This window comes from Malus domestica, chromosome 11 (assembly GCF_042453785.1).
Source record: "Malus domestica chromosome 11, GDT2T_hap1".
Taxonomy (NCBI): Eukaryota; Viridiplantae; Streptophyta; class Magnoliopsida; order Rosales; family Rosaceae; genus Malus; species Malus domestica.
The window spans coordinates 9,294,570-9,581,756 of NC_091671.1; the positions used below are offsets into that span (position 1 = coordinate 9,294,570).

The following is a 287,187-nucleotide window of genomic DNA, read 5'->3' on the forward strand; positions in this document are numbered from 1 at the left end:
AAAACTTTAACCTATAACATACTTCAGGGGACATTTTGATTAACATAGGAATCTTATCAAACCAAGTAGTTAACTACTGCAGCTCTTCGAGCACCTTTTTTCTTTGTTCAAGCATTTCCGATACGCCGGCGTCAAATAGACATCAAGCATGGCCTAAATGTCACTAAATACCTAAAACCCTCAATGCCCCTCAAGCTCCTTTAAGTTTCTCAACTAATCGTAGATTCGCTTGTATATTCACTAGGTTTCCCAAGTCCAACATTGATTAAAAGCAGAATTACATCAAGCTTCATGCAGTTCAACTATTTTCTTTACACATATATCTAATATAACCAAAATTCCAAATTCACCAAGTCATAAAATTTGCCAAAAAATTTGTACAAACATAACTTTCACAATTACTCTTACCTAAAAAAGTCTCAACCTTGATTGATCCCACTCTAATTTCACAAAAAAAAAAAATAATAATAATAAAACTAGTCCAACTATCCAACCCTCCTCATCATTATTTCACCAAAAACACACAAACAAAAGCAACTTACATGAAATGGGACCGCCACTGCGTCAGTCCCCCACAATCCACAACTAAAATTTTCCAAATTTCCACATGCGAGCACCCAACAAATCCCATAACACAAATTTCAATCCAAAACTGCAAACCCCAACAAATTTAAACACAGAAACTAATAAAAGAGTGAAGCATTACGTGGTTGAAGACAGCCCAAGAAGAAGCCCAAAATAATTTTGGGCTTTTGAGCTTTTGGGCTATAATAAGTTGTCTGTGCAGTGTGCAGAATAGCCAATCTGCATATCTATAGTTCCCAAGCATGAATCAAGTGATCAAGTCATTCTGTGTAGAAATAAAATCAAACCAAAATCCTTGCATATATTCCCTACTCACAAAATCCTGGAACTTAAAGACCTGCTCTAGAATTTGAACAAAATCCTAGACTATACGAGTCTGCTTGAGGAATATAATATTGACATTGAAATTAACTTGTTTCATGCCGATTTAAGACTCGCATTCAAAATTGAACACCACCCTAATCTCTTCAGTCAATAAAACAACCTATATACATGATAGAGACTCGAGACTTACATTGAATTTCGGCAAAACCCCGAATTGGAACATAATGAAGAATTGAAATTAATGGTTTTTATACTATTTTCAATTTTCTAAAATGTAGATAGAATGCATGCAGAGTTTCAAAGCTTGAATTATTCTGCAATTCATCTTGGTTCCTATTTAATCTGCATCCCACCTAAACCATTCTCGACCGCAAATTCCCTAGGTTCTTGTCTAGACACTGACGAACGAGAATCCAAAATTTCCAATAATACTCAAATAATCAATTAGAAAATTACATACTTTGAATTCCTTAGCGGCGAATTTCAGCACGGCAGCGATAGGGGCAGTTCCAAAACAAGTTATTCTCCAGCGAGATGAGGTGAGGTCGACAGAGTGACTGAGTGAGGTCGAGGACGACGAGGAGGGTGAGCCGGTGAGGTCACTGAGGTGAGGTGTGAGGTCGAGAGAGACCAAGCATGATTGAGTCTCTGAGTCTGAGTTACGGTTTATTTGGATTCAACGGTTGAGATTAAATCTCAACCAAATCGGACGGCTATTACAATTTCAAATATATTTTTAAAATTAAATAATATATAGTTTTTATTTCGGTTCGATTTGGAATTACCGAACAAATACAAATCTCAGACCGATTCCCATCTCGAATTTTCTCAAAGCCTCATGTTCGGCTATGAAACTCTTTGATGCTCTGTAACTTAACATGTTAAACACCTTCATATCTACAAGTACAAGCCATTACAATTCCAAATATATATTTAAAATTAAATCTCAATCAAATGAGACGGTTATTACAATTCTAAATATATATTTAAAATTAAATAATATATATATATATATTTTTTATTTTGATTCGATTTGGGATTACCGAATAAATACAAATGTAATACCGATTCTCATACCAAAATTTCGAAATTAAAATTTTTTCTGTTCGAATTGGAATTTTCGGTTTTTTTTTTTCCACCCTATTAAAGCAATTCCACCCCTAAGGACTTTGCGCTAGCACCCAGCGCATTTATCCACTCAAATGAACAGTAACAGACTCCAATGAACAGTAATAGGCCAAGGCATCTCCACCCCTAAAAAAATGCGCTGGCACCTAGTGAAAAAATGCGCTGGCACAAACGATCTCCATCCCTACAAAATGCGCTGGCACCCAGCCCATTTAAAATATTTTTAAATTTTGTCTAAAAGAATAAAAAAATAAAATAGTTTTAATTTCGGATAGGATTTTTAACCAATCTCGTCACGTCACATGTCATTATCTGAACGTACTATTTTGTGAATAGATTTCCGCTAAGATTTTCAACCAATCTCGACATGCCACGTGTCACTTCCGTTTTACAATAATTTAGCCAAGATTTCGATAAGATTTTCAACCAATCACGTCATGCCACGTGTCATTATCTGAACGTACTATTTTGTGGATAGATTTCCGATAATATTTTTTACTAATCCCGACACGCCACGTGTCACTTCCGGTTTACAATAATTTAGCCAAGATTTCGATAAGATTTTCAACCAATCACGTAGTGCCACGTGGCATTGTCCAGAACCTCATCCTTTCTTTTTTTGTCCATATAAACCCTACATCCCTACATCCATCCTCACACCAAGCTCAATCCTTCTTTTTAGCTCAAAATCCTTGTTCATCGTTTTCAAATCTTGAGTTCTTATTACAATGTCTTCTTCAAGAAGGGTGTATAAACAGTTGCAGGAGCAACAACAAAGGTTGTTGGCACAACAGGCAGAATTGGCCAATCTCGAGGAAGGTGGAAGTGGAGGTGGAGATGAGGCTTTCTTCATGGAGGAGGATGAAGATGATCACCATAGAAGGCAGAAGGCCTCACATTCCCGCCGTGTCATGGAAGCCGTGGGTCAGATAGCCAAACCAAGACGTGTTGCAAACCTCGATAGAAAAAGGGAAAAACGAGGTAAAAATCTATTGGAAGATTATTTTATTCCCAATAGCATATTCCCTGAACATATTTTTACACGGCGTTTTAGAATGCAACAAAATTTGTTCAACAAAATCATGAGTGATATTTGCAACCATGATTCATACTTTGTGCAAAAAGAGGATGCTTTTCATGTTCTAGGTCTTATTCCCGAGCAAAAAATTACGGCATCCTTGCGAATGCTTGCATATGGAGCATCTGCAGATCAAGTGGATGAGATCGCGAGGATGGGAAAAACAACTGTTTTGGAGTCCCTAATGCGGTTTTGCTTTGCAATTGAAGCCCTCTACACCAATGAGTACCTCCGGACACCCACGCCAAGGGACATGCGAAGGCTTCTGAGGAAGGGTGAGATGCGAGGCTTCCCTGGCATGATTGGAAGCATGGACTGCATGCACTGGACTTGGAAAAACTGTCCAAGTGCGTGGCAATGAGCATATGGCAACAGAAAATGAGCCTAAAGCATCATTTTGGAAGCGGTGGCTTCATTTGATACATGGATTTGGATGCTTTTTTTGGTATTCCAAGAGCTCAGAATGACTTAAATGTCCTTGCCCAATCCCCAGTGTTCGACTAACTGCTGCAAGGAAACTCGCCGAGATGCACATATACCATTAATGGTACCCAATACGAGGGATCATACTACCTTGCAGATGGCATTTACCCAAGGTGGTCAACATTTGTCAAAACAGTGCCACATCCACAGAATGAAAAGGAAAAACACTTTGCAAAATGTCAAGAAGGGTGTAGGAAGGATGTCGAGCGTTGTTTTGGTATCCTGCAAGCTCGTTGGGCGATTATCAGGGCTGCAGCTAGAATGTTTGATGTCGAGGCTCTTCGATCCATCATGATGAAGTGTATTATTCTCCACAACATGATTGTTGAAGATGAGTATGATTATGATGGCGTCGATGAATATGAGCCGGATCCGATGAACAACTCAAGAACACGTATCTATTGTGCTCATAATGGGACCAAAGATCCAGTGCAACACGAGCCGTTGGAACGCGATGGACGTTACAATGAATTGATCGTTCAGCGGTACATTAATGTGCAAGAGCCATACTGGCACGTAACCCGCCAGAATGACTTGATTGAGCACCAGTGGGGATTGCATGAAGGCAAAGATAATTAGAATGAGGCTTGTGGTTGAAGAATAAATTGTATTTTTTTTAAGTTTACGTAATTCTGTGTAGTGTGTTTTGTTTTTAAGTTTATTTAGTGAGTTTATGTAATTCTATGTATTTGGTGAGTTTATGTAATTCTATGTAGTGTGTTTTGTTTTTAAGTTTATTTGGTGAGTTTATGTAATTCTATGTAGTGTGTCTTTTTTTAAAATTTATTTGGTGAGTTTATGTAATCTTATTTCATGTGTTTAAATAAAGTACAAAAGAAATAAAGTTTTAAAAATAAATAAAGAATTACATTAAAATTGCATAATAAATTAAATAAAAATAAATAAAGTTTTAAAAATAAATAAGAAATAACATAAAAATTACATAAGAAATTAAATAAAGTTCAAACCTAAAAAAAGAAAAAAACATAAGAAATTAAATAAAGTTCAAAAGAAAAAAGAAAGAAAAAACATAAAAAATACATAAAAATTATACAAAGTCTCTCGAGTTAGGATATGTGGTGCGAGGATCTTGGTTGTCACAAAAGTTGCTAGAACCCCCTTGACTTGTTTCCGCATCTCTTGCACGCCTCCTTCGCATGACATCTCTTTTTTCCAATGTCCAAAAATATTTAGAATTCGGAGACAGTCATACTAGAGACTTGCTCATAGTGTCACGATCTGCTTGAGCCATCCTTTCTTCTCGAAGCAATTCATTTTCTCGATGAAGTGCTTCTCTAACCAGCTCGTTCTCTCGATTAACTACTTATCTTTATCTCTCAGCCGCCGCATCACGGGCCTCAGTAGCTGCTAATATTGCTGCCATAGCAGCAACTTTTTCCTCATCTCTAACCTTTTCTCGTGCCATATTCAGTTCACCTTGGCGAGCAAGTTCCTCCATATATTTAGTGTAGTCATTCTTGGAAGAACTACCTTTTTTCTTTGACGCCTTTTTACCTACGGGCCTGAGGGACTGACGAGTCGGTTGGGTCTCGGGCACTTGTTCAAGCATCCCTTCCGTGTCTTGAAATGTGTCGGCTTCTTGTTCGGCCATGTCTGGTTCTGGAGAACTATGTAGACCTATATCGTGCATGACAACTTCTGGACCAGTTGTCACAATTTTGTATTTAGGGCAATCTTTGACAATTTGCCAACATTCCCATCTAGTGAATGATTTGTTCCCGTTCCTTGAATTGTAGAATGCTTGAGCTTGTAGTGTCTATAAAAATGTGGGATAACATAGTGTTAAAAAATGCGGGTGTAACACAAATAAATAAATTCAAAATATTGATACGGGTGGAATGCATATAAATTACATAAAAATGACATAATAAATTAAATAAAAATGACATAAGAAATTAAATAAAAATTACATAAAAATTACATAAGAAATAACATAAAAATTACATACGAAATTAAATAAATCAAAATATTAATGTGAGTGGAATGCATATAAATAAATAAAAATATTGTCACCTGATCCGCTAAACTTGTCCCACTACGGAGGTTACCGGAAGCATGAGAGATGGCGTTTTTCCAACAAGTAAAGGATGCGTTGAGTTTTTTCCAACGACCTTGAAGACCTTGACTAGTTCTGGCGTTTTCTCCATCTACATCGCAAAACGCTTTCGTAATTTTACTCCACATTTCTCGCTTATCCATCTCATTACCCGTAATCGGATCATGAGTAGTGTGAACCCAACATTCACACAACGTAACATCTTCAATGAGCTTCCACGAAGACATTTTTTTCTCTTAAAGTGTAGAAAATATTGAAATGTAGATAGTATAGAAAGTGTAGAAAATATTGAAATGTGGTGTAAAGGTAGAAGATGAGGGTTAGGTATTTATAGGAAAAAAATTAACATTTTTCAAAATTTTCTGTAATTTTTTAAAAATTTTTATGTATTTTTTAATAATTTTATGTATTTTTTAATAATTTTTAATGAATTTTAATATAGTTAATTAATCTGAACCGTTGGATTTGAAAAATATTCAAATCCAAGAGCTAGGGAGTTGCCACGTGGCCAACGGTCATATTTTTGACCGTTGGGCCCTTTTTTTTTTATTTACTTTTTGTGAAAAAAACGTGGACCGTTGATCTTTGATCCGACGGTCTATTTTAAAAATAAAATTTAAAATTTTTTTACCGTTGGAAATCCAACGGCAGAGAGGGAGCCACGTCGCAAACTCGGGGGGTGGAACTGACAGCGCCTGCACATGAGCCCGGGCTCTGAAAGCCTGTCGGGCACTCGCGCCACGCTTGCGTGAAGCGCACGTGCCAGGCCAACAGCCCGGCTTCTTGCTCAGTCTCTTTTGGGCTGGTCTAAAGCCCAGCTCGGGCTGGGTACCAATCAACTTGAGGGGGTGGACTTGATTGACAGGGCCTGGCTTGTTTTTTGGACTGAGGGCTGGGACATTTTGTCCCCGCTGGACTTGCTCTTAAAAACAAAAGACGACTGGCAATTGATGTCGGCCAATAAAATGGAAACGAAAAGGATATATATTTGATATATTCAGTCGGGTTCAACCTTCCCCGATCACGATATCCTTTTGCTCTTCGACAAGTTTCGTTTTGTTTCGCCTCGCCTGTCCGATTCAAAGGTAAAGATTCAATCTTTCCATCTCAATTTTCGCTCTCCATTGATACTCCTCTGTCAATTGCAACGTAGAACAAACCCTAGAATTTGAATCCCATCGCACGCACAATTTTCGATTCTCTGTTTCAAAAAAGCTCGAAATTGTTGTGTAGTTTGTTGTAATCGCAGGTCGATTCTATTGCATTAATTTCTGATTGCTGATTGTAATTAGATATTTTAATCGGAGTTATAAAAACCTTAGAATTTGAATTTCAAATTGTTGAGTTATCGAACCCCTTTTGGGTTTACTAGCACTAGGGTTTCGTATTGATCGCAAATTAGATTAGATTCAATTAATTTTTTTTTTCCTTTTGTGGGTGTTGTAGTTTTTGAGAATTCTGATTTAGTTTGTCTCTTTAGGGTTTGATATTCGAATTTCAAGATGCCTGCCACAGCGGGAAGGGTTCGCATGCCCGCGAACAATCGGGTACACAGTAGTGCCGCCCTTCAAACCCACGGTATATGGCAGAGTGCAATTGGGTATGACCCCTATGCACCCAACAAAGATGACACCAAGAGCTCTGCGCAACCCGATGTGTCAAACGCTGAACCGGATGGTGAGAATGCATATGCGAGCTTCCAGGGCCTCCTTGCACTTGCCCGTATAACTGGGTCCAGCGCTGATGAGACTCGTGGGTCATGCAGCAGGTGCGGCCGTGTTGGACACCTCAAGTTTCAGTGCAGGAACTTTCTGAGTGTTAAGGAAGATAAAGAGAGAGAGCCGGAAGGGATTCAGGGTGATGTTGCCTCAGAGTTGGCTAGGTTGAAGAGGAAGATCGGTAGGAGCAGTGGGAAAAATGTGGATGAGAGTGAGGAGAGTGAGGATGAGGATGAAGACAGTGAGAGCGAGGATTCGGATTATGATTCAGAAATTGAGAAGATCATTGCTCAAAAAAATGGGATAAAGGTTAGTAAAAAGATGTCGAAAAAGAAGAATGATGACACAGACGATGATGAGTCAGATTCAGATTCTGGGAAGAGGAAGAAGAGAGGAAGGTCGAAGAAGAGGAGGAGCAGCAAGAGGAAATATGATGATGATTCAGATGAGTCAGATGAAGGTAGGAAGAGAAAAAGGAAGGAGAAGCGGAGGAAGAGGGATGAGTCCTCAGATGAGGATGGCGAGCGTCGGCGGCGGCATAGGAAAAGTAGGAAGGAGAAGAGGAGGAGGAGAAGTCATCGGCATTCAGATGATTCTGAATCTGATTCGTCTGATGATTCTCGTAGACACCGTCGGAGGAGCAGGAAGGCAGCAACACCATCTGATTCGGATGATGATTCACGGGTAGGTAGGGGCAGGAAGCGATCTGAGAAGAAGAGCTTGAAACGCCATCACAAGGATGATGAGTAAATCAATCTTCCTAGGAATGGATTCGAACTGTGTACACCAGCAAGTGACTGAATATCTTGTGTAGTTTGCAACAATATGCTTTTGCAACCTTTGTATTGCTTCTGCTAATTTGCTTGGACAAGCTTCTGTTACGTTTGGATCTTTTGCTTTGTGAGATGAAACTACCAGGCCGCTGATTCAGAAGTTTGAATTTCTGGTAATGTGTATTTCAGTTGTGATGGTTTCGATGTGTTTGTTCTGTTTCCGACAATCTTGTGGTTTGTACAGTATTCTAGCGTTGGGATTTGTTTTTGGCGCTCCAAAATTGTCATCTCAAACTCTAATAGCGTCTCTCGAAAATTAGTTTTGTTACGTTGCTTAGATATTTAGTGAAGATGTTTTGCATCATTTCATGTGGAGCTGTAAAATCCAAGCACGCAACGCTCCGAATTATACATTTTTCTTTGAATTGAAAGGCACAAAATTAAGTAAAGGTATGCCCCATTCATTAAAACAGGAATTCAAGGATTGCTATGCTGCTTGGATTTGTAACGGTAAAAACTCGAATCAGACAGCAACTTACGGATCCCTTGCATCTACATAATACAATTTTGCTGTTTTAGCTTGGATAAGAAAAGTGAAATCATGAAAAATGGGTACAACTACCATTTGTCCTTCTATGTAAGAACGGGGGGACATACTCTAAGAAAGCAAGGAAACAACAGGGTAAGACGGGCATGACCGGGCGTGATCTTGCTGATTTGACGACTAATCTTGTGTTGCAGCTCCCTGGTTGAGCTCTGCAAACCTCATTCCAACACGCATGGAATGCTTTAGGAACTTCTCAGCACATCGCCTGACACAGGTTTCCTCTTGCTTCTGCAGCGATTTGTGCTTAAAGGTGTCGACACAATCATTGAAGCATCTCTCAACAAGTGAGTTATACATTCTCAAACTGCAAGCAAACTCGTATTGTTAGCAGGATGTTTCCGTTCTTTACGGTGACAATGGCATCAGAAAAGCTCAATTCAAGTACCTTCACAACATATCCTATACAGGTACTAGGCCAAAATACTAACTCAAACTACACTAACAGGTCTTTTTCGTACAGATAAGTCCAACTTAGTCCAAGTACCAGGAAACAATACCTTAATTGCGTATAGTTGGTGTTATATCATTTCTTGAATGTATTAACATTTCTTCCGCATGTACTGTACATGGGACAAATAGCATATGGGAACAGAAAAAACAAGTAAACGTAATACGACTCAGAACAAGCTGTACAAAGTCTGAAGGAATCACACGATTTGAATTAGAAATGCCCAGATGAAAAAACAAAGGAAGCTATACAAGCTTATGACAGAAGGTGCAAGATAATTGCTTACGGTTACAAGCAACAAGGTTCAGGCGATTAACCAGTATAGTATCTCATCTAATTTTCATTTTGTTTGGGTAAAGCTCTTACACTCAGGAATAAACACCATTTGCATCAACACAACTAATGTAGTTCCCAAAACGTCCAGAAGCAACATGGACATTGCACTGGTTTTAAGGAGAACTTCTATATGGCTTCACAAAGAGTTTTCACAAAATTAGACCATGTGACCCATATCATACAAAACGGAATTGTGAATCAACAAATCTAAGTCAATCAAATTCCTTAATATTCAATGATCTTCACGAAGATGCTAAGGCTGCGTTTGGTGCCTAGGACTTAAATGGATTGGACAACTTACAAGATTCATCAGGTGCTCAAACAGTAACTCGTCAAATGTTATTTTTTGTTACTTGAGTAAAACTCACTCGGGAATAAACAACATTTTCATAACACATAACTAATGTAGTTCCTAAAACGTCCAGAAGCAACACATATATGTTGCACTGGTTTTAAGGAGAACTTCTATATGGCTCCACAAAAAGAGTGTTCACAAAATTAAACCAAGTGACCTGCTTCATACAAAAAGAAAAAGTGAAGAAACAAATCTGAGTCAATCAAATGCCTTGATACTCCGTACTCTTCATATGCACTACAAAGGGACTAAACAAAGGAATCTCAAACGACACCTCTCATTTCAAAGTTCCTTCAAATGTATTGCATCTAGTCGTTTTTAAGTCTCTATCTAATTTTTGTTGTTAATTCATAACAAATTTAGCCTAAGCTCCATGGAACTTTAAAGTCCCGTAGCGACACACACTATCAACTTCAACAAAATGTGGATGTTGGCATTCATTTCTTACTTCAACATACATTGAATTTTGTGAATTACTTCAACATTATTTTTCCGTCTGATAACCCCCTTCATCAAAAAGACAAAGTGATCAGTAGGAATCTAACTGCAAACGAAAACAGTATTGCATTACATAGCACAAATTAAGCAGGACAAACCACCCAATATGTAAGAAACGCAAAAACAAATTGGCCAACGAAATCTAAGACATCAAACATGCACTACCCAAATTTCATCGTATACCCACAATCTCTCATCTCATAAGTTAGCAAAATTTGCAGACTTTTAATCAAATTTCGAGTTTTCTATCATAGTATCAAGCTGAAATTCACAGAATTTAAGAACCCACAAGACAGATGAAGAAAATTAAAGAACTTTAAGCGTAAATTTAGGCAATGAACTAGATAGATAAATAGAGAGAGAGAGAGAGAGAGAGAGAGAGAGAGAGAGAGAGAGAGAGAATGACCTGTCGCGGATCTGGAGCTGGTCGATCATGGTGGCCATTCTCATCTTATCTTCCTCTGGAAGCGAATCCAGATCTCCTATCATGCTCTTGTCCATACTGGATTGTATCGAATTTCTACGATTTCAGCTTAATTGCTCTCTCTATGGAAAATCTCGAAGTTAGGTTAGGGTTTATGGAACAGGGCTCGCTCAGCAGATCTCTGTCTTTATAGTGAGGTAAAACCCTTTACAAGACAATTATCAGAACCGTATTAACGGCACCGTTTAGCTACTTTGTCTTCTTGATAGTAGCCTTTGGATTTTGAGGCTGCTATGGGAAATTGAGAAACAAGTGTGCTATCCACGCCCCTTCTTAATTCTTTCACATATCTTGTTAATTTTTATTTATAGATTTTCTTCAATTCATTCGATTCGACAACCAAAATTGAATGAGATGTGTAGAAAGTAAAAAGATGTGTGTGAATAACACATCCATTCAAAAATTGTTTGCCTTACAATTTTGAATAAAACGATAGTTTTAGTGGGTTAGATAGTTAGTTTGTTACAAGAGATGGTAACCTCTAGGGGTCAAATCCGCACAGAAATGCATAGACATAATTATTTTCCGCTACTCCGATAAAGCGCTATATGCAAATGCCTTACATTTTTTTGTTGTGCATCATGTGAATATTTTGTATTTATTCTATGTATTAAACTATTTATGAAAAAATGGTGGGTATTGAACCCACCTAGACTGTCACCTAGGGCCGCCTAATCCTCCCTGCTTTTTGTAACCGTTCTAGCTAGAAATGAAGTGAGGCTCAGCCGCCCAGTGCCTAGGCATCGCCTAGGGTGATTTTTGGAACAGTAAACATACTCTAAGTTATGTTTAATTTGAACTCAGGATCCATGATATTCTATACTCTTTAGTAAACATGCCTTGAGATTTTTTATAAGATGATTGTTTCATCTTACCCTAACTATTGTTTCATGCCAAACCAAATGATCAATCCCTCATTCCTTTGCACAACTCCGTCTTCCCAGTTTCTGATTCTGGCCGTTTCAATGAGATCTACATTGTTGAAATCCGAAAAAAATCCCCTCATTGATCATAAAAGCAAAAAGAAGAACAAACAAGCGGAGACCACATATTCATTTCCATCATGGGAATGGTTTGCCTACCAATGCACTCCAACCCAATTCCATTCCGTGGTAGTCCCTCGGGCTCTATCCGAATCGGGGTGCAGAATCCAAGTGATCGGAGTATTTTCTAAACAGTTCTTGTGTGCCAAGCTTGTGGAGCGTCCTGATCAACCTTATGCCAGTCTGTATACCTATTCATGCAGTGACAATTCACTTTATGATGTCCCTTAAATGAACCGTGAGGATCGGAACCTGCTTGGCGCTGCCTGTGCCCTTCTTGATGGGTGGTTCTATGTTGCCGGAGGCTACAAGGTCAACCCTTCCAGTAAGCACTGCTATAATAATATTCATTTCCAAATTTTGTGAAATGGTTAAATGTGTATGTTTCAATATGTTTGGTGTTTTGTGTGTGACTTGGTCATGGAAATATATAAAAATCAGATTAAAACTCAAAATATCAATTACCCAATTAGGGTTTTGATGTGTACTCGAACAAGCAATTTTCAATTTTAGCCATGAGTGAAAAAACACAAATATGTAAATGAACTTTAGGCCGTTTTTCTAGATTTAAAAATATAGCCACTCGAGCACTCAGCTGAAAATGTGTACATTGGCACAATGATCACTTTTCTTGTAGACCTAACTCGATGATCATATGCAGATATTGATCCTTCATCTTACTTAAACTCCGCTGAACGTCTGAACCTGAAGACATGGAAGTGGCAAGCACTGCAAAACATGCAGAATCCACGAGCATTTGCATCAGGATTCACTCACAAAGGCAGGTTCTTTCGTGGTCGGTGGCAGCAAAGCCCTCGAGCACTCAGCTGAAATCTACAACCCTAGCACCAACTGTTAGGTGTTTCTCAAGTCATTCGTGCCCAAGGAGGCAGAAGGGTTCACCATAGCATCATTCAATGGGCGGTTGATGATACTGACTTGGTCAGTTAGGTGTGAAGCTGAGGCTGTGGACAGTATTGGCTAATAATCCAAATTCTATGTATCGATGCAGATTAATCGGTTTTTTTACCAAACCAAATCGTCGAGAGGCCGAGGATAAAGGCGCATGGGGCGAGGATGGTTCCAGTTGGAGGGAAGGGGGTGTGGGTTTCTGTGGGACAGAGGGAAAGATTTTGGCTTGAGGTTGATGGATCAAATGCATGGCCAGTGTTTCCAGCACCAGCTTTTAGGCCTGGTAATGGGCATGAAGTTGTACAGAAAGGTCATATTTATGCCTTTTCTTTCAGTAAGAGGGTTAGATTAAGTTGGAGAACAATCCCTATTTACTCAATTTTTGAGTAATATTTTCAAGTTTCCTGTTCTTTTCCCCCAAGAAGATTGTAGACCAATGATTATGTTGCATGTTTTCTACTAATGTATGCAAAAAAATGTTTATGCTACAAAGACACAAACATTGATGTCTGTGAGTTATGCAGAACTGCAATGGTGACCCTAAACCCTAAACTTTCATCTTTCTCATTCTCGTAGTGTCTTTCCTTCTTCATATATTACGTGTTTGCATAGTTGGAATGGGGGAAGTTGTGAATTCAAGAAAGAAAAGAAGGAATGCGAATGAGAATTTTTTATGAAAAAAAAAAATTACGACAAGAACTCATGTCCTTCATAAGTTCATTTGCCACTAAGCTTGCGTCATTGAACACATGTCGAACTTGAACAACTTGTAACGATGACATACGCCTTTCAATAGTTTTATAAGAGTAAAAGTCCTCAAGAAATGGAAATGATAATGAGATCGTCGATTTTAGTCATCTCTGGAGTATCAATCATGAATTTTAATACGTTTTTTTGCTATGTTTTGGACACTGCTAATACAAATTGGGTTGGGATCTAAAATTACGAGGACGAATTCTAAATCAAACATTGCCATGAGCAAGTGATGATCTAGCATTTACAAAGTCCAAACCCTTACCTTCTCCTTAAGTTAAGCTCACACTCACACATTAGATAATAGATTAGATTAAGCAACAACTACAACTTTTATCGATTCATTTAATTCTTCTTTGGGGAATGAGAAAACAATTATAGCTTGAGAACGAAGTTTTAACCAAAACCTCCACCTTTTGTAGAAAAATCGGAGAGACTTTTCAGTGTGGCAGAAACACAACTTGGTACATCAAGTGTCACAACACAAGTAGTTGAAGATCTAAAAAAATTTCAACCATTATATTATGATATTTGGTGTACTAGACCACGTCCCATTACCCTGAAAAATTCTCAAAAAATCGAAGCAAAAATTATTTTTTTAAAAAATGAAAATTTTCACAACCAAAGTATAAACCGTGTTTAGCATTGACACGTTCACATGCACATGACGCACCATTGCACTTGATCCACCGGCACCGCCTAATGCAATTGATGTTGCATTGCATGGCATCTTCCGATGGCATTCTTGTAAATGTCTCATCACTGATAAATATCGTATCACGAATCACCCCCACCACTTTTGTCACCATAGTGTTACAGTCGCACTACAAACACAGAGGAGGGAGAGAGAGAAAAGGAGAAGAAGAAGAAGATGCCGAGAAGCAGTTTCTCAGGGGCGCTTACAGGGCCGCAGGTCGACGTGATCATCGACTTGGGAAACCCCTTGCTCAACCACACCGTCGATGGCTTCTTGAAGATCGGAACAGTACGATTTTTCTATTTTTTTTTAAAAAAATTTAAAATTATCTTCAGCATTTTTTTTTTAATTTTTTTGGTTGTTTTTCAATTTAGTATTTCACTTCTGGGTTTTGTTGGTTTGGTTTCAGGTTGCTGCTACCAGAGCTGTTGCAGAGGATGCTTTCTCTGCGGCCAAGAAAGGTATTGTTGTTTATCATTGCAGTCCTACTGTTTGGTTCCCGAGAAACACAGAAAATGAGAGTGGGAAACTTTTAAATTTCAGATGCCGATCATATTGAGCTGCGGTCTGATGATGATGGTTGTATTTATTGTGGTTTCTGAATGAGATTTTTGGGTTTTTCTTTTAATTTTTTATTTATATTTACTAATAATTTGAGGTGGTTTTTGCAGGGGGCATTTCGACTAAAGACTTTGAGCACACTGTGAGTAACCAGAACAATCCCTTGTTTAATTAATTCGGTTTTTCGATTCTTGTATGATCCAAGATTAGTAGCTACTCTTAACCTCGACATTGAGATTGAAAGTACCGATTTTGATTTCCCACTTGGATTGTTAGTGTTGTGCTTAATGATCTTGCTGGTTTACTTTGTTTTGTTTGATTTGTGCTCGGCCTTTGGTCCCCTTGTTACCGAAAAAACATACTAGTAGCTCTACGTTCAGTTAATTCAGCATCTTCAGTTGTTGCTCAATTGATTTTGTTTAGTGGGATCTACAGCTTTTTGGAGGTCTTATTTATACTGTGGTTATTGGTTGAATAGGTGATCGGTTGTCTATTCATAGAAGAAAATTGGGATGTAACACAATTTCCGAATCCTGCTAATTGAGACTACTGCTTTTTGCAGTTGAAGAAGATGTGTAAAGAAGGTGCATATTGGGGTAAGTTGAGTCGTATTTCATTGTGAGTTAGTTGTATGTATGGTCCGTATGGATGAGATTATGCTCGTCCTCCCGGAAAATTGCTTCAGCTTCCTCTCACTTTTGCGAATTGAGAACTGCATCAACAATTTCTTCTATTGCATTGACAGGAACTGTAGCTGGACTGTACGTGGGAGCAGAGTATGGTATCGAGAGGGTCCGTGGACGCAGAGACTGGGTATATGTCTGTTCGAATTCTAGATAGCTAGTTGTACAGTACCTGTTGGCCGTAATTTTCATGCTCATTCGTCCTAGTTTGCACATGAAGCTTCTAGATTTGGGAAATTGTTTCAGATTGTCTACTTGCTAAGTTAAAACTCTTAATCTCTATGTTCCCTAGATCCTCCCGTTGCCATGATTTGTATAATTGTTCGTTTTCAGTATGCGCGGGTAGCTTCTAAAATTACATTCAAGCATGCCATTTCAAGTTCCTTTTTATTTAATTTTTGGACTTCGATTGGAACTTCTGCATCTGCTCACCCTTTTTCTTTTGATATCCTGCAGAAGAATGCATTGCTCGGGGGTGCATTGACAGGGGCTCTAGTATCTGCAGCCAGCAAAGAGAACAAAGATAAAGTTCTGGTGGATGCAATTACAGGAGGTGCCATTGCGACCGCTGCGGAATTCATCAACTACCTCACCTGAACATGGACGTAATATTCTACCCGATCTCTCTGTAGATCCTGGAGAACTATGAGTAGGTTTCTTGTGTCATCTTCCTCATGAATTCGTAGAGCATTGTATAAAGAATGTTCAAGGGTTCATCTAAACTACTGAAGGTTGATGCAATGAATTATGAATCTTCTGATTTCATCATTCTTGAGCAATATGTTTGATGCTTTTTTTTATTTTTTATTTTGACAAACGATAACGTTAATGGGTTAAATAGATAGTTGTTAGGAGGAAAAGAATTGGTAGGGATCAAACATGCTCCATGGTGAAAGTGCATAACTGTTTTCTGCTACTGCAAGAAAGTACGAATATGTTAGATGCTTATTGATGCAAAGATTTCTATGAATTTGTTGCATTTGCCGAAGAAAAAACAACTGATGCCCCATCCATCGTGTTGTGTTTGGCTCATACATTTGTAAGTAATTATGAGTCATGTGTTGACAACAATTGAAGACATGGTGACTGCCACAAGCAAAGTTAGAAGCAAGCAAGACTTGACCTTGTGTTTGCTTGCACACAATTGTGCATGTTTTCTCTTCTACGCATTAAATGACAAATGGAGAAAATTGTACTTTATAGACTAGGTATAGACTTTGGTGCATGCTAGGTAGGCTAGGTAATAATTATATTATGTGAACTTAAGACTTTTTTGTTTTGGTTGTTGGCATAGTTGCTAGTGTATGCCTATAAGTAGATGCAATATTTGTGCATTTAGTAATGCTTAGAAAGTGGGAATGTAAACATCATAGAAGCATCCAAGGGGAGAGCATCCGCCTCTTCCATGGGAAATGTTGAACATGGGTTGATAGAAAATCAAGAGAGTTAAAGTGAAAAATATTCTAGTGAAAGAACTCTTGGGGTAGAGTGAGGCTTTTGGGAAAATTCTATGAGTGGGCGTGCAAGGGATTCGGGATTGAGTTATGTTGATTTAACTCATGTTTACTTGTACTGTTATTCATAGTGAAGAGCAATATCTCTCCGGGGACGTAGGCATGTTTTTGCTGAACCTCGTAAATTTCTCGATGTTTTTATTTCTTGTATTTTATTCTGTTCAGCTGAGTGTGATTTGATGAGGTTGTAATTTGAATCTCGTTTCCGCACTAACGAACGGGCCAAGGCACAACACATCGTATTATCTTTTATTTACAAAGTTGGTATTCAAATATTCAAGGGAAAGCTAATGAAAATGGCTTGAAAACTTTGAGTTTTAATGATAATGACAAAATAAAGGGTAAAGTGAATAGTATCAGGATTGACTTTTTAGTGTAAAAATGTGGTTTTTCGTTAAAGTGAATAGTACCGGATGCTTTTCGTTAAAGTTCCTAATATTCAAATCCACATCTATATAATTTAGATTAGTTTAGTACAGACATAGTAAAACTTGTGTAAAAAAACAGTTATATTGTTATAAGAACTATGGTATATGCCGCTTCATTTACATATACAAATGTGAATAATAAGTCAAAGTGCTTAAAACCCAAATATTCTTTTAAAAGCAAAAGTAAAATGTGCTTGAAAAAGAAACTCTAATGTGCATAGAAAAATGTATGACAGAGAACTTAGTCAACAAAAATAGGGATTTGGTTTATGGTGTCGCGTAAGTTGGAAATTTCAACTTTGTACTTTGGGTATCGAGCTACCTGGCTTTACGGAGACTGTTCCTCTTTAATCTGCACTAGATCACTATATAATAAGCCTTGCATGGTTATTGTTTTTTGCATCAGCGCCTAAGATCTCTCTTATTATACACAAGCACACACATAGAACACACACAAATCAAGTACACACTAAGAGCAAGTCCACCGGAGTGGACTTTTCCCAGGACCCAGCACAAAAACAGGGCCAGCACCCTGTCAATCAAGTCCACCCCTTCATGTTGACTGGTACCCAGCCCGAGCTGGGCTCTGGACTAGCCCAAAAGAGACTGAGACAGAAGCCGGGGAGTTGGCCTGGCGCGTGCGCTTCACGCAGGCGTGGCGCGAGTGCCCGACAAGGTTTCAGAGCGCGGGCTCGCTTGCAGGCGCACTCAGTCCCCCCCCCCCCCCCCGAGTTGGCGACGTGGCTTCCTTTATGCCGTTGGATTTCCAACGGCTAGTTTTCTAGACCGTTGGATTTCCAAACGGTAAAAAAAAATTTAAATTTTACTTTTAAAATAGACCGTTGGATCAAAGATCAACAGTCCAGGTGTTTTTCACAAAAAGTAAATAAAAAAAAAAGCCTAACGGTCATAAATATGACCGTTGGCCACGTGGCACCTCCCTAGCTCTTGGATTTGAATATTTTTCAAATCCAACGGTCCAGATTAATTAACTATATTAAAATTCATTAAAAATTATTAAAAAATACAGAAAAATTATTAAAAAATACAGAATTTTTTTAAAAAAAATATAGAAAATTTTGAAAAATGTTAATTTTTTTCCTATAAATACCTAACCCTCATCTTCTACCTTTACACCACATTTCAATATTTTCTACACTTTCTATACTATCTACATTTCAATATTTTCTACACTTTAAGAGAAAAAAATGTCTTCGTGGAAGCTCATTGAAGATGTTACGTTGTGTGAATGTTGGGTTCACACTACTCATGACCCGATTACGGGTAATGAGATGGATAAGCGAGAAATGTGAAGTAAAATTACGAAAGCGTTTTGCGATGTACATGGAGAAAACGCCAGAACTAGTCAAGGTCTTCAAGGTCGTTGGAAAAAACTCAACGCATCCTTTACTTGTTGGAAAAACGCCATCTCTCATGCTTCCGGTAACCTCTGTAGTGGGACAAATTTAGCGGATCAGGTGACAATATTTTTATTTATTTATATGCATTCCACTCACATTAATATTTTGATTTATTTAATTTCGTATGTAATTTTTATGTTATTTCTTATGTAATTTTTATATGCATTCCACCCGCATCAAAATTTTAATTTATTTAATTTCTTATGTAATTTTTATTTAATTTCTTATGTCATTTTTATGTAATTTATATGCATTCCACCCGTATCAATATTTTGAATTTATTTATTTGTGTTACACCTGCATTTTTTAACACTATGTTATCCCACATTTTTATAGACACTACAAGCTCAAGCATTCTACAATTCAAAGAACGGGAACAAATCATTCACTAGATGGGAATGTTGGCAATGACATTTAGGTCATTCTGAGCTCCTGGAACACCAAAAAAAGCATGCCAAATCCATGTATCAAATGAAGCCACCGCTTCCAAAATGATGCTTTTGGCTCCTTTTCTGTTGCCATCTGCTCCTTGCCACGCACTTGGACAGTTTTTCCAAGTCCAGTGCATGCAGTCGATGCTTCCAATCATGTCAGGGAAGCCTCGCATCTCACCCTTCCTCAGAAGCCTTCGCATGTCCCTTGGCGTGGGTGTCCAAAGGTACTCATTGGTGTAGAGGGCTTCAATTGCAGAGCAAAACCGCATCAGGGACTCCAAAACAGTTGTTTTTCCCATCCTCGCAATCTCATCCACTTGATCTGCAGATGCTCCATATGCAAGCATTCGCAAGGATGCCGTAATTTTTTGCTCGAGAATAAGACCTATAACATGAAAAGCATCCTCTTTTTGCACAAAGTATGAATCATGGTTGCAAATATCATTCATGATTTTGTTGAACAAATTTCGTTACATTCTAAAACACCGTCTAAAAATATGATCAGGGAATATGCTATTGGAAATAAAATAATTTTCCAATAGATTTTTACCTCGTTTTTCCCTTTTTCTATCGAGGTTTGCAACACGTCTTGGTTTGGCTATCTGACCCACGGCTTCCATGACACGGCGGGAATGTGAGGCCTTCTGCCTTCTATGGTGATCATCCTCATCCTCCTCTATGAAGAAAGCCTCATCTCCACCTCCACCTCCACCTTCCTCGAGATTGGCCAATTCTGCCTGTTGTGCCAACAACCTTTGTTGTTGCTCCTGCAACTGTTTATACACCCTTCTTAAAGAAGACATTGTAATAAGAACTCAAGATTTGAAAACGATGAACAAGGATTCTGAGCTAAAAAGAAGTATTGAGCTTGGTGTGAGGATGGATGTAGGGATGTAGGGTTTATATGGACAAAAAAAGAAAGGATGAGGTTTTGGACAATGCCACGTGGCACTACGTGATTGGTTGAAAATCTTATTGAAATCTTGGCTAAATTATTGTAAACCGGAAGTGACACGTGGCGTGTCGGGATTGGTCGAAAATATTATCGGAAATCTATCCACAAAATAGTACGTTCAGATAATGACACGTGGCATGACGTGATTGGTTGAAAATCTTATCGAAATCTTGGCTAAATTATTGTAAAACGGAAGTGACACGTGGCGTGTTGGGATTGGTTGAAAATCTTAGCGGAAATCTATTCACAAAATAGTACTTTCAGATAATGACATGTGGCATGACGAGATTGGTTAAAAATCCTATCCGAAATTAAAACTATTTTAATTTTTTATTCTTTTATACAAAATTTAAAAATATTTTAAATGGGCTGGGTGCCAGCGCATTTTGTAGGGATGGAGATTGTTTGTGCCAGCGTATTTTTTTAGGAGTGGAGATGTCTTGGCCTATTACTGTTCATTGAAGTCTGTTACTGTTCATTTGAGTGGATAAATGCGCTGAGTGCTGGCGCAAAGTCCTTAGGGGTGGAATTGCTCTAACATATACACAGATTCAAATGGAGCGTTCAATGCGTCTTGTTTCAGCTGCCTTCGTTCTTGTCTTGCTTTTGGCCGCTACAGGTCATTATACCTCTTTTATTTAATAATTAAATTTTTATGATGTTTCTAATAAAGCATCTTATTCAACCAAAAAAATTGATCTTTAGAGATGGGTCCAATGGGTGTTGAGGCAAAGACTGAGTCAAGCAAGGCAGTTGAGGGGAAGATCTGTGAGGTTCCAAGTACCCTGTTCAAAGGGTTGTGCTTTTCGTCTAACAACTGTAAACACACTTGCAGAAAGGAGCAATTCACCAGAGGCCATTGTAGTGTCTTCACCCGTGCTTGCGTGTGCACCAAAAAGTGCTAATTAATTAGTTAAAAAGAAATGTAATCTATGTAGAGACCGTGCTTGTGTAATGTGATGGATTGATATGATCCTGTATCCACATGGTTGCTTTTGCTAATAAATTGAATGACCCTGCATGAATCATTATTCATATGTCTAGTGTAGTGTTTTCATCGCCTGATGTACTTTTAGTTACCTATTATCCTATATGTTTTTCTTTAGGATTATTATTAACATTCTAGATAGTCACCACAGACTCTTCTTTTATTTATTAACTTTCAATTAAGAAAGAGTGCACGATAATTATTGTAAAATGCTAATAACAATAATTTTTTTTTTTCCTTTTGTACAAAGCATTTTGTTGAAAATTTGCACTTTGTGTACTTGGATTCAACACATTACTTTAATTTGTGTCACAAAGATTATTTAAATCACATTGTCGATTTCATATGTACTTTTTTGTCCGCACATTCTGTTGTATTAGGTTCTTTTGCCTTTTAAACCAGTAGTAATAAACGTAACACAAGGTGAGGGATGCACAAGAAAAAACAAAATTAGAAAAAGGTTCGAAATTGCTTAACCAACTTTTAAGCAAAGACCTAATTATTAATTTTTATTTTATTTTATTTTAGAAGAAATAGTCCTTAAAGATTAATATTTTCTCGATAACATTTTAAATGACTCTTCCACATTTTTTTTCTTAAAATAATTTCATTTTTTTTTTGTCACTTTTATGCATAGTATGTGTGGTATTGCCAAGGATGGAACCACCTTAGGCCCAAGCGACGGATGCCCTAACTCAGTTTTTTTTGTGAAAAAATTGTACATATTACATATAATAATTTCACGTGATAAAACATTTTTAGCTATGAAATTTCTAAATGATCGATTGAGAAATTGTAAGAAAATTAATTGATGAATAATAACATGATTATTTTTATAGGAAAACTAATGAAAAGAGCTTGAAATTTTTTAATTTTAATAAAAAAAAACCATGTTATAAGTTTTGTTTAATGATTAGTACAAAGCCCATATTAAAGTAGTCCAACTAAAAATGGCCCAACTATACTTTTTTAGGTTGAGTTACAGATTTTCGTCGTTAATGGAATTCATCGTTGTTTTGCAGACCTTCTTCTTTTTCTTTGAAACAAAAATATAGATCCTCATGCTATTTAATTCATATTTTGTATTATTTTGTTGAAATGTGATCGTTGTTATTATTCGTAGTGTATTCGAGGTACTGTTTTTCAATTTTTCTTCATCAGTGGAGTTCATCGTTTGTTTCTTCGGAAAATAAATTTGAGAACTGCATGCTATTCAATAATAACGACGAGTCACTGTTTTTGGTCTGTAAAAATAAACTGTTTCTGAATTTTAAGTAACACTGTTTCTGGAATCTAAGTTACTGTTTTTGAAATCTAAGTCACTGTTTATGGATCCCAACGAAATAGACACACAGTTTCTTAAATGTAAGATAGAAAAGAAGTAGTGAAATTCACTGTATTTGAATAAGCACCCTGTTTCTTAAATATAATCAACTGATGCATGAAAGAAAATAAACCGTTAAAGGTTAAAACATAGACTGTTTCTGGAATCTAAGTCACTGTTTCTGGAATTTAAGTCACTGTTTATGGAATTTAAGTCACTGTTTCTAGAGTTTGGATGATTTTTTTATTAAACTTTGAGCCTTTTTGGTTAAATAACATTTTGGGATGATTTTTGGTTAAATATTTGTTGGCCCAAGCCCTTTTCATTAAAGCACCCTATTTTTATAGGAAAAGATATTTGATGGTATTGGTAATGAAATTATTACGCAAAGCTTTCAAAACTTGAAAATGCGTCGTGAGATATTGTAATATGTTGTATGATATATTTTATGGATTATTGTATGTGCATTGTTAGCAAATTCTTAAGCTTTTTAATTTGTGACTTTATTTTTAGAATGACCCGATTCATATAGATCTCAGACTTCGTCCCTAATGTATTAGTATGAATTTACAAGAGCTTATATATATATATATATAAAGATACATATATATCAATTGTATCATTCTGAGTTACCCTAATTAAGTTTGAAATCTTAAGTGTAAACTTGTTAAATATATAAAGATACATACATACATACATACATACATACATATAATATATATATATATATATATATATATATCCTGCAGAAGAATGCCATGCTCGGGGGTGCATTGACAGGGGCTCTAGTATCTGCAGCCAGCAAAGAGAACAAGGATAAAGTTCTGGTGGATGCAATTACAGGAGGTGCCCATTGCGACCGCTGCGGAATTCATCAACTATCTCGCCTGAACAAGGACGTAATATTCTACCCGATCTCTCTGTAGATCCTGGAGAACTATGAGTAAGTTTCTCGTGTCATCTTCCTCATGAATTCGTAGAGCATTGCATAAAGAACGTTCAAGGGTTCATCTAAACTACTGAAGGTTGATACAATGAATTATGAATCTTCTGATTTTATCATTCTTGAGCAATATGTTCGATGCTTTTTTTTTTTTTGGGACAAACAATAATGTTAATAGGTTAAATAGATAGTTAGGAGGAAAAAAATTGGTAGTGATCAAACATGCTCCATGATGCAAATGCATAATTGTTTTCCACAACTGCGAAAAAATGTGAATATGTTAGATGCTTACTTATGCAAAGATTGCTATGAATTTGTTGCGTTCGCCGAAGAAAAAAAACAACCGATGCCCCGTCCATCATATTATCTTCATTTACAAAATTGGTATTCAAATATGCAAATCCACATCTATATAGTTTAGATTAGTTTGGTACAGACAGACTAAAACTCGTGTAAAAAAAAAACAATTATATTGTTATAAGAACTATGGTATATGCCGCATCATTTACATATAAAAATGTGAATAATAAGTCAAAGTGCTTAAAATCCAAATATTCTTTTAAAAGCAAAAGTAAAATGTGCTTGAAAAAGAAACTCTAATGTGCATAGAAAAATGTATGACAGAGAACTTAGTCAACAAAAATAGGGATTTGGTTTATGGTGCCTCGTAAGTTGGAAATTTCAACTTTGTATTTTGGGTATGAAGCTACCTCACTTTACGGAGACCGTTCCTCTTTAATCTACACTAGATCACTATATAATAAGCCTTGCATGATTATTGTTCTTTGTATCAGCGTCTGAGATCTCTCTTATATTATACACAAGCACATACATAGAAACACACAGATCAAGCACACACTTACATATACAAAGATTCAAATGGAGCGTTCAATGTGTCTTCTTTCAACCGCCTTCATTCTTGTCTTGTTTTTGGCTGCTACCGGTAATTATACATCTTTTGTTTAATAATTAATTTTTTATGATGTTTATAATAAAGCATCTTATTCAACAAAAAAAAATTGATCCTTAGAGATGGGGCCAATGGGTGTTGAGGCAAGGACTGAGCCAAGCAAGGCAGTTGAGGGGAAGATCTGTGAGGTTCCGAGCACCCTGTTCAAAGGGTTGTGCATTTCATCTAACAACTGTAAACACACCTGCAGAAAGGAGCAATTCACCAGAGGCCATTGTAGTGTCTTCACCCGTGCTTGCGTGTGCACCAAAAAGTGCTAATTGATTAGTTAAAAAGAAATGTAATCTGTGTAGAGAACGTGCTTGTGTAATGTGATGGATTGATATGGCCCTGTATCCACATGGTTGCTTTTGCTAATAAATTGAATGACCCTGCATGGATCATTATTCATATGTCTAGTGTAGTGTTTTCATTACGCCTGACGTACTTTTAGTTGCCTATTATCCTATATGTTTTTCTTCAGGATTATTATTAACATTCTGGATAGTCACCACATACTCTTCTTTTGTTTAATGACTTTCAATTAAGAAAGAGTGCGCGATAATTATCGTGAAATGCTAATAACAATTTTTTCTTTTTTTCCATTTTGACAAAGCATTTTGTTGAAAATTTTCACTTTGTGTACTTGGATTCAACACATTACTTTAATTTGTGTCACAAAGATTATTTAAATCACATTGCCAATTTCATATGTACCTTTTTGTCCACACCTTCTGTTGTATTAAGTTCTTTTGCCTTTTAAACCAGTGGTAATAAACGTAACACAAGGTGAGGTTGATGCACAAGAAAAAAAATTAGAAGAAGGTTCGAAATTGCTTAACCAACTTTTAAGCAAAGACTTAATTATTTATTTTTATTTTATTTTATTATAGAAGAAATAGTCCTTAAAGATTAATATTTTCTTGATAACATTTAAATGACTCTTCCACATTTTTTTTCTTAAAACACTTTCATATTTTTCGGTCACTTTTCTGCATAGTATGTGAGGTCTTGCCAAGGACGGAGCCACCTTGGGCCCATGGGGTGTATGCCCTAACCCAGTTGTTTGTGAAAAAATTGTACATATATCATATAATAATTTCACGTGATAAAGCATTTTCAGATATGAAATTTCTAAATGATCAATTGAGAAATCGTAAGAAAATAATGGATTTATGATAACATGATTATTTTTATAGGAAGAGATATTTGATAATGAAATTGTTATGCAACACTTTCAAAACTTGAAAATGCATCATGAGATATTGTAATATGTTGTATGATATATTTTATGGATTAGTGTATGTGCATTGTTAGTAAATTCTTAAGCTTTTTAATTTGTGACTTTATTTTTTAGGATGTCCCGATTCATATAGATCTCAGACTTCTTCCATGATGTATTAGTATGAATTTACAAGAGCTTATATATAATATATATCAATTGTATCATTCTAAGTTACCCTAATTAAGTTTGAAATCTTAAGTGTAAACTTGTTACAGATACATAAAAAACATTTCATGCGTTTTCTCCCAACTATATGCTTCTTCCTGTTGCTTTTGGTGGCCACCAGTAGTATTTCTTCTTGCTCGATCTTGTTAACTAACTTCATGGTTAATATATATATATATATATATATATATATATATATATATATATTATGATTATAAGCATGCATAGTAACCATATTTTGTTTGGAATAATTGTTTATTAGGACGGCAGTTGCTGAGGGTAGGACATGCGAGTCAGAGTAACCGCTTCAATGGAACTTGGGTGAGTAAGAGTAACTGTGCAGTTGTTTGCCAAACTAAGGGCTTCCTCGGTGGCTGGTGCTTGGGTTTACGCTGTAGATGCTTTTGCACACAAAACTGTTAATTAGCTAATTAATTAAGCCAGTGATGACCTGATCACTTATCACTTACTTATTAGTGGGTGCATGGACGCACGTACTTTGGTACTAGTGTGGAACTAGCTCAAATAATTCACGGTTAGGTTGTTAATTAATATCGTATCTCTGTTATGGTTTTTAATTTTCTTGTTTGTTATGCATCATCGTCATGAGTTACTTTGTACAAGATGTCGTACTGTGTAACTTCTTTATGGGTTAATATCAGTTTACTACCCTGAAGTTTTTTTGTTTTCAACATTACACACAGGCGAAGGCATATTAGGACTAGAGTAGTCCTAGGCCTATCCTCACTTGTAAAAATAATTACACCTTGCTTTGCAACCCTTCTCAACACGTGAACCAAATCCAATCATTATCTATTTTTAATCCAACAAATTCCATCCCAAAATTAAGTATAATATTTTGAATCATCATTTATCACAAATCAATAACATTCAAATTAAACTCATCATTCACTTTTAATTAACAAAAGTTGTTTTTCACTTATGCACTGCCAGGGCTATTTCCCTATTCTTCTTGAATTTCATATATTTAACCATTCCAAATTCCAAATTTATTGAATGAAGAACAATAAGGTTTGTTAAACTCTATTATCCTCTATAAAACATTTGTTTCTATTCTATCCTACCTCTTACTTTGAGTTTTAGGGTTTGCAAATTTTTAGTAATTCTCTCTATTGAGTTTCTTTCAATAGTATAGATGACATCATGCGCAACGGTCTCAAAATATGAAATTCATATTATCTATGGATATGTTAATTTTGACTATTTAATTATTTGGATATATATTGTGATGTTTTGCATTTGTAATTTTATAATCACTATTCAAATTTTATTCTTCTATACTTGTGTGAGGCCCCTCCTCACAAGAAATCCTAGCTCCGCCATTGACATTACATACATCAAGTTTTTTTCGTCCCAATCTAGATAATTAATTTTGGGACATTGTCATACATCTTCCTCATGAATTCATAGAGCATTGTATAAAGAATGTTCAAGGGTGCTTCATCTAAACTACTGAAGGTTGATACAATGGATTATGAATCTTCTAATTTTATTTTATTTTATTTTATATTATTTTTTTCTTCTGATAAAGGATAACGTTGGTAGGTTAAATAGATAGTTGTTAGGGGGGAAGGGATTCAGCAGGGATCGAACTTACACCATACATGATTTCTTTTTGGTACTACAGTAAAGCGTCATCCGCCAGTATGTTAGATGCTTGCTGATGAAATGATTGCTGTAAATTTGTTGCATTCACCGAAGAAAAGACAACCGATGCCCCGTCCATCGTATTATCTTACATTTACATATAAGTCATTCACTTGTTACTAAACATTTTACACAAATTGTAGAACCGGTTGCACATAACCCAACCTAATAGTGCTATATGTTGCCGTTTAATTGTATTAGTAATAATTGTTAAAGTTAAACTTAATACCTCTCACATATAAATAGAGTCGAACCATTTAATTGTATTAGTAATAATCATTTGGCATTTAGATACGATGTTTAGTGCTACTGATCGAGTTTTTATAGAACAGTTTGTTAAAGAAGTCCAAACAAACATTCCTATATCCAATCCGAGTAATGTTAGCGAGACTAAATAAGTAAACTTAATGACATGGAAGTTGATAAGTTGATTATTACTTAAACGTTGATAAATGTGCTCATTTTCTATTAGTGACACATCATTTAGTTTACAAATTTTTAAAACTAAATTTGCAAACTGAATGATGTGATTGTAGATGATTGAATTATTAATTAAATGTCGATTAATGTGCTTATTTCTTATTGGTGTGGTTTAAAAAATTTGGTCTCCCTAGTATTAGTCATACTCTATCCAATCCTATAATCTGTGTGTGGGGTCCATCGTCTACCTGAGTAAGAAAAACCCCGCTTTAACCAATTCAACGATGTGGTACCTCAGCAGAACACCTTCTTTAGTTTCAAATGCCAAACCAACTGATCTAACCCTCATTCCGTTGCACAATTCCATCTTCACATTTTCTGATTCTAGCCTTTTCGATGAAATTTGCATTGTTGAAATCCGAAAAAATCCCCATTGTTGAAATCCGAAAAAATCCCCTCATTGATCATGAAAACAACAAGAAACAAGCGGAGACAACATATTCATTTCCATCATGGGAATGATTTGCCTACCAATGCACTCCAACCCAATTCCATTCCGTGGTAGTCCCTCGGGCTCTATCCGAATTGGGGTACAGAATCCAAGTGATCGGAGTCTTTTGGGAACAATTCTTGTGTGCCAAGCTTGCGGAGTGTCCTGATCAGCCTTATGCCAGTCTGTGTACCTATTCATGCAGTGACAGTTTACTTCATGATGTCCCTAAAATGAACTGCGAGGATCGGAATCCATTTGGCGCTGCCTGTGCCCTTCTTGATGGTACGTGGTTCTATGTTGCCCGAGGCTATAAGGGCAACCCTTCTAGTAAGCACTGCTATAATAAGATGCATCATTTCCTAATTTTATGAAATGGTTTAATGTGTATGTTTCAGTATGTTTGGTGTTTTGTGTGTGGCTTGGTCATGGAAATATATCAAAATCAAATCAAAACTCGAAAGATCAATTACCCAATTAGGGTTTTTGATGTGTACTAGAACAAGCAATTTTCAATTTTAGCCATTATCAGTGAAAAAAACACAAATATGTAAAAGACTTTTAGGCCGCTTTTCTAGATTTAGAAATATAGCCACTCGAGGACTCAGCTGAAAATGTGCACATTGGCACAATGATCGCTTTTCTTGTAGAACTAACTCGATGATCATATGCAAATATTGACCCTTCATCTTACTTAAACTCGGCTGAACGTCTGAACCTGAAGACATGGAAGTGGCAAGCACTGCAAAACATGCAAAATCCACGAGCCTTTGCATCAGGATTCACTCACAAAGGCAGGTTCTTCTTGGTCGGTGGCAGCAAAGCCCTCGAGTACTCAGCTAAAATCTACAACCCCAGCACCAACTCTTGGGTGTTTCTCAAGTCATTTGTGCCCAAGGAGGCAGAAGGGTTCACCATAGCATCGCTTAACGGGCGGTTGATGATACTGACTTGGTCAGATCAGTTAGGTGTGAAGCTATGGCTGTGGACATTACTGGCTAATAATCCAAATTCGATATGTAGATGCAGATTAATCAGTTTTTTACCAAACCAAATCATCGAGAGGTCGTGGATAAGGGCGCATGGGGCGAGGATGGTTCCGGTTGGAGGGAAGGAGGTGTGGGTTTTTGTGGGAGAGAGGGAAAAATTTTGGCTTGAGGTTGATGGATCAAATGCATGGCCAGTGTTTCCAGCACCAGCCTTTGGGCCTGGAAATGGGAATGAAATTGTGCAGAAAGGTCATATTTATGCCTTTTCTTTCAGTCGTGGGGTTAGAGTACTAAGTTGGAGAACAATCCCTATTTACTCAGTTTTTGAGAAAAAATTTCAATTTTCTGTTCTTTTCCCCCAAGAAGATTGTAGAACAATGATGATGTTGCATGTTTTCTACTAATGCATGCACAAAAGAGTTTATGCTATAAAGACAAAAAATTGGTGTCTGTGAGTTACGCAGAACTGCATAAACCCTAAACTTGTCAGAATCTGTAAAAGTTTGGTAGTAATTGCTGCAATTCAAAACAGAGAGAAATAACTTAGAGAGAAGAAAATGAAGACATAGAAGGAGAGTGATCAAAATCTTAGAGAGAGCCAATGTGCTCTTCTACGTGCATTTTCATTTTATCACAACAGAACAAAAAATAACCGTTAGAGAGGGAGAGAATCTATGAGAGCCTATGAGCTCATCTAGCCCTTCATTACAAGAACCTATGAGATCTTGCCACTTGCTCACATCTGAGCCTAATACATTAAGAGCTAATCTCAACCCTTGATTTCTAACAGCTCATTTCACAAAGACTAACGTCTTGATAAAATAAAGAAAATGACAGTTTAGACCTTAATCAACCAACACTCCCTTCTAAGGTCTTAATTGAAATTACTCCAAGCTTGTCTCCCAAGGCACATAACATGTCTTTAGCTAAAGCCTTGGTGAAAATATCAGCTAGTCAGAATTGCAGATTAATTATTCCTTCCTAAATTGCATCTTTGATGAAGTGAAACTTCCTTTTAATGTGCTTAGACCTCTGGTGGAACACAAGGTTCTTTGACATGGCAATGGCAGATGTGTTGTCACACATCAAGGTAGTAAGCTCAATCTGTTCTTCATCAAAATCATGCAGCACAAATCTATCCATATGGCTTGAGTTGTAGCTTCAGAGGCACTCATATATTCAGCTTCTGCTGTTGAGAGTGCAACACTTTGTTGCTTCACTGAGGCCCAAAAAAATGCACCACTTCCAAAGCTAAAAGCATAGCCAAGAGTAGATTTCATGTCATCCTCATCTCCATTCCAGTCACTGTCATAAAAACCTATGAGTAGTGTTGCATTTCCCTTCTTGTAGTTGATTCCATAATCTATAGTCCCCTGCACATATCTTAGAATCCTCTTAGCAGTGCCAAAATGCTTGGTGGAAGGGTAATGCATATATCTGGCAAGCACACAAGCTGAGTACATGATGTCAAATCTTGTTGCAGTCAAATACAAGAGGCTGCCAACAATTTTTCCATACAATTCTTCATTTGCAGGTTCACTGCCATCATCTTTCCTTAGCTTGTCAATGGGAGGTAAGGGAATATAGACAGACTTGCAGCTTTTCAAACCAAACTTGTCAAGTAGACTTAATGCATATTTCTTTTGATGGATGAAGATACTCCATTCTTATTTAATAACCCCAATTCCAAGAAAGTGATGTAACATAACTAAATATGTCATCTCATACTTGCTCATCATGTCACATTTGAAATCCTCAATCATCAGTGGACAACTCCCTGTGTAAACAATGTCATCCACATATATGGAGACAATCAAAGTTCCATGTCCTTCCTTATGTTTCACATATAGGGTAGCTTCACTAAGACTCTTTTCAAACCCACACTGCAGCAAATAAGTGTTAATGTTGCTATACCAAGCTCTGGGAGCTTGCTTCAGCCCATACAAGGCTTTCTTCAGTTTGTACACCTTGTGTTCCTTTCCCTTGACAATGTAACCATCAGGTTGGTCAGTGTACACCTCTTCTTCAAGAACCTTATTCAGAAAACCAGACTTCACATCTAACTGAAACAATATCCACCCTTTCTGAGCTGCCAATGCAATGATAGTCCTTATAGTGTCCAATCTAGCCACATGTGCAAAAGTCTCATTAAAATTAACTCCAGGCTTTTGAGTGTACACTTTGGCAACTAATCTTGCCTTGTGTTTCTGTATAGTGTTATCCAGATTCAATTTAGTCTTGAAAATCCATTTTACTCCAACAATGGGTTTGTCACTTGGTCTATTAACCAATTCCCATGTGCCATTCTTCTCAATCATAGAGATCTCATCCTTCATTGCTTTCTTCCAAACTTGATCTTGAGAAGCTTTATTGTAGTTTCAGGATCAATGACACTAAGTTTACACTGAGCAAACACCTCATTCAAATTCCTCAATTTCTTTGGTGTGTTATCATATGTCTCAGTGACTTGGATTTCACACTATTCATTCACAGTTCTAGAATCAACTCTGTGTACATAAGTGGCATTATCAACACATGTGTTTGGAGATTTCAACTCAGAGGCACATATGTTAGACCCTTCACAGGAACCATTTTCAATCTCAATTATACTCCCACCTTCATTTGCATTTGAGTAGGGCAAAAGGATATAAATTGTCTCCATGTTCTCCCAATTGAGCACATCACCTTCATCAAAGACAATATTTCTGGAAACAATGATTTTGTAGCTTTTCAGATCAAACACCCTGTAGCATTTCTCTCTTGTTCCATATCCAACAAACACATATTTCTAACCTGTTTCTTCTAGTTTATGCCTTAGCTGAGTTAGAACATGAGTATAAAACACAGAACCAAAGATTCTCAAATGTTTTACCCTTGGTTTCCTACCACTAAACTCTTTAAATAGAGTTTTCTTCTTTAACTCCTTGGTAGGACATCTATTCAAAAGATAGACAGCAGTGTGAACTGTTTCACCCTAGAATTTAAGAGGTAGTTTCTTTTCATAAAGCATGGTTCTTGCCATCTTTACAATGGTACGATTCTCCCTCTCAGCAATGCCATTTTGCTAGGAAGAATAAACAGCAGTTAATTGCCTTTCAATACCAACATCTTCACAAAATTTCTCAAACTGCAATGATGTGTACTCCCTTCCTCTGTTAATTCTGAGTTTCTTCAACTTGAATCCAGTTTGTAGTTTAACCATAGCCTTGAACATTTTGAAAATTCTGAACACTTCAGACTTGCCCTTCAAGAAATAAACCTAGCACATTCTGGACTTATCATCAATAAAAGTGAGGAAATACCTGTTGCCACCAAGTGTCTCACACATGAGTCCACAAACATTTGAATGAACAAGCTCAAGTAAAAGAAATGCTCTCCATTTCTGTTCTTTGTCAAAAGCTTCTCAATGAGATTTCCCAGTAACATAACCTTCACACACTTGATTGTGGTATTTGAGATATGGTAAACCATACAACATGCTATTTTCCTTCAACATCCTCAAGCTATCATAATTCAAATGCCCAAATCTTCTATGCCATTTCCATGAGCTATCTTTAATAGATGCTCTATTTGCCATAATGTGATCCACATATTCAAATATCAGATGGAAGCAACTAATGCACAACAGCAACATGATCTTGTATCTCTTTGTCACCGAAGATACAAGCCATAAAGTCACCAAAATACAAGCCAGTATCCATGTTCAACCATTTGATCCACACTGAGAAGGTTCTCATTTAGACTAGATACAATCATAACTTCTGGTATGAACCTTGTTTCTTTCTTAGTCTCCACTACCAGAGTTCCTTTGCCAATTGAATTAACCAGGTCTTTTGTGCCCATTTTCACCTTGCACCTTGTACTGCTGTCAATATAGATAAGTAATGATTCAATACTAGTAATATGGTTACTACAACCACTGTCTAGGTACCAAACTCCATTATTTCCATGCACAGAAGCCTAATGGCAAGCATAGAACATCATTGCATTATCCTGGACATGGTTCAAATAGTTGGCAGCTTGAGTTTTCTTTGGTTGATGGCAATCCTTCACCATATGTCCAAGCCTGTTGCAATTGTGACACGTGGGTTTCCTTTTGAACCAACACTCTCCATAGTGAGCCTTATCATAAATCTTGCATTTCTGTTTACTACCATCAGTAATCTCACCCTGTCTCTCAGGCTGATGAGTTTTGTTTTCCCACTTTTTGGGTTTAAACTTCCAATTGTTTTTCCCCTTTTGTGATTTCCCTGTATAAATGGTCTATTTTGTGTATTTTATGCAAGACTCGTACTAAAGAAGGCATGCTCTGAGCTTGCAACATCATCTCCATGTCTACTTAACCTAAGTTCATAGCTCTTAAGAGATCCAATCACCTCTTGCACAGTCACAATATTCAAATCAGAAGTTCTTTCAATCACAACACAAATTGGATTATACTTACTAGATAGGCTAATCAAAACCGTTTGAACCTCTATTTGGTGAGTGAGAATCTCACCATAAGATTTCATCTGATTAATTAATTCAAATAGTCTAGTAAGATAGGTAGATAATGATTCATTTTCTTTCATCCTCATATATTCAAACTTACGAAGCAAACTTTGAAGTTTAACATACCTTGCATGTTCATCGCTGCGAAATTCCTCTAGGAGTAGATCCCAGGCACCCTTGGATGTCTCTTGATTCACGATCCAAGGGAAAATCTCTTTAGACATATCGCACTGAATGATTCCCAGTGCTTTAGCGTATTTCATGAGTTGATCCTCCATGTGAGTATCAAACTCATTGTCGTCTTCTTCATCATCGTCCGATGAGGGTGAGTCTTCCTCCTTCTTTGTTTTTCCTCTTTCCTTATTCTTCTTCGATTTTGGAGTAACAATTCCTTAGCCTACCAGTTTCCAAATCCCATACGATTTGAAAATGGTGACCATTCTCACTTTCCAGAATTCAAACTTTGTTCCATAAAAAAATGGGAGCTCGTAAATCGTTGCTTCCAGACCTAGCCATTGTAACTTGAATCAGAATAAAATTGAGAGATTTCACATTGGATTATCTCACAAAATTTCACAGAAATCGACACCTAGTCCGAAATCGAACCTAGGCTTTGGATACCATGTTAGAACATGTAAAAGTTTGGCAGTATTTGTAGCAATTCAAAACAGAGAGAAAGAACTTAGAGAGAAGAAAATGAATAGATAGAAAGAGAGTGATCAAAATCTCAAAAAGAGCCAATGTGCTTTTCTGCTTGCATTTTCATTTTATCACAACATAACAAAAAATAACCATTAGAAAATGAGAGAATCTAGGAGAGCCTATGAGCTCATCCATCCCTTCATTACAAGAACCTATGAGATCTTGGCACTTGCTCACATATGAGCCTAATACATTAAGAGCTATTCTCAACCCTTGATTTCTAACAGCTCATTTCACAAAGACTAACAACTTGATAAAATTAAAAAAATGACAGTTTAGACCTTAATCAACCAACAAAACTTTCATCTTTCTCAATCTTGTAGTGTCTTTCCTTCTTCGTTAGACTATTTATATTACGTGTTTGCTTAGTTGAAATAGGGGAAGTTGCAAATTCGAGAAAGAAAAGAAGGAATGTGAATGAGATTTTCTTTTCTCTTTTGTGAAAATAAAATTTACAACAGGAACTCCATCCTTAATAAGTTCATTTGCCACTAAGTTTGCGTCATTGAACACATGTCGAACTTGAACAACTTGTAACAATGACATAAACCCTTTCAATACTTTCAGAAGAGTAAAAGTTCTCAAGAAAGGAAAATGAGAATGAGATCAACTAGGTGGGTCGATTTTAGTCCTCCCTGCAGTGTCAATCATGAATTTTAAGACGTTTTTTGCTACGTTTTGGACACCGCTAATACAAGTTGGGTTGAGATCTAAAGTTAAGCGGGCAAATTCTAAATCAAACATTGTAATGAGCAAGTGATGATCTAAAGCAATTACAAAGTCCAAACCTTAACCTTCTCCCTAAGTTTAGCTCACACCCTCACACATTATATTACATTAAGCAACAACTACAACTTTTATTCATTCATTTAATTCTTCTTTTTAGGGAATGAAAAAATAATTATAGCTTGAGAAAGTGTGCCAGTAACACAAGTTGATACACTAAATGTTACAATACGAATTGTTGAATACTTGGGAAAAAAAATTCTAACGGCTTGTATTATGACACTTGGTGTATCAAACCATATTCACGGCACAATCAAAGCAAATATTATTAAAAAGAAATGAAAAATGTCACTTGCAATTAAAGCAAATACCAATTTTACACATGAACTTGATCCACCGGCACCGCCTGATGCAATTGAGGCTGCATTGCATGGCATCTTCCGATGGCATTCTCGTAAATGTCTCATCACTGATAAATATCGTAGTACAAAACACCCCCACCAATTTTGTCATCAGTGTTAGTCACAGAGAGAGAGAGAGAGAGAGAGTGAGGAGAGAGAGAAAGAAGAAGAAGATGCCGAGAAGCAGTTTCTCAGGGGCGCTTACAGGGCCGCAAGTCGACGTGGTCATCGACTTGGGAAACCCCTTGCTCAACCACACCGTCGATGGCTTCTTGAAGATCGGAACCGTACGATTTTTCAACTTTTTATTCTTTTTTTTTAAATTATCTTCAACATTTTTTTTTTTTAAAATTTTTGTTGTTTTTTCGGTTCAGTATTTCACTTCTGGGTTTTGATAGTTGCAATGGCAAGGTTTAGAATCAAACTGTATCGTTTTGTTGGTTTGGTTTCAGGTTGCTGCTACCAGAGCTGTTGCAGAGGATGCTTTCTCTGCGGCCAAGAATGGTAATGTTATTTATCATTGCGCTCCAACTGTTTGGTTCCCGATCGAGAAACACAGAGAAAATGAAGAGTGGGAAAGTTTTAAATTTCATATGCTGATCATATTGTGCTTGCAGTCTGATGATGATGATTGTATTTATTTGGTTTTTGAATAAGATTTTTGGGTTTTATTTTAGTTTTTTTAATTGCATTTACTAAAAATGTGAGGTGATTTTTGCAGGGAGCATTTCGACTAGCGACTTTAAGCACACTGTGAGTAACCAGCACAGTCCCTTGTTTAATTAATTCGGTTTTTCGATTTTGTGCTTTCTTGTATGATCTGAGATTAGTAGCTACTCTTAACCTTGTAACCGAAAACAATATTAGTAACTACTTTCAGTTAATTCAGCATGTTCAGTTGTTGCTCAATTGATTTTGTTTAGTGGGATCTATTGCTTTTTGGTGGTCTGTCTTATACTGTGGTAATTTGTTGAAGAGGTGATCGGTTGTTTATTCATAGAAGAAGGTTGGGATGCAACACAATTTCCGAATCCTGCTAATTGAGAGTACTGTTTCTTGCAGTTGAAGAAGATGTGTAAAGAAGGTGCATATTGGGGTAAGTTGAGTCGTATTTCATCGTGTGTTAGATGTATGTATGGATGAGATTATGCTCGTCCTCTGGGAAATTGCTTCAGCTTCCTCACTTTTGCGAATTGAGAACAGCATCAACAAGTTCTTCTATTGCATTGACAGGAACTGTAGCTGGAGTGTATGTGGGAGCAGAGTATGGTATCGAGAGGGTCCGTGGACACAGAGACTGGGTATATGTCTGTTCGAATTCTAGATAGCTAGTTGTACAGTACCTGTTGGCCGTAATTTTCATGCTCATTCGTCCTAGTTTGCACATGAAGCTTCTAGATTTGGGAAATTGTTTCAGATTGTCTACTTGCTAAGTTAAAACTCTTAATCTCTATGTTCCCTAGATCCTCCCGTTGCCATGATTTGTATAATTGTTCGTTTTCAGTATGCGCGGGTAGCTTCTAAAATTACATTCAAGCATGCCATTTCAAGTTCCTTTTTATTTAATTTAATTTCCGGACTTCGATTGGAACTTCTGTATCTGCTCACCCTTATTCTTTTGATATCCTGCAGAAGAATGCCATGCTCGGGGGTGCATTGACAGGGGCTCTAGTATCTGCAGCCAGCAAAGAGAACAAGGATAAAATTCTGGTGGATGCAATTACAGGAGGTGCCATTGCGACCGCTGCGGAATTCATCAACTATCTCACCTGAACATGGACGTAATATTCTACCCGATCTCTCTGTAGATCCTGGAGAACTATGAGTAGGTTTCTCGTGTCATCTTCCTCATGAATTCGTAGAGCATTGTATAAAGAATGTTCAAGGGTTCATCTAAACTACTGAAACATACAATGAATTATGAATCTTCTGTTTTTATCATTCTTGAGCAATATGTTCGATGCTTTTTTTTTTTTTTTTTGTGACAAAAGATAACGTTAATGGGTTAAATAGATAGTTGTTAGGAGGAAAAGAATCGGTAGGGATCAAACATGCTCCATGGAACAAATGCATAACTGTTTTCCGCTACTGCGAGAAAGTGCGAATATGTTAGATGCTTACTGATGCAAAGATTGCTATGAATTTGTTGCATTCGCCAAAGAAAAAAAACAACCGATGCCCCATCGATCGTATTATCTTCTATTTACAAAATTGGTATTCAAATATGCAAATCAACATCTATATAATTTAGATTAGTTTGGTACAGACAGACTAAAACTTGTGCAAAAAAACAATTGTATTGTTATAAGAACTATGATATATGCCACATCAATTACATATAAAAATGTGAATAATAAGTCAAAGTGCTTAAAACCCCAATATTCTTTTAAAAGTAAAATGTGCTTGAAAAAGAAACTCCAATGTGCATAGAAAAATGCATGACAGAGAACATGCTCAACAACAATAGGGATTTGGTTTATGGTGCCTCGTAAATTGGAAATTTCAACTTTGTATTTTGGGTATAGAGCTACCTGGCTTTACGGAGACCGTTCCTCTTTAATCTGCACTAGATCACTATATAATAAGCCTTGCATGGTTATTGTTCTTTGCATCAGCGTTTGAGATCTCTCTTATTATACACAAGCACACACATAGAAACACACAGATCAAGCACACACTTACATACACATGGATTCAAATGGAGCGTTCAATGCGTCTTGTTTCAGCTGCTTTCGTTCTTGTCTTACTTTTGGCCGCTACCGGTAATTATACCTCTTTTATTTAATAATTAAAAGATAGGCAGATAATAGTTCATTTTGTTTCATCCTCATATTTTCAAACTCACAAAGCAAACTTTGAAGTTTAACATACCTTGCATGTTCATCGCCGCAAAATTCCTCTTGAAGTAGATCCCAAGCACCCTTGGGTGTCTCTTGATTCACGATCCGAGGGAAGATCTCTTTAGACACAGCGCTCTGAATGATTCCCAGTGCATTAGCGTCTTTCATAAGTTGATCATCCATGTGAGTATCAAACTCATTGTTGTCTTCTTCATCATCGTCTGATGAGGGTGAGTCTTCCTTCTTCTTTGTTTTTCCTCTTTCCTTCTTCTTCTTCTATTCTGGAGTAACAATTCCTTTGTCTACCAGTTTCCAAATCCCATATGATTTGAAAATGGTGACCATTCTCACTTTCCAGAATTCGAACTCCGTTCCATAAAAAACGGGAGCTCGTAAATCGTTGCTTCCAAACCCAGTCATTGTAGCTTGAATTAGAATGAAATCTAGAGATTTCATGTTGGATTATCTCTCAAAATTTCACAGAAACCGACGCCCAATCCGACATCGAACCTAGGCTTTGGATACCATGTTAGAATCTGTAAAAGTTTGGTAGTATTTGCAGCAATTCAAAATAGAGAGAAAGAACTTAGAGAGAAGAAAATGAAGAGATATAAGGAGAGTGATCAAAATCTCAGAAAGAGCCAATGTGCTCTTCTGTGTGCATTTTCATTTTATCACAACTGAACAAAAAATAACTATTACAAAGGGAGAGAATCTAGGAGAGCCTATTAGCTCATCCATCCCTTCATTACAAGAACCTATGAGATCTTGACATTTGCTCACATCTGAGCCTAATACATTAAGAGCTATTCTCAACCCTTGATTTCTAACAGCTCATTTCATAAAGACTAACAACTTGATAAAATAAAGAAAATAACAGTTTAGACCTTAATCAACCAACAAAACTTTCATTTTTCTCAATCTTGTAGTGTCTTTCCTTCTTCGTTAGACTATTTATATTACGTGTTTGCTTAGTTGGAATAGGGGAAGTTGCGAATTCGAGAAAGAAAAGAAGGAATGTGAATGAGATTTTCTTTTCTTTTTTGTGAAAATAAAATTTACAACAAGAACTCCGTCCTTAATAAGTTCATTTGCCACTAAGTTTGCGTTATTGAACACATGTCGAAACAATGACATTGTTTGTACCATACTTAAGGCCTCCGTATTTAGATCTCGTATAAATACTCGGGGGACTTAAATGTAATTATGTAATAAAGGAAGTGACAAATATGTAATATGTGAGGAGCCCTTATTCTATAAAAGGACCCATCACTCTCCTCGTTAAGGGAGGCCAATTCTTAGGCCTGACCACCTTCTCAGAGGCTCTCTCCCTCACAATCCTCTCAAAGAAATACAATATCAGTGTGGACGTAGCCCAAACATTGGGGTGAACCACGATACATCTTGTGTTATTTACTTTCTTGCAGATTCACGGTCAGATTTACATTGTTCCAAGACCTCCGGTTTTGTTCATCAACATTTGGCGCCATCTTTGGGAATCAACACGAAAAGCTATGTCGGTTCTCTCTCAAATTTTCATACCACCACCGTGAATCTGCAAAATCACAAAAATCCAAAAAACCAAATCTCTCTCTTTCTCCTCTCTCGGTTAGTCATACACATAAACCAAAACAAAAAAGAAATAAAAAAACTCTAAAAGGCTGGTCCTTCTCAAGTGTAAAGACTGAAGAGCCACAATCAAATGGATTCCCATTCCCATCTACCCCAACCTCCATCGTCGCCATCATCACCGTCGGCACATCCACAGCCCTAAATCCCACCTCCCACAATTCATCTGAAAATACCCAACACTAATCACAATTTCCAACAACCATGAAGGTCATTTTGGTCATAGTCTCACTCTTGCTCTTCAACTCCCTCCTCCTCTGCTACTCCATTGAAGACAACGTCGCATGCCTCGAGGGCGTCAAGTCATCGTTCACCGATCTAGAAGGGCGGCTGAGCCAATGGGACCTTGCCAACAGGTTGGTGACCTCCATCTGCAAGCTGGTTGGCGTTACCTGTTGGAATGAGAAGGAGAATCGCCTCATCAGCCTCCAGCTCCCGTCAATGTAGCTCGTCGGCAAGCTCCTGAAGTCTCTCAAGTTCTACCACAGCCTCCAGAGCTTGGATCTCTTTGGTAACTCTCTCTCCGGTTCGATTCCTCCCCAAATCTGCAACTGGCTTCCATACCTCGTAACCCTAGATGTTTCTGGCAACTCTCTCTTCGGTTCGATCCCGCCGGAGATCGCCAATTGTAAGTTCCTCAACACTCTAATTTTGAACGACAATCGCCTCTCCGGTACCATGCTCAATCTTAGTCGCCAGATGGCAGCCCTCGAGGGCACAAAGGCCGCCTACTGCACGTCCTCAGGGATGTCAACCATATCCTCCATCCTGCTCCAGCTCGTCAACAGCGGGGAACACATCGTAGCCTCAAGAACCGTCTACGGAGGGACCCATGCCCTCATGTCTCACTTCTTCCCCAGGGCATGCAACATAACGACGACATTTGTGGACATCAACGACATGGACATGGTGAAGAATGCTATTGAGGCTGGGAAGACCAAGGTACTCTATTTCGAAGGCATGTCGAACCTAACTCTCATCGTCGCCAACATACCGAAGCTCAGCCGTATCGGCTACGAGAAGGGGGTCAAGATTGTGGTGGACAACATATTTTCTCTCATGGTTCTATCTCCGGTGAAACTTGGTGCTGACGTTGTTGTTCACAGCATTTCCAAGTTTATTAGCGGTGGTGTTGATATTATTGCAGGTGTTGTGTGCGGACCTGCAAACCTGGTGAACTCAATGATGGATCTACACAAAGGCTCCTTGATGCTCCTGGGTCCCACAATGAATGTCAATGTGGCATTTGAGCTCTTTGAGAGGATTCCCCACCTAGGGTTGAGAATGAAGGAGCACTACCACAGGGCAATGGTTTATGCCTAAAGGATGAAGAAGATGTGCGAAAACAAATTTGAAACTTTGTATTTTGATATGAATACGGGAGCTAAGATCCTATCTGTTGGTCTTGGAACATGGAAAGCTGAACCAGGCGTGGTCGGTCAAGCTGTCATCGCAGCAGTCAAGAATGGCTACAGGCATATTGACTATGCATCAGTACAGTGTGGCGTCACAACAATGATGTTTGGATCTGCAATGGTCCTCTTCCCAACTTGATTGGGTTACAACGAAGAAGATAAGTTTTTTTATTATTAATCATATTATTATTGTCTGCCATCTGCCAAAAGAAAAAAGAGAAAGAACAGGAGTGGGAGAAACAAAAGCAGAAAAGAAAAAGAAAAAGAAAGGCTGCAGATGAGTATGTCTGCAGGTGAAAAGAAAAAGCATGCATTTATCCCCCAGATTCCACCACAAAAGCACATGGGTAAAGGATGGGTACCTCAGATTCAAAGCCACTAATGCAATTTGACTCCACCACTAGTCCTACGCACCTCAGATCCCATCTCTGCGAATAACACTGGAAAAGCAAAAGTAGAAAGTAAAAGAGGGAATTATAGGCGTGACCCATTGAGCAGAGGGTCGGATTTATTTTTGAATGATATAAATTTTTTTTCGTATCTTTCGGAGATATCTGTATAACCCCATCAGAGGGTAATAATAAAAAAATAAAAAATAAAAAATAAAAAAACGGCAAGCTCAAAATAATGGGCTGGAATGTTATGTGGGGTGCGAAGGCCCATATGCCCAAAAGAGCCAGGCCCTTTATTATCACCAACCAGGTGATCAAAAGTACGTCCAGTACTACAAAAATTATTCGGCACCCCGCCACTATTATCACTAACCAGGTGATCAAAAGTACGCCCAGTACTCTAAAAAATTATTCGGCAGCCTGTCGCTATTATCACCAACCAGGTGATCAAAAGTACGTCCAGTACTCCAAAATTATACATGAGCATCACTCATGTCAATCATAAATAAACATTTCATGAGCATCACTCATGTCAATCATACATAAACATTTCATAACCATCATTCATGAGCATCACTCATGTCAACATTCATGAGCATCACTCATGTCAACATCCATGAGCATCACTCATGTCAATCAACATAAACATTCATGAGCATCACTCATGTCAATCAGCTTCAAAAGCTTCATTTACAGAGTTCTAGCTTCAAAAGCTTCATTTACAGAGCTCTAGCTTCGAAAACTTCATTTACAAAAGCTCCAGCTTCGAAAGCTTCATTTACAGAGCTCTAGCTTCAAAAGCCTCATTTACAGAGCCCTAACTTCAAAGTTTCAACTTGCAAAGCTTCACCTACAAAGCTTCAGTGCAGGGTATACAAATACCGCCTCCAAACAACCGCCACTTCGGCCCATACATGGATTCAATTTGAAGTCTCCAGCCAACAGACTCTATTGACCGAAGATTTGGGGGACTACATTATGTACCATATATTGGGCCTCAACTGGGTCTCATAAAAAATACTTCGGGAACTTAGCCCATTATTTATGTATTGAGGAGCGAGCCCTTATTCTATAAAAGGGACTCCCTCACTTTCATTAGAGAGCACCCATTATTCATGTATTGAGGAGCGAGCCCTTATTCCATAAAAGGGACTCCCTCACTTTCATTAGAGAGCACCCATCACTTATGTATTGAGGAGCGAGCCCTTATTCTATAAAAGGGACTCCCTCACCTTCATTAGAGAGCATCGCCGCCTGCTGAGCAACCGCCTCGCCGCGAGCACCAACTCTAGCCCTTCATTTTTTGTATTGAGGAGCGAGCCCTTATTCTATAAAAATGACTCCCTCACCTTTAACGCCACAAGCCGAGCCAACCAAGGCAACATAAGCCACAAGCAGAGTAGCCTCGCAACATGTGCTACTTCTAGTTGAGCATCATTTTAGATTGAGCACTGCCTCATATCGAGTATTCAGTTCTAGACAACATCTAGTTACTTCGCCCACACATAGACTGAATTTCAAGTATCCAGCCAAAAGACTCTCTTGACTGAAGACTTAAGGGACTACTGTTTGTACCATACTTAGGGCATCAGTATTTAGACCTCGTATAAATACTCAAGGGACTTAAATGTAATTATGTAATAAAGGAATGGCAAATATGTAATAAGTGAGGAGCCATTATTCTATAAAAGGACCTCACTTTCCTCATTAAGGGAGGCCAATTCTTAGGCCTGACCCTCACCCTCTCAAAGCCTTACTCTCATAGGCTCTCTCCCTCACAATCCTCTAAGAGAAATACAATATCAGTGTGGATGTAGCCCAAACATTAGGGTGAACCACGATACATCTTGTGTTATTTACTTTCTTGCAGATTCACGGTCAGATTTACGTTGTTCCAAGACCTCTGGTTTTGTGCATCAACAAACATAAACCCTTTCAATACGTTTAGAAGAGCAAAAGTTCTCAAGAAAGGGAAATGACAATGAGATCAACTAGGTGGGTTGATTTTAGACTTCTCTGCTGTGTCAATCATGAATTTTAAGATGGTTTTTGCTACGTTTTGGACACCGCTAATACAAGTTGGGTTGAGGTCTAAAGTTAAGCGGGCAAATTCTAAATCAAACATTGTAATGAGCAAGTGATGATCTAAAGCAATTACAAAGTCCAAACCTTAACCTTCTCCCTAAGTTTAGCTCACACCCTCACACATTACATTTACATTAAGCAACAACTACAACTTTTATTCATTCATTTAATTCTTCTTTTTGGGGAATGAAAAAACAATTATAGCTTGAGAAAATGTGCCAGTAGCATATGCTATATGCTGGTACACTAAATGTTACAATACGAATTGTTGAATACTTGGGGAAAATTTTTCTAATTGCTTGTATTATGACATTTGGTGTATCGAACCATGTTCACAGCACAATAAAAACAAATATTATTAAAAAGAAATGAAAAATGTCATTTGCAATCAAAGCAAATACCAATTTTACACATGAACTTGATCCACCGGCACCGCCTGATGCAATTAATGCTGCATTGCATGGCATCTTCCGATGGCATTCTCGTAAATGTCTCGTCACTGATAAATATCGTATCACAAAACACCCCCACCAATTTTGTCATCAGTGTTAGTCACAGAGAGAGAGAGAGTGAGGAGACAGAGAAAGAAGAAGAAGATGCCGAGAAGCAGTTTCTCAGGGGCGCTTACAGGGCCGCAAGTCGACGTGGTCATCGACTTGGGAAACCCCTTGCTCAACCACATCGTCGATGGCTTCTTGAAGATCGGAACCGTACGATTTTTCAACTTTTCTTTTCTTTCTTTAAATTATCTTCAACATTTTTTTTTAAAATTTTTTTTTTTTTCGGTTCAGTATTTCACTTCTGGGTTTTGATAGTTGCAATGGCAAGGTTTAGAATCAAACGGTATCGTTTTGTTGGTTTGATTTCAGGTTGCTGCTACCAGAGCTGTTGCAGAGGATGCTTTCTCTGCGGCCAAGAAAAGTAATGTTATTTATCATTGCGCTCCAACTGTTTGGTTCCCGATCGAGAAACACTGAGAAAATGAGGAGTGGGAAAGTTTTAAATTTCATATGTTGATCATATTGTGCTTGCAGTCTGATGATGATGATTGTATTTATTTGGTTGTTGAATAAGATTTTTGGGTTTTACTTTAGTTTTTTTAATTACATTTACTAAAAATGTGAGGTGATTTTTGCAGGGAGCATTTCGACTAGCGACTTTAAGCACACTGTAAGTAACCAGCACAGTCCCTTGTTTAATTAATTCGGTTTTTCGATTTTGTGCTTTCTTGTATGATCTGAGATTAGTAGCTACTCTTAACCTTGACATTGAGCTTGAAAGTACCGATCTTGCTGGTTTAGGTAGTTTAGTTTGTTTTGTTTTGTTTTGTTTGATTTGTGATCGGCCTTTGGTTCCCTTGTAAGCGAAAACAATATTAGTAGCTACTTTCAGTTAATTCAGCATCTTCAGTTGTTGCTCAGTTGATTTTGTTTAGTGGGATCTATTGCTTTCTGGAGGTCTGTCTTATACTGTGGTAATTTGTTGAAGAGGTGATAGGTTGTTTATTCATAGAAGAAAGTTGGGATGCAACACAATTTCCGAATCCTGCTAATTGCGAGTACTGTTTCTTGCAGTTGAAGAAGATGTGTAAAGAAGGTGCATATTGGGGTAAGTTGAGTCGTATTTCATTGTGTGTTAGATGTATGTATGGATGCGATTGTGCTCGTCCTCCGGGAAAATTGCTTCAGCTTCCTCACTTTTGCAAATTGAGAACAGCATCAACAATTTCTTCTATTGCATTGACAGGAACTGTAGCTGGACTGTACGTGGGAGCAGAGTATGGTATCGAGAGGGTCGGTGGACACAGAGACTGGGTATACGTCTGTTCGAATTCTAGATAGCTAGTTGTACAGTGCCTGTTGGCCGTAATTTTCTTGCTCATTCGTCCTAGTTTGCACATGAAGCTTCTAGATTTGGGAAATTGTTTCAGATTGTCTACTTGCTAATTTAAAACGCTTAACCTCTATGTTCCCTAGATCCTCCCGTTGCCATGATTTGTGTAATTGTTCGTTTTCAGTATGCGCGGGTTGCTTCTAAAATTACATTCAAGCATACAATTTCAAGTTCGTTTTTATTTAATTTTCAGACTTCGATTGGAACTTCTGCATCTGCTCACCCTTTTTCTTCTGATATCCTCCAGAAGAATGCATTGCTCGGGGGTGCATTGACAGGGGCTCTAGTATCTGCAGCCAGCAAAGAGAACAAGGATAAAGTTCTGGTGGATGCAATTACAGGAGGTGCCATTGCGACCGCTGTGGAATTCATCAACTATCTCACCTGAACATGGACGTAATATTCTACCCGATCTCTTTGTAGATCCTGGAGAACTATGAGTAGGTTTCTCGTGTCATCTTCCTCATGAATTCGTAGAGCATTGTATAAAGAATGTTCAAGGGTTCATCTAAACTACTGAAGGTTGATACAATGAATTATGAATCTTCTGTTTTTATCATTCTTGAGCAATATGTTCGATGCTTTTTTTTTTATTTTTTTATTTTTGTGACAAAAGATAACGTTAATGGGCTAAATAGATAGTTGTTAGGAGGAAAAGAATTGGTACGGATCAAACATGCTTCATGGTGCAAATGCATAACTGTTTTCCGCTACTGTGAGAAAGTGCGAATATGTTAGATGCATACTGATGCAAAGATTGCTATGAATTTGTTGCATTCGCCGAAGAAAAAACAACCGATGCCCCATCCATCGTATTATCTTCTATTTACAAAATTGGTATTCAAATATGCAAATCCACATCTATATAATTTAGATTAGTTTGGTACAGACAGACTAAAACTTGTGCAAAAAAAAACAATTATATTGTTATAAGAACTATATGCCACATCATTTACATATAAAAATGTGAATAATAAGTCAAAAGTGCTAAAAACCCAGATATTCTTTTAAAAGCAAAAGTAAAATGTGCTTGAAAAAGAAACTCTAATGTGCATAGAAAAATGTATGACAGAGAACTTGGTCAACAAAAATAGGGATTTGGTTTATGGTGCCTCGTAAGTTGGAAATTTCAACTTTGTATTTTGGGTATGGAGCTACCTGGCTTTACGGAGACAGTTCCTCTTTAATATGCACTAGATCACTATATAATAAGCCTTCCGTGGTTATTGTTCTTTGCATCAGCGTCTGAGATCTGTCTTATTATACACAAGCACACACATAGAAACAAATAGATCAAGCGCACACTTACATACACACAGATTCAAATGGAGCGTTCAATGCGTCTTATTTCAGCTGCCTTCGTTGTTGTCTTACTTTTGGCCGCTACCGGTAATTATACTTCTTTTATTTAATAATTAAATTTTTATGATGTTTCTAATTAAGCATCTTATTCAACAAAAATATTTGATCTTTAGAGATGGGTCCAATGGGTATTGAGGCAAGGGTTGAGTCAAGCAAGGCAGTTGAGGGGAAGATCTGTGAGGTTCCGTGCACTCTGTTCAAAGGGTTGTGCTTTTCATCTAACAACTGTAAACACACATGCAGAAAGGAGCAATTCACCAGAGGCCATTGTAGTGTCTTCACCCGTGCTTGCGTGTGCACCAAAAAGTGCTAATTAATTAGTTAAAGAAATGTAATCTGTGTAGAGACTGTGCTTGTGTAATGTGATGGATTGATATGGCCCTGTATCCACATGGTTTCTTTTGCTAATAAAATGAATGACCCTGCATGGATCATTACTCATATGTCTAGTGTAGTGTTTTCATCGCGCCTGACGTACTTTTAGTCGCCTATTATCTTATATGTTTTTCTTGAAGATTATGATTAACATTCTAGATAGTCACCACATACTCTTCTTTTGTTTATTGACTTTCAATTAAGAAAGGGTGCATGATAATTATAGTTAAATGCTAATAACAATATTTTTCTTTTCCGTTTTGACAAAGCATTTTGTTGAAAATTTTTAAGTCACATTACTTGAATTTGTGTCACAAAGATTATTTAAGTCACATTGTCGATTTCATATGTCCTTTTTTGTCCACACCTTTTGTTGTAATAAGTTCTTTTGCCCTTTAAACCAGTATTAATAAACGTAACACAAGGTGAGGTTGATGCACAAGAAAAAAAATTAGGAAAAGGTTCCAAATTGCTTAACCAACTTTTAAGCAAAGACTTAATTAATTATTTTTATTTTATTTTATTTTATAAGTAATAGTCCTTAATGATTAATATTTTCTTGATAACATTTTAAAAGGCTCTTCCACAATTTTTTTTCTTAAAACAGTGTCATACTTTTCTATCACTTCTCTGATTAGTAGGTGTGGTATTGCCAAGGATGGAGCCACCTTGGGCCTAAGGGGTGGATGCCCTAACTCAGTTTGTTATGAAAAAATTGTACATATTGCATATAATAATTTCACGTCACAAAACATTTTCAGTTATGAAAATTCTAAATGATGAATTGAGAAATTGTAAAAAAATTAATTGATGAATGATAATATGGTTATTTTTATAGGAAGAGATATTTGATTGTATTGGTAATGAAATTGTTATGCAACGCTTTCAAAACTTGAAAATGCGTCGTAAGATATTATAATATGTTGTAAGACATATTTTATGGATTAGTGTATGTGCATTGTTAGTAAATTCTTAAGCTTTTTAATTTGTGACTTTATTTTTAGAATGTCCTTATTCATATGGATCTCAGACTTCGTCCTTGATGTATTAGTATGAATTTACAAGAGCTTATATATATAAAGATATATATACACACACACACACACACACATACATAAGCTTGTTGCCTAAGATAGAATTGAATGAACTATTAATTGAAGAATTGGAAATTTGATGTGGGGGATAACCAGGATTAAATATGCCATGAAACCAATTGTTATAAATGAATAAGAGGAATTGAAGAAATGATTGATCGGTATTTACCTTGAACTTAAGGTACTCGATGAATTGACTGTTTGTAAGAATTTTATGCCATTCAAAATTAGTTGTTATGAAAATATTCATAATGAAAGTAATGAATTCAAAATAATGATGCAATTATAATTTGAAAATAAGTTTTATTGCAAAACTTACACTGGGACTTACAATTAATATACTGATGATTGAGTTAGCGAATAATAAAATGACTGATGAAAAGAATATTGGTGCACGCAGGTATCCTTGACATTTGAAAATTAAAAGTGTTTACAATTTTTTATTTCTTTGGGTACAGTGTGAACCTAAAGAAATTTTTTACTAAGAAAATGTAAAATTGAGCTTGGTTTCTTCTTCCTCGGAGACATCTTCTTAAAGACTTGGATGATTGATTGCTTTACTGTGGAAGCACGGGATAGATGTTAACTTGCTTTTACTGTTGATGAATAGTGGTCCTTGTTGGAATAATTGCCACTTTTTACTGTGGAGTGTGCAGGTGACTGAGTGATTCCTTGCTTTGTCGGAATTATTAATGGAACTTTGTTTGAAAACTTCACATGGTGACTTTGAAAAGATGGCAATTGTCATGATGACTTAACTTGATGACTTTAATTTTCACATGGTGATTAATTGTGTTCACATGGCTTTATGCAAAAGGGTCTTAGGAGTCCTGGTAGTCGGCCCATTTGGCTGATTGTGTTTTTTGGCTTGCTGAGTTGGCTGGTTGCTGTGAGGATGTGTTTGAAGATTCGGAGTCTGTGACTTCTTCTTCTTCAAGCATCGTTGCTTCTGCAAGTAATTGTTGAGTTAGGTCCTTGAGTTGAGTGGCTTTTTCTTTACTTTTTGAGCTAGTTGACTTGGATGACTTCGTTGTTCCTTTGAGTGATGATAATGGACTAATGTCCGATAATGACTGTTCTAGGATGACTGGCAAAGATGGTTGTGCTAGCTGTGTCGGAATTACTAGAGATGGAGTAATGGGAAATTTTGTAAGGACTAGATGGATAGTCTTTTGATGGTTGAATTTATCCCACCACTTGACCGATCTGGTTCTATTGACTTCGCCGGTTTCGACTTCATAATTCCATTTCATGATCCACAGGACTTTGTATTTGGCCATGAAAATTGGGAAAAGTGTAATTCTGTAGTTAAATCGGCTTCAGTTAAGTTTGTGTTGGAAACTGGCAGAGATGACCTGCATAAGCTTTTCTGGTCGGAGACTAGTTGTTGGGTCGTGAATTGACCACCATTTAGGGAGCCATGCAGGAAAATTTAATCTGAAACTCTTGTCAAAATTAATGAACCATGAATGACTAAAATCTTATGTTTAATGGAGAAAGATGTTAGTCCATGCATCAATGTAATCAAAGTAATTGTAATGGTTATTGGGAATTTGAACATATTGGGTGTGAAGGGGTTTGCTTTTGTAAAGGGGGATTCCCCAATCTGATTCAGTTAAAAAATTTCCAATGTAAAGAGAATGGTAGAGGATTTTTTTTCATGAGTTTTGCTATAGAGATGTTTGATTGAAATGGGCTCGGTTTCACTAAGGATGGCTTGATAGTATTTTAGTGTTTTATGTGGTGTTGTAGGATGATAATGGAAATTGGGTGGAAAGACTATTTTGGCTAATTTTTCTACTGCTTGTTCTTGATTGAGATTGAAAGGGATACTGAAAAGATATTCAGTGAGATTGTTCTTGACATATGGTGATGTTTTGGTATAACTAACTGGTTAGGATGATGATCATTGGTAAGTTGGGGTTGAATAGGGATAGCAATGGTTCGGTTTTGGGACGGAAATGCTATATCCATCCCCATAACCACGAAAATTAACCATATCCATAACCGTAAATTAATCATTGGGTATTATCCATAACCATACCCACCGGATAACGAATTCCCCATCGGTTAACGGGTATATCCATATTTGTCAATACAAAAAATATATTCGTTCAGTTAAGACATTATAAGTTAATAGATATTAATTTCGTCATTAAACATTTGATGTATAAAATGATCCAATGAATGGATCTTGTTGAGTATAAAAATTAAAACATTGATGATGTTGGCTTGTCTTTGATATCTCACATAAGAACCATTGAGTTCACATTGATTTTGATTCAAAACTCTACTTTCCTACAAAATGCAATTTTTGTATTCTCAAGGTAATGGTTCGGTGAATAATGGATATATATATATATATATATATATATATATATAGACACACACACAAATACATATATATATATATATATATATAAATTATTTACTGATCAGGTCGGATTTGGTTATGGATACGGTTTGGGGACCTCTATAACCATATCCAAAACCATAACCGAATAATATAAACGGTTTTTCCCCATATCCAGAATATACCTAAACTTCCATACCCAAATCCATTCCATTCGGGTGGTTATCCATGATTATCGGGTTTAACGGTTAGAATTGCCATCCCTAGGGTTGAATAAGGATCATATTGACTTACTAATGTTGTTTGGTAATTGGGACGTGGTGATTGGTAATTGGTAATTTGGCCTAAGGTTGAACAAATGTATTTTCGTTATTATTACCACATCCCAATTACCAAACAACATTACCAATCAAAAAGCAAAGAATAAGCCACCCAACTCAAAGACCTAGCTCAACAATTACATGCAGAAGCAGCGATGCTCCATTCTGATGAAGAAGAAGCCGCATACTCCAAATCTTCAGACTCATCCTCATAGCAACCAGCCAACTCAGCAAGCCAAAAACACAGTCAACCAAGTGGACTGACTACTAGGACTCCCAAGACCCTTTTGCAGAAAGCCATATGAACATAGTTAATCACCATGTGAAAATTAAAGTAATCATGATAATTGCCATCTTTTCAAAGTCACCATGTGAAGTTTTCAGACAAAGTTCCATCAATAATTCCGACAAAGCAAGGAATCACTCAGTCACCTGCACACTCCACAGTAAAAATAACAATTATTCCAACAAAGACCACTATTCATCAACAGTAAAAGCAAGTTACCACCCATCCCGTGCTTCCATAGTAAAGCAATCAATCATCCAAGTCTCTTTTCCAAGTCTTTAAGAAGATGTCTCTAGGGAAGAAGAAACCAAGCTCAATTTTACATTTTCTCAGTAAAAATTTTCTTTGAGTTCACATTGTACCCAAAGAAATAAAAAATTGTAAACACTTTTAATTTTCAAATGTCAAGGATGCATGCGTGCACCAATATCCTTTTCATTAGTCATTTTCTTATTTGCTGACTCAATCGTCAGTAAATCAATTGTAAGTTCCAATGTAAGTTTTGCAATAAAAATTATTTTCAAATTATAATTGCATCATTATTTTGAATTCATTACTTTCATTATGAATATTTTCATAACAACTAATTTTGAATGGCATAAAATTCTTACAAACAGTCAATTCATCAAGTACCTCAAATTCAAGGTAAATATCGATTAATCATTTGTTCAATTCTTCTTATTCATTTATAACAGCTGGTTTCATGGCATATTTAATCCTGATTAACAAAGATGGTTTTCGAGATGCTATCTTTTTTTAATAGCAAATAAGAAAATTACTGATGAAAAGGATATTGGTGCATGCAGGCATCCTTGACATTTGAAAATTAAAAGTGTTTACAATTTTGATTTCTTTGGGTACAATGTGAACTCAAAGAAATTTTTGACTGAGAAAATATAAAATTGAGCTTGGTTTCTTCTTCCTCGGAGACATCTTCTTAAAGACTTGGATAGAGGCTTGGATGATTGATTGCTTTACTGTGGAAGCACGGGATAGATGGTAACTTGCTTTTACTGTTGATGAATAGTGGTCTTTGTTGGAATAATTGCTACTTTTATTGTGGAGTGTGCATGTGACTGAGTGATTCCTTGCTTTGTCGGAATTATTGATGGAACTTTGTCTGAAAACTTCACATGGTGACTATGGCTTCACATAGTGACTTTGAAAAGATGGCAATTGTCATGATGACTTGACTTGATGACTTTAATTTTCACATGGTGATTAACTGTGTTCACATGGCTTTATGCAAAAGGGTTTTGGGAGTCATGGTAGTTGACCCACTTGGGTGACTGTGTTATTTGGCTTGCTGAGTTGGCTAGTTGCTATGAGGATATGTTTAAAGATGGAAAAATTAGTATCCGGTCCCTAGTTCTTACTGTTCATTGACTAAGACCTTATTAGTTCTTAAATTTTGATTCAAGTCCCTATCATTAATGTGATAATGAATTTACATGTTTATTATATAATTTTTTTAATATAAAAATTAGTAATTAATTTAGGGTTTAATACTCACACCTCTATTAAACTTCTAATTAATTTTCAATTCAAACATTTCAAAAATAATAAAAAATTTAATTAAGTTTGTACCTATTAGTTTTTTTATATATATATAAAAAGATTCTCAATTTTTTAATCTTAAATGTACCCATTCATATAATTTTTCAATTTTTTTAATCTTAAATGTACCCATTCATATAATTTTTCAATTTTTTTAATCTTAAATGTACCCATTCTCAAATATATCAATTTGTTATATGTAAAATGTACCCTTTTTTTAATATAAAATCCATTCAATTTTTTTAATCCATGTTTAAACTTATATGGGTACATTCTTTTTCGTTGATTTAAGAATGTATCCATATTTTGGTACAATAACTTTTTTTGTTAATTTTGGTTAATGTACCCATACATAAATGTATACACACACACACACAATATAATAGAGAGTATAATTTATATTTTATTATTTTTAATCCCATAAATTATGGGTTTTATTTAAAATCTCATTAATATAAACAATTACAAATTTCAATTTTTAATTTTTAATTTAAAAAATATAGTAACTTACATTATTACATTAATGTCAGTGACCTCAATCAAAAACTAAAAACTAACAAGGTTTCAATTAAAGAATATTGATAGCTAGGGACCGCATCCAAAATGTCCCTTTAAAGATTCAGAGTCCGCGGTTTCTTCTTCTTCAGAATGGAGCATCGTTGCTTCTGCAAGTAATTGTTGAGTTAGGTGGCTTTTTCTTTGCTTTTTAAGCTAGTTGACTTGGATAACTTGGATGTTCCTTTGAGTGATAATGATGGACTAATGTCTGATAATGACGGTTCTGGGATGGCTGGCAAAGATGATTGTGTTGGTTGTGCCGAAATTACTGGAGATGAAGTAATGGGAAATTCTGTGAGGACCTGAGTGATGGACTTCTGATGGTTGAATTTATCCCACCACTTGACTGATCTTATTCTATTGACTTCATTGGTTTCGACTTCATAATTCAACTTTGTTGATGCACAAAATCAGCGAAGACTTCGGTACAACAGAAAGTGTCAGGCTTTGTGACCTTCGCTTGGTTGCTTCGGTCACTAGTGAGGATAAGTACGTAAATGAATAGAGACAGAGAAGCAAACACAGGATGTACGTGGTTCACCCAGATTGGCTACGTCCACGGAGTAGAGGAGTTCTTATTAGTAGTGAAGGGCTTACACAAGTACAAAGGATCAAGCTCTCAATTTAGTGAGTTCTTGTGAATGATTTAACACAAATGGCATTAGGCAATATTGTGGGGGAATGACCCCTATTTATAGAAAAACTTGTAGCTTTGTCACATTGACATGTGTTATGTTATGATTGGTTCTTGATGTCGACACGTGCTGCGCTCTGATTGGCTTCTAATCTTGACACGTGTCGAGTAGTGATTGGCCTCCTGGTCGGAGGGGAACTCTTCTGGGTCCTTGACAGTATAGCGTTGGCCGGTGCTCGGTAGTTTCGGGATTGGTCAAGTATGGTACAAACAGTGCTCCCCTAAGTTCCCGAGTGAGGGAAACTCCTCGGTTGGGGACTTGCAAGATCCAATCCCTTGAGTAATCACGAAACTTCTAAGTACCGAAGTGTGGTCTAATCTTCATCTGCCCTTCTCTGGAAGTACCTTTCCTCCATCCGGGAATGGTGTATTTAGCTGATGTTGACGCACAAGGTAATGTATCAATTTCACTTAAAGCTTAGTTGTAGTTTCGGGCTTAGTCAAGTGTGATACAAACCCTATAGTAGGAGTCCCCCAAGTCGCCGAGCTAGGAGATCTGCCGAAAGAGGTGACAGACAAGGTAAGCAGTCAAACTTCCAAGTAAACAACCCAGGATCAGAGGTTTGACTTCGGCTTCCGGTTGATTGTTCTCCTTCTCCTTGTCTCTCATTTAACTGCCAGGATAAGGAGAAGCAAATGGATAAGAGATGATATGAGATACTTTTGCTTTTGAAGAAGTAACTTTCCACAGGCTTATTCTTGAACTGTGCTGGAGGGTTTTCTGGTGCCCTTCAGAGTAAAAGGCCTACTCAAAAATTTGAGGGTCAAAACAAGTCCATCAAATCTAGAGTACGTTCGACCTTGATGATATGGGATACTTTTGCTGTTGACGGAATAATGAATGTGGTATGGAAAGGTGTCGTGCTGTAGTGATCTGTTTCAGCTCACCGTTGAACCTTCTGCTTCAATCTTTTGCATGGCAGAAGTGGTGTGCAACCTTTGCATTTAAATGGTCCTTCAGAACATTCCTTCATAGTGACTCATCCACGCTTGGCAGCTTCAGTGTAAAGAGCCAATATCTGATCAACTGTCATGAGGTATTTGCCGGTGGAATTCGTGACCTTGACAGCAGTTGAGGATGAGTACTCGAGAGCAATGCTAAGTAAGCAACCAGGCAAAGGCTCCAGGCAGTCAGTTCCAAATTGGAGGTTTGATTTCAGGTTCCGACTGACTGCTCTCTTTCTCTTTGTCCTGCAGGTGTGGACAAGGACAAAGACAAAGACAGGGAGAAAGCATGATATGGGATACTCTTGCTTTCGACCCTGATGATATGAGATACTCTTGTTCTTGGTGTGGCTTATTTGCTGAGGTATTATCGGGGGGAAATAAAGCTGAGTATTTCGAGAGGTTATGTTGAGGGTGCCTTTTCGAATGCGAGAAAGGGTTGAGCATTTTTGCAGGTTTGCCTGTCCGTTGAGGAGGGAGGTCAATGTATATAGGGATTTCCCAATAACAAGTAGTAATGCTATTCCTTTACCCTTCTTGGTCACTGCAATGTAGTGGGAGCTGCCAGCTTCACGTGTTTTAATTTTGTCAGAGCACTTTGAAAAAGTGGTATGTGGTATCTGGAAAGCTGATATTACGTGTGGAGATTACAGACAAGCTTTATCTAAGGAAATCTGGCTCTCGAAGTTCTGAGAGTTGTGCCTCTTCGGTTTTCGAACAAGCAATCCCGTCGAGGATCTGACTCTCGAGATTCGGAAAGCGGTGCTACTCCGGTTTTTGAGAAAGTAATTATGTTGGGAGTCTTTTCTCGAATGTGAGTAAAGGTTGGACGTTCTTGCCAACCTGTCTTGCCGCAAAACACGGAGGTCGACACACATAGGGACTTTCCAGTTGTCAAGCAGTGGTGCTGTTCCTTTACCCTTATGGGTAATAGTAGGGTAGCTGGAACTTCGAAATTCTCGTGCCTAAACTTTGTCAGAGATCTTTGACAAAGTTATATGTGGTACCCAAGGAGTTGATGGTGCATATGGAGAGCGGTGATTGATCAGTAAGATTCACGTGCTTTCTACTTCACCAGAAATCTTCGACAGATTGCCCGTAATTTCCGCAAAGCTGATTGTGCATGTGACAGGTGCTGACGAGGCTGCAAAAGCAGGTGCTTCTTCGATTTCTGAGATCGGCCCTCGTGGTCTCTGAGCAGCCCAGCTTTTGAGAAAGCAAACGCCTCTTCGATTTCTGAGATCGGCCCTCGTGGTCTCTGAGCAGCCCAGCTTTTGAGAAAGCAAACGCCTCTTCGATTTCTGAAGCTCCGTCGAGTGCAGATTTTTATAGAGGTTGGCATTAAGTTCTATAGCACACTTGAATCTCTACCAGTAGAAGCTCATTTCTTGCACTTCTAAGATCTTGATTTGTCTGACCTCTTCCTTTTTCAACATATTTGAAAATGTCTGGACCCTCTGACCGTCGTTTTGACTTGAACCTTGGAGAAGAGACAGCCACGCCTTCTCCAGACAACATATGGCGCCCATCCTTCATATCCCCTACTGGTCCTCTTACCGTTGGGGATTCTGTGATGAAGAATGATATGACCGCTGCAGTGGTGGCCAGGAACCTTCTCACTCCCAAAGATAACAGACTACTTTCCAAACGGTCTGATGAGTTGGCTGTTAAGGACTCTCTGGCTCTTAGTGTTCAGTGTGCAGGTTCTGTGTCTAATATGGCCCAACGCCTATTTGCTAGAACCCGCCAAGTTGAATCATTGGCTGCTGAAGTGATGAGTCTCAAACAGGAGATTAGAGGGCTCAAGCATGAGAATAAGCAGTTGCACCGGCTCGCCCATGACTATGCTACAAACATGAAGAGGAAGCTTGACCAGATGAAGGAATCTGATGGTAAGGTTTTACTTGATCATCAGCGGTTTGTGGGTTTGTTCCAAAGGCATTTATTGCCTTCGTCCTCTGGGGCTGTACCTGGTAATGAAGCTTCAAATGATGAACCTCCAATGCCTCCTCCTTCTGGGGTTTTGTCAAGTACCGAGGCTCCGGATAACCACCCTCCGGTGCTTTCTCTTTCTGGGGCTCTACCGACTGCTGAGACTTCCCCTAAGCAACCTTTGTGAAGGCTCCCTTTTGTTTGTTTATTTTGACTCATGTATATGTACATATTTGTGGCTTATCGAAAATATTAATAAATAAGCTTTGCTTCATTTCAACATATTGTGTTAAATACACCAAAGCCTTCTTCATAAAGTTCTTTGAATTTTTGCTTTTGTTGAAACCTGTATTGTTGAAGCTTTGTGAGTGAAGCATGTAGTTTGAGGTAGTGTTCCCTTAATTTCCCGAGTGAGGAAAACTTCTCGGTTGGAGACTTGAAAAATCCAAGTCACTGAGTAGTCACGAACTTTTGAGTACCAAGGCGTAGTAGCATATGGTGGGAGTCCCCCAAGGCTCTAGTCGAGGGAGTGGACGAATGAGGTGTCTTGCTAATAGTCCATGTCGTAAGTACCAAAACTTCATTCTTTTGTTTTCTAAGTGGTAGCCCCGGACTTTTTCTTCATATATTTTGTTTATGAAGGTTGCTAGGCCCGAATAAGTGGAATTGCAGAAGGTGTAACGGTTGGTAGCTGTTTTATGGAAAGCCATCTGACTACGATAGTCTTGCACAGGATGACTATAGGGAGATACACACACATACTGCTATGATAGAGGGTGTAACCGTTGGTGCATTACAATCATAATGGAAGCATCACAATGATGGAATCATCACAATGATGAAAGCATCATAATGATGAAAACACCATAATGATGAAACATCATAATGATGTTTCTTTGGTGGAATTGTTTTTCATTTCCCCTAACACCCTGAATTGGTTTTCAATATAAGACCATCATCTGTAGCTCGAATCACAAAGTTGTCTTCATGAAAGTTGTTCTTTAATTCCTTAACTACAACATATCCAAATTTGAGAGCCATCAGATCAGTACAACTCTAGAAATTCAGGTACGACGAGTGATTGTTCATCATTTGTCTGTCAACACGTCAGACCTGTTGTGAGCTTCAAAAACTCCATTTTCTCTTGCTTAGATCAACATACTTTCTTCATCGAAGTTGTTCCTTAACTTGTGAACTACAACATATCCAAAATTGAGATCCCTCGGAGCTGTATAACTCAAGAAATTCAGGTATGATGAATGACTGGTTATTCTTTTTCTGTCAACCCGTCAGATTTGTTGTGAGCTTCGAAACTCCATTTTCGATTGTTCAGATCAGCATGCTTTCTTCATTGAAGTTGTTCCTCATCGTCTCTTTCATAACATATCAAAAATTCAGAATGAACTAATGGTTAAATATTTCCAGATCTTCGAAACATCACAGCAGCTTCGAAATCTGCAAGAATCCGACTGTCATGCTTGGAGCTTCAACACTTTAATTTCCGTGGCTCAAACAGAAATGGTTCCTTCTTGAAAGTTGTTCATCTGCTCAAGAACTAGAGGGTGTCCAAAATTCAGCTCCATTGGAGAAAAGCAGCAGCTGCAAAAATTTGATAGAGAAAAGGAGGCGAAGCTTTGTTGGATTTCTAGGCTGGGGAAGATTCCAGTTTTTGTAGCAACTTCAGTACTGGTGAATTGCTTGTATTTTTGTCCATAACTAAATTTTGGACTTTGAATTATTATTTGATCTATCATAATATGTTTGGGAACATATATAAGTGAACAAATAAGAAGGAAAATTTTGGGCCCTTGTGGGTGTAAAACAAAAAATGTTTATGTTTACCCAAGTGTTTTTGTACAAGTTCAAGGGCATCTTGGGTTTTGTGAACAAAATTTGTTTATTTGGAGCAAGGTTTTGTGTTGAAGCTTTCTAGGTGAAGCTTTGATGGTGAAGCTTTGATGGTGAAAGTATGTAGAGGGAGCTTTCTAGGTGAAGCTTTTTTAGGTGAAGCTTTTTTAAGTGAAGCTTTTCGGGTGAAGTTTTTTGGGTGAAGCTTTGTGGGTGAAGCTTTTTAGGTGAAGCTTTGTGGGTGAAGCTTTTGTAGGTGAAGCTTTGATGGTGAAGCTTTGTAGATGAAGCTTTCTAGGTGAAGCTTTGATGGTGAAAGTATGTAGAGGGAGCTTTCTAGGTGAAGCTTTTTTAGGTGAAGCTGTGTAGGTGAAGCTTTTTTAAGTGAAGCTTTTCGGGTGAAGTTTTTTGGGTGAAGCTTTGTGGGTGAAGCTTTTTAGGTGAAGCTTTGTGGGTGAAGCTTTTGTAGGTGAAGCTTTGATGGTGAAGCTTTGTAGATGAAGCTGTTTTTTTTTTTTTTTTTTTTTTTTTTTGGGCGCTTGACACGGTCTTCATTTGCTTGTTTTGTAGTGACTGTGGAAGACGGATTGCTTTCTGATTGAGAAGGGTTCCGGCATCGCTTTGCACCATCTTCATGTGGGTAATATAGGAACTTCCTTATGTTTTGATCATGCATGTAGTGATAGAATTTGTTTCTTCTTATTGTAGATGTCAGAGCCTGGAAGTTCTAGTGATGAGGGCTCTTCTAGCTTTAGCTCTAAGTCTGAGTCTGCAATGTCGGAGTCTTCAGGGTCTTTGTTAGAGTCCTGTACTAGAGAAACATTGGATGATCTTCCCAACCGTCGAACTTTAGCTATTGCTAGTTCTTCCTCCATGGCGTTGGGTGAGGGGGTTGTTTTTGATGCCATACCCATAGTTCGCTCTGAGTTCACAGCAGACCATCTAAAGAATAACTTGTTAAATAATGAGAAGCAGGTTGAGGCGCTAAGGCAGTCATGTAATATCCCTCGTAGTGTAGGGATACGCTTGGTACATGATGAAGAATGGCCTTCTGAGCCTCCCCAGGGTCATGTTATGTTCTACACCCAGATATTACTGACTTTAGGGGTGAGACTACCTTTACATCCGTGGTTGCAAAAGATGTTATCTTTGATCGGATATGCACCTGGGCAACTCAGTCCTGGTTTCTGGGATACTTTGATTGGATTTTATATCATTTGGATGGAGTGTGGGTTGTGTGAGCCTTCCTTCCATCAGTGGCGTTACTGTTACAAGATGCGCCCAGCAAAATCATGCACTGGTTATGCCGAGTGTGCATGTCGGAGTGAGAGAGAGCGTATTGTGTATGGTAAGAAAAAGGCATACTACACATGGAAAAACCGTTGGTGCTTTCTGTATAATGATTGGGAGTATGATAAGGGTGTCACGCCTGAGCGACGTGTGCTTACTCACTTCCAGACTGTAGGTTGTAACGTATCAACCGTTCGTACTATTTGCTATTTGTTGTGGTCTTTTCTTGCTTCTAACACTTTGTTTCATGTAGTGACGCGAGGCACCATCCAACTGTTTGGGCAGGAGCTATCTGACATAGAGAAGGTGTTGAGGGTGCCCAAAGAGGATAGACACTTAAGCAAGCTACGACCCTTATTTCGTCGGTACGGTTTCCAACCCTTAGTTTTCGAGAGCCAGGGACGATCGAGTAAGTTGTATCCTTCATGTAAACTTAGCTCAATTCCTTACTTTATTTGGAAAGTTGTATTTCTTATTTTGATTTTCCTTATGCAGTGGAGAAGGTAAGCAAGAAAACAGGGACTAGCACCCATAAAAGGAGAGCACCAGTGTTAGTTCCTTCGGAAGACATCCTACCGCATAAGAAAATTCATAAGTTCCGAGGGGAACCATCCGTTAGACCTAAGTCCCAAGATGGGGTCCTTAAGGGGCCTGCCTTTAGGAAGACTGGAGTCGAGGCCGTTGAAAATGCTGCTGCCGTAGTTGTAGGAGAAGGGAGCCGACTGTTGCCTCCTCCTCTTACTATGGAGCACACTGTCCAGGAAAATGATCCCGGTTCCCGCCATGAGGGGAAAGGCAAGGAAATAGCTGGCAGTGTCCCGTGGAAGGACTTGAGGATTGCCACGCGGCCAAAGGATTTTGGGGATATCAACAATTGATTGGCAGGGCGTCGATTCGCCTTCGATGAGCTCGGAGAGCCCTTAGCTAAGGATGAATCGGATTGCGACCGGATGTTGAAGCTGTCTTCATATGTGAGTGTTACTTTGTCATTTCCTTACTTTTTCCTCTTTATTATCATTATTTAGGTAGTGATGATCGTCTTGCCATGCAGGTCATGGCCGAGTATCACGACAGACTGCAAGAGGTTGAGTGGTACAAGGCAAAACTGAAGGAGAATAAGCAGCTTGTGGACGAGGCCCGAAGGAATAAGAGACTTTTGACTCAGGCTCTCCAACTGAAGGACGAAACCATGGAGAGCTTGAAAAGGCGAAATGGTGAGAACCTAAGGCTTAAGAAATTGTTTGAGGCAACTAAAAAACAGTTGGAGGTGGCTACCTTGGAGGTATCCAAGGTTAGGGGAGAATTGGATGGTGCCTTAGTTGAGATTTCTGAACTGGAGAAGAGCATTCCAACTGAAAGGGAGGCTGCTGTGCAAGAATACTTAAGTTCTTCGACCTTTCATCTTGCTATTAAACCCCACTGTGCTCAAGAAGCTCGCTTTGAAAAAAGGAAATGGATGGCCGTCCTTGATCGTTATGATGATGGGAGCATTCTTCGAAAATACCACGAAGATATAGATGAGCATCATCGAAAGGGCGAGACATTTGTCCTTGCTGTTGATCCTAGCAGCGAAGATGAGTCTGATAATGAAGGTAGTGCTGATGCACAGACTCAGCATGGTGAAGAGGATCTTGGGGATGCAGAGGATGATGGTAGGACGCGGAGTGATACTCTTTATTGAATTCATTGCCAAATGGCCTTCATTACATAGGATGCCGAACGGCTATAGCTCAACACTTGTACATCGTGAGTCTATTTGTAGTAGTACTTCAAGTGATCAGCGTTCCATGGATGGCCAAGGGTCTTGCCATCGGAGCTTCTAAGTGTGTAAGAGCCAGGGCGACTGATGCCAATGACTTCATACGGTCCATCCCAGTTTGGACTAAGTGTGCCTTCACTCGGGACTCTGTCGCAGAGTAATCTTTTCTTTAAGACCCAGTCTCCTATTTTGAAAGAACGAGGCTTGACCCTAGAGTCATAATAGTTGGAGATGCGCTGCTTGTAGGCGACATTCCTCAAGTGAGCTTGGTTTCTGTGTTCCTCGACTAAATCCAAGTTGAGGGTGAGTTGTTTGTCATTTTCACTTTGAATGTAGTTCTGGACTCGGAATGTTGCTTGCTCGAGCTCAACAGGGACAACCGCCTCTGTGCCAAAGGCAAGTGAGAATGGAGTTTCTCCTGTTGAAGTCCGATATGAAGTGCGATATGACCAAAGAACTTGGGGTACAAATTCTGGCCAACAGCCTTTAGCTTTGTCCAAGCTGGTTTTCAAAGTGCGCTTGATTATTTTGTTGATGGCCTCAACTTGTCCATTAGACTGGGGATGAGCTGGAGAGGCAAAGCATAAGTTGATGTTGAACTTAGAGCAGAACAACTTGAACTTCTTGTTGTCAAACTGTCGCCCATTGTCAGTGACTATCGCATTGGGAATGCCGAATCTACAAAGGATGTTCTTCCACACGAAGTCTTCTATCTTTGCCTCAGTAATGGTTGCCAAGGGTTCTACTTCGGCCCACTTTGTGAAGTAGTCCACTGCAACGACTGCGTAACAGACTTTGCCCTTCCCTGCCGGCATTGGGCCGATCAAATCAAGTCCCCACTGGGCCAAGGGCCAAGGGCTGATCATAGGAGTAAGAGGCTCTGGAGGGGAATGAGGAATAGTTGCATATCGTTGACATTTGTCACATGAGCGGGATACTTTGATGGCATCCTGGTGGAGTGTTGGCCAGTAATATCCTTGGCGAAAAGTCTTGTGTGCTAGGGACCGAGATCCAGCATGATCTCCACAGACTCCCTCATGTATTTCCCGAAGGACGATTTCCGCCTCGGCAGGCGTAAGACACCTTAAGTATGGCAGGCTAAAACCTCGCTTATAGAGTTGATCATTGATGATCAGGTAGCGGGTAGACTTGTATCGAATTTGCTTAGCCTGGACTTTATCATTTGGGAGGGTGCCATGAGCAAGGAAATTATAGATCGGGGTGATCCAACTATCCCCCTGTTGTAAGTTGCATACTTCTGCGGCCATGGTGCTTGGTGTTGCCAACAGTTCGACATGAATTTTTCTTCCAATCTTGTCTTCCACAGCTGAGGCGAGGCGAGCCAGGGCGTCTGCATGACTGTTTACCGCTCGAGGAACTTGGGTGATCTGGTAGTGGAAGTGCTTGAGCAAAAGTTGTGTTTGCGCAAGATATGCTGCCATGGAGCTGTCCTTAGCATCAAAGTTGTTGGTAACCTGGTTGACCACTAATTGGGAGTCACTGAAAATATCAATTTGTTTAACCCCGAGGTGTTTGGCCAAACGTAATCCTGCTAGAAGGGCTTCATACTCGGCCTCATTGTTTGATGCCTTGAATTTGAAACGAAGAGCATACTCCATTGCTACTTTGTCGGGCGTAGTCAAGACTAGTCCCGCTCCACAGCCCTGTTGGTTGGATGAGCCATCAACATACAGACTCCATGCTGAGGTCGTTGATTCTACTTTCTGAGCTTCCGATGGTAATGAAGCTACTGCTTCAGGTGTAGAAGCAATGTCAACAGGATATGTGAAGTCGGCGATGAAATCTGCTACTGCTTGACCTTTTTCGGCTGGTTTTGGTTGGTAGGAGATGTCAAACTCACCCAATGCTATCGCCCATTTGATCATTCGCCCAGACGTGTCAGGACTCTGGAGTATCTGTCGAAGAGGGTGATTGGTAAGCACGATGATGGCATGTGCTTGGAAATAAGGGCGAAGTTTCCGAGCAGACATGACCAATGCTAGAGCTAATTTCTCAATGTTGGAGTATCGTGTCTCCGCATCTTGTAGGGCCTTGCTAGCGTAGTAGACGGGCCGTTCGACACCACTGTCCATTCGAATAAGAACAGAACTGATTGCTGAAGCCGAAACCGATAGATAGATGATGAGAGTGTCACCAACTTCTGGTTTGGAGAGCAGAGGGGCTTTACTCATGTACTCTTTGAGGTTCCTGAATGCCTTGGCACATTCCTCCGTCCATGTAATGTACTTCTTATTTCCCTTGAGTGCTTTGAAGAAAGGAGCACATCTGTCTGTGGCCTTAGAGATGAATCTGGTTAAGGCTGCCACCTTGCCAGTAAGGCTTTGGATGTCTTTTGAAGTTATTGGCTCTTTCATGTCGAGGATTACTTTGATCTTTTCAGGGTTAGCTTCAATGCCTCGTTGGCTAATCATGAAGCCTAAGAATTTGCCAGAGCCCACGCCGAAGGCACATTTGTTGGGGTTCAACCTCATTCGATACCTCTTTAGAATGGTGAAAGTTTCAGATAGGTCGGTGATGTGTTGGTCAGCATGTTTGCTTTTTACTAGCATATCATCAACGTAAACTTCCATGTTCTTCCCAATTTGTTCGGCGAACATTGAATTGACCAGTCTCTGATAAGTTGCTCCTGCATTCTTTAGGCCGAAAGGCATGACTTTATAGCAATATAGTCCCCTGTCAGTAGTGAAGGCCGTGTGTTCTTGGTCTGAGGGGTTCATGAGGATTTGGTTGTATCCTGAATAAGCGTCCATAAAGCTCAAGAGCTCACACCCTGCCATAGAGTCTATAAGCCTGTCAATAAGAGGAAGAGGGAAACTATCTTTCGGACACCCTTTGTTTAGGTCGGTGTAGTCAACACACATCCTCCACAAGACCTTTTGAAGCGAAAGACTTTCTTTGGTCGGATTTTTCCTAACAAGGACCACATTTGCTACCCATGTCGGGTAATTGACTTCGCGGACAAAGCCTATGCCTTTGAGTTTTTCAACTTCTGCTTTCATTGCCTCGTATCGTTCAGCGTCATAAGATCTTCGCTTCTGTCTCACCGGCTTGATCTTGGGGTCAATACTCAAACGATGACAGATGACATCGGGAGAGATGCCTGGCATGTCCTCGTATGACCAGGCGAAGACTTCAGTGTTCTCTTTCAAAAAAGATATCAATGCTAACCGAAGGGGTGGTGACAATGTGGTGCCAATATTCACCATGCGACCTGGATGATCTCTTGAGATAGGTACCTTCTCCAACTCTTCAGCAGGTTGGGCTTGCTGGGTGAAAGAGTCATCTCGAGGATCATCGGGTTGATTGTTGCTATCAGGAAGATCCAAGGTCGCTTCATCTAGGCTGGTCTTTGTGACTTGGTCATGTACAGACAGGGTTTCCTTGGGTCCGGGCAAGTGTTGTTGCTTAACTGAAGTGTTGTAACATGATCGTGCACTAAGCTGATCTCCTCTGATGTAGCCGTTGCCATGGGGGGTTGGAAATTTCATCAACAGCATATGCGTGGATACCATAGCCTTGAGATCATTGATGCCTGTGCGCCCAAAGATGACATTGTATGCCGTTGGGCAGTCAACCACTAGGAAGTTAGTGGTAATGGTAGCCGTGTAAGGGCCTGTACCAATAGTAAAGGGTAAATGTATGCTCCCTAAGGGTTGCACGATATCACCGGAGAAGCTTATCAGAGGAGAAATCGAGCGATCGAGCAAGTGTTCAGCTACACTGAGTGCCCTGAAAGCTTCGGCAAACATGATATTGACCGAAGCCCCTGTGTCTACGAGGATTCGTCGAACATCAAAGTTGGCTATGTGAGCCTCCACGATCAATGGGTCGTTATGAGGGTAGATGATGCCTCTTTCTTCCTCAGGGTAGAAACATATCGGATCCCAGTTAGGTTTTTGATACTTCCCTCCCCTGATGTCTTCCACGTGAAACACTTGGTGACCAGGCCTCAGACTTCGTTCACTGTTTTTCATGGCCCTATTGGAAGATTCAGATATGGGTGTGCCACCGCTTATGGAATATATGACATTCACCTGGCGTTGGTTACGGTTATCCCTTTGAGGGTGAAGAAGGAATTGATCAATTTTTCCTTCTCATGCCAAAGCTTCAATACGATCACGGAGGATGACACATTTCTCGCTATCATGGCCGTTATGCTCATGGTAGCAACAAAACGTGCCCGCGTTATTCGGGGGCGTGTAATCTGGGTGCCTCGGCTTTGGCTTTGGTATCAGGTGAGCTATGCTGGGGTAAATGGCCGCGCATGTGGCATTCAAGGGCGTGTATGTCTCATACCTTGGGGTAGGGGGTATCTTGACGCGGGTTTGACCCACTGCATTGACTGCCTGGGGGCGAGCGTTATTGTGGCGATACCCTTGGTTATCGGGATAGTGTCCCTTACTCTTTTTACTGAAAGGAGAGTGGTGAGGATGGAAATCCTTCCTCTTGCCTTGAAATTGATATGTCTGTTGATTCGGTGAAGCATTATGCAAGGCATGGGGAGGTGCCACTGCTGTTTGGGAAGTCGAGGTCTTCTCATTTAGGTGAGTCTGGCTTCCACCTCCCACTTGTTGATAAAGGATGGTTGTAGGGGGTTTCTCCTGATATGTCTTTGCCTCGGCGGAGGCATGGTTATAAGCCTGCGCCATCACCTCAGAGTAAGTCTTCCAAGTATTGGCATTGATCATGTATTTAAAGAAACAATCACGTAGGCCTGCCGTGAAGGCTTTGAGGGCAGTCTTGTCGTCTGCCTCGGCACACCGGGAGTATTCATGGCTGAAGCGGCCAGCATACATACGTAATGACTCGTCTGGCTTCTGGCGGATAGTGTACAAGTCATCTGCAGAGTGCAAGCGATCGGTTTGGAAAATGTGTTGGGAAACAAATAGTTTCCTCAATTCCTCAAATGAGTCTACCGTCTCAGGTGTAAGACGACAATACCAATTTAGAGCTCCACCAGAGAGGGTGGAGGGGAAGAGAAGACATCGCTCTTCGTCGGTGTGCATCCGGTATGCCATGGTGGACTCAAAGAGGTTAAGGTGCTCAATCGGGTCCTCTTTTCCAGTATAAAGTTGCAAGCCAAGCTTTTGCTTTGTCTTTGCTTGAAGGGGGGTGTTGAGGATCCTCCTTGTAAGAGGGCCAGGCCTGGGTTGGTTCCAGTCAGGTATTTCAGCCTGACGTTCAGCCTTCAACTTGTTTACTTCCTCAAGAATTTGTAGGACAAGGGGGTCCTGAGCGGAGTTATGTGTCACTGGAGCTTTCTTTCGTAAATCTCCATCTCCTATTGGAGTTAGGAAGGTTTGATCAAGGGCATGTGATTTTTCCCTGGACTCGCTGTACTGGCTTCCAGGGTATGTCTGTCGGAATACCTCTGAGTCCCCTGTACCCTCATGTCTCTCTGGGACTTGTTGCCCCTTCCCCAAATTGGTGGCCGGCTTGGGCCGTGGCAGGGGACCGAGTCTCTCAGAAATCCTTGGGTCATTAATCTTTGAGCTTATATGGATGGAATTCTCTCGACGTTGCTTCAGGAAATCCCGACAATCGCGAAAGACGGCTTTCGATCCTTCTGCCCCTTCAGCAAAGAGGTGTCTCCCTCCACTTCTCATGGTTCGGGTCGAAGCAACTGGGTTAAGAGAAGCCTCATGTTGATTATCAAGTCGAGGGGTAATCTGTTCCCTATCAGGGATATCTATGTCGAATGCATGTGACCCTCCATGTTGGAGGGCACCCAGTTGATGGTTGACTTCCACGGGGGCAACAATCTCGCGTGTCTGAGCTTGCCTAGCTTCGTGGAGTGTCTCGAAGAGCTTCTCATATTGCTCCTGGAGGACCTCATTCCTCATTGCTATCTTGTTGTTCTGAGCTTCCAACTCATCGACTTTAGCTTGAAGAAGAACTCGTTTTCCTTCCTTCTTTCGTTGTTTCGCACTATGTGCAAGGGGGGTGTCATTCTGTGTGTTGTGGCTTCCTTCGCTTCCCATGTTGGAGAGGGATGCCTGATCAAAAGAAAGTGTACGAATGATAGAAACCAGCTTGACACAGCTGAAGAGAGTAGGAAAAAGTGTCGTTTCCCACAGACGGCGCCAAATGTTGATGCACAAAATCAGCGAAGACTTCGGTACAACAGAAAGTGTCAGGCTTTGTGACCTTCGCTTGGTTGCTTCGGTCACTAGTGAGGATAAGTACGTAAATGAATAGAGACAGAGAAGCAAACACAGGATGTACGTGGTTCACCCAGATTGGCTACGTCCACGGAGTAGAGGAGTTCTTATTAGTAGTGAAGGGCTTACACAAGTACAAAGGATCAAGCTCTCAATTTAGTGAGTTCTTGTGAATGATTTAACACAAATGGCATTAGGCAATATTGTGGGGGAATGACCCCTATTTATAGAAAAACTTGTAGCTTTGTCACATTGACATGTGTCATGTTATGATTGGTTCTTGATGTCGACACGTGCTGCGCTCTGATTGGCTTCTAATCTTGACACGTGTCGAGTAGTGATTGGCCTCCTGGTCGGAGGGGAACTCTTCTGGGTCCTTGACAGTATAGCGTTGGCCGGTGCTCGGTAGTTTCGGGATTGGTCAAGTATGGTACAAACAAACTTCATGATTAACAGACAGACTAAAACTTGTGTAAAAAAACAATTATATTGTTATAAGAACTATGTTATATGCCGCATCATTTACATATAAAAATGTGAATAATAAGTCAAAGTGCTTAAAATCCAAATATTCTTTTAAAAGCAAAAGTAAAATGTGCTTGAAAAAGAAACTCTAATGTGCATAGAAAAATGTATGACAGAGAACTTAGTTAACAAAAATAGGGATTTGGTTTATGGTGCCTCGTTAGTTTGGAAATTTCAACTTTTTATTTTGGGTATGGAGCTACCTCACTTTACGGAGACCGTTCCTCTTTAATATGCACTAGATCACTATATAATAAGCCTTGCATTGTTATTGTTCTTTGCATCAGCGTCTGAGATCTCTCTTATTATACACAAGCACACACATAGAAACACACAGATCAAGCACGCACTTACATACATACACACATATTCAAATGGAGCGTTCAATGCGTCTTGTTTCAGCCGCCTTCGTTATTGTCTTGCTTTTGGCCACTACTGGTAATTATACCTCTTTTATTTAATAATTAATTTTTTATGATGTTTCTAATAAAGCATCTTATTCAACAAAAAAAATTGATCTTTAGAGATGGGTCCAATGGGTGTTGAGGCAAGGACTGAGTCAAGCAAGGCAGTTGAGGGGAAGATCTGTGAGGTTCCGAGCACTCTGTTCAAAGGGTTGTGCATTTCGTCTAACAACTGTAAACACACCTGCAGAAAGGAGCAATTCACCAGAGGCCATTGTAGTGTCTTCACCCGTGCTTGTGTGTGCACCAAAAAGTGCTAATTAATTAATTAAAAAGAAATGTAATCTGTGTAGAGACTGTGCTTGTGTAATGTGATGGATTGATATGGCCATGTATCCACATGGTTGCTTTTGCTAATAAATTGAATGACCCTGCATGGATCATTATTCATATGTCTAGTGTAGTGTTTTCATCGCGCCTGACGTACTTTTAGTCGCTTATTATCCTATATGTTTTTCTTTAGGATTATTATTAACATTCCAGATAGTCACCACAAACTCTTCTTTTGTTTATTGACTTTCAATTAAGAAAGAGTGCACAATAATTATCTTGAAATGCTAATAACAATATTATTTTTTTCCGTTTTGACAAAGCATTTTGTTGAAAAATTTCACTTAGTGTACTTGGATTCAACACACTACTTTAATTTGTGTCACAAAGATTATTTAAGTTACATTGTCGATTTCATATGTACTTTTTTGTCTACACTTTTTGTTGTATTAAGTTCTTTTGCCTTTTAAACCAGTAGTGATAAACGTAACACAATGTGAGGTTGATGCACAAGAAAAAAATTAGGAAAAGGTTCGAAATTGCTTAACCAACTTTTAAGCAAAGACTTAATTATTAGTTTTATTTTATTTTAGAAGAAATAGCCCTTGAAGATTAATATTTTCTTGATAACATTTTAAAAGACTCTCCCACATTTTTTTTGTTAAAACACTTTCATATTTTTCTGTCACTTTTCTGCATAGTATGTGTGGTATTGTCAAGGACGGAGCCAACTTGGGTCCAAACAAAATATTGTTACATATACATAAAAAAACATTCCATGCGTTTTCTCCCAACTATATGCTTCTTCCTGTTACTTTTGGTGGCCACCGGTAGTATTTCTTCTTGCTCGATCTTGTTAACTAACTTCATGGTTGGTATATATATTATTAAGATTATAAGCATGTATAGTGATACGAAAATTATCTTAACACATAAATTTAACCCTCATTTGACAATTGTAGTACAAGTATAAGTAGGGATCGTTCTGGACCGGAGATTATGAGGACTTGCTAATAACCTCTAAACTGACTCAAAAACATAAAACTAAACTTAAAAATATTTAACAAGACTCACAAGACTCAAAGCTAACTTAAAATACTCAAAACAACTTAAAACAACTAAATAAACTTAAACTAGACACTAGGAATGACTTTGGACGAAAATTGACTTTTACTTGAATCAAAACATTTAAAAACACAAATTAAAACAGATTATAACTAATTAGACACACTAAAGTAAAGGGGGATTGAGTTTTGGACGAAGTTGAAACAAACAAACAAGTATGAAAAACTAGACAGATTGTAAAACAAATTTGAGAAATAAGATGATGGATGGGATAGCTAGAGGTTTTTTCTCCACACATGACATGTATGCAAATAACTCGATTTCCAGTTACTACTTCATTGAATTATGAATGACAATGCTCCGAATTAACCGTGACATCACTAATTAACTCTCATATTTTCCTTGTTTTATTGGATTGGATGACATCATTCGACAACCCAAAACATTCTTCTAAAGTTCCCTACATGACATCATAATAGAGATACAATCAAAGATCATTACGTTTAATGAAAATCATAAGTATTGACAAAGCACTTGCAACTATGGCATCATGTCACTCATGCTAGGAATTGAATTTAACGCGATCGTTTATAAACGACCTTCACTTCATGTGAATATAAGTTTGTAACGATTATGTGAAAGTTCCTTATATTCTAGCAACGGATTTATGCATGCCAATTAAGTGTCGACCATTAATCAACAAATACAAATGTTGATGCACAAAACCGGAGGTCTTGGTACAACGTAAATCCGACCGTGAATCTGCATGAAATGTAAATAACACAAGATGTATCGTGGTTCACCCCAAGGTTTGGGCTACGTCCACACTGATTGTATTATATTTCTGGAGGCCAAAGGCCTATTTTGATGGATCTCTCTCTAGCCTTGTGTTGGCCTTGATGTTTTGCCCTCTCTTAGCCTCAACCTTCGTCTCAAATTGGCTCTCCCCATGAAGAGAGTGAGGAGTCCCTTTTATAGAATAAGGGCTCCTCACTTATTACATATTTGCCCCTTCACTTATTGCATAATTACATATGAGTCCCCCGAGTATTTATACGAGGTCTAAATACGGAGGCCCTAAATATGGTATAAACAGTAGTCCCCCAAGTCTTCAGTCAAGAAAGTCTTTTGGCTGGAGATTTGAAATCCAGTCCATGTGTGGGCCGAAGTAACTAAAGGTCGTCTAGAACTGGTACTTGACATGTGGCGATGCTCAACATGAAGTGATGGAGGTGAGGTTGTTCGGCTAAAGGTGAGGGAGTCCCTTTTATAGAATAAGGGCTCGCTCCTCAATACATGAATAATGGGCTAGAGGTGATGCTCGTGGTAAGGTGGTTGCTCAGTAGGCGACGATACTCTCTAATGAAGGTGAGAGAGTCCCTTTTATAGAAGAAGGGTTCTTTCCTCAATACATGAATAATAGGCTAAGTCCCCCAAATGCTTTCATGAGGCCCAAATGCAAAGGCCCAATGTATGGTACTAGAGGTGATGCTTGTGGCGAGGCGGTTGCTCGGCTGGCGGCGGTGAAGGTGAGGAATCCCTTTCATAGAATAAGGGTTCTTTCCTCAATACATGAATAATGAGCTAAGTCCCCCAAATGCTTTCATGAGGCCCAAATGCAGAGGCCCAATGTGTGGTACTAAAGGTGATGTTTGTGGCGAGACAGTTGCTCGGCTGGCGGCGGTGAAGGTGAGGGAGTCCCTTTTATAAAATAAGGGCTCGCTCCTCAGTACATGAATAATGGGTTCTCTCTAATGAAAGTGAGGGAGTCCCTTTTATAGAATAAGGGCTCGCTCCTTAATACATAAATAATGGGCTAAGTCCCCCAAGTATTTTTCATGAGGCCCAGTTGAGGCCCAATATATAGTACATAATGTAGTCCCCTAAGTCTTCAGTCAATAGAGTCTTTTGGCTGGAGACTTCAAATTGAATTCATGTGTGGGCCGAAGTGGCAGTTGTTCGGATGCGGTATTTGTATACCTTGCACTGAAGCTTTGTAGGTGAAGCTTTGCAAATGAAGCTTTGAAGCTGGAGCTCTGTAAATTAAGCTTTTGAAGCTAGAGCTATTATAAATGAAGCTTTTGAAGCTAGAGCTCTGTAAATGAAGCTTTTGAAGCTGATTGACATGAGTGATGCTCATGAATGTTTATGTTGATTGACATGAGTGATGCTCATAGATGTTGTCATGAGTGATGCTTATGAATGTTAACATAAGTGATGCTCATGAATGTTGACATGAATGATGATCATGAATGTTTATGTATGTTTATCATGAGTGATGCTCATGAATGTTTATGTATGAATGACATGAGTAATGCTCATGTATAATTTTAGAGTACTATGCGTACTTTTGATCACTTGGTTAGTGGCATGAAGGGGAGTACGGGTTGTACATTTCATCACCTGGTTGGTGGCATGAATGGTTGGTTGCCAAATGATATTGGAGTACGTGTTGTACATTTCATCACCTGGTTGGTGGTAATAGCGGCAGGTTACCGAATAATTTTGGAGCACTGGGCGTACTTTTGATTACCTGGTTGGTGGTAATAGTGGCAGGTTCCCGAATAATTTGTGGAGTATTGGGCGTACTTTTGATGACCTGGTTGGTGCTATTTCGGGCTTATGGGCCTTCGCCTTCCACAACATGCCAGCCCATTTATTTTGGGCTTTTCCTTTTTTTTTTTTTTTTTTTAACCTTCTGATGGGGATTATATATATTACCCTATGATGGGGTTTATACAGATGTTTCCGAAAGATAAAGAAAATAAATTACATCATTTTGGTAGGATGTTTATTCCTTGCTTTTGCAGTGTCCCATGTGCTTCTCTTTTGCTTTCTCTTCTCACTTTCTTTTTCTTTTTCTGCGTAAGTGCAGTGGATTTTGATCTAAATCTGCCAATATTGCTTATGTTAGTGCTTTGAATTTTCTTCTTTGTGAGCACATGACCCTTTATGACTGCACCACTTTTTCTTTTTCTCCACTTACCGACATCTTTTTCCTCCACCCACAGATGGCTGTTTTCTTTATATATATATATATATATATATTATATTGCAGCAACCTCGAGAGCATCAACAACATTAAAATAGCATCAAAACAAAGCTGCATGCAAACAACGAAGCCGAAGCTCCTTGGAAACATCGAGTAATGGCGGAGGAGGACAGTGACTCGGAGATTCTTTCCCATCGCCGGAGTTTAGCTGGCTGATTTGTGCATCATGAACAGAAACTGAAACGCCGTCCTGCTTTCTTAAATTAAAATCACACTTGCCTTCCTTCTTCGTTTTTCTCGGTGCCCAAAAAGAACATCCTTTTCATCCTTCTACTGGTCTTCCACTGCAGAAGCCTCGTCCTGAGCGCCGCTGCCAGTTCCATCGACAATCCGACTTTCTGAGCCTAAGTTGATACATAAACTGCGTACAGCTCAGTTCACCACACAGAAAGATTTAGAACCAGATAGCCCCAGACCCAAAGCTTGCTTCTTATAGGCCTTGAAAGTAACCAAATGGCTTGCTCTCTTGCATTTCCTGCGTAGAAATATAACAGTGATCTCATTGAGTCTGTCTGAGCTGATGTCGGCATCTAAGATGGTGTTGGCTACATCTAACTGGTCCTGAACGGCAGCTGAATAAAGAGGGCTAGTGTTTGAAGAAATGAGGGCTAGTGTCTGAGCTGATGTCTGAAGCTTCTCCTCCCCTGCCTGCCCATTCGTCACACACCACGTGTTCCCGCAAAGAGCGATGCCGCCGGGACCTGAACCTTGTTCTCGTTGGCCGGCGATGTCTGGGCAAGTGGAGGTTCCTATCTTGTCTTTGAAAACAAGATCATCATCCACTAAACTTTGAATCACATCTTTCACGGACTGAGAGATTATACCTTTCTTTGGCCCTAACTTCTCAAGTTCCTTTAAAAAGAAGAAATCTTGAGAATTGTAGAACATCTGAAGCATATTCTCTCGCTTCTCGTCCAACGAAAAACCTCGTTTCTTCGATATTGGAGGCGAGATTTACAAAGCGACCTTACAGAGCAACCCGTCTTCTTCGACATTAACGAAGGTGAGGTTTACAAAGCATCTGGTTTGGCGGAAACTCTTTGGATCTGTCGGAAGCGCAGGCTATCAGAAGCCAACTGGGTCCTAGACATGGGGCTCGATCTATCACTGCTCTGGTTCAACCCACATCATCAGCAGTAAGTTGGTTATCATCATTATTAGCAACTTGGAATTGGTTAAGAATGAGGCGATGGCGAGGATGGGCGTCAATGAAGGGCGAGCTTTCTATCAAATATTTCCAAGACTTACACACCGCGGTGCACTTGATTACAGATTTTACCGATGGCAACCTTACCAGGATTTCGCCTGTGATCTCTTTGCGGAATAATTTCCCATCAAATTTGGAGCAGTCGATGGTTTTTTATTTCTTTTTTTGTTTTGGTTTCTGTGTATGACTGATCGAGAGAGGAGAAAGAGAGAGATTTGATTTTTTGGATTTTTGTGATTTTGCATATTCACGGCAGATGTGAAAAAAATGAAAGAGAACCGACATAAGTTTTCGTATCGATTCCCACAGACGGCGCCAAATGTTGATGCACAAAACCGGAGGTCTTGATACAACGTAAATCCGACCATGAATCTGCATGAAATGTAAATAACACAAGATGTATCGTGGTTCACCCCAAGGTTTGGGCTACGTCCACACTAATTATATTATATTTCTAGAGGCCAAAGGCCTATTTTGATGGATCTCTCTCTAGCCTTATGTTGGCCTTGATGTTTTGCCCTCTCTTAGCCTCAACCTTCGCCTCAAATTGGCTCTCCCCATGAAGAGAGTGAGGAGTCCCTTTTATAGAATAAGGGCTCCTCACTTATTACATATTTGCCCCTTCACTTATTGCATAATTACATTTGAGTCCCCCGAGTATTTATACGAGGTCTAAATACGGAGGCCATAAATATGGTATAAACAACAAATAAGTTATCAATCAAATAGTTAAGCCAATTGCATTTACGATTCAAGAGTTCATAACTGGAATTTATCAAATCATATTACACACATAATCATGGCTTTGAAATCACCCCTAGCCAAGAGGGGTTTAGCCACTCATATTCACAACAAAACAAAAGAAAATGAATTTAAACATTGGAAACAAAAGAAAGAAAACACGTAAACGCTCCAACGATCCAAGTTGGACAGCAAGCACGTCCAAGCATTTTCCTTCCCTTCCTTTGCTATGGCACAATGTGTTGGTAAGTGTTTGAAGGTTTGTTTGTATGGAGGAATGGATGTACGATGAATAGATGTGTTTGGATTGATATATCTCTTTGATGAAGGGTGGATGAATGTATTTATAGACTAGGAAGAGGATGTAGTGGGTGGTGGTAATCAGTGGATGTAATGGTAGGTGAATGTGTTGGGTGGTTGAAAGGAGTGGATGTGTTGGGTGAAATGAGTGGATGTAGTGGTAGGTGAATGTGTTGGGTGAAATGAGTGGATGTAGTGGTTGGTGAATGTGTTGGGTGGTAGAAATGAGTGGATGTGTTGGGTGAAATGAGTGGATGTAGTGGTAGGTGAATGTGTTGGGTGAAATGAGTGTGCTAAAATGGTTATTTATAGGGAGAGGATGATGCACAAACTTCAAATTTCATCCATTCCTTTTGCTCCAAGCATAAGCTATCCATTCCATGCCCAAAAATGCTACAAAATGCTCCAAAATGCACTTCTTTGCCACATTAACCCTTTGGACCTACAAACACACGAAAATAGCTTAAAATACATAATTAACTAAGAAATAACAACATAAATGCATGAGAACAAGCTAACTCAGTCGCATAAATATGCTTCTATCACATAGTAACCATATTTTGTGTGGAATAATTGTTTATTAAGACGACAGTTGCTGAGGGTAGTGATAGGTTGATAAATGTGTTGACATGTGTCATGTTGTAATTGGGTGTTGTATAGAATTAGTTAGAAGTGTTGGTTCTGCTATAAGTTATATATACCACTGTGTACTGTAATTATAAAGATCATTTAATGAAAAAGAATATTCAGTCTCTCTCTAGTTTGTTAGCTTTCTCACTCTACAATTACTTTCTGTAAACCTTCATTGTTGACATGGGATCATCGCTGATCATGGCCACCACCATCGATTGACGACCTCGTTGCTTTCGCTTGTCTTCTTGCTTTCCTTGTCATTCCATGCTGCTTTATCAGTGGTTTATCGATTGAAGTCGGTCGCTTTTGTGATTATAGTCAGTGGTGTTCGATCGAAGCCAGTGCTCAAACCCTAAGATTTGGGGTCTTTTTTTTTTTTGCACAGTTGCGTGTCTGCTTCTACGCTCGTTGTGGTCGCTTGCAAGGTGTTTCTTCTTCTATCTTACATTTTTTCTTTGGGATTCTTCACTTTCTGAATCGATTTGGTAATCGTACTTTGTTCGATTTCTTGTGCCTTGTCTGCGATATTGTTCTTGCTCCAAGATTTGAGGGTTTTACTGCTATTTGTTGCAGTGTGTGTTGTTCAATTTCGAAGATTTATTTGTAGTGAAGTAATCTTGATTGTACACAATGGTGAACCCAAATCAGTTGGCTCTTACTCAATCGCCAATTTCTTCATTGATTCTGAGGGTGGGTAACACTGTGACAGTGAAATTAGATGATTCTAACTATGTTACTGGAATTTTCAAATGGATCTTCTTTTGGAATGGTATTATTGGTTTTATTGATGGATCAATTTCCTGTCCTAAAAAGTTTGAGACTGATAAATGTGTGGATGGTGTTGTGAACACTACTGAGGTCATCTCTGATGCATACAAAATATGGAAGATCCATGATAAAGCTCTTATGACTCTTATTGCTGCCACTTTATCTACTTCTGCATTGTCCTACATCATTGGTTCTCAAAGTGCTAAGGAAATGTGGGATAATCTCCATGAACGCTTTGCTAGAGTTACTCGTACTAGCATTGTGCAGATGAAAATTGATTTGCAGAATATTAAAAAAGGGCATGAGTCCATTGATCAATACCTTCAGCGGATCAAGGATTCCAGAGATCAATTGGCTGTTGTTGGAGTTATTATTTCTAATGAAGACATTGTTATTGTGGCTTTACGGTGTTTACCATCTGAATACAACACTATCAAAGTTGTCATTCATGGCAGGGAAAATCTGGTGTCTTTACAAGAACTCAGGCCTCAATTAAAGGCTGAAGAATCTACACTGGCTGAACTTCACAAGAAAATCCATTTAATGTCTGCTATGTATGCTCAAGGTGCTCGCGCTACATATGATCCAGGCTAGTCTTCAGGTCATGTTAGAATACAAGATGGGACTTCTTTGAATCATTCCCAAATGTCTATGTCTGGTTTTTCACCTGTGTCCATGCTTGGCTATCCACAACCAATGTTTGTTCAGATGCTTATGCCTAGTTATTCCCCTTGTGCTTTTCCCTCTTAATATGCTTCTGGTTCCTTTAACAACTTCAAAGGTACTAATAATTTCAAGTCCAAATGCAAAGGAAAACGTTTTTCCTTTAGTTTTCAGTCTTCCTCACAGTCTATGTATGGTGCAAATAATTCTCAGAATTTTTTCCCTGCTCCACTCCATTCTGGTTCAGCCTATAATCTTTCTCAAATTTGTCAAATTTGTGATAAGAAAGGTCATTCAGCTCTCAATTGCTTCCAGAATGGGTGTCAAATATGTCATAGGAAATGACATATTGCAGCTACTTGTTTTGACAGGAATGCTTCCCTACAATTTCATATGGTTGGTTCTTCTCCACAATTTCATATGGCTAGTTCTTCCTCTCATCAGATGACTGTTCATCCATCTTCTCAGTTTTTTTCTGTTGGCGCTCCACCTGGCTATTATTCCTTTAGACCTCAAGTTCAGCAACCTGTTTCATATCAAGCTTTTCAGCCTGTAGCTATGCAAACCAGGGCCAACTTGGTGCATCTCACCAGGATTTTTGGCTGGTTGATTCAGGTGAAACCAACCATATAACTTCAGATATTGCTAATCTTCAAGCTGCAGTTCCTTATCCATCAACTGAGACAGTCACGGGTGCTGGTGGTAAAGGTTTAAGTATTGCTCATATTGGCAACATTGTGTTTCCCACTAAATCACATACTTTTCAACTTAATTATGTGCTTCATGTTCCTCAACTGTCTTCAGATTTACTCTCCATGTATCAATTATGTAAAGATAACACATGTTGCCATATTGTTGATGAGTTTTCTATTTGTATACAGGACAAGGTCATAGGGAAAGTGTTGTATCAAGGACTGAGTAACAATGCAGTCTACCTAATTCCAGTTTTCAAGTCTTCCATATCACCAGTGACTACTCCAGCTACATTTTTGGGTCAAAATGTGTCCTCTGATCTTTGGCATTGTAGATTAGGACATCCTTCCAATGCTATTACCATTGCAGTCTTTAAGAATTCATCCATTTATGTTCCCTGTAATAAAGATTCAATTACATGTATTTCTTGCTTGCAAGGCAAGTTAACCAAATTACATTTCCCTAGTGTTGCTTTAAAATATGTGTTTCCCTTTGAAGTAATACATTCAGATGTATGGGGTCCTGCTCCAATTGAGTCTTTAGAAGGGTTTCGATATTATGTGTCCTTTGTGGATGAATGTACAAGATATACATGGGTTTTCCCTATTATCAATAAATCTGCAGTTCTATTTGTTTTTAGTTTGTTGCTTATGTTCAAACTCAATTTCATGCTAATGTTAAAACACTTTAGAGTGATGGTGGGGGTGAGCATGTGAGTTTAGCTTTTAAAGCCTTTCTTAGAGATAAGCGTATTGTTCATCAAATGTCTTGTCCCTATACCCGAGAACAAAATGGGTTGGCTGAGAGAGAAAATAGGCATTTGTTGGAAACTACTATTACTTTACTTCAAAAAGCATGCATGCCTTCTTATTTCTGGTTTCATGTTTGTGATATGGCTTCATATCGAATTAATAGGATGCCTACACCTGTTTTTCACATGAAATCTCCCTTTGAACTTTTGTTTAAGTCTCCACCCAAGCTTGATCACTTGAGAGTTTTTGGTTATGCTTGTTTTCCTTCCTTGAGACCTTATAGGAACAACAAGTTAGATCCCAAAACTACAGAGTGTATATTTTTGGGGTATGCTTCACAATACAAGGGTTATATTTGTTTTTCTCTCAGTACTCACAAACTCCTTGTGTCTAGACATGTCATATTTGATGAACAAAGCTTTCCCAGCATCAGATCATCATTTTCTTCATTTTCTAGCTCTGCACCATCTTTTACTCCTAGTACTGATGTTCATCCTAATACTTTTACACATCCTTTAGTCATATCTATCCCTCTACCTCAATTGTCACAATTCTTGGGTTCTGGAACTTTAAAACCTACTATTACTCAATCCAATTCGACATCAACATACAACAATGATGACCTTGTCTCTCCTTCACTATCTCCTACTCATGGATCAGCTGCACAGTCTTCTCATTTTGGACCTAATGGTTCTCCAAAACTACATCCTGACACTACATCTTCTCAAGTTGATGCACTGCAATCGGTCACAATTTCCACACTTAACAGTCATCCTAAGCAAACTAGATCGAAATCTGGTATTGTGAAGAAGAGAGTTTTTTTAGCTATAATTGGTGCTGATATTCCTCTGACAGAACCTACAACCAATTTAACAACTTCTAAGTGTGTGGAATGGCAGGCTGCCATGAAAGAAGAAATGCAAGCCTTGGTTCAACAACAAACCTGGAAACTTGTTCCTCTTCCTCCCAACAAGAACCTTGTAGGCTGCAAGTGGATCTATAAAATCAAAAAGAATTCTGATGATTCTATAGCTCAGTATAAAGCTAGGTTGGTTGTGAAAGGGTTCTCACAGGAAGCTAGGATAGACTATTATGAAACTTTTAGTCCTGTGGTCAAACCTACAACTGTGAGGTTAGTGTTGTCCTTGGCTGCTACAAATGGTTGGAAACTGAAACAATTAGATGTTAAGAATGCCTTTCTTCATGGCTTTCTTGATGAAGAGGTGTACATGTCCCAACCACAAGGTTTCACGGATCTAATACATCCTGAGTATGTGTGTAAGTTGGAAAGGTCTCTGTATGGCCTTAAATAGGCTCCTAGAGCATGGAATGACAGATTTTCCAAGTTCTTGCTTTTTTTAGGATTCAAGTCATCTTATACAGATTCTTCTCTTTTTGTTCAACATGTTGGCAGTGAGGTAGTCATCCTTCTATTGTATGTTGATGACATTATACTCACAGGTAGTAATGATAAATTGGTACAATTTGTGATAACTCAACTCGCCAAGGAGTTTGATATGAAGGATTTAGGTCTTTTGCATTTCTTTCTTGGTCTGCAGATTGAGTATCAGTCTCAAGGATTGTTGGTTCATCAAACCAAGTATATCAAGGAAATCTTACAGAAAGCTAACATGGTTGATTGTAAACCTTGTCTTACTCCATGTCATCCCAATAAAAAGTTATTGACTCATGGCAGCCCTCATTTTTCAGATCCAAGTTACTATCGAAGTCTTGTTGGTGCTTTACAGTACTTAACATTCACACGACCTGATATAGCATTCTCTGTTAATTAGGTTTGTCAATTTATGCATTCTCCTCTTGAACAACATTTTGTAGCAGTAAAAAGGATTTTGCGGTATCTTAAAGGATCCATGCACTTAGGTTTGTGTTTTCGATCTAGTCCTATGTCTTTAAAAGCCTACACAGATGCAAATTGGGCTGGTGATCCCAATGACAGGAGGTCAACTACTGGTTTTGTTATTTTTCTGGGTTCTAATCATGTTTCCTGAAGTTCTAAAAAGCAGCATACGGTTAGTAGGTCTTCCACTGAGGTTGAGTATAGGGTGATGGCTACTACCACAGCTGAGGTTGTGTGGATTCAACAAGTACTCAAAGATTTACATGTTACATGTCTTGATACACCTTTGATGTACTGTGATAGCATTTCAGCGATGGCACTTGCAACTAATCGTGTCCTGCATTCTAAGGCTAAGCATATAGAAATTGACTGTCACTTTGTTCATGAAAGGGTTCAACAAGGCTCTATTGTGTTGCAGTTTATGGCTTCTGCTGATTAATATGCAGACATCCTGACTAAAGGCTTATGTTCTTCACAGTTCAATTTTTTTTGTTCCAATCTCATGCTTGGCTACTCCAATCATGGGATTGAGGGGGGATGATAGGTTGATAAATGTGTTGACATGTGTCATATTGTAATTGGGTGTTGTATAGAGTTAGTTAGAAGTGTTGACCCTGCTATAAGCTATATATACCACTGTGTAGTGTAATTATAAAGATCATCTAATGAAAAAGAATATTCAGTCTCTCTCTCTAGTTGTTAACTTTCTCACTCTACAATTGCTTTCTGTAAACCTTCATTGTTGACAAGTAGGACATGCGAGTCTCAGAGTAACCGCTTCAATGGAACTTGCGTGAGTAAGAGTAAATGTGCAGTTGTTTGCCAAACTAAGGGCTTCCTCGATTGCTGGTGCTTGGGTTTACGCTGCAGATGCTTTTGCACACAAAACTGTTAATTAGCTAATTAATTAAGCTAGTGATGAGCTGATCACTTATCACTTAGTGGGTGCATGGACGCATGTACTTTGGTACTAGTGTGGAACTTGATGGAATAATTCACGGTTAGGTTGTTAATTAATATCGTATCACTGTTATGGTTTTTAATGTTCTTGTTTGTTATGCATCATCGTCATGAGTTACCTTGTACAGTATGTCGTACTGCATAACTTATTTATGGGTTAATTTCAGTTTACTACTCTGAAGTTTCTTGATTTTCAACATTACATACATCAAGTTTTTTTTCGTCCCAATCTGGCACCTAAAGTGATAATTAATTTTGAGACACTGTCATACATCTTCCCCGTGAATTCATAGAGCATTGTATAAAGAATGTTCAAGGGTTCATCTATTTAACCTACTAAAGGTTAAATAGATAGTTGTTAGGAGGGAAGGGATTCAATAGGGATCGAACATGTACCATGATGTATAAGCATGATTGCTTTCCGGTACTGCAGTAAAGCATCGTCCGTCAGTATGTTAGATGCTTACTGATGAAACGATTGCTGTAAATTTGTTGCATTCGCCAAAGGAAAAAAACAACCGGTGCCCCGTCCATCGTATTATCTTCCATTTACAAATTGGTAAAATTTTTGTGTAAGAATCAATATAAATGCATCAAAACACCTTACAAGTTACAACTATGTTACATCGCGGAATCAGGTTCGAAACTGCTCGGCAAGTTTCATCAGACTATAGGTTTCGGCATCCGGCCTTGCGCCGCCAAGAATCATCCTCTTCAAAAGGTTTGAATCATAAACTTTGGCTTTTACATAAGCCTTAATCAAAGTGTTGTACACAAAAGTATGCCTTGCATACTTGGCTTTTGCAAGTTCATCAAACAACTTCTCAGCATTCCCTACATCACCCTTCTCGGCAAAACCCTCGATTATCGAAAGAGTGGTCTCCAACCACGGGGTAGAATTCCTCACCACGTTGCTCATCGTCGAACTCATCCCCAACTCCAAAGTCTTAACAGCTTCCTCTACCAATCCTGCTTTTAAGCAACCCAGAGCAAGATGCCGGAAAGTTATGGCATTTGGTTGGCACCCAACCATCTTTATCTCCCGGAAAACCTTGGATGCTTTATCGATAAGGCCATGTTTGGAATAGACAGATATCATGGAATTGAACTGCTCAGTGGTTTTCATCCCTTTTACCGACTTCATCTCTAACCAAAGTTCTTCAGCTCGGTTGAGTTGTCCGATTCTACCAAATGCTTCAACTACCAGCACATAACTTTTAGACCTAACATGGGGCAGTTCCTTCACTAAGCCCCAAGTTTTCTCCAATTGCTTCTCCTTCCCCAAATACCCATACAACATAATTAGAACATCTAACATTGACCAGTTGTTACCCGTAACTGACTTCTCCAAGGCTTCAACATACGCTTCAGCGGCCGTATACAACCTTGCCACTGCATGGGCAGTCGCTATGATGCAGTAAGATATTTCATTTGGCTCAACATTTGCTCGCTTCATATCAGAGTATACCTTCATCAATCCCTCAATACTGTACTCGTTCGCTTCTATTTTCATGAGAATGTTGAATGTCGAGGCATGTGGGGGAACTTTATCGGCCCTCATTTGAGCGAGGATTTTTGCTATCAACTTTTTACGCCTTGAAGAGGAATGAAGAACAATGAGCCGATTGAAAACCAAGTGCGAGATGGGATGGCCCAATTCCCTCATTTTCTTCATCAACTCGAGCGGAAGCCTTATTGCACCCTTATCCAAGCAGGCAATCACAAGATTGTTGTAAAGGAGATCGTTTTGAAACTCCGATGGAACGCGGGTAAAGAGTTCTTTACCTTGAGATATCCCATGAAACTTGGTTGTAAATTCCAGCAAATAAGAGTAGTCTAGTTCCTTTGGCCTGTAGGGCCTTTCTCTGATCACCCATTCCATTACCTGTCGAAAGCAATAGCTTCAGCTTTAAAATCCATCCCCCCACTCTACCAAATTGGTTCAAAATTTAAAGGGTAGTGAGATTGGCGGTCCTTATACATTGGCGAGAGCGGATATCCTCCTTTTTGCACTCAAGTTTGAATCTCTCTCCCCGCAGATGAGGAACCATTAAAATATAAAACAAAAAGCTCAAAATTTTACTAAAAAAGTTCACTTCTTTTCATCAATTTTCCCAGTAACTAAAAGACTACTAATTTTTACAATACGCAACCGAATAAATCTACCCATTAGAAAAATGAATGCAGGAGAGAGAGAGAGAGAGAGAGAGAGAGAGAGAGAGAGAGAGAGAGACCTCAAGAGCGCGTTTATTCTTCTTGAGCTTCCTGAGGCGGTTAATGGCGTGGAAGACGTCACCTCTATGAATGGGGAAGCCATCACCCATCCAGCTCTGGAAGGCAGACCCAACTGGTTCTCCACTCGGCAGCTTCTCAATCCTGTAAGATAAGCAGGACCTGGGTTCTGCTTGTTTGGACTCGACGATTTTCTCGGGAAAATCATTTGGTGTTTGGGTGCAGAGAAAAAATTTGAAGCCCGATGAAATTTTCTGGGCAGAAAAATCTGGGACGTAACCTGTTCGACGATTTGCCTGAACGAGAGTGCGATGTATCACAAGGTACAGAGTTTGCATACTTCCATTCAGAAAGTGAATGCATCAAGTGCCTGGTAAATGCTAAAATTTCCAACCCATTTACTTAGCCCAAATCTTGAAATTGGGCCTGGGTCCCAAGCCCAAATGGATTTATAAATTTCTGTTCAACAAAAGGGATGTTAAAAAAAAGCACCCGACACTTAGTACTACGGTTGATTGGTATTCCTCTTTACAAGTAAGAGGTCTTAGATTCGATTTTTGCCAAAAGCGAATTTGAACCACATTATTGCTAGCCCATTGTGAGGCTAAGCCCACCTCTCTCGCCTTAGTGTAGATAATATCGTTTGTTCAAAAAAAAAAACAACTTATTAAAATATGCTCAACTCATCTAAATTATGGCCCTAAAAAATTAAGAAAACCCCACAAGCACTGTTCTAAATATTTACGCCTAGGTAGGCTGGTTAGCCACGATCCTAATTAATCCCTAATTGTTTGAAAATTAAGAAATGACGTCTAGATCTACTTAGGCGTCCGACGAGACCGCCTAGTCATCCGCTTAGATTGCGACTCTCACTTAGACAGAAAATAGATAACTTTCATTTTGCATTTTATTTTTTTAAGTAAAATGTAAGAGACTTGTTGAATACTTGGATGTACCCTCATTATATGCTTGTTCTCCTTATTTTCAATATGTTCTAATACTTTATATTCTATATGTCATTTTATTTTCCAATTTATGTATACCAATATAATTATGTATTTTTAAGTATAAATATACTCTTATTTAGAGCTCGTTCGTTTGGATGTGCTTTTAAAATGACTGAAAACACTTTTGGAGAAAATGTTTTTGGAACCAAACCTTAGTAAAAATACACGGAAATCCTGCAAAAGCACTTAAAGTGCTTCCTGGAAGAAGCACATAACTGGTGCTTCTTGCAGAAAGCACTTTAAGTGTTTTTGGAACCCAAAAACGTTTTCTCTAAAAGAACTTATAGTCATTTTAAAAGCACATCCAAACGAGCCCTTATACGATATATAATAAATTTACTTAAATCTGCTGCCTAGGCGCTAGACCCCATCCTGCCGCCCGGTTAGCAACTAGCATTTTTTAGAACCTTGCCCACAAGTAATTCCATATTCTTTATTCATTTGCATATTTTCAACTTCGTTAGGACCAAAAAATCCATATTACTTTGCATAATTTTCATTTTCTATCACTTAAAATCATTCTAAGATTCAACATGTAATCAAACTTCAAAATTATGTATAATTACTCTATATAATTTTTTTCATTTTCTAGCAATGGTGCTTGCATTGCCCCTTTAAGGGGACGAACTTATTCCCCCACTAGCAATAATATATCTTTATCATAAAATTCATAATTAAGATTCTTCATTCTCTTAATCTTCATTTGAAGATCATTCCTACAAAAAAAAAATCATTTGAACAGGTGATTGTTAGTCATTTAAATATACAAAAAAAATCAACGGTGCATCATGAATATGCTACTTGGTATCTCAACTCTTGTTTCATTCCATACATTTAGAGACCAAACGATCACTGCGGGTACAAATGATCTTTTGTATGGGAAATCTTGGAATGAAGATTAATAAATTGAACGGTTCCAACTACGATAAGTTGAAGATATGTTGTTTGTAAGTAAAGGAATGAGCTCATCTCCTAAAAAAAGAATGTCAGTATTCTCCATCCAAATATCAAGATGTTTAGGAGTAATGCTATTCATACCATGTTTTTGTACCACATTTTTATACCACCTTAGGTGGCATTTGATGTGGACAGCCACATCATTTGAATTAATCAAATTTTTAAATTTAGTTCATTATTTAATAAACTAATAATTAAGAAAAACTAGTTAATTAAATGATGATTTTGATATACAAGGAGTCTTTCTCCTTCATTTCCTTGGACTTTGCAAATTTTTCAAATGATGTGGCTGTCCACATCAGATGTCATCTAAGGTGATATAGAAATATAATATAAAAACATGGTATGAATAGCATTACTCGATGTTCAAAGCTCCATCAAACTTTAAATCCGATATATCCTTATCTAGTTTCAGCCAATAAGACTACTACACTTGTAAAACAAATGATACAAATATCCGATTTGGTTTTAGGCCGTTTGATTGTCTTGTTCAAAACAAAAGGTTTGATCCTGAGTGCTGCATAGTTGTGCCTATATATATAAGCAGTTGTTCGTCTGATATCCAAATTATATATTTGTTAAATAAATTAAATTTCCTAATAAATTAATGGATAGATTTAGTCAACTAACAGCAGTTCTTAATTTTTCATTTTCAGTACAAATTCATCTCTAATTGCAAACTCAACATGCATCGAATTCCAATCCAAAAGAAAGCACAACAACAAACACATATATTTAAGAAAGATTGTAGCATACAAAGGCAGCCACAACTCACGAGCCACAGAGCAAATTAGAAACCCTAGCTAGCTGGCTCTCTCTAGCTAGAAGATCATGGATTTGCAGATCAAATGGCAATCTTATTATTTTACAATAAACTTTTAACCCCAACTGGACACTTCAGCTTTTACAGTCTTTTTATTATTTATAGAGACCCCCATGCATGGCGGCTTTTGATCATTTTTGCCAGCCGCATGAACTGTAGCTGCAGTTTGATCCATATTTGCAGCCATTCTCTGCTCCATAGTTCATCTCAGACCTCTCATAGAACCTGCAATAATATTCCATTTTCAAACTAATTAACCAATTATTCATATATATCATGCAAAAACAGATTTTTGAAGAAGTCACGAAAACTTACATCTTCACTGGTGCAACCCCAGCAATCAAGGTCTCAGTAGAAGCGTTCTCTAAGTAACCCAAATCAGGGTACGCACAGCTAAATATATACACATAACAGAAAAAATATATTAAGAAAAACATTAAAGAAATTCATTCAATGTATAAAAGAAGGAATTTAAGGCCACAAAATTGATGTATTTATAATAATAGGTACGAATATAGAACAGTAAATTACTTGCAGCCTTTGCCACAGGAGCAGTTGGAGCCACAGCTACAGTTCGGATTATCGCAACCAGACATTTTTTTGGGAAAATTTTGCGAGTGATAAGATAAGATTAATCTAATGCTGGTAGCTGAATTTCACTCCACCAAAGATGGATTCTCTGGTGAGGGCCTTCACTGGTATTTATACTGCAGTCCAAGATGAAGTGGTAAGGATCCACCGTGGCTGAAAATTAGATACATCATCAAGCATTATTGCAGAACTTGTACTGATAACAAAAAAATGATTTTAGAACTTGTACTATCATGGTAAAACTTAATTCATTAAAATTTTGGAATACGCCACTTAAAACTACAATTTAGTGGTATTTTTCTTCTAAGTGAGATCTAGGTTGAAATCTTGCGGATATCAAATTAAAAACTAATTTATTCCTCCACTTCTTATTGTAAATATATCGTTTGTATAAATAGAAAAAAATTGAAGATATGAGAGTTTAAAGTTTACAATAAATGAGATATCAATTCTTTCTTACTAATATTATAACATACAGATGATTAATACTAACATAACGGTGTAAATATGACACTAAAAAGATTTCTGCACACTGTGAAATATGGAGTGTTTACTGGTTAGAGATAAGGGAAAACCTTTGCATAGGCTTAGGATGCACATCTGGTTATATAAATTACATTACTTTATTTTTTTATTTCTTACAGTTACTGGTATTATTTTGCATAGAATTTTTTTTTTCTTTTTACGGAAATAAACATCATGTATATTGTAAACCAAGTACGATCAACAAATATTCTCTGTACTGCATTTGAGGAAAGAAAAAGATTATCTGTACTACACATTTTATATAGAGTTGTCATTGGGCTTATGCAAAAGATAATGAATGAGGGATTTGGATCATATGCGGAGCCCAAGGAGAGGATCCTCCTGACTAAGAAGTGTGGGCAGTTGGATTTTCATCCAACGACTATAATTATTATAACTTTAAAGAAATCTCATGTTTGTAGCCGTTAGATAAAAATCCAACAACCCACAGTTTTTTGTCAGGAGGATCCTCTCCTTGGGCTCAGGAGAGGATCCAAATTCATGAATGAGACCCTTATTAAAACAATCGTGAAAATAAAATATTGATAATTTCTAAAAAATAACTCCTAATCAGTTATTAAAGTATCTCAGATGGGAAACTCTATTTTAGGGTCTCCACTGCCACTCTTGACTCTTGAGAACTCTTTTAAGGGCTTCAAAGGAATATCTGGCTGCTGTAAGAATATTAACTCCAAGGGAGGGTCTTTATAGTATGATCCTTAAACTTGGGGACTAAAAGATCAAGAAAACCGTTGTTAACATAACAATCGTTGATCTAAATAGTGTAGTTATATGTATTGTTGGCTTAAAACAAAAAAATAATAATTGCAGGACTCGCGCCTCATGCTGCATTAGTAGTTGTCTGGAGATTGTGAGTTGTTTGCGTGTATATAAGCTGTGGATTATGTAACTCCACATTGTGGGGACCATTCCCACTCAAAAAGTAATCTTGGTCCCACTCCTTTTAGTCCCTACGTAGTCCTTAATTGTGGAAATTTTTTAGGGCACTGATCAGTCTCTCTACTATAAGGACTAGACCTCGGCCCAATTGGAAGCCACCAAGTTTTTAAACTTAAGAACGGACGGTGGTAGGGACAATGTTTAAGGCACCATTGAAGATGCTCTTAAAACATCTCCAATACTACTAACTACAAATTTGTTAACTTAGCGGAAATTCTTTTCATAATGCTAGAAGAGGTCATAGTTAAAATCTAGCTACCTAAATTGAGAAAAAAAACAACTTAAGAAAATTATTGGCATCTTAAAATTTGGGGAACTTTAATGAAAAAGGTTTGGGCTAAATTTATTTTAACAAAAAAAATCATGCTATAACTTTATTTAATGAAAAATAATCAAAATTTAATGAAAAACCCTTTAATTTTAATAAAAATGATGAAAAAACTTAATTTTTAATGAAAATGACACAATTTTTAAAATAAAAAATAAAAAAATCCGACGCATGCGCATGACCTGTACACTGTTTATGAAACTGAACACTATTTATTAAATTAAAACTATTTATGAAACTAAACAGTACTATACTATTTATTTGTCCAATTTCATAAATAGTGCCTAATTTTTTGTCCACTTTCATAAGCAATGTCTAGTTCTTGATCATGTTTCATAAATAATGCCTATTTATTGGGTCAAGTTTCATAAATAATGTATAGTAAATGGTAAAGTTTCATTAATAGTATCTCTTTTTTGGTTTGGTTTCATAAATAGTATGTAGTTATTGGTCCACTTTCATAAATAGTGCCTAGTTATTGGTCATGTTTCATAAATATTATCTAGTTCTTACTCCAGTCCCATAAATAGTGTATAGTACAGTTTCATAAATAGTTTCCACCTATTGGTTTAGTTTTGGAAATAATGCTTAATTCTTGTTTTCGTTTCATAAATAATGTCTACTTATTGATCTTGTTTCATAAATAGTGTCTACTTATTAGTGTAGTTTCATGAATAGTGTCTACTTATTGATCTTGTTTCATAAATAGTGTCTATTTATTGGTCTAGTTTCATGAATAGTGTCTACTTATTGGTGAAGTTTTATAAATAGTGTTTAATTATTGGTTCAGTTTCATAAGGTTTGAAACTAAAACACTTTTTGGTCTTGTAAAAGCACCCATTGTGCCGAAAACGATGAACCAAGAAGTGACTCTTTAGATCAAAACCTTGAGAATATTATGTTCTCAGTAATTATATTTAAAAAGTTGTTTTCAATTACCATATTAAAATTTCCTCACTTTTTTCAAAAACCTACAATAATAAATGTAGCTCTCCATCCAATTTCTTGAGCTTGGGTGTCATCTTGGAGAAATTTTTTCTTGTTTCTGTAATACAAATGGTATACCACGTGTTATTATATAAGTGGTGGAAAAATTTATTTTTTATGTTATTAATTTTTTAACACAAGAATCTCACAACTTTTATAAAATGTACAACCTCGTGTTCTGGGCACATTGAAAAGTTTCTCGTCATCATGACTACTATTGAAAAATAACACCACAAAAATAAAACAAGAGAATGTAATTCAATTCAAAGTATTTTTCTTACGCTAAGCAAAAAAAAAAAAAAACCATAAATGTAGCTGACGATGGGGCAAAAAGATAGGAAAAAGTGGAGTGTTTCAGTTTGAAGTTGGGGAGGGGAGGGGAGGGGAGGGGGGGTTACGCGCCCAACACAAGTTGGGTTTATTAGGAACCATTTTCATTAGTTTTCATTAAAATTTATTGAACACTCTTCACTTAGTCACATACTAAAAACGCCTCACATTTACTTTTTAATTAAGGAATTATCTTAAGACATTCGCCTTTGAAATTTCTTCAATATTGTCGATATTTCTATGGAAATATCTAAAAATATATGAAAAAGAGGGTGAAGTCTAAACTTCACCTCATATCAGATAAACTCTTAAGTTTAAGCTAAAATGGACATATTTTGTCGATATTTTTGACATATCGTTTAAATATTGAAGAAACTTTTATATTTCGTCCAAATCAGTGTTTGACATTCCCTAAATTTTTTAATTTTCATCAAAATCAACTGATATCAATATCGATATTCTATCCATCAAGATTTTCCCAAATTTGTATTTTTAATATTTTTACACATATCGATATTTAAAAAACTGCTTATAAGTCATTCGCCATTAAAATTTTGTATCAGGCTGTTCAACAAATTGTGGAGTATAAAACAACCTAAAGAAACTATTAAATTTAAGATACACCCATATGCAAAGTATTGACCACAAAAAAATGGATCAAGAAGTGAGATGGACCAAAGCCCATTAAAGCCCAAGGATGTAGGGGTTCTGATGCCGTTCGCCGGTGCATGTTTTCTTTCCACTTTGATTTGGCCCAAGTAGTCTTTTTATCTCCCTTCCATCACTTGCAAAAGTAGCATACGCCCCCTTTTTAAGTTCTGGCTGTGGTTGCCGGCCGATCACTCTTCGTTTTCGATGCCTAAGTCAGAACTTTATCTCAAGCGGTGATAGAAATAGATTCAATGCAAGAGTTTTAGCCAAGTGGTGGATTTTCCGAGTGAATAAATACATCCCCAATACGCCCTTTGTCATTTCTATCTCAACATGTTTGTGGATCACACACTTGATATCACTATAGTTGTTGATAGCTAGCAAGAGGATGCCTAAATATAGACAGATCGATCCTTCTAGTGTTTTGGTTGTCACCAAAATGCTTTTACAATTGGTACGACTAGATGGTGTCTCTGTTGTTTTACACCTGCTACCAATTTAAATAATTACTCTCTTAAACAAATCTTGAGATTGCCTACGAAACTTGATTGTAAGATAGTCCAAAACGTAGTTATAATTTTAGCCACTAGCTTAGCCTAATTAAGTTCAAGGTTCGAAGTCTTCTAATATTGTAAAAAAAAAAAAAAAATTAGTTATTATTATTTTTTTGTTAAATGATAGATTTGTTAGATTAGATATTAGATTAGGGAGTTGAAGGGGTTCGAACCCGTGTTGTGATGCAAGGGCAACACACCTCTCCACCACTGTGGTAGAGAGCCACTTGCATAAAAAAAAAAAATAGTTATAACGTATAAAATTATGCAAGGAAAGAATTCATGCTTCTAATTAGTCAGTTATATGGGTTGAATTAATCAATTAAATGAGTTGAATTAATCAATTGTGTGATTCGAATTAATGAATTAAATGGTAAAATATTTTGTGAATCCAATTCTGATCACATCAGGAAAAAGTTAAAGATAGGAACATGACCATACATACTCCCTAATAGTTTTAGTGGCTTATCAATTAACAGATCAAAGGTCAACTTAAAGGAGCTTTTAAATTTTTAATTGTTGATAGGGAAATGTTTTTTATTCCCATTATTTTCCTTCTTTAATTTGTATTATATTATTTATTTTTATCTCTTGATTTTTATTTTATTCATTCGATTTAAATACCCAAAATAAATAAGAACGTGTATAAAGAGAAAAACGGTCATTTTCCTTATTCATCCTACTGCAATTTTATCAACCATTTCCAAACCCAAACACCCATCAAACTGATCACATCAGGAAAAAGTGAAGATAGGAACACGACCATTCATACTCCCTAATAGTTTTAGTGTCTTATCAATTACCAGATCAAGGGTCAACTTAAAGGAGCTTTCAATTGTTGATAGGGAAATGTTTTTTATTCCCATTATTTTCCTTCTTTAATTTGTATTATATTATTTATTTTTTTCTCTTGATTTTTATTTTATTTTATTCGTTGTAAAAATCCAAAATAAATAAGAACGTGTATAAAGAGAAAAACGGTCATTTTCCTTATTCATCCTACTGCAATTTTATCAACCATTTCCAAACCCAAACACCCATCAAACTGAAATCACCAGAAAGTAGAACAAACACAGAAATATGAAGAAGAAGGATACAAAGGTAGACACAAGCCACAAAGCAAATCCCAAATCCTTGCTAGCTTACTAGGAGATTCATGGGTTTCCAAATCCCATGACCAATCTTATTTTACAATATTCCAACCCTTAACAGTCTTTTTCTTATTTATAGAGACCATCACAGCTTTCTCTTTTGAGTCTTGACTTCCGCTTGCTTCGATCATTTGTGGCAACCGCATGAGCTGCAGCTGCAGTTTGAGCCACACTTGCAGTCGTTCTCTGCTCCATAGTTCATCTCAGACCCCTCGTAGAACCTGCAAAGTATTTCATGAAATTAAAACAAGATTTTTTGATACACCAATATTGGGAGTTAGGCTAAGTTACACAATATTCTTATAACTCGTACTTAAAGGTCTTTCGCTTGCAAGTGAGCAAAAATAGTAATAGATCATAGTGTTACTCGCGAAACAGAGTTCTTAAGAGTTTATATAAGCTTACATCTTCATTGGTGCAACCCCATCAATTATAGTCTCAGTGGAAGTGGTCTCTGAGTAACTCAAGTCAGGGTACATGCCACATCTACACATATATACAAAGAGAAATCAATATTTTTAGGAAACAATGAACAAAGTAATTAACTCCTAATTAAGAATATAATTAGATGTTATGGAGAATCATGATAGGATATATGGCTAGTGGAATGGAAGAATTACTTGCAGCCACTGCCGCACTTGCAGTCGCTACCACAGCTACAATTGCAAGACATTTTTTTCAAAAGTTGGCAAGACTAAAAGGATAAGGAGAAGTTGTATAGTTGGGAATTGAATTCACTCAAAGCCTGGGATGGGTTTTCTTGTGAGGGACTCAACTGCTATTTATAGTGGAGTTGAAGGTTGAAGTCGTTGAGATCCACCGTACACGTGGATCAATCCTAGGCATCTATTAGAATTATTAAAATTAATAGAGATTAAGTGCCCTGGTTAACAATCCATTTATTCAAATTGGAAATTATTTTGGGTGTGACTGGCTAGAACGTTGACATGTGATGTGATGTTACTAAATAGGCATGTAAAAGGACTAGAACGTAATGGACTTGCCCGAGATCAAACCTATTTTTTGGGTTATGGTTGGCTGGACTTAGCATTAGGTCATCTCTAATGGAGATGGTTAAAAGGTTATAGGCCATTTTTAGTCCGTGTTGGTAAAAAACTAAACTTCAATGGAAGACAGACAAAAATGTGTGGAACCCACTAGGCCAAATAATGGCCTTCTGGCTATTGGGCTGGCTACTTCTAGCCACCCTTTAAGTCTGTTGGTTGGAATAAGGATTTTCTCTAGATTCTCTTTGTGAAGATTTCGAAAATCTGTTTATTATGTTATTTTATCGTACATCATGCGATCAGAAATTATTTTAAATTTTATTATTTAAAATTGAACACAAACAGTATTTGAAGAAAACTGATCACACGATGTACGATGAACGGACACGATTCACAGATCCCTGAGATCCTCACAAAGAGGATTCGAAATGGATCCGAATTCCGTTTGTTGGGGGTCATTTGTTACCATCCAACGTGCTGACATGAGCAGCAACATCTTGGTAATGTCAGCCAGTGGTTGGAAATTTTTTTTTCAAACAAAATAAAAATAAAAAAATGATTTAAAATTCAAATTTTTTCCTATAAATGCCTATGGCATTTCTACATCCTTTCTCATATTGTTTTCACCCTTACATACTATCCTACCTCATTTTATTCTAATTTTTCACATTCTATTTACCTCAAACACTCTTTTCATACACGGTCATCTCTTAATGTCTAAGTTGTTAACATGAAAGTAATATTAAAATATTAAAATATGTAACAATACCAACATGTAACAATACTAATAAGTTAAAAGAAAAACTTGAAAATAATAAATTAATGATGGGCTATGTTTAGCCCTTTTCGGTTGGAGATGGTATACAAATATAGTGTGACATCCCGTCCCAGATTTTACATTTTTATAAATTTTTAAAATGTGATTTTACGAAAATGCCCTTAGAGGCGAGGGTCTTGACTTCGTTGACCAACGTATAGCGAGGTGTACGAATTAATCCTTTAGCATTTTCTTGAGGTACTCGACATTACAGAACTATAAATCCAAGAAGTACTTTTGTTTAGTCACTATTTATATATTTTATACATTTTTATAATGAATATATTTTTGTTTATCATTTAGTGATTTTAAAAAGTTGAGGAAGAAGAGAAAGAATAAGGGGGGAACGGGAGAGAGAGCAGAAGAGAAGGGCTGCTGCCCAATCGGAGGAGAGGAAGAGAGAAGACTGACCAACTAGAGAGAAGAGAAAGGAGGGAAATGAGGGAAGGTGAGAAAGAGGGAGAAACCGGGTTTCCCCCTTGACCCACTCGACCCGAAAAGCACACGGCCAAATTCGGCCATTTTTTAGGCGATTCAAACCTTCCCACTATCTGCAACCTACTCCATAACCTTCCCTCTTCCTTTTCCATCCAAAATTAGAAGGAATTTGGTGGTAATTTTAGGGAAAAATTGCATCGATGGGTGCGACGGTTCTTGGCCGAGATTCACCAAATTTTTAAATGATTTCATCAAATTACCACCACCAAAATACTCCCCTGAAGCTCAGGAACAAAGCCCAAACAAGTTTGGAGGCGTCGGAGTTGCTATGGAGCTGAATTGAGGACACCTAAAACTAGGGTTTCCGACGAGTTTTAGCAAAATTGGGGCTCTTTTAGGACAAATTGGACTTGGCCACATGTATAAAGTTTACTCTACTAATTGAGATCTCCATTCTTGTAAATTTTGATAATTTTTGGAAATAGTTGGATTTTCCAGCGAGTCGGGGCGGCCGATCGCCTCTTGCCGCGGCACATGCGGCGGCGCCCGGCTAGGGGGCCGTGGATGTTATTCTTAGGCTAATTAGATGCTTTGAGTTCATTTTTGGTAATTTTATGACGTAGGTTGATTGTTAGAATCTAAATTCTCTACGTTACGTTAATAGGTCATTATATGAATTGACGATCCGACCGTTGGATCGTTACCAAACTTTAGTATGTTAGAGTGTGTAATATTTGAGGACCATAGGAACTTACAGATCGGGAATCCGATATACGGACCTTTCCAAAATTGGAATTGTAAGTTCATAAAATAAAAGGTTAACCGCCACTTAGTTTTGGCAATTGGCGGAGATCCGACCGTTGGATCGTAATGAGACTTAAGGATTTTCTCTAGAGGTATAATGTGGATCTTTGGAAGCAACGGATCGGAAATCCATGATGCAAATCTTCCAAATTGAATTACGTAGAGATGCGTTTTATGTAAATTGTGTATTTTATCGGAATGAATTCTGAGATGTGATTTGATAATTGGCCACAGGCGACGATGGTTCGTGATGTCTTGATATGCGTGCTAAGGAGTAGTAGGGCGGACCTCAGGTAATTGGGTCTTTTCCTTTCTATTATATACATATACATATACATATACATATATATATATGATTGATAATTCCACAAACAGTTATAAATTGATTACTGCATATCATTACTGTGAATGCTTTGAAGTACTAATGCGAACTACGAATGGTTTGATCCCTGTTTAGGGTACGTAGGCAGTCTAACAAGACGTTAGATGCAGCCATACAATAATTGAAACAAAAACCTTGTTTGGGAATTGAGAAATGTGAAGAAAATTGGTGAAAATATGAGATTTAACCTTATATTTTTAGTGATTAGATGTTGGTCATAAATCAATATGGAAGGAATCAAGAAATTGAAATAAGGAAACGTAAGTAATGATAGTTAATTAAACTAGTGTTTAGTTGGACTTATCCCCGATAATTAATTCTGAAAATAAATAATTCGGGAGTAAGGCGTTATAGATTGTGCATTTTACGCTACATTATATATATATATATATGTATATATTGGAAAAATACTATGATATGGTTGAATTTTAGATTTGCATTATGGCATATCCATGTGTATATTACTTGCACATAATTATTGTGAATGCTTTGAAGTGCGAAGGTGAACGCAGAACACACAGGTGAGTTCAGGTGAGTTATGGTATTAGTTGAAATAATTAAGTTATGGCATGATCACATTTATGTTTTAGGCAACTTCGACATTGTCGTACATGTTGCCTATGAGTTGAATATGTCATATGAGATGCATTTAGAGCTCATAAAGTAGTGATCCCCCCCCCCGGTGGCCAGGGCACAGTCCTTCACGTGATTTTCACCTTCCGCACCTTACGCTCACCTTGGATCTAAGGTAGGTGCACAAGCATGTTGTACAGACCGCTATAGGTGGTTCCGACTCGTAGATGACTCGTGATTATTCGCACAGTCTTCACGTGATCGTAGCACTTGAACGTACTTATTTACACACAGTCTTGTCATACAGACCACTATAGGTGGTTCCGACTCGTGTGCAGGGATATATGATGAGCCAACATTGATTGATGAGATATGGATAAGTCGTACAAGTCACTATAGGTGATTTCGACTGATGAGCTAGCATTGATTGATGAGATATGGATAAATCATACATGTCACTATAGGTGACTCCAACTTATGAGTTAGCATTGATTGATGAGATATGGATAAGTCATACAGGTCACTATAGGTGACTCTGACTTGCGTACAAGTATGAATTATTAATCACATGATTATTGATATTGCTGATGAGATGCGGTGTTATGGTATATTTAAGGAGTTACTGTTGATATACTTTTGATTTCACATTGATACGTGGTATGATTTTTCTGGAAACTATACAGGTGTTGCAGCGAGGGGTTATAATGTTTTATATGGTTTCTATTAAAATCTTATTTCTCGGGCCACTCACCCTTGTTTTGTTTTCACCCTTCAGGTTTTATTAGCGGAGCTTTCTTATCATTGAAAATTCGTGGCGATTCTTAGTATTGGAGATTCTTTCGAGCATACGATTCTTAATTCACTCTACTGTACTTACTTATGCTCTAACGTCACGTGTGAAGTGAGTTCATTCCCGTTCACCAGCGTACTCTGGTATTTAGGCACTCTTAGTGTTAAATTTATTCACATTTTTCCACATCATCACACTTTATGACTTTGTCACCTTCCAGGTGTCGGCCAACGCAGCTCGATTCGGAGTCCTAGTGGACATTTCGGGTCGGGGTGTGTCATATAGTCTGACACTGTTCATTTAAAAATAATTTTTTTTTCAGGGCTATAATTCTAAATGGAGCTATACTTAACCCTTTCAGTTGGAGATGCCCTTAGGATCGAGCTTTATCTGCCTAGACTCGATTTTTATGCCCTACACGATATGGCTCGATGTAATTTAAATACTTTTGAACTTTCTTTAATATAATTAAGTACTTGTTTTTCAATACTAATATAATATAATCCTTTTTTTAACAAACAATATTATCTACACTGTGGGGGAGGAGTCATGTGGATATAGCCTCACATTAGGCTATAATATGGTTCAAATTCGTCTTTGATAATAATTGAATTTAAGACCTCTCACTTACAAGTGAAGAAGAATATATCATTAGAACGTAGTACTAAGTAGCCTAATATAATTTAATTGACTATATTAACCAAAAAAATACCTAAATTGAAATGGTAATTAACAACTAATAAAAATAAAATGTCTTAAGTTCAACAGAAGAAATTTATTTCTAAAGTGGGTGAAATATTGAGATTTTTTTTTTTGAATAAACGATATTATTCCCTTTAGTGTAGATAATATCGTTTATTAAAAATAAATTCTCAATATTCCCACTTTAGAAATAAATTTCTTTTGTGTGTGTGTGTGTGTGTGTGTGTGTATATATATGTCACGTTTCAAAATAACTCTAAACGCTAACTAAACATACATTCTTGATGACGATCAATTAGTGGCACTCAATTTTGTATCTTGATAATAATTAATAATTATTTTAACCTAGTGGCACTCAATTTCGAATTCGGATCCTCGCCGGATCTTCTTTGTGAGGATTCCGAGGATCCGTCAATTGTGTTCATTCATCGTACATCGTGCGGTCAGAAATTATTTTAAATATTTTTATTTAAAATTAAACATAAACAGTATTTGACAAAAACTGACTGCACGATGTACGATGAACGAACACGATTCACGAATGTCCAATATCCTAACCAAAAGGATCTGGTAGGCTCAATTTCTACCTTGATAATGATTAATTTTTTAAGTGGCACTCCACTTTTATTATTTTCAAAAAGAGGTTTAATGTTCAAATATGATAAATAGCAATGGTTAAATCAATCAAGAAAAGTTATAAAGATGATAACATAAACACATTATCAATAATTTAAAATTAGAATTTTTTTTAACAAACGATATTATCTACACAAAGAATGTGGGAGAGTTGGCTAAACCTCACACTGGGCTAACTATAATAATGTAGTTCAAATTCGTCTTTAGCGAAAATTGAACTTAAAACCTCTAATTTACAAGTGAAGAGGAATACCATTAGACTGTAGGAAGTTAACAATTTTATTTCTTATCATTCATGTGCACCACTCACATTAATTCCCATTTTATTATTTGGGAAGAAAAACTTTCGCTGCTTAAGGATATATTAATGAGAAACTTCTCTTTAAAATACCTCAGATTAATTCTCTCAATTTATTATTTGGAAAGAAAGAATTGGCTCCTTAAGGATTGATGGGACTTCTCTTTAAAATATCTTATGACCTTTCTACAGTATTTTATGCTTTTACCGAATCCGTCTATTTGTTTTTAGACAATTCGATGATTAAACTATTTTAGTTTTAATTGATTTTTTTGCAGACTTGATATTTACATAATGATTTTTAATATACATAGTTTTGATCATCAATATGAAATTATGTAAATAGGCCACAAGGAGTTAACCTATTATTGAGTTTCATTTGATTCGTGGAGTGGCCAAAGTAGTCCCTTTCTTCCTACCATACGGCACCTGCACAACTAGGTCACCTTTTAAGTTATGGTGGCGGTTGCTAGCTGACCATTCTTCGCCTAAGTTAGAATTATATTTCAAGAAATGTACTGGGTTTTCCAGGTAGACAAACATATATGAGTCCAAAATGTTCTTGTTTTGGCCAAGAGTTCAACTCAAGGTAATAAATCAATCCTTCATGGGCAGTACGTACTTGCAGAGGGGGGCGTTGGGATGTGAGAAAGGTGCAGTGGCACAGAGTTCCGAATTTTTGGGAGGCCCCAAAATTTTTTATCCTCCTTATACTACATATATGAGTATTAATTTATAATAAAAAAAAATTTAACTGAAAAAAAAAAATCATCATCATATGATTTTACAATTGATTAAATAGAGCTTATACTTAATATATTATTTTTCTATTTTTCTCTAGCAATAAAAAACTTATGTATTACTTTCTTCTACTTTTCTTAAGTAATAAAAAACTAATGTGTGATTATTACTTTATTCCACCACAAACGTATTTTCATATCTCTCTTTTAGCTGTGCTTGATTTTTTTATAGATGAACCAAAATCATAATTTAATGGTAATTGGAGATTATTCAATTAGTAAAAGTGAGATGCTGATTTCAATTAAGTTTGAATATTGATAGTTGAACTTTGTATGAATATATTCTCTAAGAAATTATTATTTTTAAATAAGGACGGCCTTCTTATGAAATTCGCACAGGACCACCAAACTGTCAGAGACAGCCTGTGTACCAGCCCCTTTACCTGTTGAGCTCGTGTAGGCATCGACAGAGATTGATTATGAAGGAGAGGAGGGCACACCAAATGACGATGGATGGAGGTTACGACTGCAGTCGGGGATAGCGGCCATGGTAGAGGACGTGGTTTGGGAGGCAGCTACTCAAGGTGGCCGCGGTAGTGGCCATGGGAGGGGAGGATGGAGGATACAAGGAAGAAGCACCTCATGCTCAAGGTGCCCGCGGTCGTTGCCATGGGAGGGGGAAGGATATGGACGTGGCTATAGGTGGAACATCATACAAAAATGGCCAGTGTCTAGTTTAGAGCTGCAAGATGGAAGTTAATCTCTCGTTTTGTCGCGTAGATTAGGTGCGATGTTTGAATAGATGAAATTAATCATGCCCTTAATTAATCAAATATATGACTCTTGGAATGAATTAATTATATGGTATTATCTATTGTGTTTGCCTTTTTTTTGGGTCGAATATCTCTGGTGTTTCTAAATTCCAAATCTGGTTACATCAGATAAAAAGTCAGAAGATAGGAACATGACCTAATAGTTGGTGGCTTGTAAAAATATGGATTAAAGGTCAACTCAAAGGAGCTCTCAATAGTCCATATCCACTACAATTTTATCTTTCATTTCCAAACCCAAACACACATCAAAGTAAAACCCACAAGAAATTTAAGCTGAAGAAACACATAAATTAAGAAAGATGTAACATACAAATAATTAAGCTAGCCACAAAGCAAATCCCAAACCCTAGCTAGCTAGAGATTCATGGATTTGCAAATCTCATGGCTAATCTTATTTTACAGTAAGTTCTAAAACCCAGCTTTTACAGTCTTTTCTTATTTATAGAGACCATCACAGCTTTCTTCTTTGAGTTTAGATCGTGGCTTGCTTCGATCATTTGTGGCAGCCGCATGAGCTGCAGCTGCAGTTTGAGCCACACTTGCAGTCATTCTCTGCTCCATAGCTCATCTCAGACCCCTCAGAGAACCTGCAATAATAATGATAATATAGTCAATTTCATTTTTTTTTTAACTACAGAGTTTATTTAGAACTCCAAAAAAGTCATCCGGCACTCCTAGAATAGTAAATTCTCTATATGTTTCTACGTGATTAAAGTAGAGAATGACCTTTTTGAAATGTTAATAAGTAATTTATAGTACGCTTTAAACATATTTTCGGAATACATTTAATTAACCTTTTAATAAAACAGTCATCCTTATAATAACTTACATCTTCACCGGTGCAACTCCAGCAATGATGGTCTCAGTGGAAGTGGTCTCGGAGTAGCTCAAGTCAGGGTACATGCCACATCTACACGTATATACAAAAAGAAAACAATTGACATTATTAGTAAAAGGACTAATAATTAAGAATATAATTAATTCAGAATTATAGAGATTGATGATCACATATATGCTGGTTAGGGGAATAGAAGAATTACTTGCAGCCACTGCCGCACTTGCAGTCACTACCACAGCTGCAATTGCAAGACATTTTCTTCAAAAGTTGGCAAAAGGACAAGGAGAAGAGTGCTGTAGTGCTGGGAATTGAATTCACTCAAAGCCTCGGATGATTTTTCTTGTGAGGGTCTCAACTGCTATTTATAGTACAGGTGAAGGTTAAAATGGTTGAGATCTGCCGTACACGTGGATCATTCCAAGATGTCAATATATGCGGGATTGTTAAAGTTTACAAAGATTACTTGCCCTAGCCAACCATCCACAATTCATGTACGTTTTTTTTTTTTTTTTGTCAAATAGAGGAATATTATTAAATACGAATAGAAAAGTTTACATCAATAGCCAAAGTATTAAACACAGTGGCAGATGCATTGAGGGGCAAGGAGGTCAGTTGACCCCTCAAACTTCGATGAAGGTCCATAGATACCTTGGGTGCTAACCTTTTGAACTTCGGTGAATGTCCATGAATACCTTAGGTGCTGCCCTTTTGAATATTACAGTTTGTTTCATACATGCCCTCAACTGACTTCAGGCCTACCAAGACTTGGTGAATGTCCATGGATACCTTAGGTGTTGCCCCTTGCATACATTAATAGGTGTGCAATATGTCTTTCCAAAGGACTTCAGGCCTAACAAGACTCGATGAAATGGTGATATGCATGCTATTTTTGGTATAAAAAAAATTGCGCGCTATTCTTACTAACCCCCCTAATATCATTTCCTGGATCCGCCACTAATTAAACAACCACTCTGGTTCAAAGCAATTCCACAAGTTAGAACCCCCATACGTGTGACATAATTCACCACCAAGTGCGCAGCCCCATTACAGGCTCGAGGAGTAAAGAGAAATTCCACGTAACTCAATTGATGTTTGTTGTGATCAATGTCCCATAGCACACCTTCAAGACTAGCCTCCGACAGTAAAAGGCCATTTAACATCTACACAAGAACCTTCGAATCGGTCTCGATTTGAACCATCCCATAACCTCTTTCCGTACAAGCTACCGAAGCCCCCCTCACCGCTTCCGCTTCCTCCATCAGACTAGACTCACATAAGACATTCCCCACACCACCGGCCCCTTGAAAAATTCCTGCAAAGTACCTAGCCTCCCGCCCAAATCCACCCCTTCCTGTGTGATTACACCAAGCTTCATCACAATTAACCTTAATTGTTTGAAATAGAGGCTTCACCCATCTCTCATGTACCGTCCCCCCTCCCCGCCACTGCTGACCGCCTATAAGTGTGTGCTTCCCCCCCCCCCATCTCCCTCAAGTTCACTCCATTGACAATGCATAAGCTCCAAAGCTACCCGAGGCTCCACTACCGTCTTCTCAAATACCACACTATTTCTACATTTCCAAATACGCCACAAACCACACACCTCACCGCAAAAAGCTTATCCGCCTCCACCTCAACACTATATTTTTGACATAACCAATTTCCAACATTCCAAGAAATCCTCACCCTTTACCGAAACCACATCCAACTGTAATGGTGAACCTAACTAAAAAATTCTAGCAAAAGAGCATTTGAGAAGAGATGTACCTGTGTCTCCACATCCTCTCCACATTGTGGACAACAAGTCTCCTACCGAACACCCCAGCGTTGTAGATTAGTACGAACCACCAATATATTTTTACAACCCCTCCAAATGAAATGCCGAAGCTTTGGAGGAACTTGCAACTGCCACACATCCAACCAAGTAGGATCCTTAATATGACCCTCACTCGATTGACCCGTCCCTTTACGTCCCAGCTCACCATTTCTCTCCATCTCCTGAGCCACCTTATAACCCGATTTGACCGAGTACAATACACACATTTCCGTGTATAATGCCAGATAATTCGATCCAGGCACCCAAACATACTAAGCGGCAAGCTTAAATAATACGGGCTTCCTCATTATTGAAACACCCTTCAACCACATCCCTCTTCCATTGATCGTCAGGAGTTACTAGCTCTGTGTTGATTATTGACTCAAACATGTAGTCAAAGTCCAATTCTTTGGGCTACTTTGTGGTAATGGGAGGCAAACAACATTTGTGCCTAATTTGTGCCTAATTTGTGCCTAACTCTTTTGACTTGATGGTAGGCCTTTGGCCATTGATGTCTTTGAGAAGCCTTTCTTTGGCTATAAAAGGAGAGCAAGGTGCAGCTCATAAGCACGGAGGAGAGACAAGAGGAGAACAAGGAAGAGAGAAAAATAGTAAGCAGCCATTCGGCATAGAGAAGAATTTTCTCAAATTGTCTTGCTTTGTATTTTTGGTTTTCTCTTCCTATTGTAAGTGTGAGAGCTTGGGTTATTCGGGTCTTTGGGAAATTGAGTGATAAACACTATTGTATGTTCTCATTGATTATAGTGGAATACTCCGTCGTCTTCAAACTGGATGTAGGCATTGCCGAACCAGTATAAATCTTGGTGTTCTTGTTGGTGTTGTTTTTATTCTGTTCTGTCTTACTATTCACTTACAGTCGAATGCCGCTTCCGCACAACACTCTGCAACCAACTGTGGCATCTCAGATGCCCACGAAGTAGATAGGAATGTACATGGAATTGGTAACCATGGGTCATTCTGAATCCGTATACACCCTTCATCTCCAACCCACCATCGTATGAGAATTCTCCGACCCTGCAAAATACCCTTCCACCCCCAAGAAGTTCCCCTTCCCACCGATGCATCCAGGAAAGTAGAGAAAGGGTAATATTTTGCTTAAAGAATCTTAGCCAACATAGAGTCCGGATTACAGATAATCCACCACCCAACCTTTGCAAGCATGGCTAAGTTAAAAGAAATAATTTCCTTAAATCCAAGACCACCGACAATATTACATTTCGTCAATTTACTCCAAACCATCCAATGAACCCCCTTATGTGTTTTCTTACTTGCTCAATTTCCTTAGCCAACCAAATAGGTAGTTAAAAACAAGGCATAGTGTAATTAGGCAAAGCAGTGGCTACACTTTTAAGAATGACCTCTTTCCCAGCAACCGATAGAAAACTACTCCGCCCACCCATTAATTCTCTCCTCCAGCCTATTCCATATGTCTTCAAACACCTTCTTCTTAAAACCTCCAAAATCCGCTTGGAGACCTAAGTACTTACCAAAGTTCTCCTGGTATTTAATCCCCACCACTTCTGACAACCGGTTCCTCAAAGGTTGTGGACAACTAGATGGTAACACATTTATACTTTAGAGATCCTTACTGTTTTTTACTATATCTAAATTTCAAAGTATAAAGTAATTATCAAACACTAACTTAACTTAAATTCTTAGCAAAGATCGATCATTTGTTTTAGGGGTGTGATATCCACACACCATTTTTTACTTCTCTCACACCTTTTTGGTTTTCAGCTGTTGGATCGGATGAATTGAAGAAAATCAACGGACATAAATCAACAAGGGGTGTGTGAGAAGTAAAAAGGGGTGTGTGGACAGCACACCCCTTGTTTTATTGACACTCTATTTGTACTATTATTACAGAAAAGTTTAGCTGAGTTCAAATTTCATAGATAATAATTGTTGAATAAAAAATAAAAAATAAAAGCTTCAAAGATGTTGTTCAAAACATAAGTACAGTATCAATGTTTAAAATAGAAACTTAAGGATCTTATTTCTTATCATTCATGTACACCACTCAAATTTAATTCCCTCAACTTATTATGAGTTCTTTCATTTTATTTATTTATAATAGTCCCATCTTTCAATCTAAAAGTTTCTTTGCAGAACAAAGTGGTCGCTACACTTTTAAGGACCTCTTTCCCAGTAACCGATAGAAAACTGCTCCGTCCACCCATTAATTCTCTCCTCCAGCCTATTCCATATGTCCTCAAACACCTTCTTCTTAAAAACTCCAAAATCCGCTTGGAGACCTAAGTATTTACCAAATTCTCCTGGTATTTAATCCCCAACACTTCTGACAATCGGTTCCTCAAAGGTTGTGGACAACTAGATGGTAACACATTTATACTTTAGAGATCCTTACTGTTTTTTACTGTATCTAAATTTCAAAGTATAAAGTAATTATCAAACACTAACTTATCTTAAATTCTTAGCAAAGATCGATCATTTGTTTTATTGACACTCTATTTGTACTATTATTACGGAAAAGTTTAGCTGAGTTCAAATTTTATAGATAATAATTTTTTAATCAAACAAAAAAAAAAAAAAAAAAGCTTCAAAGATGTTCAAAACATAAGTACAGTATCAATGTTTAAAATAGAAACTTAAGGATCTTATTTCTTATCATTCATGTACACCACTCAAATTTAATTCCCTCAACTTATTATGAGTTCTTTCATTTTACTTATTTATAATAGTCCCATCTTTCAGTCTAAAAGTTTCTTTGCAGAGCAAAGTGGTCGCTACACTTTTAAGAATGACCTCTTTCCCAGTAACCGATAGAAAACTATTCCGCCCACCCATTAATTCTCTCCTCCAGCCTATTCCATATGTCTTCAAACACCTTCTTCTTAAAAACTCCAAAATCCGCTTGGAGACCTAAGTATTTACCAAATTCTCCTGGTATTTAATCCCCAACACTTCTGACAACCGGTTCCTCAAAGGTTGTGGACAACTAGATGGTAACACATTTATACTTTAGAGATCCTTACTGTTTTTTACTATATCTAAATTTCAAAGTATAAATTATCAAACACTAACTTAACTTAAATTCTTAGCAAAGATCGATCATTTGTTTTATTGACACTCTATTTGTACTATTATTACAGAAAAGTTTAGCTGAGTTCAAATTTTATAGATAATAATTTTTTAATCAAACAAAAAAAAAAAAAAAAGCTTCAAAGATGTTGTTCAAAACATAAGTACAGTATCAATGTTTAAAATAGAAACTTAAGGATCTTATTTCTTATCATTCATGTACACCACTCAAATTTAATTCCCTCAACTTATTATGAGTTCTTTCATTTTATTTATTTATAATAGTCCCATCTTTCAGTCTAAAAGTTTCTTTGGAGAACAAGGCGCATTTGCATCTACAAGTGGTCGTCTTTTACTAAAGGTTTTTTTTTATTAGCATCCCACTAAGTGTTGAATAAACCTCACATAATATTTTATTATTAAATAACTTATATACCCTAATATGCAATTACTATTTAGGCCATATATGTATTAAAAAATAAAAATTATTTTCTGAATACACCCCAACTATTTGTCAATATGTATTCTAAGATTGTTTTCTTTCAAGCTCTTGAAGATACTCTCACCTCCATTATAAAACAAAACCCTAACTAAAAGCACAACATAGTTAATGAAAAAGAGAGGTTAAGTTTGACGAATGAAACATGAAATCAATGTTTTGGAGGCTTCGACGTTGTCCGTAGCTCTGTCACTTGGGTATTGACTACAACATCTGTATCATTTGTAACTTCGACATTGATTCCAACATCTATATCATCTGTAAGTTTGAAACTAAAATGTCATCTCCAACTTTTGTGTTATTAGAATTTAAAAAAAAATGCATGTGCTTATATATTTCTTCATAAATACATCTCTTGGCATACATTTTCCTTTGCATGAAAATCATTTAAAATCTCTAATTGATATGCAAAGGGAACTTTTGGGTTGAGCTTTAGATACCAGGCATGAATCGTAACATTAAAATTTCTTCTTTGATCCTACAGTTGCCCAGAAATATTCAAACATAAAATAAGCAAGAAAGACAATATGGGCATATACTTCTTCTCATAACGTGATCCACATATTTGAGAAATCTATGACTATCTTCTCCCCCAAAACTCTAGCAAGTTCTTTGCTGAAAAACAAAACATAAAAAACTATTTGAATAATTTAATTAAGGAAGAGTTTGATTGTAGGGTTTAAGTAGGGTGTGAGGTTTATGCAGAGGGGTGTGGGGTGTAAGGGTAGTATTGGAAAATAAGTGGGGTGTATTAAGATAAATTTTTAGTTAAAAAGTAGATTTAGGGTGTATTAAGTATGTGGGGTGTTAATAAAACAAGCCTTTACTAAGGGGTACAAAACTTTTTGTATTTGGCTTCTTTTTTTTTTTTAACCTTTTGTTATGAACAAAAGCTATTGCTTTTTTTTTTTAACGAACAATATTATCTACATTAAAGAAAAGGAATGTGAGTTTATCCTCACAATGGGCTAGCAATAATGTAATTCAAATTCGCCTTTGGCGAGAATCGAATCTAAGACCTCTCACTTACAAGTAAAGAGGAATATCAATACATCATACTACTAAGTGGCACCAGAGTTATTGATTTTAGTTTGGAAAAACTTCAGTAAGTGATTCTATGAATCCGTTTGATAATTTTTGGTTTTTAATTTTTAATCTTGGTGGTTGGGAGTTAGGGAGAGAAAGAAAAGAGTGGCGGAGAGAGGAGAAATAAAGGACAATTTGATTAAAAATAAAATCTTAAAAGTGAAAATAACTTAAAATAATTTTTAATTTTCATTTTGTGTTTCTTTTCTTGTGTTCTTATACATTTCTTGGACGTATCTTTTACCATCTTTTTTTCACTCATAGCTAACAAAAAAAATAAAATCTGAAAAACTAAAAACAAAAAAAAAATGAAATGGTTATGAAACAAATCCCAAGACTTCATGACTTATTTTTTTGGGGAGTTTTAACGAAACACTTCCGGTACTATTCACTTTTAACGAAAAATGACATTTTTACCTTTTCTGATACTATTCATTTACACATTTATTTGTCTTTTTTCATTAAAACTAAAGTTTGTAAAGAATTTTCGTTAGTGTTTCTTTATTTATTTTTTGTTAGAAAACAAATATGAATGGATATTGAACCATGAAGCTCTTCTCAAGTCAACTAACATAGTCCTTGTTGAATCATGACTTGTATAAATAATATTCCATAGATATATCAGTCCTTGATTCCTGGGATAGATCACGACCAAAACATCCATGAATAATTGACAAAGTGGTCATTTTCTGTGGGTAAATTTCTAAGAGCAAGACAATGTAATTTTTGTGTGCGTGGATAAATTAAACAATTGTCAGTTGTAAATAACGCTAATGTCCCAACTTTTCTTTTGGTTAATTGTCCTAAGTTTTGTTCATGGCATCTTATTAAGAAGGAATGCAGCCTACTGCTTAACAGACAAATCAAACATACACGTCAAAGTGAAGAAAGAAACACATTTGAAATGTTCTTGTCTGGGTCCCTTAATTAATTAGTGTCGAACAGTTTCTTACAGAAAAATAAAAATGGTGGCCCTTTGGAATCTAGCCCTCCATGATCTCGTAAAGTTTATACACTCTAGCCTATAAAGGGTTTCAAATAGTGCATATGTTACAACTTCATCACTAAAAAAAACTACCACGTCTGATGTAATGATAGAGATAGACGTATGAATGTATACAATCGGCCATGCCTAAGAATTTCTTATCATAATTTTAGAGGTGTTAATTAGCTGATGATCCAGTTGTTATCCTCTTGAGGATGAAGCTTATTCAGATTTTAGAAAATTAAACTAAGACTAACAAAGTTAAGCAAACAAAAGAGTTGCCACCTTTATCTGATCAATTTATACCACAATATAATTGCGTTTCTTTTGTAAGTGGTTGAAGACCTGGTCCAATTACCGTCGCATTGAACAAAATAAAAAGATATGGATCGCGATCAACAATACTTGTGCGGGTGTCATGCATGCATACTGAGTACTTTGTGCTTTAATAAATTAATGGATAATACTGATATATTGGAGGTCTCAGCTGTTCATACTAAGTATTAACTACGTATAGTTTGATCTCTCATTTGCAAACCCCAAAAAATCATCAGTGTGATGACCTCAAACAAAAAAAAAAACACCAGAACAAACACTTTTAATTAAGAGTAACATACAACGGTAGCCATGCACAAAGCAAATCCCAAGCCCAGCTAGTTTAGGAGATCATGGATTTGCAGGTAAAATGGCAATCTTATTTTACAGTAAGTTCTAAAACCCAACTGAACAATTCAACTTTCACAGTCCTTTTCTTATTTATATAGACCCCATGCAGGACAGCTCTTCATGACTTTTGACCTCGGCTTGCTTTGATCATTTGTTGCAGCCGCATGAGCTGCAGCTGCAGTTTGAGCCACACTTGCAGTCATTCTCTGCTCCATAGTTCATCTCAGACCCCTCAGAGAACCTGCAATAATAATAAAAATAATCAGCCTTATTCAATTAATCAATCTATTTTCAGCATACAATTCATAAAATTAAAGCAATGGTTGAAGAGTTTATCAAAGAGCAGTATGGACAAATAGAACTAGAGGGACACTAAGTAAACAACATGGAGTACATGCCGCATAATTCTAAACTATTATAAAAAATGTGTATCCGGTTTTATTCTAGGTATATTTCTCTTGTAAAAACTTACGTCTTCACTGGTGCAACCCCAGCAATGATGGTAGTGGAAGTGGTCTCTGAGTAACCCAAGTCAGCGTGCATCCCACATCTACATATATAAAATGATATTATTGGAAAATACAAACAAAGTAATTAATTCCTAATTAAGGCTATTAGGAATAATAGAGAATGATGATCAATCATATATACGGTTAGGGTTACACTGTTACAGTACTTGCAGCCACTGCCGCACTTGCAGTCACTACCACAGCTACAATTGCTAGACATGTTCTTCAAAAGTTGGTATAAGGACAACGGAGAAGATTGTTTTAGTGCTGGGAATTGAATTAACTCAAAGCCTGGGATGAGTTTTCTTGTGAGGGTCTCAACCGCTATTTATAGTAGTGCAGGTGAAGGTGTACACGCCGATCAAATGTAGATATCTATGCTGATAATAAAGTTTATTGACATTACATTGTTAAGTCACCGTGAATTTCTTGATCACCAAATGACCAAGAGAATATTTGTATTATATTATAAGTACATACTTCTATTTAATTATATTTTTATATGAATTCTTTAATATGAAACTCTAATTCCTCGTAACAAGTAACAATATATAGCATAATAACAATCAGTCTCTATGTGTATGCATCAGGTGACTTCTTTTCTTATGAACCAGAGTTATCGATTTTAGTTGGCCAAAACGTATTTTGATGAAGCCAAGTTGTTGGATAAAAAAAAATGTAAAAAATAAAAAAGATGAAACCAAGTTATCCTAAATGATTAGATTCCATGGCTTAAAATTTTGTTGGAAAACAAAAAGGAGCTGAAACTCCCCTCAAGTCATTGGGGCAAGGCTACAATACTCTCGAAATTAAATACTCCGCCACTTAAAGCTCTTAGTTAATCATCAATTTCTATGATAGATGGACCAAACTTACATGAATTGCCAAAGTGGTCATTTTCTGTATGTAAATTTCTAGAAGCAAAATAATGTTAATTTTTTTATTTTGGCCACTATTAGTTGAATAAAATAAAATGTACACATCAAAGTGACATATTTGAAATGTTCTCTCTTCTGGGTCCCTTAATTAATCTGTATCAAATATTTTTCACATAGACAAATAAACTTGGTGGCCCCTCGGAAATTGGGAATCCAAACCACCATGGATTTAATTGTTATTTTATACTCTAATATCTAGGATGGTCGACGATCGATGCTATCAAGGACAGTCTAAAGGGACTTCAAATCATTTTATATGATGCAATTTTGTCACAAAACCTTCCAACCAATCAAATTAAAGTTGATAACGTGTTGCGGCAAGTTGTCTCACCAAATTATTGGCGCGATTTGGCTATTTTATTGTTACCAAGAAGTGTTTTTTTGTTTTTGTTTTTTAAGTGAGAAATATGTTGATTGTTTTTTTTTAACATAATAATACTCTTAACACATCACTATTTATGAATCATCACTTAAGTTAAACATGTAAAAAATTCATATTATAAGACCCATAAACACATGTAAACTTTGGACTAAAGATGCAAAATCTGACAACGATATCCTAATAAAAATATGAGCGTCTAACTCAAAATCAATTGACAATAAACAGTATATCCAAGCCAAATCCATGCTGTTTTCCGTAAAGCCTACTTTTTTCCATTCTCGTTTCCTCTCTTTCACAACGCTCGAAGTCTTCTCACCTGCAGTTCCAGTGGGATGTGCTATTTAGAAATCCAATTAGAAAAATAAACATGTACTTGTGTGGATAGATTCTGCTCCTAATTACGTGTATCATTGTTAAATTTATGAGTTTGGACATAGTAGGGAGTCGGGACGGAATAACGCTTAAAGGACTCAATTAGGTGTCGAAGGTTAGGGTTGTAAACGAGCCAACACCAAATATTACCGTGCTCAACCTTGACTTGTCCGGTTTATAAGATTGTAAACGAACCAAGTCAAACTAAATACCACTGCACCGCACTGAAGCTTAACTTGTCCAATTTTTTTCGAACTCGAGCTAGGTTCTTTGGCTTGCTTCCCATACGATCCAAGCTCGAGTGAGTTCAAAAAATTCGCCGCTTAACAACAGAATACATAAAATTTAAAATTAAAAAAAAAAAAAAAAAAAAAAAAACAGGAATCACAAACATAAATTCCTTTTTCTTTTTATATGGATGGACCTGATCGAAGGCTCACGGTTGCGATTTCTTTAATCGTCGTCTTTAAAGAAAAAAATCAAATTGAAGATATTCAACCTAAACATTATCCTTCCTTCCAACTAAACTTCTTGTATAGATTCTAGCTCAAGTTATCTCATAAAAAAGTATGAGTAGCTCACGAGCTTTGCAAGCTGAACATACTCATATCCTATTAGGCCTGATTTGGCTTGTTTCTTTCATGAGCCAAATCTGATGCAAACTCGAGCTGTTTCGAGCCAATTTCTTTGTCCATCTTCAGGAGAAAAAGACACCCCCATTCCTTCATTGCTCCATTTTTGTTTTGTGTGTTTGATTTACTTTCTTGTAGTTTAGATCCCCTCGCATGTGCTGTGGAGTAGAAACAGGAAAAGATGTTGCGAGAAGGAGACTGCCTCCCTCCAATTATTGATCTTCCAGTACAAAGGGTGGGGCTTGAAGGGCTTCTATCCCCTTATTGTGGAGCCAGCTGCTATAATTTTGACTCCCAAAAGTGAGATGATGATATTCTCTTCAATTCTCTTCACCTCAGATGTCCTTTTCATCTTTTTATGATCAAAGGTTCTCCATTTGCCTTTTCTTCTCTTTTCTTTGAGAAAAATAAAAAAAGAAAGAAAGAAAGTTCTCATATGTTATTCTAACTCGCTATATCTTATGATATGGAATATCAAATATTAAACTTGGTAGTATAGAATTGTCACTTTTATGGCGTGAAGACAACCTCTCCAATTATGAAAAACACCACATATGGACTCTCGAAATTGTAGAAAAACTTACATGAAATAGATTCACTATCAGGTAGCGTTCCAATCAAATAATGCATTACCATGAGAGGGAAAAAAAAAAACTTATATGGCAATCCTTGAAGGAAAGCCATATTGACGGTGAACCCGATGGATGAATGGTTGAAAAGGAAAGAATAAACTGCCGTATACCCTCCCGCACAATCACGTGAATGCCAATTTCTCTCATGAACTATTTTTTCAACCAATTTACCTCATGAACTATGTTAAAGTGGCCAATTTCTCCTTTGATTTATTCAATTCAAAAGCTAACAAAAAAATTAAATAAGAGAGAGAACATGGGTACCGTTTGGTACATGGGATGAGACGGAACGGAGTAGAACGAGGCATTCCGTCCCACGTTTGGTGCGCCTAAAACAGGTGGAACGCGTTGTTCCACGAGACGAGTTTTGGGTGAATTTTCGTTCCATCTCACCCCCCTGGAACAACTCGTTCCACATCCGTGGAACACAAAATTATAACCTCTCCGTCTCTTTCTTCCTCCTTGTTTCCATCCGAAAGCATCTTTGCTCCCTCTCTGTTCCGTTCCATCCTGTCCCATTCCATCCCGTCCCGTCTGTATACCAAACAATACCATGGTGAATGGAAATCATTTCCATCGTTAAAACGTGAAAGGATTCCATTAGTCAATGCACTACTCAATGAGGTGCAATAATCAAAACCATCTAATTTTTTTATCTTTGTTTAAATATTTTTTTTTCTTCACAAAAATCATTGAAATCTAAAATCGTTTGACCATTTGATTATCATCATGAGCATACGGTTCTTTTAGAGAGACATTGTGTTCATTTCCTCTTATATTCTTGTTTGATGACTAAGTGATTTGAGATCTCTTGAACCGAAGGCTTTAATTTCAACTTTAGCGATAGAATATGAGACAGAGACTCGAAAGCCAAAAAGTCCATCCGATAGCAGAAGCCGATGGTCATGGGTACCCATTTCTTGCAGAGATTTGATGGCAGCGATTATGTGATCCAAATTTTAAGACCATTTTGCATGCAATTGCCTCCTTTTATGACCCCAATCAACATCTAGATTTGGAGAAATCTTCCAGCGTGACGTGGTCTTACCAATCTACATCCTAGGTTGATGATATATCAATCACGTCGTTCATCCATACTGTAATCCATAAATTAGTAACAAGATTGAGGTGTGACCGACGCACCAAAGAATTTCTCCTGCATTTCGCGTCATGACCTATTTGCTAATTTGTGTGTGGAGGAAGCCAGGCCCAAGGACTGATAGAATTCAAATAGCCACCTCTTTCAAAGTTGATTGCTTTTCAATGGTTTTCAAGCTCTGCATAATGTGTCAGCCTGAGTTTGGTACCGCTATAGAAGTTACATCATGTGATCAACTCAAACATACTGAATTCGATCTGATAAAAAAGAAAACGGAAAATGAAAATCAGGGGATGAGTCTGACCACCACTAACCCGTAAACCCTAAACCCTAACACAACGCGTCTGAGTTCAGACCACCGAAGAAAAATCAACTGTTCATATTTGAAATTTTGTTTTCGGTTACAATATATGCATAGGTATGTATACTGAAACTAAACAAATAGTGATTTTTCTCAATACATGTTAATTTTTGAACGGTTGATCAAACCAGACACGAAATGATTGTCCTACAGAAGTTCTTCTAAACGGAGTATGATTCTAGTGTGCAAAACTTATTATGGATACTGCAAAACAAAGTAAATCTAATACTGAAACTCGGCAACCAACAAATCATTTTTTGTTGAAGAAGTATCACTAACCTTTAATCAACCGTGATTTTATCTAAAACGAGTCTGTCTGATGTTTCACCATTCACAAGCTTCTTAAGAGCCAGTTTTACCTCTGGCACTCCTTCCTCCAGAACAGCACAGACGGGGAATATAGAAACATCTTGCACCCGTCTTTTCAATTCTTCATACACTTCTTCAGCACCGTCCTCATCTATTTTATTTGCCACTATCAAGGACGGTCGATTAGATAAACCCTCTAGATGATGCTCGAGCTCTAAAACTAAATCCCGAAGTTGTTCCCAAGGTGGCGTTCCAATTCTACCATCCAATCCAGAAGCCAAGTCTACCACATAAGCAAGAACTTTTGTGCGTTCTATGTGTCGCAGGAATGCATGTCCAAGTCCACGATTCTCATGGGCACCCTTTATGAGTCCAGGAACATCAGCAACTGTGAGCGAGAAGTCCTCAAAGTTTAGATTCCCCAAATTGGGTCTAAGAGTTGTGAAGGCATAATGTCCCACTGCAGGTTTTGCCCTCGATATAGCTCCTAACAAAGTGCTTTTACCAGCATTTGGCATTCCGACTAGGCTCACATCAGCAATGCTCTTCAGCTCTAGTATAAGAACAGCTTCAGAACCAGGCAAACCCACACGAAGGGACGACTCCTCATCATCAAACACTTTCACAGAGGACACATTGCCCATACCACCTTCCCCTCCACAAGCAATAATTACTCGTTGACCTTGTACGGTTAATTCAGCAACATTGTACTGAATTTGATCTTTTTCCTCTGTCTCATCTTCTGAGCAACTCTCAGAAGAAGAAGATGACAATTGAGAATCAGTTGATCCCATTTGGGTAGTTCCCTTCATGCCAGCTGATTCCTCAACAATTCTGTCAGGTTGAGAGGATGAGCTGTCACTATCCTCTGCCGTAGTTAGGCCAGTAAGCGTAGACTGCTGATCGGATTCTGTTACATCACCAATAGGAGTACCTGGAATTTCCCATGGATCCAAATCTTTAGGAATTTGTCTTTCAGCAACACAAGGAGTTTCACCCTTCAGAAGATGAATCACGGTACCAATGGGCACTTGGGCAATCTACGAAAGTAAAGATTTTGACAGTAAATTTCAACTTTCTAATTTGAGTACCTAGCATACGAAAAACTACACGATACAATCATGCAGGCAACGAGAATTGCTAAACACAAATAAACCTTATCTGCTCCTCTGGTGCCAATTTTATTCTTTGAGGATCCATGTCCCCCTCTCTGAGCAATCTGCAGAACAACATTACTTAAACTCAATTTTATCAACAGTGGTACTTGTTGAGAAAGAAGAAAGATAAGAGTTACATACAAGGTGAGGTTGCAAACCGCTGAAGTCCCAACAAGTTGGAGAACATTCCAAAAAAACATCACCACCTCTTCCACCATTCCCACCTACATTAGCTCCAAAGGTTAGAAGGAAATTGCAGAAATGCCACAAAACAGAAATTCTCATAATTTCCAAAGAGAAAAATCTTTGAATTATTGATGTAGCTTGAATTGAATTAAATATATAACATGCTGCTCAATCAAAAGATGAATATAGACATTGAACTACAATAGAGAACCTACCATCAGGTCTGCCGCGGCGATCATGTCGACTGCGGCGAGTGCTGGTGCAACCACTGCCACCACCACCCCCTTTAGCATAAAGCCTAAACCTGTCTACCATTCTCCTTTCCTACAAAGAAAGAATGAACAATCCCAAATATTCGAAGATACATTGGTTTAGAAAAGAACTATCAATAAAAATAAAAAAAGGCAAGCGTAAGGACTGATGAAAGAGAGAAGTGGATAACTAGCAACCTGCAGAGGAGCAAGCTTTGTTCTTTTGTGAGGAGCATCTGAGTATGAACAAGAAAACAAAGAAATCCATGGAGACTTGGAAGAATGCCTCAACGTCTTTATGTACTGAAGTGATTTTGGAAGGTGCCCCCACATCTGTCTTCGTATTCTTATCCCTCAAAACTCTTCTTATGCCTTAATGTAAACCTATCACAAACCACCTATCACCTTGCCAACATGTGAAGCTAGAGACCTAGAAAAAGAAAACGGCATACGATGGTAACAGTGAGAAAGATGCTCCCCTTATATTCTTTCATTGCGTTCAATCCATTCAGATGGGTCTTCAAACAGAGAAACAAACATTAACACATCTATCAGAGGAAATTTGTCAAAAAATGTACCACCTCGACCTCACTCCTTTTCTTCTTATCTTTTATATTCAAATTACATAGGTGCAACTGATGCGTGAGCACTCCGATTACACACAATTAATCAAATCCTTTAATCCGATAGCGTTCCAACAAACAAGCTTGGTTAATGCACTAGCCTTGATTCCCGAATTGAAATACTTATATGCATTACTGCGATTGCATTCACCAGAATCCTCACCAAACTTCAAACTTATCACGTGTTTTCATCCGAATAGCTGACGAAAGGCCACCCTTTATGCATCTATGCGATCCACAAATTCTTACTACTTAAAACTACAAGCAGCAAAAAGCTGTATAGTAATAGAGATACAAGAAATGAAACACTATGGAGAAAAATGTCCTATAAATTACCGGCATGTAGCGAAATTCGAATAAAGATGAACAATTTACATATTGCAACCAAATTAACAGGACTTAAGTTTAACCCACAATTCTTAAACCCCATGAGCACTAGGGTTTAAGGAAAATAATCTGAAAACCCAAAAGAAACAGAATAAAAAAAATGTTAGCAAAAAAAGAGAACCCACAAAAATGTGCTCATTGGATATAGAAACCAATCATCAAACATTACCAATGGAATTAGAGAGGAGAAAAATCGGGGAGAATTACTCACACGGTTCTGCGTCGCTGTTGGATTAGGGATTGGAGGAGGTTTGAAGCTTTGTAACTTGCGACTTACCGGAGAGAGAAAGTGAGCAGAGATGAAGGTTTGAAATTGAAGGACTTGCAAACGAGAACGAGAGGAAATTAAGAAGGTTGCAGAAATGAGGGAGAGCACAGCTGCACAAGAGCAAGAAGCAGAGCCTGCAAATGGTGTGGTTTTTGTGGGCTGGGAATATGATTGATGGGCCTATGATTTAGCCCACTAAATATAGATCCAACGTTATTCATTGTGAACATACGTTTTAGATTTTAGTTTCAAGGAAATTTTCTCCTGCACAAGTTTTTTCACGAGTAAACGGTTGAGATATAGTAAATATCAACCGTTATCTTTTGTCATTTAGAGCTAATAAGCAAAGCTTCTGTCCCGCACATGTTTTTTCACGAGTAAACGATTGAGATTTAATCTCAACCGTTATCTTTTGTCCTTTAGGACAGGTAAGCAAAGCTTTCTAGTTTTCGTACGGAGTTGACACTCCAGAAATGCCATTTTGCAGTCATTTAGTTTTATCGAAATAAATTAATGCGAAACTAGAAAAAAAAAATTAAGGAGGAAGGAGCATAACGAAATTTCTTGAGTGTTAATAATAATTCTCTTCAATATTTAGAATTGGGTCAAATTAGAATTTTAGACTCTTTAGTTTGAGTAAAGTTTTGCTAATATTTTGTAACTTCAATTGTCGAGATTTATCCTTTGTAGTTTTTTTTTTTTTTTGTGGGACTCACCTGTATTAGAGAAGTTGTCAGCAATGTAATCAGTAAATGTAACGTGATCCGTATAATAAATATAGAGCAAGCTATCATACTCCATTTTGTCAGAAGTTCTTATGAGAGCTACAAATTTTTACACACAAATCTTTTGCAATTGCTGAAACTAAATACGTACAAAAATTTATGTACAAGGCTAGCTAGCAGCTTGTGATTTGGCTTCAACAATATTAAGCACAAATTACTTCATCTAATAGTCCATCAAAGATCAAATCCTCGAGTTCAAGTGCCACACACTCAGTTTCCCATTGAAGGTTCATCCAACGATCGCCCTTCGCCAAATCTCGAGCCACAACATCATCCAGTGATTGATCCATCTCCGGCCTCAAGCTCAGGTACGAGCTAACTCTTGTCCAGACATCGTCAAGAAGACGTTGCCCCTTCGGCATTGGACGAATGCTGCCACTGAAGGACAAGGCCCTTGGGAAGTAGGTGTATGACCTCTCATAGACCTCTAGGAGGGTCTCATTAACTAAATCAAATAGAAGCCGGTGATCACTATCGCCAGATGTAACTTGATCTTCGTAGGATTCGGGTTTATGCTGAAAGCAATCCTCCAATTCCATGAACATCGTGGGATCCAGAGGCTGGTCTAGTGAGTACCATGCTCCGAGCTGCTCGTGACCAATGAAGCCTGAGAGCTCAAGAACATATCTCACGTAACTGAATTCGGAATCAGGATCATCCACTTTGTCCAGTACAAAGCGCGAGGAGTGAGTGATTGAACTCTTATGTTCAATTTCAGTGCTTATAGAGGATTCCGGTAACGAATCTATGATGTGCCTGCCTTGTAGGTCAAGAGAAGAATTCGGCTCATTCGCATGGGAACTTCCGGGATTTAACTCTGAACCTGATACATATTGCAAAAACAATTGAATCAAATCATACGTAGCACGAAAAAAATGCATTAGAACTTGATCATTCAGAGATAAATTCAGTTGTTTAACATCGTAAAACATGCAATATTCGATTCAATGATTGAAACTTCAGCAAATATTTTAAGACTTGCACACATAAATGCGCAATTACAAGGGGTATTGTGATTTACCTTCTGAGATTGACAACCTTGCATTGCTGGTTATATAGTCTGGGGGATCAAGATTAGAACTTTCCATCGGCTGTGCTTGCTCGCTTTCACGACTCATCGCAATAACCATCTCTTGCTCCTGGTGAGCTGTGCTTTCTCCTACTAATGGCACGACTGCATGCTCATCACTGTCCTTTATGTCAGCAATATGTGCACTGTCGTCACTTTCTAAAATAGCATCGAGTTGTTCAGACTTATCGGTATTTTGTTCCGCAGCTTTTGTAACCGGCATCCCTAAACGAAAAGCATCTTTAACCAATGCCCCGTTTAAGATGGAAGAAAAAGAGTCAAGATCAGGCAGTGACAGATTCCTTCTGGTGGTTTTCTGAGCATTCCCAGTTGAAGGAACTTTTTCTTCACTTTTCAACTTTAAGCTCTTCGAGTGATGCAAGTTTCTCTGATCACTGCTGTAGCTGCTCTCATACAACTGAGTATATCTACTAAGCGACTCATCTAGAGAGGAGGTTCTTCTTACACGATGACGTCTTTGCCGCCCAAGATTATCATCTAAACCATGAACCTTGTTTCCCTCTTGTGTCGTAGTTAACTCCAGCGTTTCAAGCACTTCTTTGCCATCACGTCCAGAAGGGTCTTTCCAGAAAAGAGACTCAATGGAATTGCCATAATTTTCCTTCTTGCTCTCTTGTAGCGCATGCATTAGCTTCTGCGTTATATGTCTGAAACGATTTATGACCAATTGATTCCATCCTTGGTGACTAACTTCCTCAGGCAATCCCAAAGAAGAAAAGCTTGTTTCTTGTTGCATGGTACTGCCTACACTGTTATTACCCGCCATGTAATGCTTGGACTTCATAGAATCGTCTTCCTGAGTTTCGGATGTCATTGACTTCGGTGTCTGAGTAGTGGCAAGCAATTTTTCTCCTTTTGGGAAGGACCAAACTTCATTCTGCTTGTGTTTGAGTGTGCTAGGCCTCCTATTTCTCGCTCGAGAGGAATCAGTGAAGGGGAATGACCTTGATTTTGTTAATCTGACTTTGTTCTTGGAATTTTTCAGGCCTGGAAACTGGTTTGTACTAATTTCTGGATCTTGTAGGATTTTTAAGAAAAACTCCTTGTTTACTTTGAATAACTCCAAAATGTCAACATGATCATTAACTGTGTCACTGGAAACGTCCTTGAGAGGAAGTTCCCGTTTCATTGTATTCTTCGACATCTTCAAGTGCGATGAATCCTGCAATCCTCTAGGACTAGTGATACTGCCGTTTCTTGTTGTATCCAAACAATTTTCCGAAGGCTCTGCATCATGTACGACACTAGTCCTTCGCAACCATGACTGTACAGGGCAGCTTAAAATCCGTCTTTTGGGGCTTTCTTCCCTTGGTTTGTCTTTTGCACTTGATGCTTTCTTGCGAGATTTACAAGACCTTTTCTTTGCTGTGCTAGTTTCTGTACTCTGCTGTTTGACCTAGTACAATTACATTAAGATACAGTCAGCTTATGCTTCATTGCATGCAAGAGTAGTACTTCTGTGTTCTGTCGTGCGCTTCTGAATTCGGTATTTAATCAAAGAATGACATGAACTTACCAACAGAGGTTCAGCTTCCGCAACTACCAACTCTGGCCTTTTACCAATTTCACGGTTCTCCGAAGTTGCTTTTCGACTTCCATAATTGCCTGCAAGAAAGAGATTTATCGCGCTTAGCTCGTATAAGTCAATAATTGAAATTCGAACATAAACAACCATGTGTGCGGAAAGAGGACGATTTGCTAGTGAAAACCTCACTGCACAAATCGAACGTTCGCTAGTTTTAAGCAAAAATAGTCTGCTTATATAGCACCAAAACAACCAAATCTAGAAATCGCACTACTTAATTCACATGAGTTCTTGTTTGTCACTAGAAAAACAAGCATCACACATGAACATAGGAGAACATGTGATAGGGTGAACTGAGATATCTTACGTCTGACTCGCTTTCCTCCGGCCCGCTTTCTGTGGGGCAGAATCTTCTTGACATTACTCCAATGATGGTAATCAAGGATGTTCAATAGGCTCCACATGCAGCCTGGACGGTTGCCCCCAACACTCGAGTCCAGGCGTTCCAACTGCTTTCCCATTTTTCAGCTCAAGGGGAAGCAAATAATCCTCAGAAATTCGATATCGAGTTGATTATTGATCTCAAGATTCTCAACTATTTGGACCACTCCCTTGTAAAACCTGAAAAAAGATGGAAGAAAAAACCACCATATAAGCCACGTATACATCTAAAGGCCGGTTTGATAACCATTTCGATTTTATATTTTAGCTTCATTTTTCTCCATAGCATAAACAACAAAACAAAGAATAAAAACTAAAAACGAAACGGTTTTCAAACCGGGGTTTTTTAAGTGTTTGATCTTCAAGAACGTAAACTTCAGATGAAAATTCAGGGAGAACTGACTTCAGATGAAAATTCAGGGAGAACTGATATCAAACGGAATCTGAACAACATGGAAGGCATGTTTTCATACAGCTATTCAGATAATCTCAGAGCCTCTATTCAAAATTCAAAGGCGGGAGCAAACACCCAGTTCCATTTTCCATGCAGCAAAACAAAAAAGCTTGCAACTTTACCAAAGTTGATCAATTGATGTACTTTTGAGGTCCAAAAAACTTGAACCGAAAGCCGAAAAAAAGAAAAGAAGAACAACTTCAAGTAATTAATGTTTGAACTAAACAACGCTTAGTATTTAAGATGGGAATTAAGCAAACTAAAACAACGCTTAGAATTTAATACGGGAATTAAGCAAACGAACCTTAAAAGTAATAGAAGCAGATGTGCGAACCTTGTGAGAAGCTTGGAACAGTTTGCAAATCTATGGTGGGCTTTGAATAAGCTTGGAATATATGTTGGTTTGTGTGTGGCGTATACGTTAAGAAAAACAAGAGTAGAAGAAGGTGGTTAGTCTTCCAGTAAAGAGACGACCCGGGAAAGAGAAAGAGGAATAGGTAACCTAAGCTGTAATTACCCGCCAACAATCTCAGAACCATGGTCCTCTCTCTCTCTCTCTAGTCTAAATTATCAACCATATATATTTATTCTATTTTTATTTTTTATTTGAATAATAGTGGGATTCGAACTTTGATGCAGCACAAGCGTGCATTGTTCTAACCAATTTGAACAGCTCTGTATGATTCATCAACTATATCGTATACAAATTTATTTTGGTATTTTTTTATTACTGATTTATTGGATCAATTAGAGAATTTAGGTGATGTGTGAGTAGGTGTACTGATGTCAATACTGCAGTTGATGTTGGTTGAAATGTTGTTCAAAAGAAATAACAACATAGATAAATGATATTCAATTACGTTGTCATTAGACTTGAGAGAATATTCAATCTGAGACAATAATATTGATCAACATGCTTACATTTGAACAGTTAAGACTGTTGAGAGTATCTCACATTAGAGATGGAAGTCTTGCATAAAGTGCTCACGAAATCTTAGGTTTCACCACACTTCACCAATTGGTTTTGCCGTTCGAAGTTTAAATTCTAGTATGATATCAGATCATGTTATTTACGTATCATACTCTCTTTCAAACATTTATTTTGCAATAAACTCTAATTGTACGATGGAAAAACATTCCTAATGTTTGCAAAGCAAAGACAAAAAGGATTGGCAATGATATCAAAGGCCAAACAACATCAAAACACATCTTCAACTCTGCCTTAAAAAGAAGAAAGGGGAGACATAGATCAAGTTTAAAAACATTGAAAGTTCAAAGCCTACATGAGTAAAGTTTTTCACTTGGCTTAATGAATAATTAAAGTAATTTTTGTATGACACTTGCAATTTTTTGGCTCGTTCAAAGTCGTTGTAGGTCCTAGTACCCCAAGTTGCCCTTGAATATTTCAATATTCTATGCATCCGGTAGGCTGGAAAGGGACTTGCAACAGCCAGTCAAAAGGATCCTTCATCACTTGGATAAGCATAAATAAAAAAACGTTTTTAATTATGTGTTTGCAAATATTTTGAATGAAATTTGTTAGTTGCGCTTTAAAAATATTACCATGTAATTTTATGAAATTATCAAAAGAAAATAAAGCACTTTTGTGTTACGACTTAATAGTTCACACTGAAAAAATAACATAATCTTGGAATGTTTTAAGATAGCTTTAAGCACCCTTGTCTTATAAGCCATTTTTCAGGAGCAAATTTTACCACGCAACTGATTCTGAGCGAGTGAGACCTCCTCAAAGAAAGGAAGGAGCTACCATCAGTGGCGAAGCCAGAAATTGTTGAGGGGAGGGGCGACATTTAAAAGGTTTAAGATCCTAAAAAATGTGGACATCCATTCAAGGTCCAAGTCTTGGGTTGGCAAGAAGATTATGTGAACTACCCTGAATATTCGTAGGAGAATTTGCACTGACCAAAATATTCGAAATTTTCGAAAGAGTATTTGAACTACATTATTATGTGGAGGAGGATTTAAGCATCCTTTCTTGTTGTATCATGTCATTACATAACTATATAACGAGTAAAGTTCTAAGACGTAAGTGTTGGATGAGTGGTGGACGTGACCCAACGCTTAGGTGAGGATCTAGATGAACTAGGTTGTACGTATAAATAAGTGTTTATTTATTATATAGTGATAATATCTAAAAATATTGATTAAAAAACACATAATATATAAAAATATTGACAATTTTATTTGTTATTTGTTGAATTTGATATAAGACATAAAAATTCAAAGCATTACGAGTTCATAATACAACAAAATATTTTTGAAGCTAGTATGAATTTATAGTTAATTTTAACATAAATAAGATTGGCAAATACGTAGTTTGAAAACTATGTGGGCAAACTAATTAGACAATAACTAAAAAACAAATATAAAAAAAGTACATGTAAATATCAAGTTAGGTGGTGCAAATTGGTTGGACAATAGTTAAAATTTGGTGAATTTTACAAGAACACGTGGGATGGGATGGGAGAGAGAGAGTCTCTTCTTCCTCCCTCGTTTTCTTCATTGGAACCTGAACTCCATTTCAGAAACTGCAAATTACAGGTCCCCCTTCCTTCTTTCTTTGGCCTTGGGTATTTTGAAAAAAATAAACAGCTCGCGCGCAGCCTGCGCTACGCAGCATAAGGGAAACCCAGAAAGCCAGAGCACCAGACGGAATTTCATCACTTTCGACGGGATCAGAGAGGCAGAACCACCACTCCTGGGCTTGATTTCCGGCGAGAGGAGGGGCGACCGCCCCTCCTTGCCCTTATGTAGCTTCGCCCATGGCTACCATCGGACTAATGTCAATAAAATAGGCCAACGAGAAAAATTACAACAAAAAACAATATGTCAAACTGATTTATCGGTAGTAAATGACTCTTTATATTCAAACACCCAAATATTTTCAAACAAAAATCACGGCAGCGTACGTATTCGTGTATGATTTGCACTTGCTATTTGGTTTTCTAGAAATTCTGAAAGTTGACTTGATTCAATCATCCATGCATGAAATTATCTCTGTGGGATTAGAACTGAATTAGGTCAACAGAAATATGGATGTGGACCTTGCCCTTGACTTCAACTCCGTGGCTGAATATTCGTCTGATCACTTCAATAACACGTGTGAATCCTAGAAATTAACAATCTCATTAGGTAGTCTAATTAAAAAACTTAAGAATAATTAATTAGATAGTCTAATTAAGGTGTCAACTTTGAACTGCGTCAGTGTCAACCAAAGAAAAAAAAGAAAGAAAAACTTATAGGGGCTTGGCCCAATTCTGCTCTAGCGGTTCAGTGGTTTTAGAACTTACAGGCCGGTCCTAATTTTATAATTTGAATCATTGTTCAAAGATAGTTTTTTGCTTGGGCAGGCCGGGTTTGATTTCTTTCGATTCGGTTTTTTTTAAGAGCGAAAATTAAACCAAAATTATTACTCAATTTAATTTGGTTTGATTTTCTTTAGTATAGTTCGGTTAGGATTAATTTTGGTTTCATATTTATTCCTAAATAATTAAAAAAAAACTGGAAATTGGCTTTGCCCATAAAATAAAAATAAAAAAGTGGAACGAGATTAAGAAACTGGCAGACCTTAGAGCATTTTCAATGAAAAACCTTATTTAAGGACTTCCACCACTAACTTTGAAGACTTATTTAGGGACTTAAAGAAAATAGTCAGGTCCCTAAAAAATATTATCTGCATCAGGAGGTCCTTGTAGTATAATCCTTAAATATAGAGACTAAAATATCAACAACAAAAATCATTGTTCACGTAGTTGGAGTATTGTGGCCGTTGTTAAAAATAAACTCTACTGTTGGAAGAGAAAAACCAAAAAGAGAAGCTGTTGTGCAACATCCCCATAAAGAGAAGGCATTCCCACAAGGATTGGGTTGTTTCTCACTCAAAATCAACAGTGGGTCCGCTCTTTGAGTCCCTATATACAGTCCTTACATTTGATGATTTCTTTGAGTTATCTAGCGAGTCCTTATATGTTGAAATCCTTTGAAGACTTCTATTTCAACCCATTAGAAGCTTTTTGTCTTTATATTTAAGAACTCTACGTAGTTAGGAACTCCATTTAGGGTCCACATTAGAGATGCTCTTAAACCACGTCTGTAGGCTTACTTTAACTTCTAGCCTTACCTTAACGTCAACCATCTATGGGGTATAATCAAACAATCACCATCTGGAATTTGAGGAGTTGTATGCTTACGACGGAGTTGTTTGCTGTCACTGGTTAGGAAATTTCAATCGATGAGAGTTTCCGTAACTAAGACAGATAAGGAGGGGGTGGTACTCCTTTTATTTCTTTCATGATTTTTTACGCTGAGTTTTATCCTATAAAGCTTCTGATGTGGCCACTTTTAAGCTCTAAAAAATTCAGGCCATGTTGGGGGAAATTTGGCATCATTTGGCAACCTTATTAGCAGCTGTAAGATTCATCATATCATATGCAAGCTTTTGCTTTTTTTATTTTTATTTTGGTTTTTTAACCAAAATGAGCCATGAGATTGACATAACTTTTTACTTTAGTTCCTAAGATTTGAAATCTATAAAAGTTGTCATTGAGTTTATCCATCACCAATCATTTTTGTTATTCCATGAAGATTCTGTTAAATAAAGACCAAAATAACAAAAATAACTAAATTTAATAAACAATGGAGAAAAGTGATTTGACAAACATTGTGATTATTTTTGTTATTTTATCTTTATTTAATGAAATTTTTTTACATAAGTACTAAAATGATTGATAATTAACAAACTCAAAAACCATTTTTATTGATTTTAAATTTCAAAGATCAAAATAAGGAATTATACTAATCTCAAAAATTATTTTAACTAAAAAATCTAAATACTTTATGCATGAAGCAACAAAAAAAAAGCAGGTAGGTCAGTAGCACAGCCTCTTTTGTCACTCTTTAAGTATAATTTTAATTTGTTCCTCCTGAATCCTGCAGATGTTGGGTCAAGTCCCCCGCTTCTCCTGTTGCTCTAACTCCCATAACAAATGATTGATGTATAAAAAAAGCGCATTGTCCCTCCTTTTCAACCAATATTTCTTTGCATTCAAATTAATAAAAAGGAAAAAAATGATTTTGAATCTTAAGTAAATCTCAGTTTATTACCCTTATATTTCGTGTTTTTCAATATTTAATACATCAAGTTTTTTTGTCCTAGAGTCATACTTAAAGTGTTAATTGAGAGAGGTAGAAGACAGTTTTTTTTTTTTGAACCCCTTCTTAAAAAATAAAAAAAAAATTCCACGTTGACCCTTAATGACACGTGGCGCCCAGTCATTGTCCACATATGCACAACGTCATCAGTTAATTGCAGAATTAATAGTTTGACTAACAGATGTATGAGACTGTCTCAAAATTAACACTTTAGGTATGACTTTGGGATGAAAAAAATTTGATATAATAAATGTTGAAAACCACCACGAAAGATGAGGGTAGTTGACACACCCCGACCGAGATCAATGCATGCTGGCCGTCACGTGAGAGTGACGTAGCCATGTGCACAGTGCGGAAGCAATAAAGATAAGAAATATATGAATAGTTAAAAAAACCAAATTACTAGAGTGCATTACTAAACATAAATTGATAGGAGTTAGTTACAACATTGAACACTCCTAATCAGAGCATAAAGTCTAGGTGCAGTCCAGTAGGACAAGTACTAGTTATACAGTACCAGGAATGTCCTACTATTATTTGGATAAGTCAGAACTGCTGACGTCTTCAAGCCACCAACAACAAACTTACTTAAAACCTGGAGGTGCGCAAAACAGAAAACGTGAGTGGGTAAAAACAAATGTTTTACAAAATCATTTCATTTATCAATATACTAACCCCTTACTGTAAAACATGTATAATTTTTCCCAGAATCAGAATATAAGCATATACATAATTAGATATGAAATATATCAACTCAATTCATGCTTCACATAATCATATTCATAGGTATGCCATGCCAAAATATAACAAAGTAAACAATCCAGGTAAGAATGATTTCGTAGAAATATGCTATGTTAGCCGGAATCCCTTAGGTAGTCTGTACGGCTGAATTCATAGCTCAAAAGTCACTGTAGCCAGAGTCACTACAATGACCTATACGGCAATATATTGCACATAAGTCGGAACCACTAAGAAGGGTCTGTACGACAAGATTGGGTGTAATATAATTATGTTCAATTCTATTCTCTCATAATAGCCGGGCGATAAATCGCTAGTCACCTACGAGTCGGAACCATAAAAGGTATGTACAACAAGACTGTGCACTTAAGCTGGATCCAATTTGAGCATATAGTGCGGGAGGTGACGTAAATAAACAGGCTGTACTTTATATCTCTGGTTAAATCACATCAACCTAGGTGCAGTTTTATGAGCTCAACAGTATTCAATCACATATCACATCATCGATGATTCACATAACCAAACGTTACTTACCTGTGCCTTCACAGCACCACATATATATATATATATATATATATATATATATATATATATGCAACCATGAATGCATATTCAAAATATAAAAGCATTTGGTATTTTATTTCAAAGCATACTTTCTTTAAAATGCATTTCTGGGAAATATATCAAGTATATAAATATATACTGAAAACAAAAGCCCACTCACTGGTATGTCGAAGGGTCGTAGCCCCCGATTCGCTCGTGGATACGCTCGTCCTCGGGATAAGTCTCACCTATATGCGAATTAACTATAAAAACGTTATTTTAAAGCACATAAGCAAAATTAGCTAATAACTTCTCATACATTGCTCAAAATGGGTATATGCATATACCACAGTGACCTATACAACCTCACGAACATCGTGATATTTTTAGAAAAAAATTTGGACCTCCCACACGTCGCCACGCGCTGGCGACGTGCACACGCCACCACGAGCACGGAATCCTAACGGATTCCCTAACTGCTGTTAGGAATATTCCTTTAAAACCCAACGGAAATCGCCCAAATTAACTGACGTCGTTAGAATATTCCGTCTTCGTCCCCGGCGAGTCACCAGTCGCCGGAAAACTGGGTAAAACTTTAAACTCACTATTCTCACTCGTTTCTCAACCATTTTTCATGAAATTTAAACCAAATGAAAGCTTAGAGTGAGAAGAATGGCGTTATACCTATTTGGAGCTTCAAATCTTACAAAATCACGTCAGGAAAGCTTCGAAATTCCGACCAAACCTGTAACTCTTCGTTTTCCGCGATCCTGAAGTCCAAATTCTTCAAATGAACTACCCCGATACTCATAAGGACCTCATTAAGCTTCCTATGAGCTTAGAATTCCCTGAAAACAACATATTTACGTGTGCATGAGCAGTGCACAATTCGAGGGTTAGGTTTCACGGGGTTTTCGAAGGTTTCAGGTTCTAAAACTTGTACCAATGGACTCCTGAGGTCACAAGGAACACGAAATTGCTTACCTTGGTTTCGATCTGCAAGGTTTGAGATGGTTCCTGGATTTCCCGTACGGAAATGCCGAGAGGAAGAGAGAGAGAAGTCCACGGGAGAGAGAGAGAAGGTATGAGTGTGGTCCAAAAGCCACCAATCAAAAACCAATAATTCTCTTACTTCCAATTGGGTCCAACAACTTAGGGAAAAATAATAAATGGGTCCAAATCCAACCTAAATCACACAATACACTTTAACATCCAAGGGTAAAATTGTCATCGAAAATAATCTTCCGGGACGGGCTGTGACAGTAGTAAACTGAGATTTACCCTTGAATGGTTGTTGTATATCGATTTTACAATTTACAACAAGTTTTCCTACTATAAATTATAAATTTGAAATTTATAATTAAACAATTTTAATTGCAGCAATGATCCTTAAATATTTACTCCATCCTCACTTTAGTCCCTTAATTCTATTTTTAAATTTTACAAGTCTCAAATGTTATCTCATGTCTCAGTTAGATTTTAGGTCGTTAGATTGTTTCATTTTCTGTTTGATATTTATAACAACATTTTTAGACTTGTTTTTTCCTTTCATGTTTTGTCATACATTTTGAGTTTTTCAATGTTGCACGTTGTCTTATTCGAATGTGTTTTTTTTATATATAAGATGAGTGCTTAATTGGAGATTAACGATAGAGGAAGATGAAACATAGGGTTTCTTCTTTTTTCTTCTTTTTTTTGTTTTTTGTTTTTTTGTTATTAGAAAAGATTAGGGTTTGTAGGGTGTAGAGAGGAATATTATCTTAAGTTTCAAGCAATGTCCTCTTTGTCTTTTAATTACACAATCACAAATTTAAAAAAAAAAAAACTATGCGTAATGAATAAAATTTAGATGGGTAATGGTGTCTAAATAGAAAAACTCGAGATCTTCTCAAATAAATCCTCACACTTGACACTTGGCCCTCACAAATTTGTGTAGTTAGAGACTATATACTTATAATAAAAGCCGCTAAACACCACACCCAAATCCTCACAAATTAAGTAACTAATTTGAGAAATATATGACTGTAATAGTGGAAAATTAAAAGATACAGATCAATATAACATTACAAATATGTTTAGAAGTACAATTAGAAGCGAAACGGACGCTTTAAAAAATTACAAATAAAGCATTTGTAAGAAAACTGAAAGTGCTTATGAAATCAAATCAATTTTTCAGCAATTTATATATACTTTTTGTTGATGCACAAAACCGGAGGTCTTGGAACAACGTAAATCCAACCGTGAATCTGCATGTAATGTAAATAACGCAAGATATATCGTGGTTCACCCCAAGGTTTGGGCTACGTCCACACTGAATATGTATTTATCTGAGGGAGAGAGAGAGAGAGGAGGAGCTCTGTAATGTGAGAGCTTTGAGAGGGGTGAGAGGCTTTTTTCTCGTTTGTGAGGGTGAGGAGGCCCTTTTATAGAATAAGGGCTCCTCCCCTAATTACATATTTGCCCCTTCCTTTATTACATAATTACATTTAAGTCCCCTGAGTATTTATACGAGGTCTAAATACGAGGCCCTAAATATGGTATAAACAGTAGTCCCCCAAGTCTTCAGTCAAGAGAGTCTTTTGGCTGGAGACTTGAAATTCAGTCCATGTGTGGGCCGAAGTAACTAGATGTTGTCTTGAACTGATGCTCGATATGAGGCAGTGCTCAATCTGAAATGACGCTCAACTAGAAGTAGCACACGCTGCGAGGCTGCGAGGCTCGTGGCTTATGTTGCCTTAGTTGGCTCGGCTTGCAGCGTTTGAAGGTGAGGGAGTCCCTTTTATAGAATAAGGGCTCACTCCTCAATACATGAATGATGGGCTAGAGTTGATGCTCTCTAATAATGGTGAGGGAGTCCCTTTTATAGGATAAGGGCTCGCTCCTCAATACATGAATAATGGGCTAGAGTTGATGCTCTCTGATGATGGCGAGGGAGTCCCTTTTATAAAACAAGGGCTCATTCCTCAATATATAAATAATGGGCTAGAGTCTCCCAAGTATTTTTCATGAGGCCCAATATATGGTACATACTGTAGTCCCCCAAGTCTTCAGTCAATAGAGTCTGTTGGCTGGAGACTTCAAATTGAATCCATGTATGGGCCGAAGTGGTGGTTGTTCGGGGGCAATATTTGTATATCTTGCACTGAAGCTTTGTAGTTGAAGTTTTGCAAGTGAAGCTTTGGAGCTAGAGCTCTGAATGAAGTTTTGGAAGCTAGAGCTTTATGTAAATGAAGCTTTTGAAGCTATAACTCTGTAAATGAAGCTTTTGAAGCTAGAGCTTTTGTAAATGACGCTTTTGAAGCTAGAGCTCTGTAAATGAAGCTTTTGAAGCTGATTGACATGAGTGATGCTCATGGATGTTTATGTTGATTGACATGAGTGATGCTCATGGATGTTGTCATGAGTGATGCTCATGAATGTTAACATGAGTGATGCTCATGAATGATGGTCATGAACGTTTATGTATGATTGTCATGAGTGATGCTCATGAATATGATTGTCATGAGTGATGCTCATGAATGTTTATGTATGAATTACATGAGTAATGCTCATGTATAATTTGGAGTACTGGGCGTACTTTTGATCACCTGGTTGGTGGCATGAATGGCTAGTTTCCAAATTAGAGTACGGTTTGTACATCTCATCACCTGGTTGGTGGCAATAGCGGCGGGTTGCCGAATAATTTTGGAGTACTGGGCGTACTTTTGGTCACCTGGTTGGTGGTAATAGCGGCGAGTTGCCGAATAATTGTAGAGTACTGGGCGTACTTTTGGTCACCTGGTTGGTGGTAATAGCGGCGAGTTGCCGAATAATTGTAGAGTACTGGGCGTACTTTTGATCACTTGGTTGGTGGTAATAACGGCGGGTTGCCGAATAATTGCGGAGTACTGGGCGTACTTTTGATGACCTGGTTGGTGCTATTTTGAGCTTATAGGCCTTTGCTCTCCACAACATGTCAACCCATTATTTTGGGCTTTTTTTTTTTTTTTTTTTTTTACCCTCTGATGGGGTTTATACATATTACCCTCTGATGAGGTTTATACAGATGTCTCCAAAAGATAATAAATTACATCATTAAAAAATCCTGTTGTAGAAGGTGTGTATGGCAGATGGTTGGATAATAAGATGGTATCTGCACAATTGAAGGTTGGGTAGTGGAATGGCAGATGGCTGCGAAGCTTTTGTTTTTACTTTTTATTTTCCTTTATGCTTTTCCTTTCTGCATGGTCCACGAGTCCCTCACAATTATCTCTGGTCTTCCGCAATTATACCTGTCCACCCATGTTCTTTGGCCTTTGGAGACCATCTGACCTTAAGCTTTTAATTACCTTTTTTTTTTTTTTGCTTTTCTCTAGAATGACAGCTGCTTGGACAGACACCACCCATTTGCTTTTCTTTATCTCTCCACTCCTTCTCTGTCTTTGATCCGTAAGGCCAAGTGCTGTGTAATGCTGGCTCCTGCGCTGTCTCCATTCATTCTTTGTTCTTGACAGCAACTTTAGTCCCGTCACTGAGAATGAGCTTTCTTGCAGATGTTTCTAAAATCTCTCTACCAGGCGGTTTCTCTCATTCATAAAAAAACAATGGGATCCAGCGCATAAAACAATAGTATTCGCACAAGCTTGCTCTATTTTCAACATCATCATTCTTGCTAGTTATGGATGCAATGAAATGCCCACAAGCTTCTTAGCTGTTTCCCATGTCCGAGTTGACTGCGAGACTAAAAGAGTTGACAGCGGAGGGAGAGAGAGAGTTCAGACTTCAGAGGCTCTGGTTCTTTCTCCTCCCGTCTATCCAGCAAGTTGACTTGGTGAATAACAACCTGACAGGTGTCGAGATCCCGAAGCGCAATGGCGGTGGAGAGCTCGTCGCCCTTGATTTGGGTTTTAACAGAATCGAAGGTTTCGTGCCAGTACATTTGGGGAGCACTATTCTCACAAATCTGCAACAATATATCGCAACTGATATCTCCTTCTGCCGCTGCGACCCCGCCTCTATGATCTCCACCTGCACCGGAATTCTGCCTTCTTCTACCAACGCCGTGCAGGCCTCCGATACCGATACGGGGACGCTCAGCGCGTACGCTGACTTGTTCACCATGTTCGAATCGAAGTCCGTCATCGATTCCACTAGCAGCTTCCTGATTCCCGATTGCATGGCTCCTAATCTTGTTCTGTTTGACTGAACAGATCGAGTACAGATCCGTCGACGTGTCCTTCTTCCCGAACGTGAAGGTGCCACGGACCTAAGGATAGAGACGATCACATCCTTGTTCTCTAATCTTGCGCTTCAGAAGATGCCACGGACCTAAGGATTGAGTTGATTGCATCTGCGTCGGAGGCCGCGTCGACTTGGTCCGAGTCAGACTCGTTATCGGGAAAACCAGCGGCGGACGACTCGTCGTCTTGGAGGAAGTGGTGGACGAGCTCGGAGAGGCAGAGGGCGTCGGGATTGGTCTGTTTGCAGAGCTTGAGGGAGAGGGAGTCGGGATCTGTCAGTTTTGTGGTTGCCGGGTCGAACCTTTGGCCCTCCACCTCCGACCACAATGATATAATTGCCATAGCAGAGGACTTTGAAGAGGAGTTTGGTGGTTGCAGCAAAACTCATGGTTTCGAATTGATGTGGCATAGTTTCGTACAGAAATTGTATTCCTTATACGATTCGTGCAGGAACACCTTCCTCGCGATGCTCTTGCAGATCAAAGTGGCCTGATCGAACAAGGAGTCGATCGAAGGGTTCGCCAGTTGCGGGTTTGGGCTCGCATTTGGGTTCGGGTTGAGACGGTGGGGTGGTCTGTGCAGGTTTGCCGAACTTCTAGAGGGCCGAGAAGAGTCGGGGGATTTGATCATACGGCTTGTGATGATTGGGCACAAACTGCGTTGTCTTCCGCTGTCTATGGAGGAGACAATGAAGCGACGGTTGAGATCATACCACTTAGCGCATTCGTGGAACCAGCTGTTGTTGTGGTAGTGGTAGACATGGGTAGCGGGTTTGGCGAAATTTGTCGATAATCGCCAACCTGAGAGATGGAAGACTGAAAGTTGCAAGTTGTGATTTCAGACTGAGAATTCGCGGAAGGGTAGCAGGGGACCTTCATTTTTCTGAAGCATGAAGCTGCAAGTTGTGAGTTCGGGCTGGCGAGATTGAGAATGGCTCCTTATTTCTCAGTTGGGCTTTTTCGCTGGCCCCATTTCTGGGTTTCTAGAAAGGGAGATCAGACTGAGATTTTGGTTTGGTGTTTATGCAGGTTCACGGTGGATGTGAAGAATTGAGAGAGAACCGACATAACTTTTCGTGTCGTTTCCCACAGACGGCGCCAAATGTTGATGCACAAAACCAGAAGTCCTGGAACAACGTAAATCCGACCGTGAATCTGCATGAAATGTAAATAACACAAGATGTATCGTGGTTCACCCCAAGATTTGGGCTACGTCCACACTGAATATGTATTTATCTGAGGGAGAGAGAGAGAGGAGGAGCTCTGTAATGTGAGAGCTTTGAGAGGGGTGAGAGGCTTTTTTCTCGTTTGTGAGGGTGAGGAGGCTCTTTTATAGAATAAGGGATCCTCCCCTAATTACATATTTGCCCATTCCTTTATTACATAATTACATTTAAGTCCCCTGAGTATTTATACGAGGTCTAAATACGAGGCCCTAAATATGGTATAAACACTCTTTTTTTTGTCAATAGTTTATATATAGTCTAGGTGCTTTACTTCAAACAAACACTTTAACTTTGAATATAAAAAAAAAAAGGAAAACTAATGAAAAGGTCTTGAAAATTTGAAGTTTTAACAAAAATGACAAAATAAAGGGTAAAATAAATAGTACCATGATTGATTTTTTTAATGTAAAAATATAGTTTTTCGTTAAAGTGAAAAATACCGGAAATTTTTCATTAAAGTTCCTTATAAAAAATGAAACATAAGTAGAAGTGCGACATACAAAAATATAACCAAACAAATCCACTTGCGGTTTCATATGGAATTTGAACACCTTATTTTCCCCAACATTATGCTTAGAGTTAGCGTCCCAATAATTGCATGCGTCATGTGTGCGCCTTTTTCTTCATTCTTTTTCTTAGACAAACAATACATTCACGAATATGATCCGGATATTGCTATTCACACATCATTTTTATATTTTTATATTTTTATCTCTCACATATTCTAGTTACTTTTTATTCATTGATATTCTTTAATTTATTTAATTTAACGGCTAGAAATTGAAATAAATATGAAGAGATAAAAGCGGCGTGTAGATGACTCCACTCATTTGATTTTCTATGGCAACTTTATTGTGAAATGCAGAACACTCATCTCAATCAAATGGTTTCATATCAAGTATCTGTCACAAACAGAGGAGAGTGATTTCCTCTTCCAGTTAAGACAAAGTTTTAGTGGTGCCATATATTAATAGATTCATCGATGTCAAATACGTCACTTGTCAGATAACATTTGTTACACGTTCAAAAAGTGAATTACCCATTTAAGAAACGGTTGCAACATAAAGAATTGGTGATAATAGAATATCTCTTCTTTAATATGGGTGCTCTCCATCCAAGTGAGATCCGTAAGAGTTTTTCCATATATGAGCTAATCAAACTACTTTTTTTGGTATGTCGGACAACAAGTAAGGGATTGTGATATATTTGGACCAAATACATGTGAAATAAATATTGGTTTAATAAAAGGAATTAATGTAATTAGTTTTTTGAATTGGAGTTGGTTACAAACTCCTTAAAAAACTGATGACAACTATATCCATGATAGAACGAGTAGTTGCATCGTATAAGTGGCTTGATTCCTCTTCTCAAATCACGTTGGTTCTCTTATGATTGCTAGTCTTCCACTGCAAGTAAGTCCCATAATGGTTTCTTCATTTAAGGTTTACTACAATATACACGTGTCATTCAAACGTAGTTTAAGTGCTTAATTGTTATGATCTTTGGATGATGTTAATAAACGTCCAACAAGATCAGCTTGACATTTGATAAAATCAAAGTATATAAACTTCTACATTTATGTTTTTGTAAGAAGTATTTTACGAATGAACTCACCACTCTCTCACCGCCCAAAACAGTTAACTTGAGTTCCCAAGTTTCCGAACTTCCCAAGTTCCTCCGCTTTACTTGCACAGTTGCACTGTCCTTTGCCAGCTAGCAAATCTCCTCACCGCGAGTATCCCCCACTCAACCATCTCCCGCGACTGGTTAAACAAATCAACCACCACTTTCAGACACCAAAACTAAATGAACTATGTGCAAAAAGAATGAAATTTGTGGTATTTTCACACGCGTCATCTCCCACTCACTCTCTCACTCTCGCTCACTCTCTCTTACACTTAAATCCAGCACCCACCAAAAACCCAAAACACTCTCTGCAGTAAGAGAGAGAGAGAGAGAGAGAGAGAGAGAGAGAGTTAAACAACCACCCCTATCTAATCCAAGCCACCATGGCCAATACATTTCCTACTTCCCATTTTACCCCTGCGGCCCTCCTCTATTTCCTCGTCCTCCTCTCCTCGTCCTCCTCCATCCACGCCCTCAACATCTCCACCCTCCTCTCCCCCTTCCCCGACCTCTCCTCCTTCACCTCCCTCCTCTCCTCCTCCATCTCCTCCGACCTCCTCCCCCGCTCCTCCCTCACCCTCCTCGCCGTCCCCAACTCCTTCCTCTCCTCCACCTCTGACCTCACGCGCCGCATATCCCCTTCATCACGCGCCGACGTCCTCCGCTATCACGTCCTCCTTGAGTACCTCTCCCCCGCTGACATCCTCCGCCTCCCTCCCTCCGGCAAGCTTGTCACCACCCTCTTCCAAACCACAGGCCGCGCCACCAACAACTTCGGCTCCGTCAACCTCACCCGCAACCCCTACACCGGCGTCGTCTCGATCCGCTCCCCTGCCCCCTTCTCCCCCTCAAATGCCACCGTTTTGTCCCTCGTCACAAACCTCCCGTACAATGTCTCCATCTTTTCCGTTAATTCCCTTTTACTCCCCTACGGATTCGACCTCATGGCCTCCGATGCCCGCCCGCCCCTCGGCATCAACATCACCAAAGTCCTCATCGACGGCCACAATTTCAACGTCGCAGCCTCCATGCTCGCGGCATCCGGCGTCGTCGAGGAGTTCGAGGCCGCCGAGGGCGGTGCCGGAATCACCCTCTTCGTCCCCACCGACACCGCGTTCTCCAATCTCCCGTCCACCGTCCGCCTCCAGTCCCTCCCGGCCAACAGAAAAGCGGTAGTTCTCAAATTCCACGTCCTCCCCTCCTACTACCCACTCGGTTCGCTCCAGTCGATTGTGAACCCGGTCCAGCCCACATTGGCCACGGACGACGGCGGAGCCACCTCGTACACTCTCAACATCAGCAGAATCAACGGCTCGATGGCCATCAGCACCGGGATCGTCCAGGCCGTGGTCACCCAGACGGTGTTCGACCAAAAGCCCGTGTCAATTTTCGGGGTTTCGGAGGTTTTGCTGCCCAAAGAGATCTTCGGTAGAAACCCGATTTTCGCAACGCAACCCGGGCCTCCCTTAGACGGGGCTCCGCCCCCCGACATTGCCCTCTCGCCGGAGAGCCTGAATGAACCTCCGTCGCACCTCTCTTCGCCGCCCGATTGGATCAGATCAGATGCCGCTACTTCTGCAATCAATGGGTTGCGGAGCTTGTGGATTGCATCTTGTTGTATAGGATTGTATTTAATGGTATGAGATTAAATTTTTGTTATTTTTGGTTCTTAATTGCTAGATTTTTGGTGGGGTTTTTTTTCCACACATTGAATTGAATTTAGGCTGCAAAAATCAAAGAAGCCATTTTTGTTTTTAATTTGTTAAAATTTTGTTAATTACTGAATAATTTTATGTAAATCAGAAGAAAGAACAGATTTTGTTTTATTTTTTTAGTTTCTTGGATCTGGTGTTTTCTACCGTGGAAGATGTTCAAAGTTTGATCATAAGATCTAATTCTTTTGCTTTTTACCAGCCACATCTGCATTTGCAGAGTTGCATTGATCTTACTTTGCAGTAACTTGTGGTAAATAAAATTGGGTAGCTTTTGCCTTTAACTGACTAGCCCATCGAACCCATGGGTAATTTTTATTTTTCAATGTGTGGAAGCACCCCCAAATGTAGAAAATCTGCAAATTCTTTCTGGTGGAATCTGCAGACTTTGAGAAAAAAGGGCTCAATTAACTTAGGTATTAAGTACTTAAAAGTTAAAACTCTCTAACCTTTTACTGTTAGTTTATATAAGTCTCTTTTTTTTTTAATATTTAACACAAATAAAAATTTATTAGAAATGTGACATCCGTTAAGTCTCAATTAATTTCTGTAAATGAACATATGGCAATGATGGATCCCACTTATATGCTTACTTGGACACTAAAATAATAATAAAAATAGAAAATTGATATTGGCGTTTCAAAAATTTCATGCTATATTCTAAGCTTTCTATATTTGAAAAGAAAAATACACTTGTGAGGAGTGGAGAATAAGATTTTTAGAGTGTCAATAACACTTCTCTAAAAATAACTTCAAAAAAGACATAAAGATGAAAAAATAAAAATATATAAACAAATTTACAGATAAATTGGAGAAAAAAAATGAAGATTGAAAAATGTCCTAACAAAGAAGAGGGTTAAGAATTAAGATAGGGTTTCTAGGAGCTTGTTTCTATTATATGATTTCTTCATTCATCAATTTTTTGCTAGTAAAGTTTCCGGTTATTGTTTGTTGGAAGCGAAGATGGTGGCTGTATCATGGCAATCCAGACCATTTCAACAACCTTCATGACATTTTTCCTTGGCAGCTTGAGTTGTATGGTGAAGTTTGTGATTATGCGCTAGGTTTGGAGGTGATGGCCTGAAAGGTGGAGGCATATTGATGATGTAGACAAATTAAGTCCTGATTAATTTAAACATAAATTTATGTGGGACTTAATAGATATGACATTTTTAATAAGTTGGGAACTTGTTTGATATAGACCAATTTGGATTGACACTTAGTACTACGATTTGCTATTATCTCTCTTTGCTTAGAAGTGAGATTTTAGGTTTAAATCTCGTGGATGGTAAATTTGATATCAAATTAGGTTGCTTATTGTGTGACTTAGCTAAATTTTCCCTCACCCTAGTGTAAAAATATCTATGTACTAAAAAAAATGGTAATTGTTTTTTTTTTTTTTTTTTTTACTTTTGTTTCCTTTTGTCATACTCATAATAAAGTTATGAAGCTTTCATATTTGTGTTTCCCACGATATCCTTCACCATTTTGAACATTTTTTAACCACATTATTTTTAGCATAGCGATAACATTAGTGAATTAAATAAGCTGCGAGAAAAAAGAGAAGGTAGGATCAAATTCATACTAGGATGCATAGGTAAAGCGCCATCTGTTAATGTTGAATCCCACATCAGCCATAGGGGAAGAAGAATAAGGCTTCGTTTGGCAGGTCAGACTATACTGACTATTTCTGTTGGATAGGATAAATAGTTACCGAATAGTACTGACTAAATTAGTCGGGCGTTTGGTGTAGTATCGGACTATTGATCGTATTATTTATACTGTGTTTGGTATTATATCGGATAGGAGAATCAAACTTAAAATAAAATAAAATAAAATAGAATTCATCTCTTTTCCCAGATCTCTCCGCCGCAACCCCCAAATCCCTCCCTCTCTCCATTGTTCTTCTTCATCTGCTCCGCCATTTTCAGCACCACCATCGACAACTCCAGCTACAACTTCTCCAAATCCTCCACCTCCTCATCCGTCGCCTCCCTCAAATCCTTTAAATCCTCCCTCCCTCAAAACCCCCAAATCTACAACCTCTCTGAGATCAGCTCCGCGACCTCCAACTTCCTCCCCCACCACTACCTCTCATCCTCCTCCTGGCACTGCTCCATCCGCTCCGAAGACACCGTCGTCTTCCAGCGCAAGTCCCGCAACTCGAAGAACCTGAGTTACACCGTCCTGTCGTCGTGGCTATCCCGGATGCAGATCACTACCGACCTCGCCCACGGCCTCGATTACATCCACCACTGCTCCAGCCTCGACTCTACATTCGTCCACAACCACATCAAGAGCTCCAACATCATCGTCTCCGAGTAGGACCACCTTGTGCTCGGCGCCAAAATCTGCCACTTCGGTACGGCAGAGCTAAAAATGGCAGAGTTGGTCGAGTTCGAGAAGGCGAGAGAGAGGGCGAGAGAGAGGGCGAGAGAGAGGGGGTTGAGTTTGAGCGGAGAGGAAGGAGAGCGAGGCCGACTAAATTATACCGTGAATTTGGATGGTATAAGCAGTCGGGTAAGCGCCGGATAAAAAACGTGGGCCCAGATTATTTAATCCAGTGCCTATTTAATCCAAACGGCACCAAACACCGTACACCGTATTATTAGTACTATCCGGTGCCCTATACGGTGTGCCAAACAGGACCTAAGAGTTTAAATAGAATTACTCAACTCTAACAAACATCAAGACTTTTTATTATAAAACCTCATATCTGATAGTTTGGGCAAGTAGTAATTACCAAATTGGGAACATTATCGGGATTACTAGAGTGGATTAATAAATGGAACAAGATGATTTAATAATCATTAGTTTTGAAAAGGAAACAATGGATACAAAAAGAAAACCGAACATGTTCTAAATTTCCATTTTTAACTAACATTAATTTGTATAGTTGTATCGTCTAACCTCACACAGTCCCAACTGGCGTGCTGACCACGCAGCCCTGCAAAATACATTTTCGTCCCCTGCTGGTAAGGCAAATGGCTGGTTTGATGACGATGTATTTTTATAAAAAGTGGATATAAAAAAAAGTTGAACTCAAAAATGTGTTTGGTTCATATTTAAAAATAGCTTATTTTTATAGTTTTGGATGAAAAAAAAGCTGAAAACGTGAAGCAATAAAAATGAAATTCTTACGGTACAGCAGAAACATTTTTTTTTTAAAACACAACGATACCAAACCAGCTCAAATTGAGACTAAAATAAGATGGAATTGCTTTTCGTCCACATCACCTCTTCTTCTAGGCGCTTGCATTTTATTTATTTTTTACAATACAGCAGAAACATTTTTTTTAAAGCACAACAATACCAAACCAGCTCAAATTGAGACCAAAATAAAATGGAATTGCTTTCCTTCCACATCACCTCTTCTTCTAGACACTTGCATTTTTTTTATTTTTTACAGCACAGCAGAAACATTTTTTTTTATAAAGCACAACAATACCAAACTAGCTCAAATTGAGACCAAAATAAAATGGAATTGCTTTTCGTCTACATCACCTCTTCTTCTAGGCGCTTGCATTTTATTTATTTTTTATTAATTTTCTTTTAATTTACTAAAAATTTAGTAAATAAATTGCCGAGTGCGTGGGGAGCTCTACTCCCCAAAATAAAATGTAAAACGAAGAAAATTGAAAATTTGGTGTTTATTTTTTAAGTCTTTTGTTTAATCAGCAATTAAAAAGTTACTACTCATTACTACGATTTGGAGCTTGTGAGTTAAAAATCTTAAATTCAAATCTCGTGAATAAAAAATTTGATATTAAATTAAATTACTCATTACGTGATTTAGCCGAATTTCTCTTTTTCTTAATATACAATATATCTTTGTAAAAAAAAACAATTGAAAAGTTGGTGGTGGGGAAATCAGAAATGTAATGAGTGAAGAGAAAGTGCATGACAGATCATGGTGTGGACCTTAGAAACGGACGGTATCGACGGAGGATGTGGTTTTGTTCATGCATTTTAAAGCCGTTCGATGTTGATTGGACTAGCAGCGGGCAAGGGGGAGAGCAGGGCAGTGTACGGCCAGACCTAGTGAAACTATTAGATCAGAGGATGGAAATCTGCAGTGTGATGTGCTCAGACGTCTTTTTCGCATTCTATTTCGGAGTAGGATTATATCTTCTCTTATTCTCATCATCTTCCCTTCCTTCTTGTCACAAATTGTTTTTTATCTTCTTCTACCTATAAAAAAATTAATATAAAACGTTGACGTGATTTAATCGTAATCATTCAAATAAGAGGTAAGAGAAAAAGAGAGAGACTCAGAGGGGAGAAAATCTTACTCCCTCTATTTATGGGATACACCTCTGATGGTGATGTTTGTTTATTGGCGTCCATATTACATAGATGAAACAAGGTTCCTTTTAAGTGAATTTGTCTTGCAATTGGTGACATCAATACAAGAGATCTTATGTGCGTTTATTGTATCGGACTATTTAGGACTGAACTAACTTCTAAGATTAAACTGAACTGGTTTGACTTGGACTAACCAGGACAAAAATAATGAAGTGTTTGGTGCAGTAACGAACTATATGTCATGGACTAAATTATTAGGGAAAACAAAAAGGTAATTAGCAAACTGAATTTTGGTCTCAAAAACATTTTCGAATCATGAATTGGATACAAAACAGAAGCAAACTGGATGATGTGAAGAAATGTCGAGCTAACAGTAATCGTAAACGAAATTGCAAAAATAGAAATCGAAATATACCCATTTTGCTAAAAAAATTGCAGAAATTGCTAAACGCCCACAACACTATAGCAGCAATTTACACAAATTATAACACCAAATTCACAGATAAATTGGTTAAAAAAAAAAAACTGAATTCCAAGACAACAACACAATTCCAATCACCATTAGCAGAAATTGCAAATCTTGTGAGGGTTAGAGCAAGTACCAAAGAGCAAAACCAAAATCAAGCGGCAAGAGAATAAAAAATTGGGGACTTCCACATCTGTGAAATACAAAATCTATGATTTCGTAAACATCAACAATTCTCTGTGACTTGAGTTTTAGTGGTCGGTGGGATGGTCTGGCAAGGTCGTCGAGTAGGATGAGAACACGAGAGGAGTCGATCGGCCGACTGGTCGGGGAGTGGTGGCTGAGGCCGAAGGGGTCAAGCAGATAGGGACGCGAGAAAGGAGTCGATCAGACGACGACGCGGCAGTGTTAGGTACTCAAGCCGAACCCAAAAGATTAGTCTAATAGATGGGAAGACCCCAAGGACTTAAGTACCACTACACCATTTCTGGTGTAGCCGATTTGGGATCATAACATCACACCATCATTCGGAAGACCCAACACCTACAATAACCCTTACTCTGGTAGCTTTCACTCTTAACGGCAGTGCACCCTTTGGTCGTCCCGTTAAGGTAGCCTTTTCCAAGTCTCCCCCTCCTAAAAGTCGGGGCCCAACGCCCACAATGATCCTTACTCTAGCGGCTTTCACTCTTAACGACGGCTCACCCTTTGGTCGTCCTGTTAAGGTAACCATTTCCAGGTCACCCCCTCTGTAGGGTCAGGAACCTAGGCTCTGATACCAATGTTAGGTGCTCAAGCCCAAGGGAAGAGCTTAACTCAAATGACTAGTTCAATAGGTGGGAGGATCCCAAAGACTTAAGTACCACTACACCAAAGAGCCTAGAGGTTTGGATCTTATTAATGGCAGCCATCGATTTTATAGGTTCTTTTGAGTCTTCCACCAAATTAACCACATAGTGCATCCCAACAATTCCAAGGATAAAAATTAACAAGCAGCAAAATGCATATATAAGCTTCACACTAAACCATTGTTGGCTGAAGGCATCAAATAAGGATTCAACAATGGAAATACCTCTGATAATATTGAATGCATATTGTCGAACAGCTTCAAAAACATCTGCAACCTTAGCTTGGGTTGGAGTTGGGTATTCTAGCACTAACTCAAGAAACTAATAAGCTACAGTAACATTAGCTCCATTGTGCTATTTGGACTAGTTTTCTTCATTATTTGTTTCCAAATTGAAGTTAGAACAGGGGAGCTGGATGACAAGACAACCAAGTTGCACAACTAAGGCTATCGTTTTGTACCGCTTAATGTCATAAAGCAATGCCCCTCTTATGTTACGAGACACTGCTAACAAGTGCAAAAGGCTTTGAACATTCTATAATTTGTACTGATAGGCATGGGGTGGTTCCTATGTCCCAACCCTCCTAACTACAACCCAAGAGACTAGTGATGGCATAGTTGCATGATGCCAGTCACCACCATATTGCCTTGAACAAAAGCATGATTGTTTTTTACCCATGCGTTTGCCCTCCTTGCACGGAAGATAGAGCATTAGCTTTACATCTTGAACCAATGCGTCTCTGGGATCCCATACTGGCTGAAAGTTAAGGTTACTGGGGAACAACACAGAGAAATCAACATGTAGATCGATAGCCAAGGCACCAAAAGTGATTTCCCGATGATCCTTGAGAAAGAATATGAATTCAAAATAAGTGCCCCTAATATCCTCACACTTTCTCTTCGGCATTTCATCAAACAATGTAGCTTCCTTATATTGCATCACTTGTAGTAGACAAGTAAAATGCATTGCATGATTAATAAAGTGTAGCTGTGGGATCAAAAATTAAGGGTACTTGTCACAATGGTTCTCCTGGTGCTTGGAACAGAGCATCACCCCTAGAATTTTAGCTAATCCCCTCCCAGATCCCATCCATTCCAGAATTCACCTATAATTATGCAAAACTGAGGGCATACAACCATGTTACGAAAAAGAGAGGTCATTCGATCGAAAAGGTTTCCTGTAGCATCCTCGCTTTGTCTCTTAGCTATTTCATCAAATACTTTCTCTGAATTCAAAACCATCACAAACTTGCCAACCTCATACATGTCGACCCAACCATTTATCTCAGTCAAATAAGCATCATTCATTACTACCTTGCCATTAATATAACACGCAAGGAAACTATGGAAAAGCCAATGCCACATGGCTTTTCGATTTTTAAACTTGTAAATCAAAGATCTTAATACCTCATGGCGACGTTTCATGGTGTTTGCATGAGAGATACCTACATATTGAGTAGCTCTTGCATTCCTGAGGGGGAAACCCAGAACATGCGTCATTGTTGTAGCTTCCTTGGTGCTCAAAACAGGTTTGTGACTATGAGCATGGGCTGATTCAGTGCTAAAGGATGCTGAAATTGAAAATAGTAATGGCGTTGTGGTCATCACCGAATCATGAATTACATTCTTCCAACCAAGCAGCAAAACTGTGGTTGCAACGGAGTCGTTCGAGGGTGGCTTAACAACTGAAGTTGCCAGTGCTCGCAACAACGGTGAGGATGAAAGCAGCGGTAGAGCTTTGGATTGCCGCCGGAATAAGTTGCGATTGGGCTCCTCTAGCACAGATTGGGCTCTAAGGTAACTGGATAGGCTCAATCACAGGAGAAACATGATGATCAGTGGCAAGAGGGGCAGAGATGCCTTCCTGGTGCTTCGAGAGCTCATCTCTCTACAAAATTTGTCGAAATAGGCAGGAAGCTTGGTTGTGAAGACCTTTTCGATAGCAGCGTTAATGAGGGAAGGTAACGAGGCCATCATAGCCTCCAAGGAAGCAACATGATCTTCCAGGGAAGAAAAATGAGGAGCAGCGGTTTGGCGGGTATGCACAGGAGGGAAACCAGGATTCGAGAAAGATGATACCATTGATAAGATCTAAACCTCTAGGCCCTTAATCAACTTGCAAGTAACACAGAGGATAGAGAGGAAGAGGGAAGGAAGACGAATGAGCGGAGCTCTAATATTTTTTGTATTGATTTCTTTTGTAAAATTCTAATCTGACTTTTACATCCAAAACATGAGCTTATATATAAGTTTCCACTAAAACAAATTGTCAGGTGGCAATAACTAATCATTCCTTAATACTCATATTTTGTCTGCTATTACATCACTAATTGTGATCGAGATACAGGATCATAACAGGCGAAGAGTGATGGCTGACGCTGAAGGGGTTAAGCAGATGCGGACGCGATAGAGGAGTCGATCAGACGATGCGAGAAAGAAAGGAGTTGAGCGTATAAGGACGAGAGAGAGCACGGTCTTAGCAATCCCATAGGTTTTGAGAGGACTCGCTAAGGCCGGCTAGCGAGGCTTGTAGTCCATGCGAGTGAAAGCTAATCTCATCAAACCTAATCCCTCCCGGTAACAAACATAAGATTTCACCAAGTTTTAGTGTAGTCTAGTCTTGTAAAACTTAATGAAGGTAAACAAACACACCTTTAATGTATTATTTGAATATATGACAACAAAAAATATTATCAATGATGTCACTGAAACAATATATTAACTTTACAACAGATTATGTGGTTCGTTTGAAGACTTTTGAAACTTTTGTAATATGATCCAAACTCATCCATTCAACTGAATCAGTGATGCAGTTTTTAATTTAATTTGGAAGTGATGATATTGAGCTTTCATTTGTGAACACGTGTTTGATCCAAAAGAATGAGTTGTTTGTTTTTATTTTCTTTTATACAACGATAATACTAAAACAAAGAAAGAATGAATTGGTATCAAACTCATCATCAACGAAATTCAAATCTCAGACCTTATTTACATATAAAAATGAATAATACTAAGTTGTAGTACTAATTGGCAAAAAATGAGTTGTTTAGGTTATAAAAAAAATTGAGGCTACAATTCAAACCCTACATAAAAGAAGGTGACTGAGATGAAGCTCTAAGCATTCGATAGCTCAACAAGGGTTGTAGTGGTTAAAAACATTCATCTATACATTCGAGATCTTATATTAAAGTACCTTGTTTCTCTTGCATTGATTCGGGGACATAAATGAGGCAGCAATAAAGCATAACATGAACTCAAGTTAAAATAGTATTACTACTATAGTTTAGTAAATTCGAATTTCAGACATGAATATGTCACACTATTAACCCTTGCATCCAAAATCCTGTGTTAGATTCTCCTTACCCTGCTATCATTTGCTTAAATGCAAGGCTCGTTTTGATAACTTTTTAGTTTTAGTTTTCACGTTTTGTGTGTAAAGAAAATATAAGGGGAAGACAAAGAACGGTTATGAGAGGATGACAATAGAATCTTGAAACTATTCAAATAGTTCTAATAGTTTTTGGTTTTTAGTTTTCATGTAGTGCACCTTTCGTTGTATATACATAACATTATTCAGACAAATGTACATACATTACTTCTACATCTCTCTTACCATCTTTCCTCCACAAAATCCTTTTAATTTGTGAGAGTTGGGTTAAAAAGAACATGCGGATTGCTTCAGAAAATAGAGTGGTTATAATGATTGAAGCATATGATTTTGAAGGCGATTCGTTACAAATTTATCTTCTATGCTTAAAAATTTAAAAACGAAGAGTGTTTTCCCCAAATTTGAAGAAGAGGAAGAGGAAAACAATGGACTCAATGTTGGTGAAATCTCAGCCAAACCCTCCGGCCAAAATTGGAGGTCAGTACGTAGCAATACTGGAAAGCCAAGGGCAATTGTGCAAACTATAATTGAACTCGCTGAGTGTACAATCTTTTTTCATTGACGAAGAGTTAACCTCGCATAATCCTTCTTTATTAAAAAAAGCATCAATGATCTTTTTTGCACTGTTTATTCCAACTGAAGTGAACTAGGATTATAAGGAACAATAGGCAGCAGGTCCTCACTGCAACAAAAAACGTAGAGGAGGCCAGCAAAGGTATGTGGCTGAATTCCTCCATGGTTTGAGGATTGATTCTCAATCATTATGTAGGATTACAAAGCCTTGATTTACATGTATACTTTCTATACAAGAAATACATAAAAGGAAGGCTAATCTAAGGGATTTTATTTACAAGAAAATCAATTAGAAATCACAATAAATCAGGAGTCATAATTATAGTCTATCATCTCGTACCATCAACAGAATAGTATTCTTGAATGCGACACGAACGCTGATAGTTTCAATTACATCGTTACCAATAACTTCATTAGCGTACTTTTTTTATATTCCTCAATCCCTTTCGTGAGTTTAGCAACCAAGCTCTCAAGTTGTACCTCATCACTTTCGATGCACTGTCATTGCTGCAAAGGTCCATGCATAATTCCCCACGATGTTTCGGCCAAGGCCTGCCCCGATCTCTCTTTCTCATGTTCACAACTGGACACAAAATCGATGGCTTTATAAAACTCGTATTTGATCTTGATGCTTGAATTATGCATTTCCAAATGAGCACTGACACTACTTCAACGCGGGTCCGGTTTGGAGTGGTATTGGTAGCTTTAGACTTGAGAGCAGAAATCTTGGAGGCATCAATCGCGATTCGCAAGTCTCCTTGTCATACACCTTTATGTAGACACTGGGTGGCAGTGCAAATTGGTTCGAGTTGAAGAAATATAGAGGTGGGAAAAGAGCACGACGTTATGATCAGTAGTAGAGCTGGCCGAGACAAGGGCAACTGCAGCCAAGGTCAACGAGTTTGCTTATCGTAAAAGCATCGGAGATCTTATGGCAAAAGCTTACGCCAATTGCCAACCAACCACATTCAAAGAAGTTGGCCTGGATTAGTACAAGAGACACTGTGTCTGATAGTGTGGATTCTTTCTCAGTAGGAAGCAGCTGTTCTAAGACCCCAACATCTGGTTTCTCCAAAATCTTCCATACGGGACAGTTGACTTGGGCTACAAGAAATCCAACCCATGATCATCGCAACAGATTGAATCAATTTTTTGAAACTCTCCTGCAAAGGGGTAGAAGCGAGTGAGGGCTTCAGATAATTATGTTTTTAGAAAGTTGGATCTCTCAGAAAACAAAGAATGGTGATCAATAATATCATGAACCCTAGTTTTTTTGGGATAGAAGAGAAGTAGTGGGACATAAATATCAGGCTCAAAGTGGTCATAAAAAGAGAGGGTCAGATTTCTAAGGTGGGGAGGAGTTGGAGAGGATTGGTATAATGGTTTCCTTCTCAAGGATTTTAACATTGATTTCTGAAGCCATCTTTTGCTCAACCCTTCGAGCTTAATAAACATAGAAGGACCCTCCATGTATATGCCGGAGTTGGAGCTCTAGTGGAAGGTTTCAGGAGCGCGGAGCGAGCGCTGGAGTCGTTGAACGGAGGAGACACAATGTGGTCGTTAAAGTCTTTGCATGCATGGCATTGGCAAGCCAGCAGGAGGAGTTGGGCTGGCAAACATAATTGAGCCTATAACGCTGCATGGCTAGCCTAACCATCAAGTATTGGGCCTGGTCATGTATGCCTGCTATAGAGGAGTCTTGAAATATATGTTGGTCTTTAAGATTTAACAGGAAATTTGTTGTCAAAATGATATCTTCAAATAAGTAAAGTTTCTTGTGGTAATAAGAAATTACTGCCTATTGATGATTTAACATTAACATAAGAAGCCTTAGCGGACGAAAGATGGCCTTCAAATACTCGCGAGAATCCAAGTCCACTCTTGAGTTTCCAATGGCCTCGATAAACTAGCTTGGGGGAGAAAATATGAACATTGATAATTGGATTATTACTTAAATGCTGAAACTCTAATCTACCTAGCTTTACTTTTCTACTAATAGTCTGACACGGCTAGCAAAACTCAAATCCTTCCCTTGGCCTAGTAAGGTCTCATAGAGAAATTAGCCCAATAAGGCTGAATAAGGAATATTTTCAATAGGATCAACAAACGAGATAACAATTCATATAACCATGGCTCAGTCATATGCCACGATATTCGATGTGGTTACGAGGTCTCCCTAAGACCATCTCCAACCCTTGACCTTAAACCTAAAATTTTTAGCCAAAAAAATTTAGGTTTTAACCCAAAAACAGTTTTTCTGCTCCAACTCTTCTGGCCTAAAATTTTAGCCCCAGATTATTAAAGAATGAATTTAGACTAATTTTTTTTTCTCTTAAAGTAACCTTTTTAAAATAAAAAAATATGTAGACTATCCTAATTTAATTTTATGAACATTTTAACCTTAAAATATTTAGATTCTGACAAATACTGAAAAATCAATAACCGACACCATGAAACTCGTTAAACATTATGAAAAAATATGAAACAAATGAAAGATTTTTTTTAATTACTTTAGCCGTTAAATTTCATCAAATTAGATCTTAACCGTTGGATTCAATGAATTTATAAATATAAAACTAAATAAAATATACATATATAGTGGGCAAATCCCACTAATTATGGGCTAAATTTGGCTTCCATTTGAGTTTTAGGTTTTAGAGGTTTTAGGCCACATTTTAACATTGTGTTGGGTTGAGTTTTTTGGGGCGGGGGGGGGGGGGGGAATAGAAGTGTAAATTTGAGTTTTAGCTCATGGTTGGAGAAGGCCTAAATGAGACACTTAACTAATGCACTTCGTCACGTCTCACTAAAATCAGACTAATGACTTCATGGGCAAGATAAAAGATCTTAAACAAGGCAATCATCAGAATGCTACACGTGCCCTAATGAATCACCTTCAAGCTCAAACTTGCCACTATGTAAGGCTACGACCATCCGCCATGAAGAGGTAACTGTTCCTACGCCAAGAAACTAAAGTATGCACATTCATTCCATCTACTAAATCTAACATAGACATCAAAGACTTTTTGGCTCAAACCACATTAGTGTGACAACTTGTCTATATTTTTTTATTGCAGGATGACCAGAATAATTCTATGCTTCTATAGAATTCGTTCCCCACAGTGCGTTCATGTTGAAATATATATAGAATTCACATTAATGATATATACAAACAACATATGATCATTCTTCTTTCCATGTGGAAACTGGATTTGTGAAAAAAAATGAAAAGAAAAAAAAAAGATTGATCAACACAATTGATGTAAAGTCCAGCGCGTGATTACTGCAAATGATTATAACATCCATTCACATATTTCCTCATTTGAAGTCAAAACCAAATAGTCGTAAATGTGACTAGCATTTTGGAAATGACGAATGCCCTACAAACCGTGGCGTTGCTCGTACGCAAGTACACCAAGTTAAATTTGAGTGCAAATAATAGCCCTAACAATTATGTAATTATGTATTGAATCTCGTCATTGCCTAGTGAAGCAAAATGAAAAACCATAAAATTCTTTTGAATCGTAAGAGTCAAATTAACTAGCTCATGTAGATTGATTTAGGAAATATAGTGGTTACGACGATTGAAGTGTATGATTTTCGAAACGATTCACTAGTGATTTGTGTACCATTACTTAAAAATAAAGAAATTATCCCCAAATTTGAGGAAGGGGTAAACAAAGGAAACAATAGACTCAATGTTGGTGAAGTCTCAGCCAAACCGTCCTGTCAAAATTGCCAAATTTAGGACCAAGATGTGGATGGCACAGGATGGTGACAACAATGTTAATATGTACTGCTGGTTGTAAATATTAGTGGTGGGCAATGGTGGTGGTGGTGGTGGTGGAGGAGGAGCTTAACCTAATGACAGTGACCATGGTGCCTAAGCTATGAATTCCTTTTCAGTCTAACTCTTTAGATTGTGTTTGCTCTATGGTTGGCATTTATGTTCATTTAAATCTCTTTTGGTAGACTCCTAAAATTAAAATCTGTCTAGCACAAAGTATATAATATTTTTTCTATCCGAGATTCACTCTTGCAACTATTTCACCATGTGACAAAGTTTTTATTAAGCGGATATGCACTTTTTAAACACGTTTAAGTATTGACAGACCAGATGAAGCAGTGCTAAAACTGTGAAATAGTTGCCAGAGAAAATCTCTCATTTTCCCTCCCTATTTTCCTTGCTAATCAAGTTTCCTTGATTTTGCAACAAAATCAACATTCTTTGTGCAGGTTGAATTAATAATCTTAATTAACAAGATTTTTTAAGGTTCAAGTTTTGTCTATGTGCATTTGGAAAAAGGAGACCTTGTAATTAAAGTCAAGAAATAAGATTAGTTGTTTTAGTCCTCTTTTCATTAATTTATAATTTGATTGACTGGTGTGCTGCCTTACATGATAGAAATTGTCAAACAACATTCATGAATCATAATTGATCTTTGGCACTTTTTAAAGGGATCCCTTTTTATTTCTCAAATTAGGTAACCTTAAAATACATAATTTATTCCCAGTTGAAAGGCACCATGATCAAGCCATTTAAGTTATATCTTATTGGGTTTAAACAAAGTCTTACAGTTGTTTTTTTTTTTTAATAATTAAGGGAAAGAAAGATCAAGAACAAAAAAGACAGTTTGATTACTAAAGATGTCATGACATGCACATTATTGGGTTCTCCTTATTTACTTAAACAAAGGTTTAGCTGAAGTGTATAGCATTTGGAATCCATTGGTCAACAAACATGGTGGCAGCCATGGACAGAGCCACAAGTTATTAGTGGAAGCATTTTTTAACGATGAAATTAAGTTTAAAATTCGATACAATGTAAACAACTTATCATCCAACTACATGATTAGAAAGTTAAGATTGTAAACTATTAGTTTACATGACTAGGAAGGGTGAGAGGATAGGATAAGTATAGAACGTAAGAAGATAATTCTTATTTTTAGTTGGGGCAATTTTCCATCGCTAAAAGAGTTGAGTGGGGACAACTGCTCCCAGTAGACATATGATGGTGGCAGCAAACTTTCAAAAGGATTGAGAAGGTAATGGTAAAGAGAAGTGATTTATGCACTGCTCTTATTCTCTTACTTCTGTCTTCTAACCGTATGATTGGATAAGTCAGAGGACAATCAACGAATATAAACAAACGGAGAAGTGCAAATGTGAAAATCACTATGGTAAGTAAAACCCATCAAACTGAAACAAACCAAAAGAAAAAAAAAGTTGAAACCCATTGGATGCATCTTCTTTTACCATATATTATTTGGCAATATAATAACCAAAAATGATTTAAAGATCCATAGCATGATTATTTTTATCTCCAAGTTGATGAGTCAATGGATCATGCCATTATCTTTCTTTTATTTCTTGTAGAGTTGTTTAAAGGCCACACTAATTGTGCTCCCCAAAAAATTAATTTGGAAATGCATGCAAGTCATTGTTCAAATATTAAGCTATTCAACTTTATATGGATTCATTACATGACATTTTATTAGAATTCTGCATAAATTACATTTGAAGATTTGAGTCCAAGATTGTGAAATCTTTTCCACAATATCGGTGGATATTTTACTAACAAAATAATAAGTAAACAAAAGTTTGCAGAATAAAAATTCACTTATTCACAAAGTCTCACATGGTTAAGATTAAATTTTACAATGGTAGTGTTAAAACACCTGTTGGAGAATAGGATCCCACATCAGTCATATGACAAAATAATACATAATTAATGTGTGAATTTCCATCCCTAATATCACCGAGACTTTTTATGATAAAACTCAACACATAGTAATAGGTGTGGTTAAGTTGGGATAACATCGGTGATATTAGTGATGGAACATGCTTTAGCCTACAAAGTTTATCAACACACCCCATATTTAAATCAATGGTTGAAATAACACTTAATAAGGTTACACTATGGAATACGAATTTCACAGAAACTTGGCCCCATATATATACGCGTTCATCCCCTAACTAGTAAATAACTTAATAAGATAATATGTGAATAATTGAGTGTGTGGTTTAGTTTAATATGCAGATTTGCACATAAATTAAGGCCTATTTGATTATATGTTAGGTAGGATTAGTTTATGATAAAAGGTTCAGGGTGCTGATAAAATAGACAAAAGTTTGGAAATAGTGGGTGGGTCAAGGAGTGAAGCAAATGGATGTGCATATGTATATGGGCGATGGTGGTGGTGGCTTAGGCAGGTTACTCCACTTGCTATATTGGAATGATGATGGGCTTGAATTATTTCATGAATGGGATAGAATTAAGAAAGTGGCAATTGATGGGATGAGAAATATTAAGAAGATTTTCGATGAATTCTCTGTCATTTTATAATTTAACGTCAATTTTTGTATAAATATTATAAAATATTATTTCAAAATATGAGATGACAGAGAATTCATAGAGAGTCTCACTTTTAAGAAAGTCTCCTTAATATTTCTTGGAATGGGATTTCTATTGTTTAATGAATAATATTAATAACCTAGGTTGATGCCTACTTACCCTCTTAATATAAACTTTTGAATGCTTGATTAAGGCATATAATATTCCCAAATAAATCTTTATTTTTCTCAAGTGTCGGATGCAATCATTCAGCTAAAAAATAATTACCTTTGCCTCATGATTTTCAATTGTGGTTGCGAAAATACTATTTTCATGACACTAAAATATTGTCACGGGGTAGAGTTAATTCACATTTTATAATACAGTTAAAAGATAAATTTATTTACTTTATTATCAATATTACTAACGAATCTACATGTTATAACTTGAGAAAATTGTCTCGAGCTAGGGTTTTTTATCCCCATTTTTTGTGTTTTTTTTTTTGTCAAATCCATTTTTTGGGTTGATGTCAACCATGTTTTCAAGTTTCCATTTGGATTGATTGTGTTATAATTGTGCGTTGTATCTAGTACTGATGTACTTTTATAAAAAGTGGGTATAAAAAAAAGCTGAGCTCAAAAATATGTTTGGTAAACACTTAAAAACAGCTTATTTTCACAGTTTTGGTTGAAAAAAATTGAAAACGTGAAGCAACAAAAATAAGCTTATTCTCACAGCACAGCAGAATCAGTTTTTTTTCAAAGCACAACAATATCAAATCAGCCCTTAGTTTGGTGGTGATTTCTACCTCGATGTCAATGTCTACCCCATAGTAGACAACGGCGATCGCTCATCTGTATTTTATAGTCTTGCTACATTTGAGTTGTTTTAAGCGTGTATTTGGTATACCTTCGTTGTGTTATGTCAATTTTTCAACTAATATGTACTAGTGCCGATTGTTATTTTCGTGACTGAATTGAAGATTTCATTGATTGATGGTTGTGCATGATTTTCTCTGGATCATGTGTCAACTCTGCATTTGAATTCCTCTCAAATGTTAAATTAGGTTAATGTCTTCCATATTTTTCTTCTCACGCTAAATACGATTAGACATTTTCGCGTTTTTCGAATTTTTGTCAATGCCAAATATAAGTTTGAAAAATCAAGATTCAATTTGACATAGAGATTTGACTAGTAGGATTGAAATGAATGTTTTGAATAAGATGTTTTCTCCAAACTTCATTTAAAAAAAAATGTTCAATCTTTCTCGAGCGTGGGAAGCAACCACTCAGAAGGCAACCAATCCACAAACGATTTTGAGTATACAATTGTAGGCAAACTATACTCCAAAATAGTCCTGCACTCATTCCAAATTGCTAAAATGTTGGGTACGAGTTTCAAATTGGGGAAATAACGAACCTTGTATGTGATTAGGTGTTAGACAATTTCTCATATTGTTGATTTTAGGTAGTGTTATCCACTCATTCATTTTTACTTCCCACACACTTCTCTTAATTTTCGGTCGTCAGATCAAATGAATTGAAGAAGATCAATGACAAAAGATCAACAAGGGTGTGTGAGAGATAAAAATAAGTGTGTGAATAGCACATTCCTTAATTTTATGGTAAAACTTAACTTTTTAAAAAGAATTCTCTTTTTATAATTGTAATACGAACAAAATATATAAATGACCAGAAATAATTCCTCGTCTTAACTTGACTTATAGTAATTTTTCTTTTGTCTTCTTCAATCTCTTCAACCACCTTGTTTTTACCTTCCAAAACATCATTTACATTGACTTTAACTTCATCTTTACCGTAAAATCCATATAATTCTTGCTTGAACTAACCTCACTTTCTTTTGTCTTTTGATGTTAGGCCAATAGTATGTGCACTCAAATTCGAATCTTCCTTCCTGTAAATTAAAGTAATTTAGTTAGGATATTGTCTTGTATATATATATAAACAAAGGTCTTTTGGTTTCCAATTGGAAAGCTTGCACCTCTAGATCAAAATAAAACCAAGTTAACACTTCACCCTCCAAATTTAGTGTGAATCAAGGTGGAGCTAGCCTTTAGGTTTCATACAAGTTTTACAGTCGTGGTAAAATCCAAGCATATTTGACAATTTCATGTGTCTAAATTGGAGGCAATTTTGACATATTTAGTTGTCTAGATGGTCAAGTCTTACTGGCATCGGCACAAACATGCACATCCTTGCCCCAAATCTGTCCTATACGATCGCCTCTTTTGCCAAAATCCTTCTTTTGAAACCAACAAATTAGACCAGCTCTTTGAACTCTTCCAAGTTCCAACCCCTTGTGTGCTTCAACAACTGTAAAGTCTTCTTTCAATGTCTAAAATTGTGTATCTTCAAAACCTGCAAAAGTAATCCAAACTCAATTGTGATACTTCTTTACAACTTGGGTTTTTTTTAGCAGAAACATTTGGTTGAAACTAAAACGATTAGAATTAACTAACGACAAAATAGCATTTAAATATTGACGATATACTGACAAAATTTTGAAAAGTGATTGTTTTAGCAATTGAGATTTGTATTTTCATTATTTCGCCCAACTTCATTTTTATTCAAAAATAAAATGTACACAACTTTCATAGAGAGATAGCCCACTTAAGAAACAGAGTTACGACATCACAATAAATAATTTATAATTAGACATCGTACTTATCACAAATATATATCGTCTTATGATCAGGTTATCCCCGAACGTGATTCTCTTCAACTTGTTCATTCTATTGGCAACGTTAAGCAAGACTCTTCATCGCACAACCCAATTATTGGTGAGTGAAAGCTAGTTTGAGATCTTTCTCTCAAGTCTCGTATAATTCATGCCTGACATAGCGCTAATGTTGTGGCACATAGAATAACCAAGTTAGTCTTAGTGCATAATCTAAATTTTATTTGGTTTGATGATCCTCCAAGTTTTATCCATGCCGCTCTCCTTAAAGATTGCACATAAAAATTTCAATAAAAGTAGAGAAAATTGGAACGAAACACATCTACAATAAGAGCGAAGAATTAGGCAAGACAAACTACACATAAAAATTTGGCATCGAACTACACATCTAACTAAATATCCTAAAACAATTAAATTAAAAGCTAGTTAGTTGGTGTAGAAAGTAATTGGTCGAGTCAGTTACAAACCCACAAGATAAATAAATAAATAAAGGGGTGTGCTATCCACACACTCCATTTTACTTCTTACACACCCTTGATAATTTATGTTCATTAATCTTCTTTAATTCATCCGATCCGACAACTGAAAATTAAAAAAATGTGTGAAAAGTAAAATAGGGTATGTGGATATCACACCCCTAAATAAAATGTGACTTCCTTGTTTAAAAACTGGCTTAGCACTAATGGGTTTGTACATGTAACGTCTGGTATTAACATCATCACCTACCTCCCTCTCCCTCCTTCCATCAATATTTAATATTCAAATACAATTAAAAGTCAACAAAAAGACAAGTCCACATTGGTCAACCCCCTTTTTAAACTCCCACATTACTCGTTTACATAACATAATTAGTAATCTACTAATCTTCAACCACCCCACCTCACCAAATTTAATAATCCAAATCTAACTAAAAACTTCCCCCAATAAAAACAAAAGATGGTAGCTCAAACAAATCAAAATAAAATACCAAATTGGAAAGATTGTTTAGTTCAAAGAACCTCCAAATTTAATCGTTGATTTGCTTCTGAAAGATAATCATTGTTTATAATGTATGTGCAAAACATTTTTCTTTCGATTGGATTGAATCGCCAATTCATTCGGAAAAAACTACATTCTACTTGTATTCAAAACTCTTCGTGTTCAAATAAGAAAACTTCATACTTATGAATATAACTGTTCATATTGTGAATCACTCTATAAAGATAATCTCTGCAAAAAAATGAATTAAAACTAAGATCGTTTAGTCAATCTATTATAGCAAATACATAGACGGTTTATAATGCTTTTACCAATTTCATTCATATGTTTTTATACACTTCCATAACTAAATTTTTTATTTTTTGCAGAAACAATCTTTATTGAGTGATTTATAATATAAACGATTCTGATTATAAACACCAAATTTTAGAAATCGACAACGAATAATTTTAAGTAAGAAAGTATACTCATCATTTGAATAAATAAATATTATTATTTTTTATCGAACTTATTCATTTTTCTCATCAACAATTATCAATACTATTTTTAAGAAAACAAACCAAAATAAAAAAATCAAGCACTCAACACTGTGTGTGAGCTGTTTTGACGACGAAGACGACGAAAAAAAAAAACACTGTGAGCTGCGGACAGCGTACTCGAGTTGACAAAAGAAATCCCCCACGCAATAATCGCTTCCCACGTGCTTCGGATCCGACGCGTCTCCTCATTCCCCTCGTCCCGATCCAACGGTGCTGGCGGCACGCTTTTCCAAGCCTACTTGTTGGCCTTGGCTATTTGACTTTTGGATGCGGTAAAGCATTTCCCCCACGTCATGTCAACGCTTCTCACGAGCGCGTGAGAGAGCCTCCACTCAACAAAAATCAACCACGTCTCCCTCTTCCCGGGCCCACCGAGCCGGGCAAATATCCTCCACTCCCAACCGCGCGTTGATCCACGCTCGTCAAAGACATCCTCCTAGTTAAAGAGAAGCAAAAATTAATCTCAAGACTTAAAACCGACGAGTAACGAGTTTACTCAAAAGCACTATTCAAATATTTATCACAAAGTCTTTTTTATTTTCCCATTTCAAAAATCCAACCCTCAAAGTCAACGCCTCTCCCCCTTCTTCTTCTCAGCTTCATCTCTCTCTCTCTCTCTCTCTCTCTCTCTCTCTCTCAATCGGCCATGAGAGCTAAACCAAAAGCTAAAGCTTGATAATCTTTCACTTCAATTTTTAATTTTTTCATTTGGGTTCGATCGGATTATGGGGAACGGCTTCGGGAAAGTGAGCGGGTGCTTCACCGGCGTCAAGGAAGGCCGCCGTCACGGCAGACACGACGAGTCAGTTTTAGAATCGAACCAATACGACGAGGGACTCGGCCACTCCTTCTGCTATGTCCGACCCGACCCAGCTTGGCTCGCATCCTCCAAAGTCCACTCCGAAGAAGCAACCACCTTCAGAACCATCTCCGGCGCTTCCGTCAGCGCCAATACCTCCACCCCTCTATCCACCTCCCTAATCGATCTCTACTCCTACAACAGCATCGATCGTGCTGCCGCTTTCGAGAGCTCCACCTCTTTCGCTTCGATTCCACTGCAGCCCATCCCGAGAAATCTGATCAACTCGGGTCCGATTTCGGGCGCTGGGATTCCCGGGTCGGGTCCTTTGGAAAGAGGGTTCCTATCGGGTCCGATCGAGCGCGGGTTCATGTCCGGTCCACTCGATCGGGGCATCTTCTCGGGTCCTATGGAAAAGGGTTACTCCGAGCAGTTGCCTCGGAGCTTCTCGATCGGCGGTCTCGGGTTTAAATCGAGATCCGGGAAGGGCAAGCTTATTCAGGTATTACGGCGAGCGATATCGAAGACGATGTATCGGGGTCAGAACGCCATCGCTATGCCGATAAAAAGCCGCGTCGTTTCGGTCAAGGAGGATTGGGTTGTCGGCGGCGGACAGGAGAAGATTAATCACAACGAGAATTTGACCGTTAGCAGCGTGAATTTCAGTAGCGAGGGGAGTTTGGAAGACGACGAGTCGTTGGCGAGTCAGAATCTTCAGTGGGCGCAGGGAAAGGCAGGTGAAGATCGGGTGCACGTAGTCGTTTCGGAGGAGGACGGGTGGGTTTTCGTCGGGATTTACGACGGATTTAACGGCCCCGATGCGCCGGATTACTTGATGTCTAACTTGTACACGGCTGTGAACAAGGAGCTTAAAGGGTTGTTGTGGGATGAGAAGGCGGAATCGGGTGCCATTGCCGCCCCTGCAACCTCCCCTGTTCGCTCCGAAGATTCGAATTCGGAGAGTGATGGTGATTTGGGAAGGAATCCGGTGGTGGATGAGCAAGAGAATTATCCTTGTGCAAGTGGGGAGGGGAATTTAGATTCGAATTCGAGGAGAAAAGAAGGGAGGAATTTGAAAACAAAGTACCGCGGCACGGGGAGGAAATGGGAGGATAGTCAGAGGAGGTGGAGGTGTGAGTGGGATAGAGAGAGAGTAGAGCTTGATCGGAGGTTAAAGGAACAGCTCAGTAAGTTTTTGGGTTCCGATGGATCGTCCACCGGAGCTTCAAGTGCGAATCACTCGGATGTTTTGAAAGCTCTGTCTGAAGCCTTGAGAAAAACAGAGGAGGCCTATTTGGAAGTTGCTGATAGGATGCTTTTGGAAAATCCTGAATTGGCTCTGATGGGTTCTTGTGTTCTTGTAATGCTGATGAAGGGTGAGGATGTTTATGTGATGAATGTGGGCGATAGTCGGGTGGTTTTGGCGCACAAGGCGGAACCCGATTATTGGTTAGGGAAGATTAGGCAGGATTTGGAGAGGATTAATGAGGAAACTTTGAATGATATGGAAGGATGTGATGGCGAGAGAGGCAATGCGATTCCCAATTTGACTGCTTTTCAGCTGACCACGGATCACAGCACAAGTGAAGAAGAGGTGTGTTGTGTTTCTTTTTTTGCGTTGTTTCTTGTGTTTCTGTTTTGGTTGTTAGTTTTGAGAGGTTCGATTCATGTTTTTGTATGCTGCATTTTCTTCAGGAAGTTCAGAGAATCCGAAATGAACACCCCGAGGATGCTTGCGCTGTGATGAATGACCGTGTCAAGGGCTCGTTGAAGGTCACTCGGGCATTCGGTGCAGGTTTTCTCAAACAGGTATTGTTACATTCTACACTAGTTGCTGCTCTACAGCCTATTTGTTAGCATTCTTTCATTTAGTAGTCCATTACATCTCAAATATTTGTGCTTGTATATCGATAATAGAAGCATTCGGATATTACAGCCATTCTGATTCGTAACCTTCAGCTGCACGGATAAGTTAGAGAAAGATTAGAAATCACTTGAAGTATCATTGCTAGAACAAATAGAAAAAGATTTGGGCTGCAAATTATGAACTATTGAGATTTTAGATGCAACAGATGGAGGACAGAATATATTACTGAATGCCAATTTTTGCACATTGAAGGATCTCTTCGTTTAGATTTAGTGTTTCATGACAAGATTGTTCGCTTGCTGATATCGATATTTGTCTGTCTGCGTGCAGCCTAAATGGAACAATGCACTTCTAGAGGCGTTCCAAATCGACTACATAGGGACTTCCCCGTACATCACTTGTTCTCCGTCTCTCCACCACCACAGATTAGGTCCCAAAGACAGGTTTTTGATATTATCCTCTGATGGATTGTATCAATACTTTACCAACGAAGAAGCTGTTTCCGAAGTTGAACTTTTCATCACATTGCAACCTGAAGGAGATCCGGCGCAGCATCTGGTTGAGGAAGTGCTGTTTCGTGCTGCAAAAAAGGCCGGTAAGTTGTAATCAAAATTAGAGAAAACATCGTTCCAATAAAAATGTTTAATTCATTGCAGAACCCTAATACAGTGAGCTTGGTTTACATGAATCTCAGGAATGGACTTCCACGACCTTCTCCAAATACCACAAGGGGATCGAAGGCGGTACCATGATGATGTTTCTGTCATTGTTATCTCCCTAGAAGGAAGAATATGGAGATCATGTGTATAAGTAGAGAAAATAAAAGATAAACAGATAAAAATACAGAGAAAATCCCGGAAAAGTCAGGCATTTCCTTCCTTGTTCGACATTTTTTTCTTCGTTTTTTCCCTAATCACCTCTGTAAAATACCAATTAAGCTTCAGGAAGTTCCTGAGGAGGAACTTGGTTGTGCACTTTTCTGGGTGATGAGGACTGTAAAGATGTAAAATCTGGTTCTCTAGCTGATTACATAAACTTGTCACAGAAAATCAAAATTGTAATTTTTCGAATAAGCAACGTACCTTGCGAAAAGGGTTTTGTTTGGCACCATCTTCTCTGCCATCACTTTACTGCAATTCTTATGATCAAACTTTTCATCTCAGCAGCATCTGCATCTTCTTTTTTGTGAGCAATTGGATTGTTGGCTTTCCAAATGTTCCTTTGCCACATAAGAAATACTAGGTTTTGGATATTTGTGTTCCCTTATCAGCATATTATCTGTGTGCGTGTGTGTGTATATATATATATATGTATATATATATTAGTATATATTGGTTCCACACAGAAAGTGAAGCTCTTTATTTGTGTTGCACTTATTCTTTAGGGTATATGTTCTTTGTGAGATTTCTGTGGTACCGAAAGTTGACTTGTGGAACTTCAATAAACCATCATGTACTGAATCAATGGTTAGGGCAGTTTGGTGGAGAGATTCCCACTCATTTTTCCAACATTTTTTTATTTTTTGAACGAGATTTTTCCAACATATTCTTTTAATCCGCATGAAGAATCGTCACGAGGGAGCCATCTAGCCAAAGGGAGAATAGTGTAAAGTCAACAACTGGAATGGGTCAACCTTTAGTTGAGGTTGACCATGTGCACAAATAAAACCCAAACCGTTGCCTTGTCATAACTATGAAAAACGATATTCAGACTCTCTCATAAATACGTTTGAGAGGGACTTGTTGACACCTGTAATATTTACAATTCAACGTATTATAATAAGTTTAAGCTGTGACATAGAAATACTAGTACAAGTGTATTTTGTACTTTAGTAGGGTTCACCGACACTTGACAATATATCAGCAATGTAATTAGTTTTGTGTGTTTGAAAACTTTACTTTTGAAAGAGTCTGAATAGCAATTCTCACGTACATAATGCATGTCTTTTGATCAAACGGATTCATTTGTGACACACAATGACTATTTACATGCAAAGAGTCAAATTTCTAATCATGCGCATATATGAAATTTTCTATTTCCACCAGCGTTTAGTATATATAATGAAATTGTTAACAGTTGAATCACTGATCGCACATCCGACCATTCATGTGCATGCCCTACACAGTTGAATTTGGTATATGTATTTTGGTGATGCCACGCAGCAAAAGGAGAGGCCCCAAGACATGCAGGACCTGTTGCTGCTCATAGCTTTGAAGCTTTAATTAGAAATCATAAATCTCCTAACTGCTATCCACTTCTGAAATCCATAGTAATTGCACAAAAAAGATGCAGTTGGGGAAAGGTGGATGCCAGACTCAGACTGAGGCTCACTCACTCATGAATGATGTAATAAGACGACCTTTCAAACTGCAAGTCTTTTGAATATATTTTGAGTTGCGTCCGGCTACATTTGAGTTAATGCAGTTTCAGCCTATCCCATTCGCTTCCTTCGTTGAAAGGGACAAAACTGCAGAATTTCTGTGCAGCCAATTGGAAGGTTTTATGTTTGCCGCCCCACTGCAGGAGGAGATAGTAATAATGGCGGTTCGGTTCAGTGTTGAGATATAGGTGGAGTTCCTTAAGGCTGACCCAGGTTCCAGTCAGGCAACTTGAGTTAGGCCAATCTGCATCCCTTCATGTCTAATCCGACTTTAAACCCAAATAAGTAATTTTTTTTTAGTTATAACCTGCCCGAATCCAACCCAATTTCAATCCATTCATTGATTGAGTTGAGTTGGGTTGATCATTTGCCCATCCATCCCAACCCAACCCAACTCAACTAACCAAACTCAATCTAACCAGATTGTAACCCGTATCAATTAATGCTCATACTACACCTAAGTGAGTCAAGTCCAAAAACCAACGTGTTTTCTAATATTTTTTTAATAAATTACCCTTTATAATTACTTAAGCTTTTAGGGAATAAGAGGCTTTGATTAGTCAACTCATATTTGTAGTCTTTAAATCCTAAAGCTTTATAGTAGATGGATTTATGAAAGTAAAGTTAGCTAGCTTTGATGCTACTTGGCTTAATTTTTTTTAGGAATTCTTGGAAACGAAATTGTTATAAGATTAAACTTGAAAAAGTTGGGCAACCAGAACCCAACCCAAGTAAACTCGAACCCAATTAAATCCGAGCCCAAATGAACCCGAATAAACCCAACCCAAACCTGAATCCGAACCCGAACCCGAATCGTAAAAGTTGGGTTAGGATTGGATTGACCTTGCAACCCGCCCAACCCGCTCGAGTTACACCCCTAGCAATGCATGGGTTTTTAGTAACTAGAATCACCTCAATCAAGAAAATGGGCTTTGTCAAATCCTGGTGAACCTTTTCAAGTTGCGGATTAGATTGGGTTGGGTTAGGTTGAAGTGGGTTGGGTTGGGTTGCCACAAGATATCAAAAACTACGTTTGGTAACGAATAAATATCATTTAATATTACAGTTTTGTGATATTTCTTTTTACTTGTATAGCTTTAATTCATGTAAATGGCGAGTTCAATATCAAATTATTATGGATGCACATTGTGAGGCTTCACCCAAGTTTTCCACCTCTTAGTTTAAATGATATTGCTCTATTAAAAAAAAAGGTAAGGAAGAAATAAACTGGGAATTATAATTACAAGATATATTCATTACGAAGACATGTATGACATATTTATAAATGATATTTCCAAGTAGTGAGTAGTCAATAGGGTGATTTCCGCACTTCCTTTGACCCTATACACATGCTTAATTTTGTCCATTGATTTTTTATTTATTATTCAATAAATGACATTTATTTTCTTTTGCATATGCCCACTATGTGCCTAGAATGCTCTTACAGGCCTAAGTGGATTTAAGTAAATTTATTATCTATTATATAACTAAATATCTACTTAGACTTCAAAAAAAAAAACTACAACACTTGTATTAAGAATTTGGGCTTATCATTTTAATTAGGTTTATTATTTAATATATAACAAACAAAAATATCTTTTTCTCAAAAACAAACATAAATATCATAATTTTTGCTTTAGTATTTTAGTGATTTGATGGTATAAGATGAAAGTTCAAGTGACTACGAATTCGTAGCACTTTACGAAATATTTTTCAGAGGTCGTATGAATTTATAGTCACTTTAAAAAAAAAAATAATAACACTGTCAAATATGTTGTATAAACATTATTGGTTGAGTAATACACTATTTCTTCTCCTTTGACACATGGGGAATGGAGAGAGGGTCTTTCTTCTTCTTTGAAAAGAAGGTCCAACAATAACATAGTCATGGTGGTATTTTCTGTGTTCCTCTTAATCTGAAATTAGATATTTATTCTTGGTCCAAAGCTTTTCTGTGTTCCTCTTAATCTGAAATTAGATATTTATTCTTGGTCCAAAGCTTATGTTGCACAACCATGGTGGTGGTCATTTCTCTTCCACCACCTGCCTAGGTCATTGGGTAGTTTTTGGAGGACCTCACAAGCGCTTCTTCGAACTTCTAAGCAGTCTCGAGACTACCCCTAGATTTGATCTCTCTAGAATTCAAATTAGCTTGCTTTGCTCACCCCTATGTGAACATAGGTGAGGGCTTAAAGTGCTTCTTAAAAGCAAGACAACCTTGTAACTCTCTCGATGTATTTGCAATTCCTTAGGCCTTTTTGAAGAAAGGATAGGCTTGGATTATTCACTGTATTGAAGCCATTTTCAAGGAATAAAAATGGATGACAAATTTCTTATCTTGTCCAAGTTGTAACATTTACTCATGAAGAAAAGATATCCCTACTAATCCTCACAAAAATGATAAAGATTAAAAGGGACAACTATTATTCATGAGTGACTTTTAACTTGGACAAAATAAAGAATTTGTCGTTCATTTCTTCTTAAAAATACCTATAATATAATAAATAGTCATATCCAAATCAATATGTGGTATAAACAGTATTGGTTGAGTAATACACTATTTCTTCTTCTTTGACACATGGGGAATGGAAAGAGGGTCTTTCTTCTTCTTTGAAACGAAGGTCCAACAATAACATAGTCATGGTGGTCTTTTCTGTGTTCCTCTTAATCTGAAATTAGATATTTATTCTTGGTCCAAAGCTTATGTTGCACAGCCATGATGGTGGTCTTTTCTCTTCCACCCCTATGTGAACATAGGTGAGGGCTTAAAGTGCTTCTTAAAAGCAAGACAACCTTGTAATTCTCTCAATGTGTTTGCAATTCCTTAGGCCTTTTTGAAGAAAGGATAGGCTTGGATTATTAACTGTATTGAAGCCATTTTCAAGGAATAAAAATGGATGACAAATTTCTTACCTTGTCCAAGTTGCAACATTTACTCATGAAGAAAAGATATCCTTACTAATCCTCACAAAAATGATAAAGATTAAAAGGGACAACTATTATTCATGAATAACTTTTAACTTGGACAAAATAAAGAATTTATCGTTCATTTCTTCTTTAAATTACCTATAATATAATAAATAGTCATATCCAAATCAATATGTGGTATAAATAGTATTGGTTGAGTAATACACTATTTCTTCTTCTTTGACACATGGGGAATGGAAAGAGGGTCTTTCTTCTTCTTTGAAATGAAGGTCCAACAATAACAGTCATGGTGGTATTCTCTGTGTTCCTCTTAATTTGAAATTAGATATTTATTCTTGGTCCAAAGCTTATGTTGCACAGCCATGGTGGTGGTCTTTTCTCTTCCACCACCTACCTAGGTCATTGGGTAGTTTTTGGAGGTCCTCACAAGCGCTTCTTCGAACTTCTGAGTGGTCTCAAGACTACCCCTAAATTTGATCTCTCTAGAATTCAAGTTACCTTGCTTCCCCCACCCCTATGTGAACATAGGTGTGGGCTTAAAGTGCTTCTTAAAAGCAAGACAACCTTGTAATTCTCTCAATGTATTTGCAATTCCTTAGGCCTCGTTTGAAGAAAGGATAGACTTGGATTATTCACTATATTGAAGCCATTTTCAAGGAATAAAAATGGATGACAAATTTCTTATCTTGTCCAAGTTGCATCATTTACTCATAAAGAAAAGATATCCCTACTAATCCTCACAAAAAATGATAAAGATTAAAAGGGACAACTATTATTCATAAGTAACTTTTAACTTAGACAAAATAAAGAATTTGTAGTTCATTTCTTTCTTTAAAATACCTATAATATAATAAATAGTCATATCCAAATCAATCATTTGTATCAACGAGCCCTTAAAGATCCTAATATGACAGAGTCTTTTAAGTCACAATAGGGTTTGAAATAGAATAGGACATAGAAAACTAGAAAACCCAAAATAAAAAGTATGAATCTGACCGATCACTACAAATTCAAACAAAGACTCCGCCCGTTGTGCACTAATGCACGTAGACAAAACAGATGTTGACTTCACACCTCATTACTTTTTATACAATTTAAATCTCCAACGACTAAATTTAACTTTTTTTTACAAAGTTATTAATAATTATATTAGAGTCGTCTAAATTACGGTAAAAAAAATTGAATTCAAATAGTGTGAATAGAGTATACTATTCTGGTAAACTTAACTAACAGACGTGTGCAGAATTAACTTAAACAATGTTTGCTGTCAAGTTGGAAATTTCAATGCAAACAGCCTTGACATATGTGACCTTCTCACATTGGTTGCTACATCACTCTTAACATTTTAAACTTTGAAATCTTCTCCCCCAGTAAACACCCTCTCCAATTAATTAACTTAAACAATTGAAATTTGTATCTCATTCTTCCCATTTGATTACATATGCAAGTATCACCTCACTTTATTTGTTAGAAATTGTGTTATATTCAAATTATAATTAATTTAGTAATTAGCTAGTTGAGCTTAATTTCTCTACTTGGTCTAATCTAACACCAAACTGGTCTACAAAACTTTCATCTTCTTCTCTCTTTCCTCTGATTTTTTTCAACTGGGAAACTCAGACATGTCAATATTAAGCAACAATATCAGCAGCAGCAACAATGGCGCACCTTCATTTCATGAGTTCAAGAAACAAGCTTCTTTCTTCTTCAAGGAGAAGATCAAGACTGCAAGACTAGTCCTCACAGATGTTACACCAGCGCAACTGTAAGTTTCAATCAATCTTTTCTATGGTGTGTAGCTAAGTTGGCTAGAGCAACGTGCTCCGACTCCCCTTCTGCAGCCAAGTTTGAATCTGTCTGCTCGTAGTTTAGATAAGATTAGAATATCCAGGTCCTCTCATTTTTCTGGTTTATTTGTTGAACTTAGTGGGATGGGATTTGGTAGTTTTTTGTTGGTCTGCTTTTGAAGGAACTTGTTGTGGCTTTGGATTCTGATGTGATGAACTTTTTGCTTGGCGTTTAACGTGTGAAGATTGACTGAAGAAGCTACAAATGGGAATCCATTGTCTCCAGACACAAGGACCTTGGGTTCAATTTCAAAGGCTGCTTTCGAACTCGAAGATTACACAAGAATTGTGGAGATTTTACACAAAAGGTTTCTGGGTTTTCTCCCTTTCTTTCGCTTTCGTTTTTCGCACGATTTTCTCCTTCCGCACTCCCATTTTTTACGTCCATTGATTCTCCTTTGGTTTTTTCAATCCTAAGACTAGAAAAATAGGGTGCAGTGCATGCGGAAGAAAAGAGAAGTGCAGAAATCACTACATTTTTTCCCCTCCAGATTTATTAATATAAAAACTTGGTGATTATCTATGCTTATATAATTTCGTTTTCAGATTAGTGAAGTTTGAAAAAAAGAACTGGAGGGTCTCCTACAATTCTCTGATTGTTGTTGAGCATTTGCTGACTCATGGACCAGAAAGCGTTGCAGTTGAGTTTGAGGTTGACAAAGATGTTATTCAACAGATGGGAAGCTTTCAGCATATAGATGAGAAAGGGTACGTAATTCTGATAAAATTCCCGAGAACTGTTATTGGCACTCTAAAACAGTCATTCTGAAAATCTTCTCGTTCTTTTGGTGAACGGGAGGAGTGCAGCATGACTTTGCGTACGAGTAATTTGCTGAGGGTCTAAATATTTAAAATGCAGATTCAATTGGGGTCTTGCTCTTAGAAAGAAGTCCGGGAGAATTTTGAAGCTGCTTGAGAAGGGACCTCTTCTCAAAGAGGAGAGAGACAAAGCTAGGAAGCTATCCAGAGGGATTCACGGGTTTGGGAGCTTCTGCCAAAGATCATCTGGCTCTTCAGCACAAGGGATTTTAAGAGAATCATCATTTCAAACATATGGAAGGTCTAATTCTCAAACTCTCTTCAGCGACGACGGAAACCAGGAGAATCAGTTTCCATCATCTGACATCAAAGATTTTACTAAGAAAGTTGATGAATCAAAGCGAAGCAATGAAAGCATTGTGATCGTTGTGGCTGTCAACGATGAAGTAGAGAAACCCGAAGCTCGAACAAGTTTTAAAGAAAACATGGTTCCAAACAAGAACGATTTGGAAAGATGCTGCTGCAAGGGAGAGTCTAACCCACTTTTGGATGGTGAGATAGATGTGTCTAGGGTTGAAATTTCTGCTGGGGATGCACATCCCTTCAATGAAACGCACAATCTAAGTGCTGCTTCATTGCTTGCTGCAACTTAATGCACTCATTTGTCAACGGATGCTCCTATTACACTCGTAGTCTTTAAAGTACCAGAACCAACTATTGCAGTATCTACATCGAGAAATCAAGTATTGTATACATCGTTAGTCTAATAGTTTCTCGGACCTACCCGTTACAACGAAAAAGTACCTGCAAACCGCTTCCACTGGCATGTTGAAAGGGTTACTTAGTTGGGTTTTTATTGTTACTATTATCGTGTGCAACTCAAATATTATGTTATCTAGAAATATTAGTAAGAGCTTTGCTCACCAGCAGAGTTTTTTGCATGAGTGAACGTCTAAGATTATGATTAAATATATTCTATCTTGATATTTCTCAAATTTAGTAAATTTACAGTGTAATAGAAAACTAATCTGCTTAACGTTACAATGCTTTCAATTTTGGTAGCTTTTATACAACAAGCACTTTCCCTATCATTGCATGATATAGAAATACGATGGTTACAACGAAAATCTACACGTGTGAATGACATAGCGACGACATACGTACCTACATACATACTTACATGAAAGTAGTGAGATTTCAAGTCTTGCAAAGCCAATCTTGAATAGCAAGGCGTAAGGCATGGTTGGGAGTGAGATGTAAGTGACTCAATTTCAAATTGGTCATTGGAGAAGTCTCGCGACAATTTTGTAACCATCCACGCAAAGCTTCACCTTCGTACGTGAAGCCATCAGCTGCCAACTGCGGGTCATGCATTATTTCCTGTAAACAACGAAAAATCTGTCAGTTTGAAAGTCGTTTACCACCTTAGTTCTTGTATTCAAGTTAGTTTGGAGCTTTTTGGTGCATAGGTGGTAATTCACGAGCCTTGTTCACAAGTACCAAACTGTAGTCTGAAGTCTTCATATGGATGATCTAAAATTTTTCCTTGTGATAAGTTCTCAAGTTATGTAAAACTAAATTTACGTATAGAGCTTTGCAGCACCTTGAATTAGAGAGCAAAACCCAAATTGAATCCAAGGGTTACTAGAATTTGGAACAATTTAGTATCACTCACCTGAAGGATCGGACACAAGAAGAAAGATGGCACTGGTCGCTCTTCAGAGGCATGTAGCTGCTGCAATTCCCTCACTAAAGCTGGCGTAAGCTCTGGTCTTTCCCTACTATTCAATTCACAGCATTGCAAACCAAGGTCTACCAATCGCGTTGCCACAGATATAGGCCATTCTCCAGCTGAGGAATCTATAATCGATGTCAAATTTCCACCTAAAACTGCCTTGCGCACCTCACTTGCTACGCCAACTGGAGGCCGTCCGGTGACTAACTGCAGAAGGATCAGCCCAAAGGAATAAATATCAGACTTGGGCGTCAGGACCCCCACTCTCTGCAGCTCTGGATCTGTGTAAGGAAAAGCACCCTTTGGCTCAGTTCTCCAGCGGAAACTTCGACAGTAAAGATTGTCTTCAGTGACCAGCCTGCAAATCCCAAAATCACAAATCTTGCAGTTGAGTTCAGAATCTAGTAGTATGTTTTGCAGCTTCAAATCACCATGGACAATCTTTTCAGGTCTAGAGGAGTGCAAGAAGCAAAGGGCACTAGAGATTTGAGCAATTATCCGTGTTCGGGTCTTCCATGGCACCGGAGAAATATTGCTTTTCCTGAAAAGATGGTCTTGCAGACTCCCATTTGATAAGTATTCGTATACAAGCGACCAGGCTTCTGGACAAACACCAAGCAAGGTCACAAGGTGACGATGCTGTAATTGTCCAAGAACTTGTACCTGCAAGCACAAAGAAAAACAAAAATGAGCATCTTTGAAGTGCCATTGACGTATTATTAATCACTCCATCAATTTGACATATATAGTTGAGAGAGAGAGAGAGAGAGAGAGAGACCTCTTGTTGAAACTCGGCTTGTTCTTGCAAGTTATGCGGATGCAATTTCCTTATGGCGACAGTTCTGCCCAGCATTTCCCCCTTATAAACACAACCATATCCTCCCTGCCCAATTTTAAAGCTCTCAGAAAAATTGCATGTTGCAGTCTGCAAATCTGACAATGAGAATTCTGCTAATTTCGGCAGTTCTTCAACAAACCCAATGAGTGCATTGCAGTTTGCGGCTCCAGCTTGTCGATGATTCCTCCACCGCTCAATCCAGCGAAGGGCTTCCACCTTTTGTCGTTGAATACACTGTTTTTCCTGCTGAAGAGTTGCAATCGAAGTCTGAATTTGCTTCACTTCCCCAGAAGCTTCAGCAAACCTTCGACTTGCTTCTTGTGCTCGGCTGTCTAGAAGGGCAATATTTCTCATGGCCCTGCTTATCTCACCACTAATTTCTTCCTTTTCTTCCAAGAGTTTTTGTTGTTCCTCAATCGTGGTTCTCAAGGCGTCCTCAGCCTCTTCTCTAAGTTTAACTTCTCGGCCACGGGCTAACTCAAATGCCTTGGCCTGAAATGGAGAAACACAATTGTGAGTTAGGAATAACAAGATTAATGAATAAATTATTTCATTATAACATAGATTTCAAGATTTTTATATATGTAGTTATAACCCAAATATAAAATGTTTCAATTATCTTCTTCTTCGCCAAGAAATTCTTAATCAGCAATGCGTGCTTACTAATCTTCTGAAAGTATTGAGAAGTTCCCTTAAATGCGTAACACAAATTTATTTTTAGCTTCGCACTCACAGTTATATACTTGAAAGTACTGAGAAAGATCCCTTCATTGCATTACACAAATTTATTTTGAGTGTAACACTCTTGAAATAGATCATGTACCGTAATTTCTAGGAATCATAATACCAAAAACGTTAGTTCTTAAGCTGCAACATCAACTCGCTGTTACCTTGTTGATAGCATTCACAGCTTCTGATTCTAAACTTTTGCGCTTCAATAGCTCTGCAAATGCCTTGTCCCTTGATGCCTCGGCTTCTAGTGTAGCTTCCGTAAGCATACGGCATAAGCTCTGTTCCTCAACGTTTAAATCAGAATCTGAAGACATCCTTCCCTCAGCAGAATTATATCCTGAACCAGAGCTAGAATTTGTACTAGTTGAATTATGAATATTGTAGGGTAAGCATGTATTTGAAGAACAAGCTAAAGTTGGTGATGCAGCCAATTCTTCGTGGATTTCTTCATTCTCTCTATTTTGAAATGATCTAGAACTCAAAATTTCTGCAGGTGCAATCTGCAGTTGACTACATGAGGTCAGAGAACTTTGGCCATCTGAAGCATCTCTCGTCCAGACATGTTTCCCTTTGTTGATAAACCGTATTTCACAGAACACTGGAGCACATTTGGCTACATAATTTGCTTTTCTGGAGCTCTTTTTCACCTTCATGCAACTATAGTACATTATTAGGAAGGCATACTATGCTACTATATAATAAAATGACATATAATGCAGCTGCAAAAGATATATAACATTCAAGTTTCATAACAACAAAACCAGGAAAACTTACTTTCCATTGCGTTAGTATGACAAAGAAAATATTTACAAAACGAAACGTAGACACCAAGGGACGGTTCAATTAGACACCAACTCCTACTTACTGGAGTAGGAGTTGATCCCTGGACCACTCCCTTGGAAAGAGCCGGCTTTGAGAGTGTGGGAGCACAAGGTGAGTTCTTAAATACGTCCCTTAATACATAAACTTGACAGAATAATTATTTGTACATAAAACAAAAAACAAGACAAAGTTTGCTGATACATATACATCTTAAGTCAACAAAAAACACTAAGACCCACATGTCACTAGTTTCATACTTCAGCATTTTATATTAAAGCAGTTGAAATGATGTCACGAATTGGGGTTAAGTAAACATAATTTTATTTTATTTTCTAAGATGATGCATGCATGGTTGGACAGAAGGCAGGGCCTTTGCTGGGGGTGAAATATTGTAGGCCTCATTTGCCTACCCTAAGGGAGAAGGGATGAACTGGACCATAGCAGAATCAATTCCCAAATACATTTTTACCAAAGGAGGCTCTTCGATATCCAATTTTTTTCACTGCAGTACGAATAAGCTGGATAGCCAAGTTCATGTCTGAGTGATTCACAGTTTTACAGAGACCACAGTATACGATCTAATTGAGCTTTTTTACAATTATCTTAACTTTCAAAAGCAAACCATTAGACTTACAGTGGAACCTTATTATGCACCACTTACTCTTCTGGTACAGCTCCCATAACAAGCTTCCTAACCCCATTATTGTTGACCAACTCTACAATTCCTTTATGAATTTCATTAGCTTCAACCATAACAATGCTTGCTTTAACCTGGAAAGTAAATGGTTACACTAATATAGTTAGATACACAATTTGTATTCAGTTATTATGCAATTGTCATTTCACTAAATGTGGACCCTTTTGAGACAATTATACACAAATATTGAACTATCAACACATAATATATTGAGTCCTGATGAAATAAAAATAATACGGAAGGCAGAAAAGCTTTGTTCATGAAGCTAAAAACTAGAGAACTGGTTAGCTAAACTCAAAAGGTATTGGTGAAATTCAGTAGTGGAAGAAATCAAGGTTCTTCCAAATATAAGGAGACATCATGATTATGAGTAGCGATCTTTCTTAAAACTCTGCTAAACATGAGGACTTCAATTTATAATAGTTATGATAGTAAAACACTCAAAATAAAGATTGATTTATAAATTAGAAGACAAAAACATAAAGGAACAAAGCACACACCTTTGCTCTAGAGCAAGCCCTCAAATAATTTTGCAAAAGCTTCATTTTCCGTTCCCTTTCCTCCCTCCTGAAAGCCGTCACCACCTCGTCATTTGCCTGACTTGCGGGTAGTTTTCCTACTGCAAAATCATTGTAATGATGAATGACATACAATTTCAAAGAAATCAAAGTCTTCAAAGACGAAGAGAAAATGTCTCAAACTGCTTAGCAAAAGCCTGGAAATGAGAATTGAATCAAGTTTTGCGAGATTTTACACTGTCATAAGAACCCTTTTGTTTTCTCAAATGCAAACAGAAAATAATTCACGTTCCGTCCACGACACAGTAATGGGCCAATTTTTGTCACATTTTCAAATTGTTCCCTAACATTTTCTGAATTCAGGAAAAAACTGGAAGACCCCTATATGCATACTGTGAAAGAAATTCATAAATCAAGAAACTTTTGAACCTTCTTCGTAATCTAGAGCCATTCACCAGAACACTTGACTTGTTAAAGAGAGAGAGACTTACAGAGAGTGGGAATGAGCGGAGATGGCTGATGAACATGAAGTATACAAATTTCATTACAGCCAAAGTGCTTGACCGTCCAACGAAGCAAGCTCAAAGCTTTCTCCACAGACTTCCCAACCGCCACGTGCACCTTGTCACCACCACCACCTTCTTCAAAAATCTCGGGCAACTGAGACTGAGAGGAGAAAGTCGCAGGCCGGTCAAACCCACGTCGGAAACTCACCGGAGAAGAGAACCCAGAAGGGGATTCAGCCACCGGGCCATGGTGCGGATACGAAGGCTGTCCGAGCTCCATGGAAATGGAAGGGTAAGGCGGAAGCAGCTCCGCCGCTGGTCGAGGAGTTGGGGTTTGAGGAATGTGGGTGCCGGTGTTGTTGGGGTTGCAGGTGGGAGGGTCATATGTAAAATTTGGAACTGATGATTACAGGAATGAGATTTCGTGGAATTTGTAGGGATTTGTAAGGGAGTTCTCGTTTCCAAGGGAGGCTTAACCTTTTGTGCTGATTTGACAGTCACGGGAAAATGTTGACGGTGGAGGGGGAGAGAGATTTTATTTGAGATAGGATCCCCGCCGAATTCTCACCGAATTACATCCGTTTATCATGCTTCAGTTTTCGTTAGATATTGTTTATATTCAATTTAAAAAAAAATTATAATAATTACTGATTATATAATGTATAATAAACAAATATAATTTAAATATTCTCAAAATTCATACAAAGAGGATCTGACGAAGATACTCACTCATTTTCTTTGCTCTTTTGCTTTCAGTCAAAGATTGTTTAAAATTTTAAAAATTAAAAGCATGAGAGCATCTTCATGGGCATCTTTTGATTCTTTAATTTACATTTACTTGAAAAAGTACGATAAAACCTCAAATCTATATTTTCATAACGTTAGTCAAAGCAATTAGTTAGTATCAAATAAGTGTCATATAACAAAGAAAACGACTCATTCCTTGATTCTTATTTTTCACCCACCAGTGTTAACCTAAAAGCTATCAAGCCTTACTAAGTCCTTCTAGTAAATGTGGGCGTGCCAACTCGCCACTAAACACGATCGACGAATGTGGTGGTGGTGTCATATGCGCTTCTGATTTCTGTATCCTAGCGAATGCGACCGAGGGAGGAACGCGCCTTGGCCTCTGAATGCTATAACCCAAAGACTGTGAAGTCCAAATAAGGGTTTGATTTTCAAGGTGCCAAATGCTTTGGCTGACGAGTAGGACGAATGTGGTGGTAGTGTCGGATACGCTTCTGACTTTTGAATCAGAGTTTTAGAATCTGAAAACAAGGTTGCTAGCTACTGTGAAGTCCAAATAAGGGTTTGGTTTTCAATGTGCCAAACTTAAGTAACCTAGTAGCACTTCATTTCGCCAAAAAAAATTGTCAACATAGTGTTGTTAATCCAAACGGTTATTAATCCAAATTAAAGACGTGCTGACAAAGTTAAGAGAGTTAGCAATTTCTCAAATGATGAGCACTGTTCTAAAAAACGACTTAGGCGCCTTGGAACCGAGGCGATTTTGTGCAAAATGACTGGAAAAATCGGGGTGGCCCTAGGCGGGGCTAGGCGGCTGGGTGGTTTTTTTTTTTGAAATTTGTTTAAAGTCTAAGTTCTAATTATACCTTGAAATTTTGTTAATTTATAGAATAGGTGTGTTGTGTATCAACTTAATTCCGGGATGCTAAAGATAAGTATCTTACATTACTAAATTTCCTTATTTTCCTCCTATTTTCCATTTTATGTTGTTTTAAATTGTGAACTTGTTGTATATGTGTTATCCTACAATACTCCTCACTATGGTTATATGGCATATATGCTTAATGTGTTTTTAAATTTTGGACTTGTTGGATACACTTTTTGCATTTTATCATTATTTTATTATCTTATCCATGGATTTCATACAAGTATAATTTTTTGTAAGTGTCCATATGCACTTATTTACAAAATATACAAGAAATTTACCTAAATCCGCCTAGGCGGCCTAGCCGTCTAACCACTTAGGCGCTAGACTCTAACTCACCACCCGACTAGCATCTAACATTTTTTAGAACCTTGATGAGAGGATGCGCGTTGAGTGAGATTTTGCATAAAGTGTTTGAAGGTCAAACCTTCTCTATTTATATTAAGGAAAATCCTTGATGGCCACGTTGTAAAAATGATGTGGCGAGTAACAAATCCGCTTAAAATAATATCTAAAAATATTATCTTCGGAATGAACCCCACGACATCGCCCATTGGTGGACGACATAAGCTAGTTACTGGCAAATAACTTCAAACCTTTGCCAAGGTTCCTTGCCTCGTTAAATGCCTCACACGTGTCCCACCATATTATCTCATCATCTTCTTCCGCAGATTTTTTGCCCTCCCACTTTCCGTGTCTTTCATGCCATCCTGTTTTATGTGGTTACAGTTAAGTTATATCAATATTTTATATTTTTTTTATAGAGATAATAAGACAAAAAATGAATAGTAATATAAAATTTTGACGTGACTTAACAATAATCACACAAGCAAAAGGGCATGAGAGGACACAGGAAGTGGGAGGGCAGAGAATCTGCCTCCTTTTCCCTTCACCCCTACATCAAGTTTTCGCCCAAATCATGATTTTGAATGTTATTGACTTTGGAGAATACTTTCTGAGAAATGCTTAGGACATTTTTAAAAGTGAGGTTCTACATCAACTTTATATTTTTCGTATAATATTTTTTGTTTCAAGATAATTATTATAATAATTAAGAATGGTAGTAATATTTAGAAGAAATTAGTACTCATCCAATAGTTTCAATTAAACAAGCTGATAGTGTAACATTGGGTCCAAACAACCACATATCATAATATAAGTGAAAAAATGTCAAAAAAATTAAGCTAATGTGAGACATATCAAACTTATCATTCAGTTATATTATAATACGTATTGTACCATCTTATTCAAGTCAAAAAAATTCTAAAGCCTTATGGGCAAAGCAATTGTCAATATCATAGACCTCGTCTCATTTCTAATCAGTTGGACTTTGAAGATTTTACCTAACCATTATCCGTAAATGAAAATTCTTTACATGTATAGTATTTAAATGTAACGGCTATTATCTCAAGGCACCAAAGTAAAACCAATGGGCCACCTTGTTAAATCTCTCGTTCGACCCGTGAATGTCGTTAATTATGTTTCTTTTTCTTTCTTATATTTTGGTATTCATCAAATAATCTTAAATCTATTTCCAGCTAATCAATTGATCAATCTCAAAATATGACATCCCGTCGATAAGGACAACCCAACACGTCCATGTGCGCTGTGACGGAGTCAATATTTTCAAATAATAGGTTCATCATGTTAATCAAAAATAAATTTATTGGACCATTTCGTCGAGCACCTAGTAGGCAACTGTTAATCCTGCCAACATGTATCAAAAACTTATGCTGACATATGTCGACCGCCATTTTTGTAGAGGCTTGTCGGAGGTGGATGTAGGATTATGTGGAGTAGTGTTAAAGACTTCCAAGACTTATCAACCATTGGGGGCTATAGCCCAGGTAGCTTGCGATGAAAAATAAAATTTTACATGTAATTTTGATTGATTTTCAAATGTAGCCCACCAAATATTTAGTCACTAATTCGAATTCTCTAGGTTTAACTATATAAAATTATATAATAAAGTTTGCAAACCATCTCTTTTTCTTGCATTACTTTTCTTATCACTTCTTGTACATGTACAAATTTGGATTTGTTTAATTTTAACACGTATTTATTTAATTACAAAAAACTTTGGCTCACCTTGTGAAATTTTTAGCTGATACTATGAAAAATACGGTATCAAGTTTCTTTATTTATAAAGATTTAAAATTTTAAGCTAGCCCACCCGGTAAAAAATTCCTAACTCTGCTATTGTTATCAACTAACACATGGTGTGCACAACAAAGTCGCACACAAGAAGAGAGAAAAGAAAAATAAACATGTTGGAATAAGATAGGAGGAGATTGTAATTTAATTTCTATTAGCTGTTTATATGGGTCAAATACAATACACAAATAAATATACATAGGATTTTTGAAGTTGTTAAAATCAAAGGCAACCAATGACCCTCTGCTGGCTCCGCCGTTGCATGCCCAAGTGGGAGACATCTCGTTGGTATTGTGAGCAACTAGTAACGCAGTATAAACACAACATGCATAAACAACGAGATGCCTCTCACTCGATCATGGACAACTAACCCAAGTATATTCCATAAGTCGTTTTCTTTGTTATGCGCCACATCATCAACTTTTGCCTAGGGTTTGAAGCAAGTTAAGGTGAGCAGATGCTTTAGGAAACTTTGAGATCAAATCAAAGCAACAGCAGCATTTACATAAAACTTATAGAGGTATGAGCTTATTAAATTAAACTTCAATACATCTGGGGAAATAACAGAACCACACTACAGAAAAATAGAGAAACATTAATTTATTAAATAAACAGAGAGGCCCTTAAGAATTTAATGGCAAATTAGAATTTCAATCAGAAAGGAGGTGGGGAGGAGCAAAAATTTATAAATGGCAGAGGCTTTTAGCATTGAACTAACACTGTTCAACGGTTAATACAGAAAATAACAGCTAAAGAGTTCAACTCTCGGCCATAACCTCCACGTCTCGTAGTTCATTGTTTCAACGACACTGGACACAGAAAATATTGAGAGAAGCAAAGGTAAGAGTAAATACTTGCGAGCTGCAATTGCTATCCGAAACAGACTAGAAATCACGCTTCTAGCGATCCCATCCCACAGAATTAGAAACACTTCCTGTGTACAATTGATGGGCCAGATTCATCATACTCGGCCTTCGCAATCCACATCTGCATTCCAAGTATAAACATTAACACTCGATTAGTATGAACCAATGGAATAATTGTGAGAGAGAGATTGGGAAAACAGCGTATAATATGATTTGTTAATGCGAGCAGGGTTAACCTCCAAATGATAAAGATAATGCACATTTCTAAGATGATGTGCCACGCGAGTATGTAATCATAATCGGTGTCACGTATACTAAATTTTCATACCTGCTGGAAAGTGCTAAGAGATGCAAGGATGGATCCACCAATCCAGACACTGTACTTCCTCTCAGGTGGAGCAACAACCTTGATTTTCATGCTGCTAGGTGCCAAAGCTGTGATTTCCTTGCTCATTCTGTCAGCAATGCCAGGGAACATGGTAGAACCACCACTGAGGACAATGTTTCCATACAAATCTTTCCTAATATCAACATCACACTTCATGATAGAGTTGTATGTGGTCTCGTGAATGCCTGCAGCTTCCATTCCAATCATGGATGGCTGGAAGAGTACTTCTGGGCAGCGGAAGCGCTCAGCACCAATGGTGATCACCTGCCCATCAGGTAACTCATAGCTCTTCTCAACAGAAGAACTTGTCTTGGAAGTTTCAAGCTCCTGCTCATAATCAAGGGCAATGTATGCAAGCTTCTCCTTCATATCCCTGACAATTTCTCGCTCAGCTGTGGTGGTGAAGGAATAGCCACGCTCAGTCAAAATTTTCATAAGGGCATCGGTGAGGTCACGACCTGCTAAGTCAAGACGGAGGATGGCATGGGGAAGAGCATATCCCTCATAAATGGGGACAGTGTGACTGACACCATCTCCAGAGTCGAGAACAATACCTGCACGGAAGTTCCAGAAAGGAAATTGTCTAAATGATATTGAAGATACACATAATTATCATTCCGTAACTTTTAAAACCCACTTCAATTTTTGTTTTGATTCTTTTGAATGCTTCGAGAAAACAGTTGAACCTGCTATATATTACGATCACTTCAACAATGATCTCAAATCAATTTCCAAGATAAGCTCTTCTAAAGGCTAACTAACAGCACCTCGGATGTATTGCATTCAAGTCATTGAATCCACATCAACTCAAATCCACAACATGCTGAAATTGTTCAAACTGCTTACCAGTTGTACGACCACTGGCGTAGAGGGAAAGAACAGCCTGGATGGCAACATACATAGCAGGAGCGTTGAATGTCTCAAACATGATTTGGGTCATTTTCTCCCGATTAGCCTTTGGGTTCAGAGGTGCTTCAGTGAGCAGAACTGGATGTTCTTCTGGGGCCACACGAAGTTCATTGTAGAACGTGTGATGCCAAATCTTCTCCATATCATCCCAATTGCTCACAATACCATGCTCAATGGGGTATTTCAGAGTCAAGATACCACGTTTAGACTGAGCCTCATCTCCGACATATGCATCCTTTTGACCCATTCCAACCATCACACCAGTGTGTCGTGGGCGGCCGACAATGCTAGGAAAGACTGCCCTTGGAGCATCATCTCCAGCAAATCCAGCCTAAAAGATGAGAATTCAATATAATTATTGATCTATTAATATTAAGATTTCCATTGAGATAATGTATGCCTTTACAAGATCAGCATTACAAAAGTTGAGTAGAATCAGATTTAGTCAGCAAGAGTTGGAGATAAAAAACATACCTTAACCATTCCTGTTCCATTGTCACAGACGAGTGGTTGAATATCCTCGGCATCAGCCATTTTCTAATTCCAGCTATAGAGACGTATTAACTGCAATACAGTGGGACATGATATGAACAATAGAGAAATTGAAATACTAAAGACGAAACACCCATCAATTTCCTAAACATACACGGGCATCAGGTGTATAGGAATTCGATCAACACAAATAGTAACATCATCACCATAATGATCACACCATAACCATAAGTTGTACGTTAACATAATGCTCACACCATACCAGAACACCCACCATAAAACGATTTCCCGTCAATTATAATTACAGCAAAACAATTCAACTTTGCACAATCATATACAGGACAGATCAAAATGAAGCATAGCAGGAATAAGTCTACATAATATATGACCGGAAAACAAAGAAGCACACCCAAGATTCAATCCGGATAACTCTCCATTTCTGGTTTTATGTTGATCAACTTGACTTATTCAAAGGGCAGTCATGAATCAATACATATGCTTGAATCTACGTGATTCATGAGGTTCCTTCATGTCATAGACATCCAAACCATCTCAAAACTCCGTTGTTTCGCATTACGAAATCAAATCTTTCATGAAAAACAAAATCTTCTACATTTAATCAAATCACAACACAAACCAGATACAATAAACAAAATCAGAGTGTAATATTCCCATAATATAATTCAAATTCCAATAGCTACCGCACAAATCCAAAAGAAACATCAAAATAATCCTCAGATATTCAAATTCCCGCATATTCACGATCAAAAGATTGACAATGTACCCGATCCACGATCGAGAGATCGCCAAACAAAACCTCACAAATCTAGAACGAAAATGAAACGATCCTACATCCAAAACCGAATAATTCCACACGAAACTCGAGATTGGCACGCACTGTTTGGTTGCAAGGAAAATGTTGAAATTTTCTGGGAAAATGAGGGAGGAAGAGAAACCTGACCTTGGATTTGGCGTGGACGGAGGAGCCCTCGGATCTCAACTGCGCGCCCTTGGGTTCAAAATTCAGACCTCAAACCCCACCTGAAATTCGCCTTTTAAATCCACGGCTCTCTCAGCGCTCACTCCTGGCCGTCCGATCTGTTCAACGAGATTCGTGTTCGTGGCGACGCGGGCCCTACTGATCTGGGGCTCCCGAAACTACAGGCTGTTTCAACTTTCAATCGCTTTGTCAATCCAGGTGTCAGAGAGTTATACTTTTTCCTGGTCCTTTGTTTTCTTTTTCTGGACCACATGTTGGGCCTTGGGCTTGTTATATGGGCTTTTCGAAAATTAGCCCAAATCTTAACTTGGACACACGAAAGTCTAATGACACGGATACCGAAGCCCACTAATCTGGTTCAAGGGCCCGGCTTGGCAAGAGCGGAGTTGGGTCGGTTTCTAGCCCCGACTAGAAGCTCTAGCCGACTAAGTTAGAACTCGTTTGGATATGTTTTTAAAATGACAAAAAGTATTTTTGGTGAAAATATTTTTAAAAACAATCCTTAGTAAAAATGTTAGTAACTTCTGGAAAAACAGTTAAAGTGCTTCTTGAAAGAAACACATAACTTGTGTTTATTGTAGAAAGCATTTAAAGTGCTTTTGGAACCTCAAAATTTTTTCCCTAAAAATGCTTTCAGTCATTTTAAAAATACATCTAAACGAACCCTTAATTACCAACCCAACCCATGTAAAAGTCGATTTGGGTTGGTTAGGTTAATTAGTTGGCAGAAGCTCAACTCCATGTAAGTTTTTGATAACGTTGCACTTAGAGAAAAATAATTCAAATCCCAATATTTTAGAGAAAATTCCAACCTCATTTGTAACACCAAAGGAATATTGCAACTAAGAATGAATTCAAGCGTGACACGTGGATAGATGATAGGGTTTTTATATAGTTGTCGATGTCATTTTTCTATATTATTATAATTTCAAAGGAGTCAAATCACATTTTTGATCTATGTAGTTTTACCTATTTTCCCTTTGTCTACGTCATTTCACGTTTGGCACTTTTTACCATGTAGTTTTGTTGAGTAATTCTAGGTTTGTGCCACATAATATCTAGGTTTGTATACATAGAATTTTTCTTAGAAAAACTAATGAAAAGTCCAAAAATACTTCTCTTTTAATTAAAAGCCTTTTTAAAAGTATAGTAAACAGTACCAGATAAATGTATAAATATGATTTTTCGTTAAAAATGAATAGTACCAGGAGTGTTTTGTTAAAACTCTCATTTTTCTTTGTTTCACAAGCAATGATCAAGTCCTACAAGTTTGAAGTTGTTCAGAAAAATTTATAAACCGAATGATTGCGTACTCAGTTGACTGCATATATTTTAGAGAGACAAGTATGCCTTAATATTTCTAGTTGATTGTCAAATAAAGAGTGAGATAAGTACATTAGTACATTCACATGAGGAGTGAGATAAGCACAAAAATACGTACATTGCACTCGTGATATAGAATACAATCTCATTATCAAAATATACTAGCCAAGAAGATGAATTTCCTCACTCATCATGTGAGTGGTGAGTGATACATCGTCAAAATATTAGCTAGGATTAAGATGAAATTTAATGTATAACCCCCATCATACTCTCAAATAATTAAGCTTATTTGGTGGACTCCCTTATAAATCTATAATTAATGTCCACTTTGTATGATATTTTAACGATTTGAACCGTTCAACTTTTAAGTTTTGATTTTTATTTCTCAACCCTTATGCACTTTAACCCTATCCATGCTAGAACCGTACACATCAATATTGACTACCACTACATCTGAGAATGGATTACAAGCAAAGTCATTGACATTACTCATGTTGCATCTCAAACTAGTTGGCTGACATCTCCATCAGTCTTCGTGAATGCTTCTCCATCGCAGGTTAAGATTTGATTGCAATTAAACTAATTAAACTATAGGAATAATGTCAAAATTTAGCTGAAAAGAACCATCCACCGATCAAAAGTGTGATTTAGCCTAGCCCTTGGAGAAAGGAACACTAATATTTATGTCAATAATCCTTAAGTTTGGTTAAGGAATTGGTTTAAAAGAGCCTTGTTATTTTTCTTTTCTCAATTTCAGTCAATCTACGCATTTAGGATGCTTTTGATGATAAATTAGCTTCCCGAATGAGTTTTGATGTAAGGCTAATTGAACAAGAAAGCTAAGAGGCTGAAGATCATTGTATCCAACTTTCATAATGTTTCATGAAGCCAATTGTTTCATTTTTTACAAATCAATCCCATGAGAGTTACATTTTTTGTCAAAACTGCTTAGTTGTGAGAGAATGAAGATTTGAAATCTTTTCCGATTTTTCCTAAAAACGTGAGATATATGCTTGGAAAGCTTAAGATATACAATTAAAATTTTCCTATTTTTCCAGAATTTTCTAGATGTTGGAACTACCTCAAAACTGGCGTGCAAGATAGATGACGTGTTTCTCAAGCTAAGAAGGATTCTTTCATAGTTTGGTCAATAATTGTTTAGGAATTTGTTTTGTTTTAAGAGAGTTTCTATCAGACCTTTTAGGGTTTTCTAGTATAAGTAGGGCACTTTAAGCTCTTTCTACAAATCCCCACATCACCACGCCCCCATACCATCATCATACACCGCAATTCAAGAAGAAGAACTTAGGGACGTGACTAGCCATGAATTTTGGGTTTTATATTTCTTTTATTTTTATCTTTTTGTGTAACTAAGTTATTTTATAAGGTTTATGATGAAGCCATACGTGAATATCTGCAAATTAATTTTTAATTGTTATTTGATTATATGTCATGTTATATTCTTTGTGCTTATTTTATTATAGGTTTAGATATCTATTGATTGATCACCTTTAGAAATTATACATCCAGATACTTGAATAAACCTATGATGATAAGCAATCCCTTAGGTTTATTAGAACTAAGATTAAGAAGACTAGATAAACTAGTAAGCATGACCAATAAGCTAGTCCTACTTGGTTGACATGATTCTTCTACACTTAATGAGCTTTTATATGTTTAATTGTATGCCTAATGAATAGGATATAGTTATCATGTAGAGATACACGAGTTGATGTCTGACCACAGATCAATTCATACCTTAGAAGGAACAAACTTTAATATTGGCATGGTAATTGGATAGTAGTTTACTCTAGGAAAAGTAAATAAGATTGTTATTGGCGAATTCATAACCTTAGACTTCATCGTTTCTCAAATTCTTCTAACACGTGTTATTTTATTTACTTGTATTGTTAGTTTTAGTCTTAATCAATCCTTCACTTTAATCTATCATTTCTTTGTTTAATTAAGTTAAGCGTGATTAGTCGGTTAAATTGGTGCTAAAGTAATTCTTGTGGAATCGACCTCGTATTTGCATATCTTACTACAATTAATTCGTGCACTTACGAGTTTAATTGGTTTTAAATTAATCTATTATTTAGGTTAATTTAAATACACATCATACACAAGTTGTACAATGTGGCTCCCATCCTCAAAACCTTCTGCCTGCCAACTTCAATATATGTGCTGCCAGTGGTAGGCTTTGGCTGAAAGAAAACCAAGTTTTAGCCTCACTAACTAACGTACTAACTAACTAGCTTAAACAACATTAAATTCCACCCGCATTTTGCCCCATCGTATCTTACCTTGAAAAAAAAGATGTAAACATGAAAAAAAAAGGTGATAAATATTTAATTCGACAATTTTTAAGCTCTTATGGTTTGACGAAATCACACACCTAATTCTCTATTTTTAAAGAAAAACTAACCTCTCAACATCCTCTAACACGCATCTGAATAGGCATTATGTTGAAAACAAATACACTTACAAACACTACGGCAAATGGCACATTAATGACCTCAAATAGGAACCAAAAACTTTGAGTGTGGGGACCAAAAATGGTGGGTGAACATATGAAGTAAGATATACGAAAAGTAAAGGCACAAAAAGGGTTGAAAAACAGAGGGAGAGATGATTGTTAAAGATGGGGACATGGGGGAAGCAAAATGATTAGGCATGAGCATGACAAGCAATTATGTGCCATGAGAGTGTGTGTGTACACTCACTTTTATATATATTTTAGCTTAGTACCCCACGTTATCATAACATGCCAACTCTTTCCATCACATAATAATTATGTACTTAATAAAGTAGAATATATACATATATATAAGAAATGGAGATTCTCTTAAAGTGGAATTCTTCATGGACTCTCTAGCACCTCACTGTTTAACGTCAATTTTCGTGCCAACATTATAAAACATTGTGCTAAAAACACGAGGTGTTAGAGAGTCAACAGAGAGTTTCACTTTTAAAAAAGTCCTTAACTTAAACGAAACTAAACTCAAGAAAACAAAAATGAGAAGCTTATGTTGTGATTGTGGAACAATTATTTCGGACCATATTTACACGTCCCTTAGGTTATAGGATTCATGCGAATTTATATTTTCTTGTATGCTGTCTCAGATAAACAATCATTTTGACTTACATATTGAAACAAACATATTCGATTAAGTGTTGGTATCTTATTAACTTACAATTGAACATTAAGCAAAGATACAACATGAGACTTGGTATATGGAACCTTAAAGTATCATAGATGACTTTGACTAAAACAAAAAGATGAGCAGATATCTTAGGAGAGCATTTGTTCCTTTTTAAGAAGCAAATTACAAATAAGATTTTAGACGTATTTTAAAATCATATATATAAAATAATATCATAAAAAACTTATCAACTGTGAATATGATCATATTTATGTCCAAACATATAGCAAATTCAATTGTTGCTAGGCTATTATATTTACGATTTGTAAATACAATGAAATGTAATATCTGAAATTTATCTTAATAGGTGACAAATGTCCTGACTAATTGATTCAACTCATCAATAAAACTTTGTTTTTATGGTTTAAAATGTCAACTAATATCTAGAAATCTCCTTCAACAATGACCTTTTTGATATTAAGACGCTTTACCCCTTGAAAAACCTATTTTACTACAAAAAATCATGCTTACAAAAGAATGTAATTAATTGGACAAATTGGGGCTAAACTCTATCTCCAAGATGAGCCACGAGCCATGCTCTCACATTTGGACCCTTATATTTAGGTACAATTTGGATTTATTTTATCATGTCCTAAGATGAGGTGAAACCCAAGCAATCCAATTGGGGTCCCCTACTTTGCAGACGTATATATCGTTGAATTATCGTCTCAGGCAATCCCATGAGAAACAAACACATATGTTTTCCTTCGGGTTTTAATAATAAAAAGTTTGATTTAAAATAGTAATATAAATTTTACCAAATCGATCTGAATTGGATCTGCCAGGAGGGGGCCGGCAAATGAATGGATCCAAATTTGACAATGGAATGTGGAATCCAAAGCCCTAGCAAGCAAACAACGACGTTCGCATGCACGCATGCATGCCATGCCATGCATTCCACCATGCCATGCATTCCACAACCGCAAGCTGTCAACTACTGCCACCAGTTGAATTGTTGAAGATGGCCTGCAGTTGGTTGGTGGGACCCACGTGGCGAGCAAGGGATATAATGCAGCCAAGGCAGCCTTCTCTGATGCAAAATAAGCGGGATGTCGCTGCTGGTGGCAGCAATATTAATGGTGGTCATTGGCCCATGAAGCTGAGTGAAACACCACGTCGTGGGTGGGGGCTGGGAGGGGGATGATTTATTTGATTTTTAGTTAGTGTATAATTTGGATCAATCACTTTAAACTCACTTGAAAATTACTTACCTCAAGGACAAGAAAAATCAGGAATATGTATTGCAAGGTATAGTACCTTAATTACTTATGTCTATATACACGTGTAGTTCCTTCTCTTTCATATAACAATCAAATTAAATTATCAGATCACAAGACTTTGAATGCATGGCACTTACTTGAAAGAGGATGTGTGCAAATTCTTGTTTACAACAATATTTCTATAACAAAACTGATCAAATGACTACTATATACGTGTTTAACAAGGGTTAATGAGGTTGTCTAAATAGAATTTTTTTTATGTATAACTATATAACTAATACTAAAGGATGGACGTTTAGGTACATTTATATCATGATTAATTTTATGTGACTCAAAATCCTTTAGAGTTGTGTTCCAAAATTTAAGACTTAAAACCTAAACTTGAATCAATTAACTAATTTGAGACTAAAACCTAAAAATTGGATATGACACATCGGGTATTTCAACCTGGAGATGGACTCGGCATATATAAGGATCCAAGTGAAGATACAAGTGAAGAAAAGCTATCCAAGTGAAGAGAAGATCAAGGGTCAAGTCAAGTGACACTTGTCAATAGATTAAAGGGATGAGCTGTTATAAATTGTTAGAATATAGTTGGGATAAGGAGATGGAAGATTAGCAGCTAAGTAAAAGGAAGATTATATAACAACAATTGTAACCATAACTTGACAATCAAGAAATCAAAATATCTCTCTTACTCTCTTTCTTTCTCTCTCTCTCTCTCTCTCTCTCGCTCTTCGTATACATTATGTGTAAAGTTCTCAAGAACACATAGCATTGAAGCTTTCATAATCTTTATATGGTATTAGAGCCAAGAACGAGATCTGGCGCTTCCGCACCCTCAATTCAACGCATTCATTTCTTCTTCTAATCCTCTATTTTGTAAAGCTACTGTGTGTTTCTGCAAATTTGGGATTTCTCCTATCTCCACGACCCTCAAGAATTTTCTCTTCTTTGTCTGCCCTCTACGTGTTTGATAAAAAGCGTCTAAGAAAATTTTAACAATGGTGACTAGTGATTAATTGAAAATTGTTCAATCCCCTATCACAAGTCTTGTTTCCACGATCTCCACTTCGGTTATAGTGAAGCTTGATGACTCCAATTATCTCACATGGAGTGTTCAAATCAAACTACTCTTTGAGAGTCACGGTATTATGGGGTTTGTTGATGGATCAAGAAAGTGTCCTTCACGATTTAATGATGATTCTGACATCGAAGGAGTTGAGAAAGATGAGTACTTGATTTGGAAAATGCATGATCGTGCCCTTATGCAACCGATGATTGCAACGTTATCTACTATGGCAATGTCCTGTGTAATTGGAAGTCAGAGTTCTCATGAGATGTGGGTAAATCTTAATGAACATTTTTCTGCAGTGACAAAAGCCACGATTTTTCAGATGAAAACTGAGCTTCAAAATATCAAGAAAGGGTCTGAATCTGTCTCTGGTTATCTGCAAAAGATCAAAGATGCCCGGGATCATCTTGCAGCTGCAGGAGTCATATTTGATGATGATGATATCATCATTTTGGAGCTGAAAGGACTTCCTGCAGAGTTTAACATTTTCCGGTGTGTCATAAGGGGCAGAGAAAATGGTATTTCTCTTAAAGATTTCAGGTCACAACTGATTGCAGAAGAAGTTACCATTGGTCAGTACTTTGACTCTTCATCCTCTTTGCCATTTAGGACTGCAATGGTTGCTGGTACACAGTCAACCAAAGGGAAAGCATTAGTTCTTGATCATGAGTCATCACATTCTCATGAAGTTGGTTCTACTTCTGCAGTCTCTAGCCAATAGTTTTCTAATCATGGTGGCATGGCAAATGCTCCAGGATTTACTAATTCCTATCAGGGTTCTCATCACTATGGGGGTTACAAAGGGAATAATTTTTGTGGCAAGGGACGTGGCAGAGTTTTTAACTATGGTCCTCGATCTTACACTCCTTCCCTAAATGGTAATCCTGGAATTCTTGGTGCCCCAAGACCTTATCAATCCACATATGCAGAGCATCCTTTCGAGGTTCCTATCTGTCAAATTTGTAACAAGAAGGGGCATGTTGCTGCTGACTATTTTCAAAGACACACATCACCCTCTAGTGTCCCAACTTAATGTCAAATTTGCTGGAAATTTGGTCATTTAGCTCTGCAATGCTATCATCGAGACAATTTTGCATAACAAGGCAAACCTCCTCCACTAAATCTCACTACCATGCATGCTCATCCTCAACCTTCTGCACCTGAGCATCAGTTCTGGCTTGCAGATACTGGAGCCACTACTCATATGACCTCTGAGTTAGCCAATCTGGAACTTGCTACTCCATATCAGGGCACAGATACTATAACCACAACAAGTGGTACATGTTTGACTATTTCTCATATTAGCACATCACGGTTACCTGTTTCCAATACCATACTTGCATTGAAGAATGTTCTCCATGTTCCACAAATTTCACAACACTTATTATCCATTTATCAGTTGTGCAAGGATAATAAGTGTAGATTTATTTGTGATGATACTTGTTTTTGGGTTCAGGACAAATCCACAGGAACAATAATACTCAAGGGGCTGTGTAGAGAGGGCTATTATCCCATTCCTTTCAACATCCCAGAGAAGCTGTCATCTGCATTACCTTATAAGCATACATCCTGTCTAGCTAAACCTGTCAACACACATTTATGGCATAAGAGACTAGGCATCCATCAAATGTCATTACCTCTGCAATTCTCCATCAGAATAAGATCCCTACATCACTTTATCCATGTCACTCCATTTGTACACCTTGCTTAGAAGGAAAATTTACAAAGCTACAATTCAATTTCCCTGTTGCTAAATCTGTACAACCTCTAGAAGTTTTACACAGTAATGTATGGGGACCTGCCCCCTTGTTATCTCATGAAGGATTTAGGTATTATGTAACCTTCATAGATGAATGTACAAGATACACATGGATTTTCCCTTTAAATAATAAATCAGAGGTTTTTACAACATTTGTGCAATTTTATGCTCATCTATGTACTCAATTCTCTGCAAAACCAAAAGTTTTACAAAGTGATGGTGGGGGTGAGTATGTTAGCACAAAGTTTCAACATTTTTTATCACATTAAGGCATGTTACATCAAAGATCTTGTCCCTACACCCCAGAACAAAATGGCTTGGCCGAAAGAAAACATAGGCATGTTGTAGAAACTGCCATTACCTTACTTCAAACTGCACATTTACCATCTAATTTATGGTTTCATACATGTGCTACAGCAACATACCTTGTTGATGCACAAAATCAGCGAGGACTTTGGTACAACAAAAAGTGTCAGGTTTGTGACCTTCGCTTGGTTGCTTCGATCACTAGTGAAGATAAGTACGTAAATGAATAGGGACAGGGAAGCAAACACAAGATGTACGTGGTTCACCTAGATCGGCTACGTCTACGGAGTAGAGGAGTTCTCATTAATTTTGAAGGGTTTACACAAATACATAGGTTCAAGCTCTCATTTTGTGAGTTTTAGTGAATAGTTTAGTACAAAATGACATTAGAGATTATTGTGGGAGAATGATCCTTATTTATAGAAGAGAGTTTCTAGTTTTGTTCTAACATTGACACGTGTCGTGTTGTGATTGGCTTCTGATGTTGACACGTGTCGAGCTGTGATTGGCTTCTGATGTCGACACGTGTCGCATTGTGATTGGCCTCCTGGTTGAAGGGAAGCTCTTCTGGGTCCTTGACGGTATAACGTTGATCGGTGCTCAGTAGTTTCGGGATTGGTCAAGTATGGTACAAACAGTGCTCCCCTAAGTTTCCGAGTGAGGGAAGCTCCTCGGTTAGGGACTTGCAAGATCCAAGCCATTGAGTAATCACGAAACTTCTAAGTACTGAAGTGTGGTATCATTTTCACGTGCCTTATCTGTCTCATATGTAGATGTGGCATCTTCTCTAAAAGTACTTTTCCTCCATCCATGGGTGGTATCTTTAACCAATGAAGATGCACAAGGTAATGTATCAATTTCACTTGAAGCTTACTTGTAGTTTCAGGCTTGGTCAAGTGCAATACAAACCCTATAGTAGGAGTCCCCCAAGTCGCCGAGCTAGGAGATCTGCCGAAAGAGGTGACAGACAAGGTAAGCAGTCAAACTTCCAAGCAAGCAACCCAGGATCGGAGGTTCGACTTCGGCTTTCGGTTGATTGTTCTCCTTCTCATTGTCTCTCATTCAGCTGCCAGGATAAGGAGAAACAAATGGAGAAGAGATGATATCAGATACTTTTGCTTTTGAAGAAGTAACTTTCCACAGGCTTATTCTTGAACTGTGCTGGAGGGTTTTATGGTTCCCTTCACAGTATAAGGCCGACTCAAGAATTTGAGGGTCAAAACAAGTCCATCAAATCTAGAGTACGTTTGACCTTGATGATATGGGATACTTTTGTTGTTGACGGAATAATGAATGTGGTATGGAAAGGTGTCGTGCTGTAGTGATCTGTTTCAGCTCACCGTTGAACCTTATGCTTCAATCTTTTGCATGGCAGAAGTGGTGTGCAACCTTTGCATTTAAATGGTCATTCAGAACATTCCTTCATAGTGACTCATCCATGCTTGGCAGCTTCAGTGTAAAGAGCCAATATTTGATCAACTGTCATGAGGTATGTGCCGGTGGAATTCATGACCTTGACAGAAGTTGAGGATGAGTTCTCGAGAGCAATGCTAAGTAAGCAACCAGGCAAAGGTCTCAGGCAGTCAGTTCCAGATTTGACGTTTGATTTCAGGTTCCGACTGACTGCTCTCTTTCTCTTTGTCCTGCAGGTGTGGACAAGGACGAAGACAAGGACAGAGAGAAAGCATGATATGGGATACTCTTGCTTTCGACCCTGATGATATGAGATACTCTTGTTCTTGGTGTGGCTTATTTGCTGAGGTATTATCGGGGGGAAATAAAGCTGAGTATTTCGAGAGGTTATGTTGAGGGTGCATTCTCGAATGCGAGAAAGGGTTGAGCATTTTTGCAGGTTTGCCTGTCCGTTGAGGAGGAGGGTCGATGTATATAGGGATTTCCCAATAACAAGTAGTAATGCTATTCCTTTACCCTTCTTGGTCACAGCAATGTAGTGGGAGCTGCCAGCTTCACGTGTTTTAACTTTGTCAGAGCACTTTGAAAAAGTGGTATGTGGTATCTAGAAAACTGATGTTGCGTGTGAAGATTACAGACAAGCTTTATCTAAGGAAATATGGCTCTCGAAGTTCTGAGAGTTGTGCCTCTTCGGTTTTCGAACAAGCAATCCCGTCGGGGATCTGGTTCTCGAGATTCGGAAAGCGGTGCCGCTTCGGTTTTTGAGAAAGTAATTATGTTGAGAGTCTTTTCTTGAATGTGAGTAAAGGTTGGACGTTCTTGCTAGCCTGTCTTGCCACGGAACACGGAGGTCGACAACATAGGGACTTTCCAGTTGTCAAGCAGTGGTGTTGTTCCTTTACCCTTGTGGGTAATAGTAGGGTAGCTGGAACTTCGAAATTCTCGTGCCTAAACTTTGTCAGAGATCTTTGGCAAAGTTATATGTGGTACCCGATGAGTTGATGGTGCGTGTGGAGAGTGGTGATTGAACAGTAAGATTCACGTGCTTTCTACTTCACCAGAAATCTTCAACAGATTGCCCGTAATTTCCGCAAAGCTGAGTGTGCATGTGACAGGTGCTGACGAGGCTGAAAAAGCAGGTGCTTCTTCGATTTCTGAGATCGACCCTCGTGGTCTCTGAGCAGCTCAGCTTTCGAGAAAGCAAACGCCTCTTCGATTCCTGAAGTTCCGTCAAGTGCAGATTTTTATAGAGGTTGGCATTAAGTTACACAGCACACTTGAATCTCCATCAGTAGAAGCTCCATTTTTGCACTTCTAAGATCTTGATTTGTCTGACCTCTTCCCTCTTCAACACCTTTGAAAATGTCTGGCCCCTCCGACCGTCGTTTTGACCTGAACCTTGGAGAAGAGACAGCCACGCCTTCTCCAGACAACATATGGCGCCCATCCTTCATATCCCCTACTGGTCCTCTTACCGTTGGGGATTCTGTGGTGAAGAATGATATGACCGCTGCGGTGGTGGCCAGGAACCTTCTCACTCCCAAAGATAATAGACTACTTTCCAAACGGTCTGATGAGTTGGCTGTTAAGGATTCTCTGGCTCTTAGTGTTCAGTGTGCAGGTTCTGTGTCTAATATGGCCCAACGCCTATTTGCTAGAACTCGCCAAGTTGAATCATTGGCTGCTGAAGTGATGAGTCTCAAACAGGAGATTAGAGGGCTCAAGCATGAGAATAAACAGTTGCACCGGCTCGCACATGACTATGCTACAAACATGAAGAGGAAGCTTGACCAGATGAAGGAATCTGATGGTCAGGTTTTACTTGATCATCAGCGGTTTGTGGGTTTGTTCCAAAGACATTTATTGCCGTCATCTTCTGGGGCTGTACCGCGTAATGAAGCTCCAAATGATCAACCTCTGATGCCTCCTCCTTCTGGGGTTCTGTCCAGTACTGAGGCTCCGGATAACCACCATCCGGTGCTTTCTCTTTCTGGGGCTCTACCGACTGCTGAGACTTCCCCTGAGCAACCTTTGTGAAGGCTCCCTCTTGTTTGTTTATTTTGATTCATGTATATGTACATATTTGTAACTTATCGGAAATATCAATAAACAAGATTTGCTTCATTTCAACGTATTGTGTTAAATACACCAAGGCCTTCTTCACTAAGTTCTTTGAATTTTTCCTTTTGTTGAAGCTTGTATGTTGAAACTTTGTGAGTGAAGCATGTAGGTTGAGGTAGTACTCCCTTAATTTCCCGAGTGAGGAAAACTTCTCGTTTGGAGACTTGAAAAATCCAAGTCACTAAGTGGTCGTGAGACTTCCGAATATCAAGGTGCAGTAGCATATGGTAGGAGTCCCCCAAGTCTCTGGTCGAGGGAGTTGACGAATGAGGCATTTCCTTTCTAATTGGTAGCCCAAAACTCCTTCTTCATATATATTTGTTATGAAAGTTGTTAGGCCCAAAGAAGAGGAGGCCTAGGCTTTTTTTTATTTTTTTTATTTTTTATTTTTTTGAATTTTCAAATTTCCGGATTTTTGAATTTTCGAATTTCCGAAAAAAAAAAAATATATATATATATATATATATATATATATATATATATTTAAAAGCTTTGTAGGTGAAGCTTTGGTGTTGAAGCTTTGTAGGTGAAGCTTTGGTGTTGAAGCTTTGTAGGTGAAGCTTTGAGGTTGAAGCTTTGTTGGGCATCATGAATTGATTTTGCTTCACACTATCTTGATGAAGAGTGTGTGAAGCTTTTATAAGTTTTGGTGTTGAAATTTTGTATTGTAGGTGAAGCTTTAGGGTTGAAGCTTGATAGGTGAAGCTTTGGTGTTGAAGCTTTATAGGTGAAGCTTTGGTGTTGAAGGGTTGAAGCTTTATAGGTGAAGCTTTTGGTGTTAAAGCTTTATAGGTGAAGCTTTGGGGTTGAAGCTTTATAGGTGAAGCTTTTGTTGGCACCATAAATTAATTTTGTTTCACACTATCTTGATGAAGATAGTGCAAAGCTTTTGAGATTGATATTTGTCCTCCATTGATGAAGCTTTTGTTGGCACCATAAATTGATCTTGCTTCACACTATCTTGATGAAGATAGTGCGAAGCTTTTGAGATAGATATTTGTCCTCCATTGATGAAGCTTTTGTTGGCACCATAAATTGATTTTGCTTCACACTATCTTGATGAAGATAGTGCAAAGCTTTTGAGATTGATATTTGTCCTCCATTGTTGGCACCATAAATTGATTGTGCTTCACACTATCTTGATGAAGATAGTGCAAAGCTTTTGAGATTGATATTTGTCCTCCATTGATGAAGCTTTTGTTAGCACCATAAATTGATTTTGCTTCACACTATCTTGATGAAGATAGTGCAAAGCTTTTGAGGATTGTAGTTGTGTTCCATTGATGAAGTTTTGTTGAATTTCCCAATTTCCAATTTCCTTTTTTTTTCTTTTTTTTTTTTTGGGAAAACTAGAAATTTGAAAATGTGGGAGAGACAACGTATACAAATTTTTCTTCCATACTGTTAAGCGAGAGATTGTGATGCAAGCCACATCTTGTAGTAGTCGAAGGTTTGGATGAACCATATAAATTGAATTTGCTTCGAACAGTCTTGATCAAGAGCGTGTGAAGCTTTCTATGAGTTGTAGTGTTTGCATTGTTACAGAGGAGAAATGTCTGAAGCAGATGCAAGAGGGCTGAAGAGCTTGATCTTCGTATACCATGCACTGAAGCCATTGTTGGCTTGCAATAAGACTTTGTTGGTGACTATAGCTCTTGTTAGGCATAAGTGCTCCCCTAGTTGAGTTGTAAAGCTTGATGGTTTTTGATTATTTGTGAATGCTAGGAGTTCACATGTACAAGTTGTACCACTCGTCTTCTGGTTAGTGGAATGAATGGTGGGTTGCTTTCATCACTTGGTTGGTGGTACGAATGTGAATTCCTTAATCACCTTTCATCACATTTCATCACCTGGTTGGTGACATGAAGGAGAGTACGCATTGTACATTTCATCACCTGGTTGGTGGCATGAAGGAAAGTACGCGTTGTACATTTCATCACCTGGTTGGTAGCATGAAGATGAGTTCCTTCTTCACCTGATTGGTGATAAGGGTGGCAAGTTTCCAAATAATATTAAAGTACGGGTTGTACATTTCATCACCTAGTTGGTGGTACGAAGGTGAGTTCCTTCATCACCTAGTTGGTGAGAATAAGGGCAAGGTGTCGAGGCACATTGTGGGAAATGTCGAATGACACAAAGTTTGTTGAACCCTTTCGAAGCACAGTTGGCTTATGTATGGATGTGTTGGAATGTATGATGTTTATGCATGAATGTGTTGGAATGTATGATGTTTATGTATGAATGTATTGGAATGTATGATGTTTATGTATGAATGTGTTGGAATGTATGATGTTTATGTATGAATGTGTTGGAATGTATGATGTAGATTCTTTGTATAGTCTTGTTGACACATACTTAGATTTTGTTTTGTATTGGAAACATTTGCGTTGAAGCTTCAACACTTGAGTGTTTCATTGCTCAGAATGTAAAAGAGTTTAGGGCTGAGTTGGCTAAATCACCTCTTTATTGAATTCATACCAAATGGTCTTTGTTACATAGGATGCCGAACGGCTGTAGCTTAACACTTGTACAATGTGAGTCTACTTGTAATAGTACTTCAAGTGGTCAGCATTCCATGGATGGCCAAGGGTCTTGCCGTCGGAGTTTCTGAGCTTGTAGGAGCCAGGGCGGCTGATGTCGACGACCTCAAACAGTCCGTCCTAGTTAGGACTGAGTGTTCCTTCACTCGGGACCCTATCACAGAGTAATCTTTTCTTCAGTACCCAGTCTCCCACTTTGAAAGAGCGAGGTTTGACCCTTGAGTCGTAGTAGTTGGAAATGCGCTGCTTGTAGGCGACATTCCTCAGGTGAGCCTGATTTCTGTGTTCCTTGACTAGATCCAGGTTGAGGGTGAGTTGTTTGTCGTTCTCACTCTGCATGTAATTCTGGATTCGATATATTGCTTGCTCAAGCTCAACCGAGACAACTGCTTCTGTACCAAAAACAAGTGAGAATGGAGTTTCTCTTGTGGAAGTCCGATATAAAGTGCGGTATGACCAAAGAACTTGGGGTACGAATTCTGGCCAACAACCTTTAGCTTTGTCCAAGCTAGTTTTCAGAGTGCGCTTGATTATTTTGTTAACGACCTTGACTTGTCCATTAGACTGGGGATGGGCTGGAGAGGCAAAACATAAGTTGATGTTGAACTTAGAGCAGAACATCTTGAACTTCTTGTTGTCGAACTGCCGCCCATTGTCCGTGACTATCGCATTGGGAATGCCGAATCTATAGAGGATGTTCTTCCATACAAAGTCTTCTATTTTTCCCTCAGTAATGGTTGCCAAGGGTTCTACTTCAGCCCACTTTATGAAGTAGTCAACTGCAACGATTGCATAGCGGACCTTGCCATTCCCTGCAGGCATTGGGCCGATCAAATCAAGTCCCCATTGGGTAAAGGGCCAAGGGCTGATTATAGGAGTGAGCGGCTCGGGAGGAGAGTGAGGGATAGTTGCGTAGCGTTGACACTTATCACATGAGCGAGATATTCTGATGGCATCTTGGTGGAGTGTTGGCCAATAGTATCCTTGGCGAAAAGTCTTGTGTGCTAGGGATCGAGACCCAGCATGATCTCCGCAGACTCCTTCATGTATTTCCCGAAGGACAATTTCCGCCTCCGCAGGTGTAAGGCATCTTAGGTAGGGCAGGGTAAAACCGCGCTTGTAAAGTTGGTCATTAATGATCAGGTAGCGAGCAGACTTGTATCGAATCTGCTTAGCTTGGACTTTGTCATTTTGGAGGGTGCCATGGGCAAGGAATTTATAAATTGGGGTGATCCAACTATCTCCTTGTTGTAAATTGCACACTTCTGCGACCATGGTGCTTGGTGCTGCCAACAATTCGACATGAATTTTTCTCCCAATCTTGTCTTCCACTGCCGAGGCGAGGCGGGCCAAAGCGTCTGCATGACTGTTTGCCGCTCGAGGAACTTGGGTGATCTGGTAGTGGAAGTGCTTGAGCAAAAGTCGTGTTTGCGCAAGATATGCTGCCATGGAGCTATCCTTAGCATCAAAGTTGTTCGTGACTTGGTTGACCACTAATTGGGAGTCACTGAAGATATCAATTTGTTTAACTCCAAGATGCTTGGCCAAACGTAAGCCTGCTAGAAGGGCTTCGTATTCGGCCTCGTTGTTCGATGCCTTGAATTTGAAACGAAGAGCGTATTCTATCGCCACTTTGTCAGGGGTAGTGAGGACTAATCCTGCTCCGCAGCCCTGTTGGTTGGATGAGCCATTAACATACAGACTCCATGCTAGGGTTGTTGATTCTATCTTCTGAGCTTCCGATGGTAATGAAGCTATTGCTTCAGGTGTAGAAGCAATGTCAACAGGATATGTGAAGTCGGCGATGAAATCTGCTACTGCTTGACCCTTTTCGGCTGGTTTTGGTTGGTATGAGATGTCAAACTCACCCAATGCTATCGCCCATTTGATCATTCGCCCAGACGTGTCAGGACTCTGGAGTATCTGTCGAAGAGGGTGATTGGTAAGCACGATGATGGCGTGTGCTTGGAAATAAGGGTGAAGTTTTCGAGCAGACATGACCAATGCTAGAGCTAATTTCTCAATGTTGGAGTATCGTGTCTCCGCATCTTGTAGGGCCTTGCTAGCATAGTAGACGGGCCGTTTGACGCCACTGTCATTTCGAATAAGAACAGAACTGACTGCTGAAGCCGAAACCGATAGATAGATAATGAGAGTGTCACCAACTTCTGGTTTGGAGAGCAGAGGGGCTTTACTCATGTACTCTTTGAGGTTCCTGAATGCCTTGGCACATTCCTCCGTCCATGTAATGTACTTCTTATTTCCCTTTAGTGCTTTGAAGAAAGGAGCACATCTGTCTGTGGCCTTAGAGATGAATCTGGTTAAGGCTACCACCTTGCCAGTAAGGCTTTGGATGTATTTTGAAGTTACTGGCTCTTTCATGTCGAGGATTGCTTTGATCTTTTCGGGGTTAGCTTCAATGCCTCGTTGGCTAATCATGAAGCCTAAGAATTTTCCAGAGCCCACGCCGAAGGCACATTTGTTGGGGTTCAACCTCATTCGATACCTCTTTAGAATGGTGAAAGTTTCAGATAGGTTGGTGACGTGTTGGTCAGCATGTTTGCTCTTGACTAACATATCATCAACGTAAACTTCCATGCTCTTCCCAATCTGTTCGGTGAACATTAAATTGACCAGTCTCTGATAAGTTGCTCCTGCATTCTTTAGACCGAAGGGCATGACTTTGTAGCAATATAGTCCCCTGTCAGTAGTGAAGGCTATGTGTTCTTGGTCTGAGGGGTTCATGAGGATTTGGTTGTATCCTAAATAAGAGTCCATGAAGTTCAAGAGCTTACACCCTGCCGTAGAGTTTATAAGTCTATCAATGAGAGGAAGGGGGAAACTATCCTTCGGGCATCCTTTGTTTAGGTCGGTGTAGTCGACACACATTCTCCACAAGACCTTTTGAAGCAGGAGACTTTCCTTGGTCGGATTTTTCTTAACAAGGACAACATTTGCTACCCATGTTGGGTAATTGACTTCACGGACGAAGCCTATGTCCTTGAGTTTTTCAACTTCTGCTTTCATCGCCTCGTATCGTTCAACATCATAAGATCTTCGCTTCTGTTTTACTGGTTTGGTCTTGGGATCAATACTCAAGTGGTGACAGACGATATCAGGAGAGATGCCCGGCATATCTTTATATGACCAAGCGAAGACCTCGGTGTTCTCTTGCAAAAAGGAGATCAGCGACAACCGAAGAGGTGGTGACAAAGTGGTGCCAATCTTCACCATGCGATCTGGATGGTCTTTTGAGATAGAGACATTCTCTAACTCTTTAGCGGGTTGTGTTTGCTGGGTGAATGAGTCATCTCGAGGGTCGTCGGGTTGACTGTTACCATCATGAAGATCCGAGTTGGCTTCATCTGGACTGGTCTTTACTACCTGGTTATGTATAGAGAGGGTCTCCTTGGGGACAGGCAGGTGTTGTTGCTTAACTGAAGTGTTGTAACATGATCGAGCACTAAGTTGATCTCCCCTGATGTATCCATTGTCGAAAGGGGTTGGAAACTTCATCAACAACATATGTGTGGATACCATGGCCTTGAGATCATTGATGTCTGTGCGCCCAAAGATGACATTGTATGCCGTCGGGCAATTGACCACTAGGAAGTTAGTGGTAATAGTAGCTGTGTAGGGGCCTGTACCAATGGTGAAGGGTAAGTGTATACTCCCTAAAGGTTGCACGATATCGCCAGAGAAGCTTATCAGAGGAGAAATCGAGCTATCGAGCAAGTGTTCAGCTACATTAAGTGCCTTGAAAGCTTCAGCAAACATGATATTGACTGAAGCACCTGTGTCTATCAGGATTCGTTTCACATCAAAATTTGCTATGTGAGCCTCCATGATCAGCGGATCATTGTGAGGGTAGATGATACCTCTTTCTTCCTCAGGGTAGAAACATATTGGATCCCAGTTAGGTTTTTGATACTTGCCTCCCCTGATGTCTTCCACGTGAAACACTTGATGGCCATGTCTCAAAGTTCGTTCACTGTTTTTCATGGCCCTATTGGAAGATTCAGACATGGGTGTGCCGCCGCTTATGAAGTATATCACATTCACCTGGCGTTGGTTACGGTTATCATTTGGAGGGTGAAGGAGGAACTGATCAATTTTTCCTTCACGTGCCAAAGCTTCGATATGATCACGGAAGATGATGCATTTCTCGCCGTCATGGCCATTATACTCGTGGTAGCAGCAAAACACGCATGTGTTCTTCGTGGACTTGTAATCTGGTTGCCTTGGCTTTGGCTTTGGTATCAGGTAAGCTATACTGGGGTAGATGGCCGCGCATGTAGCGTTCAAATGTGTGTATGTCTCATACCTCAGGGTAGGGCCTGTCTTGACACGCGATTGGCCCAATGCGTTGACTGCCTGGGGATGGGTGTTATTGTGACGATATACTGAGTTATCGCGATAGTGCCCCTTATTCTTTTTATTAAAATGAGATTGGTGAGGATGGAAATCTTTCCTTTTGCCTTGGGATTGATATGTCTGCTGACTTGGCGAAGCATTAAATGAGGCCGGGGGGTGTGCTGCTACCGTTTGGAAGGTTGAGGTCTTTTCATTCGGTTGGATCTGGCCTCCACTCCCTACTTGCTGATAAGGGGTGACTGTAGGGGGTTTCCCTTGATATGTCCTTGCCTCGGCAGATGCATGGTTGTAAGCTTGTGTCATCACCTCAGAGTAAGTCTTCCAAGTGTTGGCATTGATCATGTACTTGAAGAAACAGTCACGTAAGCCTGCCGTGAAGGCCTTGAGGGCGATCTTGTCATCTGCCTCAGCGCAGCGGGAATACTCATGGCTGAAGCGGCCAGCATACTTTCGTAATGACTCGTCCGGCTTTTGGCGAATAGTGTACAAGTCATCTGCGGAATGCAAGCGATCGGTCTGGAAGATGTGTTGAGAGACAAACAACTTCCTCAACTCTTCAAATGAGTCTACCATCTCGGGTGAAAGACGGCAATACCAGTTTAAAGCTCCGCCAGAGAGGGTGGAGGGGAAGAGAAGGCACCGTTCTTCATCGGTGTGTCTCCGGTATACCATGGTGGACTCAAAGAGGTTAAGGTGTTCAATCGGGTCTTCCCTTCCAGTATAGAGTTGTAAGTCAAGCTTCTGCTTTGTCTTCGCTTGGAGGGGGTGTTGAGGATCCTTCTTGTGAGGGGGCTAGGCCTGGGTTGGTTCCAGTCAGGTATCTCGGCTTGACGTTCAGCCTTCAACTTGTTTACTTCCTTTAGGAGCTGTAGGACGAGGGGGTCCTGAGTGGAGTCGTGCATCACTGAAGTTTTCTTCCGTAAGTCCCCATCGCCTCTTGGAAGTAGGAAAGTTTGATCAAGATAGCATGATTTTTCCTTGGACTCGTCACACTGACTCCTAGAGTGAGTATGTCGGAACATTTTCGAGTCCCCTGTACCTTCATGTTCTTCTGGGACTTGTTGCCCATTCCCTAGATTAACTGCTGGCCTGGGTCGTGGGAGAGGACCGAGTCTTTCAGAAACTCTTGGGTCATTGATCTTCGAGCTTATGTGGATGGGATTCTCTCGACGTTGCTTTAGGAAGTCTCGACAATCGCGATAGACGGCTTTTGATCCTTCCACTTCTTCTGTGAGGAGGTGTTTTCCTCTACTCCTTCTGCTTCGGGTTGAAGCAGCTGGGTTGAGAGAAGTCTCATGTTGATTATCACATTGATGTGTAGCTCGATCCCTATCAGGGATGTCCGTGTTGGATATCGGTGACCCTCCGTGTTGGGGGGCATTCAGATGATTGTTGACCTCAGCAGGGACGACGAGCTTGTGTGCTTGACCATGCCTAGCCTCGTGAAGCATCTCGAAAAGTTTTTCATACTGCTCCTGGAGGACCTCGTTCCTCATCACTATCTTGTTGTTCTGAGCTTCTAACTCATCGACTTTAGCTTGAAGAGTAACTCTATTTCCTTCCTGCTTTCGTTGCTTCATACTAGGTCCAATGGGGGTGTCATTCTGTGTGCTATGGCTTATTTCGCTCCCCATGTTGGAGAGAGATGTTTGGCCAAAAGAAAGTGTACGAGCGGTGGAAACCATCTTAACAAAGCTGAAGAGAGTGGGAGTAAGTGTCTTTCCCACAGACGGCACCAAATGTTGATGCACAAAATCAGCGAGGACTTTGGTACAACAGAAAGTGTTAGGTTTGTGACCTTCGCTTGGTTGCTTCGATCACTAGTGAAGATAAGTACGTAAATGAATAGGGACAGGGAAGCAAACACAAGATGTACGTGGTTCACCCAGATCGGCTACGTCTACGGAGTAGAGGAGTTCTCATTAATTGTGAAGGGTTTACACAAATACATAGGTTCAAGCTCTCATTTTGTGAGTTCTGGTGAATAGTTTAGTACAAAATGACATTAGAGATTATTGTGGGAGAATGATCCCTATTTATAGAAGAGAGTTTCTAGTTTTGTTCTAACATTGACACGTGTCGTGTTGTGATTGGCTTCTGATGTTGACACGTGTCGAGCTGTGATTGGCTTCTGATGTCGACACGTGTCGCATTGTGATTGGCCTCCTGGTTGAAGGGAAGCTTTTCTGGGTCCTTGACGGTATAATGTTGACCGGTGCTCAGTAGTTTCAGGATTGGTCAAGTATGGTACAAACATACCTGATTAACAGAATGCCCTCAGTTGTGTTACAAATGAAATCTCCGTATCAATTGTTATTTCATAAAACTCCAGATATTAGTCATTTAAAAGTTTTTGGGTGTGCCTGTTTTCCCTTACTTAAACCATACAATCATTCCAAACTGCAACCAAAAACTACAACCTGTGTCTTTCTGGGATATGCAAATCACTATAAAGGGTTCATTTGTCTAGACATGGTCACTCAAATAACATACGTCTCTAGGCATGTTCTATTTGATGAAACTTGTTTTCCATATCTTCATGCACCATCCTTACCATCTTCCCCAATGTCATCACTTACAAATTTAAATATGCATTCTCACAACATTTCACCAGCATCTATATCATTACACAATCAAGTTGTGTTCCCTGCATCTCATACTCCTTCATTCTCATCTACAACCACAGATTCCTTGAACTTGCATTCATCTAATGCTTCGGAATCCTTGACTGCATCCAGAGCCTCAGAGTCCTTGGATACACTTGCATCTAGTACTTCCGATGTTATTTCTTCATCTCCACAGCCATTCAATGATAACCCTGCCTCTCTTACACAGTATCCCATTCCTGTGGATCCTGATTTAAACATGAAAATCTGCAAGTTGTGTTACATGTGCCTATGAATGTTCACCATATGCAAACACGATCTAAAAATGGTATTTTCAAGATGAACATTCTCTCTGCCTCTTTAAGCTCTTCTCAGGACTCCATCACAAAACCAAAAACCTTCAGGGCAGCTTCTCATGTTTTAGAATGGCAAGCAGCTATGAAAGAAGAAATTAGTGCTTTGCATACTCAGAAGACTTGGTCCCTGGTTCCTTTGCCACCTGATAAGAACCTAGTTGGTTGTAAATGGGTATATTAGATTAAAAGGGATGCAAATGGGTGTAGTGCTCGATATAAGGCACGGCTTGTTGCGAAAGGATACAGTCAGGAAGAAGGGATTGACTACGGTGAAACCTTTAGCCGTGTGGTGAAGCCTACTACTATAAAACTGATTCTTGCCTTAGTTGCACAGTTCAATTGGCCTCTCCGACAAATGGATGTAAAAAATGCCTTTTTACATGGCATTCTTCAAGATGAGGTGTATATGGAACAACCTTCAGGGTTTCAAAGTGCAAATCATCCTCCTCATTATGTGTGTAAGTTACAAAAATATCTATACGGGCTTAAACAAGCTCCTAGAGCTTGGAATGACAGGTTTACAAGCTTTTTACCTGGCTTAGGATTCAAAGCTTCTCAAGCTAATCCCTCATTGTTTGTTCAACATTCATCCAACGGTACTATAGTCTTGTTACTCTATGTTGATGATGTGATACTTACTGGCAGTAGCTCTGAACTTATTTCAACTGTGATTAAGGGTCTCACAGAGGAATTTGATATGAAGGACTTGGGCCAACTGAATTATTTCTTGGGGTTACAGATTAGTTATACCTCATGAGGGTTATTTGTTTCTCAAACAAAGTATATCAATGAGTTAGTTGCGAAGGTTGACTTGCAAGATTGTAAACCTTGTGCTACGCCTTGTTTACCGTATCATCGGTTACTTAAGGACGATGGCAAACCATACCATAATCCTGAGCAATACAGAAGCATAGTTGGTGCCCTTCAATATCTCACATTTACTAGACCCGATATCGCTTTCTTAGTGAATCAAGCCTGTCAGTTTATGCACAACCATATGAAGTCTCATGTTATTACGGTTAAACGAATCATCCGATATCTCAAAGATTCATCAAGCTTTGGTATTCAGTTCACGCCAGGATCACTCCATTTACAATCCTATAGCGATGCAGATTGGGCTGGGGATCCCAATGACACCGATCTACTTCAGGATTTGTTATATTTCTTGGTTCAAATCTGATTTCTTAGTCATCCAAGAAGTAGCACACAGTTTCCAGATGTTCCACAGAGGCTGAGTATCGTGCCTTAGCCATTACAGCTGCAGAGTTGGCTTGGATTCGATAGTTGTTTTATGATTTACATGTTTCTCTTTCAAATCATCCACTGATCTATTGTGATAACATCTCAGCGATTGCACTTTCCATTAATCCAGTGTTTCATGCCAGGTCAAAACACATATAGATCGATTATCATTTTGTATGGGAACGGGTCATTCGAGGAGATCTTCAGATACAACATGTCTCCTCTGCAGACCAATCAGCTGATATACTTACAAAAGGATTGTCAGCTCCTTTGTTTCACCAGCACTGTGGCAATCTCATGCTCAGTTCTCTTCGGCATTCAATTGAGGGGGGATATAAGTATTCAAGTGAAGATACAAGTGAAGAAAAGCTATCCAAGTGAAGAAAAGATCAAGGGTCAAGTCAAGTGACACTTGTCAATAGATTAAAGGGGTGAGCTGTTATAAGTTGTTAGAATATAGTTGGGATAAGGAGATGGAAGATTAGCAGCTAAGTAAAAGGAAGATTATATAACAACAATTGTAACCATAACTTGACAATCAAGAAATCAAAATATCTATCTTACTCTTTCTTTCTCTTTCTTTCTCTCTCTCTCTCTCTTTCTTTCTCTTCGTATACATTCTGTGTAAAGTTCTCAAGAACACATAGCATTGAAGCTTTCATAATCTTCATACCATATTCGAAAGGATTTGCTAGCCATTAGTGAGACTTGTTAGAACAAATGGTCCACATGCACCCACGCATGCATTTCCAAACCTCTGTTGCAGTATATCTCCAAAGCTCTTAAATACCCGCATATATGGCACCAATTGTCACAATCTACTGAATCTTAGGATACTTCAAAAGGATTAGTCGATTACTATAAGATGACCTGTGCAATCTATGATTTAGCTGATAGCATGAGCAATCAAACTAATCTTCAAAAACTTCGAACTCATAGCATGAGCAATCAAACTAATCTTCAAAAAAATTGAAAGACCTGTTAAATTTAACAAAGAGAATGAAAAGAAGTGTATAATACAAGTAAGTGAGAGGTAGAGAGCAGGGTAACCACTAAAAAAATTGAAATTATAGGAAGAAAATACAAAGAAATCTGGTTTGAATCATTTGACAAAAAAAGTAGGGCAAAGAGGAGGGTTTCAAATAATAGTTGATTAGGTTGCTTTAGAAATAAAGTCAATTTTAAAACATCATCCCTGAGTTTCACTAATCCACAAAGACAAAACAAACAAAACTATTAGAAAATTATAAGATACGATGTCGTTCAACTCAACTTCTTCACGATGACAATTCATTTTCTTCCTCATGCCTCACGGTTCTACAACTGCAAGCTTAAGGCCGTTAGAAATTTCTTACACAATAGTCAGGATGGCACGGAACCACTTTGATCCCTTAATGACTCCGCCCATGCTCATAGGTAAAACCAAAATAAATAATTTTATAAGTTTTAAAATTTAACTTATATATATTAGAAAATTAGATTTTAATCCTTATATAGGATGAAGTATAGAAAAATGTCTTATACAAGATTAAAAATTAAATTTAGTCCCTAGACTTTTTTTTTTTGAACAAACGATATAATCTACACTAAGGGAGAGGGGGATGTGCTTAGCCTTACAATGGGCTAGCAATGGTTTAAATTCGCCTTTGACGAGGATCGAACCTAAGATCTCTCACTTACAAATCTATTAAATTAAATTTACCAGCATGTGTATTCAATGTCTCTTTTTGTTATTGATAATTTCATGGTGTTCATAAATTAAATTTTAAGAAAATATTATAAATTTTAATTCTCATTATGGTAAGTATCTTATATAAGAAAATATTTTCGTAGAGATTTTTCGGTACACTTATGTTTTTTGCATATTTTCTTATGTCTCATTAATTCATTACAATATATTTAGGAAGGAACATTTCGGTACACTAGGTTAGTATAATATTTTTAGGTACGGACATTTCGGTATACTAGTTTAGTTTAATATATTTAGATACCGACATTTCAGTACACTAGTTTAGTATCATATATTTAGGTACGGAATTTTTGGTATACTTATGTTTTTGCATATTTTCTTATGTGCCACTAATTTACTACAATATACTTAGGTAAAAACATTTCGGTACACTAGTTTAGTAAAATATAAGTTAAATAAAATTAATGAATTAAAATGTGTATAATAGTAAATTTAAAATTTATGTAATGACATTAAATAAGATATCTATTAAATATTAAAACAAAAATATAATATGAATTTGAATTAAGTACACATTAAAGAACTAAAATCAATATCTAATCTAACATCAAATGTTTATTAAATTTTAATCTTCTTCAAGGATTAAAGTTCAAAAACATATTCCCAATGGAAAACTCAAATTGGTAGCAATACCTGTACAACGTGCATGGTGGAGCTAATTTAGCTATGCATGGTGCTGGTGTGGAGCTAATAAAACAATTGACACACACACACACATATATATATATATACACACACTGAGCCTCAAACGACATACATACAGAATACAGATAGTCAGACAGAGCCATATTAATGTAGTAATTCTTGCGGCCGGACATTTTAATATTAACCGGCTTTTCATAATAAGCATCCATCGAGAAAAAGAAATATTATCGGGAAAGTTAGGTTAGAAAAAGAAAACCCCAGAAAAAGTTCCTTTTGCATTCGAAACAAACAATCACAATCCGACAAAAAATTCTTCCAGATTACCGTGAGAAAACGAGAGAGGCCAAGAAAATTAGAACATGCACGTTAGGATGGATCATGGAACAGATCAGGGTTTGTTGGTAGTAAACCACATGCTCAGATGCATCAAAGCCCGTTGAAAAAATCAAATCAAAAGATTCTATATACCTGAAAAAGGTTATTATTTTACGTAAATTATAATACATAAATTATATTTCATTAATATACTTTAGAAGTAGATTATATCAATTATGTTATGAATTATTATAGCGTGAAATACATATAAATCGTGTTTTCCATACCTATAAACTTTTCTTGACTTATTGAGAGATAGTGACCCTACTCTCTCCCAACATAAGAGAGAGAGAGTAGAGAGGTGTATATTTGCTGCATTGGATCCTTCACCGAATTGTAGGTTTTAAAAGACTCCCAAATTTCTCTCTCTCGATATCCTTTCTCTCTCTCTCTCTCTCTCTCTCTCTCTCTCTCTCTCTCTCTCTTCCTCTCTTTCTGTGTGGTTGATATCTTGAGAGCTAAAATCCAAAGAAGCTGATAGAAAAGGTACATGGTTGTTTGGTGGTGATAATATTTTTGAGCAGCTATTTGATCTGTAAAATCAACTGTCTTTTAATTCAGCTTTCTAGCTCATTGATCTCTCTAGAAATCTTTGTTTTCCTGTACTTTCCCACCTTTGTTTTGTTTCATCTTTATTCCAAATCTCATTCATTACTGAAATTAAATCTTTATGTACGCCAAGAGCTACAGCTTCTCCAAGTCAATGCCATTAATAATATCCATGGGCGGTGAGACCAAAAGTAGTACTAATTCTCACTCTCAAATGTTGGTTTCTGAGAAAAATGGTACTAATAACGGTCTTAATTCCATGGAATTCAATTTCTTAGTGAGACCCGCGTTGAATTTTAATAACCATGCGTGCCAAATTGCGCGTTGTGAAGACGAAGACAAAGGAGAAGATGACGGCTTACATATCTCAGAAGAGAAGCAAGAAGATAATTTCGACATGTTTGTTTCGTCGTTGAAGGTCAAACTTCCGTCAGCAGGAGAATTTTGTAGAGTCCAGCAAGAAGGTATTGGTGGTGATGGTGATGTGGAAGATGGGTTGAAGACTCCAACATCTTTGGATCACAAAATCACAGGAAGCCTGCAATGTCCACCAGCACCAAGAAAACCCAAATCACTACCACTAAAGAAGAGAAAAGCAATAATTGGCCCCAGAATTTTACTTGATCTTTCGATTGATGAGATCGAATCGTTGTTTCCTCCTGTTGATGATGTTCTTGCAGATCTTGGTAGTAAGATTATTATGAAGAAGAAAGTTAGAGTACAAGCAAGTGATGATCATATAGCATCAGCTAACTGAGATCTCTATGCATGTGAAGTAATTTTTATATTTTATGTTTAAGCCAAATTTAATGGCATGTAATTCTTATCTATATCATTGTGATGATAGTGAATTTGTGATCATCAGTGCTAGCTCGGCACTTTTTCTTCTCCATTTTCATATATGCAGTTCAGGTTTATCGCTTGATCTCACATCATATTCTTTCCTTTTTTTGGACATTGGGAAATTTAACCCCAGATCTGAAAAATCATGCATGTGTAACTTCTGTAATTTATCAAGGATGAAGTTTTCATAGGATTCCATTATTAAGCCTCCAATAATGCTTACTTTGAATCAAGGCCTTGTATTATTTTTGTACTTTGTCATAGAGGTGATCATATGATATGTCTTTACAGTACTATAGCTTGCATCTCAGTGTTCATAGAATCTCGTTCTCTCTCTCTCTCTCTCTCTCTCATATTTCTGTAGAAGGATCTCTCTATCTCTATCATATTTCTGTAGAATGGATCTCTCTTTCTCTCTCATATTTCTGTAGAATAGATCTCTCTCTCTCTCTCTCTCTCTCTCTCTCTCTCTCTCTCTCTCTCTCTCTCTCTCATATTTCTGTAGAATGGATTGGAAGGCATTGACTATACTTTGTCTAGCAGATGCAGACATCCTTAGCCTGAGCCTGCATTGTTTTATTACCAGTTGAGGGGGGTGAGCAAACCCATGTGGTATATTCCTCCATAGATGACAGAGATGATCTTATAAAAGCTAAAAATAATAATCAAAGAGCTGGTAGGGTAGTACTTTATATCTCTCTCTAACTTCAAGGAGGCTTTTATTGGCCCCCACGCGCACCTTCTCTTTATCAATGAATGTTGGGGTCTCCCTTTTGCAGCTCTCACCATAACATTATAATACCACTTGCATAACACGGGTATCGTGATATTTTGTGTTAATAATATAACTAATATGTTAAATTATATCTCGTACTATATAAGTTGTTCTCGTCGTAATAGTATTCCTCCTTCTACTTGACAACTAATTATTTTAATATAAATTAAGGAAAACTAATTAAAATTGCTTGAAAACTTTGAGTTTTAATGATAAGGACCAAATAAAGGGTAAAGTGAATAGTACCATGTTTGACTTTTTAGTGTAAAAATGTGGTTTTTCGTTAAAGTGAACAGTACCGTGGATTTTTTGTTAAAACTCCCTATAAATTATTGTACCATGCAACCAAAATGCGAAGTAGAGATCCTCTTCAGATCTCTTTCACCAAGGCCACCCGATTAAATGATTCGGACCTTTGAAATTTCATCCAACGGCCCACTTGTTTTGACCCCTTAAAAACTATAATAATTTTTTACCGTTAAATGAAATTTCAAAAACCCGAATCACTTTATCCGATGATTTTGATGGAAGAGATCCAAGAGAATCTTTTCTCCAAAATGCAATATCTCCAACTACCAATTCCATCTAACTAATTCTTCCATTTCCATCCCAAGGCCCCAAAAGGATAATGGGCAGAATGGTAGCTGGGCAGCTAGTTTTATTGTCTGTGCGTTTTTCTGTGTTTATGGTCTCATCTTTTAACCGATTTTATATTGTACTGGTAACAGGAATTAATGTTCGATTAGTATGCATCTTTTTTTACTGTGTTGGTTTTGGATCAGATTGGGTACATATTAAATCAAAGTAGAAGGTTTATTGGAATTTGAAAATAACTGTAAACTAATCAAACTTGCTTATCGTTGATAAGGTTGAGACATATGTCATCCTTGATTCTTTTTTTTTTCTTGTTTTTTTTCTTTTCGAAAAGCGACGATATAGAATTTCTTTATCAAAAAAGGTTGAGTACAACATAAGCAAACAGGGAGAGGAGGGAGACCTCCCCTCACCAACAGTTAACAAACCATTACATTCCAAAACAAGAAGATCAGCCAGGAGATCTGGCGGTTCCTCGAAACAAGAAGATCAGCCAGGAGATCCTTGATTCTTCTTAAAAGGGGAATATTTAGAATGTACTAGTTGAGGTGATTTATGTTGAGGGTTTCCATTCTATATATTAACAGGGAATTAAACTCTGGATTTAACCAATTGTATCTTAATTTTCTCCACGTACTCTTATGACTTCGCCTAACTCTAAGAGATAGATGTTGTTTAACTTACCTTAGTACTGTAATAGACGTTTTTGGGTATAGTAATCAACATTGATCGTGTAATTAATAATATCATTCTATAGCCTCACCATTATCAAGTAACGTTGGCCTATAAATTTTGATGATTATAATATAATTTTGTTTTAAAATATTATTCTGATCACTTCCTTCAGAGAGAGCTCTCTCTCTCGCTCTCTCTCTCTCTCTCTCTGATCCCTCTCTGTTGTTTTTTGTTTCCTCATATAAAATTAAAACATATCAGTCGTGCATGCATGTATAGTGGGCAGGGTTAAGGAAGTCAGTACGTACATATATCGATGTTATATTTTTTTTCTTGGAAGTTGGAAAATATAGGAACTTTCCCATGAAGACGAAGTTAGTTAACTGATATTAACACAATGACATAAACATGCAAATCTGTCTTCTTCTATACGACCCAGATTGACTATAAGGTGTGGGAGGAGGTATCTGAATATATATACTAGTAGAAATTGAAAGCTTTAGTTAGCTAGCCACCACTACATGTCAAATTTCATAGTCAGTCGACTGTTTCTTTCCTGCACAGACACAGCACCAACATGCATGCAGTGGCCCCAATTGCAATATGATGCCATAAACGTGATAAAATGCCTGTTAGCTTGGCTAGGCAGTAAGGCCAAACGATAAATGCAGTGTGAATGACACAATGATTGGAGAACCCCCTAGAAAATAAAAATAAACACGCACCATTTTTCTCCCTTTACACATCTTTGTTTTATTTTGATCATCATTGTCTTTGTTTAATTTATTCAATTCGATGACAAAAAAAAAAGTGTGTACTAGAAGGAGAAATAGAATGTGTGGTTATCATTCCTCATGAAATTATACATGATATTAATTAATGGATAATACTTGCATCCATCTTATGAGGTGCAAACCTAATCCACCTCGTGCTATTAACGTATTCTCACTATACAAATTTCATAATCGAAATCGTTCTTTTTCTTAATCATTCCCAAAAAATCACTTCTATAGAATTCATTCAAATCAGAGATCGTTTAGTCAGTTACATATATGTATCAAATAAATGGACTCACAACTCATCTTGAATATGTATTTTCCTTGATTACAAGGACAATATGAAGGAAATACTAAAACAAAATCGTCATTTGTCATCAACTAGTTAAGTCAATGTTGAGCGCTTTGAGATGGTTTGGAGTATAACATAGAAATAATTACAAGAAGATTCTGATTGCAGAGCGAAGACGACTCCAATATTGTTAATGATGGATTAATATGTGTTCAGACTGAACTAAAAATAATTCAAAGACATTAAGTATTACTCTCTCTCTCTCTCTCACAAGAAGAAAGCTTCTCCCGAAGCACAATCCATTGCCGTTTTCGGGCCAAGCTTCACTATTCTCTTTGTCGCAGCAAGCTTTAGCTCCTAGCTAGTATCTGTTTGACAATTCTAATGGCTGTGTAAGGTAGATTGACTTAATGGTTGTCACAGGTCTCAGCAAGAAATTGTCCGCCATGGACCAAACTCGCATAAAGCTTGATGAATATATGGGATTTCCAACCCTAAATGTGTCTTACTAGCTAAGAAAGATTGAATCTGCATGTATCAAGTATTCACCTTTCCTAACCACACGGTGTGGTGCGATTGGCAAATTGCCACCTTTAGTTGGCGGATTCCCTAGTGCCTTATCAAGTATTCAACCCAGGTCTTTTTCCATGTTTACCCTCATTGATTTTAGCTCTAGCTATTAAAACTTAAAAGCCCAAACCTTATCCGCAATTGGGCTCAACTTCTGTCCATTAACAACTAAAATTGGGCTTGGGTTGTATGGCCTTGGATGAATGAGATCCTTGAAGGGAAGATGAGAATTGAGTGGCAATTTAAGAGCTTTGTTCTTCTGCACATTTTATTCACGTGTTAATCTTTGAGATTTAATTAAATCTCAACGATTACTTGTGAAAAAAAAAAAATATGTGGAAAAGAATTCTTAGGCAATTCAATATTTTGCAATAATAAAAATTTAAAACATAATAATAATAATAAATATTAGTTTATATGGCAAATTAAAAAATGTGTATAAGTTCATATCACAGTTCAAAATTTTTTCCTTAAAAAAATATACTTGTCTTAGTTAGTTGTAGTTCTCACTTTTAGGAAGAAGGCAAACTAAACAGGTGTTCCAGCTCTTTTTAAAAAAGCCTTGTCCCGTAAATCACCCACACTTTACACGAGAAATCAAGTGTCATATTGTGATTATGCTCCTATTAATGATATAACAAATATAGGTTAATGTCACAAAAACTACTGAAAACAAAAGTTACGCGTTGTACCATTCCATGTATGATATAAGTCGACGACGATTTTGATATATTTCACCTCTATGATATATTAATAGAAATCAAGGTTACATGTTGTAATTGAGTAAAACAGTAACACCATGCAACTATTTTCTGGGGTCTATACACTTATTTTTATTTTTCATACACCCCTGTCAATTTTTAATCGTTGGATTAGATGAATTGAAAAAAAATCAATAATAAATAAATTAAGAAAATTATGTGAAAAGTAAAAATTAATATAAATAACATTGTTCTTTTCTGGATACGCTAAAAATTACTTTTAACAAAAAGAGGAGCTGTGGAGCAAAGCAAGAAGTCATTTACTTCCTCCTGGTCATATTGTTGTGGGCCCTGTTGGGAAAATATTGGGCTTAGTCTCACGACAAAAGGCGTTGTGGGCCAAAAGAAAAGGACTACTCAATGGCAGTGTGACTACTTCATATTGCCATCCAATTATCCAACAAGACAAAAGTGTCTTCCTTTTTCCAATTTAATTTAATACCCTCTATTTGATCTTTACAATCTTAATGATGAGAAATTATTTTATGACCAACTACAATGCATTATTTCATCTAATTATACACTTTGAACTTTGAAAGCTTGCATGGCTACAATAAAAAAATTGAATCTTGAAAAACGAACTACTACTATTTGTAAGTGAAAAGTATCAGATTCAAACTCAATGGGTTGGGCTTGGGTTTACCATTCTCATTCATGCCATGTTCGTGTGTTCTCTTTGTAAAGACTCTAAAGAAGATTTTGTTATTGTTTATAGGATTGTCGCCCATTAGCAATTGTGTAATTTTCAACCGTTGATGAATATGCAACGTACCATATAAACAGTTAACATTCATCTGTTGAGCGTAAGCGACTGCACTTAGCATTACATAATGCGCCTACGTTACAAGTTGTACAAGCAATTGAGAGAGTTGGGTGATGGAACTGTTTATAGTATAAAAATCTCTACTTGTAGGGGAAGGGTGATATCGATGTTGTATAATTTCCAGAGGGCAGCTTCTGAACCATTTTTGGAATTATGCTCTTGTTTTTCATGTTTCTTGGTACGAAATGATTCTGTTTTCTCTTTCTAGTCAAACACTCAACAGGAGTCAGAACCCAAGAAAAGCAAACAAACAGTGCTCACAAATGATTAGTCCACTTTCTCTCTCTCTCTCTCTCTCTCTCTCTCTACATTCCAGGTGTTGTTCTTAATCTCCTGTGCATAGAACTGACCTCTATATAGAGTTACCCAATATTACCACTCCAACAAGAATTCACCTCAGAAAAGGCAAAGCTGCAATGAAAATTTAAGGAAATGACACTTCCATGTACCTGAGGAGGTGACACAGTTCCTTTGGCCTGTGCAGACAAATGGCTCAGCAACAACAGCAGGTAGTCCTTTGTCTCCTCTCTCTCTACCTCCTTGGATTTTCCCCTCTGAGCTCAAAACCCACCTCTCATTTCTCTCTCTCTCTCTCTCTCTCTCTCTCTCTCTCTCTCTAGATTTCTATGGTGGGTCTGATTTATTTCTTGTTTTTTTCCTATAATTTTCTGGGTTTGTGGGTCTACTTTTTTCTTGCCACATTGTTCAGTCATGTTGATTTTTTGTCATTATTTGTTGGAGGCTTATGAATAATTGATTATTTTGGGATGGTATGATTGATGGGTGGCAGGAAGGGTGGCCACTGGGATTGCAGCCATTGCATGTGAGAGTTGGGCTGGCTGCTTCAAACCATGAATTTTCTGGGTCAGTTTCTTTCAACACCTTACTCACTGGTTCTCCAACTTCCTCCACAGATTCCTCATCAGATCTGGACACAGAGGTCAGTGTAATATTACAGACTAGTTTTGTCTTTGATGGGCTTTGTTGGAATTTTCTAGTCATACATATGACATGTGTATCTGTCTGTATATTATATCTGTATGTATTTGGTTTAGAAATGATGGGTTTATACTGTTTACTGTTGAGTATGTAGTTAGTGGCTTCTGTTTTTGTTTGTTCTACGATGCACGGATACTTCTGTTTGGTTCCGTATCCTGTATCCAATACTTGAGTGGATACTATACTTATCCGATAATCTCGGATACTCGTCCGACACGTATCTTGATCAATGGACAGGAATTTTACATGATGGATACGCGTTTCCTACATTTAGGATACACATATCCAGATTTTAGGATACATTTATACTTTCAAAAAAGGTATTGAGGAGGAGAAAATTAATAGAAGACATCTATAATTAAAAGTTGTTGAATACAAAGAGCTTCCCTCTAATTAAAACCATGAATACGACTCTCACACTTCTACTATATAAAGAGGATTAGATTTCGAACTTTTCTTCTCTAACAACTCAAATGTACTTGAATTTGAATGATGAATTATGTTTTAAAATGTATAGTTTTGTTGCTATATACATTTTTATTTGCCATATCCATAACGTATAGTATCTTAATTTTTAGAGATTTTTCGTATCGCCGTGCCGTGTCATATCGTATCGTATCGCCATATCCGTATCCATATCCATGCTTCATAGGTTCCAGGATGTTTTGTTCATGCACAATTATGCTTGTGTGAAGGCTGTGTTTTTCTTTACTTCATGTTGTATGTAATCTTCATATGATTTGTTAATTAGGTCAAGAATTCGATTCCCTCTAACGGAAAGAAGAAACAAGGTGGTTAAGCTAAAAAAGAATCTGCATATATATGTTGAGATGGAATATACATATATATATGTACCGAGTCTTCATAACTGTTTAGACTATGCTGGACAAGACTGGTGTTGTGTGCTAGGTAACCATAGTGCCACAACCCACAAGTTGAAGAAAATACGCTGCATCATGGGAATATATCCTCTTGTGTTTACAGCAGTCATCGCATATTCGGGTTGTGAAAGATTTTGGACTAGAAATTTAGAGGTTCCTATGCTTTCACTGTAGTTTTGTAGATGATACTGACACTGGACCTAATTTTACATTTGTTACTGTTACTAATTAACAGTATGTGTTGCTAACTGACATCATGTGTTGGTAACTTGCTGTTGCCTGATCTTAATATGAAATGTGAAGAAATTTTTAAAGGAGGTCGCCAATCCGTTTTCGTGTTAAGTTCCATAATCTTTGACAGTGTCAAGTGTTTTTGTACGTGTTCTATGATTGTTAATTCACAAATGTGCTTGGTTGGTTGCAGTCCACAGGGTCTTTTTTCCATGATAGGAGCATTACGCTCGGGAGCCTTATAGGAATCAATAACATCCTAGAGCTCTCAAGAAGATCTCTAAGAGGAAGAAAAACCGATCATCAGGCCACCAAGGACAGGAAGACGAACAACAACGACAGCAACAACACCAAATTCAGACTCTGTTTTCTCTCTTTATGCTCCAAAGACAGTACAGATGATGAGAACGTGCGCAATCATCCGCCATCTCTCGGCCACTTTCTTGCGGCTGAGAGACAAGCGGCCAATGAAAACTACAGAACAAACCCTCCAATTTACGGACCAGACGACGAGCTTGCCCTAGCTGAGCATCATCAGCCTGCTAGAGAATCAAATAACTCACTCTTTGTTGATGGTCAAGTTGCTCCTCCCCAATCTAGTCCACGGCTTGGTTCAGATCATGTCGACCAAAGAAAATCAATGTTGTTTTCATGCATGTGTTGACAACTCTCTCCTTAACCTAGCATTATGTGAATGTCTCTGTCTCTTTTGCTTTCTTATTTTGGGATCTCATTCAGAATTTCATGTTATTGGAAGAAATAAAGAGGTCAATTGACAATTCCATTGCATCCGAGCTCGAATTATGAAAGAAGGAACGAGAAGAAAGTATCGGCAACAACCGAGTTTTATTATTGGGTGCTCATATCGATCTATCATGTTGCCTATGCGTCAATCGTTAGATATATCTTGTACGGTAACTACCCTAGTTCCACCGTATCTTATATTTCATTTCTTCGGGAACAATCACAAACATTTTTTTTAGCATGGAGAAGAAAACGCATGAAATCTGTATCTGTCTCACCTTTATGGAGCAAATTAAGCTATTTTTCACACCAGTTGGCTAGTGTTTTGGATTGATTAATCTCCCTTAATGATAAGTTACAAAAGCAAATGTTCATCATTTCAATTTATGTTCCAAAAGTATGATTACAAAGACTTATGGGGCCAAACGGTGATGGTATCCTAGGTGCTGTCCTATCAATTGACTAAAATGGCTAGGAAATATCTAGGGGAACAGGAAAATTTGTGTCCACTACCATCAACATTTCCTAAATTTAACCCCAAACAGGATTTGTCCTAGAACATACAAGAAAGTTGTTATTAGTATTTGGAAAAATTTATTATGCACTCTGTTTAGTGTTTAGTGTTTAATGCTTAACTAATTGCGGCAACACACTACTTAGTATTACGGTCTAGTGATATTTCTCTTCATTTGTAAGTACGAGGTCTTAGGTTCAACTCTTGCCAAATGCGAATTTGAACCATATTATTGCTAGTTTATTGTGAGGCTAAGCTCATCTTCTCTCCCTTACTGTAGATAATATCGTTCAAAAAAATTGAGATAATATTGTTTGTTTAAAAAAATTATGGCAACACATATTCTCCACCCAATGACTTAACGACAAGTATACACACAAAAAAGTCCAAACCGACAATAAGTTTGGAGCCTGCGGCATTTAAAGACATTAAGGCCTACATATAAAGATTCATCTTGATCTGCACCCAATAATTTAATGAAACATATACACAAAAATGTTGAAATATAGAACGAAATGTTTGATAAAAGTGTATTAATAAATACATTCACGTGTTATAACAAAAGTAAATTTCGTTATACTTACAAACTTGATCGTAAGGAGAAGTGGAACCCATGAAGCAGCAAGCAAGTCAGTAGCAATGTTTCCATCAGATGAGACTTATGGCTAATTTGGAGTTGCTATGTTTTTTTTTTCAAAACTGTTTATACTATGGTTTGAGAATAAACAGTTGTGAAAAAAAAAAAAGTAAATGTTTGGTAAATTATAGTGCTAAAAGTGCTTTTGGCAAAAAAAAAATAAATAAAAGGAAAAGAAATGGGGGTAGGCTTGTCAATATGAAAGTTTCATTAATTGGTGTTGTTCACCCGCCTTAAATGGAAAACACTTTTTTGACAAGCATGTGCAGAGCTGCTTCTATTTTCTGCTGTTTTGGACTCATAATTAAAAAAAAAAAAACTTTTCTTTATCTACCAAACACAATTAAGGCCCCAACTTTTATAAAAAGTTGCTATTAAAAAAAATTAAGCAATCCTAAACCAACTCTTACGTGAAATTTTTTATTGTGACGGAAACACGGATGGTACACCACGTGTTTTTATCGAAATAGTGGAAAGTTTTATTTTTTAAGTTATTAACTTTATAACACACATATCCCATCATTTATATAATAACATATGATATATCATCCTGTATGATGATCACGCCAAAAAATCTCTCAACTCTTACACTTTCCAAGTATCCATACATGCATAATTTTAATGAACATCATATACTGACATAAATAAAATGGAGAAAAAAACCAGCCAAACGGACTGAAATCCAGGGCCCACATAGTTTAAGTGGGCCTGCTTATTTCTTGGCTTTTCACATACTCACAGGACAAACCTCTGTTCTCTTAGTCAACATCTTGGCAGGTGATGTTTCACTGTTGACCCACCCCAACTGTCCCTGTTAGCGATCTGGCTGACTTGTCCAATTTCATAAATTAAATTTTGGAGTCATATGATCAAATATAGACACAATCACATGAAATTCAATCTCCCAATCACTTTTTATTTATTTGTTGACCGACGCGAGTTAAGTCAGTAAGTTAAAACCGCGTATTTCTAATAAAATCTAATTTAAGTCTTTTATTTTCAATATGTAAATTTGTGAAAATATCTATGGATACATGGATATTGATTTCCCTTTGAGAAAATGATAAAATTTGTCAAAACGTAGAAATTTAAAATAAAACTTTAGGGATTGTCAAATTAGAACAAAATATAAATACTTCTATGATATTTAACGATGTGTAAGAAATATCGATGAAAATACTAACCTTATCGAAATAATTTCAAACATTGATTGTAAAAAAAAGAAAATGACTTTTATTTGTTTGTATTTTTTGCACTACAATCCCATTTCTGTGCACAAACTACAGAAAAATAATTCAATCTTGCCACCCAAAAAATGAAAATAAAATAATATTACATTTCCGCAAGGAAAGAGAAGTGTTTGGTGGGGACCAAAAAGCACACAACATACCCTTCGACTCTTTCCAACCAGCCATTCAAGAATTTTGAACTTTCAACTAAGAAATATAATTTCTTCCTCTTTTTTTTTCCCCTCTTTTTACTCTCTCAAACCACCAACTAATAACTTCCTTGAACCTCAAGTAAACAAATTTAAGAGGACCACAACACATCTAACCCTAACCCAATTTGCCTGCAACTCCCTTTGCTTGTTTTCCAAAACTACATAACACATGGGACTCTTATCTGTACACAGCAGCTCCTTGGATTCTTCTCTGTTTCACTTGCATGAAAGCAACGAATCTGACAAGCATCAAGGCTTGTCAACCCATTCATTCTCGGCAATAATCCTTCCTGAGCCACGGCCGCCCATCTTCCCAAAAGAACCAAGTGCCGATAAGCTCTTGAAGCTGCTGCTGCCCTCGCTGAAGTTTCGGGACCTCCTTGCCTTTCTTAGTTTGGAGGAATTGTTATCTTCGGTGTCATGATCACCATCATCACAACTTTTGATCTTTGCAACTACCAAATGGGCAATTGGGCTTCGGCAGAATGGGCAAACCGGTGGCGTAAGGCATAATGTAGTTGGATTTGGCTTCTTGTGGCAGCAGAGAGCTAGAGTGCATTGTGCACACATTTGGTGACCGCAATTCTGGACTTCAATTGTACACACCTGCTCAAAGCATATGCAGCATTGATCTAATTCGCTTTCCTGCAATAAAACGTCTGAATTAATACTTTGGTCCCCGCGCATTAAACAATATGATAAATGTCTCTATAATTCACGACTGCTGAATATGTCTCCTTGACCTACTAAATCCGAAAACTGTAGGAAAAAATGAGGTGCATCCTACACTAGTAAAGATCTAATTCAGCAGCAAGATCAAAATTTAATGCTTCGAATGGGGACGATAGCCAAGGAAAACACATGAAGCGAAGACAAAATAGTCAGAGTGTTCCAAATGCAAGGATTCAGAAAACTATCATGGGACTCATGGTCCAGTTCACTGTAAGGAAAACAAAGCTCATGACTTCTGATTTTTGATCAGAAACACAGCTTCTGATTTTAAAGAACAAGATAATTCTTATGCCGAAAAAAAAAAAACAAAAAAAGACCAAGGTAATTCAAAACATTTAAAAATTTTCTGTCTAAGCAACCAAGTTCATTGACTCCGTCTTTCAGAAACACTAAATTAAAGGACAAGACAGCAACTTGTCAATCCAAAATTAGAACAACAGACCTCACTCATGTAATGTCTTAGACAATTAAGAAGAAAAGATATTTCATTGGGTGGTTAGATTTCAATCAAACTCTTTTTGGTTATTGAGTAGCAGTGAGAAAGTGGGTGAGACCCACCATAAGCTCCTACTTAACATAATAGACATACTTGAATATGAAGAAAGAGAGGGTGGGAAATTACCACAGATATATTGTCATCCGTCCCTGCATCAGAATGCGACGGAGATGGAAGAGAGTAAGCAGTTCCTTTCAAGATGTTCTTTTCCCTTTCCCTGTTTGCCTCCATTAAGGCCTGTTCTAGTAGAGCTTTTGCTTCCTGATTAAGCTCACTAATAAACTTTAAAGGTGCTGGCCACACAAGAGGCTCAGCTGATGAAGGATTTAGCATGGCCGCACAAGCTCTGTGTTTGTGTTTCAAAGCAACTATATATGGTATTCTCCTGCATATATAAAAGCACATAACATATAAGCTCAAATGGAGTTTCAAAAATCACATTAAGGGATATGATCATCCATTCAGGTGGTCCTAAACAAGAAAAGATTCGAGCAATTTGAAGGTGAAACAAAATGATTATACCATGAGACGATGTAAAACATAGCTCAAGAATTTAGTTTTGTATATAAATTAAGAAATGAAAGTATTACTCAATTTTAGAAAGGAATGAAATTATACCCCGATGAATCTCTTTGAACACGATCTGCACCCCATGCCAACAATCCCCGTATGCAATCCAGAGATCCCCCACTAGCCGCCAAATGAAGTGGAGTGCTCCCAGGGAAGCTGTAAAAAGAAATTCATCAATGTACAGAACAGAACTAACGCTGCTGATTAATCGGGATTAAGAATTTCAGCACAATTCTTACCCATATCTACCAGTTGAAGCAGACACAAGAGCCCCGTTGTCTAACAGAATATGTACACATTCAGGCCTACTTCGACGTGCTGCCAAATGCAACGGTGTTGCTCCTTTACCGTCTCTAATATTCACAAATCGGGCAAATCCCCTGAAATCCAATCCAACTCATGTTATCGATAAGCAAATAGCCAGAGTAATCAAGGAGGGGACCGAATCAGTGTGGAGAGTAAAAGGAGACCAACCAGGAAACAGAAACAGGACTCGAACGAGCAGTAGAAACAATAGCTTGAAGGCAACCGGAATGGCCATAGTAAGCGGCATAATGCAAGCAAGTTCTTCCGTTGAGGGAATCAAACATCAATACCTGATTAATATCCCACCATGATTTCATAGTTAGTATTTAGAAATACGAACAAAATTTTGCAAATCAAAGACAAAAACAAAAAGTTGGGATTTTACACATACATTTGCTCCTGCTTCAAGAAGCTTTTGCACGCAGGAGATCTTGCCATGCATTGCAGCCAGCATCAATGGAGTCTGAACCATTTCCAATAAACAAAACCATGAGACAATTAGAACAAGAAAAACAGAACAAAACAAAAAATATCAAAATTCCAAAATTTTCACATTCGGAGCCAAAAGTAAATAAAATTACCTGCTTGTGACGATTTAACGCATCTGGATTTACAGATCGTTTTAACAGCATAGAAAGAATCTGCGAATCAAAGTAAAAACGGAGAAACAAGATCATGAATCAAACATCTAAACCGCATAAAGATTTCCCAAAAAAAAAAAAAAAAGATTAACCACCAAGAATAAAAAACCCAGAAACACCCATTTGCCAAAAATCTAGAAGAACTCGAAAAAATCATTGATTTTCTGAAATCCCAATGAAGCAAAAGAGTCAATACGAAGAAACCACCTTGATCTGGCCGTTAGCGGCGGCGATATGAAGAGCAGAGTGGCGGTCGTAGACGGTGGAGTGGCGTAGGAGAGTCGGGTCTCTCTCTAACACATCTTCCACAGTGTCCAGCTCCCCAAATTGTACGGCTCTGAACAGCCCATGTACGTCACTCTCTCTGCAACTCAATCCCTGACCCATCTCTCTCTCTCTAGTTTCTCTCTCTTAAACTCAAGTAATGGAGTCAATGGGAGCACTTCATTAAGCTGTATCTTTGAGCCACCTTCACCTGAAGGCAGAAGGTGGTGGCCTCCATCTCCAACTGAATATAAAGGTTTCACATTTATGCATTTCAAGTAGAGAGAGGAGGAGAGAGAGAGCTTTGGAGAAAGGGAAGCTGACCGAGTCAGTGTTCGGGCAGTCGCTGGGATTGACTACGGGCAGTTAGATTTGATTCCGAAACAGTACGATGGGCCAACCAGCGACACCCAGTTTGATTAAATGAATCGCAGCCGTTGCAATTTTTACTCTATTTTTCCAGTCGTTGGATTGGAAATAATAAGGCTGCTATTGTTGAAATTAGGGATGTTTAATTTGATATTAGGAAAATGGTTTACCGTGTTGAAGTTTGACTGTATTTACTATTTAGTTTTGGGCAGAAGGACAACTGAATTGACGGTGTCTAACTTGGACAAGGATTGTTTCCCTCTCACTTCCAGTGCCCTTTCATATCCTTCTGTTTATAAGGTCACGGTTAAACCACGTCAACATTTTATATTACTATTTATTTTTATCTTATTATCTCTATAAAAAAAATATAAAATGTTAACGTGGCTTAACTATGATCATACAAAACAGAAAGGCACGGAAATACATGGGGGACAGACTTGTCCGTCTAACTTTGCATAATTATTTAGGCATGTACTACAATATTTTAGTATATTAAATTGGGTGTTAAGTTTTTATATGTCGTGAGTATCGAGTTCGAAACGTTTCATTTTATAAATTATTATAATAATTTAAAACTTTTTTCTCTGTTAATAATAAGATTTTTTTTAATGCAAAGATTCTTTTTCGTTTTCACATAAATAATATTGACGAAGTGGAGTAATGATTTTTCATCTCTTTTTTAATTGGATTTATCGAGTAAATGGTTTTTTTTTTTTTAAGTCAAATTAAATATGGAGCAATGTTGCATGCATCATCCTCTATAAAAAATAATAATGCTGCATGGATCTTACTTTGCATTACGTGCATGCCATTAATTTGTTGGGAAATACTATATATTGACAATATTGAAATTTGGGGTGGGCACGGGCCGAGCCGGGTTCAAAATTGAAGGGACCGGATCGAACTCGCTTGAAAATACAATAGGCCCAATATTTACCTAATATTATTTCTCACTCAAACTATGCACACAAGACTATACATGTGAACAAGGATTGTCGTTTTAAGAACTTTCGTCAAAGTTACCAAAAATGAACTCTTGCATCAAAAGCCTAAATGAAAAACAAATTAAATCCAGCCAAGTCTAGTAATGGAAGTTTGTAATAAAATAAAATATTAAAGTGATTAATTGTATAAGGTGATTGAGCTTGGCCTTAGAAGTAAGAACCACAAGAAACACCCTACACGAAACTCCACCCTACACGAAACTAACTCTCGGCAACAAAACGTGGATTAAAGATCAGTAAACACTTTGTTTAATCAACAAAATAAACTAATTTAAGTAATGGAGACTTTTCTCTTTCAAGCAGGAACCAGATTAATTCTTTAATTTGTTTTTTCTAATACTTTGAGTTTGCATGAATACCTCCTCCTTTCACACTTGCCGTCGGCAAAGGCAGAATGGTTATTTGTTTTTGTTTTTAATGAATTTTAAATACTGGGATCGGTACTTTTGTTTTACTTTCCCACCCTTTTGTCGGTGTTGATATATTTAGGGTAAATTACATTTTATCTTTAAGTTTAAGTTCAATTGTAATTTCATATTTCATCTATAAAATATTACAATGTTATATAAGACTTACCATTTGGTTACAATGTCATACATCTATTATTCAATCCATTTATTTCGCTATTAAATGATGAGTTGACAAAATAAAACTCATATTTTATATTGATGTGGAGGACAACTTCAATTTTTTTTTATTTTTTTTTTACAAAAAAACAGATAATTGACTAACGAACGTATGATATTGCAACCAATCTATAAGTTTGTGTATAACATTATAATGTTTTATATATGAGGTATAAGGTTATAATTGCACACAAACTTGAAAGTGCAAGTAATTTATGTAAAGTTCTGTGAATGGTAATGTGTGACAATTGGTTTACTTGAGAAACAAATCACTTGATTATTCAGTGATGTGCAATTCGAGTAAATTAAGAGTCCTAGTTAGGTAAGAATTGTGGAGTCTTAAATCATTGCATCTAATCTAGGAGAATAATCTAGAGTTTCAAATACAAAGATATTGCATCATGATAGAACTCAATCAAGGTGATAGGGTTGACCTTCGTAGCTGTTAATAGGCTGACTAATAAGGAACCCCAATGGTATATAAATACTAGGTTAAGTCCATGCTTCCATATGTTGAATTCCTAGAATTCTAAAACCTATTCATATAGTATAGTAATATTTTGGAGTATTGGAAGGAAAAGACAACCTTGTGAACTCATATTTTGTCATCCGGAAGAGACATGTCTTTCCTATTCTACAGATAAGTTCAATATAATTAGTTCATCTCTATTTTATATTGATTTGATTTATTCGTGATCCCAATATCTTTTATTTTTTGGTAAAACGTGATCTAAATGTCTTGTTGTTGTGATTTCATAAAATATCTTACAATTTACCCTATATTTTAATTTTTAACTACCTCAGTGAATATTATTCTTCTGTTCGATAAACTATAAATTAGTTTACATAAATTTATCTATACTATAAAAAATGAGATTTAAATTTAAATACTTAAAAAAACACATTACTCTAACTACCTTAGTTATGCTCAAATCTGTTGGCAATGAATATTATTTCCTCAAGTTAATCCCCCTTTTTTTTTTCAGACATATTGTTGGGGGCCACAATTGATATTTTGGAACTTGAATGCTTATTTGCAATGAAGCAAGGGATATTTGTCAAATAAAAGCTACTTAATCATATAATCAATAATAATTGGGTTTCCCTTTTTAATCATAATCATTAATAATTGGGTTTCTCTTTTTCTGTTATTCTTTCATTTTCTTTTTGACGCTGATGCCTTCTATAGTGGATCAGAATCTTAGGTTAAGATGGACCGTACAAGTGTAATAAGCTGGTACTTGTATTTTAAGCTAATAAAATTTGATAATACTTGATGTCTTTCAGAAGATTGTGCCTCTTTTGGTTAAGAAAACTAAAGAAGAAGAAGACGATGATTACGTCTCAATGTGCAGTGGAATCATAAGAGCACAGTTAACCAACAATGCCACATGGTTAGAGGGAGGTTTCATTTAGTAATGTTCTTTATTAGGGAGACAATCTCGTTGAATTTACAGGAAATTTTGGGTCTACCGTTAATAATTCATGTGTTATTATATGAATGAACTAATATGTCATAACATGTAATTGGATTGATAATATCACGTGGTGTTGTGATAGTCGTATTAAAAACTTTTTTTAATTGAAAATGTTTATCAAAATATAAAATATAGAACATTTAGGATTACAAATTCAGAAAAAAAAATATTTTAATTTCATATATATATATATATATATATATAAAGATTGAAAATATATGTGCAACAAATGTGTTAGCATTTAAATTTACAAAATTCTCAAATGATCACTTAAACAGGTATATCACATTCGTCCTGATTGTTTTAATTCATAAAATGAATGTCTCATTCAAGTTGAGAGGGTGTTATGTGGTCTATAACTATTTGAATAAGTTAATGTAATTCTTCTGGAACTTACATGTAAATCTTCGTATTAATATCCTCATGGAGAAACGCATAAGCACATTAATATGCTGCAATCAATCACAAAGCATTTAAGAGAAGCCATGCGTCATAAGATGTGCATTCTGACTATTTCATTAATCTCATTACGCTTCCTTTCTCACTTATAACATGATAGGGTTACCTTGTGCAGTGCATAAGTGATAGGTCCAAACACACTTTGATAAGGAATCTAATTTAACATGGATTGTCATTTGACCAATCGGTTCTATGTTGTCACTTAATCAAAGGAACACGGTTCGATATCGTTGTTTTTTCATTTATGTCAGTAGCTACCATATAAGTGAAACATCATCTATGATAATCTCATTCCAATTTCATATCTCACCCAAACAAGTAAATTGGATCAAGCAGTTCATGTCTCGGGATAATCCAGATTAATCTTATGAGATGGACTGGTTGAGATAGCGATCAAGTAGGGATTCATTTTGTGCCCATATTCTTCCTCTTGCAGGGAAGTAAATCCTACAAATTGAGTGATATGTCATGCTTCTAGCCAAGGATAGATGATTGGCTAACCACCATTTGTACCATGTTGTCCATACATGGGTGACATGCCCTATCAGGGATGACAAATCATCCTTCAGGGGCGGCACATCCATTGAGAGATGTTAGCTCGACGTTAGTTAGATACGTCTATATTTATATTATAAAACTAATTATTGAGAGAGAGAGAGAGTAGAGGAGGTGCGGCTAGAGAAGAGAGAAGGAGATAAGGGATTGGGAATTTTGTGTGTTATTCCTCATGCCTAGTACATCTATTTAATCATGATGAGCTTTAGTACTTGCCTTACAAGTTATGCAAGTTGTACAAAGAAAGAATCTTTTGGATCCTATAAAGCCATCTCCAACCGATGGTTGGCCAGATGGCTCGTTTTAGCCCTCTGGCCCTCCAAGATCCTCCAAGATATTAATATTTTAATGAACAATACATGGCCAGATTTGTCTTTGTCTCCAATCGAGGGCCAGAGAGCTCGTTTTAGCCCTGTCACAAAAAACCGTCTCAAATCGAGGGCTAGAGGGCCATAAGGTCAAACATAATTTATTATTTAAAAACTACAACTTAAAATAAAATGAAACAAATTTTGTGAAATAGAAGTTATAGGAAAAATGGAATTTAAAAAAAATATGAAACAAATTTTGTAAAATAAAAGTTATAGGAAAAAATAGAAGTTATATGAAAATTTTTGTAAATAAAAAATAATAATAAAACTGTAAAAAAAAAAAATATCAAATGCAACGGCTACTAGCCGTTGCATTTGAATTTTTTCTTAAGAAATCCTGTCGGTTATAACCGACTGGAATACATTGATATTATTTAGTATAAATGTATTACTGTCGGTTATTAAGTAATATAATGTATTCATGTCGGCTATAACCGACAGAAATAACAAAACATTAAAAAAAAAATGGCTACCCTCGAGCTGGCTGGTTGGCTACATGCAGCCAACCCTCCAGCCCTTCAGCCCTTTCCAATTCTGTGGGGCCCTCCCAGATTCTAGAGCCCTCTTGCCTAGTCCTCGGTTAGAGACGGTTTCGGGTTATTTTCGTCCATCTGGCCATTTGGACCCTTCGATTGGAGATGACCTAAGATCCTTGTAGTTCTACTACTTCTCGTTTACACAGTCACACTAATTATAAAATACTATTCACAACAACATTTACAATTTAGGGTTTTTGTTAAAAAAAAAAAAAGATGGAAAATGCATTGATGTAACTACAAGTCTACAATTAAGCATAATGCATCTGACCCATGAATGGACTTATTCTACTTTTTAAGCATAGTGGTACATATTTTTAAAGGTCTGAATTTTGAAATTCTCATTTTCACACTATTTATAAAAATAAAAAAAAATAAAAATAAAAACTAAGAATCATGCATGGAATTATTCTACTTTTTGTATTTACCATTGCTTGAGAATTGATGTGCCCCTTTTATTAGGTGCCCTTGAGATTGCTTATTTCCTAAACCCTATATATATATATATATATATACACCAAATCAAATTCTACCATAACCAACTGTTGATGAAAGCAATTCCCTCTTCCCATTTTGGCATGCCAAGTGCTTATATGTAACTAATTCCTCCGTCACAATACAGAAAAGATATTTTAGAAGAAGAAGGTCATTACTAAAGTTAAGGATCGAATGAAGCCCTAGTGCGTAGTGAATCCCCTCGCTCCCTATATTATTGGATATTGCAGCATCTGAGTACCGATTACTAACAAAACACTCATGCTTTTGTCCACCATGCAGAAATTAATAAGGACAATACAGAAATTTTATGGGGATGCACATATCTCATTGTTTGTGAATAATGTATATTAATCGTATTAATTTTATAAACAGCATCGTTTAGTTTCTTAATATTAGATCAGTTTCAATTCGGAAATCGTTTATGCATCCCACTACATAAAACAAGTCGGCATTAAGAACAAAATTATTGTTATGGAACGATATTTACACAATGTCCCCACCTACATTAGCAACAAAATGATTCAAAATTTAAATACAATTAAAGAAAGATCCACCCACCATCTATCCCATTATTGGTGATCACATAGAAGGGCCCCTTATTTTGATAGGGACTCGCATGCAAAGCGGATTATGTGGTCAGAAGGTTACATACAATTGCCATATATGCAATGGTTCGTGTACATAGTTGTTATTTGGTAGCCAACTTGTATTAGTATAATATATTTAGCCACAAATCGCGATTTTAATTGATTAACAAATAAAGAATCAAAGATATTTTGAAGAAGACATTTTCTTTGCTTAGAGGGTGTAGGGGAGTATTTCTTATATTCACGTCATGTACCAATCAAACATAAAGCCTTTCTTGTTTCGTCCTCTTGCTTTTCTCACCAGGCAATCCAATCCCAAGCCCCCCACTTGATCAGCAGACGTTAAAAATGTAAAGCAGTGCACCCAAATTTAGCAAAGCTTTTTGCATGGCCAACCTAATATAGAAAAAGGGCCGGCCTCAATATCATGACGTTTTGTTGAGTAATGTTAGGAAGATTATGTTTTTAGATCAAATTTGTAAATCTTGTGATGTATCATCAATAGAAAATAAGTACGTTAATCAATACTTATGTAATAGTCCAATCATCAACAACCATGTTATATGACTTACAAAATTTGATCTAAATGGATGGTCTTTCTAGCATTACCTGTTTATTTTTGCTTTTTGAATTTTACTTTAGGATAGTGCGATTTACACACTCATTTTTACCTCCCAAAAACCCTTATTAATTTTTGGTCAGTTCGTTTGATTCAACTGCCGAAAATTAAGAAGGGTATGAAAGGTCAAAATGGGTGTATGGATAACACTATGATGATGTGTCACTAATAAGAAACAAGCACGTTAATCGACACTCAATTAATAATCCAATCATCTACAACCATATCATTTGGTTTAAAAATTTTGGACTCTTTAAAATTACCCTATTTTATTAAGAGTAATGCTAGGGAGACTAAATTTAAAGACTAAATTTTGGAAACTAAATGACATAAAAGTTTATGATTGATTTATAATATAAGCGTTGATAAACGTGCTTATTCTATTGGTGACACATAATTTAGTTTAGTTTTTCTAGCATTACTCATTTTATTAATGTTAATTAAGAGCATAAACGTGTTGATGACTAACTGATCATTAATTAATTTTAAGTCTTACAATGGATTCTTCTCAAATCAGCAACTAGGAACCAATCTCATGCACATGAATGACTAACGTTAATAAACATGATTTTAACGTTGTAACTAAAAAAATTCAAATATCTACGTCAACATATGTTTGTAAACAATAACCAAGTCGTCAAGCTTTAAACTTTGAAGATAGTTTCTTCACACAATAGTTTTCCCTTATGGGTAGGCAATGCACCTGAAAGAGATCTTTAATTTTATTAAAATCTAAATTCTCTAATCGTTTTGGTATATTATTTGACGGAGAATCGTTGAATCTGTGAAACACACAATTGACAGATAAAGTTCTCTTAGTAAATTTAGATTCAGGAAATAATCAATATAATTACTGATTTACAATCTGCAATATAAGGATATTATGTTTGTAGACAATCTGACAAGGGAACATTTCTTCACATTCAAATTAAAAATACAAGGAATTCATCTTCTATTATCCATCAATCATATGTTTGGTAACTAGGATTGAACATCATATTCAAAACATATTGACGTAAAAAATGAAGGTCAACTTTCAAATTTTGTTCAGATTAAAAGAATTAGATAATTAGTCATAAGGTGTTGATATCCTATTATTATGGTTTACGAATTGGATACAGCAAAAGCACTAAACATGATAATGTTTCTTGAAGAATCACATTTCTCCCACTAAACCACCAAGAAATATATGGTACCTTTGTTTAAAATGAACTAGTGCAAACTAGCCAAAAAAATGAACGCAAACTAGCCAAAAATGATCAGTCAACATAGTGAGTTATTCATTCAATCAGTTACATTAATTTTAAACATAGAAACTATTACCTTAATTTTTATCTTATTTTTGTTAGAGAATGAAACAATTAAGGGTAGGGTCAAAGATGATATGCAAGTTGGGAAAGCTTTTGTGGTTGTAACTTGTACGCAAACGCAAAAATGATATATTTTGTAATTAGATTCCCATCATAAACATCCATGTCAAAGATTCATTGGTCTAGAATATACCAACCACTAATATTTTCTTGGCATCCAATCAAGTTACTAAATATATGTCGTGAGAAAAGCTCTAAGTTAGAATATCTAGCACTCAATCCAATTCAAGACGGACCCTCTTACATAGCTGGTCAACAAGGGACTGCTTAGATTATCAAACAAGTCCAATTCTCTTTGAGTAACATTTTGATCTAGAAGAAATTGACGCTGGACTCTTACATATTCAAATTTAATTATTTGATACGTTACGTTATTAAAGAAAAAAGAATTAAACTGATGATTTGTGAGTGTCCTTAATTAATTAAGTTACTGATACATGTAGTTTGCGTTCTTTTCACGTATATGGAATTTACTGTGATGTTCTAAAAAAAAGAAGAAGGACGAAGTGATGAGATTAGGTGGTGTTTTGGAAACGCACTAAAAGCTAAATGAAGAGTTAAAATGGATAATGTTTGTCTAATCAGTAAATATATTGATGGTTGCACGAAGGGTCCCACCGGATCTAGTGCTGTGGTGCTGGTGGTCTATATTCAAAGATGAGTGATTTAAAATTGAAATTTTGAATATAAAAGTAAATGTACATAACCAGAGCTATAAGTTTATATAATAAACTTTATTTTTAGGGGGGATAACTGGCTATTTTGGTTTGACGGCTTCTTCATGATAAACTTCATATCGAATGTGCACTTCAATGATGTGGTATTTTTTTGGCGTCCATTTGTTGTTTATGTCATAATTCTAAACAATCTATTGTTCATATTAAGTTGTCGGATATCTAGCTTTGGAGATGGTTAACATATCAATTTGGTACCTTTTTGTCTTTAGATTCTCTAGTTGCTTTTTGAGATGCCTACGTACATAAGCCATTTTCTCAGCAGTTGCACAATCTATGGATTTTTGTTGGTATTTCTACTATTTCGGCTATTTGGAAAGCTTGAAATAAGTTTATTTTTTAGGGTCACCCAATCTATTTCGTCGTCTTTGCATGTCTATCAATTCTGGGATTGTTCAAGGTGAGAAGTTTATTCATCGTTATTCTTAAGGTTTTGACACTCGTATCATTTCTTCTTTGGGGATCCAGCCTATCCGTCGCAAGGCGCCAACTATTCTTCCTGTGCTTTGGTCTTCTCCTTGGTTTCCTTGGATTAAACTTAATACAGATGGTTTGACATGCCCCGATCCCGATATTCCTCGAATACCAAGAAAGGCACGTGCTGACCGACACCCGAGGGTGATGAAAGCCATTTATTGAGTGCAGTTGCTGAAAATAAAAGATAACTAAGACTTATAAATATAAAAGAATAAAGAATAAACATTTAAGGAACGTGTTCAGAGCATACAACTAATTAAAACACTAAAGGAAATAATATAAAATAAAAGGAAAATGGGTTAGGGGGATTGGACTAGGCTCACCACGGGCCTAAGGCTCGAGTGACTTGGAACCGGCCTAAATGGCCGACGCATCGGAGAAGAACACCGGAGCTTCTACAGCTTCGGCCGACCACAAACCACAACCCTAGACTCCGATCTAGGTACCAAAACGAAGCACAAGGCGAGATGAGTGTTTTTATACCTTTCTTTCGCCGTAGAACGGCCGGAGATGGCCGGAAATTCCCTCGACACCCACGGTTCGCTGGAGATGGGTATGCCTTCACCCGAGCCAATCTCGTCCTAAAACCTCAACAATAACGCAATAAAACCCAATTAAAACTCATTCTCGTATGAATTTAGGACGAAAGAGAGGGAAAACGAGGCTTACCTAACCGAAGAAAAGAAAAATCTCACCGGAGTTCGTTTCCAGGTTTATGTCCTCGAAGCACGGGAAAGAGGGAGAGAGATAAGGGATCCGAGAGGGAGAGAATGGATAGACAGAAAGAGGAAGGTGATGGGGTCACGGGGGGGGGGGCAGAGAGAGAAATGAGAGGACCACGTGGCAGCTTAAGGAAGAAAAGGAATCCAAATTTTAGATCCTGATTAGGTATTCAAAAAGGACTAAAATGATATATTAATAACATTTTGGGGGTAATTACATAAATATATTTTTATAAATGGGGGTGGGTGTTACAATCTACCCCCCTTATAAAAATTTCATCCCCGAAATTTACAACCTTAAGCAAATAAAAACGGATACTGACTCCTCATCAGGTCTTCTGTTTCCCACGTTGCTAGCAACGTGGTTCCTCCACAGCACCTTCACTAACGGGATAACTTTGTTCCTCAACACTTTATCCTGCTGATCAAGAATAACTACTGGTTCTTCAACATAGCTAACATCCTGGCTTACTTCTAGCGGCTATAGCTGAATGATATGAGAGGGATTTGATACATATTTCCGAAGCATAGAAACATGGAAAATGTTGTGAATCAGAGACAACTCCGATGGCAACTCCAATCTATAGGCAACTGCATCAATTCTCTCTGTAATCTGATAGGGACCAACGTATCGAGGACTCAACTTTCCTCACTTACCAAAACGAACAACACCTTTCCAGGGAGACAACTTCAAGAATACATAGTCACCAATCTTATACTCACGATCCCTGGAATGTTTGTCCGCGATGCTTTTCTGTCGATCTTGTGCTGCCTTTAGGTTTCTCTTTATCAGCTAAATGTTTGCATTGGTAGTGTCCACAATCTCTGGTCCCAGCAACACTCGTTCGCCAGCCTCTGCCCAACATAACGGTGTCCGACACACTCTCCCATACAGAGTTTCATAAGGTGCCATACCAATACTCGAATGATAGCTGTTATTGTATGCAAACTCAACCAACGGTAGATAGCTATCCCAACTACCATTCCACTGGAGAACATACACTCTCAACATGTCCTCCAATGTCTGAATTGTCCTCTCAGACTAACCATCAGTCTGTGGATGATAGGCAGTACTGAACAGCAACTGAGTACCCATGGCAGTATTGTCATATCCCGGCCCGGGGTCCACCACATCCCGGGCCCGCTCCACCACTGTAGCACGATATTGTCCGCTTTGGGCCCCGACTACACCCTCACGATTTTGTTTCTAGGAACTCACACGAGAACTTCCCAGTGGGTCACCCATAATGGGATTGCTCTCGCGCGCTACTCGTTTAACTTCGGAGTTCTAATGGAACCCGAAGCCAGTGAGCACCCAAAAGGCCTCATGCTAGGTAGGGATGCGAATATACATATAAGCATCACTCCACTAGGTGATGTGGGATCTTACAATCCACCCCCCTTAGGGGCCCGACGTCATCGTTGGCACACCACGACCAGGGTTAGGCTCTGATACCAAATTGTCACATCCCAGCCCGGGGTCCACCACATCCCGGGTCCGTTCCACCACCGTAGCACGATATTGTCCGCTTTGGGCCCCGACTACGCCCTCACGGTTTTATTTCTAGGAACTCACACAAGAACTTCCCAGTGGGTCACCCATAATGGGATTGCTCTCGCGCGTTACTCGCTTAACTTCGGAGTTCCGATGGAACCCGAAGCCAGTGAGCTCCCAAAAGGCCTTATGTTAGGTAGGGATGAGAATATATATATAAGGATCACTCCCTTGGGCGATGTGGGATCTTACATGGTTTGTCCAAAGTAAATCCCGGTCAATTTCTTGGTGGCTTCTGCCAAGGTATTGGTCATCACAACTCTTTCTTTGCATAATTATCAGCAATTATTATTGGTGTAGAGTTTGTATTAGCGAGGTTGGCATTGCCCTTGGTTGGAAAATGACTATTCTAGTGTTATTTCTGCTCTTCAATCGACTAATTTTGATCCTCATTGGCCTCTTTGCACACAATAGTCTATTTGTTTAGATCGCATTCAGAAGATGACTTTCTACACTTCTCACATATATCACGAAGGAAATGTTGTTGCGGACAATTTTGCTAATATGAGCATGTCTTCTCCAACTTTAGTATAGGATGATTCCCCTCCGTTGGCGGCTCGTGCTGCTTTGTTTTTAAACTATGCTAGCTTTCCTAGCTACCGCTTCTCAAATTAATTTACATATTGGCATACAAGTTTGACTCACTTTCTTGTGTTTTTTTCTTAACCTTGTGATGTTGCTTGATCTGTTTTGCAGGTTTAGATTTTTAGGTTTGGTTTTAGAGAGGTTAAGTTTCATGTCCCTTCTCTTTTCCTTGTATCTTTATTGTTTGCGTTTCTAGAAGGGTAAGGTTTATGTCCCCCCTTATTTTTCATGTATTTTTTTTATCCATTTTCTTGTATTATGAGGGGTTAGGTTTATGTCCCCCTAACTAGGTGTAACTTCTTTTTCGTTAGCAATAAAACTCCCCTCGTATCATCGAGGTTTTATCAACAAAAAAAAATTGGCGAATCACGGTTATTCACCATTTTCAAGCTTGGAGGAGGCTAGTTAGGAATTGCACTCTACTTGTGGCCACGATCAAGCAGATTCATAGTTACAAAGTATTGAACTCAAGACTTCCCATTTTTTGCTTAGAGAGCTGTTGTTCGAACTTTTCCATTAAGCCACTTGCCATGATTATGTATAATAAACTGAAAGACAATCACACGGCGTCTAAAGCATCTCAAACTACATTCAACATTTTTTATAAAAATCACGAAAAAGGTGCAAAAAATATTGGATTATTTCTCAATATTTGTGTAATACAATGGTATTCTTTTATATATTTGCACAAAAGGAATGTAGAATTAGATTAAGCCACACAATGGATCATATCTCAATTTATGCTTGTTATCCTTGCACAAAAATCATGCTACTCTTTTATGTAAATCCAAACCCAAGCCTAAAAACAGAATCCGACGCGAAAATTTTTCAGAAGGTTACCCATTCCAGTACTTTGAAGTTCACCGGTGCACTCGAGTTGGCATTAATAGTAGCATCACATTTAATTTGTCTTCGGGCCTGGGGTGTCCCTCTTTGTAGGGCACATGCTTTAGTTTGGGGTGTACAAATATGAAGTGATCACAAACAGTATACTATTTACATTCGGGCAAAGCCCAATCTAAATGAATGTTGAGGATCAGTCTGGAGTTAGTTGATAGTTACAATCAGAGAGAACTGAGACACAAAGTGAGAAGAAGAGAAGGGGAAGTCCTTGAAAGGGTACCGAATGTCAGTACGCTGTAGCGAGGAGCCGGAGATGCTTGGTGGCCAGAAGGATTGATAAAGCTTCTTCATCCTTTCCCCTTACGTCTCCGCCTTAACAGAATAAAGGAGAGAGCTGGAACCAATTCCGGTTCGCTATATGCCTATATGTTTACTCTCATTGACCAGAATCATAATTCGGAGTTTAGTAATGAGACACTTACAAAAACAGAAGTGCATGCATAGGCTGTAAATTTACATTCATCATACGCTATGAAGGGTTGCAGTGATTGTAATGCTATTTACATTTCATCATATGGTTGACAAATCGCAGAAGTGCATGCATAGGCTGCAAAGTTACATGAGCCAAGACATGTTATAATCGGCCTATTCAACGTTCTGTCAGTTTTTGAAAACTGGTGTGGAATGCAGATAAGAAGTGATAAGAGCGACTGCTTTTCAAAAAATGGTGTGGAATGCAGATACGAATGTAAGGTTTCTGGAGTAAAAGGAGTTGACATTGTCACGCTCTTAATGCTAAAGACTCCCTGGCATTCTGAAGAATGGCTTTGTCATAAGGATTCCTGAACCTAATACTTGTGAAGTTTTTCCCTGGACGGGCAAAAGATTAGGCATTGCATTCTGCATGCGGTTGAACAACACGTTGGAACTCTGGATTATTTCTTCCAGTTTATCCGCAAAAGAAGAAACCAAAATGAAAATTGTTCTATTTTGAATTGGGCTAAAAGATTCTTGAATAAGAGCGGAATACGCGTAATATTTCCAGTCATTTGAATTGTAAATTGATCAGAGAGGTCAGTTGTTAATAAGCTTAGGGACATATGGTCCCTCCCTCTCAAACACACACACGAACGCATCAACCCATCATTTGTTTCTCTTATTATATGTTCAATGCTCATCGATCATCGAGGAACTTACCCACTCATCAGTTCTGATGTTGAAGCATACACAATATATATGCCAGATCACAAACACCACCTACTCATACACAATTGGATGTTTATTAGATTTCATATGAAGCGACCTAATAGGGACAAATCGTTCAGAAAGTAGCAGAAGTCACAGAAAAGCATTAGTACAAACCTGCCGCACCAACTGGAGAATGACGAACAGAATTGTGCTAACAACTAAATTTTCAGAAAGAGTAGGCTGCAAAATCGATTAAAATAAATCAATTTAAGTTGCAGAGGCATAGATAATTTATGCTATAAGTAATTTATGTGTCTCAAGAAATCACACTTGATTTAATTTTTTTTTTTTTAAAGTTGCCGGGTGCAAGGACCTACCTCCAAGCTAGGTTTACGTAAGATCCCGGACTTGGCAGCAACTGAAAAAGAGTACAGGAACTCAAAAATGTAACCAACAAATTAATTTCATAAGTCATCGAACAGGAAAACAAAAATAGTCTGTAACTTGGATAAGAATCAATCGAAATTCACAACAATATTTTGGTAGCTTACAGAGTGACGCGCATACTAAATAAGAAGCTTCAGTACTGATGAGTCCAAACAGAAGAATTAGGAAAAGGGGATGATTCCTTTGGCCTGTACAACAAGGGCATTGATATCATTAACTACTGACGACTGCAATACAACCAACGGGAATATCAGTTGCAACCATTGCAGGCCAATTTAAAAGGAAACTACATAGCTTGAACTGACTTGTATGGAGACTACTAGTAGACAAAGAATTGTTATTTACCTATACAGTTCCTAAAAGCTGGACAATGGTGATCGAGACCCTTTATGGATGCCTTGCAGCTCCTGCAATATCGTACCCTCGTACCCAAACCAGAACCCTGAGAAAGACGGAGCATGATCAGCATCAAGATTACAATACGCGTGATACTGGAGCAATGTATTTTTAGCGTATTATATTGTCAACTGTCAATCTGTAACGCGCATTCAAATAAGAATCAACAGTTCAATGGCTCAAGTTATGCATTTGACAAACATGATAACTCTTTCTAGTAAAAACCCTGAACTGAAAACTAGACAAAGAATTGTTAATTACCTATACAGTTCCCAAAAGCTCGACAATGGTGGTCGAGACCCTTTATGTATGCCTTGCAGCTCCTGCAATATCGTACCCTCGTACCCAAACCAGAACCCTGAGAAAGACAGAGCATGATCAGCATCGAGATTACAATACGTGTGATACTGGAGCAATGTATTTTTAGCGTATTATATTGTCAACTGTCAATCTGTAACGCACATTCAAACAAGAATCAATGGTTCAACGGCTCAAGTTTTGCATTTGACAAACATGATAACTCTTTCTAGTAAAAACCCAAAATCGCTCATCGTTCTAATAATCTAATAGTGAAAAAAAATGGTGAGAACTGAAACCTAGTACCTCAGTTGATTGATGACATAAACCACTTGTTAAAACCTCCAACTCCTGCACAAGTAGAAAGTTCATTAACAAAATGCATTACACTATGAAACAACTTATTAGCTACGGCATTTTTTAGTTTCGACATAAATAGTATCCTAATCCCCTCAAAATTATGTTTTGCATCAAAATAGATGGAACCCAAGTTCAAAATCTCCAACCTTTTCATGATTATCAACTTGAGAAACTGAACCTGCCACAACTTGCTCTGAAGAGGCAAACCTATTTGTTACAAAGCCAGGGTCACTTGTAATTATACTGCCAATAAGAACCCAGTTTTCACTGTTAATAGTAGTTCAAATATTCTGAGTCCATAATGTATCACATATATTGCGGAGTTTAACGGATGGATGTGCGCTCGAGAATTTAGGCGTATCTAACGGGTTTATCTGAACCACTTAAAATGCAATGTATTACATTGACATTGATGCAAGTACTCAGTCAAGTTTAGATGGTTTTGGAGAGCAAATAAGCAAAGTGGAGCTTGAAAAAGTACCCAAAAAGGTCCATAATGATTATTATGACTCCAATATGTTTATTTCCTTAAGGCACCGAGAGTTCTAGAGATTTCATTAACTTAATTGTCAAATCAATTATTCCCTCATTTATTCTTGGCATAATTCATTGTCATTCGCAAAATGGTTTTACAGCCTTTGCAGGGGATTTGTTCCAACCCACTCCAACCTTGCTCGTCGCCATTTAACTTTGGACTCCTCTTGTGTTCTTTGTAATGGCCCCGAGGAATCGGTCATCCATATTGTGAGATTTTTTTCCCTTTGCTAAATGCGCCTGGCTGTCTTCCCCTCTTGGCATGCCGATGCGTGATCTCCATCCCCCTAACCTCCTGGATTGGCTGGCTCCAATCATAACGACTTTTCCCTCAAATAAATTGGATTTGGTGTTTATGATCCCTTGGAGTTTATGAGGAGGAAATATCACTAAACCGTAGTATTAAATGGTAAAATACACGTACTTAATAAAAAGGAAGGAGATCAATTCCGGAAGGACACCGTTTCTATTTAAAATTCTCAAATAAAGGTCATTAGGTCGTTATGTCAAATAAATTCTTCTTCGTTTCAAGTCACAATTAGCAACGACGAGGATGCACGGCCATATCAAGCGGGGTTCGAAGGCAAACGTTGGGAGTACAAAATGGGATCCGGTCAAAGGAATTTTTGGCGTGCCATAAAATGCATTAGGCAATATGCACAGACTCGAAGCACATAAATGCCCTTACGAGAAATGCACTGGTCAGAGGCTTTTTTCTTCAATTCATTGGGTCCTTTTAAAATTGAAATCCAGAGCGACAGTTTTCCTCCTCTGTTCTCTACTTCTCCTGATGCTACTCTACACTACACCTGCAACCTTCAGTTTTTTTTTTTCATTCTTAATCTCTTCTCTATGTCTATGGTTATTAATTCTTAAATTCCTGAATTTTGGGCATGTAGTAGTTTCCCCTAATATCTCAATACTACTAAAAGTTTGTTCTTTATTTCTGTTGATGCACAAAATCAGCGAGAACTTTGGTACAACAGAAAGTGTTAAGTTTGTGACATTCGCTAGATTGCTCCGGTCACTAATGTGGATAAGTAAGTAAATGGATAGGGATAGGGAAGCAAACACAAGATGTACGTGGTTCACCCAGATTGACTACGTCTACGGAGTAGAGGAGTTCTCATTAATTGTGAAGGGTTTACACAAGTACATAGGTTCAAGCTCTCCTTTAGTGAGTACTAGTGAATGATTTAGTACAAATGACATTAGGAAATATTGTGAGAGAATGATCTTTATTTATAGAAGAGAGTTTATAGTTTCATTCTGATATAGACACGTGTCGTGTTGTGATTGGCTTCTGATGTTAACACGTGTCGCGCTATGATTGACTTCTGATGTTAACACGTGTCGCGCTATGATTGACTTCTGATGTCGATACATGTCGCGCTGTGATTGGCCTCCTGGTTGGAGGGAAACTCTTATGGGTCCTTGACGGTATAACGTTGACCGGTACTCAATAATTTCGGGATTGGTCATGTATGGTACAAACAATTTCTAATTCAATTATCATTCTAACAAATATGTTTCTACCAATATATATATTACAAACACTAAGTCAAAACATCTCAATTCCGCCCATTGTTTCTGGTTCCCTCCTAATGCTAAGATTATTCAATTTTGTCTCTCACAAAAAGAGAGAACAACTCTAAGTAAAAAAAGTCTTAGTCAAAACACCTTAGTGCCGCCCATTCTATATTGACCAAGTGAGAGATATTGCTAGCACATTTAAATCAATCACCCTATCATCCGTTTCTAGATTTATCAGTGTGGATACTTTTAAAGGCTCAACACTTGGGTAGTTTCATGTGATCAATCATGAAGAGAAAGACCGTGAGCACGAGGAGGCTTTAACAAAGCGGCACGTGCGTGGCTAAGGATTCAAGTAAGTAGTCTCTTAGTCCTTTTTTCTTTGTCGCATTATTAGTTACAACCAATTAGATATATAATTAGGATAACATATTTATGCTATTTATTTATTTTCCGCGGCGTATTTAATTATTCGAATACAACTTATTCCAATAACATATCTGAAACCCAACTTTAGTTAACCTGTCTTGGATGGGGCAGATTATCAAACATACGAAAGCCTTGCTTCTGACAATTACTGAAGTTACATGTACTGGAGTTTTTTAGTGAAAATTTCCTTTTATCTCACTTGTCGCACATTGGTCAAGTTGAAAACTTTCTCACGCTTTATAACATCAAGTCTCTCTTACAAAATGATTGAAGAGGTGGACCATGAGAGAAAAATTTGGCTTGATTATGCCTTAAGTTTGGGCTTGGGGGTGTGATAATTATATATATATATAACAAAAATATATTTAATTGTCAAAAGATAAGTCTTGGGCTCGGGCTTTAATATTAAATTCAATAATTAAGTTATTAAATTAATTTTGTCATTTATTATTACGATTTAATGATATTTCTTGAGGTGTGTTATTCACACACTTCTTTTTACTTCTCATACACCTTTTATTAATTTATGTCTGTTGATCTTCTTCATTTCATCCGATCTGACGGTCGAAAATTAGAAGGGTGTGTGAGAAGTAAAAAGAGGTGTGTGGATATCACACCCCTATTTCTTTTCACTTGTAAGTGGGGGGTTTTAAATTTGGTTCTCGCCAAAGGTGAATTTGAATCACATTATTGTTAGCTCATTGTGAAGTTAGGCCCACCCCTTATTCTTAATGTAGATAATATCGTTTGTTAGAAGAAGAAAAAGTTAATAAATTAATTTCAAATTTAATTAATCTTGTTATTCTTAAAAGACTCAAACTTTCGGATGATGTTTGCGTGGAAAAACGTCGAGAAAAAGATGAAATTGTACATTCTTGTTGAATGAACAGTCACCTTCGAATCTTATACCTATTGCGAACAATATATGCAGATTTTAAATACACGCATATGCGTCTAATTCTACACCCAGAAAATCATTCTTAATACACTCTTATCATTCTGAGACAACCATAGACATTCACCAGAAACTAAGTTTTCCGATGCTATAATTATGGTGAAGCAGATGTCCATCGAATTATAAGCACAGAGTAGGGACAAAATTCTATATTAAGAACATTGTGGTATGCAAACATCGATCATTGTTTTACTTTTTTTATATTAATTTTATTTATTCATAATATATCAATTTACTGAATTCTGTTTATTATTTATTAGCATATTCAAATTTACTTCTATGATATAAATTTGTATCGATAAATATCCTATTTTCATTGAAGGGTAAATCGCAAAAATGGTCCCTGAGATTTGCATAACTCATCATTTTGGTCCCTGAGATTCCAAATCAATAAAAGTGGTCCCTGAGATTGTCCACCATCCATCATTTTGATCATTCCGTTAAAAACTCCGTTAAGTGTCCCGGAGCTCTTGGCTAGAAGTTTGGGCAATTTTCAAAGCTTCGTAACTCAATCGTTTCTTAACCAAATTCGACCCATAATATATCAAAATGAAGATAGGAAAGTGTAGAATAAGATTATATCTAATTCAAAGCCCAATGGTTGCCGGATATTGCCGAAAAATAGCCCCAAAGTTGACTGGTCCGAGTGAAAACTTGAAAATTTGTCAGAAACTGAGTAAACTTTAAACGTTCATAATTTATTCAATACTCAACAAAATCAAGTGATTCAAAAACAAAAATCATATTTCTCGACGAGAAGAAGAGAATTGTATCTTTTTAGACGGCTAACTCGCCGTGGTTTGGCCAGAAAACGGCTTCAAAATGGCTAACTCGAGACCAAGACAACCACTTTTGAGCCGTTTTCCGACCAAAACACAGAGAGTTAGCCGTTAAAAAAGCTATCATTCTCTTTGTTTCGTCAAGAAGTATGATTTTTGTTTTTGAATCACTTGATTTCGTTGAGTATCGAAGAAGTTATGAACGTTTAAAATTTAACCAGTTTCTGATGAGTTTTGAAGTTTTCACTCAGACCAGTAAACTTTGAGGTTATTTTCCAGAAATCTCTAGCAACCATTGGGCTTTGAAATAGGTATAAACTTATTCTACACTTTCCTATCTTCATTTTGATATATTATGGGTTGAATTTGATTAAGAAATGATTGAGTTAGGAAGCTTTGAAAATTGCCTAAACTTTCAGCCAAGAACTCCGGGACACTTAACGGAATGACCAAAATGATGGATGGTGGATAATCTCAGGGACCACTTTTATCAATTTGGAATCTCAGAGACCAAAGTGATGAATTATGTAAATCTCAAGGACCATTTTAGCGATTTACCATTCGTTGAATGTTGGCGATATTTGTGTCTGGTCTGGGGAATCCTCCTACTTTCACTGTAGACTTATATTATCCCTTTAATATGACAGTCGTATCTGCCTTCTGTAAGCCACTTTCGATCTAATGAAACCTTGATCGAATTTCACCAAAAAAAAATATAAAAAATGGAAGTACTTCTGGTCATCCGTTATGGAGGACTAGAGATCCAAGAAGGAAAGGAAAAGAATATGAGAAATGAAAGCTTTACCAACCGTCGGATTTGTTATTTATAATTTGTTCATTTGGATAGGTAACACACGTTGTCCCAAAAGCTTTTTAGTTCTTTGCAGTTGCAGCACTCAGCTAGCACATCAAATTATCAAGATATCTTTCAGACCGAAAAAGGATCCTTTTTATAGGGGTCTGAGGACCCTGTGATTATAATCGTTAATCGTACATTATGAGATCAGAAATTATTTGAAATTTAAAATATAAATAGTATCTAACAAAAATTAACCGCATGATATAAAATGAATGATCATGATTATGGAATCACTCGGATCCGATAAAAAAGGATCCGGCGCTTTCAGACCGACCTTCCTTTTCAATAATTTATTATAAACTTAATATCATATTCCAACAATCGTAATCAAAGATGATGCCGGTTGCATTGTTTTCAATTTCCAGTACATAACCATTATTTTCTTTTAATATTTTAGTGCAAATTGGCTTTATTTTATGTTTAATCAACTCGTTTGTTTACTTTAGTTTATAGTGTCGTGTAGCTACATGAATTATTTAATGTGCTTGGCACATTGCGTTGGATGCTTACAAAACATCGCTATTTTAAGACCCACTTTAGTTACACGGTCTAGTAATAACGCTTTTGTGTATTGTTACACGGTTTGCAATGAGAAAACTAAACGAGATTTCCCTGTCACGTCTTAAATTGCATACTGTTAAGTTACAACATGTCACGTTTCATTGATTTTGAATAGATATTAAGAAATTCTTCCACTCTAGTTTTTCTTATGGGACACATCCAAATTCTTATATATCAAAATCCCAATTATTATTGTACAAAAGTTCCGCAAATGCAAGTTTACAACTGCTTCGTAAAATAAAGAAGAATACTAACGAGATGCTGCACATACATACCACACATGGTAAAGATTTCCGTCGGCACCCAATACTAACCCAACCTAATTAAACCCTTTCTCTCCTCTAGGTGCATATTGGACAGCTCAGATTGTTTACATGGAACAGTTGGAATTTGGAGAGTGTTGGTGTTTGCGCGTATGGCACGACATTATCATATTATGAAATAGAAACTAGGGGACTTGCTGCGTGTTTGCCATTTGGTAGATTTCCACATTATATGCCATAATTGGAAAGTTTCCAACCATATGCATTATGTCCTACATTATATGCCATAACTGGAACGTTTCCAACCATGCATGCATATCATTTTGTTTGCTTCTTTCTCAGTTTGCATATTTTCCTCTTTGGCTGATTGACCGACATGATGTGATTTTCTCAAGTGATGCATGCTTCCAAGATGTGATTTAATCAATTATGTATTTCTAAAGTTTCATGTATTGCGTAGGTTAGAAGAATTTTGGACCCAAAAATGATCTCGGAACTACTTTCTGGAGCCTTATCTTCGTGAGTGAGAGACCTTCTCTCTGAAAGTGAGAGTTTTTTTTTTTCTCTCGGTGAGTGAGAGCAGCAACAAAACTAAGTTTTTCTTGTAGCCGCCGTCCTAATTCTAAATAGGGTTGGTGGCAGCCTTTTCTAATTCCTCGCTCCTTCTTCTTTCTTTTCTTTCTATTGATTTTCCCTGCTTTCCTTCCTGTTTTGTCTAGCCTTTCCACTCTGTTGATGCACAAAATCAGTGAGGACTTTGGTACAACAGAAAGTGTTAAGTTTGTGACCTTCGCTAGATTGTTACAGTCACTAGTGTGGATAGGTATGTAAATGGATAGAGATAGGGAAGCAAACACAAGATGTACGTGGTTCACCCAGATTGGCTACGTCTATAGAGTAGAGGAGTTCTCATTAGTTGTGAAGCGTTTACACAAGTATATAGGTTCAAGCTTTCCTTTAGTGAGTACTAGTGAATGATTTAGTACAAATGACATTAGGGATTATTGTGGGAGAATGATCTCCTTTTATAGAAGAGAGTTTCTAGCTTTGTTTTGGCATTGCCACGTGTCATGCTGTGATTGACCTTTGATGTTGACACGTGTCGCCCAGTGATTGGCCTCTTGGTTGGAGGGAAACTCTTCTGGGTCCTTGACGGTATAACGTTAACCGGTGCTTGGTAGTTTCGGGATTGGTCAAGTATGGTACAAACAGTGCTCCCCTAAGTTCCCGAGTGAGGGAAGCTCCTCGGTTGGGGACTTGCAAGATCCAAGCCGTTGAGTAATCACGAAACTTCTAAGTACCGAAGTGTGGTATCGTTTTCACTTGCCTTATCTATCTCATAGGTAGATGTGACATCTTCTCTGGAAGTACTTTTCCTCCATCCAGGGGTGGTATCTTTAACCGATGGAGATGCACAAGGTAATGTATCAATTTCACTTGAAGCTTACTTGTAGTTTCGGACTTGGTCAAGCGCGATACAAACCCTATAGTAGGAATCCCCTAAGTCTCTGAGCGAGGAGATCTGCCGAAAGAGATGACAGACAAGGTAAGCAATCAGAGTTCCAAGCAATCAGTCACAGATCAGAAGTTTGATTTCGAGTTCCGGCTGATTGTTCTCATTCTCCCTATCTTGCAGGCAGCAAAAAGGATAAAGAGAAGAAAAATGAGAAGAAATGATATGAAATACTTTTGCTTTTGAAGAGGTAACTTTCCACATGATTATTCTTGAATTGGGTTGGAGGGTTTTCTAGTTTCCTCCAAAGTATAAGGCCTACTCAAGAATTTGAGGATCATAACAAGTCCATCAAATCAAGAGTGCGTTCGACCTTGATGATATGGGATACTTTTACTGTTAACAAATAATAGATGAATCGGCACGTGTTCTGTTGTGCTTGTCTCCACATGCTTCCTTGTATCCTTCTCACTTGTCTTATCTGTTCCTCAGGCAGATGTGGTATCTTTTCTGGAAGCATAAGATGTTGAAGATGAATACTCGAGAGCAATGCCAGGTAAGTAATCAGGCAAGGAGTTACAGGCAGTCAGTTCCTGATTGGAAGCTTGATTCCAAGTGCTGACTGATTACTCTCTTTCTCCTTGTCTTGCAGGTAAGAACAAGGGCAAAGGAAAAGACAGGGAAAAAAACATGATATGAGATACTCTTGCTTTTAACCCTGATGATATGAAATACTCTTGTTTTGGTGTGGCTTGTTTGCAGAGGTATTATCGGGGGGAAAAGAAGCTGAGTATTTCGAGATACTCTGCTGAGAGTGCCCTTTCGGATGTGAAGAAAAGTCGACATATATAGGAATTATCCCAACAGCGAGTAGTAACGATGTTCCTTTACCCTTCTCGGTCATAGCAATGTAGTAGGAGCTGCAAGATTCACGTGTTTTAACTTTGTCAGAGCATTTTGAAAAAGCAGTCTGTGGTATCTGGAAAGCTGATGTTGCTTGTGAAGATTGCAGACAAGCTTTATCCAAGAACATCTGGCTCTCGAAGTTCGGAGAGCGGTGCCTCTTCGGTTTTCGAACAAGCAATCCTGTCGGGGATCTGGCTCTCTATATTTGGAGAGCAGTGCCTCTTCGATTTTTGAGAAAGCAATCATGTCGGGAGTCTGGCTTTCGAGATTTGGAGAGGGGTGCTTCTTCGATTTTTAAGAAAGCAATCATGTTGGGAGTCTGGCTCTCGAGATTCGGAGAGCGGTGCCTCTTCGATTTTTGAGCAAGTAAACCTGTTGGGAGTCTGGCTCTCGAGATTCGGAGAGCGGTGCCTCTTCAATTTTTGAGCAAGTAATCTTGTTGGGAGTCTGACTCTCGAGATTTGGAGAGCGGTGCCTTTTCAATTTTTAAGCAAACAATCTTGTTGGGAGTGTTTTCTCAAATGTGAGTAAAGGTTGGGCATTTTTACCAGTCTGCCTTGCCACGGAGCACGGAGGTTGACACACATAGGGACTTTTCAGTTATCAAGCAGTGGTGATGTTCCTTTACCCTTGTGGGTAATAGTAGGGTAGCTGAACCTTCAAGATTTATGTGTCTAAACTTTGTCAGAGATTTTTGGCAAAGTTATATGTGGTACCTGAGGAGCTGATGTTGCGTGTGGAGATTGTCGATAGATTTTACTCAGGATAATTCATTTCTCGAAGTCTGGAGAGTGATGCCTCTTCGATTTTTGAACCAACAACCCTGTTGCCCTTTCTTTTATAAGGGCATCAATTGTGTGCAAGAAGTACGTTGAGAGAGTTATTGCTTGTAGGAATTTTCCCCTTATTTTTGTACTTCAGTGATTTATTGGACCTCATTTCTCCTTCATCATTTCTGAAAATGTCTGGCCCATCCGATCGTCGTTTTGACTTGAACTTTTATGAAGAGGCAGCCATGCCTCTTCAAGACAACATATGGCGCCCATCTTTCTTATCCCCTACTGGTTTTCTTACCGTTGAGGACTATGTGATGAAGAATGATATGACCGCTGCAGTGGTGGCTATGAACCTTCTCACTCCAAAGATAACAGACTACTTTCCAAACAATCTGATGAGTTGGCTGTTAAGGATTATTTGGCTCTCAATGTTCAGTGTGCAGGTTCTGTGTCCAATATGGCCGAACGCCTATTTGCTCGAACCCGCCAAGTTGAATCATTGGCGGCTGAAGTGATAAGTCTCAAACAGGAGATCAGAGGGCTCAAGCATGAGAATAAACAGTTGCACAGGCTCGCACATGACTATGCTACAAACATGAAGAGGAAGCTTGACCAGCTGTAGGAATCTGATGGTCAGATTTTACTTGATCATCAGAGGTTTGTGGGTTTGTTCCAAAGGCATTTATTGCCTTCGTCTTCTGAGGCTGTACCTTGTAATGAAGCTTCAAATGATTAACCTTCGGTGCCTCCTCCTTCTGGGGTTCTGCCCAGTACTGAGGCTCCGAATGATCACCCTCTGGTGCCTCCTCTTTCTGGGGCTCTGCTGACTGCTGAGACTTCTCTTAAGCAACCTTTGTGAAGGCTCTATCTTGTTTGTTTATTTTGATTCATGTATATGTACATATTTGTAACTTATCAGAGATATCAATAAATAAGCTTTGCTTCATTTCAACGTATTGTGTTAAATACACCAAGGTCTCCTTCACTAAGTTCTTTGAATTTTTTCTTTTGTTCAAGCTTGTATGTTGAAGCTTTATGAGTGAAGCATGTAGGTTGAGGTAATGCTCCCTTAATTTCCTGAGTGAGGAAAACTTCTCGGTTGGAGATTTGAAAAATCCAAGTCACTGAGTAGTCGTAAAACTTCCAAGTACCGAGTTGTAGTAGCATATGGTAGGAGTCCCCCAAGTCTTCGGTTGAGGGAGTTGACGAATGAGGTGTCTTGCTAGTAGCCAAGTTTCCAAAATAACAAAATTTCACCATTTTCCTATCTAAATGGTAGCTCAAAACTCTTCTTTCATGTACATTTGTTATGAAAGTTGTTAGGCCCAAAGAAAGGGAAGCCTATGCCTTTTTTTTTTTCGATTTTCTGAATTTTCGATATATATATATATATTTTAACTTTATAGGTGAAGCTTTGGTGTTGAAGCTTTATAGGTGAAGCTTTGGTGTTGAAGCTTTATAGGTGAAGCTTTTGTAGGTGAAGCTTTGTAGGTGAAGCTTTGGTGTTGAAGCTTTGTAGGTGAAGCTTTTGTAGGTGAAGCTTTGGTGTTGAAGTTTTTGTAGGTGAAGCTTTGGAGTTGAAGCTTTATAGGTGAAGCTTTTGTGTTGAAGCTTTGTAGGTGAAGCTTTGGAGTTGAAGTTTTTGTTGGGTACCATGAATTGATTTTGCTTCACATTATCTTGATCAAGAGTGTGTGAAGCTTTTGGCATTTGTAGTTGCCCTCCATTTGTTGAAGCTTTTGTGGTGAAGCTTTTGTATTGAAGCTTTGTAGGTGAAGCTTTGAGATTGAAGTTTTGTTGGGTACCATGAATTGATTTTGCTTCACACTATCTTGATCAAGAGTGTGTGAAGCTTTTGAGAATTGTAGTTGGCCTCCATTTGTTGAAGTTGTTGAATTTCCCAATTTTTTTTTTGTTTTGGGAAACTAGAAATTTGAAAATGTAGGAGAGTCAACATATACAAATTTTGCTTCCACACTGTTGAGCAAGAGATTGTGATGCAAGCCACACCTTGTAGTAGTCGAAGGTTTGGATGAACCATATAAATTGAATTTGCTTCGAACAGTCTTGATCAAGAGTGTGTGAAGCTTTCTACGAGTTGTAGTGTTTGCATTGTTACAGAGGAGAAATGTCTGAAGCAGATGCAAGAGGGCTGAAGAGCTTAATCTTCGTATACCATGCACTGAAGTCGTTGTTGGCTTGCAATAAGACTTTGTTGGTGACTATAACTCTTGTTAGGCATGAGTGATCCCCTAGTTGAGTTGTAAAGCTTGAGGGTTTTTTATTATTTGTGAATGCTAGGAGTTCACATGTACAAGTTGTACCACTCGTCTTCTGGTTGGTGGAATGAATGGTGAGTTGCTTTCATCACTTGGTTGGTGGTACGAAGGTGAGTTCCTTCATCACCTTTCATCACATTTCATCACCTGGTTGGTGGCACTAAGATGAGTTCCTTCTTCACCTGGTTAGTGGCATGAGTGTCAAGTTGCCAAATGATATTAGAGCACGGGTTGTACATTTCATCACCTAGTTGGTGGCATGAAGATGAGTTCCTTCTTCACATTTCATCACCTGGTTGGTGGCACGAAGGTGAGTTCCTTCTTCACTTGGTTGGTGATAAGAGTGGCAAGTTGCCAAATAATATTAGAGTACGGGTTGTACATTTCATCACCTGGTTGGTGGCACGAATGTGAGTTCCTTCTTCACCTGGTTGGTGATAAGAGTGGCAAGTTGCCAAATAATATTAGAGTACATGTTGTACATTTTATCACCTGGTTGGTGGCACGAAGGTGAGTTCCTTCATCACCTAGTTGGTGAGAATAAGGGTAAGGTGTCGAGACATATTGTAGCAAGTGTCGAATGACACAAAGTATGTTGAACCATTTCGGAGCACAGTTAGCTTATGTATGGATGTGTTGGAATGTATGTTGTTTATGTATGAATGTGTTGGAATGTATGATGTTTATGTTGATTGACATGAGTGATGCTTATGAATGTTTTGCTATGCATGAAGGGATTCATGCTTTCGATATGTGAACCATGTTGGTTGTAACACTTAGTATCACATACTTTGTGTCAAAGTACGCATGTTGAAGCTCTGAGTTGGAGTATAGAGGTAGGTCAGCGTAGACCAAGTGTTCCAGTGCTAGGAATGCAGAAGACTCAGAAGAAGTTGTCTGAATTCCCTCTTCTTTAAATATTTTCCGACTGGCTTATGTGACAAAAGATCTCAACGGTTGAAAGTCAAAACATTTGTAATGTGTATACCTTCTTATAATAGCATTTCCTTCAATACCTAGTCTTCCACTTTGAAAAAGTGAAGCTTGGCTAGTCATAATAGTCGACGGTACGTTCACTCCTAGTTGTCTTGATACGAACTTTTATCCCTTTTGTTATAATGGGCTTGCTGAGAGTAAAAATCCTTCATCTTACCAAAAGACAAATACGTTTGGTGACTTAGCGAGTAGCTAAATGAGGCAGAAGATGATACAATGGGTGTCTGAATGGCCAAGATCTCCTCACTTGACAGAACTTAATTTCCACTTCCCACTTGTTGATAGGGGTTAACCATATGGGGGTTCCCTTGGCATGTCATTGCTTCGACGGATGCGTGGTTGTAAGCATGTGTCATCACCTCAGAGTAAGTCTTCCAAGTGTTAGCATTGATCATGTACTTGAAGAAACAATCACGCAGGCCTGCCATTAAAGCTTTGAGGGCGGTCTTGTCATCTGCCTCAGCGCAGCGAGAATACTCATGGCTGAAGCAACCGGCATACTCTCGTAGTGACTCGTCCGGCTTCTGGCGAATAGTGTACAAGTCATCTGTAGAATGTAAGCGATCGGTCTAGAAGATGTGTTGAGAGACAAACAGTTTCCTTAGTTCCTCAAATGAGTTTACTGTCTCGGGTGGAAGACGACAATACCAGTTTAGAGCTCCGCCATAGAGGGTGGAAGGGAAGAGAAGACATCGATCTTCGTCGGTGTGCATCCGATATGCCATGGTAGACTAAAAAAGGTTAAGGTGTTCAATCGGGTCTTCCCTTCCAGTATAGAGTTGTAAACTAAGCTTTTGTTTTGTCTTCGCTTGAAGGGGGGTGTCAAGGATCCTCCTTATGAGAGGGCCAGGCCTGGGTTGGTTCTAGTCAGGTATCTCGGCCTGACGTTCGGCCTTTAACTTGTTTACTTCCTCAATGAGCTGTAGGACAAGAGGGTTTTGAGTGGAGTCATGTACCACTGGAATTTTCTTCCATAAGTCTCCATCGCCTCTTGGAAGTAGGAAAGTTTGAGTAAGAGCGTGTGGTTTTTCCTTGGACTCGCCGTACTGACTTCTAAGGCGAGTCTGTCGGAATACCTTCGAGTCCCATGTACCTTCATGTTTTTCTGGGACCTGTCGTTCCTTCTCTAGATTGGCAGCTGGCCTGGGTCGTGAAAGGGGACCGAATCTTTCAGAAACCCTTGGGTCATTGATCTTCGAGCTTATATGGAGGCGATTCTTTCGACGTTGTTTTAGGAAGTCTCGACAGTCACGATAAACGACTTTCGATTCTTCTAACCCTTCTGCAAGGAGGTGTCTTCTTCCACTTCTCCTGCTTCAGGTCGAAGCAGCTGGGTTGAGAGAAGTCTCATGTTGATCAATGTTTTTATGATTAGCTCACTCCTCATCAGGGATACCTATGTCGAATGAAGGTGACCCTTCGTGTTGGGGGGCACCCAGATGATGGTTGATGTCCACAGGGGTAACAAGTTGCGTGTTTGAGTACGCCTAGTTTCGTGGAGCGTCTCGAAGAGCTTCTCATATTGTTCTTGAAGGATCTCATTCTTTATTGCTATCTTGTTGTTCTGAGCCTCCAGCTCCTCAACTTTAGCTTAAAGAATGAGCTTCTTTCGTTCCTTCTTTCGTTGATTCGCATTAGGTGCTATGTGGGTGTTGTTCTACGTGTTGCGGCTTCCTTCGCTCCCTATGTTGGAGAGGGATGCCTAGTCAAAAGAGAGTGTACGAATGGTGGAAACCAACTTGACAAAGCTGAAGAGAGTAGGAATAAGTGTGTTTCCCACAGACGGCGCCAAATGTTGATGCACAAAATCAGTGAGGACTTTGGTACAACAGAAAGTGTTAAGTTTGTGACCTTTGCTAAATTACTCTGGTCACTAATGTGAATAAGTATGTAAATGGATAGAGACAGGGAAGCAAACACAAGATGTACGTGGTTCACCCAGATTGACTACGTCCACGGAGTATAGGAGTTCTCATTAATTGTAAAGGGTTTACACAAGTACATAGGTTCAAGCTCTCCTTTAGTGAGTACTAGTGAATGATTTAGTACAAATGACATTAGGGATTATTGTGGGAGAATGATCTCCTTTTATAGAAGAGAGTTTCTAGCTTTGTTCTGGCCTTGACACGTGTCATGTTGTGATTGGCCTTTGATGTTGACACGTGTCGCCCAGTGACTGGCCTCTTGGTGTTGACATGTGTTGCGCTTTGATTGGCCTCCTGGTTTGAGGGAAACTCTTATGTGTCATTGACGGTATAACGTTAACCGGTGCTTGGTAGTTTCGGGATTGGTCAAGTATGGTACAAACACACTCTAATAATAATTGATCTTTCTTTACCTTTAGATCCATTCACCCACCCATCCATCTACATGTCCTTCATCTAGCTTCCACCGATTCCATTTCCGTTCCGAGCTATAATCATTTTTTATAGTGAACTGTTCAATTGGGAGGTGTGTAGAGCTCCAATGTTCACACCAACTCAGGTGGCACACCACCTCATTTTCTTTGTCTGCCTTTTTTGGCAGTGTTGCTTGTGGTAATTCCACGAGCTTCTTTGGTTTCTCTTACTTGATGGCTGCGATCAGCGAGATGTTATCTGACAGAAGACAAAGTTCATTTTCTTTCTATATCTGAGGTGTTGGTGCCCGACGATAGTTGATGATGAAGGTTTGTGATCTTCGTGTTGTGCAGTTTGGCTAGAGGTGCAACTTGGGTTGGGCCAATTGAACCTGCCCATGTCCAACCCAACTTTAAACCCGAACAATATAACCTACCTGAACCCAACCTAATTTCAACCCGTTCATTGATTGGGTTGAGTTGGGTTGATTATTTACCCGTGCATCCCCAACCCAACCCAACCCGATTAACCAAACCCAATCTAACACGATTATGGCCCATATCAATTAATACTCATATTACACTCAAGTGGGCCAATTCTAAAAACCAACTCCCTTTCTAATTTTTTTTAATAAATTACCCTTTATATATACTTAAGCTTTTAAGGAATAAGAGGGTTTGATTAGTTAGCTCATACTTGCAGTCTCTAAACCCTAAAGCTATATATTAAATTGTTAGTCTCCAAACCCTAAATTCTTTGTGTCTTGAAGCAATTGCTCAGCAATTCAGTCAACCTCTTTCATTCTAAACAACAATAGTAAACCTTTTCTCCTTGATCAATGGACCTATTGGTTTAATCATATATATAATATAAATATATATTACATAATATAATATAATATACACTAAAAGTTTGACTCATGAGCTCTTTCGAATCATATCGCATGAAAGTGAAGAAAGAATTAAAAAAAAAAAAGAGAAAAAAAAAAACATTCTAGATAATCATGCATGCATATATGATATAATCTCAATTATTTAGTTCCTCATATATGATTATACAAACTTAATTAAAATTTTGACATCTTTCAGTCTTATATGTTTACGTTAATTCCTACCAGCTATTTTTGTTGTCATATGTTAATATTTTGTTTCATGTGTTAATTGCACTATTCTAAAAATCCCCGCCTAGGCGCTAGGCGGCTGGTCACCGCACAGATTAATGCCTAGGCGTTTGAAAATTAATAAAGGACGCCTAGACCAGTTGAGGCGTCCGCCTAGACCGCCTAGACCGCCTAGCCCGCCCAGACCCGCCTAGGCACCTGCCTAGGTTGCTACTCACTTTGATAGAAAATAGATAACTTTCAATTTGCATTTAATTTTTTTCAATAAATTGTAAGAGACTTGTTGAATACTTAAATGGGCACACACTATATGCTTGTTCCCCATGTTTTCATTATATTCCAATACTTTATAATACATATGTCATTCTATTTTGTAGTTTATGATGAAATTATATATATTTTAAGTATAAACAAACATTTATTTACACGAAATATAATGGATTTACTTAAATCCGCCTAGTTCGCCTAGACCCCGCCTAGCCGCCTAGGCGCTAGGCCCTAGCCCACCGCTCGACTAGCGCCTAGCGTCTTTTAGAACCTTGGTTAATTGTTTAGGTCCATTTGATTGTCATATATGGCAAAATATAATCAGACAACTACTCCAAGAGAGCCTCTGCCAGCTACTTCTGTAGAGCCTCAAAATTCTACGATTAACCCTCAGGTACCATCTAAACGCAAAAGAGTATATGAACCCAAGTCTAAAGTTTGGGCACATTATGAAAGATTTCTAAATGCAAATGGAAGTAGGTCTGGTGAGGCATAATGCACTTATTGTAAGAAAATATTTGCATATTCTAGCACCAATGGAACCACTACACTTAAAAGGCATACAACGAAGTGTAAGAAGTACCCTTATAACTGGGACAAGAAACAACAACTCTTGTCTTTTATAGCAACAGTGTAACATCCCACATCGACCAACAGAGAGGGGGTGATGTGCCTTATATGTACATGCCTACCTCCATATAGCACGAGGCCTTTTAGGAGCTCACTGATTTTGGGTTCCATCGGAACTCCTAAGTTAAGCGAGTTCGCACGAGAGCAATCCCATGATGGGTGACTCCCTGGGAAGGCCCAAGAACCCAAGAATAAAATTATGCAGGCCGGGCCCAAAGCGGACAATATCTTGTTATGTGGACTGGGATGTGACAATTTGGTATCATAGTTAATCCCTAGCCGGAAGTATGCCGACGAGGACGTCAAGCCCCTAAAGGGGGTGGATTGTAAAATCCGACATCACCCAGGGGTGAGGATTCTGTAAGCCTTATATGTTTATTCTCATCTCTACCTAACGCGAGGCCTTTTGGGAGCTCACTAGCTTCGGGTTCCGTCGGAACTCCGAAGTTAAGCGAGTTCGCGCGAGAGCAATCCCATGGGTCCCACTGGGAAGTTCTCGTGTAAGTTCCTAGAAACAAAACCGTGATGGCGTGATCAGGGCCCAAAGCGAACAATATCTTGCTATGACGAAGTTGAGCTTGGGATGTGGTGGGGGCCTGGGCCGGGATGTGACAGAATGGTATTAGAGCCACTCTTTGCCGTGTGGTGCGAGTGTGCCGACGAGGACGTCGGGCCCCTAAGGGGGTGGATTGTAACATCCCACATCGACCAATGGAGAGGGGGTGATATGCCTTATATGTACATGCCCACCTCCATATAGCACGAGGCTTTTTTGGAGCTCACTGGCTTCGAGTTCTATCGGAACTCCGAAGATAAGCGAGTTCACGAGAGCAATCCCATGATGGGTGACCCACTGGGAAGTTCTGCTACCGTGAGTTCTCAGAAACAAAACCGTGAATGCATGGTCGGGGCCCAAAGCGAACAATATCGTGTTACGGTGGAGGCGGGGCCCGGGATGTGGTGGGGTCCCGGGGCGGGATGTGACAAACAGAGTCTTTTACTAATTGGAAATTTGACTAATAGCATTGCCAAAAACTCTTTGCTAGAATGATTATTATTGATGAATTACCATTTAACTTTGTGGAGAATGAAGACTTCAAAACATTTATGAATGCTACACAACCAAGCTTTAAATTGTTATCACGTACAACAACTACAAAAGATTGTGTTCAATTGTATGCAGAGGAAAGAAAAAAACTGAAGGAGATGTTTGAATCTTCAAATTCACGAGTGAGTCTCACAACTGACTTATGGACTTCTGTCCAAAATCTTGGATATATGTATCTTACTGCACATTTCATTGACAAATATTTGGTATTACAAAAAAGAATCATCAATTTTTCAGGTGGTTCCCACTCTATATCATGATGAGGTCATTGTACAAGCTGTAGAAACATGTTTATTGAGTTGGGGTATAAAAAAGTTATGCACACTCACAGTTGATAATGCAAGTTCAAATGATACAGCAGCAACAAGTTTGGTTAAAAGGTTCAGTAAGAAAAATAATTTGTTGTTGGATGGTGATTTTTTTTCACGTCAGGTGTTAGTACATGTCTTGAATCTTATAGTTAACGATGGACTTAATAATGTAAGCACCTCATTAACTCGTCTTTGTGAATATGTAAAGTTTGTACGAAGTTCTCCTTCAAGATTGGAAGCATTTAAGAAGTGTGCAAGAGAAGAAAGAATTGCCTCTAAGAAGTATTTGTGCTTGGATGTGCAAACACGTTGGAATTCAACTTATATGATGCTAAATGCTGCTCTTGATTTTCAAAGTACATTTGAGCGCTTGCATGACCAAGATGCAAATTTTAACATTGAGTTCAAGAGGGGAAGATGAGATGACTAATGATGATTGGAGTTAAATGAAAAACTTGTCAAAGTTTATGGAGCATTTTTATATTGTTACAATGCGTGTATCAAGGTCTCACTATACCATTTCCAACTCTTATTTTCTTGAAGTGAATATGATTCAAACTCTCTTTCTAAATGGATGAAGAGTGATGATGCTTACTTTTGTGACATGACCTTGAAAATGCAGTCCAAGTTTGATAAGTATTCCAAGATTGATAAAGTTAATACTTTATTAATCATTGCGGTGGTTCTAGATCCTCGGTGCAAGTTGAAGTATGTTACGTGGTGTTATGCCAAATTTTATGACAATAAAAAGGTCACTGATATAATTGCTAAGGTTCAAGGTTTGTTAGTGAAGCTTTATCAATTTTATTTATTAGAGAACACACAAGCATTGGATACTGGTTTTTCTCAAAGTCCTAATGTCTCAACTTTGAATGAAGTGGATGAACTTATTAAGGAAGAAGGTTCGGATTGTGACAACTTTTTGAGAGAAGAGGAAATCACAGTAAAGTCTGAGTTGGAGCATTACTTAGAAAAATAAGTTGAAAGTAATCGGTCCGATTTTGACATTTTTGGTTGGTGGAAAGAAAAATCAACTCCATATCGTATTCTTTCTTGTATGGCACGTGACATTTTGGCAAAACCTATTTCTACGGTTGCTTCCGAATCTACATTTAGTACGGGAGGCCAAGTACTTGACCAATTTCGTAGTTCTTTGACACCAAAAATAGTGGAATCTTTGATTTGTGCACAAGATTGGTTAAGGAACTCACCAACCCCAATTGAGATTAAAGAGAAATTAGAGATCCTTAAGGAGCTTGAAGCAAGTATTTATGTTAATTTTTTTTTTAAATTTTAATTTTTTTTTGTTTTGTTTCAGAACTTTTGTAATGGAATAAAACGTGGTACACTTTCATTTATAGGTGTAGCTGATATTGTTGAAACTTTTGGCATTGGGGTTTCTTGCACTGTAGAGACTTCATTCTATTTGGTAATTATTATGTTCTTCTGTATTTGTGTTAAAGGATTATAATGCTTGTTGTGATTATAACTATTTTGTTTTGTTGAATGCCTATTATATTGAATTTCGGAGGACAAGACTTGAGTTGGATACTAACTTTGGACAAAAAAGTGTTGCTCTTTTTTTTTTTTTTTTTTGGTTACTAGCTTTGGTATTTTCTTGTATTTTAATTCAAACTTTGCATGGTTGAAACATTTGTATTTAGTTTAACTTTATAACGGATACAATTTGTGGAACTGAATTTTAGTTTTGATAGATTTATGAAATTGAAGTAAATCGCTTTGATGCTACTTGACTTAATTTTTTTTAGGAATTTGGAAACTAAGTTGTTACAGGATTAAACTTGAAAAAGTTAGGAAACCTGAACCCAACCCAAGTAAACCCCGAACTCAATTAAACCCGAGCTCAAATGAACCCGAATGAAACCCAACCCGAATTGTAAAAGTTGGGTTAGGATTAGGTTGACATTCCAACCCGCCCAAGTTGCACCCCTAGTTCCGACGCTTTCGGCGACATTGTTGGAAAGAAGCAGTTAGGGTTAGCTTATGTGTTTTTTCTATTTTGGGCTGTCAGGCTACTATTGAGGTCCGTTCTTTTGCTTGTGTGAATATTGTATTTGGGCCTCTAATTGTGTAATTTTGTTGCGTTTTGTTGACCTTTGACCCCCCAATTTTTTTTTTCATAAGTAGCTTCTACCCTTTAACATTTCACGGAATTTCCGTCAATTTCGACTTCCACATATAATTTCTTAACTAGTGTTGATATGCCCACGTATTATACAATTTACATTGTTAAGCTATGAACAAATTTGACCCTTAAATCAATTGAATTCTTATGTTAAATGACGGTTGGACCACGCTATGTGGTCCAATGACAAGTCAAGTCATATTGAAAATTGTTGCGTTTTGTTGACTTTTTGACCCAAAAAAAAAAGTTTCATAAGTAGCTTCTACCCTTTAACATTTCACGGAATTTCCGTCGATTTTGACTTCCACATATAATTTCTTAACTAGTGCTGATATGTCCACGTATTATATAATTTATATTGTTAAGCTATGAAAAAATTTGACCCTTAAATCAATTGAACATTTTGGTCAATAAAATAAATATTTTGCTACTTAATATGGTTGTATTTCTCTCCATTTATAAGTGAGAGATCTTAAGTTCGATTCTCGTATATGGTGAGTTCGATACCATTTATCATGGTTGAACCAATAGGGCCCTTTTAGTGAAGTGGATGAGATTGAACCTTGCGCTATGTTTGGATGAAGGAAATAAACTTGAGATTTGTATAAAAGTCAGAATTTATAAATTGACATGCATTAATTCCCTTGTTTGGATTCATAAACATAGAAATTTAGAATTTCCGCATGGAAAAAAAAAACTTGGAATTTGGGACCTCAAAATCCCAAGTTTAAATTCCATGTAAATATGTGTCATTTCCCAATTTCTATGATTAAGAGTTTAAAAATAACAAATTATGTATCCAATTCCATTGTTATTATAGGTTAACCAAACAAGAAAATTTACAAATTCTAGAAAATAAAATCCCGTCATTTCCATTTGAATCTTAGATTGACAGAGACACGTAAGACAAACCTAGGACATTGATTTGATGACATTCATGTTTAGGACAAAACTATTCCCTCAGACATAATTTAAATACCAGCGGTAGTTAACCAAATTAAGTTAATTAACCGTCCGTCCACCGTAAGACATCACCAACCAACAAAAACTCCGGCAGGTCCAAGTCCACACGGCACACCTCAAGTCAATTCCCAACCCAACTCCTAACTCAACCCAAACCCTGGTTAATCACCGAGTCAGCGACTCAGCCAGACTCGGAGCAGCGCCACGTTAAAAAACACTCTATCGCGCTTCCCCTTCCCTCTCTCTCTCTCTCTCTCTCTCTCTCACTCTGCTATCCCTCACGAGAGACGACCAGAAACCTGCAGTCATGTCCACCCTCCGTCAACTCCAGACCTCCGCAAACCCAGAACCCCCACAAAACGGTGCCGTTGTGGCTGAGATCGGCGGCGACGTAGCTATGGAGGAAGACAGAGGCGCTCTGGTGCAGAGCCTGATCGACACGGTCAACGAAATAGCTTCGATCTCCGACTACAAGTGTACGGTCAAGAAGCAGTACTGCAATTTGGCGAGGAGGTTGAAGCTGCTGACCCCAATGTTCGAGGAGATTAGGGATAGCAAGGAGGTGGTTTCTCAGGAGACTTTGAAAGCCTTGCTTTCGTTCATGGAAGCTCTGAAATCGGCCAAGGAGCTGCTCAGATTCGGAAGCGAAAGCAGCAAGATTTACCTGGTGTGTGCGTATCTTTCGATTCTGAACTGCTATCGTTTTTGCATTTTGTGTGTGATTGTTGGTGAGGGTGATTGTTTTGGTTTTGGTTTTGGTTTTGATTTTCTGTTTGGTAACTGAGAAAATGCGGGAAATTGAAGGGAAAATGGAGGAAAAAATTGTTCATTTTGAATTTGGAAAGTGCTGTATTTGTTTCTTGTACTGGGTTATGGAGTACATAGTTTTGACTTCTGTGGAAGCAACCAAAGCAACAACATTTATAAGTTGAAAAACTTAGATCTAAGCTAAGACTAGCAAAACAGTTGCTAGATTGGATTTTACTTTTGAATGAATAAAGCTGAGGATTATAGTTCTAATTTCTTATCCATTGCCGCATTATTCTCAGCAATCGAATCGACTTCGTTTCGCTACCAAATGGTTCTAATATTGAAATTCATTTGCTTCTTTCAGTGCTTAGTATATCTTCAATGAAGCGATTCCGTTATTTTTTGTGTGGAAATTGTGATGAAGTGAATTATGGCAGTCTTAATATTTAGACGACAGATTGAATGGAATTGTTTGATGAGAAATAATTATATACAGGCTCACCATTTTGAGATTGGATAGAAAGTTTCCAAAAAGATTCCTTTTAAAAAAAATTCCTTTAAAAAAAAATTCTTAGTCTTTTGCTTTGGGTGCAGTTGCGTCCTTGTTTCGGTGAAAATTTCTCTAGATCTTGGGGATTTTGATAAATTTTCCTTTGTATGAATAGAATGTCTATACATTGGGTTTTTAGAGTGTCACTTTCATGACTGATTGTATGGATAGAATTATCTTTGTGATGTTCGAATCATTCTATGACGCGTCCTTACTGCTTGATTGTTTTTGTCTCCATTATTTCTGATTGTACTGAGATATAATACTTGAACATTGTTTTGTCTCTTGTTATGGGTTAGACTTTTGTATATCTTCACGGCTTCACCTATTGAGATGGCCGAATGGTCATGTTGCTTCAGTATTAAGAGCTTGTGAATGAAATTTTTCAGGTCAATGGAATATTATTGGTTGGTAGTAAAAAGCGAGAATCAATAGAATAGTAGGATATTCTTGGTTGCTTGATATCATGCACTCAGTAGCAGGTTTCCTGCATTGCTGAGAGTGGTGGCATCATTGATGTCATCTCATTATCCATATATAAACTAAGTGAACAAGATTTTGGTTGTCCTCGGTCTTTCTTTTATTTGTGGAGGAAATTTGGTAGTTTGATATTGCACCACTTTTGGAGAAGATATTCAAAGTCATTTGTGGGAGAAAGAACAGATTGAATTTAGTAGTTCTTGAAAAACCACCACTTATGGAATCATCTTGTTAAGTGTGTTCTAGCTGTTAATATGGTTGTTTGGTGTTGAGGTTTTTGTATGATTGATGATTCTTTTACAAAATTTTGGGAAAGTGTTACTGCCTTTATTTTGGTCAGAAAATATTGAAACATGCAGCTTCCCTGAACTGAGGATTGAGTTATCTTCTGGCATTAAACTTGTTCAGGGAAAGCTGTATTAAAACAAGATGGTAAAGAGCTCTGATGTTTTCAACGTGTTCTTCTATGATGATAAATTCAACTTAATAACGTAGTGGAAAATGGCCACCAACTGTTGGAAAGGGTCGCATACTGTTTGTGGAGCTCAGAGAATGAAATTGACACATTTTTAGGAATACTACCGGATGCTACAGGGGTGATTCTCTAGACATGGTTTATGATAAATCTGAAACACCATCTCTGCTTTGGGGTTCCTGAATGTCCAGTCTCAATATCTCATTGCTCCCTTTCATGTTTTCTGGTCATTCTTTTTATCTTCGTTATTCAAAAATAAGTTTGTAAAAGTGATATGGGTCCTGATTATAAGATTTTCCAGTAATGATGGAATATGGGGCATTTGGGTTTGAGGAGTAATATTATTTTATAGTTCGATTCAGACGGGAAGGGAATAAGATGGCTAAAAATATATGCTCAGAAACAAACTTTAGATGAGTTGGCTAAAACAAACTGTGAGTGGCCCCGATCTCAGTATTAGTGGTTGAGATTTGAACTTAAAAGTCTCACTAAAACCATTGTCATAGTGAATAGGGAGGTGATTTTCACTCTTTTTAGGTTCTCACACACCCCTCTTTATTTCTGGTGATCGGATTGATTAAATCAAATGGAATCAAAGGCCAGATTAAACAGGGGTGTGCAAGAGGATAAAAGGGGTGTGTTTATCATTTATGTGACCACTTTGTATAATTTTTATAGAAATACTGAATTTCATTTTCCAATTGGTATGAAACATGCTTGTGAGGAGGCTCTTTCATGTTACAAACCTCTTGGGTGTTTTATATCATAAGGTCCATTTAACAATGTCCTTTTGCTTTCTATTATTTGCTTGGGCTCTGTTGGATATTCGCTGTATTCACTTCAAGAATGTTTATATTTATTTTCAATTTTGAATAAACTATGAAGTTAATAAGAGTGCTTCAAACTTCTACTCAGATGATGCCTTGATTATTACTCTCTCTCTCTCTCTCTCTCTTGCCTGAACCTTTTTCACCATACTTGTAGGTTTTAGAAAGGGAGCAAATTATGATGAAGTTTCATGAGGTGACAGCTCGATTGGAGCAAGCTTTAAGTGGAATCTCCTATGAAAATCTTGACATATCAGATGAAGTTAAGGAACAGGTATAGATTCATCATCGAACATTCCTGTCAATGTCTTGGGATGTGATGTGATAACCAGGGCTATCTTCTATTTTTGAATTTGGCCTTGACTTGTTTTCTTTGGGATCCTTGTCACGTATTGTTAAAATGAGATGCCAAATTTTTCCTTGTGCAATTCTTGAATTATATTCTCTAAAATTTATGAAAAGATCTTTAGTGTGTGAACGACCCACTTACACAGACATGTAACCACATGGTGACTTGAAACTTACACCAGTATGTGGTGAAACAAGAATTTGAGTAGATCCCACTCCTAAATGTGTTTGTGATATTACTTTTGAGATTTTTGAGTACTTAATATATTCTTCAATTGTATCTGTCTTCCAGGTTGAGCTTGTTCTTGCTCAGTTTAGAAGAGCCAAAGGGAGGTTCGATTCGCCTGATGTTGAGCTCTATGGAGATCTCTTATCCCTTTACAGTAAAAATGAGGCAGCAACAGATCCAGCTGTCCTAAGAAGATTGGTTGATAAGTTAGAATTGACAGGTATAGCTGAACTCACACAAGAGTCACTAGCCTTGCATGAGATGGTTACTTTCAGTGGTGGGGATCCTGGGGAGAGCATCGAGAAGATGTCAATGCTACTGAAAAAAATTAAAGATTTTGTACAAACAGAAAACCCCGACATGGATGCTCCTGCAGGGGGAAAGAATATATTAGCAAGCTGCAGCGGGCAAGCATCCACCGACAAGAATCACAAAGTCCCCCCAGTTATACCAGATGATTTTCGGTGTCCAATATCTTTGGAGTTAATGAAGGACCCCGTCATTGTTTCAACAGGGCAGGTATATGCTTGGTTTTTTATACCAAGAACTCAATTGCTCCATAACTATCCATTTTTCCTTTTTCCTTCATGTTTCATGGGATGTTATTAGATGTCTTTTTCCTTTCCCTTTTGTGTCAGATGCCAATAACATGTACCCTGTTCTTGTAGAAAAATTGTTGTTACATTGAATTTTTGTTCTTTCTATAATGTATCCAGTTGTTGGGTCAATACGTCCTCCATTTGGGGATCAGCCTGGTTGCCTTCCGTTGTATGGTTTTTCAGACACAAACCAAAACTTTTTGATTGGGAGGTTGAAAAGATGTCATGCAGATTGGATACTTGTTTTCCTATATTTGGGGTTAAATTTTACTTTTTAAGTCCATGCCCTGGGATACATCATGCTACCACTAATTTAAAAGATTTTGTTTTCCACTGCTGCAGACATATGAGCGTTCCTGTATTGAGAAGTGGCTGGAAGCAGGGCATGCGACATGTCCAAAAACACAACAAAGCCTCTTTAACACCACCCTCACACCGAACTATGCTTTACGTAGCCTCATAGCCCAGTGGTGTGAGGCAAATGGCATTGAACCACCAAAAAGACCCAATTCTCGGCCTATTAAAACTACATCCTCCTGCTCTCCAGCAGAACGCACTAAGATTGAAATTCTCCTCCGCAAGCTGATGTCTGTTAGCCCCGAAGATCAAAGGTCTGCTGCGGGTGAAATCCGGCTTCTTGCCAAACGTAATGCAGACAATCGTGTGGCTATTGCTGAAGCTGGTGCAATACCCCTGCTTGTAGGCCTCCTTTCAACCCCCGACTCCCGTACCCAAGAGCATGCTGTCACTGCACTCCTCAACCTTTCCATATGTGAGGAGAACAAAGGAAGCATCATAACCTCTGGAGCAATTCCTGGTATTGTTCATGTCCTCAAGAATGGAGGCATGGAAGCACGGGAAAATGCAGCTGCGACCCTTTTTAGTCTTTCTGTCGTGGATGAAAATAAAGTCAGAATTGGTGCTTCGGGAGCCATTCCGCCACTTGTTACATTGCTGAGTGAAGGTACCCAAAGGGGGAAGAAAGATGCTGCAACTGCACTTTTTAACTTGTGCATTTATCAAGGTAACAAGGGGAAGGCAGTAAGGGCCGGTGTTGTTTCGACCCTAATGAAGCTGCTGACAGAACCTGGAGGTGGAATGGTGGATGAAGCACTGGCCATTCTAGCAATACTCTCTAGCCATGCTGAAGGGAAAGCAGCCATTGGAGCTGCTGAGGCAGTGCCTGTTTTGGTTGAAGTTATTGGGACAGGATCTCCCCGAAACAGAGAAAATGCAGCCGCGGTTTTGGTGCATCTTTGTTCTGGAGACCAACAACATATAGTAGAGGCTCAGGAACTTGGGGTGATGACTTCGTTATTGGAGTTGGCTCAAAATGGCACAGATAGAGGCAAGAGAAAGGCTGCACAGTTGCTTGAGCGAATGAATCGGTTTGCTGAGGCGCAGGCACAGGCACAGGCACAGGCACAACCTGATGATCAATCTGAGACCCAGTCACATCCACCCACCACTCCAAATGCCGTTGACGGATGATGGTGTTTGTTTTCTCTTTCATTTTCGCTGTTTCTTTTGTTATTTTCTAGCATTAAAAGAAGTGGGTTTGCTTTGGCAGGGGAGGAAGGTGGAAGATCACCTTCCAATTCTGTAAGTTCTTCATTTCATTTTATTTGTGTGGGATGAGACAATACTTTCAAGGTAAACAACAAAAGGAAGAAAGGAGAGAGGGAGAAGGAGAGGGAGGGAGAGGGAGAGATATATCTGACGTGATATGTACCAAATTGTAACATGCATGACTGCCGTAATCATCCTCAGTTTTTAGTGAAGCGATGTTGCTTATATTCAACACAAACTACATTTATGAAAAGTTTTTGTGAATGTTGGGCTGATTAAAGGAAGAGTCTATTTAACTCAAGTTTTACAGTTGGTTCATTGCCAATTGCAATCAATAGCCACTTAGATTGTGTGCCATGCTTCCGATGCTGGCCTCATTTGGTTTGTAGGATTGAATTGAAATGGATAACTCATGTATTTTCCGGTATGTTGACGGAAATTTGATCAATTTTGAAGGTAGAAGATGAATTACTTGTTAAAGAAATTTATTCATTCCAATTCCCTCAAAAATCAAGTGGGCGAATTAGGATTAGAAGGGATAAATTTCTTTCATGTCTAAATTCTTTTTAATCTCGTGAAATGATAATCATTCACCGCTACCTTCTTCAATATACTTCAAACATAGGGTTAAGTCAAAGGTCCTAGAGCCCTTAGGACCCGTTTGTTACGCCGGATTGACTTGTATTAAAATGGGTTCAAAATTTGACTTCCTCCATTGTAACAGAGAAAACAAACATGTGGTCCAGTATCATTAGTACAAAATGAGCTATTGCAATTGAAAATAATTCAATTGACCGACCTAAGCCCAAAATACCACTGATCTGGTATGATAGAGCTACATAAACCTCTGAGATTAGTTGCAGGGCATTGGAGTGGTGGTGATGGCATTGTCAAGCTACAAATTGATGACCCGGTGAGCTCTTATGTGGGCTGTCGTGTAAGTTATATTTGCACCACATTGACAAAAAAACTCATCAATTTAATGGATGATTAGAAATTCAAAGAGGCAAAAAGTGTAAACGAATACAATTTCAAAATCTCAAGATGCAACGTGAGAAAGTTAAAACCTCATAAACCATTTTGAAAATCACGTCAAACCTTGTTTATTTGAACATTTCTAGTGGAAAGAAAACAATAGTTAATTAACCTCAGTTTGGAAAATCCATTTATTTAGTACAATCAATATGGGGAGGGGAGTTCGAAGAAAATCCTTTTATTTTAGCACAATCAATAAGGTAAATGAAAAAAAAAACTAAATGTAGAGACTCGTGTTTCCTAAACTCTCGCACTTTTGACCTCAAAACAAAATAAAAACTCACACTTTTATTGAAGAGTGTAATAACATTTATATGCATGTAGCTCATTGTAAATTCTTAGAACTTAAATCACAACTACATTGATTAGGATAAAGTTTTCTTGTCAGATTGTAAATATGAATCATAATTTAAGCGAAATATACCGAACTAATGACACTTATTTGCAGTTTGAAAAGAGAACATGTTATATAACTACAGTCTCTCTCTATACATAGAAGTCCATGAATGAAGAATAAATATTTGGTTCACGAAATGGGTTCCTTAAGAATGTAAGCACAAGTATCACATTCTCATGAGTGCATTTGCTTGTCAAGCATGAGAAGGAAATTCTTACTCAGTCCCAAACTTTTATCCACCAACCAAACTTGCCATCATAAATATCCATTGTTTTCAAGGGAATACTTTCCAAACATGTCGTAATTGAGAAGGGAATTGCCATTATTTTGGGCGATTTGGAACCTGTCATATCACATCGTACGCACAAGCTTGATGAACGGTTATATATTGGAGTACGGCTGGCTTGCTTTTGTGACATGTATGTATATATATAGTATAGTGCTATTCACATATTTATTTTTATTTCTCACACATATTTGTTAAGTTTTGGTCATTGATTATTTTTCAATTCCTTTGATCTAACAGTCAAAGATTAAGAGAAGTGTGAGAAATAAAAATAACTAAATAAGTGTATGAATAACACTACCTTATATGTATTATTGAACTTTTCATTCACATGCGTAATACGTTTTGCTCATGAGATGTAGAATTTAAACTCAAAAGAATATTGTGCATCTGGTAGAAGAAAGTAATTGTCAAATACACGATAAGACAATGAGATAATCTAACATGATTTGAAATTCTAAAGAATCCTCTCTCTCGGATTGAGAAATTAAAGTCATCTGAATTTTCTACTTAAATTGGAAAAAAAGAAAGAAAATTAATGAAAAGGGTTTGAAAACTTTGAGTTTTAACGATAAGGAAAAAATAAATGGTAAAGTGAATAGTACCAGGATTGACTTTTTAGTGTAAAAATATGGTTTTTCGTTAAAGTGAACAGTACTATGAGCTTTTTGTTAATGTTCCCAAAAAAAAATGGGACACTTTGGATGTGGTCCCTAACTATCAATATTCTTTGATTGAAACCTTGTTAGTTTTTAGTTTTTGATTGAGGTCCCTGACATTAATGTAATAATGTAAGTTACTATATTTTTTAAATTAAAAATTAAAAATTGAAATTTGTAATTGTTTATATTAATGAGATTTTAAATAAAACCCATAATTTATGGGATTAAAAATAATAAAATATAAATTATACTCTCTATTTTATTGTGTGTGTGTATACATATATGTATGGGTACATTAACCAAAATTAACAAAAAAAGTTATTGTACCAAAACATGGATACATTCTCAAATCAACGAAAAAGAATGTACCCATATAAGTTTAAACATGGATTAAAAAATTTGAATGGATTTTATATTAAAAAAGGGTACATTTTACATATAACAAATTGATATATTTGAGAATGGGTACATTTAAGATTAAAAAAATTGAAAAATTATATGAATGGGTACATTTAAGATTAAAAATTAAGAATCTTTTTATATATATAAAAAAACTAATAGGTACAAACTTAATTTAATTTAATTTTTTATTATTTTGGAAATGTTTGAATTGAAAATTAATTAGAAGTTTAATAGAGGTGTGAGTATTAAACCCTAAATTAATTACTAATTTTTATATTAAAAAATTATATAATAAACATGTAAATTCATTATCACATTAATGCTAAGGACTTGAATCAAAATTTGATAACTAATAAGGTCTTAGTTAATAAACAGTAAGAACTAGGGACCGGATACTAATTTTTCCAAAAAAAATTGTTTGTAACCTATTATATTGAAGCCAAAATTACCCAATACCGGTCAATAAGGAAGTATCATGAACTGCCAAACCGTTCCTGTTGAGGTACTTCTGCCGGAGAAGGTACAAAACAACCTCACAAGAAGTAAGAACCACTACAGTGGTGATTACTCAATGGCTATCCTCAGAACCAATGGGAGGATCTCCATTCCGCCAACTTGGAGTCCTTTTTCTTAAGGACACGTGGCAACACTACAACAACTTTCTTAGAGTCCCATATCGATCATGCTCTAATATCTCTATGCTTAGATTTATACTAAGCCAACACTGTATTTTGTAAACACTACATTATTAATGAGAATTCCTAATTATGTGGTAACTCAATTTATAGTGAACCGGCACCATGTACATCTCGTGTCTACTTCTACACCTTTTATCTCTACCTATAGACACCCTTTATCTCTATACCTATCATTTCCACTTAGCGACCAAAGCACCCTTGCGAAGCTCACTTTATCATTCTTTACGTTAATTCAAAGTCCACCCTATTTTGTACATCAACATAATTGAAAGATTAAGGACCACATTATCATATAATTTGAAGAAAAAAAAAATTACCACATATCTTTCAACATTTTGCAAAGGATCATCATGAACTACAACAAGACTTATTCAGTAGCTTCATCACAGGAAACCATGCTATATTATAGAGGCAATGATGTGACAAGATACTAACATGTCCTTTATACCAAATGAAATTCAGAGAACTTTGTGCAATGGAGTATTTTATCACATACTTTTTTCCCCCTTACAATAAAACTTGAATTTAGAGCCTTTCTTTCAAGCCCCATGTCCTCTTTTTATGCTTTTTGATTTAACAAAATAGCAAACAAATCGTCATGTATGAAATATAAAATATGTGTTTAGAACCTCTTCTAATAAAGTGTAAACTAATTAATGCCTTATTGTTTTCTTGTCATATTGTATACATAAACAGATAAAGAATATGCAACATATATAAAAATATATATATCTTCAATAGTATGTAGCGTTGAATGACACGATAAATAAATTACTGAGATTGAAAAAAGAAGATTTAAACAATTGTGAAAATCAAATATAACAGCTAAAACGTTCATAGCAATGAGTGGCATTGAAGCCACAAGATAAAATAAGGGGATACTTTGGATGCGGTCCCTAATCCTTAACATTTTTTTACTAAAACCTTAATGGTATTTAAAGTTTGATCAAAGTCCCTTGACTTTGTACACCTCATTATATTACAATTAATATTTATAGTTTTATAGTTTTGACATTAATTGTTTGATATTTTATGAGATTTATAATCCTATAAATTTAAAATCCCTCATTATAATACTATTAGAAACAGTTACAATAAAAAAAATTCAAACATTTTAATTGAATAAATGGATAAAAAACTATGCAAAAATAAGAAATAATAAATGGCAAAAGAATGTATCCATAGTGTTAAAAAAATTGGTACATTTTACATAGAACAAAGTAGTACATTAATAAAGAAGAATGGGTACAAATAAAAGATTAAAAAATTATGAGTACAAATGAATTTTTAAAAAATATAGACGCTAAAAGAAATTAATACATGGGTACAAAATAAAACTAAAAAGAAAATACTACAAATTTAAAAAAATGTTGCAAATTAAAAGTGGGTACAAACTAAAAATATAAATATATGATACAAAGTTCAGGCATAAAACATAAATATATCAAATGTAATTTTTCTATCATTGATTACATATACAATGTTACGTGACGGTATACACATGAGTACAAACACAAATAAAACTTTAAAAAATATGGGCACAAAATGAAACTAATATGGGTACAAATTAAAAATGAAAAAAAAAATGGTACAAATTAAAAATAGGTACAAACTAAAAATAAAAATTTAGCCATAAATATAAATATACTAATTGTAACATTTTTAACACTAAAGGAATCTATTTAAAAATAAAAATATTTTATTATTCAAATAGTTAATGATGTTATTAATACCCAAGGATTTTGATCAAAAATTGAAAATAAATAGGATTTTAATCAATGGACTAGAAAAAAGAAGGATGTGAACCTAATTTCTCCTCAAATAATTTGGTAAAGCACATTATATAATGGAAGCTAATTAATCTTCAACAAATTACTCTGAAGTTACTCAAGTAATTTTAAATAAAACATAGAACATACCTGCAACGTGATTATAAAGATCTGAGTTTAAAATGCAAGCTAATTAAGGACGCAAGTACCACATGTGTATGTTTTTTCCATACAAGGATATATTTACATTAAGGGGATGAGGGAATATATTAGTTGCAAACTCGTTATTCTTGAGATTTAAATATCTCATTTATAAGTGAAGAGGAATATTATTATACTGTGTTACTAAGTGGCACCGCATGACAAATATATGTAATGACTGTCAATTTTAGTAAAATAATGACAACGTATTTATTATGTTTAGGAGTTTGATGAGTTTAATCATAAAGGTTTTTTTAATAATAACATCGGGAGTAATGAAAAATTAGGCAATCAGAACTACACATAAGTTCGTACAACGAGGAAGACATAAAATTACCAAACTCCTCGAGAAAGATTCAAGAAAGCCAAATGGCCGACGAGAAACGGTATAAGTTATTTCTCCGTGTTCCTCCAAAAAGATGAGGGCCAAGTTAATTTTATGTATACTGTGGTTGTTTTAAGCTTATCATTATCTTTCGACTTGTAGAGAATCCGGCAAACTGTTGACCTATCCTACGCTTTTAACTGAATATATACCTACGAAGCTTAACGTTGGCAAACCTAGCAAAACTAACAACTCAAACTGAATATACAGCTGGCAGCAAGTAACTATATATTATCTAAAATATATATTGGAATGTTTTTGAGGTTTAAAGAAGAACAAATGTAAAAAGATAAAAAGAAATGCAAATTAAACCATGGCCCATTTGGAAGAAGAAGAAACGTCAGAAGGTGATAAAGAGGAATAAAGTGAAAAGGAAAAATAAAACGCAGGCCCATCCGCTTAATGGGACATGATAACTTTTTTAATGTGCCGAAAACACCATTCAGTACACTAAGTTTCATATTATAAGTAGTTAAATTTTTTTTAAGTATTTAACCACTTATATTATGATAATTAATGTACTAAACCGTTCTCTCTACACACTAAAAAATCTCTCAAGAAACACAAGCATTGAAGACTGAAGGGGGGGGGGGAGAGAGAGAGAGAGAGAGTAGATTTAGCACTTATCAATGAGTGGGTCAACAAAATGAACATACATAAAAATTGAGGTCGTGGAATTCCGAGCCCTGCATGGTTTGAATTAGTCTTTGATTGCTTTGCTCTTCCAAAATGGCGTACCTCTCTCATTCCCTCATCAGGCTTCATCAACAGCAACCATTCCTCTTTTATTTCTTTGCTTTCCCTTTTGCCACCACCATATGCATAATGCATATGCACATTTTCTACTCACATTAACTGCTTTTGCAGTCTACGTCCATGGCTAATATCAAATATCGAGAGAGAGAGAGAGAGAGAGAGAGAGAGAGAGATAGTGAGTGAGTGTCTGCTTTAATTTTTTGTTTACCATGTACATTTTCTACTCACAATAACTGTTTTTGCAGTCTACGTCTCATGACCAATGTCAAATATCGACAGAGAGAGAGAGAGAGAGAGAGAGAGAGAGAGAGAGTGTGTGTGTGTGTCTGCTTTAGTTTTTTGCTTCTGAGCATTCTAGTTTGATTGCTTGATTGCTTTATTCGTCCACCATTGCTTGGCAGCCTTGGTTCTCACAAAAGCAAATCCTTGATGCCTCTCCTTTTCGTAAGATGACCAACCCCTTTTAGCTTACAGTACTAATATGTAATTGTTACATCGATCTCTGCAGAGATCAATATAGAGATCTAATCATACCTTGTTATATTCTAACGTGACAAAATTCTTTTATTTTCTTGATCCAATTTCAAAAGAATGTTTGGGGGGAACCATGTTTGGTTTTTAAGTAGTAAACACTAAAAAACAGTGTTTAAAAAAAAAAAGGTAGCACCCTAGTTGTGTGTCGAATTCACTATCAGTGTCGCTAATATAAAAGTAAAATATAGTTCTTTTGACCTACCCAGTTTTTAAAAAAACAAATTCTTTGACAATATTGTAGACTACTTGCTGATCACTTGGGTTTGGTTGGTTGTGAAAATTGGATACTTGCATGCATGGTTTTTAGTGGGATTTTTGGCATTTTCTGACATTTCACTTCAAAGTTGTCAAACTTTCACTTTCACCCACGTAAAACAAGTAAGTACTTCCACTGACCTTATCATTCTTATTATTATTACAAAATCATTATACATAGTACTGTCTTGTATTCATGATAATGATGCTCTCTCTCTCTCTCTCTCTCTCTCTCTCTCTCTCTCTCTCTCTCTCTCTCCTCCCATCCCATGTATCTCTCTCTCTGACGCACAAATCTAAAAATGTAGTAAGCAAGTTTCCTGCCAAGGTGAAGACTGAAAACACATTAACATTCTACTGAATTCGAATCTCATAAAAACATGAGACGAGAAGCTTTCTTGGAGTTCAAAATTTGCCACATTTAGAGGAATTGGGGAAGATGGAGGAAGTAGAGTCAGTGTCCCTCTCTCCAGTCCTGATTACACATCATTTTTCGTTCATTAAATTTTAAGAGAGAGACCACTGAAGGCGGTGCTTGGTGTTGGTGAATGACCTAAAGGCAACCCTTTTCAGAGCAGTGGTGGACTGCAGATCAATTTCCCTCATCAAATTACTTTAGTTTTTTTCTTTTTTCAACTGAAACGATTCGAAATAAGAAGAGCAGTACAAAACTGACTAAACAGAATTACAATCCTCAATTAAGATGTCTATAGTAAGATCCGGGGGATCGTCGAACCAAAAAAAAAAAGGACCTCTGCTATGATATGGGTAAGCCGATGGGTAGCACCGTTGGCTTGACGGCGAACACGGATGATAGTAGCTCCAGCGATCGAGGACAACATAGCGTTTGCATCTTCCACGATATGCCCAACACGGGACTCATTGTATGAAGAGCATTGCATACCAGCCACGATGTGGAGACAATCGCTCTCAATGATTAAATAATATATTACGCTACTCTCACCCATGTTCACACATAATTAAGGTAATAGTTAATATTAATTAAACTATAGAATCTCTACATAAATAAACTTCCTATAGTCCTCTTGATTCATGCAGATTTGGGCTAAGCCAAATTGGCTAGAGCAATGCACTTTTACTTTTGCACTTAATTTCGAATCCTCATTTATAGGATAGAATAACGCTTGTATATTAATGTATGTAGAGACAAAAACTTCAATTAGTTAATCAATTTGCAGCTTTTGATTGTTAAAGTGGTGTTCAATGAAGATTATATGAACAGATATGCATATACGGAGCTATATGTTAGTTAGATTTGTCATCCAATGACTCGAATCGCATATTGAGCTCATCGAAGCCAAAGAATCCAGTCAAATAATAGTACTTAATCTTGCAGTTTCATTTCTCATGCATACCTATGCAATTTTTACTGTAAAATGCATGTGGCTGAAAGAAGACATGAGAGATATATAACATGAAATGAAAAGTTTTCAAAGGGACTACTGATCATCTCATAGTGTTCAAATACAACCCATGATACACAAATTAAGGACCAAGTGCTTCAAACATACGTAATTAAACCCATACAGTAATACACGCGAACAAGCACAACATAAGTACTCAAATTTAAAAATAAAAACAAAATAAAATACAAAATAGAAAGCCTACCATTTCTTAATTGGATCCACCTCTAATCATCATTAATGATGGTTAGGGTTCTTGAAATTCGTTGCCGTCGACCTAGTTACAAGAGATGGCTTGTGGAAGAAGAGTTGAGCCCTGATAAATCTGTCCACGCATTCAAATTTCCACCCCAGAACTGGCTATTGTTAGTTTCAGCTAAAATAGTAGTACCCAAAGAAGGTCTTGTTAAAGTAAGACCATGATTATCTTCAGTTTTCACTGGAGGAGGCAACTGCTCAGTATTAACCCTAGAATTATTCCCAACCATTGGATCAGTTGTTGCTTGATGATCGACTCCTTGATCACCCGTTTGAAATGGGTATAAACCTGTTGATGTTGATGATTCAAACCCGGTACCGCCCAAAAATGGAATTTGCTGCAAGTTCGAATTACGCCACTGATTATTATGATCCCCTCCTAATATTCCACCACTTAAATTGTTCATATTATTGCCTCCTGCAATCTGATGAAATTGAAACCCCATATGATGTTGGTGATGATCAGTCTGTTCCTGCTGGATCTCATTGAAGTTTAATCCCATGTTCCCAGCTCCATAACGACCTAGACTTGGTATGGATGAGGCTAGAAATGGTAGTGATTGATGAGTACTTGGTGGTAGTTGTGACAAAAGATGAGGAGTATTGCCCATCATATGATTTGATGAGTTGTTGGTAATTGAGTTGGAACCTGTTTGGATATGATCGCCAGTGGCTACTGGAGATTTGGATCGACTGCTGCTGCTGCTGCTGTTGCTTTTAGTTTTCTTGTTTCGGCGACATCCTCCTCCAACAGGAACGCTCCTTAGGGCACCTCCTCGGGTCCAATAACGCCGACATGTCTTGCAGAAGTGGCGAGGCTGAGTGAGGCTGTAGTTATTGAAGTAGCAAAACTTGGTGTTAGTGGACTCACACCGAGGACACTTGAGCGCGGTTTCTGGTTGTGGAATCTTTGCCAGACGGGCTCGATCAGACATCGAGCTGGGTCTGATGGAGCCTGGGCCGCCACCACCACCACCAACACCACTAATACTGCCTGCACCACAGACATGAGTTAGTGACGGTGGTGGAGGGAGTGGTGGAAGTTCATGTGGATTTTCACTTCCAGCAGTAGTACCTCCTAATGGATGATGATTTGGTTGCTGCAAGATAATAAAAATCAAAAGAAACTATGAGTTAACCATAAGAAACAAATATTTCTGGTATATTCACAAAGAGATCACAAAGGAATAGGAATAATTATCTTTTTAATTTGCTTTTATTTTTGTTCTTCCCTTTTCTAGTTTGGTGAAGATAGAAGTTACAGATGGAAAATTAGAGCTAGAGAAAACATCACCTGGTGCCAATTGGGAGGATCTACATAAACTGGAATAGATGAGAAAACCATGGTGTTTGATCTTTTTTCTTCTTTTATAAAGTTTGATGGGTCTTTAGGAAATATGGTGGTGGAGAATCACACCAAGGGAATACCAGAGCAAGAAAGAAAGAAAGAGAAAAGAGAAAGCTAGCGAGGAGGAAAGCAAGGGAGAGGCTTTTGTATATTTTTGCTTTTATTCCCTCATTCTCTCTCTTTTTGTTTTATTAATATTTTTAGGGTTTTGGGTGGTCGACGAAATTTCTTCGCATTTAAGCTTTCTTTTGACGTTGTGGACGTGATTTAATTAGTGCTAAAAAGCTACTTGCTGTAATTAGGATATAAATGTAAAAGAGTCTCATATCGGTGAAAAGAAAAATATTACAACGGCTTAATTATAAAAGGTTGGGTTACTTCTTATATTGCTAATTAATTTAATAGTGAAACCCCAACTTTCTTCATGGTATAAAAGCAAGTTGGCTCACGTGTGAAGCTCAAGGCCACACGTGCTCCATGTCACCCAATTTGTGTTGTTCACATGTTCGGTTTGAAAGCTCGCCATAGTTGAGGGGGTAGGTGAGGATGTGAAGGTAAAAATATCTTAGAAGGGTTTATAAGAGATTTGACCACTCCTTATATTGTAAATTGATCTTATGATAGAACCCCTACTTTCTTTAGTTGTTATTTCTGCCTGGCCTCCTCATGCATGGAATAGAGAGAGAACGTGACACAGTAAACCAAATTACATATCACTATCTATTTATTAGCTGTACGGAATAATTTGCTTAATTCATTTACCAACACGAATTCATTAAAAACAGGCCAAAGCCTCCAGAGATACAACTGAAAGCAAAGGGGAATAGGCACAGGCACCAAAACCCTATACAATCAAAGGAAAGGAAACTAACAAGGCCAGGTGATCAGGCCACAACCTTAGAGGCGGAAGGTATCCTTTACCAACATGACTAATTTTCAATATTGTTACCCTTGGTCCTGGTTTAGGGAGTGGGATATTAATCATAAACTGGTCTTGGCCTGTGTATGTATATAATTAATTTATTGTTCTCAGAACTACTTAAAAGTAATAAACTGATTGAGTGCACTTTGAGATAGTATCATAGGAAAGTAGTTAGTATATGCATGCTTGAGTAACGCCAAAATGTATATAACTTAAAAAGTGCTAATTATCACCCAAGGGTTAGCTCATATAGTAAGCGTCTGGATAAATGAGTTAAAATTAGCTTAGATAAAAGGGTTTTTTTTTTTGTCACATTGAAGGATTTCGAACCCTAAATCATAAATTAAAAGTTATGATTCCCTTCCATAGAAGGGTATGGTTCCCTTCCATTCTTGAAAAGAAAAGAACCCTTGGCATTTGATGTGTTTGGTTCCTGTTAACATAGTGCTTCCAAATAAACTCAAATAATTTTGGTAATGTTAGGGTGAAATAGACAAATATACTTCTTTGTGGTGAATCACAATGCAAGTAAGAAGGATAGATCATAGTGGTATTCACATATCCATTTTCATTTCCTACACACCGTTGTTAATTTTTTCCATTAATCTTCTTCAATTCATTTGATTTGACGGCCGAAAATTGAAAAGAGTATGTGAAAAGTAAAAATAAATATATAGCCAAGTAAGAATTATGCACCGCAAAGAGCATTATAGGCGGTTCTAAGAGAATCATATGAGCTAATGTCACATCCCAGACCAGGCCCCACCACATCCCGGGCTCGACTCCGCCGTAGCACGATTTGTCAGCTTTAGGCCCCGACCACGGCCTCACGGTTTTTTTTTTTTCCGGGAACTCACACGAGAACTTCCCAGCGGGTCACCCATCATGGGATTACTCTTGTGCAAACTCGCTTAACTTTGGAGTTCCGATGGAATCGGAAGCCAGTGAGCTCCCAAAAGGCCTCGTGCTAGGTAGAGAAAGAGATGAGAATAAACATATAAGGCTTACAAAATCCACTCCCTTGGATGATGTGGGATGTTACAGTTAATAAGTGATATACTTACACTAACAAGAAGAATTTTGGAACTCGCATGGTAGCGAAATCCCACATAAAGGGAAAGAAATTTTTACTGTTTTAAATTCTTAACCAAGAAGGAAGAGTTGATTATACAGTGACTATCAAAAAAGTAAGACTTGGAGATGGATGCTAATTAATTAATCCTGTGAACCATATGCTAACCTAGGTTATTATATGCTAAAGATGTATACAAAACAAAAGGTGGGAATTTTATCCACTTGGTTTTTCCTTTTTCTTGTGTAGCTTTGCTAAAAAAAAAATTATAGTTCTTAATTATTATGACATGCTAAATTACTGTGATAGATAGGACTCCTAAGTAGACCTGGCATTCGTGTCGTGTTTCCCGTGTTCGTGTCGTTTTCGTGTCATACCCGATATCTTAACAGGTCGTGTCGTGTAACACCCGTTAAAATAAACGGGTAAAATGACCCGACCCGAAATCGACCCGATAATATTAACGGGTAATATGACCCGACCCGTTACCCGTTAAGGAAAATATATTTTAAACCAATAAATAATTAAATAAAAAACTTAAAACTTTTTTTGAGTGAAAACACATTTTTCTTTTAAGTATTGTCACATCCAAAACATACAAACACATTTTTCTTTTAAGTGTATATTTACATATCCAAAATAAGAGCATAATAGAAAAACATTAGAACATTACAAAATATCAAATGTTCAAAAGATTTGCAAAATTAAGGACATTGGAACATTAGAACATCTTGCACATTTTCTTCCAATCAAACCCTTCAATTTTCCTTAATCATCATTGGAAAAAGTATTGGAACTTTGGCCTGATATATTATCTTCAAGAGTTATATTGATGATGTTTTCATTGAGGCTTTCCACATTAGCACTCTCTTCCGCATAATCTAAACATAGAAAAATCAAACATTGTAATTTGTAAGTAAACCATTCAAATTATGGGTACTAAAAATAATTATGAAAAGAAGTAAAAAATAGCTCTATATTATATAACGATATACTACCTCCTTTTCCAAAAAGCCAATCTCGTGTACACAGCAAAGCTTGAACCGTGTCTGGCAACAATGAAGTACGATATTGATCTAGCACTTTACCCCCAATACTAAAAGCAGATTCTGACGCAACAGTTGAAATAGGAATTGTTAGCATATCTCGTGCTAACTGAGAAAGTATTGGATAATGAAAACACTCTATTTGCCACCAAGAAAGAACATCTATATCTTGTCTTCTATCTAGTCTTTTATCATCCAAATACTTTTGTAATTCACCTTTTTCAACTGAGTTTGGACCATTGTAATTATTATCAAAATCCTACATCATAAAAATAAAAAAATAAAAAACATCATAAAAATTATGCACAACCCAATTTCAAACATAATATTAATAGTTTTAAACTTTTAAAGTACTATGTATAAAAAGGAAAATACAAACTTTATGTTACCTCAAAGATAGCATCTTCTCCACCTACTGTTTGATGATTAGGTGTCGAGTTCATTGGAATATTTGAATAATTAAGATGAGCAGATATTTCCGAGTACACACTAAAGAGAGAAGTCAATGTGGCATAAACATTTTTATATTCCATAGAATTCACGCCATGAAGCTTTGTGTAAGCCCAATCCACAAAATGTAGCTTATAACGAGGATCCAAGATGATTGCAATTGACATAATCAAACTGTAATCTGACCAATACTTCTGAAACTTCTTGTGCATATGATCTCCCATCTTATTCATGAAACTATCACAATCATCAATGGCTGCCTTAATTTGAAGCTGAATTACGAACACTTTAGGGAAGAATAAATTTGATGTGGGGTACTTTGTCCCAGAGAATAAGCATGTAACATCATAAAAGTATCCCAAAAACTTCGAAATCTTCACCACTTTATCCCACTCTTCAGAAGAAGGACAACTTTCAAAATTTGAATCACTCAACCCTAAATTAATAAAAGCATATCGATAGAAAATGGCACTATCTAGCATAAGATAGGTTGAGTTCCATCTAGTAGGGACATCTTGTCTCAAACCTCTTTTACTATCCAATATCCCTACTTGCTTAACACATTCTTGAAACTTTAGTTTCCTAGCCTCAGAACCCTTTACATACTTGATGCATTCACGAATTTTTACCACCGAAGAATCAATTTCTTTAAGTCCATCTTGGACTATCAAATTCAAAATATGAGCACAACAACGCACATGAAAGAAGTCACCATTCATCAAGAGAAGACCTCTAATATTTAATTGATTCCTCAAAATGTTAACAAAACAAATATTTGAAGAAGCATTATCCAAAGTAATAGAAAATAACTTCTTCTCAATCCCCCACTCAGTTACCAACGCACTTATTTTCTCACATAATGCAACACCAGTATGCGGAGGAGGCATGTGACAAAAACTTATAATTCTTTTATTCAATTTCCAATCCTTGTCAACAAAGTGAGCAGTAAGTGCAAGATACCCATCAGTGCACTGAGATGACCATAAGTCTGATGTCAAACAAATTCTACCTTCAACCGAGCCTAACAAATTATGCAATGCTTGTTTTTCAGTTTTGAACATCCTCAACACACAAGCTTTGATAGTATTTCGACATGGTAGCTTAATATCAGGAGATACATATGCAAACAAAGCCTTAATTCCCTCATGTTCAACAAAAGTAAAAGGAAGATTATGCTTGATGATTGCCTCTACTAATAAGCCACGGAATATCAGAGGATCAAACTTTTGGGAACACAATTCAGATGCCGACATAAACAATTCAACATTATTCTTTGCAGGGCATGTATTCAAATGTCTTTTCATATTTCCTGTCCCATGAAGACTATCATCTATCATTACCTTCTTACAATCTTTGCATTGAGCACGACTTTTACCATCTTCAAAAACAGTATCCAATTTAGTGAAAGTGTTCCAAACAGGAGATCGAAGTTTTCGCTTACCTAAATTGATTGCTCTAGCCTTTTTCTTTGCAGAACTAGAATTTGTATTGTCTATACTTTCGCTTCCAAGATCTCGTTCTGTTCCCATTATAATCTCCACGGACTCCTCATCGTTTACTGAATCTGAATCTCTAGCATCCATTGCTTCTGCATCAAAATGGGCATAAATGAATCAAAATGACCACAGAACCACAGCAGGTTAATCTATAAATTTGCAACTTAACAATATACATACGGGAACAGGTTCCTTCACAAGGGTATTATTCAACTAAAAAAGGATGTGGTTGTGTCTATCAGATTCATATGGACCAATCCACTATTGGCAGGATGTTATATCCTTCAGATACATACCATCAGTTCAAACAGATCCAATTATTTACCTCAAGAGTTTCTTTTGGTTCCTTGGTCTTTGCATCAATTAGGTCAATGGTGACTGGCTTCCCATCCTTGGCTGGTGTGATCTATCAGAGACAAAAGAAGGTGAAAAACTGAAACAGAAATCCTGAAAAAACTGAAACAGAAATCCTGAAAACACTTAATAGAGAAGTCAATCATCAGCTTACCTTGGATGCGAATACCCCAGTTTGATAATCAATCTTCCGTGGATTAATTAGAACCCTCTGGGCTAACTTTCCAATCTCAGGATCAAAACCAGGCATAAGCTGATCTAAAGCTTCAATGAAAGTAACCTACAAAATACTTGGCATTAATCTACAAAGCCTTGTGAGATAAGAACTCCTAGATAGTAAAAAAAAAGAGGCTTGAAAAATTAAAATGAATAAAACGTGGGTTTTGAGCTGGTAGACACAAGGAAAGTTACTGATTGACCCATATAAAATTAGCAAATTTCACATAGAATTATTGTAAAAATCAGAAGATAAATGAAAATAGAAAGAAAAGAAACTACCTCACTCCCAAGAGCTGTATATACATCACTGAACTCAAGACCTATGTAACCACTTCCAACAATAGCTTCCAAGACCTATGTGAGAAAATTTGTTTATATGTGTTTCTTTGCTTCTCAGACCCTTGGTTTTGTACTACTGGGTGGCGTGCAAGTACATGTTTTGAATGTAACTGGACTAGTTATCAACACAGCTGGCGGAGTTTGGTATTCATTTGCCAAATATTAACAAGGAAGAGCAAGCCAGTAATGCGGATTGCAGATGTGGAGGCTTATCGTAAATAAAGTTGATACCAAAAGATTGCATATGGTTACTAACAGCTCATTTCTGTTTTTACTTTTTGCTTCTATCTCCACCAAAACACGGCAATTAGTTCTTTGAATGAAAATGATGCACTGTATAAATGTTTAAACATGTTCTGTTCACAGCATATCTGAATTCATTACTGTACTCACATGGTAGAGATGTTCTTGATAAAACAATTCATCATCCGTCGGTTTACATAAGCAAGAGTGAAGAGAGAGAAAGGTTGAAGAGGGAGAAATACTTACATAGGAAGATGTCGTACGAATGGAAGACGAGAAGATCGTGGCTGTCGGAAGAGAGCCGAGAGGGGCTAGGAAGAACAGACGGCGCCGCGGGCGGGTTGGGAGTGGGGAGACTAGACAGAAAGAATTTAGGGCTAGGCAGTCCGCAGCATTGGGGTTTTTTTTGTTTTGATCAAATCAGTCGGGACTCAAATGGAAACAATGGAAAATATGAGAGGTTTTTTGTCCAAAAAAAATGTAATAATATAATTGAAATAGAATCCAACGGTAGAGATTTAATTTCATTTATCTAACGGCTATTATTTAAGTAAATTCTTTAATAGTTTTTTAATTAATTTAGAAGTATAAAAAATATAGAAAAAATATCGAAACGCTCGTAATAACAAGCTTTACAACTTTCGTGAAGAACTTAACTTCGAAATTCGCCACTATAATCATATAAATCATAGATCAAAATTGAACCGTTGATTATTGTTTACATTTACGCTTTATTTTTCTCATCGGATTTTGTTTTTTCAGATTTTCTTTTTTGAAAACATGATCTATTAGAGGATGCAAGAAGATGAACGGTTTGGATCGTTGATATTATGTTCAGAGTTTTACGATTAGTGAAAATATTGCTTGATGTTTATAAAGTTTCTACAAACTATATGACATCGACTCATATTTCAATTAACCGTAAATATCAAAACGTGATATCAAAGATCTGAACCGTTCATCTTCTTACATCCACCAGATGATCATGTTTTCAAAAAAGAAAATTCAAAAAATGAAATTCAGTAACAAGAATAAAGCGTAAATGACAATCGACGGTTAAATATAAATGGTAGGTTTATGGATTATAGTGTTGGATTTCGAAGCTGACCCCTTCATGAAAGTTGTAAAGCTTGTCATTATGAGTGATTGGATATTTTTGTTACATTTTTTACACTTCTACAATAATTATTATTAATTTTATTAATTTTTCCCTCAAATAAAAAACATTATTCATGAGGGTTTGGGAGGATTTTAAAAATCTAAACGATAAAGTGTAACCATTATCTACTCGTAGAGGAATAAATAATGATGAATCGCAAGTGTTTATATATTCTTTCACATTTTTCGTACTTGTATTGTATGAATGTCTTCTTAGTTCTTGCCTATACAAATATTATACTAGTTTATTTTAATTTTGGACAAGAACATGTTAACTGTTAAGTAAAATTTATTATCCTAGTAAATTAGTAATGATAATAAAGAAGTCTCATAATAAAAATAAGGGGAAACTTGATCTAAGTCCAATTTTTTTTAGCCAATAGTAGGAATGGTCCAATTTATTAAAATAAGTCCAATTCTTTAAATTTAATTATTTAATTATCAATAATTATCTATTCAATAATAAGATTTATTATAAAAATCAAATTTCTTCCTAATTATCTCTTTGATTATTATTATTATTATTTTGTTATTTCTTGTTCTTCCTCCCTCTTTAAACCTCATTAGATTTTATTTTTAATTTTTATAATCAACCTATATCACAGGTTAATTATTTTTTTGTATCTATATGACAGATTCTTCTTTATAATTAACGTGTTACAGATTAATGTGTCTTGCTTCGCTTGTAGGTATATTATGTTTTCCCTACTTTTTAGTTAGGTTTCATATCTTGCTTATAGGTACAATATATATTCATATATTTGTTACTTAAGTTAAGGTAGAATGTTTTGTAGATAATTTATGTTAGTATATTAGTTTTTTCTGTTATAAGATATTAATTAGATTTTTTGGAGTTGAAAAATGCTTCATATTAGAAGATTTTAATTGATTTTTAATATTTTTAAAAATTATAAAATGAGTATAAAAGAAATAAAAACATGTAATTATATAACTTGACTCACACCTAAAAATCATCTATATTTTTGGACATGGATCTAAAAGCCCCTAAAAATAAATAATGACTAAAACTTTTTTTTATAACTTATATAGAATAATAATACAAAACTATATATTTAATATAGAATATATTGTATATATTAATATGGCTATTGTATTTTATAATAAATCTTTTAGTAATTAAACTTTAAAATTATCAAATTAATTTTTTTTCTTAACGGGTCGAAACGGGTCACCCACGTGTTACCCACGTGTATACCCGTTAAGAACCCGTTATTAACAGGTTCTTAACGGGTCACCCGATAATGACCCGATAAGTTATCGTGTTGACCCGAAACCCGTTATTTTCGTGTCGTTTTCGTGTCGTGTCATCGTGTCGTGTCAGAAACTGCCGGGTCTACTCCTAAGTAGTCAATTACGGCAGATCAATAAAGAAAATATCTGTAACATGCCCCGAATTTTATCCACCTTTATGTCCCTTTTTAGCTTCACAAAATCTTCAGCTTGTCTCACAACTTTAGTGCCTAACTCATAATTCAAATAAAACAGAAAAGAGAACACCAGAGTATATATAATTAATTTGTCATTTATATATGTTATTTCAGCAAACTAAGAACTAAGGATTAGGAAGCTAGAGTTTCGACCTTTA

At 37.5% G+C, this 287,187-nt stretch overlaps 24 protein-coding genes and 2 long non-coding RNA genes across 37 annotated transcripts; 13 read left to right on the forward strand and 13 right to left on the reverse strand.

The window, feature by feature from the left end:
• Positions 1–3,221: 3,221 nt before the first annotated feature.
• Positions 3,222–4,177, forward strand: LOC139189420 (uncharacterized). The gene is made up of 2 exons (XM_070808370.1): positions 3,222–3,462; positions 3,696–4,177. The coding sequence occupies exons 1-2, from the start codon at positions 3,222–3,224 to the stop codon at positions 4,175–4,177; spliced, it is 723 nt and encodes a 240-aa protein (XP_070664471.1).
• Positions 4,178–6,543: 2,366 nt separating this feature from the next.
• Positions 6,544–8,530, forward strand: LOC114819502 (CAX-interacting protein 4-like). Its single transcript, XM_029088408.2, has 2 exons — positions 6,544–6,760; positions 7,156–8,530. Exon 2 carries the CDS (start codon positions 7,178–7,180, stop codon positions 8,141–8,143), a length of 966 nt encoding a protein of 321 aa, XP_028944241.1. The 5' UTR covers positions 6,544–6,760; positions 7,156–7,177; the 3' UTR covers positions 8,144–8,530.
• Positions 8,531–8,606: 76 nt separating this feature from the next.
• On the reverse strand, positions 8,607–11,020 carry LOC114819505 (mitochondrial import inner membrane translocase subunit Tim9). Its single transcript, XM_029088410.2, has 2 exons — positions 10,817–11,020; positions 8,607–9,077 (listed from the first exon to the last, which is right to left on the reverse strand). Exons 1-2 carry the CDS (start codon positions 10,909–10,911, stop codon positions 8,891–8,893), a joined length of 282 nt encoding a protein of 93 aa, XP_028944243.1. The 5' UTR covers positions 10,912–11,020; the 3' UTR covers positions 8,607–8,890.
• A 3,300-nt stretch (positions 11,021–14,320) lies between these two features.
• Positions 14,321–23,669, forward strand: LOC114819509 (outer envelope pore protein 16, chloroplastic-like). 4 transcript variants are annotated; one of them, XM_029088413.2, is made up of 7 exons: positions 14,321–14,587; positions 14,709–14,760; positions 14,843–14,878; positions 14,971–15,002; positions 15,423–15,456; positions 15,606–15,673; positions 23,357–23,669. In XM_029088413.2, the coding sequence occupies exons 1-7, from the start codon at positions 14,474–14,476 to the stop codon at positions 23,531–23,533; spliced, it is 513 nt and encodes a 170-aa protein (XP_028944246.1). In that variant the 5' UTR covers positions 14,321–14,473; the 3' UTR covers positions 23,534–23,669. The 4 variants fall into 4 exon arrangements, with proteins under 4 accessions (XP_028944246.1, XP_028944248.1, XP_028944247.1 ...); XM_029088415.2 differs by lacking the exon at positions 23,357–23,669 and adding an exon at positions 16,000–16,311; XM_029088414.2 differs by lacking the exon at positions 14,843–14,878.
• A 12,127-nt stretch (positions 23,670–35,796) lies between these two features.
• Positions 35,797–37,777, forward strand: LOC114819508 (outer envelope pore protein 16, chloroplastic-like). Its single transcript, XM_029088412.2, has 6 exons — positions 35,797–36,123; positions 36,289–36,340; positions 36,558–36,589; positions 36,899–36,932; positions 37,070–37,137; positions 37,469–37,777. The coding sequence occupies exons 1-6, from the start codon at positions 35,818–35,820 to the stop codon at positions 37,607–37,609; spliced, it is 633 nt and encodes a 210-aa protein (XP_028944245.1). The 5' UTR covers positions 35,797–35,817; the 3' UTR covers positions 37,610–37,777.
• Positions 37,778–39,304: 1,527 nt separating this feature from the next.
• LOC114819511 (methionine gamma-lyase-like) lies at positions 39,305–43,063 on the forward strand. The gene has a single exon (XM_029088422.2). It carries the CDS (start codon positions 40,984–40,986, stop codon positions 41,626–41,628), a length of 645 nt encoding a protein of 214 aa, XP_028944255.1. The 5' UTR covers positions 39,305–40,983; the 3' UTR covers positions 41,629–43,063.
• Positions 43,064–44,581: 1,518 nt separating this feature from the next.
• LOC114819510 (outer envelope pore protein 16, chloroplastic-like) lies at positions 44,582–46,649 on the forward strand. Of its 2 annotated transcripts, none has more exons than XM_029088419.2 (6): positions 44,582–44,907; positions 45,067–45,118; positions 45,336–45,367; positions 45,772–45,805; positions 45,944–46,011; positions 46,338–46,649. In XM_029088419.2, exons 1-6 carry the CDS (start codon positions 44,794–44,796, stop codon positions 46,476–46,478), a joined length of 441 nt encoding a protein of 146 aa, XP_028944252.1. In that variant the 5' UTR covers positions 44,582–44,793; the 3' UTR covers positions 46,479–46,649. The 2 variants fall into 2 exon arrangements, with proteins under 2 accessions (XP_028944252.1, XP_028944251.1); XM_029088418.2 differs by having other exon boundaries at positions 44,604–44,907; positions 46,284–46,649.
• An 11,892-nt stretch (positions 46,650–58,541) lies between these two features.
• Positions 58,542–59,324, forward strand: LOC139189219 (uncharacterized). The gene is made up of 2 exons (XR_011572922.1): positions 58,542–58,816; positions 58,992–59,324. It is a non-coding gene; the product is annotated as an uncharacterized lncRNA (long non-coding RNA).
• Positions 59,325–83,106: 23,782 nt separating this feature from the next.
• On the reverse strand, positions 83,107–85,195 carry LOC103447793 (pentatricopeptide repeat-containing protein At1g07590, mitochondrial). Its single transcript, XM_008386998.4, has 2 exons — positions 84,831–85,195; positions 83,107–84,481 (listed from the first exon to the last, which is right to left on the reverse strand). The coding sequence occupies exons 1-2, from the start codon at positions 85,164–85,166 to the stop codon at positions 83,231–83,233; spliced, it is 1,587 nt and encodes a 528-aa protein (XP_008385220.3). The 5' UTR covers positions 85,167–85,195; the 3' UTR covers positions 83,107–83,230.
• A 2,306-nt stretch (positions 85,196–87,501) lies between these two features.
• On the reverse strand, positions 87,502–88,866 carry LOC103447703 (metallothionein-like protein type 2). The gene is made up of 4 exons (XM_008386888.4): positions 88,782–88,866; positions 88,147–88,359; positions 87,931–88,008; positions 87,502–87,840 (listed from the first exon to the last, which is right to left on the reverse strand). Exons 2-4 carry the CDS (start codon positions 88,209–88,211, stop codon positions 87,747–87,749), a joined length of 237 nt encoding a protein of 78 aa, XP_008385110.1. The 5' UTR covers positions 88,212–88,359; positions 88,782–88,866; the 3' UTR covers positions 87,502–87,746.
• Positions 88,867–93,507: 4,641 nt separating this feature from the next.
• LOC103447702 (metallothionein-like protein type 2) lies at positions 93,508–94,575 on the reverse strand. Its single transcript, XM_008386887.3, has 3 exons — positions 94,313–94,575; positions 94,098–94,178; positions 93,508–93,913 (listed from the first exon to the last, which is right to left on the reverse strand). Exons 1-3 carry the CDS (start codon positions 94,363–94,365, stop codon positions 93,820–93,822), a joined length of 228 nt encoding a protein of 75 aa, XP_008385109.1. The 5' UTR covers positions 94,366–94,575; the 3' UTR covers positions 93,508–93,819.
• A 7,404-nt stretch (positions 94,576–101,979) lies between these two features.
• On the reverse strand, positions 101,980–103,011 carry LOC103447707 (metallothionein-like protein type 2). The gene is made up of 3 exons (XM_008386893.4): positions 102,753–103,011; positions 102,542–102,622; positions 101,980–102,299 (listed from the first exon to the last, which is right to left on the reverse strand). The coding sequence occupies exons 1-3, from the start codon at positions 102,803–102,805 to the stop codon at positions 102,206–102,208; spliced, it is 228 nt and encodes a 75-aa protein (XP_008385115.1). The 5' UTR covers positions 102,806–103,011; the 3' UTR covers positions 101,980–102,205.
• A 7,567-nt stretch (positions 103,012–110,578) lies between these two features.
• Positions 110,579–111,954, reverse strand: LOC103447706 (metallothionein-like protein type 2). Its single transcript, XM_008386892.4, has 3 exons — positions 111,342–111,954; positions 111,138–111,215; positions 110,579–110,906 (listed from the first exon to the last, which is right to left on the reverse strand). The coding sequence occupies exons 1-3, from the start codon at positions 111,392–111,394 to the stop codon at positions 110,813–110,815; spliced, it is 225 nt and encodes a 74-aa protein (XP_008385114.1). The 5' UTR covers positions 111,395–111,954; the 3' UTR covers positions 110,579–110,812.
• A 3,393-nt stretch (positions 111,955–115,347) lies between these two features.
• LOC103447708 (probable GTP-binding protein OBGM, mitochondrial) lies at positions 115,348–118,940 on the reverse strand. Of its 4 annotated transcripts, none has more exons than XM_070807716.1 (7): positions 118,715–118,940; positions 117,692–117,923; positions 117,458–117,566; positions 117,198–117,280; positions 117,056–117,118; positions 115,870–116,939; positions 115,348–115,407 (listed from the first exon to the last, which is right to left on the reverse strand). In XM_070807716.1, the coding sequence occupies exons 2-6, from the start codon at positions 117,824–117,826 to the stop codon at positions 115,872–115,874; spliced, it is 1,458 nt and encodes a 485-aa protein (XP_070663817.1). In that variant the 5' UTR covers positions 117,827–117,923; positions 118,715–118,940; the 3' UTR covers positions 115,348–115,407; positions 115,870–115,871. The 4 variants fall into 4 exon arrangements, with proteins under 4 accessions (XP_070663817.1, XP_070663818.1, XP_008385116.1 ...); XM_070807717.1 differs by having other exon boundaries at positions 115,348–115,486; positions 118,717–118,853; XM_008386894.4 differs by lacking the exon at positions 115,348–115,407 and having other exon boundaries at positions 115,590–116,939.
• A 580-nt stretch (positions 118,941–119,520) lies between these two features.
• On the reverse strand, positions 119,521–123,757 carry LOC103447709 (protein TRM32). 3 transcript variants are annotated; one of them, XM_017335403.3, is made up of 5 exons: positions 123,401–123,757; positions 122,539–122,792; positions 122,163–122,251; positions 120,578–122,042; positions 119,521–120,379 (listed from the first exon to the last, which is right to left on the reverse strand). In XM_017335403.3, exons 2-5 carry the CDS (start codon positions 122,690–122,692, stop codon positions 119,700–119,702), a joined length of 2,388 nt encoding a protein of 795 aa, XP_017190892.1. In that variant the 5' UTR covers positions 122,693–122,792; positions 123,401–123,757; the 3' UTR covers positions 119,521–119,699. The 3 variants fall into 3 exon arrangements, with proteins under 3 accessions (XP_017190892.1, XP_008385121.1, XP_070663816.1); XM_008386899.4 differs by having other exon boundaries at positions 123,371–123,625; XM_070807715.1 differs by lacking the exon at positions 123,401–123,757 and adding an exon at positions 122,950–123,052.
• Positions 123,758–137,643: 13,886 nt separating this feature from the next.
• Positions 137,644–139,415, forward strand: LOC103447710 (fasciclin-like arabinogalactan protein 4). The gene has a single exon (XM_008386900.4). The coding sequence runs from the start codon at positions 137,973–137,975 to the stop codon at positions 139,230–139,232; it is 1,260 nt and encodes a 419-aa protein (XP_008385122.1). The 5' UTR covers positions 137,644–137,972; the 3' UTR covers positions 139,233–139,415.
• An 849-nt stretch (positions 139,416–140,264) lies between these two features.
• LOC103447794 (uncharacterized) lies at positions 140,265–141,626 on the forward strand. The gene is made up of 2 exons (XM_008386999.1): positions 140,265–140,273; positions 141,162–141,626. The coding sequence occupies exons 1-2, from the start codon at positions 140,265–140,267 to the stop codon at positions 141,624–141,626; spliced, it is 474 nt and encodes a 157-aa protein (XP_008385221.1).
• An 18,269-nt stretch (positions 141,627–159,895) lies between these two features.
• On the forward strand, positions 159,896–163,201 carry LOC103447711 (probable protein phosphatase 2C 4). Its single transcript, XM_008386901.4, has 4 exons — positions 159,896–161,821; positions 161,923–162,036; positions 162,425–162,689; positions 162,789–163,201. Exons 1-4 carry the CDS (start codon positions 160,154–160,156, stop codon positions 162,902–162,904), a joined length of 2,163 nt encoding a protein of 720 aa, XP_008385123.1. The 5' UTR covers positions 159,896–160,153; the 3' UTR covers positions 162,905–163,201.
• Positions 163,202–168,620: 5,419 nt separating this feature from the next.
• LOC103412984 (uncharacterized) lies at positions 168,621–171,003 on the forward strand. Its single transcript, XM_008386902.4, has 4 exons — positions 168,621–169,167; positions 169,435–169,557; positions 169,796–169,957; positions 170,109–171,003. Exons 1-4 carry the CDS (start codon positions 169,025–169,027, stop codon positions 170,659–170,661), a joined length of 981 nt encoding a protein of 326 aa, XP_008385124.1. The 5' UTR covers positions 168,621–169,024; the 3' UTR covers positions 170,662–171,003.
• On the reverse strand, positions 170,967–176,421 carry LOC103447713 (U-box domain-containing protein 33-like). The gene is made up of 7 exons (XM_070807719.1): positions 175,842–176,421; positions 175,333–175,451; positions 174,797–174,906; positions 173,472–173,970; positions 172,522–173,073; positions 171,684–172,406; positions 170,967–171,388 (listed from the first exon to the last, which is right to left on the reverse strand). Exons 1-7 carry the CDS (start codon positions 176,134–176,136, stop codon positions 171,206–171,208), a joined length of 2,481 nt encoding a protein of 826 aa, XP_070663820.1. The 5' UTR covers positions 176,137–176,421; the 3' UTR covers positions 170,967–171,205.
• Positions 176,422–180,267: 3,846 nt separating this feature from the next.
• Positions 180,268–183,520, reverse strand: LOC103447714 (actin). Of its 3 annotated transcripts, none has more exons than XM_008386905.4 (5): positions 183,299–183,520; positions 182,320–182,409; positions 181,783–182,176; positions 180,877–181,490; positions 180,268–180,669 (listed from the first exon to the last, which is right to left on the reverse strand). In XM_008386905.4, exons 2-5 carry the CDS (start codon positions 182,377–182,379, stop codon positions 180,604–180,606), a joined length of 1,134 nt encoding a protein of 377 aa, XP_008385127.1. In that variant the 5' UTR covers positions 182,380–182,409; positions 183,299–183,520; the 3' UTR covers positions 180,268–180,603. The 3 variants fall into 3 exon arrangements, with proteins under 3 accessions (XP_008385127.1, XP_017191420.1, XP_028944256.1); XM_017335931.3 differs by having other exon boundaries at positions 183,294–183,431; XM_029088423.2 differs by having other exon boundaries at positions 183,122–183,301.
• A 32,693-nt stretch (positions 183,521–216,213) lies between these two features.
• On the forward strand, positions 216,214–219,193 carry LOC103447715 (uncharacterized protein At3g17950-like). Its single transcript, XM_008386906.4, has 3 exons — positions 216,214–216,812; positions 217,094–217,243; positions 218,608–219,193. Exons 1-3 carry the CDS (start codon positions 216,792–216,794, stop codon positions 219,076–219,078), a joined length of 642 nt encoding a protein of 213 aa, XP_008385128.1. The 5' UTR covers positions 216,214–216,791; the 3' UTR covers positions 219,079–219,193.
• Positions 219,194–221,523: 2,330 nt separating this feature from the next.
• Positions 221,524–225,096, reverse strand: LOC103447716 (putative E3 ubiquitin-protein ligase XBAT31). Its single transcript, XM_008386907.4, has 8 exons — positions 224,703–225,096; positions 224,436–224,495; positions 224,246–224,317; positions 224,023–224,144; positions 223,788–223,928; positions 223,597–223,704; positions 223,105–223,363; positions 221,524–222,395 (listed from the first exon to the last, which is right to left on the reverse strand). The coding sequence occupies exons 1-8, from the start codon at positions 224,880–224,882 to the stop codon at positions 222,000–222,002; spliced, it is 1,338 nt and encodes a 445-aa protein (XP_008385129.2). The 5' UTR covers positions 224,883–225,096; the 3' UTR covers positions 221,524–221,999.
• A 37,148-nt stretch (positions 225,097–262,244) lies between these two features.
• LOC103447717 (U-box domain-containing protein 13-like) lies at positions 262,245–268,152 on the forward strand. Its single transcript, XM_008386908.4, has 4 exons — positions 262,245–262,712; positions 265,285–265,401; positions 265,768–266,223; positions 266,646–268,152. Exons 1-4 carry the CDS (start codon positions 262,353–262,355, stop codon positions 267,792–267,794), a joined length of 2,082 nt encoding a protein of 693 aa, XP_008385130.2. The 5' UTR covers positions 262,245–262,352; the 3' UTR covers positions 267,795–268,152.
• Positions 268,153–276,758: 8,606 nt separating this feature from the next.
• Positions 276,759–278,390, reverse strand: LOC103447718 (dof zinc finger protein DOF2.4). Its single transcript, NM_001328999.1, is given in 2 exon segments — positions 276,759–278,034; positions 278,229–278,390. Coding segments are annotated over 2 exon segments (1,128 nt in total). The 5' UTR covers positions 278,280–278,390; the 3' UTR covers positions 276,759–276,957.
• A 5,197-nt stretch (positions 278,391–283,587) lies between these two features.
• On the reverse strand, positions 283,588–284,186 carry LOC114819828 (uncharacterized). The gene is made up of 3 exons (XR_003767132.2): positions 284,121–284,186; positions 283,777–283,902; positions 283,588–283,674 (listed from the first exon to the last, which is right to left on the reverse strand). It is a non-coding gene; the product is annotated as an uncharacterized lncRNA (long non-coding RNA).
• Between the last annotated feature and the right edge of the window lie 3,001 nt (positions 284,187–287,187).

Coding starts and splice junctions, on each gene's coding strand:
- LOC139189420 (XM_070808370.1), top strand. CDS start 3,222: ATGCTTGCATATGGAGCATCTGCAGATCAAGTGGATGAGATCGCGAGG. Junction 3,463..3,695: donor GACTTGGAAAAACTGTCCAA/GTGCGTGGCAAT, acceptor ACTACCTTGCAG/ATGGCATTTACCCAAGGTGG.
- LOC114819502 (XM_029088408.2), top strand. CDS start 7,178: ATGCCTGCCACAGCGGGAAGGGTTCGCATGCCCGCGAACAATCGGGTA.
- LOC114819505 (XM_029088410.2), bottom strand. CDS start 10,911: ATGGACAAGAGCATGATAGGAGATCTGGATTCGCTTCCAGAGGAAGAT. Junction 9,078..10,816: donor CAGCTCCAGATCCGCGACAG/GTCATTCTCTCT, acceptor GTTTGCTTGCAG/TTTGAGAATGTATAACTCAC.
- LOC114819509 (XM_029088413.2), top strand. CDS start 14,474: ATGCCGAGAAGCAGTTTCTCAGGGGCGCTTACAGGGCCGCAGGTCGAC. Junction 14,879..14,970: donor GCTGCGGTCTGATGATGATG/GTTGTATTTATT, acceptor TGGTTTTTGCAG/GGGGCATTTCGACTAAAGAC. Junction 15,003..15,422: donor CTAAAGACTTTGAGCACACT/GTGAGTAACCAG, acceptor TGCTTTTTGCAG/TTGAAGAAGATGTGTAAAGA.
- LOC114819508 (XM_029088412.2), top strand. CDS start 35,818: ATGAACTTGATCCACCGGCACCGCCTGATGCAATTGAGGCTGCATTGC. Junction 36,341..36,557: donor TTTCTCTGCGGCCAAGAATG/GTAATGTTATTT, acceptor TGATTTTTGCAG/GGAGCATTTCGACTAGCGAC. Junction 36,590..36,898: donor CTAGCGACTTTAAGCACACT/GTGAGTAACCAG, acceptor TGTTTCTTGCAG/TTGAAGAAGATGTGTAAAGA.
- LOC114819511 (XM_029088422.2), top strand. CDS start 40,984: ATGCTCAATCTTAGTCGCCAGATGGCAGCCCTCGAGGGCACAAAGGCC.
- LOC114819510 (XM_029088418.2), top strand. CDS start 44,794: ATGCCGAGAAGCAGTTTCTCAGGGGCGCTTACAGGGCCGCAAGTCGAC. Junction 44,908..45,066: donor GCTTCTTGAAGATCGGAACC/GTACGATTTTTC, acceptor GTTTGATTTCAG/GTTGCTGCTACCAGAGCTGT. Junction 45,368..45,771: donor CTAGCGACTTTAAGCACACT/GTAAGTAACCAG, acceptor TGTTTCTTGCAG/TTGAAGAAGATGTGTAAAGA.
- LOC103447793 (XM_008386998.4), bottom strand. CDS start 85,166: ATGCAAACTCTGTACCTTGTGATACATCGCACTCTCGTTCAGGCAAAT. Junction 84,482..84,830: donor AGAATAAACGCGCTCTTGAG/GTCTCTCTCTCT, acceptor TGCTTTCGACAG/GTAATGGAATGGGTGATCAG.
- LOC103447703 (XM_008386888.4), bottom strand. CDS start 88,211: ATGTCTGGTTGCGATAATCCGAACTGTAGCTGTGGCTCCAACTGCTCC. Junction 88,009..88,146: donor TCCTGTGGCAAAGGCTGCAA/GTAATTTACTGT, acceptor GTATATATTTAG/CTGTGCGTACCCTGATTTGG. Junction 87,841..87,930: donor GGGGTTGCACCAGTGAAGAT/GTAAGTTTTCGT, acceptor ATATTATTGCAG/GTTCTATGAGAGGTCTGAGA.
- LOC103447702 (XM_008386887.3), bottom strand. CDS start 94,365: ATGTCTTGCAATTGTAGCTGTGGTAGCGACTGCAAGTGCGGCAGTGGC. Junction 94,179..94,312: donor AAGTGCGGCAGTGGCTGCAA/GTAATTCTTCCA, acceptor ATATATGTGTAG/ATGTGGCATGTACCCTGACT. Junction 93,914..94,097: donor GGGGTTGCACCAATGAAGAT/GTAAGCTTATAT, acceptor AATACTTTGCAG/GTTCTACGAGGGGTCTGAGA.
- LOC103447707 (XM_008386893.4), bottom strand. CDS start 102,805: ATGTCTTGCAATTGCAGCTGTGGTAGTGACTGCAAGTGCGGCAGTGGC. Junction 102,623..102,752: donor AAGTGCGGCAGTGGCTGCAA/GTAATTCTTCTA, acceptor ATATACGTGTAG/ATGTGGCATGTACCCTGACT. Junction 102,300..102,541: donor GGAGTTGCACCGGTGAAGAT/GTAAGTTATTAT, acceptor TTATTATTGCAG/GTTCTCTGAGGGGTCTGAGA.
- LOC103447706 (XM_008386892.4), bottom strand. CDS start 111,394: ATGTCTAGCAATTGTAGCTGTGGTAGTGACTGCAAGTGCGGCAGTGGC. Junction 111,216..111,341: donor AAGTGCGGCAGTGGCTGCAA/GTACTGTAACAG, acceptor TTATATATGTAG/ATGTGGGATGCACGCTGACT. Junction 110,907..111,137: donor GGGGTTGCACCAGTGAAGAC/GTAAGTTTTTAC, acceptor TTATTATTGCAG/GTTCTCTGAGGGGTCTGAGA.
- LOC103447708 (XM_070807716.1), bottom strand. CDS start 117,826: ATGTGGGGGCACCTTCCAAAATCACTTCAGTACATAAAGACGTTGAGG. Junction 117,567..117,691: donor CAAAGCTTGCTCCTCTGCAG/GTTGCTAGTTAT, acceptor CTTTCTTTGTAG/GAAAGGAGAATGGTAGACAG. Junction 117,281..117,457: donor TCGCCGCGGCAGACCTGATG/GTAGGTTCTCTA, acceptor GAGCTAATGTAG/GTGGGAATGGTGGAAGAGGT.
- LOC103447709 (XM_017335403.3), bottom strand. CDS start 122,692: ATGGGAAAGCAGTTGGAACGCCTGGACTCGAGTGTTGGGGGCAACCGT. Junction 122,252..122,538: donor CGGAGGAAAGCGAGTCAGAC/GTAAGATATCTC, acceptor TCTTTCTTGCAG/GCAATTATGGAAGTCGAAAA. Junction 122,043..122,162: donor CGGAAGCTGAACCTCTGTTG/GTAAGTTCATGT, acceptor TAATTGTACTAG/GTCAAACAGCAGAGTACAGA.
- LOC103447710 (XM_008386900.4), top strand. CDS start 137,973: ATGGCCAATACATTTCCTACTTCCCATTTTACCCCTGCGGCCCTCCTC.
- LOC103447711 (XM_008386901.4), top strand. CDS start 160,154: ATGGGGAACGGCTTCGGGAAAGTGAGCGGGTGCTTCACCGGCGTCAAG. Junction 162,037..162,424: donor GTGCAGGTTTTCTCAAACAG/GTATTGTTACAT, acceptor GTCTGCGTGCAG/CCTAAATGGAACAATGCACT. Junction 162,690..162,788: donor TCGTGCTGCAAAAAAGGCCG/GTAAGTTGTAAT, acceptor CATGAATCTCAG/GAATGGACTTCCACGACCTT.
- LOC103412984 (XM_008386902.4), top strand. CDS start 169,025: ATGTCAATATTAAGCAACAATATCAGCAGCAGCAACAATGGCGCACCT. Junction 169,558..169,795: donor GTGGAGATTTTACACAAAAG/GTTTCTGGGTTT, acceptor TTTCGTTTTCAG/ATTAGTGAAGTTTGAAAAAA. Junction 169,958..170,108: donor CAGCATATAGATGAGAAAGG/GTACGTAATTCT, acceptor TTTAAAATGCAG/ATTCAATTGGGGTCTTGCTC.
- LOC103447713 (XM_070807719.1), bottom strand. CDS start 176,136: ATGGAGCTCGGACAGCCTTCGTATCCGCACCATGGCCCGGTGGCTGAA. Junction 175,452..175,841: donor TCCGCTCATTCCCACTCTCT/GTAAGTCTCTCT, acceptor ATGATTTTGCAG/TAGGAAAACTACCCGCAAGT. Junction 174,907..175,332: donor GGGCTTGCTCTAGAGCAAAG/GTGTGTGCTTTG, acceptor TTTACTTTCCAG/GTTAAAGCAAGCATTGTTAT.
- LOC103447714 (XM_008386905.4), bottom strand. CDS start 182,379: ATGGCTGATGCCGAGGATATTCAACCACTCGTCTGTGACAATGGAACA. Junction 182,177..182,319: donor ATGGAACAGGAATGGTTAAG/GTATGTTTTTTA, acceptor CTCATCTTTTAG/GCTGGATTTGCTGGAGATGA. Junction 181,491..181,782: donor CGCCAGTGGTCGTACAACTG/GTAAGCAGTTTG, acceptor ACTTCCGTGCAG/GTATTGTTCTCGACTCTGGA.
- LOC103447715 (XM_008386906.4), top strand. CDS start 216,792: ATGGCTCAGCAACAACAGCAG. Junction 216,813..217,093: donor TGGCTCAGCAACAACAGCAG/GTAGTCCTTTGT, acceptor GATGGGTGGCAG/GAAGGGTGGCCACTGGGATT. Junction 217,244..218,607: donor CATCAGATCTGGACACAGAG/GTCAGTGTAATA, acceptor GGTTGGTTGCAG/TCCACAGGGTCTTTTTTCCA.
- LOC103447716 (XM_008386907.4), bottom strand. CDS start 224,882: ATGGGTCAGGGATTGAGTTGCAGAGAGAGTGACGTACATGGGCTGTTC. Junction 224,318..224,435: donor CGTTAAATCGTCACAAGCAG/GTAATTTTATTT, acceptor GAAATGGTTCAG/ACTCCATTGATGCTGGCTGC. Junction 223,705..223,787: donor GCTTCAACTGGTAGATATGG/GTAAGAATTGTG, acceptor TTCTTTTTACAG/CTTCCCTGGGAGCACTCCAC.
- LOC103447717 (XM_008386908.4), top strand. CDS start 262,353: ATGTCCACCCTCCGTCAACTCCAGACCTCCGCAAACCCAGAACCCCCA. Junction 262,713..265,284: donor AAAGCAGCAAGATTTACCTG/GTGTGTGCGTAT, acceptor CCATACTTGTAG/GTTTTAGAAAGGGAGCAAAT. Junction 266,224..266,645: donor TCATTGTTTCAACAGGGCAG/GTATATGCTTGG, acceptor CCACTGCTGCAG/ACATATGAGCGTTCCTGTAT.